Below are 288,358 nucleotides of genomic sequence, written 5' to 3'. Positions count from 1 at the left end.
GAATTCCACAAACATATAAGGAAGAAATTATACCAAGTCTCTACAATCTCTCCCAGAAGTTAGAAGCAGAAATATTTCCTAACTTATTCTAATCAGCCAGCATTATCCTAATATGAAAACCAGACAAAGACATTACACAAAAAGAAAACTAAAGACCAATATCTCTCATGAAATAGATGCAAAATTTTTCAACAAAAGATTATTGAATCAAATACAATATATAAAAAGAGTATGACACCACAACCAAACAAGATTTACCCCAGGTATGCAACGGGTAAATCCTACTTGGTTTGTTTTTGTTTTTTTTCTCCCTCTCTTTGCTTCTTTTTATTTTTTATTTTTTTTTTTTACTTTGAATTCCACGATACATGTGCAGAACGTGCAGGTTTGTTACATAGGTATACATGTGCCATGGTGGTTTGCTGTACCTATCAACCCATCATCTAGGTTCTAAGCCCCACATTTATTAGCTATTTGTCCTGATGCTCTCCCTCCCCTTGCCCTCCCAACCCCTAACAGGCCATGGTGTGTATGTTACTTTCCCTGTGTCCATGTGTTCTCATTGTTCAACTCCCACTTATGAGTGAGAACATGCAGTGTTTGGTTTTCTGTTCCTGTGTTAGTTTTCTGATAATGATGGCTTCCAGCTTCATCCATGTCCCTGCAAGGACATGATCTCCTTCTTTTTTATGGCTGCGTAGTATTCCATGCTGTATATGTGCCACATTTTCTTTATCCAGACTATCATTGATAGGCATTTGGGTTGGTTCCAAGTCTTTGCTATTGTAGATAGTGCTGCAATAAACATGTATGTGCATGTGTTTCTACAGAATGATTTAAAATCCTTTGTGTATATACCAAGCAATGGGATTGCTGGGTCAAATGGTATTTCTGGTTCTAGATCCTTGAGGAATCACCACACTGTCTTCCACAATGGCTAAACTAATTTACACTCCCACGAACAGTGTAAAAGTGTTCCTATTTTGAATAGAAAACCAAACACCACATGTTCTCACTCATAAGTGGGAGTTGAACAATGAGAATACATGGACACAGGGAGGGGAACATCACACACTGGGGCCTGTCTGGGAGTGCTGGGCAGACTACAGGAGGGATAGCATTAGGAGAAATACCTAATGTAGATGACAGATTGATGGGTGCAGCAAACCACCATGACACATGTATACCTATGTAACAAACCTTCACGTTCTGCACATGTATCCCAAAACTTAAAGTATAATTTTATTTAAAAAAAAGCATTTCTATTTCTCCACAACCTCGCCAGCATCTATTGTTTCCTGACTTTTTAATAATCACCACTCTGACTGGCGTGAGATGGTATCTCATTGTGGTTTTGATGTGCATTTCTCTAATGATCAGTGATGATTAGCTTTTTTTCACATTTGTTGGCCGCATAAATGTCTTTTTTTTTTTTTTTTTTTAGATGGAGTCTCACTCTTGTTGCCCAGGCTGGAGTGCAATGGTGCGGTCTCAGCACACTGCAACCTCTGCTTCTCAGGTTCAAGCTATTCTCCTGCCTCAGCCTCTTGAGTAGCTGGGATTACAGGCACCCACCACGATGCACAGCTAATTTTTGAATTTTTAGTAGAAATGGGGTTTCACCATGAATGTCTTCTTTTGACTGTCTGTTCATATCCTTCACCCACTTTTTGATGGGGTTGTTTGTTTTTTTCTTGTAAGTTTGTTTAAGTTTCTTGTAGATTCTACATACTAGACCTTTGTCAGATGGGTAGATTGCAAAAAATGAAAAACTTAGGTATAAATCCTTTTAAAATGCACAAGATCTATATGAATAAAACTACAAAACTCTAATGAAATAAATACAAGAACTAAATAAATGGAGAGATGTTCCATGTTCATGAATAGGAAGAGTCAATATTGTCAAGATGTCAGTTCTTCCCAACTTGATCTGTAAATTGAATACAACTTCAGCAAGTTGTTTTGTGGATATTGACAAACTGATTCTAAAGTTTATGTGCAGAGGGAAAAGAGCCAGAATAATCAATACAATAGTGAAAAAGAAGAAGAAAGTCAGAGGACTGACACTACCTCACTTCAATAGTTTCTATAAAGTAACAATAATCAGGATAGCATGGTATTGGTAAAAGAATAAACAAATAGGTCAATGTAATGGAATGGAGAGCCCAGTAATATACCCCACACAGATACATTCAACTGAACTTTGACAAAGGAGCAATGGAAATACAATAAAGAAAAGATAGTCTTTTCAGCAAATGGTACTGCAACAATGGGGCATCCACATGCAAAAAAAAAAAAAAAGTGAATCTAGATACAAAACTTAAGCCCTTTATAAAAATTAACTCAAATTGGATCATAGATCCAAACAAAAAATACATAGAATTCCTGGAAGATACAGTAGAGCAAAATCTAGATGACTATGAGTGTGGCAAAGACTTTAAATCCAACATCAAAGGCACAGTCCATGAAAGATGTGATTTCATAAGCTGGACTTCATTAAAATTAAAAACTTCTACTCTATGAAAGACACTGCCAAGAGAATCAGAAGACAAGCAACAGACTGGGAAAAAAATAATAGCAAAAGATAATATTTTTCTATCTGATATTAGATTAAAACGTTTATCAATATCTTTCTATTTGATAAAGAACTGTTATCAAAAATATACCAAGAACTCAACAATAAGAAAATGAACAACATGATTAAAAAATGGGCAAAAGACCTGAACAAACACTTCACCAAAGAAGAGACAAAGATGGTAAATAAACATATGAAAAGATGCTCCACCTAATATATAATTAAGCAAATGCAAATTAAAATGAGATACCAATACATACATATTAGAATGGCCAAAATCCATCACACTGACAATGCCAACTGCTGGCACGGATGTGGAGCAACAGGAACTCTCGTTCATTGCTGGTAGGAATGCAAAATGACACAGCCACTTTGGAAGACAGTTTGGCAGTTTCCTGCAAAGCTAAACGTGCTCTTACCATATGATGCAGCAATCACACTTGTTAGTATTTGCCCAAATGAATTGAAAACTTGTGTCCACACAGAAACCTGCACATACATGTTTATAACAGCTTTATTCATAATTGCCAAAACTTGGAAGCAACCAAGATGTCCTTCAGTAAGTGCATGGATAAACAAACTGGTACATCTGCACAATGGACTATTATTCAGTAATAAAAACAAATGAGCTTTGAATGTGGCTTTTGTTGCAGAAAAAGGAAAAAAAATGAGCTATGAAACCATTAAAAGATATACACGAAACTGAAATACCTATTACTAAGTGAAAGAAACCAATTTGAAAAGACCACTTACTATATGACTCCAACTATATGACATTCTGGAAAAGGCAAAACCATAGAGACAGTAAAACGTTCAGTGATTGCTGAGGTTGGGAAGTGGGGAGGCATGAAAAGGCAGAGCATAGAGGATGTTTAGGGCAATGAAACTACTCTGTGTGTTACTATAATTGTAGACACATGCCATTACACACTTGTCAAAACCCATTGAATGTACAACAGCAAGAATGGACCCTAATGTAAATTACAGACTTTGGGTGACAGCAACATGTCAATGTTGGTTTATTCATTGTAACAAACATACCTCTCTCGTGAAGAATGCTGATAGCGGGGAAGGCTGTGCATTTGGGGAGGTGGGGCATGTAGGAACTCTCTGTACTTTCCACTATACTTTGCTATTAACTTAAAACTGCTCTAAAACTAAAGTCTATTTTAAAAAAAAGATTGAGCTAGCTGTTGATATAAACCCAATGTCTACTTTCATGTCCAGGAATTTATCTTTTAAAACCCATATTGATCATCAGTGGTGATCTCTTTTTCACTGGAAAAAGCTAATATACCACTTTCTGGAAGAAAATATTTGTTACCAAATTCTATTCCAGAACAGGTGTCACAGGTGTTCCTGTGACAACTATACATAAAAATAAGAATGTGCAGCAATATCTTGATACTCTAAAAATACAATAGGAAAAAATGTTAAGAAAATTATTTCTAAATTTGATCTAAGCCAAAATGTGGAGAAGCAATGGGGAAGAAAGTTATTTCTATATAATGAGATTATAGGTTGTTTCTCATAACTTCTATAAAGTTTTCAGTAGTTTTCAACTTCTATCATGGAGTATATATATATATATATATCATCAGATATATACATCATGTTTATAAATATATAAAATGAACAATAAACAGGTACCATTTTAAAAAGACACATTTATATATTTCATATATTTATATAATATATACGCATTCATATATACGTCATGTTACCACCATCATAGATACAAGGAAGGATAGTAAAAATAGTAAGAAGATTAAAATAAAATATACCAAAATGGAAACAATAATTTAACTGTGGCTAGCTTTGTGTGATTAGACTAAGATTTGTTTTAGATCTACTTTTCTTAGTTTTCTAGATGTTTTACAATGAATCTATATTTTTATATGGAAAAAATAAACCTGATTTTTATTAAACAAATACAAATTCGGTAACACTATCTTTAGAACATGTTTTAAATAAACTTGAGCGTGAAGAAATTGTTATCACTATTGTGGTGAGCATTTTGAAAGATTAGCAGAAGCAGGGATAATGTGACATTTAGCTGATCTTTCAAGGGAAGCTAGACAAATGACACTTTTTTAAAAAGCAAATAGTAACTAACGTTGAAACATGGTATTTCTCGTATGATTCAGAAGTGAAGTGTCAACTTCTTCCGTGGAAAATTCCAACATTACCAAACGTAAGAAGGCACATACTTCAACAGAAGTGAAAAATATCTTGATTCATTGATTTAACACTGCTTCAGAGTTAATCCCAAAAAAAGTCTATTTTGAAAAAAAAAAATTCTTACTCCTGTATACTATCCTTTGCAGTGAACTGGCATAAGTGTATCCAATGTATGTTGAATACCTAGCACGCTGGAAACATTTTCATTTATGTCATCTCTAATCCTTACAACAGTGCAAGGAAAGGATTAACATCTTCTTTTTACAGATAGGAAAACCGAGGCTCAAATTGGTATAATATCTCTTTTAACATCACATATCTAATACGTGGTGCAGGTGGGAGCTACACTTATATGTGTCAGACCTTAAAGACTGTTCTTTCTATCGCTCTGCCTCAGTCCAACAATTGGGATCTTTGTCATGACAACTCACCAATTCATAACGTGCTTTTCACGAAGTTTTTGACTCAAACATTATCACTCAGCAAGACGCCTCAACTAATTTACAAAATGCGACTTGAAAAGCAGGTTGTAATTTCCAAAAGCAGAAATCCAACCACAAAAGATAAAGACTTGACCAGTAGAGCTTTATGGAAGGAAGTAATGTAGGTAGTAAGGACACTTCCAGAAATGCCTGGAATCAGAGGAATCGATGTATCTCCTGGACTGTTGTGAGGAGTGGGGAGGAGGGAGGGATAGCTTTAGGAGATATACCTAATGCTAAATGGCGAGTTAATGGGTGCAGCACACCAGCATGGCACATGTATACATATGTAACTAACCTGCACATTGTGCACATGTACCCTAAAACTTAAAGTATAATAATAATAAAATAAAATAAAAAATAAAAAAAGAAATTGTACTCGCTTGGTAGCAAAATTTCTGTGTATTCATTTAAAATACTAGTCTCGTTTTAACCCCAACACACGGTAAGAGGGTGACTTCGACATTTACTCTTTACTCTCTTTTGCCTTCTTGCTGCAAGAATGGATTTCCTCCAAATTCTAATTATTATTATAACTTACATAAGTGTACTGGATTTTATTTTTAAGGGTAAAACTACACATAAGTAGATTTGTCTGGATTATCAAAATCAGACCCTGAAGAAATTAGTTCCTACAGGGCAGGGTTGAACGTTGCTTATCGCTATATCCCAGTTGTGTTAAGCAGAGTAACCAGCAAAAATTAACAAATTATGCATAGAAGAATCATAGAACAGAAAGAGTTTAAAAAGAAGTAAGTTTCAGATTCAGTGTAACCCTAAGAAGCTAGTGTACCACAGGATGGCATGCCCTCTGCAGTCACGAAAGCAGCTTTTAATCTTGGTCTGGGCTGTAACAAGTGCTCCTTGAGACTTGAGTTTTTTTCCTAACACTGCCACTAACGGGTTAAGTTAGAAACCTTTCACTTCCCTGAGCTTTTGATTCTGGTTTCCAAATCAGCACAATGGGAAACTGAAGAGAAGAAGAGAGAAAAAAGACAGAGAGGGTCAGAGATCCTTTCTGCCTCTACAATGCCATAGTTTGGACACAGGGTTTGGGCAACCATGGCCCATGCACCAGTTCCAGCCTGTGGTCTCTTATTATACAGCTTATGAGCCAAGAATGATTTTTACATTTTTACATGGTTGAAAGAACTCAAAAGAGTAATAATATTTGGGGACATGTAAAAATTATATAAAATGCAATTTTTCAGTGCTCATAAAGTTACTTTGGAGCTCAGCCCCACTCCTTTATTATGTATTTATATGGCTGCTTTCACAGCTCAACAGCAGAGTTGAGTAGCTGTGACACAGACCATATGGGCCGCCAAGCCTAAAATATTTACTACCTAGACCTTTACAGAAAAAGCATTGCTGATCTTTTACGCAGACAATCAAGCAAGTGATCACCTGAGAAAATTAAAATGTATGTCTAGGACAAGGGGGGCCTATGTAAACTAGGTGACTATCTTCTCCACTATTTACGCAAGAACATTCACCATTGGGAGAGCAGGCTATGTGGCTTGGCAGCACTACTGCCACCTCTCCAACCTCCCCTCACCTGTGCCCTTTAAGTGACCAGCATTTCTAGGCATCCATGGAGTCGCAGGGAGCATTGTGATGGCTGTCCCCACATCGTCCCTTCCTCCTACTTCTTCACATTTTATTTTCTGAGTGGTTGTCAGAGGAACGCTGAATCCTGCTGTCGTTTTTTCAGACCCCAGGAGCCATTTATGACAGTCTTGGCACCATGAAGCATTCCAAGCTCCTATCTCAGCACCACAGCTGCCTGCTCCTCGCTCAGTCAGGACGAGCTTGCCACAGTACATTTGCCCTTTAATCTCTCTCTCTCCCTTCTTCCGTCCCTTCTTCTCTCCCTCCCTCTCTCCCTCGCTCTTTCAGTCACACGGGCGTGTGCACACACACAAGTTCCAATTGGATAGAGAGAGAAAGACTTTTTAGTTTCTTTCCAGGCCTAACAGAAAATTCATTTTTCACAAAAACGGAGCTGCTTTTTGTCCATTGTAAAAGTGTGGGTGTCCTTCCTTTTGGAGAGTAATAATGCTTCTCTGACCCATTGCTTGTTTGTACATATGTGTGTGTGCACATGTGTATGTTCATGTGCGTATGAGCGTATGTGTGTGTGTGTGTGAGAGAGAGAGAGAGTGTGTGGGGGGGGGCAGGGAGGAAGGGAATGAAGGAGTGTGTGATAAGGAGAGAACACCTCAGAATACCCAGATAAAAGACATCATATCAACACTATAAAGTTAAGATAGGGGATTCCCAAGTCAATCACCTCAAACTGGGGAGTCTGGAGTGTGTGGAGAGTGGGAGTTTTTCTCTGACAACTTATTCATTGTCTAAAAGAATTTTAGGGTCAAAAACATCTTTGAATAAAGGTGCCTGGAAAAAAAGTACAGGAAGAGAATACAGCAAAATGTTAACAATGGTTGTCTTTGGGTGGGAGGGAGAAGAGGCAGGTTATGGGTGATCTGTTTCTTTTATTTCAACTATTCTACCTTCCTCACTTTTAAATTTTTAATATTAAGCTGGAGAGAAAGGACATGAATATAGAGATGAACTCACTGAATATAGCAACAAATGCTGAGTTAGCCAAAGATGCATGGCTACCTTCCACATCCAATTATTTGAGGGCGAATCAGAAAACGCCACTTTCAGAAATGTGTTTTTAAAATGTGCTTTACGGTATTTCCCCTTTCAGCCTAAAGACTAAAAATTGAACACAACTGGATCTGCCCCATTGCCTCAAGGATTCTTAGACTAGTTCAGGATCCATTTTCTGGACATCACTGCTTTTTAGACAGGAAACAGGGCTAAATTCCTATTGACTTCCAAGTACACAGAGCCACAGATTTGTTTGTCACAGAGTCCTCTCTCTGGGTCGCTCTGGCTCACGCTCTCTCTCTCTCTCCTCCCCCATATGACCCCCAAATCAGAATGCATATATAAAATTCTGATTAATTGAAACATGGAATGATTAAGATTTTACTCTAAGATAAATTCATAGACTTCCGCTAAGATGTTTGGTTGAATAAATGCGTATACCTTCACTCCATCATTAAACCACATGAACATGAGATTATTAGAAATAAATAAATAAATAAACCAATAAAGATAAGAAGAAAAGAAGGGACAATACCTTCAGCATTTAGGAAACTGGAAAGCAGAATCTGAGTGGCACCTGACAGCAGACCCAGGGATGCTGAACCCCAAGCCAGCAGTAGGAAGGCAACCAGGATCCCCAAAAGTTCAAGAGTTGGCAGCATAATTTACCTCGGGAGGCAGAAGCAAACGTAAGCATGAAAACAGGGTTGAATTCTATTTAAGTAGTAGGTAGATCCCAGATCCTCTCCCTAGACTGGGTGACTGCACCCCCGGTGGCAGCAGGCTGGAGGTTTCCTCTCTACAGGGTAAAATATGGTGTCTCTAGGCAGGAGCTCTCCAGACACCAAGTGCTTAAATGTACACACTGAATACTGAGATCCTCCAGGTTTTCCTACCACTTGGTTCCAATGAGGGTGGCAGACACTTGATCAGAAGGTAAGATTATTCTTCTCTGGAGAGAATCTCTCCAGCCCAAGTGAAAAACTCAGACCCAGCAAGATCACCTTCCAAGGAAGCTTACAATCAGAGAGCTTCCATCAGCTTTTAGCTTTTCAGTGCTCCATTTCTTTTTTTTAACAGAAACTGACAGCTAAGGGTCACCAGGCATCTGAGCAAAGCTTCTAACATGAATGACAGAGACCAGAGCAAGCAGACAAATAAAAGCAGCCTGAATGGAAAGGACTATACTAGGAGATAAGACCTTCAGAAACCCATATGAGTGTTCTCAAAGCGATAAAAAGCAGTTACCATTTTCATGAAACAAGAACCCAATTTAAAGAATAAGAAAGCTCTTAGAAGTTGAAAATATGACAGTGAAACTTGTTAAAAAATTCTCATTAGCATGCTAAGACAAAGTTGAGTAGATGACCCTTATGTCCTCCAGAAACAGAGCTAAAAGAAAAAGTTGAAACACAGAAGAAAATTAAAAGAGGTTCAACACTAAAATGATCAGAATTCTGGAGATAGAAACAGAGACAGAGACAGAAAGAGAGAGAAATAAGAACAGACATATGCACCAAAGGAGAGAGAGAGATAAAGCCTAACACAATAATAGCTGGAGATTTCAACACCCACCTTTCAGCATTGGACAGATCTTCCAGACAGAAAATCAACAAAGAAACATCAAATTTAATCTGCACTATAGACCAAATGGAACTAATATATATTCAAGGAGCATTTCATCCAATGGCTGCAGAATATAAATTCTTCTACTCAGCACATGGATCATTCTCAAGGATAGAAGATATGTTACGTCACAAAGCAAACGCAATCACATTTGAAATCAGGACTAAGAAATTCATTCAAAACCATGCAATTACATGGAAATTGAATAACTTGCTCCTGAATGACTCTGGGTAAATCATGAAATTAAGGCAGAAATCAAGAAGTTCAAGTTCTTTGGAACTAATGAGAACAAAGATACAACTTACCAGAGTTTCTGGGATGCAGCTAATAAAGCAGTGTTAAGAGAGAAATTTATAGTACTAAATGTCCACATCAAAAAGTGAGATCTCAAGTTAACAACCCAACATCACTACTAAAAGAACTAGAAAACCAAGAGCAAAAAACAAACAAACAAACAAACAAACCTCAAAGCTAATGTGGGAGTGGGAGAGAGGGCATCTTTGTCTTATGCCAGTTTCCAAGGGGAATGCTTGCAGCTTTTGTCCATTCAGTATGATGTTGGCTGTGGGTTTGTCACATATGGCTTTTATTATTTTGAGGTATGTTCCTTCAATATCTAGTTTATTGAGAGTTTTTAACATGAATGGATGTTGAATTTTATCAAAAGCCTTTGCTGCATCCATTAAGATAATCATGTGGGTTTTTTTCTTTAGCTCTGTTTATGTGATGAATCACATTTATTGATTTGCATATGTTGAACCAACCTTGCATCCCAAGGAGGGTGGATGTGACCCAGAATTTATCAGTTTCTTCTAGATTTTCTAGTTTATGTGCACAGAGTTGTTCATAATATTCTCTGATGGTTGTTTGTATTTCTGTGGGGTCAGTGGTAATATCGCCCTTATTGTTTCTGATTGTGTTTATTTGAATGTTCTCTCTTTCTCCTTTATTAGTCTAGCTACAAGTCTATCTATTTTTTTTAACCAATGAGATTTTAATAGACCAGTTACTGGGAAGTAAATAAATTTTAAAAAATCCTTCAATGAGCAATCTCCAAAAACAGTCAAGATTTTGTTTGAGTTCTTGAAAATTTTTAAGAAATAGATTATTAGTTTTATTAATTATTTCAGAAAACCAGTTTTTAAAAAATTAATATGGAACCAAAAAAGAGCCCAAACAGCCAAGGCAATCCTAAGCAAAAAGAGCAAAGCTGGAAGCATCGGACTTTAAACTATACTACAGGGCTACAGTAACCAAAACAGCATGGTACTGGTACACAAACAAACACATAGACTAATGTAACAGAAAAGAGGACCTAGAAATAAGACCACACATCTACAACTATCTTAAAGACTTAAATGTAAAACCCAAAGACATGTATGCAACCAACAATCATATGAAAAAAGCTCAGCATCACTGATCATTAGAGAAATGCAAATCAAAACCACAATGAGATACCATCTCACACCAGTCAGAATCTTTGGCAAACTTAACAAAAACAAGCAATGGGGAAAGAAATCTCCCTATTTAGTAAACGGTGCTGGGATAACTGGCTAGCCATATGCAAAAGATTGAAACTAGACCCCTTCCTTACACCATATACAAAAATTAACTCAAGTTAGATTAAAGACTTAAAACTATAAAATGATAAAAACCCTGGAAGACACCTGAGGCAATGCCATTCAGGACATAAGCACAGGCAAAGATTTCATGATGAAGATGCCAAAAGCAGTGGCAACAAAAGCAAAAATTGACAAACGGGGTCAAGTGAAACTGAAAATCTTCTGCACAGCATAAGAAACTATCAACAGAGTAAACAGACAACCTACAACATGGGAGAAAATGTTTGCAAACTGTGTATCCCACAGAGGTCGAATATCCAGCATCTATAAGCAAATTAAATTTATAAGAGGAAAACAAACAACCCCGTAAAAAAGTGGGCAAAGGACATGAACAGACACTTTTCAAAAGAAGACATATATGCGACCAACAATCATATGAAAAAAGCTCAACATCACTGATCATTACAGAAACGCAAATCAAAACCACAATGAGATACCATCTCACACCAGTCAGAATGACTATTATTAAAAAGTCAAAAACAACACATGCTGGTGAGGTTGTGGAGAAAAAAGAACACTTATACACTGTATTTGGGAGTGCAAATTACTTCTGCCATTGTGAAAGATAGTGTGGTGATTCCTCAAAGACCTAAAGAGAGAAACACCATTTGACTCAGCAAACCCAGTAATGGGTTACTGGGTATATACCCAAAGGAATATAAATCATTCTGTTATAAAGACATGTGCATGCATACATTCACTGCAGCACTATCCACAACAGCAAAGATACGGAGTCAACCTAAATGCCTATCAATGGTAGACTGGATAAAGAAAGTGTGGTACCTATACACCAAGGAATATTATGCATCCATAAAAAAGAATGAGATCATGTCCTTTTCAGGGACATGGATGGAGCTGGAGGCTATTATCCTTAGCAAACTAATGCAGGAACAAAAAATCCAAATACCAGATGTTCTCACTTATAAGTGAGAGCTAAATGATGAGAACACAGGGACACATGGCAGGTGGGGGAACAACACTCACTGGGGCCTTTCAGAGAGTGGGGACTGTGAGGAGGAAGAGGATCAGGAAAAACAACTAATGGGTACTAGGCTTAATACCTGAGTAATGAAATAATCTGTACAACGAACTCCCATGACAAGTTTACCCACATAACAAACCTGCACTTGCACCCCTGAACTTAAATAAAAGTTAAAAAAAAAAAAAAGAAAATGTCTCAAGTTGAACCACATAACTTCCTGGGTTGAAACACATGAAAACAAACCCACACCAAGGCACATCATCTTGAAAATTTGGAATATATAACAAAGAAGGAAAAGCTCCCCAAAGTTTTCAGAAAAGTTTTTAAAAAAACAGTACTTACAAAGAATCAAAAATTAGATTGATTTTAGGCTTCTCAACAGCACTACCAGAAGCCAGAACATAATGGAGTAACGTGTTCAAAATTGGAAAGGGAAATTACTTCCAATCTAAAATTTTATGCCCAACCAGTCATGTAAGTGTAATAAAGAATAACGTCATGTTTCAGAACAATTTGCTTCAGTGTATCCTTGCTTGAAGAAGTTGTTGGAGGATACAGTCCACCAAAAGAGAGACAAAACAACAGAGTGGGATTGTATCCATATTCAAGAGGCAGCAGCATTCCAGAGTCAGGGAGTGCTGGGGGAGAAGCCCTCTCCAGTACCCCTGGAGCTCACACCTCTCATTCCCACATTCCTGTGTCCCATTGCTGCCCATGAATTCTGATCACATATTCCTTTGACAGAGGCATTTCTGTCACCGATGATCTATAGTCAAATGGCTCTTCCTGAGGCTACAGGAGATAATCTATTGCTTTTCATTAAATGTCAATCTGATTAGCTTAGCCGCGAGGTCAACACTATGCCGTCAGCTCTAGGTTCTTAGGAAGACGTCTACTTATAAACTGGTTAAAGAACATGGCCCTCCTACCTCTGACTTGTGTGTTTCTGGGCAAGCTACTTAGCCTTTCTCTCATCTGTGAAAGGGAAATACAGTTATCAGAACGCTGTCATGAAGCTGAAATGAAATAACAAACATAAAGTTCTTATCTTGGGCTCTACACACAGGAAGTGTTGAATATGTAACAGTTCCTTTTCCTCCAAGGCCAGACCACATGGAGGACCCTAAGACAGCCACAGCCTTGGTCAGCAGGACAAACACGAGGTTCAAATTGCACCATTAAAGCCGTGGCCAAATGGCTGCTCTGCCTCTGGGTCACTCACTGCTACAAGGCTCTACCAGTTCCCATCCCGGATAGGAAGTGGGCTTTTTGTTTGTTGGTTTTTTAAGAGATGGAGTCACCCAGGCTGGAGTGCAGTGGCATGATCGTGGCTCACTGCAGCCTCAAACTCCTGAGCTCAAATGACCCTCCTGTCTTGGCTTCGTGGGAGCAGCTAGGACAACAGGCCAACAGGTGTGCACCCCCACACCTGGCTAATTGTTATTTTATTTTATTTTATTTTATTTATTTTATTTTATTTATTTTATTTTTTATTTATTTTCTTTTATATTTTATTATTTTATATTATATTTTATATATTTTATTTTATTTTATATTTTTTATTTTATATTTTTTATTTTATATTTTAATTTTATATTTTAATTTTATATTTTAATTTTATAATTTTATATTTTATAATTTTATATTTTATAATTTTATATTTTATATTTTATATTTATTTTATTTTATTTTATTTTATTTTATTTTATTATTTTTAGAGATGGGGTCTTGCTATGTTGCTCAGACTGGTCTCAAGCTCCTGGCCTCAAGCAATCCTCCCATATTAGCCTCCTAAATTGCTAGGATTACAGGCGTGAGCCACTGCGCCCAGCAAGTGTTCTAAATACAGTTTCCACCCTGCTCTTCGGAAGAGGGACAAGGAGCAGAGAGACCGTCCTCGAAATATAGAAAATAAAAGCATTCCACTATTTAGTGGGGGCAGAGTTCATGATCAGCCACAACTAGTTATTCAACTGTAATCCAGAAGTCCCACTGATATAGGAGTTAAAAAGAAAATATTTAGGCAGATAGTGAGGGTAAGAAAGTCCTTGGTGAGGTTTCCCTTTTAATAAAAAGCAGCCCCAAAATCATTTCTTTTCTAACAAAGAACAGCCTGTAAAATCGAGCTGCAGACATGGACAAGCAAGCTGGAAGCTTGCACGGGTGAATGCCCGCAGGTGTGACAATAGGAGAAGGCTACCTAGGGGCTAGATATGTTCAACATGGCGACTCCATCTTCCCTTTTTTTTTTTTTTTTCTGTGAGACAGGAGTCTCGCTCTGTCGCCAGGCTGGAGTGCAGTGGTGCTATCTCGGCTCACTGCAATCTCGGCCTCCCGAGTGCAAGCAATTCACCTGCCTCAGCCTCCTACAGGCGCCCGCCACCACGCCTGGCTAATTTTTTTATATTTAAGTAGAAACGGGGTTTCACCATGTTGGCCAGGATGGTTTATCAACCCCACGTACAGTAAGGAGCAGACAACATGGCACAGGCCAAATAGAAAACCCATTTGCATAATAATAAGATTAGGGTGGGGTGGCCAGCTTCTTCCAGTGCTATGTAAACGTCTCACCCGGTCCAAACAATCTTTGGGCCCTATGTAAATCAGACACCGCCTCCTCAAGCCAGTCTATAAAACCCCGTGCACTTCACCACAAAACCAGAAGACACACTCAGGAGCCCCTCTCTCTCTCTGTGGGAGAGAGAGCTGTTCTCTTTTCTCTTTCTTTTGCAATATTAAACCTCCACTATTACCCTCACTCCACGCGTGTCCATGTCCTTGATTTCCTTGGCATGAGGCAACGCACCTCAGGTATTACGCAGACGAACTATGCCGCTTCATCATGGTTCTGTCTTCTTTAGGCTGTAGGACAAACCGCGCTTTTGCTCTGCAATCTTACCCGGGCCTTGCTCAGGTCTCTTCCCAGCTGAATCACAGAGCCAGATAAAGTCCCCCGGGTTAAGTCTTCTTTTAAAGGGGCAGCCACTCCAAAGAAGACAGCACGATCAGTTTCAGGTGGCCCAGGGGTGCTACCAGGGTTACTCTGCGCTCAGCCACTCTCAGTTCAAAGGCTCGCCACGTGCAGCAATGGAACACAGGCTCATCTAGTTTAAAAAAAAAAAAAATGGGAGGAAAAGTACTGTTTTAATTCTTATTTCCCAGGCAGAGGGGAGGTTATAAAAAGCTAATTTCTAGTTGGGCGCCGTGGCTCACGCCTGTAATCCCAGCACTTTGGGAAGCCAAGGCCGGCAGATCACGAGGTCAGGAGTTTGGGACCAGCCTGGCCAACATGGTGAAACCCCATCTCTACTGAAAATACCAAAATTAGCCAGGCGTGGTGGCGCATGCCTGTAGTCCCAGCTACTGGGGAGGCTGAGGCAGGAGAATCACTTGAACCCAGGAGGCGGAGGCTGCAGTGAGGCAAGATTGTGCCATTGCACTCCAGCTCTGGGGGACAGAGCAAGACTCCGTCTGGGGGGGAAAAAGGCTGATTTCTGAGCAGTGAGCCAGAGTTTAGTTGATCTCTTCTGTTACTTACTCATGTTTCCCTAAGGAAACCACATCACAAATCTGAGTCTCCTCCGGGAAGGGAAGGAGTAGGATTTGCGGTTCTCTCAGCCTCCTTTCCACAGTAGGGCTCTGACTTCCACTTCTAAAACACTTTTCTGCAAGCATCGGTACCTCATAAATGTTTTACTATACTCGAGACAGCAAAGGGAAGCACAGATTAGCTATTGTTACAGGACAATGGAAACTTGTTGTCTTCTCCAAGTTTGGCATTGGAGCCAAAGATCAAGTGCCAAACAGCAGTTGTCAAGAATCCTCTCATTTACAGTCAGGTTCCAGACCTCGTGTGCAAAACTTGCAAAGGATGTGGGCAAAAACCAGTTTTGCCAGAATAGATTATTAGATACCTCCAACTTTTACAGGACAGGACTAAAATTTCTTTATTTTTTTTATTATACTTTAAGTTCTAGGGTACATGTGCACAACGTGCAGGTCTATTACATATGTATACATGTGCCATGTTGGTGTGCTGCACCCATTAACTCGTCATTTAACATTAGGTATATCTCCTGATGCTATCCCTCCCCTCTCCCCCCACCCCACAACAGGCCCCGGTGTGTGATGTTCCCCTTCCTGTGTCCATGTGTTCTCATTGTTCAATTCCCACCTATGAGTGAGAACATGCGGTGTTTGGTTTTTTGTCCTTGGGATAGTTTGCTGAGAATGATGGTTTCCAGCTTCATCCATGTGCCTACAAAGGACACGAACTCATCATTTCTTATGGCTGCATAGTATTCCATGGTGTATATGTGCCACATTTTCTTAATCCAGTCTATCATTGATGGACATTTGGGTTGCTTCCAGGTCTTTGCTATTGTGAATAGTGCCACAATAAACATACGTGTGCATGTGTCTTTATAGCAGCATGATTTATAATCCTTTGGGTATATACCCAGTAATGGGATTGCTGGGCCAAATGGTATTTCTAGTTCTCGATCCCTGAGGAATGGCCACACTGACTAAGACTAAAGTTTCATTGGAAGATTACACTGAGTACTTCTTCGAAGGGTTGTGTGCTGTATGAACCCCTCCTTACCCAATTCTCATGGATGGGAAAATGCTTTTCCTTCATTTTAAAGCAAATGAGCTGCATGAACAGGAACTTCAAATTAACCATTCAGACAGATTGGCCCACGTCCCTGAAGCTTGAAGAACTCGGGAGCTGCAATTACATCTGAATAAAGTCCAAAGGCAAAAGGCTGTGGCCGAGTTGGAATAATGGGGGTGACAGAAGAGATTGGAATTGGGAGTGGAACATACTTCACATGAAACCAAGCGAAGGTGTGTGCATGTTTTCTATGGGCCAAATATGAACTGCATAATAGAGAATGAGCCATCGATTTGAAGGAAGACTCTGACCAAAAAAGCTTCCTGCCAGGGGTGAGGCAACTTCAGCAGGAAGAGGCTGCCCTGGACCACCAGAGGCAGATGGTAGGAGGGCTCTTAGTGGCCACCCAGAAAATGTATTGCCTGAGGTAGTGACCTGCTGTCAGAGATCTCTACCGGGGGAATTTCTGAGGAACCCACAAGAAACGGCCAACAACTGCATGTCTGCACCCAAAATGTGAGGCCATAATACAACTGAACAATTCATTAAGACCTATCTGTTCCTCTATCTCTCCTTTCTGCCTGCCTCCTAGCCAGCCCTAGAAGGGCCAGAAACCACTGCTAAGGAGTAGGGGGTGGACAATCAGAAGCCAAATACACTGCCCTCCTCTCCCCTCCCACTGTGGGTTTTTCAAGCTGGGGCTGTCACAAAGAGGAGGAAGGATGAAGGGGTTTTTTTGCTGATACTTTATTATGACCATTTACGAACATACAGCAAAGTTGAAAAAACTTTATAGTGAACAACTATATCTTCACCAACTTGTATTCTTGTTTTATCTCATGTCTAGCCATAGATCCATCTCTCTATCCATCCACTAATTCATCTTAGTTTTTAGGCATTTCAAAGTAAATTACAGACATCAATAACTCAACATGCATTAACTAGAATTTGGTATTTTTTTTTCCTTTTGGTGTAAAATTTACAAATGATGAAATGAAAACTTTTAAGTATGTATTTGCTGAATTTTGACAAAAATGTACATTTGTGTAACCCAAAACTGTATCAAATAAAGAACATTACCATAATCCCTGATACAGTTTGGCTGTGTCCTCACCCAAATCTCATCTTGAATTGTACCTCGCAGAATTCCCAAGTGTTGTGGGAGGAACCCAGTGGAAGAGACTTGAATCATGTGGGCAGTTTCCCCCATACTGTTCTTGTGGTAGTGAATAAGTCTCACAAGAGCTGATGATTTTATAAAGGGAAACCTCTTTTGCTTGTTTCTCATTTCTCTCTTGTTTGCCACCATGTAAGATGTGCCTTTTGCCTTCTGCCATGATTGTGAGGCCTCCCCAGCCACGTGGAACTGTGAATCCATTAAACCTATTTTTCTTTATAAAGTACCCAGTATCAGGTATGTCTTTATCCGCAATGGAAAAACGGACTAATGCAACCTCAGAAAGTCTCCTCATGACCTATTTCAGTCAATCTCCACCTCTATACCCTTAGATTTTTTCCAGTGTAGACTGTTTGCCAACTTTAGAAATTCCACATAAATGGAATCATATTATGATAACCCTATATATAAGGCTTCTTTCAGTCCGCAAAATGATTTTTATATTTATCCACGTGGTTGCACATATCAATAACTCTTGTGTTTTTATTGCTGAGTAGTATTTCACGGTATGAATTACCATAGTTTGCTATCTGATCTTCTATTTATGGTCACCAGGAGTATTTCCAACTTTTGATTATTATGAATAAAGCTATTGTGTTCTTCTATAAGTATTTTTATTAACATGTATTTTCACTAATTTGGGGTAAATGCCTAACAGGAAAATTTATTATTGATGAGATGTATATGAGTTATGTAAGAAAATTCCAGAAATTTGGCAAAGTGGTTGTACTATTTTATATTCCCATTTAGCAATATAGGAGAGTTACAGTTGTGCCATATTCTTGCCAACATTTGGTGTTTAGTCTTTTCAAACGTAGTTGTTTTGTTGGGTGAGTAGTGGTATCTCACTGTGGTTTTAATTTGCATTTCCTTGATGCTTATTGATATGGAACATTTTGTCCCACCTGTATATTATCTTTGCAAAGTGGCTCCTCAAATCTTTTCCCCTTCTGAATGGTGTTTTTGTTGTTATTGTTGTTTTGTTTTGTTTTGAGACAGAGTTTCGCTCTTGTTGCCCAGGCTGGAGTGCGATGGTGTGATGTCTGCACACCACAACCTCTGCCTCCTGGGTTCAAGCGATTCTCCTGCCTCAGCCTCTCAAGTAGCTAGGAGTACAGGCATGTGCCACCACCACCAGCTAATTTTGTATTTTTAGTAGAGACAGGGATTCTCCGTGTTGGTCAGGCTGGTCTCAAACTCCTGACCTCAGGTGATCCAACCGCCTCGGCCTCCCACAGTGCTGGGATTACAGGCGTGAGCCACCATGCCCAGCCCAATGTCTATAGGATCTGTAGTGATAATTTCACTTCTCTCTTTCACTTTGATATTGATCATTTCTATTTTCTCTCTTTTTTTCATGATCAGAGTAGCTAGAGGTTTATTAAGTGTTGATCTTTCCAAAGAGCCAACTTTTTTGCCTTGTTAATTTTCTCTATTATTTTGTCTGTCTTCAATTTGGTTGATCCCTGCACTTTTATCTTCATTGCTTCCTTCTTACTACTTCTTTGAAGTTTTCTTTGCTTCGTTTTTTTTGTTCGTTTTGTTTTTTTGGTTTTTTTTTTTCAATCTTCTGTAGGTGGACCTTTAGGTCATTGATTTTAGACCTTTCTCTTTTTTTCTACTGCAGTATAAGCATGTACAGCTATATTTCCCTCTGGGCACTACCATGGCTGTAATTCACGAGTGTTGACATGTTGTATTTTGATTATCCCTCGGAGTAAAATATTTTCTATTCAAACTTGTGATTTCTTCTTGGGCTTGTGGATTATATTTAATCTCCAAATACTTGGGGCTTTCCTAGATCTCTTATTATTCATTTCTAGTTTAATCCTATTGTGGTCAGGGAACACATACTGCATGAATCCAATTTGATTTAGTCGATTGAGTCTTTTTTTTATAACCTAGCATACGACCTATCCTGGTGAACACTGCATGTACTTGAAACGTATAAGTATTCTGCAGTTATTGGGTGTAATCTTCCATAGGTTCGTTCAAGATGGTGGATAGTGTTGTTCAGATCATCTGCATCTTTACTAAGATTTTGTCTAGCTTATCTGTCAATTGCTTGAGAGATGGGTATTAAAATCACCAATAAAAATTGTGGATTGTCTATTTATCCCTTTAGTTCTACTTTTGTTTGCAAATTGAAGCTCTGATTTTACGTACTTAATTTTTTTTTAATCTGTCTTCCTCATGAAATGAGTCTACTGTTATCATGAAATGTCTCTCTTTATCTTTGGCAATACTCTTTGACTTATAGCATATTTTATTTGATATTAATATAGCTACTTCAGACTTCCATTACTGATGGTTTGCATAGTGTGTCTTTTTAAGTGTACTTATTTAGGGCTGGGTGCAGTGGCTCACACCTGTAATCCCAGCACTTTGGGAGGCTGAAGCAGGCAGATCACTTGAGCTAGGAGTTCAAGACCAGCCTGGCCAACATGGTGAAACCCATCTCTACTAAAAATACAACAATTAGCTGGGTGTGGTGGTGGGTGCCTGTAATCCTAGCTACTGCAGAGGCTGAGGCAGGAGAATTGCTTGAACCCGGGAGGTGGAGGTTGCAGTGAGCAGAGATTGTGCCATTGTACTCCAGCCTGGGAGACAGAGCAAGACACAGTCTCAAAAAAAAAAAAAAAAAAAGAAATTAAATGTACTTATTTAGACCAACCTATATTTGTCTTTTTTCTATTTAAAGTGTGTATTTTATATACAGCACATAATTGGGTCTTGTGGTTTTTTAAATCAATTCTGGCCATCCCTGCACTTCAAGTGGAGTATGTGGTATGATTCATTAACATTTAATGTTATTAAATATAGATTTATCAGTAGTTGAATGATGTAATTGGATTTAGGCTTACCATTTAATTATTTGTTTTACTATTTTATTTGTTTTCTGTTTACACCCCCCTCCCTCCCCATTTTTTGTCCTGTTCCTTTTCTCCTGATGTTTTTTGGACAATTTAAATGTTTTTGGAATTTCATTTTAAAGTATCCATTGACTTTTTAGGTATACTGGTTGAATATCCCTTACCTGAATTCCTTGGGACAAGAAGTGTTTTGGATTTTGAATTTTTTCAGATTTTGGAACATTTACATATACATAAAGCGATCTCTTAAGGTTAGAACTAAAGTCTCAACACAAAACTCACTTATGTTTATATACACCTCATACACGTAGGTCGAATGAAACGTTACATAATATTTTTAACAATTTTGTGCATGAAACAAAGTTTGTACACATTGAACCATCAGAAAGCACACATGTCACTATCTCAGCCATCCATGTGGATGGATTTCAGATTTTGGAGCATTTGGGATTTCAGGTTTTATAGATTAGGGATGCTCAACCTATACCTCTTTTCATTATCTTTTGTTGTTATTTTATGTATTAAAATATGCAAGGAAGGGTGAAGTTTTAAATTGGATGAGATTTTTGAATTTTGAAATTAAACTAGACAGGATTTTTTTTTTTTTTTTACTTTAAGTTCCAGGATACAGGTGCAGAATGTGTAGGTTTGTTATATAGGTCTATGTGTGCCATGGTGGTTTGCTGCACCTATCAACCCATCATCTAGGTTTTAAGCCCCACATGAATTAGCTATTTGTTCTAATGTTCTCCCTCCCCTCATCCTCCACCCCGTGACTGGCCCCAGTGTGTGTTGTTCCCCTCCCTATGTCCATGTGTTCTCATTGTTAACTCCCGCTTATGAGTGAGAACATGCGGTGTTTGGTTTTCTGTTCCTGTGTTAACTAGACAGGATTTCTTAACAGCTTAAATTACTCAGTGAAATATGAAATGTCAAAGATTCTATCCAATGGGTGGGTAAGAATGAGTCCACTTAGCAACTTTGAAGAAGTAAAGGGAAAAAACAAAACATTTCTAATTGCTCCCTGCCACAGCCAGTGCATTCAATAACCTTTTCTACTGTCCTTGTTATTGTTTTTCTATTGTTATTACAATCATCATTATTTTTCCCAGATGAAAAAATAGGAGTGGTGGGGCTGAGAGTGAGAAAATAAGGATTGAGAGCTGCCCCTTTGCCTGCATTTACCATTTGAGAAATACAGTCAACATGATGCTTTTCACACGGCAGACTGGGAGGGCTTTTGCCTCTGTTATGTTTCCGGTTATGTGCTGGATAGAAAATAAATTTTTCTTTCCACGGGAACCTGTTAGAGATATTTGAGAACAATGCTAGCTCTAGACCAAAACCTGTTATAAGTGGAAATATATTGTTTTATTTCCCTCTTTTTTACACTATTCCTTCTCTAAGAGCTGAGGTAGGAGAAGAAAGAAGTGAAGAACTATTGACATGTGCAACAACATGGTTGAATATCAAAAACATTTTCTTGACTGAAAAACACCTTATACCATGGAGTGATTACAATATGATTCCACTTCTATCAAATTCTAAAATCTGAGCTGGAAAAATATCCAAGGGTATATTGGGGTTGGGGGCAGACTAAGAGGAGGCATAAGGGAACTTTCTAGTCTCTACTGTGATCCAAACCCATGCTATGGACTTTGTACACAGTATCTCATTTAATCCTCAAAATTACCCTATCAGGTAGTTACTGTCACTTCCTCCACTTTATACAGAACACAAAGCTCAGAGAATCTAGGTACTGTGTCCTACACCTACTTAGAAGTCACCAATTCCTAAGGTACTTTAAAATGTTTTAAATAAAAATTAATAAAGTAGGCAAAAAATAGCATGTAAATAGCATTTCTACAAATATTTCCTAAGACAATTTTCACACTGATGTCCAAAGACATTAACAAGAATGTTTTCCACAACATTGCTTAAAATAATGAAAAACTAGAAGCAACCTAAATGCCCGTTATTAGAAGAGTTAGATTAGTTCTCATACTTCCACATTATAGAATACTGTGCTGATGTTGATAGATAAAATTAAGTTAAAAAATCACATTCACCTTCTGCTCATGGGACCAAGGAAACATGTTCAAGAATATTCATTGCATTTGTGCATAAACACAAATACAAAGGAAAAAGTAGAGGCTCTCTACATGTGGTTATTTATTGGAGGAGGAAGAGGAGAAGGATGAAAGAAAACTTGCACTTTGTATATGCTTTGGTAGTGTATGTTTTTGTATATAACTTGAGTGATTTTCTTAAATATATTTTAAAGTCTGCATAATTACTAGGTAAGAAAACAATTGAGTTGTTTTAGTAAAAATCCTTCCCATTACTGCAACAGATTTCTACAGCCAGAATGTTCCTAGTCCCTGAAAAGGGGAACCACTGAAACTAGAAGGCAGAAATACTGACACCAGAGAGGCAGAGTTAGAGAACGTGGATCTAAAGCATCAAATCTGTCTGCAGCCCTGATTAGCAACTTCAGGAAGCCTTGCAATGTTCAGTACTTAATAAATGAGTCACATCGAAAACAAACCCATGACAGCTGTGCATTAGAAAGAAAGGTTACATGTGTCCCCAGTAATAAAGTATGTGCACTGTATAAATTAAAAGATAGCAATTTACACTCATATGATTGGCAAAAAAATGTTAAAGCCTCACGATATCAAGTGAAGCCAAACACGAAACAAGCTTCCCGGTATTGCTTGTGGGAATACAAATTGTTACAACTACTTCAAATAATTGGCAATTCATAGTGAAAATGAAGACAAGCCTACCCTACAGTTTAGCAATCCCACTTCTAAGAACATAGTAAGAGGGATTCTTCCCAAGAAGCCTATACGGGAATGTATACGGCACTATTGCTTGTAATTGTACATCGTGGTATTTCCGTATGATAAAGTATTATTCAGCAGGGAAAGTAAATAGACCAGAGGTAGATGTTTCAATATGAATAAATTTTAGAAAGATAACATTGAGCATAGGAAGCTGCAACTGTATCTATAATGCTTTGTTTTGCCAGAAAAAAAGGAGGGGGAAGGCAAGGGACAACAAAAAGTAAAGAATCTGAAATATATGTAGGAAAATATCAATATTTTAAAATTTTTCATGGTGAATATATGGGTGTTTCTTATATTATTTTCTGTCTTTTCTATATGCTTGAAATATTTAATAATAAAGAAAAATATAAAAGGCATAGGAAAGAATATTCTGAGAAAATACATCAAAATGTTTATGGTTATTATCTCTGGTAAGATTTTAAATGACTTTAATTTTCCTTTTTATATTTCTCTATATGTCCTAATCACACCATATTAAATACGTATTTCATTTATGACAATACAAAATGTATTATTTTAAAACTCATATATATTTATATACAGTTATTTATGACATATGATGATGAAACCATATGAAACATAGCAAAAAGAATGAAAACTAGACCAAGATATTAGGAGTTGTTGACTTTTGTATGGAGCTATGGGTGACTTTTTTCTTCACGTTTATCTCTAAACTCAATTTTTCTATAGTGGGAAAATAAAATATTTGTGAAAGCTGGAATAAATAAAAGCTACAGGTTTTAAGTGAAAAGAAATTCAAATAATTTTTCCAGCATTATAAAATGTTAATATTCCTAAAGATGAAGTAAGTTACAGAAACATCAGTGTTTTTAAAGAAAAATTAGAAGATTTTTAAAGGAATTCTGTTATGATACTGCAGTTTATATTGATGCTGTGTGTTTGCTAGCTCCGCTAATCAGAATATTAAGTTAAATAGTATATGCTATGCCATAAATAAATTCTATGAGCAGAGGTTACTAAGAAAGGGGATCACAATGGTTAAAAGTGGCCTGGTGACCTGAATTGCTTCCAGTGGGAGGGAAACATCAGAGTCATTTGATCAATGAAGTGTCTTTTATAAATCTCCAGGAAATCTCCCAGGAAGCGTTTAAAGAGATGGATTTCTCGTTACTTCTGATACATGTTCCAATTAAATTTTTACCATTGCCCCCATGGGACTGCCCAGCCTAAGAGATGGAAACTGTGATTCCAGCCCACTGACGCCCACCATCTATAAGATTCTGGCACATTGAGGAGGCCATGACCAGCTTGTTGACTGAAATCTATGAAGTAGAATGATGATACTGCTCCAGCAATCTTGAAACGCTGCCCCAGAATCAATGCAAAGCTCTGGCAACCTTAGAATTTCCATATGCCTAGGCAGGTAGTTGTCTTCAAATATAAGAGCAATGTCATTTTCTGGAGAAAAAAAAGAATCTAGGAAAAGCCTACAATGGTCTCCTCTGCCCTTCCTCCCCACTCCATCTAGTTAGTAACAGCCAAATCCAGGCACACAGATGTCCTAACTCCTGCACCTGAGGTTGCCGCAATGTGTGTTAGGTGACACGTCTTATAAGGCACATACACAAACAATTATGGGTTCTGAACAACAGTAACTCAAGCAGAAAAATCAGGAATTAGTGCCCCTAAGTGTACCAGTGGGGAAAAAAAGGAGGCTTAGAGAGTTTAAACAACTTTCCCTCGCAGTTGATAAGCCAAGGTGGCCTTAGACAAGCTGAGAAAATGACAGAGTGGTAGCAAAAAGGTTTCGAAGGCAGAAGAGCAAATGAAGCCATGAATTCTACAATCTACATCTTTTTAGCCCTTTCTCTTTTGCACTTTTCTTGGGTAAACTAACTAGACCCTACAAACACATTCCCACCCACAATTTTGCTGCCATTGCTTTAGGGCCTCACCTCATTCCTAACCAGAGGGAATGCCGCTGATCCATTATCTAGTTATTTAATGACCTCCTATGCTCTGCCCTTTCACTTTGCTTTCTCCATGCCATGATAAGACATACAAAGATTTTTCTGCCCCCAAGATTGTGCAGCTCTCTACTCAGCTAATTACTCCCAACTGAAAAATAACTGTTCTACATACTCGGAGATATATGGTAATCAAGCAACCAAATACGCCTTTTGCCAACGACATGTTTTTTTAATATGTTCAAATGAGAGCCTCATTGGAAATTATTCACTTTCTTCTGAGTTGCAAAGGAAAATGAAAGGCAAATTATGGCTATATATGCACGTGTTTGCACGGATCCCATTCCATTGAATTAATTTGTTGCCATCCGCAGAGCTATTGACAACTAGCTCTTTTCTCGTGCCTTTTCACTTACCAGGTGGAAATGATTACAGACTTAATTTCTTTGAGGGCTTATTTAGAGTGGAAAGGGCACCTTTGTAATGCAGAAGTAATAACGTCCACCAGAGATGATAAAAGAACAATAGATCCCAGTGTTTCCACAGTGGAGAGAGAGAGATAATAGAATGTCAGATTTTAAAGGAATTCAAACCATTACTGATTTTTCAGATGAGGAAATGGAGGCTCAAAGAGGTTAGGGAGTTAACCAAAGTTGGTTAGTTTTTTAGTTTGCAGCAGAGCTGAAATTAGGCGCTAAGTATAGCAACACCTGGCCTCTCTCTTCCTCCCTTCCATCCTGTTGCTAGTAGTGTCAGTGGCAAATACAAGCCAGTTCTAGGAAATGTGGCCTTAGGGAGGAGTACTAAGGACAAAGTACCAATGCATCCTTGCAATTTTCTACACATTCCTTAATTACAGGGCTTCATTTATTCACAGAAGCTGCCTCTCTTGTACATGACCCAACACACACACACACTGTCTGATGGAGATAATTTATCATTATCTGAATGCATTCAGAGTGGTCAGTTTCAGCCAGAGTGAAGAACAGAGAAAGGCAGGGTCAAGGGCATAATAGAAGTAGCCCTTCTTGCTTCACTCTCCAGCCCTCCGCCCACTCCCATCAGCCCAGGTAGATGCTTTTTCATTACACTTCTCTTTGATGCAAAATGTGGAAATCTTGGTCAGGCAGCTCTGCTTATCAGTGGGTTCTTAATAACCCATTTTTATCAAACTTCATCTGATGGATCCAAAATATGTTTGATCTTAGTATAAAGTACCCTTATCAGTCCTACTGCTGAAATGGCACTGCCCAAAAGTGAATGGTGTTAACAGCAAAGTCTCTAGAACCAGAAAGAAGTATGTTTAAATCCAAAATCCATCACTTTCTAGCCATGCTGCCATGTCCAATTCATTCTCATTAAACAATATTTTACTGAGCACACTAGACTGTAGGAATGCAAAAAGATAAGGCCTTACCTTTCCTGGCTTCACTCTTGGGAGGCAGAGCCAGACACTAACATGTATTACTCAAGTTAATGTAAAGGATTGACTGGTACAAGTGTTGTACAGCCGGGTCCCTGGAACGTTGAGACCACCCAAGAGAAGGCTTTGCGCCAGTTACAAAGGTCAGGAACGGCTTCCCCTAGGAAGGGCAGCTGGGGCTGAGATCAGAAGCACAAGTGGGCAGTAAGTGGGTAAAGTAATGAGGATATGGCATCCCAGGCAAAGGTGTGGTGCAGGGGGACCTTGACCTTGGCCAGTACAAGACTCTGAGTCTTTGCAGTGCACAGCATGGAAGAGGGGCACACAGTGAGGTCAGAAAAATGGAAAGGTGACCATGGTGAGGAGGTTTGTCCTCATTCTAAGGAGGATTGGGAGCTGCGGGGCATGGTCTGACCTATGTGGAGGACAGACTGGTGAACAACACGGACACAGGCACACAGGTCAGGAGGTAATCCTTGCAAGGGCTGCAATGAGAATTTCAATGGAAAGAGAAAACAGAAGCTAAATGATATTTAAGAACTAAAACCAGCAGGCCTGAATGGTAAATTGGATGTGAGAAGTGAGAGAAACAGATTAAACCAGAGCTCACTTACAGGACTTTGGCTTGTGTGACTGGATAGGTGAGGGCACCATTCTCTGAAAAACAGAATGTAAGGAGATGCAGACTGGTGACTTAAACCTCTGAGCCTCAGTTTCCTCATCTGTAAAATGGGGAAGAGTCCTACTTATATCACAATGTTGTTGAAAGCACTAGAAAATGTTCCTAGAAAGTGAAACCTCCATACAAAGTGGTGTATGGTTCTCCCCCAAATAAATGGGACCTATTCTTTTATGCTTCTCTTTCTTGATCTGATTGGAAATTCAGGATCTCAGATATTCATTTATTTTCAGCCTCTTCTCTGACGGCTCTACTAAATTGCTGGTTTGCTGATCTAATCACCCTCAATAGTCTCCAGCACTCCATACTAGTAAAATAGTCAAGGTGGCAATTGCTCTTCTAAACTGATTATTGTAAATGTCACTGCTACAGTGCAGCTCGCACAGGCTAACTTGGCTGTTCAAGGGAAAACATTTATTGCAAATGCGACTCCCATTACTTGCCAAATGTTCATGCGCAAATGCATTTATTTTACAAGGAGTGTGATGTTGGGTCATTCAAGGGGAATGGGAAAACGCCACTACAATTGAAAGAGAGAAAAAAATAGCATGTATACAGCACTCCAGAGTCTGTAAAGCCCCTTCATATACACTATCAATGGGACCTCTCACTAGGTGTGGAGAGGTTGAGGGGAGGAGAAAGGGCAGGTATATTCATGATTTTTACAAGTAAGGTTAACTTAGACAAAGTAACATGCTCAAGCTCACAACACGAGGAACTAATACATTTCTGTGACTAAAATACAAGTCTTAGGGGCTCCCGATTCTATCACATGTCTATCAAAATCTCCCACCTGCCAACATTAAGCCATACAAGGTAGATCATAAAAACCATGCAGCCACTGAACAGAGGAGAGGGGCAAGATCAAAACTCATTTGAACTTTCACAATAATATTATATCAATTCATTATTACTTCATTATTATCATTGTGGTTATCATTAATAAACAAGATGCGTTGAGCAACTGCTACATGCCAGACCAAAGGTTAAACACTTCATTTGTGCTGTTTCATTGAACCTTTACTTTCCACATAGGTGCTTTTAAAAATCAGCATTATGAAAGTACAGATGAGAGAATGGAAGCTGAGAAAACTTAAGTTGCTTAAACCTGCTCCTGAATCCTAGCCTTTTTCTAAAACCACCCTACTAGACTGTTATGCTTCTGTGAGATATATTGTATTCATAGAAGAGTCAAATACCAATAAGGCCAAGATAATGAGTAATTTTGAGTTATTCTGGGTTTTTTGGGAAATTCAAACATTGTTTAATTTAGGACATGAAATGCATTGTCCTAAAAGCATTTAATGTAGCTCCACCCGTTCTATAAGCAAATAGGCATGAACCCTTATCTGGGCCAATACCACTCTAGTTTCTCTGTAATGGTACCTTTTGTGTATAGAATATTCATATCTCAAATGCTGATCCTCATTCTGTTGCTTACTGGCCAAATAACCTTGGGCAGGTGACTTAGCAGCTCAGACACGCAATTTAGTAGTCTGTGAAGTAGGGGTGACAAATATAAATGGAACCATGTGCAGAAAGTACTTGACATGGTCCCTGGTACATGGTTGGTATACCACCCATATTAGCTGTGATTATTTTTTATTTTGATGATCCTTGTGATCACAGAATAGAGGTTAGCTACATTCTACAGAAAGGAAACTGGTTCCAAGACATAAAGTGTTTTGTGTAATTTCACACAGCCTATAAATGATAGAACAAAGATAAGAAAGCCAGTGTCCTAAATGTGACAGGGCAAATTTTTGTTACTAAAATTTCCAGCAACTCTCTGAGGAGGGTGGGTGTTGGTAGCTGGAGGATTCTGAAAGTAGAAGTCAGGAGAAGCCAAACTGCTCATCAGAAAGGGTAGAGAGATCAAGTGACCTGAGGATGATTCAGAAGTGAGATGAAGGGCAAAGAAATAAAGTACGCATGGGGAGGGTCAGAGAAAGGGCAGGTGAAGGAGGAAGGGTAAGGGAGAAGGAGAATATGTTCAAAGGGATTTGAGAAATTTGCTCCCGTACACAATGTAAACTCCCTCTTCCTTCGACCTTCAGAATCATCATGAAAATCTAGACTACATATAAATGCATGTGTGTCTACAGACTGTAAAAAAGAGCTAATCCCTATATAAACATGGTAAGGGGGGGCAACAGTACATACAAGGGCAACCCCCATCTAGGCATCTCAGGGGAAAACAATGGGCCCCATGCTGTATGTTGGGTGAGAGAAAGGAAAGGTGTTAGGGAATTAGGTTGTATTTATTAGGGGTGGCTGAAGGCAAAAAGAGAGACTGGGGGAGAAAAATCACCCAATTCTGCGCCGATCTGAGAAAATCTGAGAAACAGTTTTGGTTTCCAGGATACCATTCTTAGTATAACCAGCTTATAATGTGGCTGTGGATCATTCATTCACAAAGCTGGCCAGCCAACCTGCCCCAGTGACTAGAAGAGAATCACACAGGCACACACTCCCTGATAATCTTTGGAGGAACATGGATGGTTTAGAAAGGAGGATGACAGAGGTAGAATCGGAGAATTTTCTTGATTGTTCCTAGTTGGTTTTCACCATCCTAATTATAAGTAAACCAGGGATTTCCTTATGGCTCACTGGAAAATCATGAAATACTCTTAGTTCCGTCCTTTGCTTTTTGCCAAAAATATAACTGATACAAAACAGAATCTGTATTAGCTGCATGTTTGCTGAGGTTCAAATGCTTAGATTATTGTGTTTTAAAATCATATTTGCTAAGATATTGTTTGCTTTCATGTCTCTTGGCCTGGGCATAGCAATAATTGCTTCTACCTGCTGGTAGAAGGTAGCAAGAGAGATGGAGAGAAGAGGCAAGAGCAGGGAGGAGAGTGGAGGCCGTCAGGAAATAAAACTAGATTAAGGAAGCTGATCTCACTTCTTAGGAGACTGAACAAATACATCTGTGCCATTCTCCTCTGGAAAAGGCAGTCTCCTGGGTGCTCCATTTATCTTCCCTTCCTTACCTAGGCCTCCCCATCCCCATTCAAATGTACCATATACAAAGCTAGGTGGGGTGGGAGAAAGATAAATGAAGTCAAACGATCTGGATGTGAGCTCCAACTTCTCCCATCCATTAATTATGGGATGGTAAATGGAACCCTTCCTCTAACCTATGAAATAAGGCTATGAGTTTTTTTTTGTTTTTGTTTTTGTTTTTTTGAGATGAAGTCTCGCTCTGTTGCCCAGGCTGTAGTGCAGTGGTGCCATCTCGGCTCACTGCAACCTCCACCTCCTGGGTTCAAGTGATTCTTCTGCCTCAGCCTCCTGAGTAGCTAGGGTTACAGGAGCACACCACCACACCTGGCTAATTTTTTTTGTATTTTTAGTAGAGATGGGGTTTCATCGTGTTGGCCAGCCTGGTCTTGAACTCCTGACCTCAGGTGATCTGCCCTCCTTAGCCTCCCAAAGTTCTGGGATTACAAGCGTGAGCCACCATGCCCAGCCAAGGCTATGAGTATTTCAATGAGTTTTGTCAATGACATAATGCAAGTACTCCGTATGTTTCTGTGAATATCCATTAGCATGCATAGACAAAAGTCTCGGATGTGTCTTTAGAACATTTGACTTTAAACCATTCACCTAAGTGTGGTGTCAGATTCATCCAAGAAGCACGCACGTTTGTCTTCCTTTGGAGACAAGTTATTTCAACCATTGGCCTGACAGCAGTCACGGCGCAGCCAGCCTTGGATGGCCAGGGCAGAGGCATGTGAAAACAGTCTTGGTCAGGAATTCAGCAAGGTCCTGACTTGCCCACAGAATCTCAAAAGCCGGTAGTGGAAAATGACCTGAGCAGGCACACCAGCCTCCCCTTGCTCCCACTTTAAGTTTTGCTATTTATGAGTATGTTTCAACTCCAGATGTGGCCTGGAGAAGAATGCTGTGTGGCAGGAGTCTGCTCTGTGACGTTTCCATTCACTACGACTGGTGTGTGTTAATTTGCCAAGTTGATGCAGGTAGAAATGGCAATGGGATTTCCAGAAGCTACCAGAGGGGTCAGCAAACTATGGTCTGTGGGTAAAATATGTTCCACGCCTGTTTTGGGAAGGCTCACAAATGGAAAATAATTTGACCATTATCAAATGACTGAAAAATTCAAAAGAAGAATAACATTCCATGATATGTGAAAATTATATGAAATCAAAATGTGGTATCTATAAATAAAGATTTATTGGAACACAGCCCCACTCATTTGTTGATACATTGCTACAACAGCAGAGCTAAGTAATTGCTACAGGGACCATATGGCCCATAAAGCCTAAAATTTTTACTGTCTATCCCTTTACAGAAAACATTTGCTGGCCCCTGAACTACAGCACGTTACTGTGCAAAGGCTACAAGTCCACTTACCTCCCAGTGTGAGGCAACACTAAACTCCCTTTCATTCCAGCCTGACCCACCTCCTTAGTCTCCTACAAACTCATCGCCTCATTCCTGCCTATTTTCTAAATGTATTTATAACTGTCTTCATGCCATCTCCCTGTTCAAAATCCTTCTAAACACAATTGGCCCTCCACATCTGTGGGTTCTGCACTGTGGATTTAACTGCGAATAGAAAATATTCAAAAATATTACGTGTATACAGATCATGTATAGTATTCTTGTCATTATTCCCTAAACAATACAGTATAACAACTATTTCCATAGCATTTATACTATATTAAGTATTATAAGTAATCTAGAGATGATTTAAAGCATAAGGGAGGATGTACGTAGGTTACATGCAGATACTGTGCCATTTATATCAGGGACTTGAGCATCCATGGATTTTGGCATTCGTGAGAGGCTTGGAACCAATCCCCCACAGATACTGAGGGATGACTGCACTTTTATATCAGACAAAAAAGTATTTTTAATACACCAATATTTCTCTGTCATTCATAGAACAAAGTCACAATAGTTGTGATATGCATACCACGGCATTCACACCTAGCCTCCGCGTGCCCATCACTTGGTAAGCAAGCCTCCTGAAGCTCCGCTCCCCACACCGTGCAATGTCCTTCATCTTCATCTACTCAGCAACTCCCCTCCTGCCTCTAGCATACAGCTTAAGACCCCTTCCCCTTTCTTACAACCTTAATCAGAAGATCATGTTTTGGTCACCAGTTTTTTCCCCAGAGCACATACTTTTTAATAAACTTCTACGGTGAGACGTATCACACTACATTGAAATTATTTACCTGCATGTCTAGCCTGATCCACCATCTCCACCAGCAAGTGGGCTACACAAGGTTAGAAACCACATTTTCTGCATCTTTATGACTCCAGTCCTTGGCATGAGGAAAGAACGTAAGATGGATTCATAGAATTTAATAATAATAATACTTTTGATTAGTTTGATTGTCATTTCCATCTCAGTGGTTTAAATCACAGTTTTAACATTAAAAAAAATAGCCATAGACATAAATGTGCCTTTACAGATTCATCCTGAGTGGCTCTGAGTCTTTGATAAGCCACTTAACTTTTCTGAGATGCAAATTCCTCATATGTTAAAAGATAAGGAGGAGACCCACTTGAACGACTTTAGCTGCTTCATGGGTGAGGGTGATAAGCAATCCTAAAAATAACAATCAGCATGAATTTTCTAAGATCAAACATTCACATTTCTAAAAAACACTAGTTGAAAAAGTACTTTCATAAACAAGGTATTTTATACTGGCAAAAAAATGAGGTCTAAATAACATAATATCAGTAAAAGCTCTTTATAAGTTGTAAAGCATACATGTGAAATAATGTGGCTTTTAGTTTTATTATAATAACCACCTGGCATAGCTCAAAAGATCACAGCCTAGCCTGGCAGATAGAAGAGCCTGTTTCCAGGGCTCATAATGCATTGAAGAGTAGAAGGTAATTTTATTCTCATGATAATGATACTGCCTTCTGGCTTCCTCTAGTTCAGCTTTTTTATGAGGAAATAAAACATCTTACAAGTGCGTGGAACTTAGACTTTTAAAACACTTCCATATCCATTATCTCTTTTAATCCTCAAGACCATCCCCACTTTGCAGATCGCAAATCCATTCTTCAGAGCCAGGGGTGACTTGCCTTAGACCTTCCAGCAAGTGAGAGGGAGTTGGACTTCAAATTGAGGTCCTCAGGCTGCAAATTTTCTGTCTTTCCATCATACCAAAAGCCCATAGCTTTAGAGTATTTGAGATCATTCTAATGTCTTTAGAGGTTAAGAAGCTGAGACCAAGAGATTCCAAATGATCTAAGATTACACAATTAAGGAGAATGTTAGGAACCCAGAATGCCCCACTTGCCCCAGTCCCTGGATGATTATATATCATATTTTGTGATATCCAGCCTCAAAGATGGCCCCCAGTGGCCCCAACCTGCCAGTATTCACCATCTTGTGTAATTTCCTCTCACACTGAAGTGGGCTGACTTGTATAACCAACAGGATATTGTGGCAATGACAATGTGTGACTTCTGAGGCTAGTTGTCTTACTCCCTTGAAAGATGTGCTTTGAGGGAAGGCAGACATATGGTTGTGAGGACACTCAAGACACTCCAAAGGGCTCTTCAGTGTCCAGGGAACAGAGACATCTTGCCAAGAGACAGTACCACCTTTCCGGCTACATGAGTCAGCAATGGATCCTCCAGTCCCATTAGAAATCCCATTTAAGCCTTCAGAGATTGCAGTCCCTGCCAACATCTTGACTGTAACTCTGTGACAGACCCCGAGCAAGAACCACCCAGCTAAATCACTCCTGAACCACTAAGCTAAATCACTCCTGAATTCCTGACACACAGAAACTGTGTCATAATCAGCATTTGTTGCTGTTTAAGTCACTTAGTTTTTGAGGTGATTTGTTATGCAACAATAAATAACTAACACATTTTCTGTTATGGCCAGTAGGCTCTCCAAGATGTATGTACATTCTCCTTTCTTCTGCTGATTTCAGGCTTCTTTCCCTAAATATAGTCACAAATCCACTTGTCATCAGTTCCCTAAACTCATTGCCAAGGATAATAATCAAATGAGAGAAGTTACTTCAATAATCTGATTCACTATGGTCTTCACCCAGCCGCCCCGAAGTTTTCCATCTTGTCCCAAAGCAATTTCCTCACCATATACTGATGTCGAAAGCCTGAGATAAGGTTTGACTAGGTGGTGTGAATGTCACAGGCTCTATATCTGCTCTGTCTTCTAAGGAACACCTAGTAAGATCTAAGATACATCGGGTTGAAAAATTGAATCTAGAAATGATGGGATCATGGAACTCAATTATACTCTTGCTCATTTCATCCAGATTCCATGTTCCTCTCTTTAAATCCTTCTACCATTCTCCTGTCCTATATGATTTAACATTCTCATTACTGAGAAACCAAAACCATAGAAACTGGTTAACTATAAATGTGCTCATCCTTTTTAGAAATAATGTATCTATAAATCAGAATCCTTTATTTTTCAAAAAAAAAATTGTGAAACCACAAGTCCCACCCCCCACCCCAACCCTGCCAAAGACTAGTCCATTTATGCAACTCCCTGGACCAAAAGGAATAAGGGGTGAAAATCCTGAACTCATCCCATGCCTGCCCTAGGAAAACCCATGATACCTGTCAAGAGGAAGGGAACAAGATGCCAGCCAGCCTATCAGGGAATTGCTTTCCATCCAGGCTTCATGGCCAGGAGCAAACATCATCAAGTTCTTTGCAGTGGAGATGAAGGAGAAAAGGGGCCAGCAACACCCTCCAGGAGACACTCTAGGATGCCAGGGAAAACAGACATCACTCCCTCCAAGGCACAATCAAGAACCACTGCAGTAGTCAAGGGGGAGCCAGGAATTTAGGCAGGTCCCATCCTATCTAGGGTGGACCAACATATATGCCATGGCAAGGGAACATCTGGAAGTCTGAAAATAACCAGAACAGAGAAAGAGAAGAGAAGGAACAGAGAAGGTTATGAGCGTATATCATCCATCTATGGTGGGCCAGGTACTCTGCTGAGTGATAGATACTTAGCATCTTATTTAAGTCTCCCAACTGCATGGCGGTTAAAAGCATCTGCTTTGGCGGGAGCCTAGCTTCAAACCCTCTTTCTGGTTGTATGATATTGAGCAAGCCATTTGACCTCTCTGAGCCTCAGTTTCCTTCCATGTAAAGCAGGGTAGTGATTAGTATTACCAGGAGACAGAGTTTACAAAATGAGTATCTTTAGTATCATAATGAGGAAGAAATGAGATAATTGCAAGTGCTTCTCAAACTGTCCAGAGCATACAAATTACTCAGAGAATTCGATTAAATGCATATTCTTGTTCATTTAATCAGAACCTCTAAGTAATTTGGAGTGTGGCCTGAGAGTCTACATTTCTTGCAAGCATCCAGGAAATACTGATGCTGCTGGCCCAAGGACCACATTTTGAGTAGTAAGGATATAAAAGACTCATAATCTTCAGTGATTATTATTAGTGTTAATATGTTAACATGATCTCCCTAGCAAGAGCAGCAGAGCTAGTGAGTGGCAGAGCCAGGGTACAAATTCAGGACTAACTCTCCTCCTCTTCCTCCAGCCTTATTTACCTCTCAAAAGGAGCCAAATATGTTTGGAATAGAGATAAGCAATGCTTTCATGAAGCCATTTCTTCAGTTATCTACCTGCCCAGTGACTTCCTGTGATATTTCAACCCTGACATCTCAAAGTCTCCAAAAGTCCAGCAGAGACATGGATTCACTGCATCTTCCATCATATTATCTCATACTGAGGACTTGCTGGGTCACCCAGAAAACTTCTGTCAGCAAAGACAGACTCAATCAAAAATGAAAATTGAGGCTTAACTCAGCCTCAGGATGAAGGCGATTAACTAGGAGATGGGAGATTAACCCCCTGGGCCACATCTCAGGGACAAGAAGGGGCTGACTGTTCCATGTTCATTAGAATTAATTAAGCACTGTCTGCCCTGGGAATCACAGGGAGGAAGTTCTCTTCTAAGATTGAACAGGCCCAGAGACATGGGCATGGGGCTTAACTCTCATTGCCTCTCAGTAGAGGTCGGACCTGAATAAGCAGATATTTGGCTTTAGAGAGGGTGTGATAAGGTTCCCAAGATGAGTCTGACATTATTGTTTTATACTTTCAGTGCTTTTGAGACAAGAGTGCTTTGCATTTTTAAATTAGTTTATCTTAAAAATGCCAGTAGTCATCGGAAAAGAAAGGAGAGACCATTCTGAGAAAGAGAAAGAAGTGAGCAATCATCACATCCAAAACCCTGACGTCAGACACTTTAGAAATTGTGTGCATTGGAGCTGGGTGTTGCTGCAGATACATTGGCAGCTAGTTGTGAAGGTTTGAGGCCAAGTGATGTACTTACAAGCACAGCTAGTTTAAAACTGCACTAATAATAGTTATGACTGAAAACAGGTGCTATTCTGTCCCAGCACTGTGTTAAGCACTATAAACACATTGTCACAGTAATCTCTCCAATAATCTTATGGAAGATGGCTCTGCTCTCCCTTTTTTTAACCAATAATTGGAACGATGTTACTTCCCTAAGTTTTCATAGGCAGAGGCAATGCTACATAAAAATATGCTTGTTTACATGAATTAAATCATTTGGTAGAAACAAGAGATTCAGCCACTAATCAGAGCACAGAATTTGAGAGAGAATATAGGACAAAAGAGAACAGAAGGGTCTTGTTGTTATTGGCCAACATCAAAGCACTATCACCCAGTCTTTTTTAGTTATGCAAACCACTCAACAGAATACTTGTGAGCTTTACTTGTGGGCAGTATGCTGGGAGTTCAAACCACTTCTTGATGTGGCTGACATTCCTTAACAATGTGTCTCTCTTGCGTCCAATTATATGGCCACACCCATTTGGGGAAGACAGTGATGATGTGATGGAGTACTCACGGGGTGTGGCATCACAAAGCCTGAGTTTGCATTCAGGTAATAAATGTGCCCAGGGACAAGGACTTCATGACTAAAACACCAAAAGCAATGGTAACAAAAGCCAAAATAGACAAACGGGATCTAATTAAACTAAAGAGCTTCTGCACAGTGAAAGAAACCACCATCAGAGTGAACAGGCAACCTACAGAATGAGAGAAAATTTTTACAATCTACCCATCTGACAAAGGGCTAATATCCAGAATCTACAAAGAACTTAAACAAATTTACAAGAATAAATCAAACAACCCCATAAAAAGTGGGCGAAGTATATGAACAAACACTTCTCAAAAGAAGACATTTATGCAGCCAACAGACACGCGAAAAAATGTTCATCATCACCGTCTGTCAGAGAAATGCAAATCAAAACCACAATGAGATACCATCTCACACCAGTTAGAATGGCGATTATTAAAAAGTCAGGAAACAACAGGTGATGCAGAGGATGTGGAGAAATAGGAACACTTTTACACTGTTGGTGGGACTGTAAACTAGTCCAACCATTGTGGAAGATTCCTCAAGGATCTAGAACTAGAAATACCATTTGACCCAGCAATCCCATTACTGGGTATATACCCAAAGGATTATAAATCATGCTGCTATAAAGACACATGCACACGTATGTTTATTGCGGCACTATTCACCATAGCAAAGACTTGGAAGCAACCCAAATGTCCATCAGTGATAGACTGGATTAAGAAAATGTGGCACATAAACACCATGGAATACTATGCAGCCATAAAAAAGGATGAGTTCATGTCCTTTGTAGGGACATGGATGAAGCTGGAAACCATCATTCTGAGCAAACTATCACAAGGACAGAAAAACAAACACCACATATTCTCACTCATAGGTGGGAATTGAACAATGAGAACATTTGAACACAGGGTGGGGAACATTACACACCGGGGCCCGTCATGAGGTGGGGGAGGTGGGTGGGAAGCATTAGGAGAAATACCTAATGTAAATGACGAGTTAATGGGTGCAGCACACCAACATGGCACATGTATACATGTGTAACAAACCTGCATGTTGTGCACATGTACCCCAGAACTTAAAGTATAATGAAAAAATAAAAATAAAAAAATAAATGTGCCCAGGGAACTTAGGGAAAGCAATTAACTTTTCTGATGCTGTATCCTCTTCTATAAAATAGGGCGAATGCTACTTACTTTATAGGACTCATAACCTTCAGTGATTATTATTGGTGTTAATATGTTAACATGATCTCCCTAGCAAGAGCAGCAGAGCTGGTAAGTGGCAGAGCCAGGGTACAAATTCAGGACTAACTCTCCCCCTCTTCATCCATCCCTATTTACCTCTCAAAAGAAGCCAGATATGCTTGGAACATAGATAAGCAACGCCTTCATGGAGTCATATCTCCAGTTATCTACCAGCCCAGTGACCTCCTGTGTGACATTTCAACCCTGACATCTCAAAGTCTCCAGAAAGCAATTCCAGCAGAGACGTGATTGATTCACTGCATCCTCCATCACATTATCTCATACTGAGGACTGTCTGGGTCACCCAGAAAACTTCTGTCAGCAAAGACAGATTCAATCAAAAATGAAAACTAAGGCTTAATTCAGCCTGAGGATGAAAATGCACAAACAAAATAATACTTGTGAAAATTACTTTACTGTGCTGTGCAAATATTAGGTGTTGTCCTGAGAGGGAAATAACTATTCTTTCCCCCAGAGAAATTCCCAGCCTCAAGTAGTGTTTAGTTTTTAGTTCTTATTCAAAAAAATTGCAAATAATGCATGAATCATCAGAGCATTTGCTTTCTGCAGGGTCATTTTTTTCTGTTTCTCCTCTTTCCACTGGCAATGAGGCCTTTTGAAGACTGGCAATTTCCTGATCAGTTGGTTCACTCCTTCATGCCCAGTCAGAAGTTCTTTAGAAAGCAGTGAAACGTGTCTTCTTTCAGTACCTTGAGAAAGGAAAGCTGACATGAGATAACTCAAAATCACAGGCAACTCGCTTAACACTTTTATGTCTGGCTTTTGATCATACGCTCACCCTCAAAAATCTCAGAAGCAAACAAAGCACATACTTCTGCACACGTGCACACAAGATATGCACCCTCAGTGTGATGAGAAATTCCTGCCCTACCCCATGCTTCCTGTTAAAGCAAGATTCTGTCACTAACAGCTGGAGAACAAATGTTACAAACAGAAGGCAAGGGGTTGGAGGGGACATTTACCTATGGTCATAGAACCAAAGCCTCACCAACTAAGCAAAAGCAGAGTTAAGAATGGACTGAAATGTTATCAATGTAAGAGAAGGACTTTTCCTTTTTTTTTTAATTTCATTTTATTATTATTATACTTTAAGCTTTAGGGTACATGTGCACAACGTGCAGGACCAACCCAAATGTCCAATGATGATAGACTGGATTAAGAAAATGTGGCACACATATATCATGGAATACTATGCATCCATAAAAAATGATGAGTTCATGTCCTTTGTAGGGACATGGATGAAGCTGGAAACCATCATTCTCAGCAAACTATCGCAAGGAGAAGGACTTTTTAAACACTGTGACTTCCCCCACCCTTCCATTGCTAATGTGGTCTTACCTCTGGAAGTACTGATCTCCGCATTCTCAGGAAAAGGCTGTAAAAGCCATTTGTAGGTAAGTTTTCAGAGAAGATGGGAATGTTCACTTCCAGGGTGAATTCTCTGGAACTTTTCCATTTGTCTTGTTCCCACAGAAGAAAACCAAGTAAGGCAAACATGAAACTTGCTTCTACACATGGTTTCTATTTTCTCCCAAGTTGGTAATTAATTTCTCCCTCTTGTTTTATTTCTACTTCCACTCCTTTTTTCTTTATATTTTATTTTACTTTTATTTTTGTGGGTACATAGCAGGTATACATATTCATGGGGTACATGAGATGTTTTGATATAGGCATGCAATGTGACATACTCTCCTTATTCTTGACTCTTTTCTTTCCATTTTTTTCAATTCTTATTTTTTAGAGGGGAAAAATGGTGAAATAATTTAAGAAAGCAAAAACAAAGAATAATTTAAGAAAAGGAAGTCTACTGTTTTGAAAAAACACCAGAGGCACAGAGTTTTGAATCCTAAATCCTTATCCGAGGAGCTTCTTTGAAGAGTGTATCCAACTTCTCATCTTCCTCTCCTGCTATTAATTTTGATTCGAAAAGAAAATACAAAAATTAGCCAGGCGTGGTGGCAGGCACCTGTAATCCCAGCTATTCAGGAGGCTGAGGCAGAAGAATCGCTTGAACCCAAGAGGTGGAGGTTGCAGTGAGCCGAGATTGTGCCACTGCACTCCAGCCTGGGTGACAGAGTGAGACTCTGTCTGAAAAAAAAAAAAATCCTTTTTCAACAGAATGTTTTATGGACTGTGAACAACCCCATAAAGTAAATGTATTTGCCCCTGTCTTTTCTCATCTGCAGAGACTAGCGTTTGGATCTGTGGTAGCTTAAAACAAAGCACATGATGAGAAGGCTCGTTCATCACAGTGGCAAGGACTAAAGGAAAGTTTCAAAGAATTGGGCACCATTCAGCTTTGTTGGCAAGGGGTGAATATGACGATAAAAACTTGTTGTTGTCCTAGTCTTCACTAGTGATTGTGGAGATCACAGAGTCACGGGGAGTCCTGGGGCTGCTGAGGGAGGCGAAGGGGCTTATGGGGAAATGAGAATCGAGTGATTGGAGCAGACGGGAGAGGTACGTGTGCTGGCAGCTGTTTGGAGCATCAGTCTCCAGACCGGCTTGTCCTGTTTCCTTGGTTTGTCATTGAACTTTGCTCATGACTGAAACAGGCACAGAGATACTGAGAAAAGTCCGAGGTGAAGAAACACCAGGTTTGCCATTTCTTCCCTAGATCTTGTAGCTAATGGAAGGAAAAACATAAGAAAATTTACTTTTTAAATGGTAATTTTATTTTATAAATAAAATGCTATCTAAATTGGAAGAGTCATATTTCACATTATAACCCTTATTTTCCATTTTTCATTAAGAAATATTTCAGACAGGTAAAATGCTTCTGTCCTAACCCCATTATATTCCCTTCCCTTTCTACATTCTCCAAGACAAAAAGTCCATGTTGGTTTTACCCACCAATGTTTCTCCTTACCATTTAGTCACACAGATAGATAGATATCATTAATATAAATGCATATATATATATATGCTAAACAATACCTAGTATTATTTTGCATCCTCTTAACTTTTTAAAAATGTACATATTTCTTTCTGCATTTGATATTTATCCATATGGATGTAACGGTCCTAATTTAATTCAGCTGCCATTCAATAATCCGTGTTATGAATCTCCCACAATTACGGATCAATTCTCCTGTTGGCAGATATTTGTCTCCAATTTTGCACAATTGTAATACTGGTGCAATAAACATCCATGAACATCCTTGGATTTGTGTATACACATGAAAATGTTGTGACGTGCTTTTAATAAAACAGTACATCTTAGAGATTTTTTGTGCTGATACATGTTGTTATAGCTCATTCTTTTAACATTTGAACAGTATTCTAGCTTGAAAAAGAACTAAAATATATTGAACCAAGTTTCTTGCTGGACATTTAGATTGCCCCTCCCTTGGTTTTGTGTTGCTAGCAACAGGCTCACAGATGTCCTTGGACACATGTGAGTTTCTCCAGAGTGTGTACCTAAAATCATGACTGCTCAATGAAAGGGTGGGTCTGCCTCTAACTTTCCACACACTGCCTAACTGCTCTCTAGCTGACAGAGCGATTTGCACACCCACCAGCACTGCATGGGGAACTCCATTGCTCTACTGCCTCACAGTCTCTCAATATGGTCAGTCTTATATATGATTTTGCAAATTGATGGATTTCAAATGATATCTCATATTTATTTTCACTTGCATGATTCCTCATAAAATTGAGCATCGTTTCATATATTTATTGACCATTTGGCTTTTATTTTCCATCAGTTGTGTGTCCGTAGCCTTTGTTTCCTTTTTTTCTGGGTGACCATTAGGAGGATCTGTTTCCAATCATTTCCAGTCTTTTTTTTTATTTTTTTTTTTAGACAGAGTCTTGCTTTGTTGTCCAGGCTGGAATGCAGTGGCACAATCTCAGCTCACTGCAACCTCTGCCTCCCAGGTTCACGCAATTCTCCTGCCTCAACCTCCTGAGTACCTGGGATTACAGGCACGCCCTATCACACCCGGCTAATTTTTGTATTTTTAATAGAGACAGGGTTTCGCCATGTTGGCCAGGGTGGTCTCAAACTCCTAACCTCAGGTGATCCACCCACTTCGGCCTCCCAAATTGCTGCAATTACATGCATGAGCCACTGCACCCAGCCCCATATTCTATTTATTTTAGGAGAGGACAGTCCATTGAACGTTTAACTAATGAAAGTCTAATATGCAATAATAAATTTTCTAGCAAGTAAGATAACTTTTAAAACCCAGTAAATAAATAAAATGAATTTATGCCTGCTTCTCAAAGCTTTGGAGACTCCACCATGATGACTATACTATAGGTGAGAGCTATCCCCAAAGGATGTGGACTCAGCTTGCAGAGGGAATCCAGCACTGCTTCATGACCCCTTAGCTAAGGGAAGAAGGAAGGAACTGACATTAGTAAATATTGACCTTCAACCGGCATTTAACGGATATCACCTCATTTAATCCTTGCAACGAAACTGTAAAATAGGTATTATTTCCCTTTCCCTCTTTGAGGATGAGGAAATGCAGACTCAAAGAGATTAAATGTCTAGCCTGAGGTCAAGGAGCTTGAAATTAACAAAGCCAGAATGTGGAGGCTTGTCTGTCACCAAAACACAGGCACTTTCTACCACACAAGAGAATCTCAATTCTTACGGATAAAGTAGTTTGAAGAGAAGATTCATATTTGGAGAAGTTTATAAACCTTAACAGGAATAGGCCGGGGGTGGTGGCTCACGCCTATAATCCCAGCACTTTGGGAGGCAGAAGCAGGCAGATCACCTGAGGCCAGGAGTTCAAGATCAGCCTGGCCAAAATGGCAAAACCCTATCTCTACTAAAAATGCAAAAAAAGCAGCTGGGTGTGGTAGCACATGCCTGTAATCCCAGCTACTCAGGAGGCTGAGGCAGGAGAATCACTTGAACCTGGGAGGCAGAGGTTGCAGTGAACAGAGATCGCACCATTGACTCCAGCCTCGGCGACAGAGAGGGACTCCATCTAAAAAAAAAAAAAAAAAAAGCTAGCCATTCTTTTGGAAATAATCATTTGTGGAGCTCAGGATTCTGTTCAATCTCTTCTGAAACCTAAGCAGTAGGGATCTTAGAGGCACACTTCCTTTCCTCCACATCTCCAGGAGGAAACTGTGGCCATCAACTGTGCATGCTTCAGATAACTTACATGCATTCTATTCTTCTCTTTCCCTTAGACTACTTGTTCTCCTGCTAAGAAAAGAGTGGTTATTTTTTCAGGAAGCAATATCAGTTGCTTCCTCAGGGGGCTGATGATTGATAAGGCATGGTAAGAGGCAGAGATAAATCAGGATTTGAGAGAATATAAAACACATTTTAGTTTCAAAGTCCTAGAATTTATTCTGAAAATTTTTAAATGAAACACAGTCAATGAATATATTACACATTTATGTTACTGATGCTTTATTTCCCAATTATAATTGTTATGTAATTACAGAAGGAAACCACACTGAGCCCTGACAATAGGCAGTGGTAGGAGCCTGCAGGCATTTCTAAGATGGTTTTCATAGCTCTTAAGATGTCTTGAATCCAGGAAGTCTGTCCATGAGTTTTAGGGGCAAGGCACTTTATTTTTTTAACTTAATGGGGAGATGGCCAAGGCCCTCAGTATTGTACATGGTCAGCTTGAAGTGATTTCAGCCAAAGCTCTGCTGGACAGCTCCCACTGCATCCTCTTTCCTTTCAGACACTTTCCTCCACTTTCTGCCTTAAATGGTTTCTGAAGCCGAGGCAGCCTGCTCAGCCTCTGTGCAGAGCCAGAAACGTAAGACGGTTAATGCCTCTGGAAGTAACTCTCCTCCAATAGAGGAGTCAGTCAAGTAGATAAATGCCCCAGTCTCTGGGGCTTCAAAGGGAAAATGTAAAGGGTGCTCTACTTCCCATTTGCCAAAAGAAGTACCCAGTTCAACAATGCACCTTTTCCTGCCTTTTCTTCCTTTCCTCCCTCTCTCTCCTCACTCTCTTAATTCTGCCTCCTGGGAGCACCTCCCAAATAAATTACTTATACCCAAATCCTTTTCTCAGGTTCTGTTTTTGGAAAAACTTAAAGAAATACCCCCCCAAGTTCTCACAGATACACATGCATTGTTTTAAATATTAGTTTTTCTTCCAGGAAGCCTTCTGTGACCTCTTCTAAGTATAAAAAAGTAAGTAAACTTCTCTTTTATTACACTATATTTTTATTGGCTGTTTATCCATATCCGTCACTAGACTGTGAGCTTCTTAAAAAAGATAGGGTCTGTACGCCATTATGTGCCTGGTTCTAGCACAACATCTGGTCATGGCAAGCACTCAGTAAATATCTCAGGAACAAATAGAAATAATATGTGTAGATATTGGGCTAGGTATTTGTCAGTCACATACCAATATGAACAATAATAGAAACAATATGTGTAGATATTGGGCTAGGTATTTGTCAGTCACATACCAATATGAACAATAATAGAAACAATATGTATAGATATTGGGCTAGGTATTTGTCAGTCACATACCAATATGAACAATACTCCCAACATTCCCCCTGGTCAAGAGAATTCGGGGTACTGAAAAAAGACAGGAAAACAGACAAATTGCAAAGCAACATGTTTTGAGCTCCAATGAAGGCATGCAGTCAGCATTGCCTAAGTTCTGTCTTTACGGCCAGGAAAAGGCTCTCTGAAAAGATATCTGAGCAAAAACCTGAAAAAAACTAGTATATCATAATTTTAAAAAATATGGCCAGGCACCGTGGCTCACACCTGTAATCTCAGCATTTTGGGGGGTCAAGGAGGATGGATCACCTGAGGTCAGGAGGTCAAGACCAGCCTGGCCAAAATGGCAAAACCCTGTCTCTACTACAAATACAAAAAAAAAAAATTAGCCAGGCATGATGGCACATGCCTGTAGTCCCAGCTACTTGGGAGGCTAAGGGAGGAGAAATCGCTTGAACCTGCAAGGTGGAGGTTGCAGTGAGCCAAGGTTGCGCCACTGCACTCCAGCCTGGATGACAGAGCAAGACTCTGTCTCAAAAAAAATAAAATAAAACAAAATTAAATTAAATTAAAAAAATTTTAAAGAATTTATAAAAATTATTAAAATAAAATAGACAACTCACATTTATTAAGCCCTTCTTTAGTGTCTGGTACTTGTACAGAGGAATTTTGGGGCATCATTTTATTTAATCTCCATATGTAGATACCGAGCAGTCTCATTTCCCAGATGCAGAGACTGAGGCTTGTAAGGTTAATAATTTGCCTGGATTTGCACAGCTAGCAAGAGGTAAAACCAGGATTCCAGTTTCTCCAATGACCAGACTCTTAACTCAGCATTTACTATAATAAAGTTTCCTACTCTAATGAAAAAAGAGTCAAATCATGGCTTATTCTCCATGTGTCATGAATTATCACATGAAACCAACAACAGCAAGAACAAAGAAAACCTCAAGAAAAAGGGATATGGTGTCATCCCTTGAGGAGTGGCAAATACTTCCACATCTTCCCACGCCAGCCCCATGCTTGCTCCACCCCAAAGCTCACATTCATTCTCCTGCAGCTGGGGGGTTATAGGGTCTGTCTCTCTCTCTCTAATTAGAATTGTGCTCCAGCCTCTTTCCTCACCCTCTCAATTCTTTTGAACGTTCTTTAAAAAGAAAAATAAATTATGGTTCTCCTTAAAATCACCTCTTGGTTCTTCAAGTGCTTCTCAGTCATTTTAAATCAGTCCTCAGAACCTCTCAGGAGTGTATGTGTGCACAACACACACACACACACACACACACACAGAAGCACCAAAGAAAGAACTCCCAGAATTGCCTGAGTTATACATGTAAAAGGTGATTTGGAAACACTATTCAGTAACTAGGTTATTTTAAGACTCTACTTTCATGTCAAGTTTCCTCTCAACATCTGATAAACTCTGCGGTAGAAACGGATTTTTAAAGTTGTTTTATTCTCGGTAGAATGAGAGTTGCTTTGGCAATTTCCCCAAAATTGGTGAAGTTTCTCAGACAGTGCCTTACCATGATCTATTATTTAAGTCATTTTATAAAGGCAAGAGAAAGAAAGAATTAAGGCAAGAAAGAGGGAGAGAAAGAGGGAAAGAAAAAGAAGGAAAGGAGGAGAGGAAGGAAGGAAAAAAGGTAGGTAAGACAGAAGGAAGGAGCAAAGAAAGAGAAGGAAGAGAGGGGTGGAGGGAAGAGAAGGAAGGAAAAAAGAGATGCTTCTCTTCTAACAGGAATAAATTAGCTGCTGAATAAATAAACATAAGTGGTAATGAAATAAAATTCATTTTCCAGGTTTCTTTTCCATGAAAGAAAAAGAGGAAGCGTCTTGCATTACCTCTGCTCTGCAGGACACCAGATAGAAGGGAAAATATCAGAAGAGAAAAAATATATTCGCTCATATTTGAAATGCAGCATGGATAGATTTTTTAAATTGAGATCTTCTAATGGCCTAGAAACAGCATAATTGATTAAGTAAGGTGATTGGGATGAAATCAGTAACTTTACTATACATTCTTTAAAGGAACTGGCCCAGGCTCTAATAGTGGAGTATCATTGCCATATCAAAGGTCTGTTAATAAGATCTTTGAATGAGAATTGGGCTTTGAGTTGGTTTAGCTGAAGACTGTTAGAAACTCTTCCAGTAAGACTCTAATACCCACAGGATGGAAAAAGAAAAGTGACTGCCCTGCATAAAACATGATCCACGATTTATGGCACACTTTCTGGCAAAATACCAGGCAGCCCCTGAGGGGTCGACAGAGCTCTCATTCCACATTAATTGATACAAAGAGTGCTGTTTTCCAGATGACCTCACACCTAATTGAACAAGGCAGACGCCCATACCACATGTAATAGCGTTTATTGCATGCATTATGGTCATTTAGCATTTATCACCCTTTACCAGCAGCATGGATGGTTAAGAGGACTGACTTTGAAATCTGACAGACCCAACCCCTGTCAACAAATAGCTCTGTGCATTTTATGCTCTTTGAAATGGTGACAAAGAATAGTGCCTACCTAAAAAAGTTGAAGGAAACCAACACATGAAAAAGACAATATCTGGCATATGGTAAACATTCATAAATATTATGATTATTTGCATTTCCTGAAAGCATTATGGGTGGGTTTATTAACTATACTTTGCTCCTTGGGCAAATTCAGCTAATACTTTTCAAGTGCTTATTTTGTGCACAATGCTCAATTTTTTCATGTATTTTTTAAATTTCCACAGCATTTCAGTGAGGTAGGTATTATTATTCCTCTTTAAAAGCTAAGGCAACCAAAGCTAGGGTAAAATAAAATAATTTGCTCTTTATCACTTGGCAAGAACGTTGTAAAGTTGTTGATTTGAGCTCAGGTCTTCTGACTCCACAACATGGGACACTTGTTTTATGTCCTTTAACCTAAATGCATTTTTATAGCCGGTGGATATTCTATTCATTGGTGTTCTGATAAACCACCTCTCCAAAATACAAGTCCTGATTTGCCACATTTACCAGTTTCTGTGGGGTAAACACCCCAACCAGGGCCAATTTCAAACTACTGGTAACCAACTTGTAAAATTGTTCTGTACTTAACAATCAGTTCTCACTAGGTATTATATTTGAAATATGGCCACCTGCATTTCAAAGTGCTCACAAATGAGGAAGTCAAGGCTTGATCCTATGCCTCTTTCTGCCTACTCTTGGCTATGCTCTTCTGCTCTCAGCCTTCTTGACCTTTTCATGCCTTGTTACGGGTACAACCTTGGAGCCTTCCATGAGAGGAAGAAGCAAGTTGGAGGAGCCAGGCCTGCACCTAGGAAGAGCTAGGCTGCAAATGAGAACTAGGCAAACAGCAGAAAACAAGACAGGGTGACAAAAGCAATGACTGAGAAACATGACCAGCAACCACAGGCAAGGGTGTGTCTGATTCCAGACTCAAAGCGCAGGCCTAAGCAACTGAAGAGACACAAGTGGCTAAGTAAGGGATGATCAAATGAAATTGCCAAGGCCCAGGCTGGGAAGCAGTCAGATTGGAGCTCAACCACCTGCCCAGCCGCTTACTCACTATGCACCTGTGGCAAGTGTATTGAAGTTACCTTTGCCTCAGTTTCCTCTCCTATAAATGGGAGCAATGGTATCTCCTGTAAAAGGTTAAAGGATATAAGAGAGTCTATCATACAGGAGTATTCAATAATATTAGGTTTTAAAAATTGATCTTATACTGGTAAGGAAACCAACTCTGCCTCAGCCAGAAGAGATTATTTTTATTTTACTTTATCCTGTTTTTAGAACTCAGGTACACAGATTTGAATTGGTCACCTTGCTCAGTATGTGGTATACTCTTATCATCTGTCCATCCATGGCCCTCTTTCTAAATTATTTTCCACCTTATTTCTCACTCCAATCCCATTCTCTCCCTCTCATAAGCACCTTCACCCTCATGTTTACATGCTTCTCATATACATATATGTTTATTCAATTACCTTTGTATCTATGGAAAATACATATTATGGCTTGTGGGTGAACTTTTTTTTTTTTTTGAGATGGAGTCTCACTCTGCTGCCCAGACTGGAGTGCAGTGGCACAATGTCAGCTCACTGCAACCTCCACCTCCTGGGTTCAAGCAATTCTCCTGCCTCGGCCTCCCGAGTAGCTGGGATTACAAGCACATGCCACCATGCCTGGCTAATTTTCATATTTTTTTAGTAGAGATGGGGTTTCACCATGTTGGTCAGGCTGGTCTCGAACTCCTGACCTTGTGACCCACCTGCCTCGGTCTCCCAAAGTGCTGGGATTACTGGTGTGAGCCACCGCGCCAGGCCTGAACTTTTTAAATTTACATAAATAACATATTAGTTTGCTGGAGCTGCCATAACAAAATACCACAGACTGAATGGCTTAAACAACAGAAATATATTTTGCCACAGTTCTGGAGGCTAGGAGTCCAAGATCAAGGTGTTGTCAGCGTTGATGTCTCCTGAGACCCCTCTCCCTGTTTCAGAAATGGCTGCCTTCTCACTCCATCCTCACATAGTGTTTTTTCTACCCATGCACACCCCTGGGTGTTTCTCTGTATATTCAAATTTCCTTTTCTCATAAGGACACCAGTCGTGCTAGATAAAAATTCAGTGTTTACTCCACCTTAAAGTCCTCATTTTAACTTAATTATTACTTTTTTAAAGACTTCATCTCCAAATATGGTTACATCCTGAGGTACTAAGGGTTAGGGATTTAACATGAGTTTGCAGGGAAGGGACAAAATGCAACTCATAAAAAGTATCATGCTATTGTAGTAGATTGCTGCAACCAACGAACCATGCACCACATTAGATGCTCACACACCCTTTGTCACTGGCTCCAGGCTTGGCGCAGAACTTGCTCTGGACAAAGGGACATTAGCAAACATAGTCCAAGAAAACACTTAATAATATCTTGTACATTGGAGCTTTCTCTCTTTCACTGCTGACAACTTTTCCGCCACTGTGTGAGAAAGCCCAAGCTAGCCTGTTAGTTGCTGCAGGTATGAAGCCCTCCCAGACGTGAATAACCAGAAGCAATAGCTAGTTGGGTGGGTAAGCCATATTAGAATACCCAGGGACCATTGTTTTAAGTGCCAACCAACCTCAGGGGCACAAGCGAGCCCAGGAGAGACCAGCAGAACTGCTTTGCTTTGCCCAGCCCAAACTATTGTGCTAATAAACAATTACTCTAAACCAATATTTTTGGGATGGTTTGTTAGGAGCAACTGATGATGATAAAGCTATAGCTATGGATATTATTCTGTTTCTTACTTTTTGTCATTTAACATGATGTATTTGAGATGTTGCTATTTGTAGATCTGTTTCACTCCTCCTGGCTGCTATAAGGCATTCTGGTATACACACATGTCATATTTTATTTATCCATTCTTCTAGGGATGAACAGTTGGGCTTCCTCCAGGTTTTCGCTCTACAAACATTCTCATATACATGTATTTCTCTGCTGGTGTAAGAGTGTCTCTGGAAACACTATTCAAAAGTAAAATTGCTGGGTTGCAGGGCATATGCACACTTAATTGCACTAAATATTGTCAAATTGATCTTCAGAATAGCTGTAGCAATTTACGCTCCTTTTAGAAGTGAAGGAGGACTGGCCAGGGAGTTATATATGTTTCTTATTAGAGCAGGAATTATTCCCTGATGAGTGCTAGCTTTAGTCTCGCAAGAGAAAATAAGCAGAAGTTCCCAGCTAGAATACAAAGGGCAGTGCAGAAATCAGAACCCGGGTACTGACCTACGCAGACCTTAACACTCTTCCTATCTATTTCTCTTCTTCACTAGTCTTACCTGAAATTGACATACTATTGCAGTTTTTTGTTGTTGTTGTTACTTGCCTATGATAGTTATGGTATTTCGTTTTCTAGTCTTCATTTCTAACTTGAAATTTTGCGATTTTTAATATTCTAATTTGTCTATCATAAAGGAGCTCAAAAGATAATCGGGATTTACTGATAGCAGATAATTGTGTTGAAAACAATTTGTTCAAGTTATTAACGTGATTGAAAGCATGTGAAGATAAAAAATAGCTTTTGATAACACTAGAAAATAATCTAATAATAACAGGAATATATCAGGATACAGAATATATGTAAAGCAGTTAAGTTATAGTGTTAACAGAAAAATATCAGAATACAAATATTATACAATGCATTCTCACAGCTGTGACGACTGCAGCATTTTCCATGAGGCTATTCGCCAATACCAACTGTTTGGACTCTGGGCCCAAGGCTTCACAGAACAAGAGTGCAGAAGGTCGGGCCCAAAACCTGCCCAAAGAGGGGACAATTACAGGAGTCCTTTCTCATTAAACATGACCCCTAAAAATAAGGGCAAACCACACCAAAACTCATCTCCTGTACCCCTACATCACAGGCATGCATAGGCTGGAGTAGGCCAGGAAGCCTCAAGCTTCTGAGGCACTCTGGAGGGAAGCCAAAAGGTACAATCATCCTTGACCTCAGGGAATCTGAACAAATAATTTTCAAGGGCAATGACAAGCAAGTTGTCAAGCGCATAAAGAAGAAAGACAACATGAAAGAAAACAAGCAGAAGAAATAAACAGCTGAATTACCCATTAATTATAAAACAACCGTAATTATTATGTCTATAGAGATAAAAAGCAAGCTTGAAAATATTCAATGGTAGTAGGAAACAATAAAGAGTAATATGGTATATTTGAAAAAAACAGAAAATTTGGATATAAAATATATAATAAAACTGTTTAAGAGCTCAGTGGTTACATTGGACAGCAGATTTAACATAACTGAAGACAGATTAAAAGAGAAGATGACATTTTCCAGATACAATACAAAGACAGATAAGAGAGATATAAAGCCTAAAGTGATTAGACTCCCAGAAGGGGAAGAAAGAAAAAATGGAATAAATAGCATCTGAGATTTTTTTCAGAACTGATACATGAAACCAATACATATAAGCAGGCTCTGAAAATTCAAGTAGGATAAATAATAATAAATCCACATCTATATGCATATCAAATATGTGACCAAAAAATAACCAAAACCAAGAAATTTATAGAAAGAAATAAAGATAGAGTTCCCTTAAAGTACAGCAGTGAATAGATAACTGACTTCAACAACAACAATGAAAGCCAGAAGACAGTAGAAAGCTATTTTCGATTAGTACAAACCTAAGATTCCATACCTGGTAAAATTATTTTTCAAAAATGACAATGTAATAAAAAGTCTTCAAACAAGCTAAAATTGAAATTCATGACTAAAAGACCCTCACTGAAGGAAATTCTAAAAGATACTATTCGAGCAAAAGGAAATGATCCGAGATAGACAGCTGAGACTTAAAAGGGAATGGAGAGCAAGGAAAGCTATACACATATCTGTAAATATAAACTTAATGCCTAGTGAAACACGCACACACACATGCATACACACAAACATGCATACATGAAGGGTTATAACACCATATAACAGTAATATGGGCAAGGGATAACTGATATTGAAATATTCTAAGGTGTATCACGGAGTAAAAAAATGTATTAAATTTTGATTTTTTTATGTTAGGTATGCATGTTGTCATTTCTATGGTTACTACCAACACAGTCAAGAAAAAAAAAACTCTAAAAGAAAAATCTATTGTCTAAGTTAACAATTCTGGTACTGCTATACATGTAAACAGAAATTGAACAATTAAGTAAAGAGATGGCAGATGGTAGGAGCCAGGCTCCTAATTGTTGGAGCGGGAACTTACAAATAGGCAAGGGTGGAGGCTAGAATGATTGATATGGTGATGAATTAAAGTTGGGAACATTAATAAGAATTCATGTGAAGCTTAATACAGATACCTGTGGTTACATAGTATTGATATTTATAGATATGTGTATACCAGTTAACATATACACATATTTCTTTGCTCTGTCAGCTAAACGGGCCTAAAAGAAACAATAAGCAAACCTAGATCCAAAATCTTGATTTCCAATACCATTCTCCAAAAAGAAAAAAGAAGAAACCAGCACTCCTTGAGGTAATGGCTGATTCTAGGATTGAGACAGGAAATATGCAAGATGAGCTTGGAGTATTTTGCAGTGCCAGAAAGTAAGGAAGTGCCTTAAAAAAATCAGACAGAGGAAGTGGAGCAAGATGGCAGAATAGAAGCCTCCAGCAACTGTCCCCGCTGAAAGAACACCAAACTGAACAATTATCCACACACAAACAAATCTTCATAAGAACCAAAGATCAGGTGAGTAATCCCCGTACCTGGTTTTAATATCATATTAAGGAAAATAATACCTAGTTTTAACATAATATCAGCTTGATATTAAAGAAATCATATTAACATCTTATGAAAAGCGTAGGAAAAAAATCACCTACACACCCCTCCCCCATCTCCCAGCAGTGACCACATGGCGTGGACAGAGAATCTGTGTACTTTGGAGAGGGGAAGAACAGTGGCTATGAGACTTTGTATTGGAACTTGGAACTCAGTGCTGTGCAGTTACAGCAGAACTCCAGGCGGAACTCAGCCAGCACCCACAGAGGGAGCATTTAGACCAGCCATCTATCCATCCCAGCAGTTGAAACCTGAGTTCTGGCAACCCCTCCATCACAGGTTAAAGTGCTCTGGGGTCCTAAATAAATTTGAATAGCAGTCTAGGTCACAAGGTCTGTAATTCCTGAGCAAGTCCTGATGCTGTACTGGGCTCAGAGCCAGTGAACTTGGAGGGTACCTGGCCTAGTGAGACACCAGGTGGGGAAGCTAGAGGAATGCTCGTGTCACCCTTCCCCCAATCCTAGGCAGCACAGCTCACAGCTCCAGGAAAGACTCTTGCTTGAGGAGACCACAGGGGAGAATAAAGAGGAATTTGTCTTACAACTTGGATACCAGGTCAGCCACAGTAGGATAGGGTACCAGGCAGAGTTCTAGGGCCCATATTCCAGGCCCTAGCTCCCAGACAACATTTTTAGACAAACCCTGGACCAGAATGGAACCTGCTGCCTTGAAGGGAAGAAACCAGTCTGTGCAGGATTCATCACCTGCTGACTAAAGAGCCCTTGGGCCCTGGATAATCAGCAGTGATACCCAAGTAGTACTTGTTCTGGGCCTTGGGTGAGACTCAGAGCGGTGCTGGCCTCAGATATGACCCAGAACGTTCCCAGTTGTGGTGGTTATGGAGAGAGACCCCTTCTGCTAGAGGAAAGGAGTGAAAAGGGTAAAGGGGACTTTGTCTTACAGCTTGGGCACCAGCTTGACCACAGTGGGATAGAGCACCAAGTGGACTCCTGGGGTCCCCAGTTCCAGGCCTTGGTTCCCGGATGGCATTTCTGGACCTTCCCTTGGCCAGAGGGGAGCCCACTGCCCTGAAGGGAGAGATTCAGCACTGGCAACATTTACCTCAAGCTGACTGAAGTGCCCTTGGCCTTGAGTCAACATTTGTGGTACCCAGGCAGTACTTGCCATGGGCCTGGACAGTGGTGGCCATGGAGAGAGACTCCTCTGCTTGAGGAAAGAGGAGGGAAGAGTGGAAAAGAATCTTGTGGCTTTGGTGCCAAGCTGAGCCACAATAGGAAAAAGCACCAGGTAGATTCCTAAGGTTCTCAACTCCAGGACCTGGCTCTCAGATGGTATCTCTGGACCCAACTGGGACTGAGGGAAACTTGTGGCCGTGAAGGGAAGGACACAAGCCTGGCTGGATTTGCCACGTGATGATTGTAGAACCCTTGGGCCTTGAGTGTGCATAGGCAGTAGCCAGGCAGTGGTCACTGCAGGCCTTGGGTGTAACCCAGTGTTGTGCTGGCTTTGGGTCTGACCCAGCACAGTGGTGGTGGCCATAGGGGTGCATGTGTCACTCCTCCTGCAGCTTCTGGCAGCTCATCACAAAGAAAGAGACTCCATTTGTTTCACAGAAAGTAAGGGGAAAGAACAAGAGATTCTGTCTGGTAATCCAGGGAATTCTCCTGGGTCTTATCCGAGACCACCAAGGCAGTACCTCTATGAGTCTGCAAAAGCCACAGTATTACTGGGTAGCTTAGTGTGCCCCCTAAAATAAATACAGCTGTGGTAACCAAAGACTTAGACCACAACACTTAAGTCCCTTCAAATACCTAGAAAGTCTTCCTGAGAAGGATGAGTACAAACAAGTCCAGACTGCAAAGACTATGATAAATACCCACCTCTTCAATGCCCAGACACCCACAAGCATCCATAAGCACCAAGACAATCCAGGAGAACATGACTTCATCAAACAAAGAGTCCCAAAAATACAGAGATATGTGAACTTACAGACAGATAATTCAAAATAGCTGTTTTGAAAAGCTCAATGAAATCCAAATTAAAAAAAAAAAAAAAACCCGAAATTCTATCAAATATCTTCTCTGACCACAAGAAAATAAAATTAGAAATCAATAACCAGAGAATTTTGGAAACTATACTAACACATGGAAATTAAACAGTGTGCACTTGAATGAACAGTGGATCGATGAATAAATTAGAAATAAAATTAACACCTTCTTGAAACAAATGATAATGGAAACACAACATACCAAAATTTATGGGATATGGTGAAAGCAGTATGAAGAGAAAAGTTTATAGCAATAAGTACCTACATCAAAAAAGTAGAAAAACTTTAAATAAAAAACCTAATAATGCATCTTAAGGGACTAGAAAAGTAAGAGCAAACTTAGTAAAAAGCAAAATATTGAAAATCAGAGCAAAACAAATGAAATTGGAAGAAACAAAAGAAAACAATACAAAAGAACAATGAAATTAAAAGCTGTTTTCTTAAAAAAAAAATGACAAGCCTTTAGCCAAACTAAGAAAAGAAGAGAGACAATCCACATAAATAAAATCAGATTTGAAAAAGGAGACATTCCAATTGATACTACGGAAATTCAAAGGATCATCAGAGACTACTATGAGCAACTATTTGCCAATAAATTGGAAAACTTTGAAGAAATGAATAAATTTCTAGACACATACAACCTACTAGGATTGAACCATGGAGAAATTCAAAACCTGACAGACCAATAAAAAGTTATGAGATCAACACCATAATGAAAAGTCTCCCAGCAAAGAAAAGCTTGGAAACCAATGGCTTCACTGCTGAATTTTACCAAACATTTAAAGAAAAACTAATACCAACCCTACTTAAACTATTTTGAAAAACAGAGGATGAGTGAATACTTCCAAACTAATTTTATGAGGCCACTATTACTCTGATACCAAGACCAGACAAAGACTCATAAAACAAATTACAGGCTAATAACCCTGTTGAATAGTGAGGCAAAAAATCCTCAACAAAATACTAGCAAACTGAATTTGACAACACATTAAACAGATCATTCATCATGACCAAGTGGGATTTACCCCAGGGATGCAAGGATGGTTCAACATATGCAAATCAACCAATGTGCTACATCATATCAACAGAATGAAGGACAAAAACTGTATAATCATTTCTACCGATGCAGAAAAAGTATTTGATAAAATTCAACATCCCTTCATGATTAAAAAAACCTTAAAATCTAGCTATAGAAGAAACATACATCAGCATAATAAAAGCCATAAATGACAGATATACAACTAGTATCATACTGAATGGACAAAAACTGAATGCCTTTCTTCTAAGATCTAGAACAAGACAAGGATGCTCACTTTCACCACTGTTATTCAATATACTACTGGAAGTTCTAGCTGGAGCAATCAGACAAGACAAACAAAGGGCATTCAAACTGGAAAAGAAGAAGTGAAGTTATCCTTGTTTGAGAGCTACAGACAAAAAACACATGATCATCTCAATAGATGCAGAAGAGGCTTTCAATAAAATTCAGCATTCCTTTCTGTTAAAAACTCTGAAGAAACTAGGTGGTGAAGAAACATATGTCAAAATAATAAGAGCCATCTATGACAAACCCAAACATTATACTCAGTGGGGAAAAGCTGGAAGCATTCCCCTTGAAAACCAGCATAAGACAAGGATGCCCTCTCTCACCATTCCTATTCAACATAATATTGGAAGTCCTGGCCAGAGCACTCAGGCAAGAGAAAGAAATAAAGGGCACCCAAATAAAAAGACAGGAAGTCAAACTAAACCAAACAGCACATGTTCTCATTTACAAGTGGGAACTAAATGATGAGAACACACGGACACAAAGAGGGGAACACCAGACACTAAGGCCTACCTGAGGGTGGAGGGTGGCAGGAGGGACAGAAGCAGAAAGAATAACTATTGAGAACTAGGCTTAGTACTTGGGTCATAAAATAATCATTACAACAAACCCCCATAACACAAGTTTACCTATATAACAAGCCTGCACATGTACCTCTGAACAAAAAATAAACGTTTAAAAGGAGAGAGAGATTAACTCCTTGAGAGAGATTTTTCTGAGCTCCAAAGCAGAGTGCAAGTAATCCTAAGAAAAGGTAACACCTTTTTAAAAAAGATTAAAAAAGAGAATTTTTTTAAAAAGCCAAATATCCTTGTTTGCAGATGGTATAATCTTACATTTGGAAAAACCTAAGGACACCATCAAACACCTATTAGAACTGACAAATTCAGTAAAGTTGCAAGATATGAAATCAACACAAAAACATGTTGCATTACTATATGCCAACAGCAAACAATCTGAAAAATAAATCAAGAAAGTAATCTAATTTACAAGAGCCACAAACAAAACAAAATATTTATGCATAAATTTAGCCAAAGAAGTAAGATCTCTACAATGAAAACTGTAAAACATTTATGAAAGAAATCAAAGAGGACACAAAAGAATGGAAAAATTTTCCATGTTCATGGATTAGAAGAACCAGTATTGTTAAAATGTTCATGCTACCCAAAACAATGTACAGATTCAATTCAATCCCTATCAAAATACCAATGACATTCTTCACAGAAACAGAATAACAATCCTATAACTTGTATGGAACCACAAAAGACCCAGAAGAGCCAAAGCTATCCCAATCAAGAAGTACAACACTAGAAAAATCACATTACCTAACTTCAAATTATACTACAGCGCTATAGCAACCAAAACAGCTTGATACTGGCATTAAAAAAAAAACAGACGCATAGACCAATGGAATAGAAGAGAGAATCCAGAAACAAATCCATACATCTACAGTGAACCCATTTTCCACAAAGGTGCCAAGAATATATATTAGGGAAAAAACAGTCTCTTCAAAAATTGTGCTGTGAAAACTGGGTATTCATATGCAGAACAATGAAACTGGACTCTATCTCTTGCGTATACGAAACAAATCAAAACGAATTAAAGACTTAAATCTAAGACCTCAAACTATGAAGCTACTAGAAGAAAACATTGGGGAAACTCTCCAGGACATTAAACTGAACAAAGATTTCTTGAGTAATACCCCACAAGCACAGGCAACCAAAGCAAAAATGGACTGATGGGATCACATCAAGTTAAAAAGCTTTTGCACAGCCAAGAAAAGAATCAAAAAAGTCAAAAACAACCATGCAATGGGAGAATATATTTGCAAACTATCCATCTGACAAAGGATTAATAACCAGGATATATAAGGAGCTCAAACAACTTAACAGGAAAAAAATTGAATAATCCAATTCAAAAATGGGCAAAAGATCTGAATAGACATTTCTGAAAAGAAGACATACAATTGGCAAGCTGGTATGTGAAAAGCTGTGCAGCACCATTGATGATCAGAGAAATGCAAATCAAAACTGGGGTGAAAATATCATTTCACCCCAGTTAAAATGGCTTTTATCCAAAAGACAGGAAATAATAAATGCTGGTGAAGATGAGGAGAAAAGGGAGCCCTGGTACATTGTTGGTGGGAATGTAAACTAGTACAACCACTGTACAAAACAGTTTAGAGGTTCCCAAAAAACTAAAACTAGAACTATCAAATGATCCAGCAATTCTACTGCTAGGTATATACCCCCAAGAAAGGAAATTAGTATATCAAAGGCATATCTGCCTCACATGTTTATTGCAGCAACTATTCACAATAGTCAAGGTTTGGAAGCAACCTAAGTGTCCACTGACAGACGAATGGATGAAGAAAATGTGGTACATCTACACAACAGAGTACTATTCAGCCATAAAAAGAATGAGATCCTGTCATTTGCAACAGCATGGATGGAACTGGAGGTCGTTGTTAAGTGAAATAAGGCAGGCATCGAAAGACAAAGTTTGCATGTTCTCACTGATTTGTGGGAGCTAAAAATTAGAACAATTGAACTCGTGGAGATAGAGAGTAGAAGGATAGTTACCAGAAGCTGGGAAGAGTAGCAGTTGTGTAGGGGAATTAGGGATGGTTAATGGATACAAAATTATAGTCAGATAAAATGAGTAAGACTAGTATTTGCTAGCACAACAGGGTGACTACAGTCAACATTAATTTATTGTACATTTTTAAATAACTAAAATAGTATAATTGGATTGTCTGTAATACCAAGAAAGGATAAATGCTTGAGGTGATGGATACCCCATTTACCTTGATGTGATGATTATATATTGTATGCCTTATTAAAATATCTCATGCACCTTGTAAATATACATGCCTACTATGTACCCACAAAAAAAATGAAAATACAAATAAATTTTTTAAATCCCACATATACATTGAAATGAGTATATCAAAGGGGCACAGGAGGTAACTGAAAGAGCTCCCAGTGGCCAAATGGAAAAATTTGAGCAACAAAATTAAGTAGTATTATATTAAAACCCAAAATAAACACACATAATATTCATGAGTCCATAAATACATAATTGATGTATCTATAAATACATAGTTGAATAAATTAATTAAATGGGAAACAAAAGGCAAATCTCCCGTGCAGAAGGATTCTAAATAATTTACGTAGACAATCTTTCCTCAAGGAGGGGAACATAACTCCTCACGTTTTAAGTGTGGTCTGTTTATAGTGCCTTTCTTCCAAAGAGTACAGCACGGAGAGGAGGAAAACAGAAACTTTACAGCAGAAAAACCTGGCAGACACTACCTCAGCCTAGTGATCAAGGTCAGCATCAACATCATAAATCATGCTGATGGTACGTACCCTTTAGATGATCAGGTGAAAATGGCACTTTCTCTCTGTGATATTCCTCCAAAAAAACTGTAAGGCCAGTTTAATCCTGAGGGAAACCATCAAATAGATTTCAATAAAAAGGCATCCTACGAATCATCTGACCAGTACTCCTCAAAACTGTCGAGGCCACCAAAAACATAGCCAAGAGGAGTCTAGAAAGACAATAATGGCTACATGCAGTGTGGAATCCTGAATGGGATCCTGGTGGAGAAAAAAGGACTTTAGGTAAAAATTGCAATAAATTTGAATAAACTGTAGATTTTTGTTAATAATAATGTACCAATATTAGTTTATTAATTGTAACAAATGTACCATACTAATATGAGATGTTAATAATAGGAGAAACTCGTGTGTGAGTGTGTGTGTGTGTGTGTGTGGTTTAAAGATACATGTAACAGTAGTAACACTATACAAAGAAACTAAAAAAACTAAAACTAAAAAAAAAAAAAAATTACTGAAGGGGAAGGGAGGAAGTTGTGACCACTTAGGTGTTTTCTGCGGTGCCTATAATGTTGTATTTCCTGACCTGAATGAGTAAGAAATTGGTGTGAACACAGGCATTTTGTTTAGTAATATTCATTAAGCATTATTACTATATGTTAGGCCTACATATCTGTTTTATATACTTTTAGCACCATAAAAATGTAAAAAATAAAAAGAGTGGAATGAAATACACTGAAATAATAAAGAAGACTGTCTCTGAGGTGAGATTATGTATTTTTATTCTTTTTCCTACTTTTGAAACATTTTTAAAATTTTTCTACAATAAATATAAATTTTATTTATAATCTCATAAGTTCTGTTTATTAATGAAGGAAAGAAAAGCAGACTCTCAATGACTATTTGCCCAGGAATAACCTTGTTCTTTGCATTTACAGCTTTATGTTGTGCTAAAAGCTGACGAGAAATATTCTAGTTATGGACATTTAATTGCATACCAAATGGAAAAGTAAGGTAGAGCATAATCCCTGAAAAATCTCGAAATGCTATATTGTAGTTTTCCATAAGTCATTCTAATGCTTTAAAAATCAGTTTCATAATTCCCAGTTTGGAAATAAGCTAACAAACAACAAAAATACAATGACTTTGGAGAAGACACAATGACCCACAGAAAAGACGGCAAAAACTTGCTTATCGTTTAATAGCCTCCATTTAGAAGCCATTAAGCATCTGGCCTTGTGCTTTCATTTGTGATGTCAAATACCAGAGGAGACATTACATGTGAAATAGACAAAAGCCTCAGCCTGATTTCGTGCACACATTTCAAAGGAGCCACTCCATGAGATGTTTACCCTTAGACAAGTCTAATATTGGAGAACTTTTTTTTTTGGTCGTGTGTGACTTTTTTGTAAGTCACATAGGCCTCCCTGGGCCTCAGTGTGTTCATCTGTAAAATGAGCCTTTGGAATAAATGACCTCTAAGGACCCTCCTAGCAATAAAATCCTATGTCAGAAGACTATTCCAACATACGGGAGGGTAGATCTTATGATAAAATCAATGGTGAAGATAATAGCATTGAACATTCCATAGCATTTTTTATCTATAAAAATGCTTTTTAATTTATATGCGTTTTATCCTCAACAGCTTCTATTTTCAGTAGAGACAGAAATATATTTATACCTATCATGGAAATGAGAAAACTGAGATGACTTGGGTATTGACATGAAGCAATACAAAATGCAAAATTTTAATATATTCTGAAAACACAGGGCCTGGCATTACGTAGCTGCAGCATTCTGCCTCGTGAGCATTCTGGTTCTCGAGGCTTTATCTTTACTTTTTCCATCTATAAAATGAACAGGAAATATTCATCCCCTTATAGTCACTTCCAAGCAGGCCACCATAAAAAGTTATCTGGTACAATGTAAACTATTTTCTTTGGGATTGTAGCACAATAGTGATCAACTGTGTTAAGAATACTAATTTCATTAAAAAAATAAAGTAACCATGAAGGAATGAGACTAGTTCATGTGGCTCCTAGACATCTCCAAATTCTAGGACAGATTAAAATACAGTCATCATACCACATTCTGCACTGCATTATTCTATTAGCTGTTAATTTGAATACACCTCCAATCCCCAGTTTCTTTATATAGATCCAAATCTAAGGTCCACCACTAATTACCTCTTGTCCGTGGGAAAATTTTCAAATTCCCTATGCCTCATTTTTCTGTTTTGAGGACCAAAATGAGTATACACACACATATATACACACATACACACATATACACACAACATAGAACCGTGCCTACTACACACAGTAATCCCTTTACATGTTTGCTCTTATTATAACTTGCTTAAGGGAAAGAACAATGTAAATAGATGTTTCTAAATCAATGCTTCATCAATAAAGGAATTGATTTCTTTAAGTAACTAAATCCAATTAATAATAGAGGCTAATAACTCATAGACTAAAAATCTACAACTCATCACTTCCTGGGAAAATGAATTGACTTAATTAGCAAAACTAATGAATTTGCTTAGTGAATGGTTTATAAATATAGGGACAAGTTTCTTCTTTCTTTGCCTAATTTTCATCTTCTGAACACCCCTATCTGAGACCCACCTCCATCTGTATTGACGCCACGTGAGCCCTATGAGTTGGGCACCTGTCCCAAGGTAGGCCGACCAGAGTGCTGGCAGAGTAATCTTGGAACTAGAACCAAGAAAAAAAGTCACACCTGAGTAGTTTACTGTAGGATGGGAAACTCAGACTGTATTTTTGTCTTCTGTGACGTTGACTAGAGAGATGGAGGAAACCTTTACACTCAGAGAAAGGGAAGAAAGATGTTGCTATGCAGACAGAATCAGAGATAAAAGAAATAGAAAGTCAATTCTGAGAACTGAGTTCCTGTTCCCAAGAGTCCTGAGAACTGATAATATTTGTGTTCTCGGGTTCTGTGAGACATGCTAGTATCTGTAAAATAAATCTCCCTTATGCTTAACTAGTGTTATTTTCTTCCACTTGAACCTAAATGATTCTAAATAATAGTATATATACCCAAGGCAACTACTCCAAAGGGCATCAATCGTTAAGGTATAATTGAGGCTGCACTCCTAACTCTCTAATGGACTTAGGTTTTAAAATAACAAGTAGAAAATACAGACATAAAAGTATTCATCTGAGATATAATAACCAAGAGTGTTAAGTTCTCAAAAAAAAAGAAAAACAAAAAAAACAAACATTTGTGAAACTGCAGGAGATCAAAGTCTGAATCTTACATAAGATTCATAGTAGTAGGAAGAGAAATTAATGAAAAAGGTTTAGCCCAGGTATATAACAGGGATCGTTCCCCAGTTCAGCGCTGAGATTCTGGCTTCAGGAGTTAAAAATAAAAAATAAAAATCTCAGTTTTCAATGAGTTCTTCAAATTCGAGTCCTGCCCTGTCGCCGGAGGGCATGCAGACTGTAATAAACAACCTTGATCTAAGAGAGAGTGGGGGCAAGGGGCCTAAGACAAGGAGGAAAAAAGATGAATAAAAAAGACAAAGCTTCTTTTCAGACCTTCTTAAGGATTCTTAACCCACATTTCCACTATCTTGATAAAGCAATCAGAAGGCAAGCCTCCAGGGTTAGAGAGTGATAGATGAGGAAGATCCACTGGGCCATCTTGGTGCTGCTCTCAGGAATGGCAGTGTGTCATTCATTTACATGCCCAAGGTTGGGCTATTTTCTTCTTGTCTAGAGCAGTGTTAGATGTCCTAATAGGTGCTTCCTAGAACTGGCAAACCATAATCGGAGTTTAATGGTTTCCTCCTTATCTCCAAGGAAAATTTACCAAAAATAATCAGGAAGTCTAGCCAGGCAGGTCATGGTTATAATTAATATTAAGCCTGGCACTAATATAGCTTCAGATTCCAACTTTCAAAGGGAAAACAGGGCAGGCCATCTGCTCTGGCTGATATGTGCTATCTCTCTGCCCTGACTGATTGAAGACCTGAACCTGAAGCCAGCCTGCAGAAGGAAACTCTTGAGAAAAATGCGGGAGCGCTGAAGCTGCAGCCTCATCAAGGCCTCCCAAATCAGGAGCTGGCTGTCAGTCCCCCGGCCTGTAAATGAGTGTTTAGGCAATATTCGCCTTCCAGCTTCCATTATGATAAACATCCTTTGCTCATTTATTCCCCTTTGTTGGATCACTGCCTTCACCAGTCTTTAACTGATTTATTTTAATTAGCCTCTTGGGTGTGAAAGTGCAAAATTTCCCACAGAGTCATTAGAGGGAGTGAGACTCTCCAAAGAAAGTATCCACATGGAGATGAGAGGGATGGGAGAGGGTGAGATGTTTGTAGTGGGAGCATTCCTTTTATTTAAAGATCCCCCAGAAAACACACTTGCTTATCTCAGTAAGTTAGAAAAAGTCTTATCACCATCTGACCTTCTTGACATAACTAGGGAAGTGGGTAGAATAGAGGGTGGTTTGAAAACTAAGACACATATAAATAGGAGGTTATAGATGCTTTTTGCATTCATTCTATAAGAGTTCTCTTGTTAAGCTAATCAATCCCTGCTTAAAAAGTGTGTTCCTTCAGGGAAGAGACTGGGAAATGAGTTTATGAGCATTTAAGTTTTATGACTACAATCCTGGGTTGGCATCCTTGGGTCCCTGGTTCCTAAAATCAAGTCTGAAGGCCCAGCTGTACCACTGACCACTTGTATGACCTTGGACAGGTCACCGAATCTAAGCTTTACTATTCTCATTTAAACACCAAAACAAGAGAGGACTAATGCCTACCTGACCTAGCTGAAAGATGCTACTTTGTGCTCACCCATTCAATCTTCCAACATGCGATCGTAACTCAATCTGCAACAAATGAGTTTGAATAAAATTCTGCAGTGTAAAGAAGGAACAATCAATTCTGTCTAAGGGAGCTAGGATGAGCTGCTCAGGGAAGGCAAACTGGAACTTGGAAGATCATCAAGTTAACTATGAGAAGGGGTGAATGTGAGAAAAGGCAAGAAATCATAAGAGCCAAGTGAGTTCAGAGGAGCAGACCAGGCTCCTTGGAAAGAGCCTCCCACTAAGGGAACTGTGGAAGCAGAGACTGGAGGGAGGTGGGGCCCAGAGTGCACACTCTTGGAATCAAATGAGAAACTGCATTGAGAAGCACTTTCTATATTGCGACGTGAATGTGAACGTCTGCTATTCTTATCATTGCTTTTCCCCTTCATTCCCTAATCTTCTTAAGTGCTGCTGAGAATGCCAAATTCCCCCATCATGGTTTCACAAAGAGATGCTTTGAAGCCTCCAGACCTGAGCTTGAACCTGGGCTCCAAATACTTGCCATGTGACATATTACAGAACCTCAATTCCTCACCTTGAAGATAGGAATAATAATACCTACTCTGCTAAAATGTTATGGATGTTAGAGATAAATTATATAAAATGCCTGGCACATTCCAGGTGCTCAAAAAATGGTAGCTATTAACATATTTTTATTAGAGATAATGCATTTGAAGCACCAAGATCAATGTCTGGCACAGGGGAGATATTAATAAATTCCCATTACTTCCCCTGGAGGTGAGAAGGACAGTTTCTTGATTACCATTACTTGAGAAGGGTTCAGAACTCCACTTCCTCCAACGATTCTCCTCATTTGAAATTCCCACTCCCATTCAACAGGTCACGGAAAAACTTTTCCAAATTGGGTTTCGAGGGAAAATATTTCAAAGATCTGAATATGTATTAGAAACACACACATGCACATACATACACACACACACACACACACACACGCTCATATGCAAACAACCAAGCAACATTTTCCAAACTTATGTGACCATAGAACACTTTCCTCTATAGAGCCAAACTCAGTTGGGGAAAAGGCAGATTCAGGTTTTCTTTGCAATAAGTCCCTGTTAACATTCAGACATCTTATCCAAGAAGAGATAAAACTTGAATATCTTATTATTAACTTTTTTTTTTTGAGATGGAGTTTCACTCTTGTTGCCCAGGCTGGAGTGCAATGGCATGATCTCAGCTCACCACAACCTCTGCCTCCTAGGTTCAAGCGATTCTCCTGTCTCAGCCTCCCGAGTAGCTGGGATTACAGGCATGCGCCAACACGCTTGGCCAATTTTGTATTTTTTTAGTAGAGACAGGGTTTCTCCATGTTGGTCAGGCTGGTCTCAAACTCCCGACCTCAGGCAATCCCAGAGTGCTAGGATTACAGGCATGAGCCACCGTGCCTGGCCTATTACCATTATTAGTAGTGATAATATTTATAATTCAGTGTCCTCTCTATGACAGAATGTCAGATGCATCATCTCATTTAATTGATGTTCATTAAGATCTCAAGATAGTAGTAGTCATCTTACATAACACCACTTGCCAGGAACTCCTCCAACCACTTTACATAATCCATTAATTATTGAAACAATACTATGAGGTAGGTGCCATTATTATCCCCATATTAAAGGTGAGGAAATGAATACACCAAGAGGTTAAGCGACTTGCCAAGGTGACAACATCTGAGTGGCTAAAGTGTCAAGCCCAGGCAGCCTGGCTCTTCAGCCCATGCTCTTCACTACTGCACCATCCATCCATCCCTGCGGGGACCCCTTGCTGAGTGTGCAGAGTGAGGCACAGAGATGGAAGAGAGAGACGTTTCAAAGGAGAATAGAAAGAGGTTCATGAAAAACGTGATGAATCCTGAGGCCATTCTCTGAGACTCTTCTGAACAAAACATTTCTGGGCAAACCCAAAACATGATATAACCACTTCCGGAGGGTTGGTTATTATGTGGCAGAGCATAGAGTGCACAGTGAGCCAGTCTCGCAGGCAGAGGGCCCTGGGCAACCCATGAGCAAATGTTTTATTAGACAATCCTAAGCAAAAGAAGTTTTGTGTTTTTTTCCTGGCTGAACTGAACTCCTAGTTTGACATGATGGATCCTTTTGAGTCTAGCCATGGAACTAGTCTCGGCAACAGTGGGTTGCCATCTGGGCCCCAAAGAGATCAACAGCTTGCTGACAAAGCTTCCCTTAACTGGACTAACCCTGCCCAGAGAGCAGAGCCCACCTGCTGCTCATTGCCCTCGTGAGCCACATCTTCATTAAACCAATTCTAGGTCCGTTTCACCTGCTTTTTAAAAATTTAACAAATGAGCTTTGGTAGCACCTTCAACCAATATACAAAGCCACAGATGCAGTCCTATGTGTGGCCAAATATTTTAGACCACCAAATCAGCTCAGTGGGGTAGAAGCCTGCTGTCATGTGTTATTGACACTGACAGCACCTGCAGATGGCTTTGTTTGTCCTCCCACGGGCAGCAGTCACACTAATATAACATGGAGGACTTTATTGCTTTTCCAGTACGCTAGCTTGTCTTCTCAGGGAAGGGAGGATTTATAGGAGCTTGAGAGCCCTGCACCCTAAGATCCTTGCCACAATCACTCAGCAGGTGCCAATGCTCTAAAACCAACAGGACACCAGCTCAGGTAACGAATGCCCAGCCCGGAGGCCTTGAGACCTCTCCCTGAAATAGTTTGACTCATTATGGTCCAACAAATGACAAACTATCATACAACCACAAGAAGGGATTCATGGGAAAGCAGTGTAGCAGCTTCAGATAATGTTTTGATATAAGAAAATTTAAAATAGCAGTATTCAGAATGGCCATATACTCTGGATTCAACTATGCAAAAATATTTTTGCAAGTGGAACCTAGTAGGAACATAATAGGAAAAAATCCATTATTTTACTCATATGTTAGAAAAAGAATTTTTTAATTATTTCACACTTTGAAATGTTATCAGTTTGGCCAACATCATATAAGATTTTGAAGATAAAAGAATTATAATATCCATTATAGCTTTTGTAAAGGAAGAAAATTGATAGCCATTGATTATGTATGACATGTCAAGGGAGGTACATGAAATATTGCAATTAACCCTCACAACAAAATTACAAAGTTAGATAGTATCATCTCCTTCCTTCAGATAACACTAAATAACTTGCTAGTAGTTGACTACAGTAGACTGTGATATGGTTCCAAATCTTTCCTTCCTCCCCAGTAATAGGATCATCTGTCTATACTCTTTGCCATGTAAATTTGCAGTGCCCCTTTGACTATGGGTTTAGCTATGTGTCTTGTTTTGGCTGATGGGATGTTAGCAGATGGGATGCAAACAGAGGCTTAGAATGTGCTTTTGCAGTTGGACTTGCTCTCTTGCCCCTCTGCCATCACCAGTCTAGCCTTCTGGTCCCAAAAAGACACACAAAACGGAGCCACCCCCACTGAGCCATGCCTAGATCAATCTATCCCACACCCAACAAACCCCCAGGCTGCCCCACCGACACGTGAGATAAACTAGTCCTTACTGTTGTATGCCACTGAAATTTTGTGATTGGTTACCACCTAGCACTAGGTTCTGGCCAAGGTTAACTGAAAAGTGACTAAGTTAGAAGTCGAACCCAGACCTCAAAATTCATAGTCTATTTTTCTGGGTAATACAATCAAAGTCTAAAACTTTTTTCAAAATCACACTTGATATATGGGCAATCAGGCTGAACCAAATGACATATTGAACAAGTTAGTCTTTTTCATGCTTCTTGCTTTCCCACTATAACCTCCCACACCTAAATATTCAAATTAGGCTGGTCCATGCCCTACAAATGACAGTAAAGTCTATTAAACCTGTTCCAATACAAGTCTTGCTGTGGTCTTCAAAAATCAGGCTGAATGTGGTTGAGAATAAATTTAACATAATAATGGCTTCTGTTAGATAAACAGAATCATAGTTGTTGAAAATCTGGCAGGAAAATGGTAAAATAGGGAAATAGCTAAATAAATTGCAATGCATCCAAACAACAGAATATCATTTATCTATTTTATATATAAAAACTAAATATGTATATGTATATTTGCTTAGTTTTGCATGAGCATAGAGGAAAGTATGAAAGAATACACACCAACTGTGACATCGGTTGCCTCATAGTGGGTGAAGACCACAGTCCTGGGTGAGAGTTTATGAGCATTTACTTTATAAATCTTTATGTTGTTTCACTGTTACAACAATTTTATATAAAACTTTTCAACCATTGTTTCTTTTTCTTTCTTTTTCTTTTTTTTTTTTTTTTTTGAGACAGAGTCTCACTCTGTCGCCCAGGCTGGAGTGCAGTGGCGCCATCTCGGCTCACGGCAAGCTCCACCTCCTGGGTTCACGCCATTCTCCTGCCTCAGCCTCCCAAGTAGCTAGGACTGCAGGTGCCCACCACCATGCCCAGCTAATTTTTTGTATTTTCAGTAGAGACAGGTTTCACCGTGTTAGCCAGGATGGTCTCGACCTCCTGACCTCGTGATCCGCCCGCCTCGGCCTCCCGAAGTGCTGGGGTTACAGGTGTGAGCCACTGCACCCGGCCAACCATTGTTTCTCTAAATATTTGTTCTCCTCCTTTCTCTCTCTCCTTTCTTTCTGATACTCCCATTATGTCTATGTTGATGTATTTGATGGTCTCCCACATTTTTTTTCTGAGGTTCTGTTCATTTTTCTTCATTCTTTTTTCCCTCTGTTCTTCATCTTGCATAGCCTCTATCAATCTATTTTCAAGTTTGTTAATTTTTTTTCTCACTACTTCAAATCCACTGTTGAGCCACTCTGGTAAATGTTTTATTTCAGTTATGTAATTTTCAACCCCAGAATTTCCATTTGGCTCTGTTTTGTAATTTCTGTTTGTTAACATTCTCTATTTGATGCCACATTGTCATCCTACCTTCCTTCTTTAATCACAGTTTCCTTTAGTTCTGTGAACATATTTGTATAATGGCTATCTTAAAGTATTTTGTTACTGAATATGATATCCGGTTATGCTCACGAGCAGTTTCTATTGCCTTCTTTGCTCCAGTGTATGCTGTTTCTTTATATGGCTTACAATATTTTTTTGAGACTGAACATTTTAGATAATATATTGTAGCAGTGCTGGGTACTGGCATTCCCATCTAAGACGTGTGTTTGTTATTTGCTTGTTTATTTTTCAGTGATTAGATTTTAGTGAAGTCTATTTCTCCCACCCCCTACTCCCTACCCCTACTCCATAGTGTTAAGCCTCTGATGTTGCTCCTTAGGGAGGTACAGATTTGGGTATGGCCACAGTCACCCTGAGTGGGATGAACCGTATTGGTTCAGTTCTCTTTCTTTCCCCATTGACTCCTAGCTGTTTAACTCTGCTAATTGCCTGCTGAACATTCTGTTGTTTTCAACAATTCCCTGGGGCATAAATTTCTTTATAAATTAATCCAATCAAATTGTGACTCCTTTAGAGACACAGTTCCTGAGGTTCATGTTTAAGATTTGTTCTGACCCCAACAGGATTTCTCCCAGCTGTTTTATTCTCCAGTTCTCTCCTGCAGACAAGTTGGCCTACCATGTAGACAGTATTGTCCTAAGACCTAGACCCATGAATCAATTGCCTTTCACCAGAGAGGGCCCTTAGGTTTGAACTTCTCCACTCTCTATTGCAAATGAAGTCAGTTCCTTTGGGAAGAGATTAGGAGCTACCTGTTGTATGGCCTGCTTCTCCCCCAGGCAAAATCTCTGAGACAGCTCTGGAGCTGGAGGTGAGGATGATGACCAACTTCTTTCTGCTCTAGCTGAGTGATCAGTAGAGTTGGGGGGTCAAGGGTGTGACATCAGACTGGGGTCTTCTTGGCTTACTGCTTCTGATATGGAACCATCACCCCACAAGCTGTGGTGGGACAAGAGTGATCAGGGCCCTAGTATTTTCAACCTCCTCTGTTGCATAGCACAGGCTGAGCAGAATAAGGGAGCCCTCACCTCTCACTGGCATTGGCCTGGAACTAAGCCTCGGCAACAGGTGGCTGAGGGCAAGATGAGAAATGTTGATATCCTGCTCCTCCCAGGAAGAAAGCAGTGGGAGCTGGGGGAAGAGAGAACCCTGTGTTCTTGGGCACAGCCATCTGGAGTGGAATCTCTACACTCAGCTGAGCAGGAGGGATGAGGAAAAGAGCCTCACTGAGCTGGGAGGGGAGAGGAAGGAAGCGGTCTTGGGGCAGATACCACAGACTCTCTCCTTTCCTGCTGAATATTCATAGGCTTGCTTGAAGATATTTTTCTTTTCATTTGCCATTAGGACCATTTACAGAGACTTCTGTTTGCTTGTTTTTTGTTTTTTTAATGACTTTCATCTGCTTCACTGGTGAGCAGGTCACTGGAGTTCCTTACGCTGTCATGCCAGAAGTGGAACTCCAATTACTAGTTTTATATAACTTTTGTAATCAATAAAAATGTAAAACGAGAAGCAAACAATCTAAATTTGTTTATACCAAATCTGCTAATTTATAGATGTAGAAACTGAGGTCTAAAGCCAGTGGCTCAAGCTGATTAGTAGCAGGGCTTAGATCTACATCTATTTCTATGAATACTTATGTTCTTTTTCTTACATCACCCTTGACTTTCTTCTACCTCAGCTAACTTCTTCTGGTACCTTTACCCTCTCCCCTGGCCCCAGGCCCCTTTCTAGTACTAGCCATACCTCTCTTGCTCTAGGATAGCATAGCCCAGGGGTTCCTGTTACTCTTCAGCTACTTCTTTTTTTTTTTTTTTTTTTTTTTTGAGATGGAGTCTTGCTCTGTCACCCAGGCTGGAGTGCAGTGGCAGAATCTCGGCTCACTGCAAGATCTGCCTCTCAGGTTCAAGCCATTCTCCTGCCTCAGCCTCCCGAGTAGCTGGGACTACAGGCGCCCACCACCACACCTGGCTAATTTTTTGTATTTTTAGGAGAGACGGGGTTTCGCCGTGTTACCCAGGATGGTCTCGATCTCCTGACCTCATGATCTGCCCGCCTCGGCCTCCCAAAGTGTTGGGATTACAGGCGTGAACCACCACGCCCAGCCTCTTCAGCTACTTCTTTCTACAGGGAGCTGCCACAATTTAATAAGCCAACAATATTACCAGTCCACTATAAAACAATACTGGTCTTACCTGTACCCAGTAGATAGAAAGGTATTAAAATTAATAAATATCTTGGAGGAATGAAGAGGAAAAAAAGAATATAAGTGTATTTATTACCATGGAACTATATACTTAGAATGATAATTATGGTAAATTATATTTATATTTTTCCTAAATAAAAAATAAAATTAATAAATGTTTGTCCCAATGCTACACAAGAAAATTTATGCCTGTCTTGGATAAAGGGGGATGTGATCATCATAGTGTCTGCAGACCAAGGAGGATTTTCAGGACAGTGAAAATACTCTGCATGCTATTATAATAATGGATACATGTCATTACACATCTGTCCAAACCCATAGGATGTACAACACCAAGAGAAAACGCTGATGTAAGCCGTGGACTTTGGGTGATACTGATGTGTCAATGTGCCACTCTGTTGGGGGATGTTGATAATGGGGGGAGGCTGTGCAGATGTAGGAGCAGGGGTTATATGAGAAATCTCTATACTTCCTCTCAATTTTGCTGTGGGCCCAAAGCTGCTCTTAAAAAACATATAGTCTTTAAAGAAGGGGCATCTGCCCAATGGCTCAAGAGAGGTGCCTAAAAAGTATATAGGCTGCAACGCAAGTGCAAATTAAAACCACATTAAAGGCGGGGCACAGTGGCTCAAGCCTGTAATCCCAACACATTGCAAGGTGGGTGGATGGCTTGAGGTCAAGAGTTCGAGACCAGCCTGGCCAACATAGCTAAACCTTGTCTCTACTAAAAATACAAAAAGTAGGTGGGCGTGGTGGTGCACACCTGTAATCCCAACTACTAGGGAGGCTGAATCAAGAGAATCACTCAAATCCAGGAGGAGGCAGTTGCAGGGAGCCATGATCGCGCCACTGCATTCAAGCCTCGGTGACAAGAGAGAGGTTCAATCTCAAAAAAAAAAAAAAAAAACCGCATTGATTGAAATATCATGGCACCCCTATTATACTAGCTAACATATAAAAGAGAACTAAATGTTAGTGAGGATGTGAAACACTAGAACTCCTGACAAGAAGGTAAATTGATACAACCACTTTACTTTGTTTGGCACTATCTATCAAAGCCGAGTGAGTGCTAATTCTAAAACCTAGCAGCTCCACTCTGAGATACATACCCCACTGAAATGCACACACATCTTCACCGGAACACCTGCACCAGAATGTTCATAGCAGCACCACTTTGTGAAAGCAAAAAATTACAAATGATCCAAAGCCCCACTGCTACCCAGAAAGCAGCGCTCACGTGCAGGACATTAATTAAAGAACTCTCAGAATCGTCACCCGTGGAGGGAGGGAAGAGAGTAGAATTGGGCAGAGAGAAGTTGGGTGGGCTGCAACGCAGGTCATCATGGCCTCAGCTGACCCCACAGGAGAGCTCTGAATCTGGGATAGCGCTTCCTATGTTGTCCCAAGTTAGGGTGATGGGGCTAGACCTTCATGCCCCACATGTCAATCAGCATTGGATGTGGGCTGCCCAGCAAAGGAGTGTGACCCTGGGCAAGCAGCTCTCCTCCGCTGAGACAGCAAGGGAATTTGTCCTGCAGTCCTAAAGAGGGAAACTAGGCACCACAAAACAATAGAATGGATAAGTAAAGTGAAGTATATTCACCCAGCAAACGAATTGGAGTAAATTTGCCCAAGGAAATACAATACAGTAATGAGAATAAGCAAAACAAAATCCTACATACATATTGATGAAGATATGAAGAGAATAAGCAAACCACAACCATACAAACATACTGATGAAGACATGAAGCCAGATTCAAAGGAGAACATAAGGTTGGAGCCCATGTGTTGAAAGCTCAAAAACACACACACAATCCATGATTAGGATAGTGGCTTCTCTGGTAGTCGGGTTAGAAGTGAGAGGGGCCACAGGAGGAGCTGTTAAGATTCCATCTTGATCTGAGCTCAGGGGACCCCGGGTGTGACCACCTGTGGAAAGTCATTGAGCTGCACACATATGACCTGTGCATTTTTCTGCATGTATTTTATACTACAATTAAAAGTTTTGGTAGTTGGCAGGGGCGGAGGAGGGGGGAAGTGAGGAGTGATGGCTCAGTTGTACCAGGTTTCCTTTTGAGGTGGTAAAAATGTTTTGGAATGAAATAGAGATGATTATTGTGCAACACAGAGATTGTACCAAACGCAAGTGAAGTCTATGCAGGGTGAGCATCCCTAATTCAAAAATTCAAAATCTGAAATGCTCCAAAATCTGAAGCTTTTTGAGTGCTACCTTGACACCAGAGGTGGAAAACTCTGCACGTAAAGTACTTAACACAAACTTTATTTTCTGCATAAAATTGTTTAAAATATTATATAAAATTACATTTAGGCTATGCGTATAGGGTGTATATTAAATATAAATTAATCCCATGTTTAGACTTGGGTTGCATCCCCAAGGTAGCTCATTGTATACATACAAATGTTCTAAAATCCAAAAACATCCAAAATCTGAAACACTTCTTGTCCCAAGTGTTTCAAACAAGGGAATACTCAACCTGTCCTTTCACATGGTTCATTTTATGTTATGTGGATTTTACCTCCACAAAACTTTTTAAAATTAAGTTTTTAAAAACAGAGAAAAACAGAAGTCTCTGTTGAGTTGAAAAAAGGATGGAGCAATAGACAAAGAGGGGTAAGCAGTGAATTAACCACAAACTGTCTGTCACATAAGCAAGAGATTATCTGGCTGTTGTGGCCTGAAGGTAGGAGGAAGTTTCACTTGCTTTCATCCTCTCCTCCATCTGATTACCCAAGAGCTAGGCCTGTGTGGAAGGAGAGAGGAGAGTGCAAATCAGAAAGAATTAGAGTCGTCAACGTCACCTTCCATCCTCACCTCCTTCCTTTTATCTCCCCACAGAGTCTGGTGGGCTTCAGGGCCAAGGCAGACCTAGAAGAGATGTGGCAGGTGCAGCGTTGGAGGCAGATTAAAGGAGAATGATAAAGAGAATCTTCCCACGGACCCACCCATCCATCCTAGTTCAACAAGGTAGCTCCCATTACAGGGGTTATTTTATTTATGTAGCACCGAGACCCAACAATGCCAGCTAAATCAGGCATCACTGTATGGCCGATCCCAAGGTTTCTTTAGAATTGTTACACTCAGCCATTGCTCCCTTAATTTTATATTACTAAAGATAACTCTGCTTTGTTTGACAAAAATGCATCTGGAGTACAGAATCTTAAAAGAGAATGTGCCCAGATGGTAGAGGTATTTAAGGAAATACAGTCTTCCAGTTTGGGATTTTGTAAACCCCTCTGATTTCATTTGTATGCTTTTCCAACTCCCCCTGCTTGTTGCCCTTACACCCTGTTCAAGTTGCCAGGGGAGTTGTGTGGTGTAGCCATAGTAACCATGAAGCCTCTCTGTGCTACCCCCTACCACACACACACACACACACACACACAAACTTCACATGCTTCACCCACCAACCATTACTTCACTCAAACTCCAATCGTTTATATCCTGAAAAAGAACTTAAAATAACAAATACCAAAGTTGTATGAACCTCCACATGTTGTGTTTTTGTCACTACATCTAATTGCTATTCACACCAAAGGTAAAAAAATATAAATGGGATTCAGTGGCAGATTGCTTACAGTTGAAGACTTTCTTTTTAATAGACAGGAGAATAAGGATTTGCACCTTTCCGCCCTCCGCTAGAAGGTGAGTTGAAATTTAAAGTGGCCTTAAAGATGTGTTCCTTCCTGATTGTTTTCCTTTTCCTTGCAGTAATAATTATTCTTGGCTAATAATGTTGGTTTTTAAGGCAGGTAATTAGTGCTTCCAACACAGTCATTGAATTTCCTGAAAGCAAAGACATTCCACAATCCGGGTCCCCATTAACTGACCGAGAACTGAGTCTCAAACTACCAGAGGCAAGAATTCCCCTGTATTTGCATCAGTCAGGCCACACCTGGCTTGGGGCAGCCAGCTCACAGGAGACTGATTTCAGGGGGATATTAAAGAATAGATCCACATTCAGGGGCAGGAGACCAAGTCAGTGGGCAAATGTGCACACTGGGTCTTAAAATGAAGCCATGGAGAAATAGGGAGTCATTGGTCTAGAAAAGTGAGTAGGACTTTAAATCCCAAAGTCTGACTTTTATGTGAAATGATCTCTGAAGAGCAGAAAAAGTGTCCCCTATAAAAGGAGTATCATTAGCCAGAGAAGTACCTGCCCCAGGTACTCACCACCCTCCAAAGCAAAGGATGGGGAAATTCTCACCATGTGTTCTGAGAAGCCCCTGTTTCCTGCAGCGACTTGCTGAATTCAAGAAGCCCTCCAAGAAAGACATCTCCATCTCCTTCTCACTCTCTTGGTCTGTTTTTCTAGCCTGGGTTACCCAGAGTAGAGCCTGAGATAGAGGCTTATGTGAGAGTAAGTTTCTTTGAAAGGGTGATTCCAGGCAGCAGGGCTGAGGACAGACAGAGCAGGAAGGAAAGAAAGCCAATACCAGGATGCGTTTGCATTCTCCAATGGGCCCTCACTCTGGGGCCACTTACATCTCATGGAATCACCTGAGAAGTCACAGCCAAGTCTCCGGAGTAAGAAAGGGAAGGAAGGCATTTATTGATCAGCTCCTGCCCCTCATTGGTCCAGGGGGTCCCCCAAGAGACATAAGCTCCCCTCCACTTCACAGCTGAGCATTTGTGAGTATTGAGCATGTCTTTGGGCGTGCCATGCTGTGTGTCAAAAATCCGTGAGGCCCACACTGCAGGAAGCTTGTCAAAGCCTGTGTAGATTGACTGCCACAGCTGCAGCCATTTAAATAAGAGGCAAAGCCAAGAGCACATGGGGTGGTGCACAGGAAGTATCTAATACCCTGCAGGAGAGTAAATAATGGGTAGGGCAGAGCATAGGAAGACGCCGTCCTGGAATTCACAGTCATTTCTTGAGGGTATAGTAGTAAAGACCTGACTGCCCATTTCTGACCCAGGGATGCAATTTCCTATTTCCTTCTCTAGAATCTTCTCCAACTACTATCAACTGGGCTTGATTTATACCACCTGAAACTCTGCCTGGATCCTCAGGCACACACCCTGTCTCCCTCTGACCTGATGGAATGCATGAGGCTGACCCAAGCCCATTATTTAAGATTCTGGACTTTTTCTGCTTCCCCCATTGGAGAAATCAGAATCTCTAAACACACTCTCCTTCTGCAGTCCTAGAATTTCTGATGATGACCTTCCTCTTGCTTCTGTGTGTACCACCAGCTGTCCCCTTCTGACCTGGCCTTGATCCATGACCTGGCCTCCTCCCCTTCTGTGTTCTTCTGTCCTCCTCATCTAAGTCATTCTCTTCCTCTTCTCTCTACCTTCTTTCCTTTGGGCTAAGCTTCACTGGGGGATACTCTATATGCAGTGTAAATTAGATCTGAGAAGTCGATGCAAATGCAATATTGATTTTTTATGCAAGATTAGTGGATAGTCTATGTTTTTGCTTGCTGAAGTTCCTTTAACAAAATGATGAAGTTCTTTAATATGAGGCAACACCAAAAAGTAAATACATAAAGATGAAATCATGAAGACATGTAATTCTAAACCAGCCTATTGGTGTCTCACATATTAACTCAGACTCAATGAGACCTGAAAAACAAAATTTTGAAAGAGCCATGATTTCTGCTAAACTTCACTCAGTCTCCCTACATCTCTGTTCCATGGAAGAAATTCCAATTTCCTTCATTCTTTACGTAGCGTGTGGTCTCCTATAAACTAGGTCTCACTTACAGGAATCACCTGTGCTTCCTAGTGTTTTTCCCTGGCTATTCATAAAGGATTTCTAATTCCATTAGGAGTTTCACCTGGTTATTTCTGAAAGTTCACAAGGAGTGACAAACATTTGCATGTGTTTTTTCCATGTTCTTCTACCTGCCCTGGTTCACCACATTGATATAACTACCCCCAACAAGGTCACGTGAAGGTGATCCTTCCACATCAACACCATTGCTCTTTGATGTCTGTTCCACTCCAGTGAAAAAGAATTCTGTCATGCAAACAAATGCCAGGAAGGTCCATTTCAGGAAACACACCAGGACTCACGTGAAGATAATTTCCAGGTCCCTCATCCATCTGTCTTTTCTGGTCTGCTTTCTCTGTGTGCTCATGTTTAGCTGTGGAACACTCTGGAAATGGTCCAGTCCCTTCAAGCCAGACTTAGAGTACCCTCGTTCTTTTGCTACGCTTTCTGGTGCCTTTTCTACTTATTCAGCTCCAGGGGAAAAAGTTTTATTGAATGCATGAAACATGAAACACTTTTTTTTCCTTAGAACTATAGATTCAAGGAAAAAGGAGGACAGGAGAGGCAACTCACGTTTATGAACAACAGGTGAGAAAACAAGAGGCTCAGGGAGCTCCCTCACCTGCCCACGCTTACCCATCTGGAGCCAGGATTTAAACCCAGGACCTTCCAACCATGAGTCAATCTCCCTATCCTTCTCCCCCTCCCCCCTCCCAGTGTCCCCGTCTCCCCCATCCCCCTCTCTCTCTCTCCCCCATCCCCCTCTCTCTCTCTCCCTCTCTCCTTCTCTCCTTCTCTCCTCTCCCCCTCCCCCCTCCCCCCTCCCAGTGTCCCCGTCTCCCCCATCCCCCTCTCTCTCTCTCCTTCTCTCCTTCTCTCCTCTCCGCCTCTCCCCGTCCTTCCTCCTCCCTCTTTTTCTCTCTCCTTCCCTCTTTCTCCCTTTCTCTTTTCTCTCTCTCCCTCTCTTTTTCTCTCCCTCTCCCTTCTTCTCCCTCCCTCTCTCCTTCTTTCTCTCACTTTTTCTCTCTCTCTCTCCATCTCTTTCTCCCTTCCTCTTTCTCTCCCTCTCTCTCTCTCCTTTCTCTTTTTCTCTCTCCCTCTTTTTTTCTCTCTGTCCTTCCTTCCCTCTCTCTCTTCATCTCTGTCTCTCTCCCCTTTCTCTCTCTCCCTCCCTCCCCCTTCTCTCTCCTCCTGCAGTAGGTTGCTTCCTAGTATCTCTGATTATCTTCTTTTAGCCTCCACTGATGTAGCTACATGCAGTTTTCTATCATTACTTTGTTGTCATCTCAGGTAAGATTTGAATATAAAACTAACCCCATTTTCCCTGTGGATACCTCCTTTTCCTTTTCCCTTTAAGCTAGGCTTGAGCCTAGATTGCCTTTCATATTACACTGGCAGATCACCTGCCTCTCGCTCCCTCTGGAAACCACTGGCGAGGAGTAATCAAAGCACGGTGCACCCTGTCAAGTGTCTCCAAACAAAACAGAGCTCACAGGGCATGCACTCCCTTTCTTGTGACCAACCAAGACTCACATACAGGAAATTCTATTTCTGTGTCTTGCTTTATATGCATTCCCAAGTGATATTGTTCTTACTGTAGAAATCAAAACTTGGAGAGACCCTACAGCCATTGTGTCTGCCGCTTCTGTTTTAAAGATAAGGAAAATGAGGTTAAGCAACCAGCACAGGCTCTCACAGCCTTTCCCTAGATCTCAGAAGTCAAGGATGGAGCCAAGAACTTCAGGGCTTCCAAACTGAACTCCTAGTACATTGTACTGCCTTTGCATGGATCCGGTGCTGAAAACATCTGCTCCCCTGAGCTCAGCTAGGACAGTGACTATTTAATATAGTTAATGCCAGGAACTTTCACCCCACATATGGAAGAGTTCAATCTTTGAGTAGACACCTTGTGAATACACAAACCAACACTCTCTTCTGAATTCTCGTTCATGGCACATTGTCCTTACAGATTCCCAGGGGACACCAAGAGGTTTTTGCCTATATAAAATTAACTAGCAACAGTAAATGGTGAAGTCCTAATTAAATAAGCATGGGTTAAAAGCCAGTCATCTGCTAAGATGGTGAAGGGTGTCCCCATCCCCATGTTTAATAAATGATTGCTGAATCCACAATTCCTCTAAAGTTGATGGGAAAGTTTCCATCTTTCAGATAAGAGCATATTATCAACGGTTAAAGGATATCCCAGGCCCTCCAGCAAATGCCTTCTGGAATCATCTCCACATTCAGACCCATCGTAAACAACAGAGGGGCAATACTCATGCTTCGCAAAAGCCGTTCATTCCCCTTGGCAAAGGCGGGGAGAGAGGGCTCACCAACCTTGGAGAAGCCTGGTTTACATCTTCTAGGTAGCTACTGCCCTCTAGTGTTGATATGGGAATAAAGCAAAAAAGTATACCTGGTTGAAACAAAACCGAACTCCACAAAGTTTTTCAATGAGTGATGTGTCTCAGCAGCCTTGGTAGGAGCTTGGAAAACATCATCAGGTGAGGATATTGCACTGGAGCTGACCTCTTGTGGCTTCTAAGGTTTCTTTCTTTTTTTTTTTTTTTTTTTGAGACAGAGTCTCACTGTGTCACCCAGGCTGGAGTGCATTTTCTTGTGTCCAACCAAGACACATACCATCTCAGCTCACTGCAACCTCCACCTCCCAGGTTCAAGAGATTCTCCTGCCTTAGCCTCCCAAGTAGCTGGGATCACAGGCATGTGCCACCACGCTCAGCTAATTTTTGTATTTTTAGAAGAGATGGGGTTTCACGATGTTGGCCAGACTGGTCTCGAACTCCTGACCTCAAGTGATCCACCTGCCTTGGCTTCCCAAAGTGCTGGGATTACAGGTGTGAACCACTGCACCAGGCCTCCAAGGTTTCTATTTGGCAAATTGACATAGCTACTTCCATACTTGTTAAAATACTGAAATGCTTCCATACCAGTTAGCAAAAGGCCACCACCCTCAGCCCTCTGACAACCAGCATCACCACTCCAGAACCAGGCCCCTCCTCTGCACCCCGCAGATCTCTCCATCATCAGGTTACTAAAGTTTTAAAGCTCAGCAAAGCAGGAGCCACCAAGACCCGGACCCAGAGTTACAGCTGCAGTGTTAAGTCCGCATTTGAATCAATCTGAGAATTAACTCTTTTACATATGACACTTCACTTGCTCCTCACTACTCAACTCATGTGCTCATTCATCTGTCTATTCACCATCTATTGAGACCTACTACGTATCAAATACTGTGTTAGTCACAATGCATAGGGAAAATGAGGGTTTTATTAGGTCACAGTCTTGTGGGATCCTCTACATTAAGATGGTGTCTATAATAATTTGGTTAATATTGGCCTAGTGGCCCAGAAACATCTGCAGCAGATGACCCTGGCTTCTTTTGGAAGAAGTTTGGTGGGGTGATTATACCATACTATATGCCAGGTGATGAGCATTCAGAACTTGGCTCTGACTCTGAAAACAGGTTGAGCATTCCAAATCCAAATCCAAAAGTCAAAAATCCGAAATGCTCCCAAATTGGAAACTTTTTGAGCGCCAATGTGTACTCCAAGGAAAAGCTCATTGGAGCATTTTAGATATCAAATGTGCAGACTTGGGATGCTCAGCTGGTAGGTATAATGCCAATATCCCAAAATCTTTTAAAACCAGAAATCCAGAACACTTGTGGTCCCAAGCATTTGGGATAAGGAATACTCAGTCTGTAGCTATTTGGCCTTTGACAAGTGACTTTCCTGTGTTCCAGTTTCCCCACTTCTAAAGGGAAGAAAATAACACTTACTCATTAGGTTATTATGAAGTTTAAAGGGGATAGGCTTTAAAAGTCTTTATCACAGTTCTTGTCATTCAGTAAATTTCATGTGTGTTTGTTAACTATCTGGATCACAAGGTATTAAAGATTAAACTGTATTCACCAATCACCAGATCAACTGTTACTACTATTTTAATGTACCAAAGAACAAAAAAGGCATAGGTAACCAGAGCAATTCCACTATCCAGTGACAGTCAGATGGAAAAACATCTGAAGGGAGAGAGAAATGAAACCACGAAAAATATGAAGACAGACCAAAAGTGGGTTTTGTCAGTTCACATTTATAGCATCAGTTTAATAATTCAGAAGCTGCATTCACTATGCATAAAATTATTTACAGACTAATATGAGCAACTCTACATGGACATACGGTAAGCTCTATCTGGTCAGTTGCCAGTCATTGTAAACTGGCTAATGGGTCCCTTTGCCTATCACCTGCACCCTCCTTTTCATGACTCACAGCTTGTGGCCGTGTCCTCCGCTTAGCCATAGGACCACAGGACTGGTCAATATGGCATGGGACTGGGAAACGTAATGACTCTGAATCATCTCAGGTTGAAGGTGCGTTACAGAAAGATGGCAGGCTTCCAAAGAAACATCTTCCTCCACTGGCTACATGTCAGCACATTTGAACCAACAGTATTACAAATGCCTTCTATACCTATGAAATATTTTTTACAGTTCTTAGAGTGCTTCACAGGACCGCACACCTGGAGATAGCTGGATACCTGGAGAAATTGTATTAACTGACTTTGCTCTTAGGAACCACCATTCCGGGAGGGTGTTGTTGTAGCGGACATTACTACTCAACAGCTCACCTCTGAAAAGGTAGAAGTATCCCATCTAGTCAAAGGATTAAGATAGTCACTTTTGTAGCAGTTGCTGTGGGAATGATTCGAGACCACTGGCCTGACATTCAGGGAAGAACAGGAAATAGTCACCCACATCTGGGTACTCTCGCCTCTCCCCAAAACCGGCACCTGTCTAGGCCACCTCCCACTGGAGAGAATGAAACCTGTTAATCCTTCAGAATTGCTCTTTGGAGCCCAAAGATTAATTTGAACTTTCCAAGTTTTGGCTACTTTGAAGTAGAAGAGGAAAAAGATTCACAAGTATGAATGACTATGGAAAGCTGAAACATTAAACTTTTAAGAGCCCTTCCCTGCACCTTAATCTCCTTCATCTACTTAACTCATTACATCAAGAACAGAGAAGTAACAACAAAAAATAGAGACACCCTTTTGGTCTGGTAGAGTTGGGGACTTCCAGGATTCAGATGGACCAAAAAGCGGAGACCAAATCTCACACACACAAAAAAAATAGTCAGATATTCCTCCTTCCTTGAAACCTGAAATTCATGGATAAGTTATTTTAATGTTTGGCCCATTTGAAATGTGGCAAAACTGCCAAATCTCTAACTACTTAGCACATATTTCAAACTTTAAAATGTCTTTTTATATTTTATCCCTTATGTAACCTGAATCAAAACTGACTAGTGCACGGCAAGTATATTAAACCAAAACTTGTGTGTATATATGCACACACTATGGATGGTTTTTTTTCTATTTTTACATGTCAAAAATATCTCCATGAACTTCCCCAAAATTTAATTTTAAAAAGTTGGGACCAGGCATAGTGGCTCACATTTATAATCCCAGCACTTTGGGAGGCTGAGGCGGGCAGATCACTTGAGGCCAGGAGTTCGAGACGAGCCTGGCCAACATGGCGAAACCCTGTCTCTACTAAAAATACAAAAATTAGCCAGGCATGGTGGCACATGCCTGTAATCCCAGCTACTCGGGAGGCTGAGGTGGGAGAATCGCTTGAACCTGGGAGCTGGAGATTGCAGCAAGCCAAGATTGCACCACTGCACTCCAGCCTAGATGACAGAGTGAGACTCTGTCTCAAAAAAATAAAAATAAAAATAATGAAATAAAAAGTTGGGCTACCTTTCAGAAATCTTCTATTAAACCTACTGGTAAGCGTCTATATATTTAAGGATACCTACCAAATATCCTCGTCCTGAGACACTTGTTATAACTCAGCAATGCACTCTACCAATGTTCTGATTGCAAATCTTTAGCTCATGATAAGGTTGATATTTCCACTGTAAAATGTGTAGCATTTAGGTTTTGGAAAATTATCCTTCTTAAAACCATTAGAATATCAATAAATAGATCATAAAATACATTTTAAAGAAGTATTGTTTTGTCACTTTCAGTATTTTGGGTGTCTATGGAATTTGCTTTGCCGTTCTTTTGGAGGAATGTTTTAATAAAAAACAGTCATTTGTAATTTGCTCATCAATTGCTTATAGTTATGTTTGTAAGTATTTTTATGCAATTCCTTTGTGATAGAGTCCAATATCTAATTTTTCTGGAAAGCCACTTTATTTATCATTTTAATTGACAAGTAAAATTTCTATATATTTAAGGTGTATAACATAATGTGTGTGTGTATATATATATGTTTGTATATATACACACCCACATTTTAGAGTGACTAAATCAAGCTATTTAGCTCATGCGTTACCTCACATACTTGTCATTTTTGCATTTTTGGTGGCGAACTGGAAAGCTATTTTTATAGGCCTTTTGTTCATACCCTACTGAAATGATCACTAATGCTGATTTAGAGAAATCTGAATTACTGAGATTATATATGGTAGGTAAGAAGTGGAGGACAGGGCCACCGTTTTTAAATGACTCATCCTCCTGAGTGACAGTAGCTGTGACTAAATAAACCTCCCTACCTAGCAAAATCATCAAAAGTGGTGACCACATTAACTTTGGTAAAGGACAGCTTCTGAAAGACCTTTGCTTTCTAAAGGAATACATATTAATGGTCTCTGAAATTTTAAAGTATTTTAAGCCTGTAGGATTAAAGGTAAATGGACAGCTAAATGTGTGTTTTCAGGTGAAATGACAGTAAATCCTTGTGCTCCAGCTCATAAACTGAACCTTCCGGGGGCATAGTATGGTCCTGCTAAATAAATCTCTTGCTCATTCTGTAATTAGCAATGACTATAACAACTTTTATTTCTCCATTTAACATTTGTGAGATAGCTTCTGTCTGTTTCATTTCATCATTCATCTTTTTGGAAATCTCGCTGCTGCCACAACAGCCATGCGTATAAATTCCTCACCATGCCTCTGCAAATCAAACAAAATGTACTTTAAGCCTGCCTCACAATCAAAGGCTCTATGTGATTTATTTCCAAACGGTTCTTAGAGCTGGGCCTAAATGTGACACAGCTAAATGTTTTGGACAGGGTCAGAGTCCACTTAGAGAGAGAGAGACCTAGCATAGCACAAGACACACAGTAGCCATTCTGCATTCTGTAAATTTGTTTTCAAATGAGATCTATGTAGAGAAATTTACCCCACTCTGTCTTCCTTGTCTAAAGGAGGAGGCTTTTCATCCTTTTCGAGAGACATTTCCAGGCAAGTTCAGGTGGACTGTCAGCAGGTCAGGTTCATATCTAGTCATGTCTTGATCACCCCCGTGCATCCCTAGCTAGGGGGAAGCTTATAGAATCAGAGGTCCATCATAAGGCACAATGAATTACAGGATGCCACAAAAATATTTGTCTATGAAAATCTTCACCAGGTGGAAATGGCCAAAACAAAGATCACCAACCCCCCAGGGGAAAGGGTTCAACCTCTGCTGAGCTTCCGAAATACGTCAAGCCCTGCAACCAGACACAGGCCCATAAGGACAGGACCTGAGTGAAACCAAGCAGTTTCTGGGGAAGGAAATATTTTCATTGACATTTTTTGGGATACTGTTGCACTACCACTAGTTGTCTCAGAGCTCTAGGAAAATGGTGATCATTTTTCACGGGCTGCTAGTTTTTGTGAGCTTCTGGTTGGGTTGGTTTTAAGTTATCAGAGCAATAGAACTTCCCTGACAAATCAAAGTACCACCTATTGGAAGAGTGTCAGTGCTACTCAAAATATGGCTTGAGAATTGACGCCATCTATGTCACCTGGGAGTTTGTTAAAAAATGCAGATTCTTCAGACCCCACCTCAGATTCCGAATCCCCAGAATCCGAATCTCTGGGGATGGGGCCTTGAAGAGTGAGTTTTAACATCTTTCTGGGTGATTCTGATGCACGCAAAAGTTTAAGAAGCACTGTTCCACCTATCCTTTCTGGCTTTTGTCCTTCGAGCCAAGACCCTCAACTTGGAGGAGGGGCGGCAATGTTCCCAGTAAATACCGCATTTTCCCTGCCTCCTCTGCAGCAAAGGGAGGCTGGCTCGGCTGCAAGGCACAGCCCCTTTGCCCATTGCCCTTCCTTCTGCTTCCTGCCTGAATTGTGGATGCGAGGATCAGTGCTTCAACAGCCATCTCAGCCCATGAGGCAGCCTCAGTGATGGAAACTGCACTAAAAATCAAGGAGTCTGAAGGCAGAAGGAGCGTGCTCCCAACGATCAGGCAGAAGGAGCGTGCTCCCAACGATCGGGCAGAAGGAGCGTGCTCCCAACGATCGGGCAGAAGGAGCGTGCTCCCAACGATCGGGCAGAAGGAGCGTGCGCCCATGATCAGGCAGAAGGAGCGTGCTCCCAATGATCAGGCAGAAGGAGTGTGCTCCCAACGATCAGGCAGAAGGAGTGTGCTCCCAACGATCAGGCAGAAAGAGTGTGCGCCCAACGATCAGGCAGAAGGAGTGTGCTCCCAACGATCGGGCAGAAGGAGCGTGCGCCCATGATCAGGCAGAAGGAGCGTGCTCCCAACGATCAGGCAGAAGGAGTGTGCTCCCAACGATCAGGCAGAAGGAGTGTGCTCCCAACGATCAGGCAGAAAGAGTGTGCGCCCAACGATCAGGCAGAAGGAGTGTGCTCCCAACGATCAGGCAGAAAGAGTGTGCGCCCAACGATCAGGCAGAAGGAGTGTGCGCCCAACGATCAGGCAGAAGGAGTGTGCTCCCAACGATCAGGCAGAAAGAGTGTGCGCCCAACGATCAGGCAGAAGGAGCGTGCTCCCAACGATCGGGCAGAAGGAGCGTGCGCCCATGATCAGGCAGAAGGAGCGTGCTCCCAACGATCAGGCAGAAGGAGTGTGCTCCCAACGATCAGGCAGAAGGAGTGTGCTCCCAACGATCAGGCAGAAAGAGTGTGCGCCCAACGATCAGGCAGAAGGAGTGTGCTCCCAACGATCAGGCAGAAAGAGTGTGCGCCCAACGATCAGGCAGAAGGAGTGTGCGCCCAACGATCAGGCAGAAGGAGTGTGCTCCCAACGATCAGGCAGAAGGAGTGTGCTCCCAACAATCAGGCAGAAGGAGTGTGCGCCCAACGATCAGGCAGAAGCAGTGTGCTCCCAATGATCAGGCAGAAGGAGTGTGCTCCCATGATCAAAGGCAGCCACTCCAGCCCTGGCTTTCCTTCCTCCAGATTCCCTTCACATGAGAGTGAAACAAACCTTTAACTTACTATAAACTTATTATAAATTGGTTTCTTTGAATTTTCAGTCATATGCCATCCAACATAATCCCAGGTCAGTTAGCACAGATGCCCCCTAGAAAAGCCAGATGTGGAAGTGGAGACACCTTTCCCAGGGCTACGGGGATTCTTACCCCACTCACCAATGTCCCTCTTGCATTCCTGGCCCCTATCTCTTCTTCCATGTAACCCTTTCTGTAAAACTGATTAGGTAAAAATCGATTAGGTCTGTAGAAAATGGGCAAGTGCATCATTTCCCTTACCTGGTTTATAAAGATAAAAAATTGGTACACTCCTCAAAGAAAAAAAAAATAAGAGGGAGCCACCACATTTGGAAATCCACAGCTGACAAGTAAAGTAGTAGCAATCCTTTTACACATGAAAGGTGCATTTTGCGGATTGTAAGGTCATCGTACTCGGTGTTTATGGCCAATTTAATATCCACTCACTGCAAGTGGAATGAGGCAGGAGGCAGAAACTGTGGCCAGTTTTTTCATCACTGTGTCCCCAGGGCTTGGCACAGAGACTGGCCCATGGTCAGGGCTGAATAAGGATTTGCTGAATGAATAAATGGATGGATAAATACTAATCTTTTTATGTTTAAACTGATGCTTCCTCTCATTGTAGTAAAGCCATCAAGGGAATAGTCAATGAATGATCTCAGGGAATGGCGAGTATTTGTCACATTGTCCCATTCCCCAAACTGCAGGCTTCCCCAGAACTGTCATGAGAGCATCACCTCAGGCCTTCTCACCCACTCCTCACATTACATGTAACCTGGGCCACATCGTTTAACCTCTCAAGGTCCCCATGTTGCAAAATAAAAGTTGAAGGAAGCGATTCTCGATGTTTCTCCCAGCTGATTCAATCAATTTAGGAATACAGAAGAGAACTTAGTGCCTGAAAATAATCTCTAACCCCAGTTCTTAAGGTTTTCTTACAGTTATTTTTATTATTTAGTTTTAATGAACTAACACAAGGTAAGAGGGAACACTGGGTTGGGGTTTACTTGTTACATGACCTCAGCATAACGTACTACAAACTTCACAGATAGGCACACCTCTTTCACTAATTATTTTTAATAAAACAAAAGATCAAAAATCAGCATCAGGAGATGACACAATACAGTTGAGACTATGGAAAGCAACTATTTCCAAGCTGGGCATCATAAAATACATCATCAAGAACTGTGAACAGATTTGCTAAACAAAGGAAAGCCTCATCCCTTTAACCCTCCACAGCCGACATCAGGAGTTTCTTGGGGTAGAACATGAAGTGAAAAAGAAGTGGATGGCCAGAATGCTGTACATTGTCCCCCAGTGACCTGCCACAGAGACTATTTTTAAAGACGCATTTATCTCAGCAGGAGTGACAGCATTTAAGAAGTAGCCAGGTACTCAGGCTAGACAATCCTTCATGAGAAAAGTCTGCAGAGCTTGGCTGCACCCTTTACAAAGACCTGAGTGATGGATGAGATGGGAATTGCCCTTGATTGGCTAGATGGCTGGTTTAAAGAGCGATAAAGATAATGCAGAAGTGAGATCTTGGAAACCAAATGGAGTTAGCCCCCAAATTATTGCAGCCACCCCAGCACTCAAAAGTTAATCCAATTTTAAATTTACAAGATCCATCTTAACTAGAAATGCAGGCTCTAATTGTCCTGCAAATTTTTTAAGTGGTAGCTGCTCAATGAATTGTATTATCCCATTAAAGAATAATGTTTTAGATGTGGTAATCCCAGACTCACACAATTCTCTTTTAAGAACCTAGCCACTGTATTCATATGGAAAGTAAATTACAGCTATATTACATAGAGCCTTTCATTATTGACAGAGCAATATGTTAGTACTCCTATAAAACACTGAGAGAAAGATTAATACACAGTGGTATATATATTTGGAGGAATCAGTGTGTCCAGTCAGAGTCGATATGTCTTCTCTCCCTGTACAGAAAAAAAGGGAGGGGTGTAAATAAAAAGGTGAGGGTTGACAGAAGGAGAGTAAACATTTTAACCATTAAAACTGATCTCAAATCGACGGTGGAAAGGTGTCATAAGATTTACCCCTACCAACCCATTAATTGAGGAAAATTACAGAAAGATGTCCCGAAGCTATCATAGGACCTAAGCATTTCTCCAATACTGAGAAAACACTCGATACAGCCATTATTATTCTGTTTGAAATTTTTGGAGATCTCTGCCAGGGAAAATGTGGCACTTGCCCATTGAGAGCACTGCAAATCAACTCAAACAACTAGTTCTTGCAGGCTGATGTTCATCCGGCCTGGGCAGGTGCAAGTTCACCTCCACTGGCAGTTGTGCGTAGCTCACTGTCCCCTCCATTGTCAGACAGTTCTGATGTTTTTCCTCTTCCATGCAGTCAAGACTTCAGTCTATTGCTGACCTTCATCAGAGAGGTTTGTCCTAAGCTCCTCCCCCAACCCACACCCCTGTTTATGTTCAAAGCTGGACTTCAGGAAACAGTTCTCTTAAGCACTGAAGAAAAACATATTTGGCATCCACTACACTCCCTAACTCCCACTGCAATGGTCTCTGTTTCAAAAGCTCTGGACACATAGCATAGATTTCTCATGAGACCTGACCATCCTAACAAATATGGATTGCATTTGCATTTTACCACTAGAACAAACAAAAAGTATTTACATTTGGAAGAACTGTGGCTACACTTCCCCATCCCTCCCTCAGTCCCCATGTTGTTTGATTCTTGCCTGCAAAGAGTACCAGAGGCCACTGAACACATCTCACGTTGTTTTTGGGTAGTGGCAAAGTAAAATGCCAGCACTGAAGATGGTGAGCTTGAGTTTCACAAGTCATCTGTGTAAGGGAGAGAAGTAACTACTCACTACACCTGCACAAAGAAAAGTGCCTGGATTAAGCGGACTGCACAATGTGAGTTTGTTAATTCATCCTCCCAACAGAAAGTTAAATGGCTGTAAGAAATTGTGCTTGCATTTCATTTGATCAGACCTCATTTCCTGGGACCTCAAACACCAAGTTCTCCCAAAATATGGCTAAAATGCTGGCAATATTTGCAGATACCAGTTGTGGAAATTAAACCCAAATAAAGTTATATACAAACTTAGTTTACAGAATAACTATCCCATTCCGTTTCTTTGAATAGAGCAAAACAGAAATAAATATCCTTCTTAAATGTATTACCTAATTATCATGGAAAGCCTAGGAGACATAGGAGAAAAGTAGATCTCTATGGATGTTGCTCAAATACTTGGCTTTCTAGATCAGAGTATCCTCAATGCTACTATGTCAATTTTCGAGTGGAAAATATGATAGGTGATACTTTTAAATGCAAAAATATATACTTCAAGCCCAATCTTCATATAATGACTCTAACTTCCAGCCAAGTTGATTTGTTAAGTTGTTGGGCTCCAGGGAGCTTTCTGGAGGAGCTTGGGTGTTTCTGACCCTCTAATTCCTTTTGAAATGCAAGTTAAGTCCTTGCACTTGACTTAGAGAAATGCTTGCTCCTCGCATAGTGTGTGCACTCACTGGAGAATCCTCTCCCTGCCTTGGACTGGGAAGACCTGAAGTTAAACACGCAGCTCTGTGATTCTAAGGGTGGCTCAGGGCACCCCCAAATCAGTCACCTGAGTTACAAACATATTGACAGCTGAAGTGGGTCCTAAACTAGGGGTCACAAAGTCAACTTCTCCTCCCGTGCTATCCAAGGTGTCCTCCGGACCGTGATAGGCAGGAAGTGTGGATGCATTTCAGTGTCCTGGACAAGATTCTCTCGACCTTTCCTTTTCCCATAGGTTGTTCACATCAGGACCTGTTCTCGAGTCTCTGGCAGTCGAAGGGCAATCAGGCCACCCCCAACCAGAGAAGCAGCAGCCAGAAGGATGGGGACCACTTTGGTTATCCCAACAAAAGAAGCAAAGATGGTGTTTCCCAGGATGGCGCCAAATTTGCATAATCCATTGAGAATGCCGAAGGCTGTTGCTCTGTAAAAGAGGAATGGAAATAATTCTGACATTCTGAACCACATTAGATGAACAGGACTGGGCTCTTTCTTTTCCTTATTGCAGGGGGAAGAGGGTGCAAGGGAATTTTTTTTCCTAAATATAAAAATAACACGTTCTCATTGTAGTCAAATTTGGAAATACAGAATAATATAAAGATGCATGGGTATCTAACCTCTTCACCGAAAGACAATCACCTCTATTAACACTTTGAAGTATTTTCTTCAAGTGTTTTTCTTTTTTGTTTTTTTTTCAAAGATATCTATTTAAAAATTTTTTATAGGTACTACATGCTTACTATGGAAATCTTGAAAGGATGAAGAAGTATACAAAGCAGAAAGTGTAAGTGTTCCCCCTTTTAACACTCTCAACCCTCCTGAAGCAGAGACTGCCAGTTGCCCACAAACAGCATTTCCCCAAATGTAGGACTACATTTCCCAGACTGATTTGCTGCTGAGCATGGCCATGTGACTTAGTTTTGGCCAATGGGATGTAAGTGCAAGTGGCAGCAGTTCCCAAGAAGCTTCCGTAAGAGACGTTGCTGGTGGGCCTTTTGCTCTGTTCCCCTTCATTCTTTTCCTTCTATCGTGCTTCATGATGGAACACAGATGGTTTCATTTTGGACCATGATGAGTCCATGCAAGGAAAAACAATGAGATAGAAAGAGCCTGCCCAACCCACTCTAGACTTTTTCAGGAAAGAAAAATGCAATGCTTAACCTTCTTAAGACCACAGTTATCTGAGGTTGCTGTCAGCAACAGCAAAACCTAATCCTAATTATGATCTTTCAATCACACTTTCCAGTGAGAACTGTTACTAATCATTTATTCTTTCATGACCCCATCTGTATGCAGAGGCAATATTCCCAATGCTACCTCTCCCCAACTGAAATAAAGCGTTTCTTTCTCATACCACAAGTTTATTAAGAATGTGGGTATATTTTTGTTCTTAAAACTCTTCTTTCATTTTTGTCTATAACTGTACCACACTGTAGCTTTATATTCACCAACCCAGTCTTTTTTGTTTGTCTTAGTATCTTTGTTTTTGTATTTTCTTGGATCTTTTAACATATGTCCTTTTTTAAATAAACTTTTTTCAAGTTCCCAGAGGAGGAAAAAAACTTGTTGAATTTTGAATGAATTATTTTATGTTAGAAAAAAAACTAAATAAAATTTGACGTTTTTGTAAGATTGAATCTTCTTATCCAAAATTAGGTATATCTTGTCTTTTAAATATATATATTTATATATAATAATGTATACTAATTATATGTTATTAATTATATGTATTATCATAATTATATATAAATATATAATCCATAAATATATACATTTTCTGAGACAGGGCCTGTCTCTGTCACCCAGGTTGGTGTGCAGTGTTGTGATCCTAGCTCACTGTAACCTTGAAACCCTGGGGCTCTAGCAGCTCTCCCCCTCAGCCTCCTGAGCAGCTAGGACTACAGGCACATGCCACTATGCCTGGCTTATTGTCTAATATATTCTGTAGAGATAGGGGTCTCACTGTATTGCCCAGGCTGATCTTGAACTCCAGCCTTCAAGTAATCCTTTTGCCTCGGCCTCCCAAATCACTGAGTTGGCATATATTTATCTTCTCTTATGTGTCTTTTTTTATATCTCTTAGTAAAGCTTTATGGTTTTCTTCATTTGAGTGTTTCACTTGTCAAGTTGATCCCTAATTATTTTATGACGTCTGCCATTATTAAATGGATTTCAATTGCATCTTTAACTTTTTCGATATATTTTAAAACCTATACATAATTTCGTTTTATTACTGACCACCTGACCACATTGTCTTTTTGTCTATAGGGGTCTCATAAGTTAATTCTCTTAGGTTTCCTAGATGTAAAATCACATCATATTCAAATAATAATCATTTGTCCTCCTGTTATTTTGTGTAAAACTTAGCAGTTCTTTGATTCAAATGAGAGGGGCTCCAAATATGACACGTTGTGCTCTTCCTTAGTTATCTATATCCCAATACCTCTGTCGCCAATTTTGGAAATATCATTAAGGTTTTTGCAGAATTTCATTTACCCACCTTCCTTACCACTTCACATTCCTTTTTGACCACAGGGCCTCTTATCTTCTCCTTTAAACTTTACAATTCCCCTCCACGAAGAAAAACAATTACTAAGTAATGGCCTTGATCCTATGCCTTTAAACAAGGCCTCTTCCCATATACGACCTGTGCAAAATAAAAGTAACCCCTGGGCCTCCCTGCCACATTCTCTGCAGATTCCCTGGACTTCATGCTGCCTCCTGACCTTTATTTCTCTCCTTGCCCCCACCCTGTGCTATTCCAGCTCTTCACTTTTTTGCCTTATCTCCCCTTGAAGGTCTGTTCTCTCTTGTGGATTACATGACACATATGGTTTTACCAACTTTTCACTCTTATTTCCTTCTCCTGGACATAGTTTGCTCCCATCCTTTGCTTCTTGCCATCTTTCCCACCCTATCCAAGCCCTAGCCTGCCAACTTTCAGGTCTATGCCATCCACCATGCAGGAGAAGCTCAACATAAGAGATGTTTGTTTCACGGAACAGCAGAAAGACCACGATGGCCATGCACAGCATGAGATTTAGGGAGCAGGTAGACTTCTGGCCAAAGAAGCCCAAACAAGTCCCTGAGGAAAGCCTGGGGAAGAACTGACCTCTGGTTGGTGGGATACAGCTCCACTGTGATCACATCCAGAGCATTCCAGGCTGCAATGCTTGTCCCACAGAACAGGCACTGCCAGCCGATCATTGCAGACTCGCTGTTGCCAAAAAACAGGAAGAAGCAGCAGACTGCAGAGATTAGCATGGAGCCACCTGCAGAGGGAGTTCAAGGGCAAAAAGAAACATGAGGCCTGTGTCTTGCACATGGCTGTCACTCACAGTTCTTGCCCCATCTCCCACCCTCACTGGTACACCTGAAGCCAAGGCTGCCTGAAGTATTAGGTTCATACTCCACACAGAGAGAGCACAGCTGGAATCCTCACAAGGCACCCCAGACATGGCATTAGAGCCCTCTGCGTGGGTCAGATCACCAGACTTAGGAAGGATTCTGAAGTCACCACTCAAAGGTGGTGCCCAGCTCAGAGTGACGGGACGGGGCAGATAGGGGCATTTGTTGAGAATCTATTATGTACCAGACATTGTTCTAGGTGCTTGAGCTACATCAGTATTGGCCAAAAAACAAAAACAAAAACCTCAGTCTTGATTTGAAACCAGGATGTCAAAGAGATCTGTGCTTCTTGTTCAATGTAGCAATATTCACAATAGTCAAAATATGGAGTCAACCTAAGTGGCCATCAACAGATGAGTGGATAAAGAAAACGTGGTTTACATACACAATGGGATACTACTCAGACATTAAAAAGAAAGGAATTCTGGCCTGTAATCCCAGCACTTTGGGAGGCCAAGGTGGGTGGATCACTTGAGGTCAGGAGTTCGAGACCAGCCTGACCAACATGATGAAACACTGTCTCTACGAAAAAGACAAAAAGTAGCCAGACCCGGTGGTGCACACCTGTAATCCCAGCTACTTGGGAGGCTGAGGCACGAGAATTATTTGAAGCTGGGAGGCAGAGGTTGCAGTGAGCCGAGATGGCGCCATTGTACTCCAGCCTGGGTGACAGAGCAAGACACTGTCAAAAAAAGAAGAAAGAGAAACAGAAGGAAGGAAGGAAGGAGAGAGAGAGAGAGAAAGAAAGAAGAGAGAAAGAGAGAGAGAGGAAGGAAAAGAGAAGAAAGGAATTCTGCCATTTATGACAACATGGATGAACCTGGAAGGCAGGATGCTAGATACAGTCCATGGGGTAAACCAGGCACAGAAACATCTGCATCATCTCACTTTTCGAGATCTACTACACAGCACGGTGACTACAGTTACTAACAATGTATTGTATATTTCAAAATTGCTAAGAGAGTAAATTTCAAATATTCTCACCACAAAACATATATATGTGTGGTGATGCATATGTTAATTAGCTTGACTTAATCATTCCACATCGTATATATGCATGAAAATATCACATTGTACCCCATCAAAATATACAATTATAATTTATCCATTAAAAATAAAAAAATAATTTTTTAAAAAAATCCATTCTCATGGAGCTTATAACCTGGTGAGAACACACCTGTACATGGGCTATTGAAGGGAAACCTGAAGAAAGGCGGTGCTATTCCCCATTTACCCGAATCCCCACCCCAGAGATCTGACTTGCCCTTCTCAGCCCTGCACTATCCTCTGTACTCTGTACATGTGCTCTGTACATACCCTCTACACGCTAACCCCGTGGACTTTCTTATCAGTTGGGAGGGGAAGGTGGCTGGAGTACTTCTCCCCAACTCCTCCCCTGGGGTAGAAGGCCTTTTCTGGCAATGTCTGCATCCCTCCAAGACCCCAGTTCCTCCCAGGTAGCTCTTGCCCCATGGCTCCAGCCCCCATGGAGCTCTGTGAGTGCAATTATCCCCCCTTGTCCTCACAGCCATAGAGGTGGTGACTGCTTCTCACTTTTGCTAGTGTCTGGGTGCCTCACCTGCCTTATTTGTTTCCATAACCCTGTCCACACCTCTAAAAGCTCTACGAGTAACGTTTCCTCACTAGAACTATCTGGGGTGAATCCCTTTTCCCCTCCAGGAATCTAAGTATGCAGTCCATGAGGTTAGCCTCACAGGGCTCCCAGCAGGGCAGAGAAGTGCAGCTCAGAACTCTGGGGTGGGGATGGGAGTGAACAGAAAATGAGCAGCACAGCCCTTATAGAGCTGATAGGAGATCCCATCCAAAGAAGACTGTCAAATGCTGCCCAATTCCAGTAAGTTCAGCCCGGAGGACCTTGAGATGCAAGCTCCAAGTCCAAGGTGGATGCAGAACATGGCAAAACAGGTTGCAGACTAGAAAAGTGACTGGCGATGAGGTGGAAATAGGGTGAGCAGAAAGGTGGGAAGGAAGCAGGTCTCAAACAACCAACCGGGACACAGGGCACGAGTGCCCCACCAGGCACCAGGACCCTGCAGGAGGAAGGTTTTCCAGTTGTCAAGAAGCCAGAGGCTGACCTGGCCTCAATAAGAAACACCTCCCCAGGGATGGTCCTCAGCCCGGAGTGTCACCCTCAGACCTGGGGCTGCAAGACTAGTGCCAATCCTTGCTGATGAACTAGGAAATGATAACTGCCCAACTGGATTCTGCCCACTTTGGGAAGTGGTAGGGCTGTGAGCAGGTGCCTGGTAACCTTTTTCCAAAAGCTAGGAGAGAACTAGAACAGGGGAAACTGGCATCTACAGGACCCCAAGTGCTCTGTGGACAATACCCTCTACATGCATGCATCCCTCAGAGGGGCCAGCCACGGGGCTTGGCTTACAGTAAATGCTGGCAAACACTTGATAACCACAAAACATGATGATCTGACAAATCAGCTAATAGTCAGGGAGGCCTTCCCTGATCCTTCAACTCTGTTAGGTGTTCCTGCTATAAGTCCCCAGGGCCCAGTGTACTTCCACTTCCATAATTCTTATTCCTCTGGTAATTGGGAGGCCTGGGTGCAAATGCCGGCTTATTTACTACCTGTGTGACCGTGACTGAGTTGCTTCACCTTTCTGTGAGCTGTCTCACTGTCCCCATCTCTAAAATGTTGATTAAAATGGTGCCTACCTCATAGGGTTATTGTGAGGGTTCAATGTGTTAATATTGAACATATGTTCAACATTCATAATATTCAATAATAATAATATTCAATAACAATAAGCATGTCATAGTGTTTAGGTAAATGAAATTTCTAGTCGAAGTCTGCCTCTCCCAATAGATCATTTGCGCCTTAAGCACAGGGATACTGTCTGTCTCAATTACTGTTGCATTCCCATTGCCTCCCACACAGCCTTGAGAGAATAACTACTGCATAAATAAATGTTATTGGATGAATAAATGAGTGGGTAGCAGCCTAATCAGGAAAACTTCTACTCCGCTGATAACAAGAAATGACTTGCACACTACAAAGAGCCCAGCAGATTAAGCAGAACAAAAATGTGCTTGCAGATTTTCTAGTGGGGTTGGTCTGAGAGGTGGGGATAGGGCTATTTCAAAGTGGTTCCGCCACATCCCATATCCTAGTGAAATAGGTATTAACTGAGCACCTTGTCTTTACCATGCACTTGCCAATGTCACAGCCGACCCACTGCATGTAGGCCTTCTACTAAAGATTGAAGGGTAGACAGACAAAGAAGGTCCTGTCTCAGCTCTTAACAAGCTTGCCTCTAGCTCAGAAACAAAACAGAGACATTCACAAGAGAGTAGGCTATAAAGAATGATTAAATATTAGTTCTAGGTCTCTCATTCGAGAGCATGCCTTTATTTAGCATTACAGGAATTGTTTTGATCTGGGATGTATTCACGATGATACGAAGGGCTTCAGTGGTGAGGGAAAGGATGTCTGTTGTCTCACCGTCCCGCCTGCCCCTGTGCCCGGCCACACCCCCACCCCACTTCTGTGAGGGGGCATGTGGCAGGTCCTTAGGTGGTGGGCTGTTCTCGTCGACATGGGCACCCACCCCAGCCTTATAACCCTGCCTCCCCCAGAACTTCCTCAGCTGCTTCATGAACAGACCAGAGACTCCACTGGTAAACTCTGGGACTCATAAGGCTGGTGACAAGTGGCGGAAGTGTCACATGTCTGCTCTCACACCCCTTATCTCACTGAGGCAAACAGAGGTATTATTTTAACAATGAAAATGGAAGCTCAAAGAAGTAAAGGAACGTGGGTCCACACATAAAGCTAATCTTGGCAGAGATGGAGCCACCTGACTCCCAGCCAGAGTTTTTTAAGATGCCAACCTGTAGTGTCTTCTGCTGAAAGCTTGGTGTTTGGGGCTAACCTAGGAAAGAGGCCATCTTCATCCGTTCTGATCAGTTCAGCAGCATTGCTGAGTGTCAGCTCTACTGCAGGCACTGCGCTGGACACAGGGGTTATGGACGAGTAAGCCATTGTCACTTCCCCCATAGGGCCTCAGGACTACCCAGGCACTGCCTCTAATAGAGGAGAGCATGAAGTCTGCCATATCTAAGAGATGACTCCACCCTCACCACAAGATTAAAAAGCTGAAGTCACAGGCAGTTCTCACGCTTACCACGCTGAATATGCATGCTACTATTTATAATAGTGATATTCAGTATGAGCCAAATGCCAGGAAAAGAATTCCTTCCCATGAAGACCTGATCAATTTTCTCTTCTCCAACAAAATGACTTTATGATTTATTGTGTTTCCTTTTGCACATTGCTGCTAGGAAGCTTCATATTAACTTTCCTAATCAACGACATCCCTAAGGCAGGTCCCTAATGGCATGTTTATTAATAATGTATTGTCCACTTCCCCACCCCTGGCCTTGACTCATATTCTAATGTACATTTCCCCGGTCCTCAATCTGTACATTTTGCTTCTTGTTTACCATTCATGGCATGTGTTTCTGTAATAAATTGCTGCAAGTCCCGATGGAATGAGGCAAGGCATACATGAATATAGCTACCATTTTTGAGAACCGACGATGTGCCAAGTGTTACAGGTACCTTATGTTCAATTCTCACAAAACCTTACCAGCTAGATGTGGAAAATCATTCTCTTATAAATAAGGAAACTGAGGCCCAGAGAAGTAAAGGAACACATTCAAGGTCAAACAGCCTTTCGGTGATAGGATTTCAACATGACTCTGTCCAACTCCAAAGCCTGAAGTGGTATTGCTATTAAATAATAAAAGTAACACAATTTATCTTCAAACATCAAACCATCACCCAAGAGCATTTTACATATTTTTCTGACAATAATCTGATGAAGAGGCAGGGTGGATATTATTACTACCCTTATTGAAGTGCTAATAGATTAAATGACTGTCACAGAATTTCTCTGTCAGGAAATGAACAAAAGTCCCTTGTCTAGACCAAAGATTCTTGACTATTTCCCAGGAGCCCTGGAGTCTTCTGTAGGCACACATCCTTGGCTCTATAGCCCTGGGTGCAATCTTACTTGTTGAGTTTGTTGTGCAAGAATTATTTAATGAAAGGGAAAATTTCCCTGTTTTAATACAGTTGAAAGTCACTACCCCAGCGCGTTGGAACCCAGGAATGACCCTGCTGGCAACTCACCAATCATCTTGAGCCTTCCAATTCTATCCATGAGCAGGGCAGAAATGATGTTCCCGGGTAAGACAGACAGGCTGCCCAGGAAGCTGACGAGGTAAATCAGGAAGTCATTATCTTGCTCCAAGTCCATGTGGCAGCCCTCCTTCTGCTCCAGGAAGGTGGAGTTGATAAACCGACAGTTGATGAACTTATGCTCGTAGAGGTCTGGGGAGAGAAGAAAACCTTGGGTTCATGTAAGTGGAAGGGAGCTGGAGAGAGAAAGGCAGAGGCAGGGATGAAGTCTGCCCCCTCCTGTAGGCAGGCTGTGCCAGCCTTTGCCAGTCAGACAGCCTCAAAGTCAAGGTAATATGTGGCCAGGTCATCAAGGTATGGATGAGTAGAGAAACTTCCAAAAATGTAATGACCTGTTCAAGTTCCTAAAAGCAAGGGGAAATTAAACTAACATTGAGAGACTTCAAAATGCATCCTCTCAGCCAGGTGTAGTGGCTCACATCTGTAATCCCAGCACTTGAGGAGGCTGAGGTAGGAGGATCACTTGGGCTCAGGAGTTCAGGACCAGCCTGGGCAACACAGTGAGACCTTATCTCTACAAATAAATAAATAAATAAATTATTCTTTTAAATTAGCTAGGTGGGGTGGTGTGTGCCTGTAGTCCCAGCTACTCTGGCACCTGAGGCAGGAGGATCACTTGAGCCCAGGAGGTCAAGGCTACATTGAGCCATGGTCATGCCACTGCATTCCAGCCTGGGCAAAAGAGGGAGACCTTGCCTAAAAAAAAAATCATCTCTCCAGCTGGATAACAGTCCTGTTTGTACCAATCAGATGACACTGAGACACTGAGGGCCACGGCAGCTAGGCCTCTCCTTGGAGGCTACCTGGCATAGGGGAGCAGAACACAAGAGAGTTGGTTCCAGATGGAGCCGATCACTCCAGAGCCCATGCTGTAGTCTGTGCCAAAACCTGAACATTCTTAAAAAATAAAAGCCATTTGCATTGGAACCAGTTTGCAAGTCTTCTGACACCTTCTAAGATCAGCTGTTCTGACAGAAAAAGTACTAAACAGGCTCCCTAGAAACCTGCGTTTGGGGAGCTGGCCCTGCTGTTGACCCTCTTTATCCTCCCTGAGGCTCTACCTACAAAATCTACAAAATTGGAAGAGTGCACCTGATCATCTCCACTGCTTCTCCCAGCTATGACATTTCCTGACTATACGTGTTTGCAAGAATCTCCATGGTAAGAGTATTCAAATGAGGAGGCATCATTCAAACTTGAAATCATAAAACAATATGCCAGTTTCTAATGACACTTATTAAACTTCTGGAACTCATTATTGTTTCAAGATCAGTCTAAAAGGAAATTCAGGAAGGTTAGTGCCAGAATGAATTATTAAGAGACTCCAGAATATTTAGAGACCAGATCTTGAAGCTCTCGAGGCTGATATCATAGAGGAAAAAGATGTTCTTATATAAACTATCCCTTGCTGCTGATGCCAAGAATAAAGCATAGATCTGGACATAATGCAAGTAGTTCTGTGGAAAGATTGCAGGCTTCAGAGCCAAACAACTGAGGAATGAATCCAAACTCCTTCCACTTGCTAACCATGGCCTTGAGCAACTTGCTTAAGTCTTGATTTCCTTAACTCAGTTTCCTTAGCTATAAGAGAAGGATTAAAAAAAATAGTATATTTCTCCCTTGAGACAATGTAGATAAAGCCCCCTAATGAAGCTCAGTTGGTTTCTTTATACCCCAACTTCACTTGGTATGTTATTAATTTATGATGAGGGTAGTAAAAGTAACAAGAAGTGGTGTAGTGGTAGAATTTTGGGACTTTTTAAATCACAGAAATCTGAAATAGTATGATTTTAAAATAGTCTTTGTATTTCACTTTATGCAAAAAATGTGAACAGATGTAATTTTCCCTTTCCATTTATTACTGTGAGAACATGAGTCTTCCATTTTGCAAGTTTCAAATTGTGCAAGGTCTTCAAGAATGCATTCCGTGCATAAAATGCAGCCCTCCTGGAATGCCAGTTGTTATTTGTGTCATCCTTTGTTCATACCAAAGACCCTTCGTGTATAGCATCAGCCTCACTGAGATGAGGACATTTGGCTACAACTTTTGTTTCCATTTCATTTGTGATAAAACTGAGACACAGATACATTAAATGCCTTAGCAAAGGCTATGCACCTAATCTATGCCATGCCTGGGGCTAAAATCCATTTCCCCACCAAGGCTTGGCATTTGTATCAATGAATACTTTCCTACTCCTGAAGTTTATGCCTGACCATTTTGATTCTTGGACAACACTAGTTGTCTCTTGTTACATTCTATTCAATCTGTCAATGTTCTTACCTACCTGTGTTGTAAAAGATGGTTGATTCAATGGTACAATTTTTGAAGTAGGTATCTGTTGATGTTACATCTTCAAAATAGCACTCGTCAAAGAATGTGTCCTCAAAGAGTACATGTTTAAAGTACATTCTTGTGAACCTGTGGGAAGAGGTTGCCCCTTGAGTGATTCATCTGAGAAAAAAAGAGACTTAAGACCAAAATGGAAAACACAGCAAGGCAGAAAAAGGAGATCTGCAAGCAAAAGGTGCCACAGCATTATTTTCAACCCGGACCACTTCCCCACTTCTTAGCTGTTTGTTCATTAGTGGGGAAGGGCTTCAGGACCTGGAAGCCAGTGTCTAGCGTAGGTGCATACGGAGTGCTATGCACCAACCTGGTGGTTTTCAAAGGCAGGTCCACGGACCTTCTAAGTCAGAATCACAGAAATGTGAAATAGTGTGAAATTTAAATATTAATAACATCTCACTTTCTGAGACATTTTTAAAACATGCAGGTCCCTGGAGTGGTCCTAGAAGTTTTGGAAGCCATAGAATTGTGAAGGTCTGAGAATCTTCATTTTTAAAAAAATTGTCCCAACAAAGATGTGGGGAAATAGGCATTTCATTCATACTATTGGTAGAATATAATCCATGCAGCCTCTTTGGGGAGCAATTTTGCAAAATTTGAAATGCACGTTCTCTTTGACCTAGGAATACCACCTCTAGGAATTTATCCTACACATACTTGCCCATGTATTCAAAGAGATACATTCACTGATCTTCATTGTAACACTGCTTGTAACAACAATGGATTACTACATACATACATATGTAATAGATGTCATATAATGGAATACCATGTAGCCATCATAGTAAATGAGGTAGATCTATATGTGTTAATATGGAATAATCTTTAAGATATATTGTTAAGTTAAAAAATCAAGATGCAACATAGAGTTTATAAGACAGGCTCATTAAGGTAAGAAAGGGTATGGATACATATGCTTCCAAATATATCTGGAGAGCTACACAAGAAACTGATAGAAATGGTTGTTTCCAGGGAGGCACAATGGAAATGAGGAATAATACACTTAATTTTCACTTTATGCCAAGTGTATGTATTATTTGTTCACTTTTTTTAAAACTCAGTTAAAAAAGAGTAAGGCACCTAGACGATTCTGAGGTGCAGCCACATGTGGGAGTCACTGCACCTCTCCAACTCCTGCATATTTAATAGGAAAGAACAATGCAACATTTAAAAATGTATCTCACATACATTACCATCTTCCTCTGTTGGCTATATTTAACAAGCTTGGTCAAACTTTTAGGCTGGAAGCCTTTAAATATGTCTTCATTTTCAAATAATTACAACACATCCTTTCATTCATCTATTCACTCACTTACATATTTAGTCTTCTGCAAACACTGAGCATGGTACTAGGTGCTATGAGTATAGAGAGGAAAGTCATGGTCCCTGCTCTCCAGTCTAATTGGAAAAAAGTGCAAGCAAATAGGCAACTACAATACAGTGGAAATCGGCATGACAGAGATAGCACAGGGTGCTGATGGCCATTGTTCCTTTTCAAAAGGGCCACCAAATAATTCACTCCATGACCACCTACAATGGCCAGTGACCTTTATCCTTCATGCTGTATCGTGTCCTGCTCAGAACCTTAACCTAGAGCTGCCAATCATTAGCTTCTGCTAAAAGACCCCACACAAGAAGTCCCGGGCAAGTGTTCACCAAAAGCAGGACCCCAGACCAGTTGCATCAGAATAAACTTGAGGTTATTATTAAAGATATCATTTCCTAAATTCCAGCCTACACCTCTTGAACCAGAATCACCAATGGCAGAGACCAGATTATTATACTTAAAGAAATTTGAGAATCATTGGTCTAGAAAACCAAACTATTTTGAGAAATTTTTCTCAGGGCCAAATTTGCTAAAGACTTTTAAACAGGGGCCTCCAAAAGCTATCACTAAATTCTTCAGGTTTCCATGGGAAAACTAATTGGTGAGTCTTTTGTTACAAGAAGATGCCTCTGATGTCAAAATGTATAAGCTAGACATGTTTACTTAAGAGAGCTATTCCTGGAGACTGTTACAGGCCTTTGCTTTTCTTAATATATCCTTCTCTTTAATATAGTAATAGGCTGCTGATGTAGCCTTGGGTGATATTTTAATATTCTTCCCAGGGTGGCTGATAAGGCAGAGCCATAAATCATAAATGGGTCTGACGCAGGCAGCCCTTAAAATGTCTCTCCAAGTCAGTTAGAAAAAGCCAGAGTTATAAGGGAAGAGATAAAAGGAGAAAGGGCCAACACATATTTTATGACGCTTTACATAAATCATCTCCTCCGATCTCCAGCCTATATACTGAATTGGCCTACCCAAGATTCTTGATTCAGGAGAGTTCAAAAGATGAAAGAAATGTTAGCAACAGTACTTTGTAAGCTTTTCCTTTAAGGCAACAGAAGCCATTGGCAATCCAAGGTCCATGACAAAATTGTCATTACATACACTTTGTTTCAGTTGCCTTCAGACCCAATGGTTAGTCCAGCAAGCGATTTAAGCTACACCAAAGTCACATTCAACATGTGTTAGGCTTGAGGGCATCACCCTAAAGAAATTCAGTCTAATTAAAGAAATAAACAAGAAAACCAGCCATTAAAATTTAGTGTGATGATTATCAAGATAGAGGTATGCTATAAAACCACTTCTAAGGGGACACTTGTGATCCAGTTGGGTAAAGTATGAGGTGACTCACCCTGAAGGAAGAGTGAAAGCTCTCTAAGCAAAGATAAGGACATGTATTCCAGACAGAGGGAAAAGCATGTGCAGACACAGATGCATGTCATATATACTCTTCAATTGCCTTTTTTGAAAGCAGAGAATTCTCTTTCACATAAATTACATCGTCATTTAAGGAGAAAATAAATGAAGGCTATGGCTCCCCAAAGTTCACACACATAAATATTTTAATAAGCTCTCTAGCCACCATGAAATGAAGTAGAGTTCTTAAGAACAGGCACCCCGGCCTCTCACATATTACCTTAGATCAGGTCCTAATCTGAGGTAAATCAAAAGACAAATAAGAGGATCACTTCAGAAAATATGTACTTGGGCCTAATTTGCTTAAAGAAAAGAGGAAACAAATTCTTGCCTGAATATCTGTGTAACTTCTTACATTCTCCAGGTGTAGGGGTCAGGCCTTCACCCAACCTGTGATGCCACCTTCCAAAAAATGAAGAGTCTAACTTTCAGAACTTAACCACCAGGAGCCCTCAAACAGTTTTCTTCTCCTCTCGAAGCCTGCATTTAAAAAAATCTATAAAATAGGGGTGTTGAGAAGATGGCTGTTTTTGCAGCTTTAGCATGGTTCCATAAACAAGGCGTACTTTTACTGTGTGTAGCCCCAAGAAAGAAATAAAAGAGTGGACTTAGAAGATGGCCATCTTACTTCCTCAAATATTGAAATATTACTTCATGAAAAATCAGAAAATGTTCATGATGGGAAATCCTGGTGCCAACGTAAATCAAATAGCGTAAGGACATACATTCTTGTGCCTCAGTGAGTCTGGCAATAAAATCCAACTTCCCCTCTCTTTCTTTTCTTACACTCAAAGATACCTGAGTGGTGAAATCACGATACCTCATTCTGTCTCCTTTACAAAGATCCTAGCACATTTACTGCCTTTAGGAACGATAATTGAAGCATAGAACATAGAACAAAAAGGGAAATAATAAAGATATAAACATTAAATTAGCAAGAGAAAAAGAGTAGAACAAATTCATATATAAATATAGTTAGAAACATCCTAAGTCAAACACTAATTTAGCCATGCCAAAATCTGGAAACAATTCAAAGATCCCTTCAACAGGTAAATGGATAAACAAAATACAGTAATACATTCAAATCATGGAATACTACTCCACAATAAAAATAAAGTACTAAAAATGCAATAACATGGATAAATTCCAAGTGCATTATGCTAAGTAAAAGAAGCAAATTCAAAAGGTTTCCTACTGTATAATTCCATGTAAGTAACATAAAGAAGATCATTGGCTGCCAAGGACTGGGGATGGAGAAAGGGCTGACCACAAAATGGCATGGGGAAATCCAGGAGGTAATGGAATTGTCCTGTATCTTGCTTGTGTTGATGGTTACATGACTGCATGCCTTTGTCAAAACTCACAGTGCTGTATACGAAAAGGGGTAAATTTACTGTACATAAATTATTCCTCAATAAAAAAGGAAGTTTCAAAAAGTTTCTAAGGTAACCATAGCTAAAACAAAATCCAAACCAAGCTCAACTACTGCCTAGATTTTCTTAACCTCCCCACATACTGTTAAAACCTAGCAAAAGAGGTGTACACATTTTTTAGTCCCTACTGTCATACAAAACATCTGACTTGCAACCCAACATTACAAGACATACAAAGAAGCAAGAATAAAACAACATCATATCAAGACATAATCACTTAAAAAATAATACTCAGTTGGGAGGCCAAGGTGGGCAGATCACCTGATGTCGGGAGTTTGAGACTAGCCTGACCAACATGGAAAACCCCGTCTCTACTAAAAATACAAAAAATTAGCCAGGTGTGGTGGTGCATGCCTGTAATCCCACTTATTCAGGAGGCTGAGGCAGCAGAATCACTTGAACCTGGGAGGCAGAGGTTGCGGTGAGCTGAGATCATGCCATTGCGCTCCAGTCTGGGCAACAAGAGTAAAACTCTGTCTCAAATAATAATAATAATAATATAAATACTGGAACTATCAGGCAGGGAATTTAATATAATTATTATTAACATATTAAAGCCTTAAAGGAAAAAATGGTTAACACGCATGAGCAGTTGAGAAATTCCAGCAAAAAGATGCAAGCTATAAGATTCAGAAAGAAACGCTAGAATTGTTTTAAATAATGTAACAGATACTAAGAATGTCTTTGATAGACTCATTATTAGGCTCATCATGGCAAAAACAAAGGATTACTGGAATTATAGATAACTCAAAAAATGTTACCAAAATTGAAACATAAAGAGAAAAATAAGGGAAGAAACAGAGAAAAACATCTAAGAGCTATGGGAAAATATCAAACAATCTAACACAGGTGCAATTGGAATTCAAGAAAGATAAGAGAAAGAAGTATTTGGAAAGACAAAGGCAAAGGATTTTCCTAAAGTAATGAAACCAATCAAACCATAAGTTCATAAAACTTATAGAACCTCAATAGAGTAAATCCCAAGAAGAAGGAGGAGAAGGAAGATGAGGAGGTGGTGGTACACCTAAGCACATGATATTCAAATAGCTGAATATCAAATATAAAGGGAAAATCTTGAAGGCAGCAAAAGAAAAAAAATCATGTTACATACAAAAAAATTAATAAATAAAGATAAGAATACAGCAGACTTCTCATCAGAAAGTATGCAAGCCAAAAGACAACAGGGTGAAAGCTTTAAATTTCTAACTGGGAAAAAAAAAAACTGTCCACCCAGATTTTATACCCAGCAAAAATATTTTCAAAATTGAAGAAGAAACAGATCTTTCAGACAAATACTGAGAAAATGTATTGCCATCATAATTTCACTACAAGAAATAATAAAGGGAAGTTCCTAAGGCATAAGAAATATAATACCTATCTACATTTGAAACTTGGATGTTCACAAAGAAATGAAGATCTCTAGAAATGGTTAAATACATTTTCCTCTTTTTTTTGGAGACAGAGTCTCACTCTGTCACCCAGGCTGGAGTGCAGTGGTGGTATCTCAGCTCACTGCAACCTTCACCTTCCAGGTTCAAGTAATTCTCGTGCCGCAGCCTCCCAAGTAGCTGGGACCACAGGCATGCAACACCATGCCTGACTAATTTTTTGTATTTTTAGTAGAGACAAGGTTTTACCATGTTGCCCAAGCTGGTCTCGAACTCCTGAGCTCAGACATTCCACCCATCTTGGCCTCCCAAAGTGCTAGGATTACAGTTGTGAGCCACTATGTCCAGCCTATTTTTCTTTTATTTTTAATCATTCTAAAAGATAGTTCACTGGGTAAAGCAAAAATAGTAGCAATATATCACGTGTTTATAGCATATGTAAAACAAGTATGTATGACAACAATCACATAAAACAGGAGAGAAGAAATGAGTGTTCTGTTATAAGGCTCTTACACTAAAAGTGAAGTAATAGAATAATACTTGAAGGCATATTATGATTAATTAAAGATGTATATTGTAAGCTCTAAGACACCACTAAATTTTTTACAAAGAGGAATAAGTAATAAACCAATAGTGAAGGTAAAATGGAATTACGAAAATAATCTAAAAGAGGGTGGGAGAAAAGAAAAAACAAAAAACATGCAAAACAAATAGAAAATAGCCAGCAAGATGATAGGCTGTAATTCAACCATATAAATAATTACAATAAGTATAAATGTTCTATACACACGGATTTAAAAATAAAGAGAGTCAGTTTAGGTGGAGAAAGGAAGACCTAAGTATATATTAATTACAAGAAATTCACTTAATTATAAAAATATACATAGATTGAAAGCAAAAAAATGGAAAAAGTTATACAAACACTGATCAGAAAGATGCTGGAGATATAGATAATATCAGATAGTAAACTTAGAACAAAGACTACTATCAGGGATTAAGGGTACATTACATAATGACAAAGGTTTCAATTCACCCGTAACATATAATGGTTATAAATATGTATACACCTAACAACAACAAAAACAAAGTCCTAACACATTTTGATTTCTAAGAATAAAAATCATACAGACTGCATCATCTGGTCATAGCACAAGTATATATAAATGATCAATATTTAACGGTATTTTGACACTTAAAATGCACTTCTAAATAGCTGGTGAGATGAAGAGTGAATATTAATGGAAATTGTACTAGTACAAAAAAGGAGGACTTATAATTACAGATCCAACGGATTTTAAATATCCTAAGAAAAGACGATGAATACTTTTATGCTGATAAATTGTAAAACTTTTAAAATATAATTTTTCAAAACAAGAACTACCACACCTGAATATACAAATACCATTACAAAATGAATTGGTCATCCAAATGTATTGTCTCCATAGATGGCAGGCTCACTTGGTTATAGAGGCTGGTTTTACCAAACCTTCAAAAAATTAACAATCCCTATCTTATATAATTTCCTTTAAGGAAAAGAAAGAGAGGACATTACAATGATACCAAAGTTGAACGAGAACAGTATAAGCTAAATATACACCGTATACTACTGGTGAGAGTGCAAGTTAATGCAATCCCTTTGGAGAACAATGTTTCTAGCCTTTCACCCAGCAATTCCTCTTCTAGGTACATAGCCTAGAAAAATTCCTTCCTGACAACACTTTTTGCAGCTTTATTTGTAATAGCAAGAAAAGTTTATTAACTACTTAAATGTCCTTCAAAAGGAGAACAGATGGATACATTATGAAATATGCATATAAAAATTTGAATTAAATGAAACTGAGTTATATAGCTTTCTCCCCCAACAGAGTATTCTCAAAATCATAATTCTACACAAAAAACAAGTTGCATATTTTATAATAATTATATATCTATACATGTAATATAATATGGTTTTATCTAAATTTTGAAACATTCAAAAGACTGCTGTACAATGTTTATGATACACATGTATATGCAAAAAGTGTAAAAACTGCATGAATGTAAAGCACCAAACTTATGACAATGGTGATCATGACCTCCGGCGAGGGAGAAGAATATTATCAAAAAGAGTAATACTGTGAGTAATGCTTCATCAATGTTGACATCTGGAGTAAACATAGTTTATGATTTTATAAAGCTAGGTGCTCTGAATAGGGCTGCTTATATTATTCTCTCTTCTCTGCATATTTGAAATGTTTTATAATGGAAAAAAAGAGAGGAAAGGAGCCAAAGAACTAGTTATTTGCAGATGATAGGATTATGTAACAAGAGAAAAACAGAACTACCAGAGAGCTCAGAGACAAAATAAATATCCAAAACTCAATAGAGGTCTTATTTATTTGCTACAACATGTGCACATGTTTGACAGGGGAAAAGGAATCCAATTTTCAGCAGCCAAAGTACAAACTACCCAAGAAGATGCTCCACAAGAACCATGCAGGACCTAGAGTAAGCTACAAAACTTGGCTGAGAAATGTTATCAACTCTGAAATACGATATACATTCTACATCAATATTATCACATTCTGATGTGGAATCCTAGGCTTAGACAGGTCACAGATTTGCCTAGGATGGCTCAGCTTGTTATTAAACAATCAGAGCTAGAACCCAGCCTTGGCAACTTTCTGGGATCAAGAAACCAGAAGCTGCATTGACCTGGCCCACCACTGGCATCTTCGAGGAGCTTTACTCTACTGAAATTTAGTCCCACTGCAGTTGAAGAATATTCTTATTTAGAGCCAGGCGTGGTGGCTCATGACTGTAATCCCAACATTTTGGGAGGCCGAGGGGGGCGGATCACTTGAGGTCAGGAGTTCGAGACCAGCCTGGCAAACATGGCAAAACCCCATCTCTACTAAAAGTACAAATATTAGCCGGGCATGGTGGCACGTGCCTGTAATCCCAGCTACTCAGGAGGCTGACACGGGAGAATCGCTTGAACCTGGGAGGCGGAGATTGTAGTGAGCTGAGATCATGCCAATGCACTCCAGACTGGGAGACAGAGTGAGACTCCATCAAAAAAAAAAAAAAAAAAAAAAAAAGACGAATATGCTCATTTATTCCCCCTCCCCAAAGGAGCCTTGGCATGTAACATTTCAGTGTGATGCGTGACAGCAACCTCTGTTCTATTGTGTGTGTGTGCTTTCTTCCTCTCTCTGCTCTTCCTGCCCCCTGCTATCCTACCGGCCTCATTTTAGAGCTAAATCTTGTGAACTTCACTTTCATACTGAGCTATTCACCTCTGACCTTTACTAAGAACTCAAGAGAGCTTTTCTCCCATCCTTCATTGGCAAATCATCTGAGTGAGCAGTTACACGTTCCTACCTGAGTAAGAACACAGCATCAGCTTTGAGGAACCACCAGGAGTAAGACATTACTTCCTGGGTCACAACCTATCACAGACAGAAATCAGGCATCTCTCCCTGATGTGCAGAAAGGTTTAAATAAGATAATGCTCTCCTGCTTCTAACCCTCACAGAAGAAAGCCCTACCAAGCAGAAATGTCTTCCCAGGAAGAGAAGGTAAGTTAGTTAATTAATTACTTAGTTAATACATATTCTGGGTAGAAATTCTATCCTGTTTTTAGCTAACAATAAAGGAAGCCTGGCCTGACATTTTGGCTCAGGGTTTAAAACATGAACTTATTCTTTTGCCTTTCTTGCACTTTCCAAAAACTCACAGGTTTTGAAGCAAAAGCTTCATGGGTACTCAGAGCCCCCAGATCCCCAAAAAGGCACTAGAAGGATGCAGATGATGCTTTGGGAGCAGACCAAAACTAACCTTGGCACTTTTGTTTCTTCTTGGGGGCAAAGAGATTGGTTTTACTGCAGGATGAAACTGAGGTTTCAATAGAATTTCCTTTGTCAACAACTTCCGTGGGTGAAGCCCTGTTTACAAAAAATAATTTTCCACCATGCGTGATACTCAATAAAATAATTTCCATCGAAACCTTAAATCAGCCAAGTATGAATAAAGTCAAAGGAGGAATACTGGTAAGGATAGAAGAAATGCCCCCAAGGAAGCCAAAGAACACGCGTGTATTCATGGAGGCGCTCAGAAGAGGGTTGGGGTTTTCAAAGATGAGCTGTTTTCCAGCTCACGACCAGCAGATGGCAGCATAACTCAAGAAAAGAAGCCAGGCTCCTTTCATTCCTTAGATCACTTTCAAAGGTTCCTAATCAGTGAAGGAGAAAAATACCCTTTTTATTCAAGCAAGTTGCTGGGGAGGGAGTGGGGGAATTATGGGCTTCAAATAATAGTGGGTATAGGTTTAGTGTCTGTTGGTTAAAAAACATATACCATATGATGAAAGTTACAATGAACTCATTACAACTTTTGAAGAAATTTATATTTTCATAATCATACAAAAGCATCTATGTACATTTGAAGCATAGAAACATGGTAGAAAATGTGTGAAGACAATCCACTCCAAGACAATCCTTGGCACACCTATACATTCCCAGACCTTGGCAATAACATTGGCTGCTATAGTTACCATTATTAGCATTTTCATTGTCACTAACTATCAATATTATTACTCTTATCACAGTGATATATCCGCTAAACATTGGGAACTTCAGAAATGAGGTCTCCTTAAAAGAATTCATCTCTGCAGGGAATGGTGTCACCCCGTGGGGCGGGGAGAGGCATCTAGTCATCCATAATGTTCCTCAGGGGGTCCTGAATCCACAAAATTCATTACCCATCATCCACAGGATTCACCGTCCACCCATCATCCACAAGATTCACCATCCACAACATCATCCACAGGATTCACCATCCACAACATCATCCACAGGACTTACCGTCTGCCCATCATCCACAGGACTCACCGTCCTCCCATCATCCACAGGACTCACCGTCCTCCCATCATCCACAAGATTCACCGTCCACCCATCATCCACAGGACTCACCGTCTGCCCATCATCCACAGGACTCACCGTCCTCCCATCATCCACAGGACTCACCTTCCTCCCATCATCCACAAGATTCACCATCCACCCATCATCCACAGGATTCACCATCCCCCCATCATCCACAGGATTCACCATCCCCCCATCATCCACAGGATTCAACACTGCTTTCTTCAGCCCCTGTTTCCTCCTCACTCCCACCCAGCAGTTTGCTGAAAGCCCGGAGAAGCTGAGCAAAGTTAAAATGACAGAGTGGATCAAAAGTCTCCACTTTCTGCCTAGCTAAGTGTCAGAACTGCAAAACCTGCTTGTTACAAATCACAAGGACTCTGCGTTGTATTGACTTTCATGCAGAAAGTATCATGTAAAACAGCGCCTCTGTAGGAATGAAGAGTTTCCCAATGAGAAAATATTTGTAGTTGTCAAGAGTACAAGATCTGGAGTCCAAATGCATGGGTTGGGAGATAGATATTTCTATGTATATTAGCTGTGTGATCTTGAGCAAGATACTTAACCTCTCTAAGCTTCTGTTTCCCCACTTGCAAAAGAGAAAGCATATTTCTTGTTCCCTGGAGTTTTGTGAGATATCTACATAAGGCACTTAAGGTAGCACCTGGCACACAGCAATGCTCATTAACATTGCCTGCTACAGTGACTATCATTGGCATTATTATCATTGTCACTGCTACCATTAGTATTACTTGTATCAAAATAATGTATCACTAAACATTGGGAACTTCAGAAATGAGGTCTCCTTTAGGGAATTCATCTCTGCAAGGAATGGTGTCACCCCATGGGTGACATCTAGTCATCCATAATGTCCCTTAGTTTTCAATATTTCCAAAGTATCCTAATAAAGCAAGGGTGATATTTCTTCCTTGGCAATGTCAACACAAGACCTCCTGACATACTAAAGAGCTCAGACAATGAAACATCTTGGGGGAACTGCTTCCACCACCACGAGCATTGGAGCCGCTATCCCTGCAGTGGTCACTCTGGGCAGAGGATAATGACTCTGAACTGTCTCTGCAGGGGATGTATGGATGCATGGGTATATGAGTATGGAAATGTCTGCGACTGGGCTTCAGCATTTTAAAAATTCTGAAAATCTGAACCCATGTCAATGATACTTAGTCCAAAACCTTCCTTCCCAAAGGTCTGATATTGGTAGAAATAATATTCTCGTTTTTATTGCACACTTTCTCACCTTAAATAACAGGAAGCCTTAGCTGAAGTCTAGCCTGTAAGAACAATATAGAATAAACTGAAAGAGGTATCCTTCCTGGGCTTCACCCAGCCATTCCTTTCCTAAAGTGGCCAGGAAGGAGTCACTACAGGTAGGGACTTTACTGAGACACCAGACGCATATGTGGGTGCAGACAGGGGGAGATAGAACATTCACCGGAGGGGAGAATCCGTGGTGTTAATTTTGTATTGAAGTGGTAAATATGGGGCAGTTAATGTGACTGACATTGAACTATCTGGGCCATGGTATTTCAGGTGCCGCTGTATAGCCCATGGCCACCCATTTACTTACCATTCACAACCTGATGAGCTTGCTAAGTACAGTTCAAGAAGGGACACAGCAGAGGGGTAAATGCTCAGTTTAGTGAATAATGTGGGCTTGGGTAAGCGTGATTAAGGTCCTGCCCTGATCCATCTTGAGGGTTTCAGAGGACAGTTTCAAAGAGGCATTCCTAAAGCACAACAGGGCGGATGGCCCATCTCATTTGTCCCAGGACCAGGAGAAGGAGGAGTAAAATGGATTGAGGAAGCAGCCCCACAAAGATGTGAACAGGACTTTTCTAATCCTCCACTGATTTTTTTTTTCCTCTAAAAAACACTCCTAGCTGACTGTGGACCATACTGATCAACCCTCCAAAGTAATATTAGGTGAAAGAATAACAACAGGGCTTTATTTGTCCTGGCATGGAAAAGCTTCTAGGGTCAAAGTAAAAGCTCAACACCCAGGCTTTGGACTAGTTCGGGAATCTTAGCAGTAAGAGCCCTAGGCCCTTTCTCTGGGCAGCCACTCTTAATAGGACATCACTTGGAAAAATGATCCAACTGACCGTCCTCAGTCAAATGTCTCCATCCTTGCATGAAATAGCTCTCGCCAGGAGATTAGGGCGTCGGGGAGCCAGCACAACACAGACACAGCCACTAGGGGAGCTATGGCGTCTCTGGCAGCCATGACAGGTTGTGATGATGACACCAGCCTTGGCGCTCATTCCCAGCCATATTTGATTCTTATCCTCCCTCCGGCTCCCTCCCAAGAACAGTCCCCACGACTGTCACCCTGATGTGAGGGAAGCCCGTGATCACTCACTTACTTATCATTCACAAGTTTCCCATGTTGGTGGATCTGATTTTCCATTGTGAAGTTGATTGTGGCACCGTACACATGCTCACCAAAAAATACCTTCATTTTAGACTTGTATTCTTCATCTTGAAAATAGCGGATCATATCAGGAAACCAAACTGTCAGTCCATAGTAACTGGAGTGGAGAAGGCAGAAGGTTGCAACAACAACAGGATTAATTATTTCATGATCAGGGTCTACATTCTTGACTTGATGCAGATCAAACTCATTGAAAATACATTAATTTGGTTCATTATTAGAAAATCTGACAATATAAATCCTCATATTAATAAATACAAGGGGAAAAATATGACCACCTCCATAAATGCTGAAAAGGCATTTGATTTAAAAGAAATTTTTTCCTGATACAAACACCAATAGATTAGGGGTTGAGGGACACCTCCTTAACACATAAAATATACATGTCTCAGCCAGAATCTTAGTGAATAGGGAAACACTAAAGACATCCCCACTGGCTGGATGTGGTGGCTCACACCTGTAATCCCAGCACTTTGGGAAGCCAAGGAAGGCAGATCACTTGTCAGGAATTCAAGACCATCCTGGCCAACATGGCAAAACCCCATCTCTAGTAAAAATACAAAAATTATCCAGGTGTGGTGGCACACATCTGTAGTCCCAGCAACTGGGGAGGCTGAGGCAGGAGAATAGCTTGAACCCAGGAGGCACAGGCTGCAGTGAGCCAAGCCCGCGCCACTGCACTCCAGCCTGGGTGCAGAGCAAGACTCTGTCTCAAAAAAAAAAAAAGTTTCTTCTTTGTAGAAGCCACTAGAGTTGGTTTTCTGTTACTTGCAACCAAAGCATCCTACCTGATACAAATTCTAAGTCAGAACTCACTGTAATCCTCAATGTGTAAAGGAGGCCACTGAGGCACAGGGAATTACGAAATTTAAGTAAGACAGAACTTACCTTAATGCCATGGCAAACCAAACCACGGCCAGAATCAGTGTATTCATTCTGTAGGGCCCCATCACACAGTACAGGGCATTATCCCAGACCTACAACCCATACCAGAGAAGGATTGTTAAAGAAAGCAATGTGTGACTTTGTTTCTCCCACAAAGAGCTCATTACTCAGATATTCTAATAAGTTGCCTAGGAACCCATGGAGAGAACGGGTACCCCACTGTCTCCTAGAGGCAGCAAAACTGTCCAAATAACAAGGAAAGCCTCTTCTTCTCTTCCTACTGGCTGGCCTCATACTCTAACAGTCCAATAGGATGTTCCCCGGGAGCACAACATTCCATGAACGTGATTGAAAGCACACTGAGTTAGGACTTCAAGGCACTGAGTAACCTTGACTACTGAGTTCTATGCCCTGCCTGTGGGCAAGGGGGATATTGCAAACATTTACTGACCATACACCATGAAGGCCAACCAGTCCCAATAGACGCTGGCTGTCTGGCTGCCTCAGTGCTCAATAGCTGACTGGCTCCCTACTTGGAGGAGCCAGTGCTCCAGAGAAATGGCATTGCCCTTTTAGAAAAATGTTTCTTGGAAATCAAGAACAAGCCTCAAGGGGTCATTTATTTTACTCACTTCTTCCTCCCTGTGATTATTTTAAAATTTGCTAGAGAGAATAATGTTTACTCAGACTAGACATTTTACCTACATTCAAAATCCCTGCCTTGGGAAGGAAGAACAAAGAAAAGAAACTAAGATTTAGAGAGTTTTCAGCTCCAGGGCACACAGCAAGCTAGAGGCAGACGTGGGCTGGAGCCCAAACGCCCCCCTCCAGAGTTGCTTCCTCTCCATCACGCTGGCCCAGGTTGGTGGGGATGTTCAGGAGCTGCATTTTTCACCCACTAAGGTTAGAGACTCCCATAGAGACACATTCTCATCCAAAGTAAGCTCCCAATCATACCTGCTTGAAAATGGTCTTGAATCTGACCAGCCAGCGCTGGTACCAGGTTCCTGTTGAACTTTGGATCTCAATGAATTCATCCATTTGCTTGGGAGTTTTGATGTTGGAAACCTGAAAAGTAAAAATAGGATATAGAGAATTTGAACCCCACTTTGTGTCAGAGTTTTCAATGTGTAGTTTAATGTAACTATTTAAACTGATTTAGGACTAGAGGAGTCTGCGATTTCTCAAAGAGCATACTCAAAAAAAATTCAAAAACTGTTTCCATCACCTCCTCCAATAAACTTTTCATCCAGGGATAAAGACGAGCCATAGAGTGTCTCCATCTCTTTCTTCAGCCAAAGGACTGAGGATATGAGGAGACAGCAGAAGGGAAATACAGATGCGACTGGGCAATCCACGGGGAGAAAGCAGTCCCTGGAAAGTGGACAACGGACTCATCATTTCCCGAGGGCTAGGTCGAAGACAGCTTGGCTATTGTTTTTTAAACCCTAAAAACAGTGGGGTTTTCTGTTTTTTTTATTTGTTTGTTTTTGTTTGGTTTTGTTTTTTGAGACAGAGTCTCGCTCTGTTGCCAGGCTGGAGTGCAGTGGCACGATCTCGGCTCACTGCAACCTCCGCCTCCCAGGTTCAAACGGTTCTCCTGCCTCAGCCTCCCGAGTAGCTGGGACTACAGGCCTGCACCACCACACCCAGCTAATTTTTTTGTATTTTTTAATACAGACAGGGTTTCACCATGTTGGCCAGGATGGTCTCCATCTCCTGGCCTCGTGATCCACCCCCACCTTGGCCTCCCATGGTGCTGGAATTACAGGCGTGAGCCACTGCGCCCAGCCAAAACAGTGTTTCTTAAGCTTTTGGGAGAATCTGAGAATCTGCTACAGGCATAGGCTCTCTTCCCAGAAATGTCAAGGACATGACCACACTGTGAGCCTCCTGGACTCATCTTGCCACTCCCAGCTATGCAGCCTTTGCAAATGATCTTCCGCCTGAGGTCAGACAGAGAAGCTTCAGAACTAACAAAGCAGGCTCTGCAGCTGAACTCTTGGCTGGAGCTGGGCTTCAAGCTATTCAATACCTTCATGGATGTTATGACCCCCAGCTACAGACAAAGGAGGCTACAGGGGAAGTTAACATCAACTCAGGAAGCACCTTAAAAACCACACCCCAAAGCCTTAAGATATCCTCTCAAATGTCAATTTTTCCTTTCTTTGCTCCTTGGAGAAAATAACAGTCTTCCTTTGGGATTAGGGAGTGAGTGTGTTGACAACTTCAAGCATAATTACTCACTCTAATTTACGATTCATTAGAACAATTGTCTATGATTCAGTCTAAATTAGAATATGGCCTGTGTTACCCCAGCCCTGCAGATCGTGGGTTCTCAGCCGAATGCTTCAACTCCTTCTCCTTCCAAAGGTTTCACTGTGAGTTTGTGAGGCAGCCAACAGGGCTGGTAAAACCTAGAGCTCACAGCATGGGCATCAGCTAAGAGTCTGACTGCCCTAAGCTCTCCCTCCAGGCCACTGAATACACATCTATGAGCACGTCTGCTGATGGGACACGCACAGGAGTTAAACAGGTAACACCTTCAAGTTGGGCTGAGTACCTGCCCCTGACCACCAACCACAGGCTGGCTCTCTAAGGTCAGTTACCACTTTCTGGTTGTCTCTCTTTTTTCATTTCTTTTTCTGGCCCATCCAGCCATTTACTTCTACATCATTAATATAATCATCAAGTCAGTATAGAATACTGAGCCCATAACCTTTTTAAGTCCTTCTTCCTGTTGGGTTAAAACTCAAAGCAGAAGTTATGCCTCAGAGCTTAGTAACTGGCACGCATGCTGGGATAAGACCAACTCCAACATTTTATAACTCTCCGCACATTGATTTCTGCCTGCACATCCTTCCTCTGGGTGCACTCCCACCCCGAAAATGAGGAACTCTGATCCTGTTGTAAAAGGCTTTTGTGTCTGAAAATGGGCATTTTTATTTATTTCCTGGCTAAGATCTCATTCTTCAGCATTAGGCAGTTATATCTGTTAAAATAACTAAATGGGAGGCCACTCAACGGAGGTGGCTCTAATGCCCTGGGTTCCCACATCATCAAGCAGAAACCTAACTCAGAACTTTAAAGAAAATGAAACAAGCTCAGCCAATCCCTGGCTGAGTGGACACTGGCTGTATTATCTTGAACTTCCCACTGGAATAATCCAAATGAGGCAATGGCCCAAACTCTAACCCAGCGAATGCTTTCTCTGCTCTGCTTACATGTTCGACCTATAAAAGCCTCTCCCTCGTGCTCCTTAGGGAAAGCCCTGACCCACTTCCAGTGTGAGCTACCTGACTGATGAATCACTGTCTCCATAAATCAACTCTCTAAAATTTTAATGTGCCAGAGTTTCTGTCTTCACACAGTAGAAGGCATCGTCAGGAGAGAATGTGGGATCACTTCTCCAAAAATGGGGCTCCCAGTGGGGCCTGTTTGGTTGGTGTAGAAGGAGTCCTTCCAGAAGCAACAGTTAGGAAACGCCTGGCTAAGCACCACTGTGTGGAACCTTCTGTACGAGACGCCCTAGAGTAAGATGCAAGTGGGGAGGAGCTGACAGCGTGCCTGGGACAGGCAAGAGCAGACAGGCAGAACAGGGTGGGAAGGAATTATCCAGCAGGACTGCTCCTGGGACAGTCTGTGTGCATTTGAAATAAATCTGTTAATAACTGCTCGAGGCATGGGGAAATCCCAGAAATACACTCTCAGATTTAAAACACTAGTAACCTACTATGCATAAGCAAGGAGAAACTGTTTTATTCCAAAGGGAGAAGAATAGAGAGAAGGCAGAGGAAAGGAGGTGGAGAGACTGAATGGGAGGAGGGGCAGGGAGAAAGGAAGGAGAAGGCTGCACTCTGCGATGTAATTCCTCTGTTCACAAATGTTCGGGAAGTCCATTCAACCCAAACGCTTGGTATGAGTGATGTCTGTGTCTGTGTGTCTGTCTTAATGTGTGTCTGTGTGTGTGTCTCTGTGTGTCTGTGTGTGCCTGTGTCTGTGTGTTTGTCTTAATGTGCATCTGTGTGTTTCTGTGTTTGTGTTCCTGTGTCTGTGTGTCTCTGTGTCTGTGTGTCTGCCTTAATATGTGTCTGTGTCTGTGTGTGTCTCTGTGTCTGTGTGTCTGTCTTAATGTGTGTCTGTGTGTCTCTGCGTCTACATGTCTGTTTTAATGTGTATCTGTGTGTGTGTGTCCCTGTGTGTCCGTATGTTCCTGTGTCTGTGTGTCTGTCTTAATGTGTGTCTGTGTGTTTCTGTGTTTGTGTTCCTGTGTCTGTGTGTCTCTGCATCTGTGTCTGTCTTAATGTGTCTGTGTGTCTGTCTTCATGTGTGTCTGTATGTGTGCCTCTGTGTGTCCATGTGTTCCTGTGTCTGTGTGTCTCTGTGTCTGTGTGTCTGTGTTCATGTGTGTCCATGTGTCTCTGTATCTGTGTGTCTCTGTGTCTGTGTGTCTGTGTTCATGTGTGTCCGTGTGTCTCTGTGTCTGTCTCTGTGTCTGTGTGTCTGCGTTCATGTGTGTCCGTGTGTCTCTGTGTCTGTGTGTCTCTGTGTCTGTGTGTCTGCGTTCATGTGTGTCCGTGTGTCTCTGTGTCTGTGTGTCTCTGTGTCTGTGTGTCTGTGTTCATGTGTGTCCGTGTGTCTCTGTGTCTGTGTGTCTCTGTGTCTGTGTGTCTGTGTTCATGTGTGTCCGTGTGTCCCTGTGTCTGTGTGTCTCTGTATGTGTGCCTATGTCTATGTGTGTCTCCGTGTCTTTGTGGATGTGCTTGTGTGTGCCCGTGTTTCAGGCCAGGTTGATGTAGTGCAAAAACCAATCCAGCCAATGTGGAGTCAGAGACTGGAGGCAGAGACAGAAGACCATGGAAACATCTTCCAGGAATAAGCAGGAGCTCGGAGAGAAACTTAGACTTCCTCTGGCCATGGAACGAGGCAGCAGGGGCAGGGTGGCAGGACTGAGCCAAGAACACCCAGAAGCCTCACCAATGTGTGGCTTCCACACCCGCAGCACAGCGGGAGCACTACAGGCCATCACAGAGTCGGCGGGGATGGAAGATCGGGAGAATCACTGTGACCCTTAACATCTTTCATTTGGAGCATTTCTATTCATTATGTTTCTTAATAAATGTTTGCAGTACATGTTCTCCCTTATAAGTGGGAGCTAAATGATGAGAACTTGTGAACACAAAGAAGGGAACAACCAACACTGGGGTCTACTTGGGGGCGGAGGCTGGGAGGAGGAAGGGGGCAGAAAAGATAACTATTGGGTGCTGGGCTTAATACCTGGGTGACAAAATATCTGTACAACAAACCCCTGTGACACACGTTCACCTCTATAACAACCTGCACATGTACCCCGAACCTAAAATAGAAGTTTTAAAAAAAATTGCAGGAAAAGCATTGGTCCCATATTTCAGATATTTTAGAAGCATTAGAATTGAGAAAATATCCCATTGAAGAATTTTCCATAAAATTTATAACTTGAGTTAATTTATGAAAAAATGTCATAATAATTTAAATAATGGTTAACGTCTGTGTAGCACTTACTCCAAGCCAGGCACCGGTTTTTGTATTTGTTTTTGGTTTTTTTTTTGGTGTTTTACTTAATCCTTACAATAGCCACATATATAGGTATGATTATCCCTCTTTTCTCCATGAGAAAAATGAGGCACAGAGAGTACCTTGCCCAAGGCCACACAGCTAGAAAGTGTCAAAACTGGGATTTGATACTTTGGATGCAGGTCCTTAGCCACCGTGTGATCCTGCCTGAAAAGCAGACATTTGAAGCAACAGGTTAACAAGGGTAAATGGTTTACTTGAGACTGAAATTATGGAAGCTAAAAAATAAAAGCAGTGAATCAAAGTTAGGTAGGAGTTACTCCAGGATGGTTTCCTTGAGAAAATGGATTTGAAGTAGGGGAAGTTATAAAAACAGGTGCACAAAGATGCCTATAGCCTCCTGGTTCGTCAGAGCATGGCAGGCAGGAAGACAGCATCTCTGTAACTGTCAGGCCATCTTCATAGAAACTACCATTTACCATTTTGTTTTGGTTTTTGTTTGTTTGTTTTTGTTTGCTTTTAAAACTGGCAAGAAACAAAATTCAGACTAATAGCCAATGATGGTAAGGGTGTAAAGAAATGGATCCTCTATTGCCTGTGGCATTGTAGATCGGTACAACCCAGTTGAAATGTATTATGATTTGGCAATGTATCTCAAGAGCTATAAAAATATCCAAGCTCTCTGAGCCAGCACTTTTATTTCTAGGAGTCTACTCCTAGAAATAAAACAATCCTAGAACATGAAGGGGAAGGAACTATGTGCACAAGAAGGTTCATTGCACTAATATTTACAGGAACAAGGTAGTAAAACTGGATAAACAAGCTTCTAACATTAGAGACATGTTAGGAAAACCGTGTTAATGTTTGTAACATTACTGTTTATTAAAATGATGATTATGAATACTAGGAGACAGCATATAAAACAATAATGAGTGCTATACTATTAAATAATATGTACACATAAATATACATACATATGCTTATCCCCAGAGAAATCTGTTTATTTCTGTTATCTTTTTTTTTTTCAGACACAGTCCTGCTCTGTTGCCCAGGCTGGAGTGCAGTGGCACCATCTCAGCTCACTGCAACCTCTGCATCCTGGGTTCAAGCAATTCTCCTGCCTCAGCCTCCTGAGTACCTGGGATTTTAGGCACCCACCACCATGCCCAGCTGAGTTTTTTGTATTTTTAGTAGAGATGGGGTTTTGCCATGTTGGCCAGGCTGGTCTTGAACCCCTGACTTCAAGTGATCTGCCAGCCTCGGCCTCTGATGTGGTGTGGCTCTGCGTTCCCACACAAATCTCATCTTGAACTGTACTCCCATAATTCCCACATGTTGTGGGAGGGACATGATGGGAGATAATTGTAATCATGGGGGTGGTTTCACCCATACTGTTCTCATGGTAGTGAATAAGTCTCATGAGATCTGATGGGTTTATCAGGGGTTTCTGCTTTTGCAAATTCCTCATTTTCTCTTGCCACTACCATGTAAGAAGTGCCTTTCGCCTCCCGCCATGATTCTGAGGCCTCCCCAGCCATGCGGAACTGTAAGTCCAATTAAACTTCTTTTTCTTCCCAGTCTCGGGTATGTCTTTATCAGCAGCATGAAAATGGACTAATACAGCCTTCCAAAGTGCTGGGATTACAGGCATGAGCCACCGCACCTGGCACCATTTTTAAAAACAACTAGCAACCTAAGGAAAAACCTCAAAGGATATCCATCAAAATGTGAAGAATAATTATTATAAAGTAACAGCAATATCAGAGTCTTTGTTCTCCTTTTGACAAATTTTCTGTTATGTGCTTAAATTACTTTTTAGCAAACCAAAGCAGTGAAGAGGAGAACCCCCTTCTTATTGGCAGGCAACCCCACACTCACCGTGAACACTTTCTCTGGGGTCCCCTTAGCTCTCATGTTGGTGTCATGGACTTGCTTGAGAATCATCCAGGCTTCATCATGTTTGCCCATCTGGTGAAACCAAGGAAAGACACAGGAAAAATTCATTGCTGACTATGCCTTCTGTTCATTAAGGGTGGAAAATCCTACAAACTCAATGGGAATGTTGATACGAGCATTCCTAGCAGGTCTGAGGCAATTGCACATGGACTCATTACCATCTAGGACCTGTGAAAGACCAGGACAAGCTTCCATCCCCAGCCATTCTTACAAGGATAATAAGGTTGTTCTTTCAAGGTGTAAATGCTAGGTAGTAACATCATTATACACTCTGAGTAACTAATCACAGTTATAAGGTTGAATGGACTGTGGTGTGGGAAGCACGTTCGTCACTGATGAGATAAGGCAAAGAAGCAACATGTTACAAGTTGAATTGGGTCCCCCCAAAAAAAGATATGGTGAAGTGCTAATCCCCAGTACCACAGACAGTGACTTTATTCGGAAATAGGGTCGTGGCAGGTGCAATTAGCTAAATTAAGATTACAACATTCTGGAGTAGGTGGAGCCTTGTTTCGATATAACTGCTGCCCTTATAGGAAGACATCCATATGGAGACACAGAGGCATCAGGGAGGACACCATGTGACGATGAAGGCCACAACTGGAGTGTTGCAGCTGCAAGCCAAGGAATGGTCAAAATTGCCGCAAACCACCAGAATCTGGAAGAGGCAAGGAAGGAGTCTCCCGTACAGTTTTCTGAGGGAGCATGACCTTGCTGCTGCTTTGATTTGGGACTTCAAGCCTCTGAAACTGTGAGACAAATTTGTCCTTTTAAGTCACTCGGTTTGTGGCATTTTGCTACAGCAGCCCTAGGACACTCATATCCAACCAAGGGTGCAAAACTCCCTGTTGCATCTGCCTCCTGATTAAAGGGGTGAACACGGACATTGGACATGGAGGATCACTCTGCACATGGCTTAGGAAGGAGGCAGATAGGTGGACTCTGCAGATTGGGGCTGGAAGAGCCTCAAGGTCCTGTTGCCCCTCTGCCTGCTCCTGCACTGTCTGACTTCTGCAAGCAGGAGGTTCCCCTGCTGTTGGAAGGCTCATGGGACTCATTTCTCAGGACACAGATGCAGCTGTCTGGTGGCTGGGGACCCTGTGTAGCTAAGAGACCTGAAGTGCTTAGGAGCAGCAACGAGCTGTACCATAGCTCTCAGTGCCAAACACGGAAAACCAGCAGCTCTAAAGAGCTTCCTTTATTTATTTATTTTTATTTTTATTTTTTTGAGACAGGGTGTCTCTTTGTTACCCAGACTGGAGTGCAGTGACACAACCATGGCTGTCTCCAGCCTTGATCTCTGGGGCCCAAGCAGTCCTCCCACCTCAGCCTCCCAAGTAGATGGGACCACAGGCATGCACGCACCAAATCGCTCAACTAATTTTTTTTTTATTTTTGTAGAGATGAGGTCTCCCTGTGTAGCCCAGGCTAAAAAACTTCCTAATCAGGACCTCGGGGGACAGTGGGTGCCGTGAGGCAGCTCAGGAGCTGCCCTTCCACCACTGCACAGCCTTGGGAAAGAGCTCCTGCTCTGGGCTCCACAAGCTCTTGAACCATCCAGCATTGGCAGTCCGTGAATCCATGACCTGCCACCATCACAGCCGGCAGGTGCCAGATTTAATGATGAGTGAGGTCAGCCGACCCGGGGAGAGTTTGCAACACATAAGCAGCAGAGGATGTGGGACTAGGAGCTGAGAGAAGGAAGCGAGGCTGGGTTCCTGTGGCTGTTTTGTCGCTCTCCCCCTGGTGGAAAAGCACTGACTCACCTCTAGCAGAAACCTTGGGCTCTCTGGCATGAACTTCAGGGCCACCATGGACACGGTGCAGGGCAGAGCACAGACGATGACAAACACTCTCCAGCTATGGAAGTGGTAATTGGTCCCCATGCTGAAGCCCCAGCCTGCAAAGGAGCAGTCAGTCAAAGGATTTCTGGGACATGATCTTTTCCTCTACGGAAGAGTGACTCTGAAGCCCTGGCTCACAAACTTCAGGGCACAAGAGAGTCACCCGGGGAGGTGGTTAAAATGCAGACTCCTCAGCTGTGCCTCCGAAGCTTCTGAGTCATAAGCCTGGGATAGGAGCTGCATCTTGACAAATCTGCAAAATGATAATTCTCACATTGCAAATTCTGCATTCTGACAAATCCCCAGGTCCAGGCCTGGCCTGACATTTACAGAGCCTTGGATAAGAGTACAAGCAGAAGCAATAGCCCGTATCTCTACAGAATCATTATATTTTAAGATGGCAGATTGTTAAATGAAACATATTCTATTTGCCTGCCTTGACAAGCAACAAGCTAGAAGTCTAGGCCCAGAATTTACACCCACATATGCCACATCCCCTTTTCAGTCCCCCACCTCCTCCTTCCAAATAAGGGACCTCATGCAGACATGCGTGGACACACCACTGTGATGAGAATGGGCACTCCTGTCTTGATTTCTTGAGTCTATGGGAATTCCTGGGTCCTGAACACCCAGAGCATAATCTGGATGAAGATGGGGATGGGGGTCAAGGCCTCAGAGATGCCTTGCCTTATGGGAAGGGGTGCAGCCAGAGGAAGGCCAGAGCAGGGCCTCATACGACCCAGGGCTTCTATTGGTGATCCCTCTTTCCAACGTCAAAGGGCAATGCCAGCTCCAGGTGATTCCAGTGCAAACGGTTCAGGACCACATTTTGAAAAACACTGTAAGCTGTTATACGGCTACACAATTTTTTTAAATGAGGGACTGAACTTCTACATTCCAATGCATCCCATCATCATTGAAATGGGAAGATAACTAGCTCCTATTCAATCATCATTATTCAAAGCATTGCTAAAACCCATATTCAGAAATTACATTCAAGCATTGTTTTGAATATCCTCATGGGTAGCAAACTTCCCTCTTTTAAGTAATAAAGTGGAAAGAGCCTAGACTTTTGCAGTCACAGAGATCAGAGTTCAAATTCTGGTCTGATCCCATCGAACTGCACTGGTGGGTTTTCGCAGCTGTAGAATACAGGTAATGATACCTCCATAGATTTGTCATGTGTGAACGCTCCCAGCAACCCATCATACTTCACCTGCTTTGAGAGTACATTGATTTTTTTTAAGAAATAGCTCCATGACATTTAGTGCCAAGGATGTTGAATAAAATAGATAAATATCAGCAAAGATCAGCAAAAGAATTTTTAAAAAATAGAGCCGAGGTTATAAAATAGACTGGTTTTCTCATGCCATAAAGTATTTCTGAAGACAATTCAAATGGTATTTGTGAAAGACAAGACTATGTAAATAAATATATCAATTTATAAAGTTTAGAGGGCAATAGTCATTTGGATATAAAACTTCTATTTCATTTACTTAGAAATATAACATATGGCCAACTCCAGTGGCAAACAGCTTGCCTTGAATTCTTATTACTCCCCGTTGTGGTTCAACTTGTTCTACTCGCAGCAGACTCCTAACCAATTATCTGCTGTTCCTGCAGACATTTTCTACTCTATTTGTACAATTAAAAGACTAGGTAGAGGGAATCCCGGTGTGGAAATGTGGTCCCTTGGACACCTTTGGCCACAGCAACTAAACACAAACATCATCCAATACACTCAATCAGAATCAAATCTCTTTTTGTACAGCTTGGTCTCTTATCATCTCACTGAGGTTTGTTCGTTCATTTTAATTTTAATTAAAAAGCCTTTCCTTTCTCCTGGGAGTAACACTAGAAAGAGGAAGATAAAACCATAGCAATATTTACACGTTCTCAGCTCACGTGCAAAAACTACTCTGGCATCGTTAGAAGTAAAGGTGATCGAAACCACACAGCAGTCAAACTCAGATGGATAACCAGGGAAGAGGGGCAGAAGCAGTCATGTTTATAAAGTATTCTGCTTCAAAAAGATCTTTTTCTTTATGATAATATGCACAAATTATACAAAATCCATTATTCCGTCACGCCTCTATGGCTTTTATGGTGATTTCAGTAATCTGCATTTATCGCATTCATTAGGCACATCTTCAGGGCCCTAAATTAAATAAAATTAAATGGCAAACTGCTTCCAAATATTTGGAACAATATTAATTTGGAGGAAGGGATTGTTCTGTTTGCTGATCTTCTAGCTTGCCCTACTTTTCTCTGTCAGGATTTCACAAACAGCTGGTAATGCTGACTACAATGGGAATTAATCTTCCATAATATATCCATTTTTTTTTTTCTGAGCTTTACCCGTGAGTTCACAGGAAAACATTCTGAGCTTTGTAATTTTCTTTCTCAATGAGCCAATCACTCAGATTCCTGGTGCCAAGACTTCCCTTTACTTCATTCTTGCAAAATCAATTAAACAGGTTACACAAGCTGTACACACAAATATCAGTCTCTTCTCTAAAGCTACACTTGCATTTGTTAGAAGATTAATGCATTAGGCACATTGGAAAATACCATCAAATGTCTGGTTCACTGCGGACAAAACATTTGAGGCTTAAGATAAATAATGGCTCTTGTTACACTGTGATTCTAGCCTACCATATTTCTAGGATGGATTTCCCCCAAGTGAACGCCTGTTTCAATTAAGCCTGACCATCCAAGGGTCTTCTATTTTAAAATGGAATATAGAAGTCACAGATATCATACAGGCATACACATAGGGAAATGTCCTGTCCCTTTGGGGTAAAATAATTTTTTTAATTTTTTTATTTCCATAGGTTATTGGGGAACAGGTGGTGTTTGGTTACATGAGTAAGTTCTCTAATGGTGATTTGTGAGATTTTGGTGCACCCATCACCCAAGCAGTATGCACTGCACACAATTTGTAGTCTTTTATCCCTCACCCCCTTCCCACCCTTTCCCCGAGTCCTCAAAGTCCCTTGTGTCATTCTTATGCCTTTGCATCCTCATAGCGTAGCTCCTACTTATGAGTGAGAACATACGATGTTTAGTTTTCCATTCCCGAGTTACTTAATTTAGAATAATAATCTCATCTGGGGTAAAATACTTAACCACAAGCCCTGCTGTCAGCCCGCAGTGGTCAGACAATTACCATGGGGCTCCTCTGCCATGGACATCCCATCTATGTTGGTCAACATGTCCCCAACCTGAATTCTTTTATTGCTTTCCTAGAAGTCAGACACTTAGACAATAGTGTGTGTGTCTGTTTAAGTGTGTGTGTTTGTGAAGTGAAAAAAAGAGGTGGGTTGCCAGCTTCCCTCACAACATCCTCCTGCCTTTTCTTCACCACTGTGTTGCACACCTGTGGTTTGGGTGGGACTGACCCTACCCCTAGCTCCAGGGATGGGGAAGGAAGTGGATCTAAACCCTTCCAGACCTGCATCTCTTGGTGTATAGTGGTTGGCTGAGGTGGACACATGACCAAGACTGATCCAATCAGAGGGAAATCAAAGACCCTTTCTCATTGGTCAAGTGTGAGGGCGGGCTTTCCCCATGAAACAAGCAGTCTGCAAACAGAAAGCCTCGTATTGCTAATGCTTCCAGGAGGGAAGCTGGCCTGAGTACTAGAATTATCTTGGAGTTTTTCTCAACATTCATTCCTCTGTGCACCTCAAGAATTGCCAAAGGTTCGGGCTGGCAGGTATATCTAGAGCTGATTCTTTTTGTGTCACTTCTCCCCTCCATTTTATAGGTAAAAGAACCAAGGCTGAAAAGGTGGATTGACTTGTCCCATATCACACAGCACCACTATTTGGATTCAGCTTTTATTTAGATTTCAGTTGCTTCCCTCCATAAAACGTTTTTCAATCACTTCATTTAAATGTGAAAATAAGCCGGGCACTGTGGCTCACGTCTGTAATCCCAGCACTTTGGGAAGCTGAGGCGGGTGGATCACTTGAGGTCAGGCGTTGGAGACCAGCCTGGCCAACATGGTGAAACCCCGACTCTACTAAAAATACAAAAATTAGCTGGGTGTGGTGGCACACACCTGTAATCCCAGCTACTTGGGTGTCTGAGACACGAGTATTGCTTGAACCTGGGAGGCAGAGGTTGCAGTAAACCGAGATCATGCTACTGCACTCCAGCCTGGGTGATAGAACAAGACTCTGTCTCAGAAAAAAAAAAAAAAGAAGTGAAAATAATCCCTTAGTATTCAAACATTTGGACCAGCTAACAGAGAAAATGATATTATATCAAGAATTGTGAGGAAAAAAAGAAAAAGGAAAGCAATGCCCCAAAACCATATAATCAACAGCATAGTACATAGTACAAGGGCAATTAAAGTGTGCATTTGAGTGAGGGATATCTTGCAGAACCTGATAGTAGCAGTAATACAATTTTGTATCTAAAATTATGGAGAACTAGAATGACAGAATTGGCTGGAAAACTCTTCAACTCTTTATTTCACTATTCCTTTTCATATTTTTTCTGTTTCTGATATAAAATCCAGTGGATTTTCAAGTACTAGATATGGCAAAGACAACATGGTGTTCCCAAACCCACTTCCTCTACTTTGTGGGCACACAGCTAGACTGTTACCCAGTGTCCCTTGCAGAAGTGTGTGGGCATGTTACAGATTGGGGGCCACTGGAATGTGAGCGGAAATGGTGAGTGTGTTCTACTTCCTGGCCTTCAGCCAACCTACAACTGCCCATTCTCTTTCCCCAAACCGGAGACCTTGTAAGCTGTATGTTGAAGATGACAGAATGACACAATGGAAGGAGTCTAAACTCCAGAATCACTGATGGAGCGGAGCCACCTGCAGATTAGAAATGCCAGCCGGACCTCACATAAGGGAGAAGCTTTCACTGTGTTAAAACACTGAGATTTCAGGGTTGATCAGCTTGTCAAGGTAATGTACCCAGTGTCCAACACCTTAACTAATACAGTAGGTACTGTCTAAACCAAAGCTTGTTCTTAAAAAGATATACATGCAGCCTCCATTAGCTGAGAAAGCACAGCAGAGAGGGTCATATTTAAAACAAGACAATAAATAGGTGGTAAACTACCGGTCAGCTTCAGGGGCAGCTGTCTGCTACCCCCTCGGGGTCTGAGGATTCTAAATCACTGCTAAACCTATACTCATAATCAGTGATTTACCAAAAATGATTTTGAATGATGATGATAGTATTACTAAGTATACTCCAAAAGCAGAATCAAAGTCAAAATTGCTGCCTTCTCCCTACTTTGCTCTTGATGAAACCAGTAGTAAAAGTTGATGTTGCCAGGTCTCTGTCCAGAGAATAGTGTTTACAATTATCCAGGAAAATAAAATTGTCCTGCCTGAAACCATGACCTTGTCTATAAGGGCTGCTGCACTGTCACAGCCAAACAAGAGTGACAGCAGGCACTAGGGCAGAAAGAGTACAAGCCTACTGCTCCTGAGGGGACATCAGGACTCCAGCCCCCACTCCACCACATGCCAGGGACATGGCCTTGAGCAAGTCACCAACTTCTCTTGGCTTTTGTCACATACCTGTCATCTATTAAATCAGGTTACCAAAGCCTAAGTTACTCAGGGGGAGGAGGGCTGGAGGAGATGAAGGTTGAAATTATTTCAAATAAAAGTAAGGAAACAAGAAAGGGAGAGAGGGAAGGAGAAAGGGAAGAATAAAGGAAGGGAAGGAAGGAGGAAAAGAGGGAGGACAGGATATATTTTTCAAAAAAGACATTGAATTGAAATTAACAATGTGTCTGCAATGTTAGAAGTTGTTAAGAAAGATCAAGGTCACATACAGGAACTGTGCGTGAGTACATGGAATAAGGCTGAGGATAGGAACTATTGTTTGGGTGCGGGAGCCATAGAAACAGGGGCCCCTAGGCTGTTTGGAGCCATGACTCACCATAGTGTGGGATGATGCTCCAGGCCATGGCAGATGCGTACAGGCCCCCAGTCATCCAGAAGATGCCCAGCCAACTGAGGTGTTCTCCTCGCTTCTCCCGAGACAAGAATTCAGAAAAATAGGCAAAAACAATCGGTAGAGCACCCCCAATACTGCAAAGGAAAAATGCCAGAGAGAAAGAATCAAGTCATACACTAAAAATGGTCATAGCAGAAACCAAGTTGCCTATACCCCACCTTAGGTTCTGTGGTGAAAGGACCCAGTGAATTTGAGAGACCGGCCAGGTAGTTCCTCTCTACATGTGGGAGGCAGTCTTGGATTATTTTGACATTGCATGCTGACTTCAGAGGCTAATCCTAACCCTAACTCTTTCTAAGGTTCAACTTTAATATAGTATCCTGAAAGTCAAACAAAAACTCAGTCAGTCCAAGGGTTTCTAGAGTTACCTCTTGGAGCTAGAATACCAGAATGGATGGGCCATTGGTCTGGGATGGTCCAGCTCCAGCTCCCTAAGAACATACCCGATGCCTGAGATGAGTCGGCAGAAGAGGAAGGCTCCATATCCCTGCACGAAGGAAGAGAGGGAGGCGAAGGAGGCATTGACGGCCAGAGACATGCTGAGGACTCGCTTCCTTCCCAGCTTATCAGCCAGGCCTCCCAGGATGAAGGCACCCGCCATCATTCCCAAGTAGACTATCATCCCTGCAATGAGGGGGAGGAGGGGAGAGAACAGAGAGAAAAGACAAAAGATTAAGACTATATAATGTTTACAAAATACAATGTTCATTTTTATTTATCCTAGAATTTCTGTGTCATAGACACAAAATGGTGGAATGTGATATTTGTGGCAAATTGGAAGTGCTATACAAATATGACTTTTTACACATTTTATCTTAAAAATGGCCTCACATATACACAGACTAACACAGATCAACCAAAACTGAGATAGCTGTAAGACCAGTCATTTAGGTACATAATCTGCAGACAAGGGAAATGCTGTAGTTTTTTAAGCAAGGAAAGTCTTTGTGTTGCAAAAGCCCTCAACTGGTGGATTATGTTTAAGGAGAGAATTTCCAGGGTAAAGTGTGGCAAAGTGGATATCAGGAAGGAAGAACATGGTAGAAGTGAAAAACAGCAATTGCCAGCAGGGCCAGCTATGTTATTACCATCCAAGAAGGACCTTTCTTCAAGCTACAACCAATGTCTAGACTTAAGGAAATGTAGTATATTTGTATATGGTGTGAGATAAGGGTCCAGTTTCACTCTTCTGCATGTAATATCCAGTTTTCTCAATGCAATTTATTGAAGAGACTGTTTTTCCCCTATTGTGTGTTCTTGGCACTTTTGTTGGAAATCAATTGGCCATAAATGTGTGAGTTTATTTCTAAGCTCTCTATTCTGTTCCATTGGTCTATATGTCTGTGTTTATGCCAGTACCATTGTTTTAAATTACTACAGTTTTGTAGTATATTTGAAAGCAAGTAGTGTGGTGCTATCAGCTTTGTTCTTTTGGCTCGACTGCTTTGCCTATCCAAATCTTTTGTGGTTCTATATGAACTTTAGGATGTTTTTCCTATTTCTATGAAAAATGCCATTGGAAGTTTGATAGAGACGGCATTGAATCTGTAGGTTACTTTGGGCAGTATAGATACTTTAACAATATTAATTCTTTCTATTCATAAACATGGGATATCTTTCCATCTATTTGTGTCTTCTTCCATTTCTTCATCAATGTCTTATAGTTTTCAGTATAAAGACCTTTCATTTCTTTGATTAAATTCATTCCTAAGTATGTTTTAATGTTATTGTAAATGAGATTGTTTCCTAGATTTTGTTTTCAGATACTTCATTGTTAGCATATAGAAACATTACTATTTTTTATGTTGGTTTCTTATTTTACACCTTTACTGAATTTGTTTATTTGTTCTAACAATTTTTTGGTGGAGTCTTTAGGGTTTTCTATGTATAAGATGCCATCTGCAGAAACCATTTTACTTCTTCATTTCTGATTTGGATGACTTTTATTTCTTTTTCTTGTCTAATTGCTCTATGTTGAATAGAAGTGGCAAGAGTGGGCATTCTTGTCTTGTTGCTGATATTAGGGGTAAACCTTTCAGCTTTTCATTATTGATTATGATTGTCAGTTGTGGGCTTGCCATATGTGGCCTTCTATACCTAATTTGTTGAGAATTTTTATCATGAAAGGATGCTGAATTTTGTCAAATGCTTTTTCTGCATCTATTAAGATGATCATATGATTTTTATCCATTATTATGTTAATGTGGTGTATCACATTTATTGATTTGCATATGTTTAAACATCCATTCATGCCAAGGACAAATCTCACTTGATCATGGTGTATGATCCTTTTAATGTGCTATCGAATTTAATTTGCTAGTATTTTGTAGAAGATTATTGTATCTGTGTCCATCAGGAATATTGACCTGTAATTTTCTTTCCTTGTAGTGTTCTTCTCTGGCTTTGGTATCAGAGTAATGCTGGATTTGTAAAATGAGTTTGTAAATATTCCTTCACCTTCAATTTTCTGGAAGAGTTTGAGAAAGGTTGGCATTACTTATTCTTTAAATGTGTGGTAGAATTCAACAGTGAAGCCAGCAGGTCCTAGGCTTTTCTTCGTCGAGAGGTTTTTGGTTACTAATTCAATCTCTTTAGTCATTAATGGTTTGTTAAGATTTTCTATTTCTTCATAATTGAGTGTTGGTGGATTGCATGTTTCTAGGAATGTATGCATTTCTTCCAGATTACACAACTGGTTGTGTGCAATTTTTCATAATAATCTCCTGTGATCCTTCATATTTCTGTGGTATCAGTTGTAATGTCTTCTCTTTCATTTCATTTCTAATTTTATTTGAGCCTTCTTTTTTCCTTAGTCTAGCTAAAAGTCTGTCAGTTTTGTTTATCTTTTCAAAAAACCAACTCGATCCTTTAACTATTACACTTTGCTGCTCTTTACAGATAAGCATTTGTTAGATTCCTTTGCTTTACATTAGTTCATTCTTTCTTCATCTGCTCACCCCCAGTATTGCTTGCCAAGTGAGGAATGGTTCCAACCTTTCAAGGAGATAAACAATAAAATGTATGATTATCTATGAGTGAGAAAAAAGGTGCTCAATAAAGGTATCTGTCAGGTATTATTAAAACCCAGAAGAAGAGCAAACCTTGGATATAATTCACTCAATGTGGGAAGGCTTCCAAGAGAAAGACATTGAGCTGTTCTTCAAAGACAAACAGAATTTAGTCTGATTTCCATTTGGTGACTGAGGCAAAAAGAAAGTCTGATATGTTTGGGCAACTTCTTGTAAGTAGCCTAGCGTGAGTAGAGCATAGTTCATGTAGGGGAATCTGGTGAGGGTTCAGGCTAGAAGGTAGGACAGAAGCCAGATCATAAACGTGTGTGTGTGTGTGTGTGTGTGTGTGTGTGTGTGTGTAAATGTAGATGTATGGATGCATGCATGTGTGATTGTGTGTGTGCACATGGGTGTTTGCATGTGTGTATATGGGCCCATAAACTGAAAGCAGGGAGAGCGAAAAGAGACTTAGAGGAGTGGTCCAGAGATTTGCTGAGAACTAGTCTCCACACCCCACACCCTGAGTCCACCCTAGAGAAAAACACTAGCATCCAATAAAAGTCTGTTTTTTTCTTTTACTTCAATAAAGCTATCTTCAGCACTTCTCAAACTTTACTGTGCGCATAAATCACCTGGGGATCTTGTTAAAATCATATACTGATTCAGCAGGCCTGAGATGGGCCCTGAGATTCTGCATCTCTAACAAGCTGCCAGCTGAGGCCAGTGCTGCTGGTCTGGGGACCACACTTTGAGTAGCAAGAGGCTAGAGCACATCTGTCCTCCTGTAAACAGTAAATAATGATGAGAATCCAGGCCTTGGAACCCAAAGATCTCATTCACTAGTTGTATGATTTGGGAGCAAAACCTCTCACTTTCTGAGGGTATTAATCACCTCATTTATAAACCGATTACTGAACTAGAGATGATCTCCAAGTTGCCTTCCCATTCATTAATTTTAAATTAATTTTTTTAAAATGTAAATAATGAAAGATGAAGTACTGTGGATTTCCAAGGAAGAAGATATGCAGATTAAAAACATAAACTCAGACACAAATGTTTGATTAAACTACTTAAGGCCATACAAGGCATTTTTTTGTTTGTTTGTTTTTTGTTTTTTAGATGCTCTGTCACCCAGGCTGGAGTGTAGTGGCGCGATCTCGGCTCACTGCAAGCTCCGCCTCCCGGGTTCACGCCATCCTCCTGCCTCAGCCTCCCTAGTAGCTGGGACTACAGGCGCCCACCACCACGCCCGGCTAATTTTTTGTATTTTTAGTAGAGACGGGGTTTCACCGTGTTAGCCAGGATGGTCTTGATCTCCTGACCTCGTGATCCGCCCACCTCGGCCTCCCAAAGTGCTGGGATTACAGGTGTGACAAGGATCTTTATGACATTGTACACATGGATCAAAATATCACAGGTGCTCCAAAATATGTACAACTATGATAAATGACTTTAAAAAGAATCGAATAATAATAAGAAAGATATCCTTAACAAAAAAGTGGCTTCTAACCTACCAGTCTGCAATCTTAGCAATGAACACTGTGCAGTTATGAAGTTATTGTCCCTCAGCTCCAAAGCCACCCTTCTAGACCTTACTTGCTCCACAAATCCGGGTCAGTTTTGCCAGCCACTCTCTGCTAGGTTCTGCCAATAGAGGGCGCTAGAGGGAGGCTTCAGGGCTGGGGAAAGAAGAAAGGACCTGTCCTTTCTGTTCCTGTAGGTTTCAGCCTGACTGCAGCAATTCCTTTCCAGATAGCAGCTGCATCCAATTAGCAGAGGCCACACTGCACTTCATTCTCCTCTCCAACGCCAGCAACTGCCAGCCAGGGCCTCTCTTCAGAGAGCTGAGTTGCAGCTTTATGGAACCCCTTTTCAAGATTCTAAGTTATAATCATTCCAATCTCTTTCCTTTATTTTCCAAGCCCTAGGGGAGGTAGCTTCTCCCTGCATTTGCTACCTCAGTGAAACTTTTCAAACTTTTCAAAAGCATTTCATTAACAGGATTTCATTTATTTCATTTATTAACAGGATTGTTAATAATTTTTACATTAAAATCTCTCTTTTCAAGTAACTGGTATGATTTGTCTCCTGACTATCCCATGACTGATCTAGACACCTAGACAAATTGGAAAACTTTACAAGTTAGATGTTGAATCCAACCCCTTAGTTTTACCAGACGAGGAGGCTGAGCCCCAGAAAGGGTCAATAACTTGCCCAGAACCTCAATGCTGGCCGAGGACCTGCTGGCACTGCATTTCTGGTCTCCTGGCTCCAGGCCTGGTGCTTTCACTACTAAACCTCACTGTCCAAGGTCATGGAGGTACCAGAGAGAATAAGAAGAGCTTCTCAAATGCTGTCTTTGAAGTCTAGGAAAAGGAAGAATGAAGGAAAAATGAGCCTACCACCAGGGAAGGGAAATACAAAATTAACAATGTCTCTGGAATGGCTATGTTATTAGACTCATTTAAAATCTGTCTTTAGCAAAAGAAATTTAAAAAATACATTTGGAAAATTAGAGTGCAGTGGAGTTATCAAAAATTACCTTAGTGTGAAGCAGATAAGGAACTAGTTAGAAGGCTAGAAATTCAATCTTCCCTCAATTTCACTCAACAAGCTCGGTGGCATATTAGGGAAATGATCCCTTAATATACTGAGATTTTTGAGGAAATTGAAAACCAGGATTGCTACTTGCAGAGCGGAGGAGGAAGAGGAGGAGGAGGAGGAGGAGGAGGAGGAGGAGGAGGAGGAGGAGGAGGAGGAGGAGGAGGAGGAGGAGGTTGAAAGGAGGAGCGATGTGGTGGAGTGGAAAAGACTTTTAACTGGTGGTAACACAACAAAGGAAATAGAATACCCCTCCTTGGAAGAGGGAGGAGCCTGCAGTGACAGGCGCCATGCAAGAAAGAGCCCAGTTCTGAGACTGAGACATCTGGGCCATGGTCCTGGCTCCATGATTACCACAGCATGCCTGTGGGCAGCCCATTCAGCCTCTCTGACCACTATTACATCTTTGTAAAATTCAGTGCCCATCTTTGCAGAGTTGTTAGGATTATATAGGGGAGGGGATTTAAAGTATCTAGCAAAATGCCTGGCACCAAAGTAAATGCACATTTAATAAAAGCTGCTATTGATGTTATTAGCAGTACAGCTTAAAATTGTCTAGGACCTTGGAAAGCCACAGGACTAGAAAAATAAAAATAAGATGGTGATATTTTAAAAACAAGCCAATCATATACTAAAGGAATATGAGGAAAAAGGATAGAGCATAGCAGAGGAAACTTATTTTTAGTAGTATGCCCTTTAAATAGACCTCCCTCTCTCCTTACCTGGAGAAGAAGCCAGCTTCCAATAAAAAGCTTTTTTTGAAAAATATTTTCGAAGTTTCCTCTAACAAGACTTTGAAGGGGGGAATTTTTTTTTTTTTTTTTGCTAACTCATATTTCTTCAGTTCCCACATTAAATGTCATCTCCTTAGAAAGGCATCCCTGATGTTCCAAACTAAGGCTCCACCAGCTTTTTCTATAAAGGGACAGAGCATAGATATTTTACTTGTAAAATGTACTTTGCCAATCTTCTATGATCTCTGTCACATCATATTATTATTCCTAAATTTACAGCCCTTTAAAAATGTTAAAAAAAAAAATTGGTCATAGGTTTGTAGACCACAGTTTGTTGGTTCCTGTTCCAAACTTCAGTCGTCCCTGATAGTCTTTTGGCAGCATACCATTGCTTCTCCTTTGTATCACATGTCTCTATTTGATATTGTATATTTATTTGTTTGATATTTGCCAAACTCCTGTGACTGTAAACTCCTGGATGAAGGGACCATGTTGATTTTGCTTGAGTAGAGTTCGACACTGTGTCTCTAGCACAGAGATGTACACATAGTAGGTACTCCATTAATATTTGTTCAATAAATAAAATAATCTAAAAGTAATTCCTATTCACTGTAAGAAAATCTGAGGAATACCCCCCAAAATGTATAAAAGGTAAAGCAATAATCTATTCATCATACCACCACTCAGAGACAGCTGTTGTCAGCAGGCTTTATTTTTGTATTTGTATTTGTACGTGTATAACTACATACTGTATTTACATGATAGAAATCTTTCTGTCTCGAAAGCTTCATAGTCTAGCTTTTCACTTAATAAACAACTCAGCAAAGAATATTTTATGCATATGTCTTTGTTGGTGTTTCTAGTTATTTGCTCAGAATAGATTCCAAGAAATTGAATCATGAGATCGAAGGAGATCAACAAGTCTGTGGCTCTTGAGACACAATGCCAAATATCCTTCTAGAGAGCTGGCAGATATCAGAAACCTCTTTTCAGCTTTAGAGATGCTTTTCACACAGACAGAAGATTTCCTCTCCACACCAGAGGCAGCAGGATAAGATGTACCATCAGACCGCACTGGCTTACCGTGGTGACAAGAAAGAAGAGGCCCTGCGTGGGTGAGCTTCTTTATTTAGCAATTAACCAAAGACAAATAAACCACTTCTAACCTTTTTCTTGCTTGAATATGTAGAAATTAAATGCATTCATTATCCTGAGAGGATTATGAGCTTCTTTTTCCTGCAGTGACTCAAATATTTATTTGACTGTATGCATATGCTTTGCAGGAATAAAAATCAGCATCTTCCAACTAAACCATTTCCATTGCATCTATCATAACATCTCTAAAAAGTAATTCCTATCATTTCCATTCCATTTATTTATTACTCAACCAAATATACCCCCCTTGAAGGGTAGTATTCTCTTGGACTAGGGCATGGGATTCACAGTCCCTCAAAGTGGTAAATGTGATCAATGTTTTAACATATATGGGAATCCCACAAAGAACTCTCACTTTGGTATTAAATCATGGAGGAACATCAGGGTATCCATCTGCACACCCTATGAAATAAGATGCATTGGGTAAGTCAGCCAGGTGCTTTGTTTATGTGGCATCTGGACGCTTGGAAACTTCTGGATGAGTAAACACTTTCTTTTGGGTCAAAAAGGTTTGGCTTTAACATGTCGTCTAGTGGAAACCAATCTAGAATCACCATGTTCGACTTTTCTAGTCTTTTATGGGTCCAGTAAACTCAAGTGAATGAATCTTCAGAAGTGGGTTAACTTGTCCATTCTCTTGGTAGTTGGAATTCTTTCCTAAATGTCACATAAGATATTTGGATACAAATGTGTAGAGGAGAAATGAAGGGACAAAAGAATGAGCATTTGTTGATCTCCTGCCATATGTAAGACACTGTGATAGATCACATGTATAATAATTTCAATTTGTCATTCCAATCTGGTGAGGGAGGTAGTAATGGCTTCATTTAACAGATGAGGAAACTGAGGTTAAGAGATTTCCTCTCTGACCACAATTATTAAAGTATAAGTAAACTTTCCCAATATCTGATGAAAGAACCTAGGATTATAGTTGAGTGAGTCACCAATGTCCCAAATTATGACATAGCCCATGAAGAAAGATACACTAATACTCTTCAAGGACAGCAGGGTTGGGGTGAGGCATTTGTCACTCTGCCTGAGGATGCAACATTCTCACTTGCCCTGGCCCCTCAGCTCAGGGCGAGCCACAGCACAGCAGAAGAGCAGAACCGCCCCTCCTGGAAGTTCTAGGTTCTGAATGTGTCCAATAGGCCCAGAGGTGAGGGTCTACAGGCAGATCGGGGAGTCTGAGAGACAGAAGCCCCTTGCTTCAGCAGCATTGGATTTAAGGACAGAGCCTTAAATCAGGAAGAGGTTCTCTCTCCAACCATATATAGGGGAAACTAAAGACTTTGCCTGGCAGCCTAGAGACTTTATCATCGCAGGAGATGGATAACCAAGATGAAACCATGAGACAACATTCTGGGCCAAGCAGTGAGCAATGAGGAGACCCAGACCCCAGGTTCCTGGCTGTGTCTTTGGTGAGTAGAGACATATCCACAGCCACAGTGGAAGCAGCTGCAATAGAAAGGATTTAAGACAACAGTGAGGTTTCTGACTGGGGCTCACCTTAGCCTTGGGGCAAAGGGGTATCTGTCACTTTCCTTAATCTTCTCTCAGGCTAAAAAGAAGAGGCATTAAGAAAGATTCCCTGAGGATACTTCAAGAACGCTGAAATTGCCTTGCTCACATACCACCACACTAGAGATGTTTCAGAAAAGCAGCTTCCCTTTTGGTACCTCCAATCCAGAATGACTCCAGGTGAGACGGGTAAGAGGAGGTGTCACCTGGGCCAGTGGAGGTATGACACCTCTGATAGCTCTCCTGGGCACTGTGGGCATCTCAGATAGGATCATAACCCAATGAGGCTCAGTGATGCCTCTGCCATTTCACTTAAGACCAAGTTGTGGTCATTTCTAGAGGGTGGAATATTGCGTCTGATGAGATATAGGAATAGTCCAGGGGTCTCATAAGAGGGCAAAAGCAGACGCCAACAGGGCCCAGGCAGGTTATACAAATGGGTGATACTTCCAGACATCCCTAATAGGGAGTGTGGGGACTGAGAAATACGTGCCCGTCTAAAGGCAGCAGCCACCACCTAACTTCAGCCAACTGCTGTGTTACAGAAGATAGACCCTATTCCTACAGTTTCAAAAAGAACCAGAAATCTAGATTGCTAAATAAAATCTCTGAGTTTTAAAACACTACTAGCCAAACAGTAGTTTCACCTACTATTTGAGAACCCTGTGTGACAGAGATTTGTGCAGCCTTTAATAGCATGTTCAGAAAGTGAGTATTCGTATTTAAAAAAATAATAGGTAACTCCTGGGTCAAATCTCTTCATCCTATGACAGTTACTCTCATTCTGCTATTCACCCTTTTATCAAGTATTGAGCAACCCCTGGATACTGATGTCCTATGCTCTCTCCCACCTCAGAGTCTTCACACTGCTCTTTCCTCTATCTAGAATGTTCTTTGTTCAGATCTTCGCATGGCTGGCTCCTTCTCATATTTCAGGCGAAATCTCAAAGAGGCCTTCCCTAACCATCCATCCTCAATAGCCTCTCCCTCCAACAGGTGGAATCGTAAAGATCAGTTAGCAGGCCACCACATGTATTTCAAGTGAATGACGCTGATGACTTGGGCCAGGTTGGTAGGTAGAGGAAAGTGGTAAGAAGTGGCTGGATTCTGAATGCATTTTAAAGGTAGCATCCAGAGGAAAGGTGGTAATGAAAGCAGACAATGAACACTATCCCCAAAGAAGTGAGTGGCAATACACAAGAGATTCAAGGACTGAGCACTGAGACATTCCAACATTTAAAGGCCAGGAATATGAAGAGAGACCAGTGATGGAGAACAAGAAGGAGCAGCCAATGGGCAGCTGGAAAATGAGGAGACAGAGGTAGCTTAGATGTCCAATAAAGAAAGCGCATCAAGGAGGAGAGAGTGGCTAACCGTTAGAGTTGCTGTGAACAGGTGAATAAGCTGAGGATGAGAGCTGACTGCTGAACTGAGCAAGTGGAGGCCAAGAGTGATCTAGACAAGAACAGGTTTCTGAAGAGGCGAGGATTAACTCCTGCTTAAAGATGAAACGTCCTCACTCATTCATTCTACTGAAAGTGGGTTCAAGTGAGAACAGAAAGTGAGGAACTGGGTTCAGTGAATTTTACTGGAAAGGGAATAGAAAAGATGTGTGTGGGATCAAGACTGAAGAAATGTGTGGTGTGCTGGCGGGAATGATTCCATAGAGAGAGAAATGTTGATGAGGAGGAGTTACAAAACGATGAGAAAAAGGATTACAAAAGTGATGTTCTGGGGAGGTGAGAGGGGATGGGATACAGGGAGACCAGTGAGCCTTACACCTCCTCCACTGTCACAAGAATACGGGGTCAGCACAGAGGCAGCGAGGAAGGTAGGTGTGATAACAGGGGCTATGGAAGTTCTTCTCCAGTTACTTCTGTTGTTCTCAGTTCAGGAGGAACTGAGTTTATTAATCTGAGAGTGAAGATGAGGAAGAGATGCTGGAAATTGGAAAATAGTGGATAAGACACAAAATAACCATCGAGGAGAGAGTGAAGGGATGAGGGAAATGAAGGACGATGGCTGGCAGCACAAAAGATCCTCTGGAGGCTCTGCATCATGAATTTAGTGAGGCCAGTGGGCAACATTGTATGTTCTGTGTTCCTGACCACCCAGGTGCAGCAACGGGGTTTAGGGACAGATGGAGGAAAAGTCGGATGCAACCAGGGGTGGGGAACACAGCAGAGTAAGAGAGGTGCAAGGAAGCTGGTGATGTGCACAGAAAGTGACTGTGATTATGGACATGGACATTAAGCTCAGTGAGGAATGTGGTGAGAACAAGGGGGTAATAAGAGATTAAAAGTCTAAAGATTGGAGAGGACTTTAAAGAAACGACAGACAAGGATAATGGAAATCACTTATTAAAATCTCCAAGGACAATAATAGAAAGATGGTTGGAATGTGACAGTGATGAACCTGGAACTAAAATTCTCCAGGAATGAGAGCACATGGCCCAGTCAGTGGATGACTGCAACAAGAATGTGTAGTAAGTGATACTCTCTGATGACAAGAGATTCGAATATGAGATCTTTTAGTCAGGAGAGAGGGAGAATGGCCTGGAAATGTCCAGGGGGAGCAAGAAAGAGCAATGGTACAAGAGTGGAGGCTGTGACGGGGCCAAGAGCACTCATCTGAGGCTGCAGGGCTAATTAACATCCTCAGAGGAGAAGGGGGAAACATAGGGGAATGGAGGCATGTACAGTGCCATACGGGAATGCAAATGTGGGTGGTAAGGGGTGTTCTGGCAGACATGAACCTCTCACGGTGATTGACATACAGGGATAAAGAGCATAATGAAATTAGTCCTGATCTTGGTGGCAAGGCTGGTAGTACTGGGGAGAAAAAATGCTGGGAAGCCTACCAAGAATACATTGAATTCTAGAATCTTCTTTACTCTTGCCAGTGGAAAAATGGAGGTCAGAGAGAGCCATCTTGGTTTTTGGGGGTTTTTTAGTCTTTTTCTTTATTAAAATGTTGGCTCCATGACAGAACAGGAGGGACTAACACCTCTTGTTCATCAGTAAACAAGCCCGTGAGTAAGTTGACTCTTTAAGGAGCTACCGAATAAAGTGAAAAGTTAAAAATATACAAATACAAGCTCATATTTACTGGATCCTTACTGTGTGCCAGGGACTGTGATGAGCCCTTTATGGGCTTTATCTTATTTAATCCTCACAATGCTTCTGTAGGCAGGTACTAATAGTATTTTAATATCACACATTAAGAAACCAAGGTTAGGGAGGTTAAGTTACTTGTGTAAGATGATAGGGTTAGTGATGCAGCCAAGATATGAAGTCAAACAGCCTACCTTTAAAAACCTTATGCCTGCAATAGACTCTGTTGGTCATGTTCCCAACAGCCCTTTTCCCTCTTCTTCCTTGCTAAGGGAACCCTGGCTTTTGTTCAGGTATTAAACGTGTTCAGAGAGATTGCCTGCTCAGACACACTCAACCCTAAGGGATCAATCATAGTTCATTTAACACGGTCATCTTCATCCAATTCTTCTCACCAGTGATTAATCCAGGCAAGCCATAAGACTCGGTGGACACCTGCCCGATGATTGGAAAGCCATTATCGGGGGACTTAGATTAGAGCTATGGTGGCTATCTTGTGACCACCATGGAAAGTAAAGAGAATCGCAGACATGCCAACCTCATGCCCTGACATCAGTGAGTCATCGAACCAACTCTGGTACCACCTACTTTGAAAATTCTTGATCAATAAATAATGAGTATCTTTACGATTCAAAGCTATTGTTACCAGAAGCCAAATGCACCCTATACATATGCTGCCTCCTAAAAAAGAAACCATACTAATGAAAGACTATCTGATTGGTTTAAATAATCATCCCTTACAAGCAAACGGCAAGACAACTTGGCACAGGGGAAAGAATTCTGTGCCAATAGTCAGGAGTCCCAGATTCTGGTCTGAGAGTATATGACCTTGACCAAGTCACTTTCTCCTTGGGGCTCAGTTTCTTCAAGTCAGAAACGAAGGGCATGCTAGGAGGTCTCCTTCCTCTCTTTCATTTCTAATATTAGATGGTATTATAATTTTGTAATTCATGCCTTACACCTTATAATCTGTTATCATGTCTCCTTTCAAGCACAAGACTTCCTTTTCTAGGACCCACAGAGAGGTGAGGCAGAGAGGACACGGCAAGGACAAAACTTCTTTGGACTATTTTCTGCACATCCCCAGCAGAGATTGATGAATGCCTCTGAGTCAGCAAAATCTCCAGTGGTGAAACAGAAAGCGTACACTCCACACATTCAAGCAGCCAGGCCAGCCCACATGGAGAAGAGGATGTTCACATCCAGCCTGTTCAGTGGACCCCATGGGGCATTTCAAAGGCTATTACATTTCCAGGACCTTCTATCACACCCCCTTTCTTCCATCCCTGCTAATATTTGTGACTTTCCAGCTTTCTTCTCTGAAATTAAAATCAATCCTTTGCAAAGTGAAAATCAGTTCATCTGAGCTAGTGCTGGTTAAGATTTACAAAATAAAGAGGAATTTTACACCCACTGGCCTCAAAGAGTCATTTTAGCTGGCAGTCATGAGCTCCACCAAGGACCCGAGTGTTCTCTGTCTGACGGGGTTGCTGGCAAAAGGGATGCAGGAAATTCTTTGTGCTCTGTTGCTCTGCTCCATACTTAGTGACGGATCATCTCTTGGGCCCCTGACACAAAGGATGGCAATGTCACCGCTCAGCTCTCTGGCAGCCTATTCTAGGCTGACAGTCTAGCCTCAGGGATCACTGCATACCCCTGCAGTTTCCCCTTCCAGTGAAATCAGCTGGGTGCTGATTTTACACCCACTGGCTGAGACACAAACAACATCCCTCTCTCGCCTACAGAGATGGGCTGGCACTGACTCCAGCACCCTGAGAGGCCAATGCCTACCTCACACTTGCATCTTATTGGAGTCACACATTTTGCATAAAAGTTGTTTAAGGTTATATGTGTAATGCGCACCTGGAAAAGTCTTCCAAGGGTGGTACAGCAAGATAAAGGAGAAGCAACAGACTCTGAAATCAGATATAACTGGATTTTTGAAATCCTAGATCTGTCACTGACTAGTTTTTCCAAGTTACTTTACCCTCTTAGAGCCTATGTTTTCTCATCTGTTAAACAGTGAAAATCATGTTTGTCTTTCAGGTCATTATAAAGGTTAGAAATGGTATAATATAAGATACCTAGTACAAAATGGATGCAAAGAAAGAGCTTATCAAATTATAACTCTTGGTAGTGGTGATAGTAGTATAATTATTATAATTTGATTTTAAATTAGAAAAAAAGGAACAGGTTATATAAGACAGTGGGAAACAACTGATTTATTTGTATCAGTTTCTTTTGCTTTCTATGAAGAAGTCTGTATGGGAGAAAATAAACCTTTCAAATTCATTCATATAAAGGAACCCATAGTAACAATGAGTGGCAACACAGGACAGGAAAATCACATTAGGAACTGGAGTCCAGCACTCATGCCTTAAGGTCTCTGAGCAACACTCCCCTCATTGCATAAATACAGACTATCACTCTACTCATCTCACAGCACAATAGTGTCACTATGGAGCTATTAAAAAATGTATATGCCCATGACTCACCCATAGACATTCTGGCTTAGTTATTCCAGAGCACAGCCTGTGCTTTTTATCAGCAGCTCCTCAGGTGATTCTATTGGGCAGTTAGGATTAAGGACATTCATCTAGTTCAGTGGTTGTCAACTGGAAGTGATTTTGCCCCTCAGGGGACATTTAGCAATACCTGGAGACGTTTCTGGTTGTCACAACTGGGAGCAGGGTGCTACAGGCATCTAGTGGGTAGAGGCCAGGGATGCTGCTAAGCATCCTACAATGGAAAGGACAGCCCCTCAGAACATGGAATTGTCCAGCCCAACATGTCAATAGTGCATGACTTTGAGAGGGGCCACACAGAGGACTCATTCTAAAGAAAGTCAGGAACTGACCATACTGCACAAACATAGCTCAGCAATATTTCTGGTTTCACATGCTCTCCAGAACCTTGTCATTTCCTCCATTAGAAGATGGAGTCTATTTCTTCTTTTTGAAATTGAACTGGTCTTTATTACTATCTCAACAAACAGAATTCAAGGAAATAACATGCTTGACTTCTGAGGCAAAGTCACAAAAGGCTTCTGCTTGTCTTTCTCTCTCAAGATCTCTTTCCAAGCCAACAGGTTAAAAAAAAAAATCTAGCTACCCTGGAGCCGCCATGTTGGAAAGATCACATTTAAAGATCATATGGAGATAGAGAGAGATGCTCAAAAGAAACCCCAGCCATCTGCGCCTTCCAGTCTCGGTACCAGATATTTGTGTGGGTGAGCCCTCCGATGATTCTAGCCCCCACCTTCCAGCTGCCCCAGGTAATGTCAAGTGGAATAGGGGCCAGGTGTCTGCCCAGACTGCAGATTTATAAGCAAAGTAAATGGCATGGAGGTTTTGGTTCTACGGGGAGTATATGTTTGCTTGCTTGTTTGATATGCAATAATAGATAACCAGAATAAAGTCCTTTATGATTCTATAAAAGATCCATCTCTAAACCCTCTTCATTGGGCCACCAAGGTCAAAAGCTTACATATACTTGTACAGGGAATGATCTTTATATATTTCCAGCCCACTCTCAACTCTGCAACTTCCACCTCCATTCTCAGTAAATATGCCAATTTACTTAAGAATTCCTCTCATTCATTTCTGTTGTGCTTTCTGTGGTCTGGAAGATCATATTTTCCAACATGTGGGTCAAGGGTCTTATGAGTCTTTTTTATTCTTGGTGAAGTTTTCCATTGTGGAAGCAAATATAAGCATAAATATAGGTGAATCAATACAAATAAATAACATACGTTTATTCTGATAATTAGCAAATTGGTAGTTACTAAACATCTTTCACTTGCCAGGTCTTCCAGAAGGGTGTACTTAACTGTGGAGGAAAAACAACTCATTAAAGTCTTTGAAGGTAACATTGCCAAGGGAGATATTCTGCAGGCAAAGTGGACAGAATGTTCTGAGACATCCTTGCTTTAATCAATGTTGAAACAACTGAGAAGCTAAAACATCAGGTTTTGCAGTAGGATCAGGGGAGCAGGATGAGTACTGACTAAGCACCTACTGTGTGCAGATCCTGAGCAAAGTAGTTAGGGCAGTTAGCAGGGGTAATTTCATTTAATTTTCCCAACATCCTTGGGAGCTAAGAACCATCCTCTACTGCCCTGTCTTTTCTCTCTCTCCCCCTCTCTATCTCTGCATCTCCCTCTCTTTCCAGACATTGCTGTTTATTCCCAGTAAAACTAAAATCTACACAAGCTCCACATATCTTTGATTAAATCTTGATCAAAATCCAATAACTCAGAAACTGTAAGTTTCAACAAGGAGTTAATAATTTAAAGTTGTTGACACAAGTGCTTTTGAGACTGGTAGTAGGCTCTCTCCTTTGATGTTGGAATAAGATGAAAGGCACAAAAAATAGCAGTAGACAAGTGGGGAAAGTGTCACATTCAAAGCTAAATCCATACTGAATCTGTATCTCACATGATAAAATGAGTGTTTTGTGTGCAAGACCTTCTCCTTGAGAGATTTTTTTTTTTAACCCCCGGTGGTTTAATTGTGAAATTGCTCTTAATCTTGAGAGTACGGAGCTTGCTTTTTGGTTGGCTGGCTAGGTGGTTGGTTGGTTGACTGTAGAAAAACTTATTTCTATTCATTGTGTGTTAGTTACAGAAAAGTGAATTTACTCATAAGCTTTGTAATAGTCAACCCTCTGACTATGAATTCACTGACTGTATTATAATAAACGCAACCCACTGTGTAAAAATGTAAATCTCTTGATGTTAAGAAGGGTTTTCTTCCTTGCATAAATTGTACAAGAAAATAATGGTGCTTATAGCAGAAATGTTTTTAAGGCCTACATAAAAACCTCAATTTTTCAAAACACTCAAATGGCTTCTACTATTACCTCTAAAGACTAGTTTAGGAATTGCATATTTATTACCCCGATAACATTCTATGGGTTTTCCCACCTCCAGTCTCTCTCCTCAGTGATCCTTTCTTCACCAATGTGGTGATTCTGCTAGTTGCTCAGGATGTCTGTTCTAATTATGCATTCCTGAACTGGGGGAAAAACCACAGAACAAGTGTGAGGACCCGCTGTGAGATGGACCTGAGCTAAAACTCCATTGATCACCTAACCACCATAAGCTCCTACTCTGACTGATGGGCCACAGTGACGTTTTCAGTCTCTTGGAATTAGTGTCAGTTCAGAGCAAGTATCTTCAAAAGGTTTGACTATTTTCCTTTCCCCAATGCACAGTCACCTAGTAAAAGCCCACAGGTCTCTTTGGGGAACACTGAGAGAAAGATTAATGGTATAAATTTTTGGCAGTGTACTGGGGTCCCTCCTCAAGGAGATTCAGCCTCCCTTTCATTCAAGGGTTTCTGGGTCTGTAAACTGGCTCAAGTCTGGGAACTGACTGATTAGCCATGATGCTCTGTTTCTGTATTTCATGAGACTTCTGTTCACTTGACCTAGAAGTTTACTCTTATACAGATCAAGTAAGAGTTTAGTAGACTTCCTATTTATTTCATTTCTAAAAATGCCACAGTGAATTAGCCAGTACCACAGGTCTACATAGGTCAGACTGTTCTGATTTCTACTTTGCCTCTGCTGTCCACTACAATAACCACACTCCCCTTGCCTCTGGTGACTGAATGCCACCACTTGGCCCTTGCACCCTGGGATCCAATTATTCCCACTGCATTTAGGTGTTGCAACTCCATGACTACAGTCCACACTGTAAGGTCTGTTCCAGAGAGCACAGTAATCACATATCTCTTTAAGGACACCAAGGATCCCCTCAAAAAACTCACATAGTCATGGTAAAAGATGTGTTCTCTGAACCCTCCCAGTGAGGGTGAGTAGGTCTGAAATGAAAAATCCACTCTAACATGCAAATATTCCTAGGCCTTTCAATCTCTTCCTCTACCATAAACCAACATAGGTCTGGCATTTCGACTTCATTTACTATGGGCCACATTTTGGTCTACATTTCAGCCAACCAATAAAACAAATAGTAGAGTTTTTTCCAGCCCTACAAGCTGCAAATTAAATGCAGAATTTCTGCTTAGTGGGCCCAAATCAATAAATTTAGCCTGACCCAACTTTATGTTTCTTCCACCAGTATCCCACACCCTTAATATCCATTCCTACACATACTTTCCAGAAAAATCAAGTCATTCTTTTGGAGTGTAACCACCTCTTCATGGTCCACACGTTGTGCCTCACCTTTAGAGGCCTGATGGGACTTGACTCTAGTTACAGGTCTAGAAGCAAAGAGGGGTGGAGGGGGTGGGTCCTGACGAGAATCAGCGAGTCTTGCAAGGCAACTGCCTCAGGAGAGGCAATTACAGACTCCTCAGTCAATGCAAAGTTCATCTCCTCTGAACGGGGGCAGAGAGGATGCTTATAACGGCAAAGAAGATTCATCAGAATTTAGGGGCTCAGTGTTCCCAGTTTCATCAGTCTTCCCACACATCCCCATGCTGACTTTCAGGATCTCATTCCTTCCCAGTCAATGTTCTCACTTTAACAGAAGACACCCTGCAAGGCTGGGAATTCAATTTTCACTGTAATTCAGCCACTCACAGAATGAGATTCTGGGTTTGGTTTTCAGCAATCTCAGGAGATAAGGATCTCTTTCAAGGGAAACACAGACGCTTTCAAATCCTTTATGCAGCATTTGAACTGGGAATTTGAATCCTTGGGCTCATTCATTTCTTTCCCCCACTTTGTCCAGTAACATTAGTGTTAACAGCCAAAGTCTTTATACTCATTAGTTTGACAAAAATGTTTGAAGGTATCATGTACTTGGTCACCCAGATTCTTGCCTATTATAAGTATTTGATTAGATGTATCTAGTGATATTTTATGTATCTTCATTGCCACGTCACAACACGGACTATCAGTGCTCTCTTTACTCCTAGAAATAGAGTCAAAAGGGTCTTTAACATGGAATCAACATAAGTGCCCATCAACAGGGGATTGGATAAAGAAAAGGCGGTGCATATACACCATGGAATACTACACAGCCATAAAAAAGAACAAAATCATATGTTCTTTACAACAACATGGATGCAACTGGAGGCCATAATCCTAGCAAATTAATGCAGGAGTAGAAAACTAAACACTGCATACTCTCACTTATAAGTGAGCGCTAAATATTGGGTATTCGTGGACATACAGATGGGAATAATAGACACTGGGGACTACTGGAGAGGAGAAAGGACTGAAAAACAGTTAGGTTCTTTGCTCACTACCTGGGTGATGGGATCATTTGTATCCCAAACCTCAGCATCATACAATATATCTATGTAACAAACCTGCACGTGTACCCACTGAATCTAAAATAAAAGTTGAAATTATATTTTAAACGTGAAAAATTCAAAAGGAACTACTGCTATAACAATATGTCACACTCAAAAAATCAACTCTTTAAATCTAATCAGATTAGAAAGCCAATTCCAGAAACCCCAGAACCAATTCAGAAAACTCATCCTCAAAATTCTGCTCCTCTAGAAGCACTCTCAGTACCAAAATCACTGGGGCAGAGTGATCACCCTAAACCACATGCCCCATCTTATCACCTCCTTCCTCAAAGGCATATTTCATAGCTCCCCATTAAACAGCTCTCCATTGCCAGTGGAATAAACTCCACACTCCTAAACACAGCAATCCATGTACGTCTGCTAAGGGAGCCCTTCATTTTAAGTCTATTCTATTTCTTCTGATGCTTTTTTTTTTCTTAAGAGCTCAAGTAATCAGTCTATCCTGAAGAATTACATGATCTAAACAGTATAAATAAGAACAACTGATATAAAACAAACACAGAAAGAAATACATGGACATTCCCAGTGGTGGATCTCACCATCATGAGTAACTAGGTAAACACTTGGTCACTGAAGACATATTTTGTGCCAGAGAAGTGACCCCCCTCCATGCCACCCCCTTCTGAGACACAGAGTGGCTCCTCCTTTCAGGAACTGACAATGAATTTAGGCCTAAAGAAAACATGGCTCATAAATCAAATATTATGCCCTGATGCTCGGCTAGAATTTGCATATAAAACAATCACAGGATAATCTTTCACGACAGCAGAGTAATATATCTATCTCTGAGCTGCTATGAAAATTCAGCTCACAATTTATTCTAATGAATCTGCCCCATCTGACATTGCTCTGTGTCCTCCGTATGGCTGGCACAGACACCATGCCCCAGGGGTCAAGTGTTAGATTCTAAATCACTTTCTGAAAGGTATAACTCCCAGAGTCTTTTCACTGCAGACGGCAAGAAACTAACAGCCAATAAAATACACAACAAGTCACTGGATCCTTCCAAGAAATGAAAACTCTGCAGGCAAAACACGGAACTCATGCCTGAAAGTGAAGCTCACTTTTATAGGCATGAAGGTAGGGAATAGCCCACAGTTCCAGGTTGAGGTGCTTATTTGCAGTTGTGAAAAATTGGTGTCAATTTATCAAATGCAGGCAGAAAAGGATGGGGTTGGTTTGCCTTACGTGTCGCCAATATTGTCATCCTATAGGTTGGTGCAAAAGTAATTGCAGTTTTTGCCATTTAATAGTAATAGCTCCAGGGAGACAAGGCTCCCACACTCAAAAAATAAAGTATCTTTAAATCTAATCAGATTAGAAAGCCAATTCCAGAAACCCCAGAACCAATTCAGAAAACTCATCCTCAAAATTCTGCTCCTCTAGAAGCACTCTCAGTACCAAAATCACTGGGGCAGAGTGATCACCCTAAACCACAGGCCCCATCTTATCACCTCCTTCCTCAACGGCATATTTCATAGCTCCCCATTAAACAGCTCTCCACTACCAGTGGAATCAAGTCCGCACTCCTAACATGGCAATCCATTTTCAGTGATGACATTTGTAAGAACCAAATGGCTTACCTTGCCACATAGCCCTGAGCTTCCTAAGTTTAGTCATTTCTTCGGGTGATTTTTTTTTTACATACCCAGAAAATGCATAATTACCACATGAAAGGTTAAAATACATGTGGATTCACTCATCAACCACCAAAAACTGTGGAATCTCAGAAGAAAGACTTCAGATTGGCCCAAGGTCACACAATCATTAATAGAGCAATTGCAAAAACAAATCACCTAACTCTAGAACGCCCCCCCCACCATCAACCTCAAGCTCTATCCCTTTACACTGTCTTTGTTTCCTTCCTATCTGAATAAAAGTGAGAAGGCTGAATGTTGCATTGCGTGATTATGTTGTGGTGTTTGTGTTTAACATCTCTGTGTGACCTCTATTTCCACCATTAGAATAAAACTCATTGAGTGCCAGGACTTTGTCTCCTTGTATTGCTATAAACCAGAGGAGTACCAGGCGTGTGGTAATGTTCAATCATTCTTTAAAAGAATGGGTGAAGAGTTTAATTAACAAATGAATGCCTTCTCCTTCACTGAGAGTTGAAGGAGACCAACTGCTGGACACTAAGCAGGGTTGAGCCTTCAATGTTAACAATATACTCACAGATCTTTTTCTTCCCCAAGTGAGACAGTTCTAGATGAAGATCCAATAAAACAACGCTCAAGAGAAGCAAACATTCATCTTTCTAAAAGCTCAGAACAATAGGACAGCAGCACCCAGATATTTTTGTCACCTGGCCAAGGGATATTTCTTTATTTTCCAAATGGATTCGTTGATTTCCAGGAAAAAAATAACAAAATATCCTATGATTTGACACTTGAATTTGGGAGTGGAGATTTCTCTTACTGAATTCCTTTCCTGGGCCATCAAGTAGGAGTCAAGAGTAAAGACATCACTTTCAGCGAGTTTCTTTTTCTTTTCTTTTTTTTTTTTTTTTTTTTAAATGAGACAAGGTGTCACTCTTTCACCCAGGCTGGAGTACAGTGGCACAATGATAGCTCACTGCAACCTCCGTCTCCTGGGCCCAAGCAATCCTCCCACCTCAGCCTCTCAAGTAGCTGGAACTACAGGCATGCACCACCACATCTGGCTAATTTCTTTTGTATTTTGTAGACACGGGTTTCACCATGTTGCCCAGGCTGATCTCAAACTCCTGGGCTCAAGTGATCTTCCCACCTCAGCCTCCCAAAGCACTGGGATTACAGGCATGGGCCACCACACCCAGCCAGAGAATTTCTTTTTAAAACAGAGAGAGGATGGGGAAAGACAGAACTGAGTTAGCAGCACTCAAACATAAACAGCCTTTTCGCCAGCAGAGGCAGGATAGCTTGACCTTAGAAGTCTACCATAAAAAACATTCGCTGAAAGAAATGTGCAGTCTCACCTGAGAAAATCTGTTCCTGAGTCATTATCAAGCAATCAGTTTAATCAGTTTAGTAATAAGAACAACCACAATCGACAATAATAATAACTAAGATATCTTGAGCACTGATTAGGGGCAGGTACTGTTTTAGTCATGTTACATGGATTAACCTTATTTAGTCTTCAAAATAATCCTATGAAGTAGATACTATTATTATCTCCATTTTGCAAACAAAGAAACCAAGGCACAGAGAAGCCAGGCAACTTTCCCAAAACCACACTACTAAGAACTGGCACAGCAAGGATTCAAATCCAAGCAACTGGCTCCAGGGCCACGTTGCTTCGTCATCTCACTGCAGCTATAGTTCACTGCAAATGCTAGACAGGAGAATGGCAGAATATAAAGTAACAAGAACTAATCGTTGTTGAGAGGGCAACAAGTGCTGGTTGCTTTACACCTGCATTATCTCATTTAGTCCTCACAGCACTGCATTACTGCTCTTATTCTACAGATGGAAACACCGAGAATTGGAGGAGTCATAACTTGCCCAAGGTCACTAGCAGATCGATGACATGTAGGACATACCCAGGTGCCAAACCCTAGAGGTTAGACTCCAGTGCCCACATCATTATCAGCATACCATGTTCCCTTTCTGTTGGAAGCAGTCTGGTGTTCCAAGTAATCTATGAGGTGCTTGATGACACAGAGAGCAGCCTGTGCATGGCATGACCTCCTTCCCACAAACGAGGCGTGAGAGAAAGGCAGTATGGTGTGGCAGAATGGGCATAGACTTTGAAGTCAAATAGACCTTCGGCCAAACCCCTGCTCAACACTTACAAGCTATGTGACCTTAGATAAAACTCTCTGAATCTGTTTCTGCATGTTCACACTGAAGGACAAAGATCATCTAACCGACATGGTGACTCTGAAGATTCCATGTGACAGCGTGTGGAAATTCTGGCCTCATGAAATCCTCAAATCATCCAGCCCCCAGATCCATTTAGACAGTCATTTTCTTGACCACAAAGAGGTTCCCATGAGTGCACAGGAAGTCCGTCTATGTTCAGAGGGTCTGCCTTCTCCACTTGGGTGGAGTCACCGCATCTTCTGGGCAGACACTAAAAGCAAAATTACAAAAACCTGGACTCTCAGATTAAGACCACATTCCTGCAACTCCCAGCATTTGCCCTAGGAGCCAGCAAGAGCTGCAACCATACTGCAGCCGTGTTAATGAGGCTGCCAGGCACCACGGTGCCAGAGAGACCAGCAGGCCATGAAATCATTACTGACATTGCCAATTTGGACTCACAGGGACCCAGGGTTTCAGTTGGGAATACTGCAAAACAAATTAATGTCTCAGAAATGTTTACATCAGTTGGAGATGGTTTTGTTTTGTTTGGGGTTTTTGGTTTTTGTTGGTTGTTTGTTGGTTGCTTGGTTTTGTCCTTTGGAAAAAAAAATCTACTATTTATACTTAAAAGCAGGTAGCAGAATTTTTAATATGAAAAATAACTACACTAAAATTACATTGGTGTTTAAAAACTCCAGGTGATATCTTTGCTTCTCAAGCCCTTTCTTCTGTTTGCATATACTCTGTCTCTTTTGGTGCCCTCATGGTTATATCTGACACAGTTCTAATCATTTTAAATGGCCCTTTAGTTAAACACAAACGTGTAAAACCATTTTTAAGAGCCCCCAGGGACAATTTTTTATGCAGAGGTTCTTTATTTTATATCTCAATTTTATTTACAGTGGCCCTAAATCAGGGGATTGCAAACTGCAGCCCGCAGGCTAAATCTGGCCCACTGACCATTTTTTGTAAATAAAGTCTAATTGGAACACAGCCCATTTGTTTACATGTTGTTCAAAGCTGCTATTGTGCTACAGTGACAGAGTTGAGTGATTGTGACAGAGACCATCTGGGTCTGCAAAGTCTACAATATTTACTATCTGGGTCTTTACAGAACTGTTTGCTAGCTCTTGCTCTATAGCAAGTATCGGGGACCTGAATTGCACCAGGTATTTCATAGAGACTGTCCCTACAGTAACCAAATAATTATCTGTGTCTGTTAATGTCTGTTTGTTCAACTACATGCAAATTATTTGAGAGACAAAAGCTATTTTCTTCCCAGATCCTGAGCACAGAGTCTAGCATAAGGTAAACCAATAAAAAATATTTGTTGAATGAAGGAGCTGAATTGCTAGATAGATTTTGAGCTCTTGAGGGTCATAAGCATGTTCTGGTCTTGAATGAGAATTTGACTTATAGTTAGTTCTCATAACTACATGTTTGCTGCACAATTAATTTCATTGACTCTAAATTTAGAGGGTAGATACATTTTTCAGGACATTTGGTGACTAAAGACAAATGCTTGTCCATATGATGATGAATCTTTTCTACATCACACCATTTGTGCACATCTTCTCTCTAATTTCACAAATCCTCTCTGCCTCAGCCTGACGCTGATGCTTGGCTCTGATGGTGCTGATCTCTTAATTGATCTGCAAAGCTGGTCCTCTATCCTGCAGAATCCATCTGTGCTTCACAGCATGGTTCCCAACAGCCTGCAGGGACTCCACGGGTGTGCTTAAGCCCATCATTCATCCCCAGGGTATGTGGGCATTCAGCCTACTAACATTTATGTACATGAGAAACCAGGAACAGACACCATCAGATTCTGGAAAGACACAGAGAGAAGGACCAAGTGGAAGAGACCAGCCAGAGATCTCTTCCCAAATGTATTTGTCATTTGGACATGGAAGAAGGTTTAATTTGCCACTCCCACATTTGCCACTCCCAAAATGTATTTGTCATTTGGACATCGAAGAAGGTTTAACATGAAGAAGAAAGAAATCTGACTCTCAAGGAGGCAACAAGATCTGGAAAGCAAACTAAGAGCTCAGAAGTCAGATAGACCTCAATAGAAACCTAAGCTCCAATACTTATTAGCTGTGCAAACTTAAGCCAATCAATTGATTTCTCTAAGATAAAAATTCCTTAACAGCAAAATGGGTACATTGTGATATATTTAAAGTGCCTAATAGTGACAGATACTAGATAAATTTTACTTCTCCTTCCCTTTCATTGGAGGGATCATTGGAAATTTCTACTTACCTAGCATTCCTTTTTTGGAACTGGACAGACACATGTCCTTCTCCGCACTGGGCAGGGCAAAACTCACCACGAACACTTCCACCCCATCGGCCATCAGGGCCAAACCCAAGACGAAAAAGAGGATCCACTGGAAGCGGCCATGGCCACACTCATCCATGATGGTCTCGTACTGGTGGGCCAACTGCTCCTCATCTTCCAGCCTCTCAGCCATCAGGTCTGTCTGGCCCCGAAGGCTGTCCATTCTGGAGGTCGCCATCTTGGCCTGCTTGGCCTTGACATCATCTGGGTGAGGGATACCCTGGTACTCGCCCTCATAGATCTCGTCTTCCTCATCATGGCCTTCGGTGACATCACTCTGTGCATCTTCTTCTGGGTTGGACTCATTGCCACGGTAATAGCCATCACTGGGAGCATAGCCCCCATAATTGTCCTGATACTTGTAGTCATCCATTCCTTGGTTCTGCGACTGCCTGGTTGCCTCTTGAGCTATATCCCTCGCTCTGTGGTAGAGGTTTGGGCTATTTCAATAACCATCATTCATTATGTAGTTCAAATGTGAAATATGTTCATGTGACTTCTTAGGTGAAAGTCACACTCGTTTTCTCCCCCCTTTATCTCTCAAATCAACCAGATTTGTGCAAAGACAACCTAAATATCCTTTTGCACTCGATGTCTGTTGGAAGTCTGGAAAGTTTCAAGCTCTGGTCTCCTTCAGAGACTCAGAAGTGTTGTGTTGGGAAGTGTTGATTAGAAATGGATCCAGCTGTTTTTCTTGACAGGGAGCGAGCAGGACTTGGCAGACTGCGTGCTGGCCTGATTTGTCCTGCCACCGAAGGTTATGCTCTGAGAACAGAGAGAAGGGATAGAGAAGAATTTACAAAGGTTGAAATTCTAACAAAATACTCTCAGAATTAAGCCAATATATTTGGAAATGCCAATGCCTCGTGTGTAAGGTGGGAGAAATCTTATCAGACATTCAAATTTCTATCAACTGAATGAGGATTGAATCGGTGAGAGTGGAGGCTAAGGGAGAAGGAACCGTGGTCAGAGAGGCCCTTTGAAGCTCTAATTGACCCATGAAATGGGTGCAGCAAACCAGCATGGCACATGTATACATATGTAACGAACCTGCACATTGTGCACATGTACCCTAGAAATTAAAGTATAATAATAAAAAATAAAATAAAATAAAATAAAAATCTTATGCAAGAATGAAATATAAAGTGGTCAAGGGATTTATACTCTAAGACAATTTTGTATTATGGATTTTCTGTTAGAACTTATCAAGCCTTTGGCAATAGTGGAGGTTATTATAGCTGTTTCTGCTACGAAAATGCCGCTTTTCTAACTTTGTCATGAAGTGGCTGTACGATTTAACATCTAGAAATGTATGGCAAAAAAAATAGCCGGAAACATTTTTCTTGAATCCCAGCTTACTTTTGAGACTCAGCATTGTGGTTCAAAGGCCACTCTGTCCTCATATGAGGCTTAAACAGGCAGGAACAGGGGGCTGAGGATACAGCCAGATGACCTGGGTCTGAAACTCAATTCTGCTGCACAATGGTCCATGTGACCATACACGCATCTTTCCAAGCCTCAATTTTCTCCTGTACAAAATGGGATAACAATAGTACTTAATTCATAAGGTTGTGCATAAAGTACTTAGAATAGTGCCTGGTCTGCACGGGTAAATACTATTTAAGCCTTGACATGAGTGTTGCTTCTTTTTTTCCCCCTAGTTCCAATTCTGGACACCAGGAGGCAATGTTGTCTAGAGCCAAGATCTCATCCTATATCCCAATTCCAGTCAGAGTCCCTCTGTTGACTCCTTTGCCCAATGGATTCTCATTGTGCCTAGAATCTCAGGTTTCACAAGGCTTGGGGCCACCATTTATTGTGGCCTACTGTGTGCCAGAAAATGTGCTGAGTGTATCACATCTCTTATCTGTAATTCCCACAACAGCAAAAAAAGAAAGAAAAAAAATCTGTATCTTCATTTGAGAGATAATCAAACTGTCTCCGAGTGGGTTAGTAATGCGATCAAGGTCACAGCATTAGGACCAGGTCACTGGTCCCAAAGCCAGCTCGTTCCAATGTCCTCATACTTCCCAAATGCTATCCCGAGGGATTGTCACATTAAATCACCTGGGGAGTTTTAAAAATACAGATTCCCAGAGCGTAATGAAGAAGGGCTGGTTCAAGCTCAGAAATCCAGATTTGCCCACAGCTCTCTCCAAGTGGCTCTGAGGCCCCACCTCACTGAGTAGCCCCTCAGGGCTAGGCGTCAGCCCCTCCTACACCCCCTACCCCACCCCAGTGCTCCCAGCTGCTGGACCCTCTGATAGGGATAATGCTCGGACCTCACACATTGAGGCTACCAGAGACTCACGCCCCAGGTCAAACCACCTGCCCACAGTACAGACCCCATCAACCTTTACAGGCCTCCCTGTCACACCTGAAATCCACTGTCCTTTCAGCATGCTCAGCAGATGTCACCTCACAAAGGATTGGATACATTTGTCCTCACCATGGCTACTTGACTCCTCCCTCTGCCCACAGCCCATCCCTGGGCCCTCTGCCCCACACCTGCTTCCTGGCCCTCCTGGTCTTCAGCCCTGGACAGACTCCAGCACTGAAACCCATCTGACTCAGACAACACAATGCATTTCCTTCTGAGAGGATGGAAACCAGTGGTTCTCAAACATTACAGGGTGAAGCACCACTCAGAACATGGGCGGCTCAACAGAAATCCCAATTCCAGGACCCCTCCCTGAAAGACACTGAATCTGCAGGATGGGGCAGGGCCCTGCAATCTGCATTTTCCACAAATAACACAGGGAATCCAGGACTGCACTTTGAGAAACAGTGCCAAAGAAGCCAGCAAGAAATACTTACTAAGAAATGATTCGCACTCTACTCTTTCTGATTTTTCACCATCTCCAGTAAATAAATTTCTATTAGACCATATTGGCCTGAACCATGTCAGATTAATATTCTAAATCTGTTTTTATTACATCTGTTTAGGGACCACCGGCGGAATATAAGTCACATGTAAACAGCAGGAGAGTTTGCAGAGCGCTATAAAAACATGGAAAGAACGCCACCTGACTGAGATCTGGTGTGTTATTTCCATCCTGGGGGCCCTATAACAACGTCGTGAACCAGAAATCATAGACTTGCAATTCCAAAAGCACTTGTGGGACTCACCACCCAGGGCAAAGGTTCTGGGAGCTGCTTTGCAGAAAGAAGAGGATCTTCGTCAAAACTAACTCCACTCACCTGATTCAGTTAAAAGAACTGCTGTGAATGTCAAGTGCAGTGGAGTAAAGGGGAATCACTGTCCAGTGAGTTTTCATTTCTATTTCATTTAAGAAATACAACTATTAATCATTTTCAATGGTACTGGCTGAATTGTGTCCCTATAGCATGAAGGTATGTTGAAGTTCTGAAGGCTGGCACCTCAAAATGTGATCTTATTTGGAAATAGAGTCTTTCCAGAGGTAATCAAGTTAAGATGAGATCATTCGGATGGCTCCTAATCCAATATGACTGGTGTCTTCACAAAAGGACACAGAGACAGACACGCTCAAAAGGAAGACAACGTGAAGACCCAAGACAAATGCCATCTACAAGCCCAAGGCTTCCCAACCTGCAACAGATTCTCTCTCACAGCTCTCAGAAGGAATCAACTGTGTTGACACCCTGATTCTGAACATCCAAGCTCCAGAACTATGAAACAAATAAATTTCGGTGGTTCAAACCATCCAACTGGTAGTATTTTTTATGACAGACCCAGGAAACGAATACATTTAACAGGCCTAGTGTTTATCAAATAACAATATCAAACAGCTATGATAAAACAACCACAAGTGCAACTGAATTGAGTACTAAGGTGAGCATTTTATAAGCAATACCTCATTTATTCTTACGGCCAATGGTAAAACAAGATTGTTCTCTCCGTTTCACAGATTAAGAAACTGAGGACTAAGAAGATTGAAAAATGTGCCCAAATTAACACAGAGAATCAATATCAGGGCTTGGCTTTGAAATCCACGTTCAAACAGGATGTTAGGGATGATACAGAGTCAAAGAAACTAAGACGCCAAGAAGATAAGTCAAGGTCATACGCGGAGTCGCTGGCAGAGCTCACATTGACACTGAGTTTCCAACTCTTTGGTTAGGGTTTGCTCACTCATCTTCAACAAACATGTCCTGGGATCTTGATGCTGAAGGCATTACAGGACTATGACATGACTTGATCCCCATTCTCAGAAGATCTACCCCTCATGAGAGAGTTAGATTAAAACAACACAAAGCATCGTGTGGTAATAAAAGTTACAATCTTGATTATTAATAATAGTATCTTTCATTTATTGAATACTTGCCTTGAGGCTTCGTGCCAGCGTCTGTGCTAAGTTTACCATGTGCTTTACATATTTTAACCTGCACAACCACTGTATGAGGTCGGACTATTATTGCGCCCATTTTACAGAAAATAAGACTGAGGCTGAAGAACTTAGATAGATGACACAGGGCCACAGTTATTTGTTCTCCAAGGGGTTCCAAAGGAAGGAGGGATCCTAGAGGCTGGGATCTGCTGAAATAGTATCCTAGAGGTAGTGGGGACGTCCAAGGGCAGGAAAGGGCTCAGAGAAACAAACAATGGAGAGGAAGGCACGGCAGGCTGGAGGACAAGGCTATGCAGAGGCATGGAGGCAGGATGGCTTTGCTTGTCTTGGCAGCAATGAAGAGACCAGGCGGCCTACAGCAGTTGATCCAAGAGTGGGAGGTTATGGGAGATATGATGCGGAAGGAAACAGAAGTCAGTCTGAATACCCTGCTCAGGGTTTGAAATTTTCTTTGAGAAAAGAGAGCCAGTGATGGTTGTTAAACTGGACACAGCAGTGCAGTGCAGCAGGGCAGGGTTCTGGAAAGGTCCTCCTGGTGGGGATGTGCTCCTGGTTTTTAATAAAACATCTAACGGCAATGAAACCAGGTAGAAGCTTTCATGTATGCACGTGTGTGTGTGTGTGTGTGTGTGTGTGTGTGTGTGTGTGTATGTGTGTGTGTGTGCATGCTTGGTAATAGTCCAGAGGTGAGGTGAAGCCTGGACAAAGGTGGTGGCCATGGGGCTGGAAGGACAGACATAAGGGGACTCCCACAGGAGAACAAGTGGTGCATTTCCTATCAGGTGAGAAGGAAAGGCTGAGAGTGACTAGAACAATGATGACCCTAAGGAGCCAAATTCTGGACTGGAAACCTTTCCAGCATCCTATAATTCCTGTGTAATTAAGATTTAAAAAAAATTTTTCAGGCTGATCCACCTTTTTGGTATGATTATGGGATGTACAACAGTGACTCTGGTCTTAGAGGGTCCAGGTTCCAATCCTGACTCTGCCACATCTACTACCTGCGTGCAAGCTACTAACTGCTCTGTGCCCCAGTTTCCTCATCTGTAAAATGGTTATAGTAGGGTCATTGTGAGAATTCAGTTGAGATCATCCATGAAAAGTGCTCAGCACAGTGTCTGGTACAGATGTGATCAATTTAAATCCGATCTAATAGCTATTATTGTTGTTGTCATCATAATTATTGTCTGGGCATGAGGGCTCACATCTGTAATCCCAGTATTTTAGGAGGCTGAGGTGGGAGGATTGCTTGATTCCAGGAGTTTGAGACCAGCCTGAGCAACATGGTGAAACCCTGTCTCTACAAAAAAATACAAAAAGTCAGCCAGGCGTGGTTGCACACACCTGTAATCCCAGCTCCTCAGGAGTCAGAGAAAGGAAGATCACTTGATCCCAGGAGGCGGAGGTTGCAGTGAGCCAAGATCACGTCACTGCACTCCAGCCTGGGTGAAAGAGAGAGACCCCTGTCTCAAAAAAATAAAATAAAATAAAATAATAAACATGAAAAATAAAAATTATGATTATTATCTAAGTATTGACAATTAAAATGTAGCCAAGTTCTAAGCTTGAGCCCAGCCTCATGCCTCATGAGATTTGGGGCCCATCAGGGCTGGGCTAGGAAACCACATACAGAGAAAAACAAACTAATATTGAGTTCCTCGTAAAAACAACTACCTCCCATGCTGCTAACCTCTTAAGCATCCTCCTTTAACTTTTACATTCTATTAGCCTCCGCATCTATGCTTTATGACTCAAAATCATTGTGCAGCAAACTCTTGCTTATTACTAAATATCACAGAGAACAAAGTTAAAAATATTATAATCAAATGACGTAATGCTTCCCAAAATCTGTTCTGTAGAGCATTAGGCCTTTAATATTCTCCTTTCAGTGAAAAATAGAATTCCAAGAGCAAGTAAGTTTGGGAAACACTGTATCTTCTATTCACTATTCTCTTTCAGAAATGCACAATGCACATTGCTATATTAAAGGCTATGAGAAGACCTGAACAAAAACCTGCTTGACCCCACAGTAAGATATCTCCACACATCCGTTAGAATAGCTCTAATCAACAGACAGACAATAGCAAGTGTTGGCCAGAATGTGATGAACTGGAACCCTCAGAAACTGACAGTGGGCATGTAAAATAGCCTTTGGAAGCTAGTTTGTCAGTTTCTTAAAATGTCAAACATACACTCACCAAATAACCCAAAAGTTCCATTCTGAGAATCTACCCAAGATAAATAAAAATATATGCCCACACAAAGACTTGGACACAAATGTTAATAGCAACATTATAATTGCCCCAAACTGGGAACAGTACAAATGTCCACCAGCTGATGAATGGATAAACCAAGTGCAGTGCAATGAAACACTGATTAGCAATCAAAAAGAAACAAAGTACTGATACAAACTACAACCTGGGTGAACATTATGTCAAATGAAAGAAGCTAAACACAAAAGACCACGTGTTGTATGATTCCATTTAGATGAAATATCCAAAATATGCAAATCCATAGACAGAAAGTAGATTAGTGGTTGCCCAGAGCTGTGGGTGACAGTGGGGAATGATTGTAAGTAAACTTGAGGAAATTCAGGGGCGTGGGGAGGGTGTTGATGGGAATGTCCTAAAACTGGATTATAGTGATGATTGTACAATTCTATGAATTTACTAAAAATCATCAAATTGAACACTTACAACGAGTGGATTTTATGGTATATAAAATATACCTCAATAAAGCTGCTGCCCCACCCCACAAAAAATATTTAACCTATTAAAATCAGTGTTTCCCACTATCATGGGCTTCTTTTTCCTTGGAATCCTCATTAAGATCCATGGAATATAGGCTGCTCTAAATAAAGATTTTTTTTTTTTCACTAGAATCTAAGCTCCATTCATCCCAGGATTTTGTCATGTCTTAAAAACCCATTTGGCAAGCATCCTGGAGTCTATTTGCATGAGGGACCAAGAGCTTCCTATTGGAAGAGAGAATTACAGAGCACATCTTGGTCATAAGCCTAGTGGATTACTGCTGAAAGGAAGGATAATTCTGAACCTCTTCACCAGGCTCTGTCCAATCTTGATGGTGTATCAAGAGCCCAGAATGTGCCCAGGTGCAGTGGCTCATGTCTGTACTCTCAGCACTTTGGGAGGCCAAGTTGGGTGGATCACCTGAGACCAGGAGTTTGAGACAAGCCTGGGCAACATGGAGAAAGCCCCTCTCTGAAAATCGTACAAAAATTAGCTGGGTGTGATGGTGCACACCTGTAGGGCCAGCTACTAGGGAGGCTGAGGCAGGGAGGATGGCTTGAGTGGCTTGAACCCAGGAGGCGGAGGTTACAGTGAGCTGTGAGCATGCCACTGCACTCCAGCCTGGGTGACAGAGAAAGACCATGTATGAAAAAAAAAAAAAAAAGAAAAAGAAAAAGAAAGAAAGCCCAAAATATAGCAACTCTGGTGTGAACAATAACAAAAGATGGTCCCCTTAGCCAAGATACCAGTATCCTCAGGGCCCACCCATAGAGAGCTGAGCACATCTGGTGGTCCCTTTAGCAGGAGTCAGTAGCATCTGTGACTTCACTTGCAGTCAGCTTTGGCAAGAGATTCACCCCAGTGAGTCAGGGCAGAAGAAAATGGCAGACAGCCCATGCTTAGAAGGACTGGATACCCTTGGGTAGTCCTGGAACTATTTGGCAGGAATTTCGTGGACACTGAGGCATTATAGGGACAAAGCCTGAGAAAATGTTATTTGAGAACCTTATTGTAATTCTATTTTATATAAAGAAAGAGAAGAGTCAACACACTCAGATGGGTACTAATGAGATATTCATATGTGTCAGCTTTGTGGAAAGGGGTGAGGTTCCAGACACACTCCCCCAAAATTTGGCATCTTGGCATTTGAGAAAACAGCAGAAGCAGGAGGGGCTTTCTGTCCTTCCCCTTCCCCTTCTCCCCTGAAGCAGATTGTAAAAATGTGTTCTGACTCTCCTCTAAAGTAGGTCATAAAATCTTCATTCCAGAGGTGCCCACCCTATACCTAAAGGAAAAGAATATCCTTATCTCTGAAGACACAGGGACACAGAGATGAAACTGAGCAGACAGGCCTTGGTAAATTCCCCCAGCTCATTCTCATGAGACCATGCCCTTTTGTCCTCCAATCATATTGCGGCACAACTGTCCAGAACAATAAACAGTTCTCCTGTTTTTTGGGGGAGTCTTCATTTCTGAAGGCTCCCATGTCACATAAAACTTACATTAAATAAATTTGTGTGCTTTCCTCTTGTTAATCTGTCTTTTGTTATAGGGGTCTCAACCACTATCCTGGCAACAATAAGAACGAATACCTTTTACTTTAGTTCCCACCCTAATTGAGATGGTCATAGCAATAGTGAGTACTGAGTGAGGGCATGGGACTCCGTACAAAATAGAGTCTTTTGTGTTAGAGAAAGTCCACTGGACTACTGGAGACAGGACCTGAATCATAGTCCCATCCCTGCCATAAAGGCATTGAGGGAGCATGAATGAAGTCACTCACCTTCTGGGGTTCTCAGCTCCTCGCCTCTCAAGCGAGGGACTGTTCTGGACGATTTCTAAGACCGTGTCTAGCCACCTGACTCAGTATTTTCTCATGTATCTGTGAAAATGCTTTGAAGCATCTAAGTAATATATAATAACAGAATTATTATTATGTTAGAATATGACAGGATAATGTCTCTTTCGAGTTAAGAACAACATTTACAAACTGATTAGCCATTTGTTTTGGCAATTTGGTGGCTGTTTATTCTTTTTTATTACTATTATACTTTAAGTTCTAGGGTACATGTGCACAACATGCAGGTTTGTTACATATGTATACATGTGCCATGTTGGTGTGCTGCACCCATTAACTCGTCACTTACATTAGGTATATCTCCTAATGCTATCCCTCCCCCCTCCCCCTAAACATTTAGAATTACTCCAAGAGGTCCCATAGCATTGCACATGTATTTCTATTATCATATTATACTGGAATTATTGGTGTCTCTTTGTTTATGTGTTTCTCTCTGCCAGGAGATTGTGGGCAGGTCCAAGATAGATAAAGCACTGAATTTTACTTATCTTTGAATCACCAAAACCAAACAGAGTCTTGAACATAGAAGATTCTCAAAAAATGTTTGCTTAATGAACACAGTTAATAGTTATTCAGGACCAGGCGTGGTGGCTCACACCTGGAATCCCAGCACTTTGGGATGCTGAGGCGGGTGGATCATTTGAGGTCAGGAGTTCAAGGCCAGCCTGGCCAACATGGCAAAACCCCATCCCCACTAATTAGCCGAGCGTGGTGGCACACACCTGTAATCCCAGCTATTCAGGATGCTGAGGCAGGAGAATCACTTGAACCTGGGAGGCAGAGGTTGCAGTGAGCTGAGATCGTGCCACTGTATTCCAGCCTGGGCAAAAGAGCGAGGCTCGGTCTCAAAAAAAAAAAAAAAAAAAGGTAGTTATTCAGTGCCTTGCTGATGTTGAAAATGGCCCATGAGACAGAATGCCCCTGCCTTGAATAAATAGATGAACTGCTTTAATGCTATGCTTTACTTTTGTTTAAAAAAAAAAAAAAAATACAAGTTAAATTGCCAGGTACAGTGGCTAGCACTTTGGGAGGCTGAGGCGGGCAGATCACCTGAGGTTGGAAGTTCGAGACCAGCCTGACCAACATAGAGAAACCCCATCTCTACTAAAAATAAAAATTTTTAGTGGCACATGCCTATAGTCTCAGCTACTCAGGAGGCTGAGGCAGGAGAATCACTTGAACCCGGGAGGTGGAGGTTGCCATGAGCCGAGATCACACCATTGCACTCCAGCCTGGGCAACACAGCAAGACTCCATCTCAAAAAGCAAAAAAAAAAAAAAAGAAAAGAAAGAAAATGTACAAGTTAAATTAAAAGTTCAGTTCTTTGGACACATACAGAGCCATTTACTTTCTCACTTGCCTGTAGTCCTTCTATTTACATCCACAAGTTCCCAGCTAAGATTGCTGGGGGTGCAGTGGTTCTACCGACTGACTGCTTGAGTTACTTGTTATCAACTTTCTGACCAAAAATATGTTTTAACCACCTGTGATGCTTCCTGAAATACCCTGCTTGATGTTTCTGGGGTAGATTACATCAACCCGTGGGCTGAAAATACCAGGGCTTATTTGGCTGGCATGGGAGACAGTGTTCTTTGAGGCTTCCAACAATTGCTGCACTCGCCCCACTTACAACAGTGTTGGTTCATGAGTATTATATTAAAAATACTTCTTTCTTCTAAGCTGAATCATCCATCTATTTTCTATTTTGTTAAAACAGAAAGCTAGTTTTCAAGGTGGGAGAAACAATTGGTTATGAAATAAGAACCAAACCCTGCGAATTATTTTGCTGGAGAAAAAAACAAATACTTTAAAGTAATACCAAATACTTCAAAGTAACATCAGACTTAGTCTGAATTTTCATAATGGTTTTTAGTTTTAAATACAAATGCAGAACAATAATTTATGGAGAAGTATGTTCGTCAAAACATTATTTATTACATCAACCCTTGAAAACAAGCCATACGTCACATAACAAGGGTTAGGTAAATAAATATTAAGATATTTATACAGCTAAATCTTATGGGAATATAAGAAACATGTTTTTGAATGACTTTTTAAGAAAAAAAGAGAAAATGATGACACTATAATACCAGGTAAAAATGCTAGGTAGATCATGTATTTATTGTTATACTAATAGTATCCATAATATTATATGAATATGTATTTATACTATGCAAATATTTCTGGCAGGATGATCAGTTAAGATGTTAATGTTTGCCAATTCCCCCCTGAAAAGTGTATTTTCTCTCTCTCTCTGCTCCTCTGTGTTCCAAAACCTAGCCCGTATTTGTTTTCTAGTGTGATCCTTAAACCACCTGCAGGAGAGAATCACCTGGTGTTAGCTAAATGCAGACGCCTGGCTCCCATTCCAAAACTGCTAAAACAGAAGGAGGAGGGAAATCTGCTTTATCTCCAAGCTCCCAAGGTAATTTTTGTGCTCACTCAAAGTCAAGAACCTCTGGCCTAAGTTCTTACCCCAGGAAACAGTTTCATTGTGATTCAAGTGCAAGGCCAAAGAAGACCTCACCCAAGCCTTCAGAGAGTTAATTAGCTCTTTGCAGCAGCTAAGCTGGTAGGGAAGGGGATGAGGGGCTGGTGCTTGGACTTGTGGAGACGCCCAACCACAAGGACAAAGACTCCTGGAAGAAGGAATGTGAGCTCTCCGAGAGGAGACAGAACCTGTCCCTCCTGCGGGCAGCGCTCCGGATGTGGGATAGCTATGGGATGCCTGCGAAGGCCGTTTACCCTGCAGCCCTGGGGTCAGCAACAATGGTCCCAGCCTGCAGTACGACTGGTAAACAGAATCAAGAATCACTGAGCAGTGTCTCTTGTAGTTTATCCAAAACAGAACTGCCTGGCAGATGACAGAAGGCTTGCTCCTGAAGGCAGCATTGAGGAGCAGAAAGAACGAGGAGAACCACTGTGGCTATAGCCATGGACTAAGGAGTCAAGCACACCCCCCACAACTGTTTGGGGACCACTTAAATAAGTGAGCCAGTGGAATGGGGAAGGAAGCCCTAACAAAGACCAATTATGGGCAGCTTGCCAATCCTACTTCAATTTGATTTCATCGGGAAAACAATTGTTAATGATATTTCTTGCCATACAGTGGCTGTTGTAAAGCGAATTCTTGCCCACTGCATTTCTTTACAGATACCAGCTCTGCCATTCGCAAGTTCTGTGAATCAGAGCAGGTTTCTGAACCTTAAGCTTCAGTTTCTTCATGTGTGAAATGAGGATAATAAGGATTCCTATTCATTGCGTTGTTATGAGAATTAAATGAGTTAACATTTTCGAAATGTTTGGCACAGTGTCCATCACCAAGAAAGAGCTCAATAAAAATAGCTATTGTTATATAAACACACACACAGATGTGCCTTTCTACGTATTCCCTAATTCCTGCAGAGATGCATACCACACTCTAAAGGACAACAAGACCCTTAACCTCACTCCACAAGCAGCAAATCTGAGGCCTTCTTGGGTGAGACCCTCTGGTTTTTTAGCACTTCCACTCTGCTGGAACCCTGCCCTGAATCCCCACGCCCAGGTTGGGGTCACCACTACTCCACCAGTCCATGCCAGCTCCCTCCTCTAGAGATCCAGAACCGGTCCACTTCCCAGTAGTCATGAGCTGATATTTTGTTCCCATGTGACTGATTTCCAAGTTAAGTGTTTCCCAAAGTGGAAGATGCTACCTTTGATGGTATCTGACATGACTTCAAAAGGTGTTTGAACATACCATTCAATAACATTGAATCACATAGAGAAATGGTGATTCCATTTTCAGGGTTCTTTCAATCCCTTTTGATTGTCAAGGAAAAAGCCTCCTTTTGGGGGCCAGCACAGCTCTACTACTTCCTTGCTAACTTGTTAATTATCCTTTTGAATGAAATGAAAACAAGACTCAGGTTCAGAGCCTTTAAAGGGAATAGTATCTGGCTACCATCAATAACATAACACTATATTATTTTTACTGTCTTTTTTTATAGTAACCCTATATTTACAGGAGTGGTATAGTATCTTTACTAAATGAATGCAGTCAGTTAGTAAAAATGACCTGAATTTTTAAAATTAAGTAAGAGGAGTACAGGAGGTGGTATATGATCTTTGCCAGGGACATGGTAAAAATTTTTACAGATGAATTATGGACATTTGGCAAAGACCACCCAGACAGGAAGTGCTGCCTTTGAGGTGGAGAGAAAGTAGCACTTTCTGAGTGGAGCACTTTAAATTTATCATCTCATTTCAACTTCACAACACAAGGAGATACATACCTTTACCTTTGCATTCCATAGATAACTAAGGCTCAGAGAGGTTAAGTCACTTGCCAAGGTCACACAGCTAATAAGTTCAAGAGTCAGGATTCAAACTCACCTCCTATACCAAACTGCCTCTGCTACACCCTAACTGCATCTCCCACTGCCAGACAGATATCTCACTGGAAAGTAACACCAGCTTGAGGAAAAGTTAAATGTGCCCATGAGTCTATTGGTCCTATTGGGAAGCCAACTTAGAACCCCAGCCTTGGCATCCTGACTTCCTCTATTCTCTCTCTTTCCTATTTTTTATTTTTGTTTATTTATTTTTCTGAGACAGGGTCTCACTCCACCACCCAGGCTGGAGTGCAGTGGCATGATCTCAGTTCACTGCAACCTCCACCTCCCAGGTTCAAGCGATTCTCTTGCCTCAGCCTCCCAAGTAGCTGGGATTACAGGTGTGAGCCACCACGCCCAGCTAATTTTCATATTTTTTTTTTTTTTTTTAGTAGAGACAGGGTTTCACCATGTTGGCCAGGCTGGTCTCAAACTCCTGGCCTCAAGTGATCCCCTTGCCTCGGCCTACCTTAGTGCTGGGATTACAGACATGAGCCACCATGCTCAGCCTCTCTTTTTAAAGTCACTTTCTTTTTTAAAATATTTTTTTCTTTTTCTTATTTTTTTAAAATTTTTTTATAGAGACAGGGTCTCACTGTGTTTCCCAGGCTGGTCTCAAACTCCTGGGCTCAAGCGATTCTCCTACCTCGGCCTCCCAAAGTGCTGGGACTACAGGCATGAGCCACCGTGCCCAGCCAGCTTCCTTTATTCTCTACCAGAACATCCCTCTACAATCCCACTTTACCTTGCCATTAAATACACCCAACAAACAGCACTTACTGTAAGCAACAACTGAACATATCCCTGTATGATGACGCAGGAACACGTGTGCCCTAAGTAAATGCTAAGACTGGCAGAATTAAACAGTGAATCTTAGCAAACTTGAGTCCTGTCAAGTTACCTAATGATGGGACTCACATGGGGGCCAGTGAATCTAGCAGGAGCACACACGGACTTTAGTAGGAAGGCAGCAGACATAGGTAGGAAGGAAGGTAGGGCCAGGTTGGAAAGGAGCTTCAGTAACAACAGAGGGCTGGCTAATTGACACCTAAAACTTGAAAAGTGAAACCCACAGAGATAGATTTGGGGTAAGCCCAAGGAAGAAAGAGAGCAAGTTTTCTGGAGAGTTTTCATTCTTGCTTTTGTTTTTCCTGAGAAGCAATATTTCTTTGGAAAGAAAAGTCAGAGCTATTGAAATGGAAGCCTCTGCTGCTGCACAAATCTACCTGGAGGCTCATGGCACACCACATAGGTTTATCTAAGAGAGCAGCTAGAAACAGGTCATATTTCTGATGCACTTCAATCTCCCAGAGCAAAGAAGAGATGTTATAACCCGGTGGGCATTTCAACATGCATTTTTTTTTCTCACAATAGAGTTGATTCAAAAATAATTCTTCTGGCTGAAAGTCTAGTTTAAAAATACTGAACATCTGGGTGCAGTGGCACACGCCTATAATCCCTGCACTTTGGGAGGCTGATGCGGGAGGATCTCTAGAGGCCAGGAGTTTGAGACCAACTTGGGCAACACAGTGAGACCTCCGACTCAAAAAAAAAAAAAAAGCCCAGGCGTGGTGGCTCATGCCTGTAATCCCAGCACTTTGGGAGGCTGAGGCGGGTGGATTACGAGGTCAGGAGTTTGAGACCAGCCTGGCCAATATGGTGAAACCCTGTCTCTACTAAAAATACAAAAATTAGCTGGGTGTGGTGGTGGGCACCTGTAATTCCAGCTACTCAGGAGGCTGAGGCAGAAGAATTGCTTGAACCCGGGAGGCAGAGGTTGCAGTGAGCCGAGACTGCGCCACTGTACTCCAGCCTGGGCGACAGAGAGAGACTCCAACAAAAAAAAAAAAAAAAAAGGAGGAGGAAGAAGAAGCAGCAGCAGCAGCAGCAGTGGAGGAAGAGGAAGAGGAGGAAGAAGATGGAAGAAGAAGGAGAAGAAGAAGAGTTTAAGCCACTAAGCCAATGGCAGAATTGAGTGTGATCCTGAAGACTGCCATAGCTATCATCAAATGAATCATCAAAGAGAAGGCCACACATCCATGATCCCCTTCTCATGAGGCTGACAAACTCTGCCTGCTGACACTTCTAGCTTTTAAATTCTGAGACTAGCAAGGAAGGAAGTTCTGGGAATGAGCCCTTCACTCCATTCCACTGGCACTGCCTTAGCACAGCTCTCACCTCAGTTCCCTGACACCATCAGCCCCCTCCTCATGGCCTAAACTCTCTTAGCGGCTTCAAAACTACTGCCATTGATTTGGCCATACAGGACCCTTGCTGAATGACACCCTGCCCACCTCTCCAACTTCATTTTCTCCTTTTCTGGTCGTCCCTCCCTAGGGGTGTGGCCTTACTTCACTGTCTTCATCAATGTCAGGCATTGATTCCTCCAACACTTCAGGGGCACCTACTGCCTGGAGGACCTATGCCAGGCGCTGGGAGCACCCAGGAGAATAAAACAAGCTCCTGCCTTCATGTCCCCTACAGTCCAGTGAACAGATATTTTAATAAGCCTAAGAACAGTAGCCTTTCTATAAAGAAAGGGCTCTCTCTTCACACATAAGATATTCTCTAGCTTCTGGTTCGTTTGAAGCTTTGGAGGTATATCAAAACCAGTAAAAACTCAAAGCTGGCATGAAACTGAGGAGATGCATTGCTCCAATAGGGGACACTGGCTGGAAATTTGATCTCTTCCTAAAAGACTCAAGAAACTTTGTGGATACAGATGTAGGAGTTACCGAGGTTAAGGAAGGCTGGGAGATGGGCAGGCTAGAAGAGATGATATCAAGGAGGATCCAGGATCATTCCCCACCACACCCCAGATGCAAGTCTGAGAGCAGCTGGCAGGCTAGAAAAACCACCTCTTTATGTCTCAATTTGCCTCTGCTCTGACTTTAGCCTTTCTTGAAACTACCCTGCCCTTTGCTGCAGTCTAGCCTTGCAATAACCCAGCCGTGGAAATTCCCTGTCTTCAAGGATTGCCTGCCATCTGTACTCTCCACAGCTTAGACCGAACTACTTACCACCTCCTGCTTGGTTCGGGACCCCGGTCCCTGCTGCCCAGTTACGGCTCCACCTCATAGACTATCAGTCTACAGCTCTCCCAGCCTCTGGAAACCTCCCCATCATTTCTCATTGGGGAAATTATCAGTAGTGGCCTCATAGATTATCTTGCAGTCCCATCTAGTTACCCGAAATAATAATTTTTGTTTAAATTCACCTCACTGTGTTCCAATTCCTATCTCCATCTCCTAATTATCCTGCCATAGACTCAGCCCCCGGGTGTCATTGGCCCTGTGGTTCTCTCCTGCCTGGACACTCACAAGCCTCACTCCAACAGATCCCTGCTCTATAATGAGTCCCCCTCCGTCTCCCCATCCTCTTCCCCAATTCAGCTTAGGCAAATTATAAACTTTGTAATTAGAAAAGGGTAATGTGTTGCCAGGAATGCAAACATATTTAGTGCTAAAGCCTAGTGTTTTGTGCAGTTCTGAGCTCTGCTCCAAATCCTGGAGTAACGAAGAAAGATAAGGGGAAAGGAAGAAAACCTTTAATGAACTTGTAGTTTATGTCAGGAGCATCTCACTCATGATCTCATTTAATTCTCTCAAAGACCGGAGAATTTGGGTTTAGGTAACAGGAGCTGAGAAAGGCCAAGAGATTTGCCCAACGTCATACCCCTGGAGAGAGGCAGAGCTAGATTCAAACCCAGGTCTCTACCTGGCTGTCTCTGCAGTCATATCTGGGCTTCCCCATATATTACAGAATATCACATATTATCTCAGTCTGGCACCTGACAAGCTCAGCTAATAGTGTGATGAAATTCCTCAACATGCCTTTTCAACTGTTTGGCTTTCCTATTCAAATTACTCCTACATATTTGGCAAGGAAAGATTTCAAATAATGTCAACACTCGAAAACTCTGCTTAAGCCATCAAAACTAGTACTGCCAGCCAGGCGCAGTGGCTCACACCTGTAATCCCAGCACTTTGGGAGGCCGAGGTGGGGGCATCACCTGAGGTCAGGAGTTCAAGACCAGCCTGGCCAGCATGGTGAAACCCTGTCTCTACTAAAAATACAAAAATTAGCTGGGCATGGTGGCACATGCCTCTAATCCCAGCTAGTTGGGAGGCTGAGGCAGGAGGATCACTTGAACCTGGGAGGCAGAGGTTGCAGTGAACTGAGATCACGCCACTGCACTCCAGCCTGGGCAACAGAGCAAGACTCTGTCTCAAAAAAAAAAAAAAAAAGAAAAAAAAACAGTACTGCCACAGTCACTCATTGTAACTGATGGCTAACTGGTAAGCAACTTGAGGACAGAGTCTATCTCTGACTCTTCTGTCGCCTATGTAGCAGGAAGCAGGACCTGGCACTGACAGGTACATAACAAATAAATTATTACCAAAGAAAAAGAAGAAGATTGCATTCCTGCACAACTGAAGCCAAGAATAGTGGAAACCCATGTAGTCCACTGTGGCATCATTTAAACTGTCCGTGGATACTGAAATGAACTCCAACACTGTTATGTTTTGGAGTCCTGAATGGAGCAGAAGAAGGAGTTGAGTGTGAGTGAGCCACCCAGCTGGGTGACAGGGAGAAGATCATTTTTTTAAAAGATGCATCTTCATTGCCCTATTGCTAAATTGCTTTCTTACATAGAGGGTTGTCATATACCAGGAGGGGGACAGATGAATTTTTGAGAAGACCTGGCAGGAATATTGTTGTAGGCTCTTCAACAGCTACTAGACTCATCCTAGAAACAGATGGCACATCACTGCAACATGCTTCATGGAGGACAATTCCTGCATCAGGCATCATCCAGGGTCCACCCCCAGAGCTGCCTGCTGCTGTCATCCGGAGTCTTGAAACCAAATACATGATGTTTTCTGTGTTCCATGAACATGAAACTGTCATTAGCAAAATGATCTTTAGCAACTTTCACCTCTGAAATCAACTAACATCATGTTGTTTTATTTTCAAGGGTGGGGGGAAAACACTTTTCTCTTCATCATAAAACACAAAGCAACGATTCCCCCTAGAGATATAAGAAAAAAGAGGTTATTTGCAAGCTGTTGTGCATATAAATAGAGGTATAGACACACAAGCTTTTGCAAAATGCAGAGGGCTTAGTGGTATCTGCTGGGGAATTTGAAACCAGCTGCTCAGACACCACTAGGTTTCTACTACGTCGTGAAAGCTCCAGCTGTTTCCACTGAGATCACAGACGCGGGTGAGACTGTCGATACTGATGGGGTGCAGAAATGTTACGCAAAAATATGGCACCTTGGAAACTGAGAAAACAGCAAAAGTAGGAAGGTCTCTCTGCCTTCTCTGATCCCCTTCTCCCCTGAAGTGGGCCACAGACACTAGAATTCCACTTGCCCCTTCTTCCCTGATGTAGGCGATAAAACCTGGGAAAGTCACTCTCTGACCTTCTTCCTCACTTCTCCCCTGAAGGCCCTCTTGTGACAGGTGTCCTGCCCTATACCTGAGAGGGAGAATTGTCACACAGGATGTCAAGAAGAAACTGAACAGGCCTTGTTAAGTTCCTCCGCAGTTTACGACCAATAGAGCATGCTCCTTTACCCTCCAATCATACTTCTGCATGACTGTCCATAAAAATACACAGATTCCCTTGTTTCTCTGGGTCATGATTTCTGAAGGTTCCTGTGTCACATAAAACTTACATTAAATAAGTTGGTATGCTTTTATTTTGTTATTCTGTCTTTGGTTGTGGGGGGTCAGCCATGAACCTTGTGATAGGTGAGGAAAAGAAATTATTTTTCTTCCCTACAACATCAAGCTGACCAAACAGACTTGGTGGATATTCCCCCCGATAAATTGACCCTTGGTATGCAGGCGAACAAATTGTTTCCTTGGTGGGCACCACACAGAACACACACACAGGCCTTTTTCAGGTACAGGAATTAGAAAGAGTCCTTCCTGAGCCAGTTTTTTGCTCTTAACAAAGGATGCCTGCCACAAAGGTATTCTTCAGTCCCACCTTTTTAGATATCTGACAGAAAAAAAACATTGTTTTAAGACCAGGCACAGCGACTCACACCTGTAATCCCAGCACTTTGGGAGGCCAAGGTAAGAGGATCGCTTGAACTCAGAAGTTCAAGATCAACCTGAACAACATGGCGAGACCCCGTCTCTCAAAAAAAAAAAAAAAAAAAAGCCAGGCATGATGGCGTGTGCCTGTAGTCCCAGCTATTTGGGAGGCTGAGGAGGGAGGATCACTGGAGCCCGGGAAGACTGCAGCGAGAGCTAGGATCTCATGCTTCTGCACTCCAGCCTGGGTGACTCAAAAAAAAAAAAAAAAAAAAAAAAAAATTAAAGGAAATTGCTCACAATCCCATTTCACATCTTTCATGGAGGTATCATCTTGCCCTCAGTCTCAACCAAAACTCTCCCTTCTCACTCTCTCAAGCCTCTCTGGAAAATGCATATACTTAGGGTTGCATCAATCTGCTTTTCTATTTGGGATGATGTGTCCAAATAAAAGATCCTAACATCGAACATCAGCCTTCAAACTTCTCTGTTGATCAGGGGACACATTTCCCCTCCTAAACACCTGAAATTTAAATGTGCTCTTTTATGTCATATAATATAATCGAGTCAAGAGAAAACATAACAGGTACTAGGTCGAACATTTATATCCTATGAGTATACCAGCTCACAAACCAGAAGATAACTCCATTATCCTTTTAATGGACACCCACCCCAAACCCCACTCATTCAAAACATTTTTATGACTATTAGCTTCCAAGCAGGCATTGCCCACAACGTCCCCAGATGGATGGGCTTCCTCAAGTCCCAAGCAAACTGCAAGTTTTTCATCTGATTCTAATCCAAAGAAATTCCTGAAGAGGTTTCTGACTTTTACTGAACTGAAATTCAAAATAGAAACCACAGTCAGGCCTTTGAAGAGCAGCCCCATGTGGATGAGCACATCACCCATGTATGACAATGCCATACATATGGCTGTATACATGGAGAACCTGCTGGAAGGGGGAGCTTCCTTAACTAAATACAGTAGTCATCGGCTGGGCACGGTGGCTCACGCCTGTAATCCCAGCACTTTGGGAGGCCAAGGCAGGTGGATCACTTGAGCCCAGGAGTTCAAGAACAGCCTGGGCTACACAAAGAGAACCTGTATCTGAAAAAAAAAAAAAAAATAGCCAGGCATGGTGGCATGTGCCTGTAGTCCCAGCTACTCAGAAGGGTGAGGCAGGAGGATTGCTTGAGCCCAGGATTTCAAGGCAGCAGTGAGCTAGGATTGCACCACTGTACTCCAGCCAGGGCAATAGAGGAAGACCCTGTCTCAAAAACAAACAACCACCCACAACCACCACCACCACCACAACAAAAACAGTAGTTGTTTCTGGTGTAAAAAGATACTAAAATTTCAGGACCTCCCATATGTATCATGCCAAGGGGAAAAGTTAAGCCCTGGAAACTGACTCACATAACACAGCTGTTTTTCTCCTCCAGTGCGTGACTGCTGCTTTCTGACCTTTGGGTTGAGATTTTATACATTAACTGAACTCTCTATTCTTTATTCAAACCTAGACTAAATGATATTGGAGATAGACACCCTTCTGATTTTTGACTCTTTGCAATAAAATGTTAAGCAATCCCTTTAGAGTATAACCAATAGTAGCCAATCAAATCTTACATCTACATTAGACTTTGTATGAAAATGTTGTTATCCTGGGCAGGGCGTGGTGGCTCACACCTGTAATCCAAGCACTTTGGGAGGCCGAGGTGGGTGGATCACTTGATATCAAGAGTTCGAGACCAGTCTGGCCAACATGATGAAACCCCACCTCTACTAAAAATACAAATATTAGCCGGGCACGGTGGTGCACACCTGTAATCCCAGCTACTCAGGTGGCTGAGGCAGGAAAATCACTTGAACTCAGGAGGCAGAGGCTGCAGTGTACCGAGATCACCACTGTACTCCAGCCTGGGCAACAGAGTGAGACCCTGTCTTAAAAAAAAAAAAAAAAAAAGAGATGTTATCCTATTCAGCACCTCCATTTTTGCCTAGATAAATGGTCCTCATTTTTCCCCACACTGGGAGCATTGATCACCATTCTTTGCTGTAGCTCTGCTTCCCTGATGTCGGCCCTCACACATCAAGCTTGAATAAACTCTTTTAACTGGATCCTGAGCTTTTTAGTTATTTTAGGTTGACACTAGAGAAAGGAATCACGTGCATTTTACCAAGTCAACAAACCTTTCTAGAAGAAAATGAGACAAAAGAGGAAAAAGAGCAGCAGAAATAAGGATGGATAAACTTCTTTCTAAACAACAGTGAGTCTGTAATCTTTTAGCACATGCTTATTTCAGAAAACAAAACCAGCAGCTCAGGCTTCAGCATCAGACCAACCTGGATTTGAATGCAAGCAAAGACCTCATGCAAGTTAGGTCTTTCAACCTGTTTTCCACGCTCTCTCAGTCTCAGTTTTCCCGTCTGTAAAAATCAGCTCACAAGGTGGTGGTAAGAAATAGAAGAAAGTACGTGGGCCAGGTGCATTGGCTCACACCTGTAATCCCAGCACTTTGGGAGGCGAGGTGAGCGGATTACTTGGCCCAGGAGGTTGAGACCAGTCTGGGCAACACAGCAAGACTTCATCTCTACAAAAAATTTAAAAATTAGCCGGGCATGGTGACTCATGTCTGTAGTCTCAGCTACTCAGGAGGCTGAGGTGGGAGGATCACTTGAGCCCAGGAGGTTCAAGGCTACAGTGAGCTGTGACCGAGCCACTATGCTCTAGTATAGACAACAGAATGAGATTCTGTCTCAAAAAAAAAAAAAAGAAGAAGAAAAGAAATAAGTGGCCAGATAAGCACTGGTGGATGTGTGTAAATCTCAAAAAAAACTACCTACTATTATCAACACTCAACTCATTACAAATGTGGGTTAAATTTTATTCTAAACAAAGAAATAAAGGCATCATCTTCATGTACTGTCTAGTAGAAGTTTCTACACTGCCTATTACAGTAGCACTAGCCACAGTTGGCTATTGACAACTTGAAATGTGACTAGTGCAACCAAGGAACTGAGTTAAATTTTAATTAATTTGGATTTGTAAAATAAAACTGTAAATTAAGACCCCAAGCTCTCCAGACCAGATGGACTCCCTGTGGCTAATAGAGATGCTCTAAATTTAAAAGCGAGCCAGGTGGACATAGCAGGGTCAGAGGGAGCAGTCCTGCGCGCCCTACCAGAGCCAGGGTAAACTGCAGTTGGAAGCCTCCCATCCCCAGCCCACTAGCAGTTTGAAAGAAATATCTGACAGGGACTTCTCTTTCAGAGCCTGGAAACCACCCAACCAGGGCTCAATTATTTCGACTGATCAGAACTGAACAAGTTTGAATCCTTCATTTGCATAAATGGACCTGATTCAGAACCTAGGCAAGAAGGTTTCCTATTTAAGCCAGATTTTCTCCCTTTGGTCTTCTGAAAGCACTTTAACTTGTACTAAAGGCTGTGCAGAGAGAGAGAGGGAGAGAGGGGGAGAGGGGAGAAGAGAGAGAGAGAGAGGCTGTGCAGAGAGAGAGAGGGAGAGAGGGGGAGAGGGGAGAAGAGAGAGAGAGAGAGACAGTAGCTCTCCCTTCCTCCACAGATCTCATGGTCTTTTGTTTACAGATTTAACACGCAGGAACTTGACAAAAGTCCCCCGTTTGTTAGGACAGACCTCACACTAGACTCCAGGTCTCCATATTCCAGAGCTTTTTCTACTGTACCCTCCATTCTTCTCAAAGAAAATGCCCAGATGAAGGAATCCAGATTATTTTTATTTTCACTCAAAGCGGATGAAACCCAAGCTAAACCGTAACAAGATTGCCACATTTAGAAAACTTTAAAATAGAAACTTAATAGTGTTTGAATAAAGATATAAAGGCATTTCATCACAAAGGCTTAAGCTGTTAACTTTTACAGTTATTTGCATTTAAATAGAACATTCTTGATGCTTTTTAAAATGCTTCAATACATAACAGGATTCTAATGGTAGGATTCCAGGTGGAGAGGGAATCCCTACCTTTTCATTTCAATGGTACCAGGCTCATGCCTGCTGACCTCGACTGTTCCAAAGGCTTGCCCCATTTGGTTCTGAATCACCTTGACCACAGGGGATGGCATAGAACCTGTGGACACCTCAGGGGTGACTACGCAGTTGGACAGCCAGGCCAGGCCCCTACCTGGGGAAGTCTGCAAAGAGAAAGGCTTGTAGCTCAAGTCCAATCCTAAATCTTTACAGGAAAGCAAAGACTCTCAAAGGATGGCATTTGTTCTGTACTCAATGGGCACTAGACTCACTAGAGGTTCTTAGGCAGGCAACTAACTGCTGGATTAAATAATGCAGTAATAAGACTGTCATCCTAAGCATTTACAAAAAGTTTACTCTGGTGGCCACTGTGATATCTACCCAGCCCCACAAACACACCCTTAGGGCTGGATCCGTCACTCTCCAGCTGCTGGGAGTGTGAGTGGTAGTCAGTCCTTCCTAGGGGTTGCCTGAGAGTAAAGAGAGGGTTTGCCTTACCCAAGATCACACCTCTTCCCAGAGCAGCCTGAAGCCAATGACTGATTACTATGGGGATAAAAAGGCCAGGCCCATTGACCCAACTCAGGCCAACTCTACAACCTTTCCGGCTTCAGCACTCCCTAGAGTGTTGAGACTGTAGCCCCACTTCTCTCTCTGGCCAGTCCTGTTTCTTTCATCACCACCCCACCCCCACACAGAGGTGTTGATCCCCAGAGCATTAATCCAGTGCGCTAATCTCCCTCTGCTTCCCAGGGAACCCAGGTAGCACAGGTACCATGTGCCAGCCACTGTTCTCAGCTTTTTATAGGTATTAACTCTTAGAGGTAAGTATTATTATCTTCATTTTACAGATAAAGAAACTGAGGCTAAACAGAGATCAATCATTTTTCCCAAGATACCCAGGTGGCTTTAGGAGATCTTGTGAAAATAAGAAGACACGATGTTGGTAAATAAACATAATAGTGACTAATACAGAGTGAGTATTCAACTCATTCATTAATGTTTTTCATTCATTCTTCAAATATTTACTGAGCATCTACTATGTGCTAAGCACTATTCTTAGCACTGCAGAAACAGTAGTGGACAAAGAACACAAAGTCCCTGACCTCATAGAGCTAACCTTCTAGGGGAGAGAGGGCAGGAAATATACAAATAAACAAGTACATGCATATCTCATATGAGTGCTAGGCAGAAATTTAAGCAGGTTAGGGAAGACCAGAGGTGACGGGGGCAGGGATGGGGCTATTTTATGTGGGGAAGTGAGGAGAGATCTCATGATAGGTGACATTTGAGTAAAGAAGAGAAAGAGGCAGGGAGTGAGCCATGCAGATATTTGAAGAACGACTACGTTGAGTAAAGGGGGCAAGCACAAAGTCAGAAACAGTGAAAGATACTGAACAGAGGTGGCATGCTCTGGCAAATCTTAAAAGGATCACCTGGCTGCTATGTTGAGAATAGATTTGATGGGTTTGGGGAGTGGGAGGCTAGGCACAAGGAAAGAGGCAGGGAGGCCAAATAGGAGTCTCTTGTTATAACCCAGGCCATACATGGCAGTGGCTTAGACCAAGATGGTTAGTGATGGGAGTGGTGGAAACTGTCAGATCTATGCTGCAGGTAGAGCTATCTGGATTTGCAGATGGATCCGATAAAAGATGTGACAGCAACAAAGGAAAAGTCAAGGGTGACTCCCAGATTTGGGGCCTGAGCAGTTGAAAGGATGGATTTGCCATGAACCGAGATGAAAAGGCCTGTGGGAAGAGCAGCTTTGGCTGAAGACGGGGTGGGATCAGGAGATAGGGAGTCATGGAAGTTAGCTGTTATAGGCGACAGAGTTCAGGGAGAAATGGCACTGCACACGGCTTATGAAAAGAGATTCCACAGCCAGGCTACCCAGAGGTGAGTCTCAGCTCTGATGCTATTAACTGTGTGACCTTGGGAAAGACACTGTACTTCTCTGGGCTTCATCATTCTCATCTGTGATGTAGGGAGAACATCTGTACTGACCTTATCAGGTCGTTATGAGGCTTAAATGAGTAAATACACATAAAAGTATCTAGAACAGTGGCTCCCATGCAATCAGCACCGTATTAGTATTTTAAAATTCCAACGAGGTTCCCAATGGATGTAACACTTGAGGATTTGTACATAGTACAAAGAGGCACCCAAAAAGGGTGTGATTCACTGGACTGGACAATTGCTTCCCAGAGAAGACAAAACCCAAGTTTGCGTTTGAAAGGAGGGAGTCAGGTGGCCAAGGAAGTTGAGAGGGTGGGGGAACATTCAAGATAAAGGGAATAGCATGTCCATTTTGCTGAAAGTATAGCCAATAATGCAGCAAAAGCCAAACATAAAATGGTTATCTTATGACACATGTATTAATCCTTTCAGATACTGTGAAATCCAGGATGTGTACAAAGAGATGGAGAATAGCTTTCAGTTTTGTTTTGTTTTCTTTTCTTTTTCTTTTTTCGGAGACAGGTTCTCCATCACCGAGGCTGGGGTGCAGAGGCACGATCATGGCTCACTGCAGTCTTGAACTCTTGGGCTCAAGCCTTCCTCCCACCTCAGGCTCCTGAGTAGCTGGAACTACAGGCATGCACCACTATGCCTGACTAATTTTTTTTAATTTTTGATAGAGATGAGGTCTCACTATGCTACCCCATCTGGTCTCAAACTCCTGGACTCAAGCGGACCTCTTGCCTTGGCCTCCCAAAGTTATTACAGCTGTGAGCCACCGTGTCAAGCCGGCTTTCAGTTTATTTATTCAAAATGAATAAACCCCAGTAGCACCATCTGACCTTCTCATGCACCTGTCTTCACTGAGTTGGGCCAGGTCTGCTACCACTGACCACAACCATGTAAGACCCATATTGACATACTGGGACTCTTTACAGCCACCACTCAGTGGCCCCAGTGGACACCCCTCTAGTTTCCTTTCTGATCCCCCAGGTAAAAGCATTCAAAAAGTAATCAACAGGGATATGGCATTTGTCTCCCTTCTAATTATATTTGAACATGTTTCAAGGCCGTATGGCCCAATCAATATCCCTAAACTCTCTGTACCTTACTGTTCCTAGCAATTTTGCTGGAGAAATAACATTTCAAAGGTCAAAAACCTTATTCTGGCAGAACAAACCTGCTTGATCTCAGTGAAATGGTCCACAAAGACCAAACTCAAAATTAAAGCATCAGATTCCCTCAGTGGAAACCTTACCTTTTGGTAAATTATCAAATATCAGAACAATAGGAATAGAAAAGGCTTGAATGCAATAGGAGAGGCTCAAATGTATGTGGGATCAAAGCATTTCCTGGACCATTTAATGCACCTTAGCTATATAAATATGGAAAGTATTAAGCAGTGGTAACAGATAGTTCAGAAGAAAGCCAGGCCCTGAGCTGTAGGAGCTTGCCTTTCTGCGGGGCAGTCCATATGAAGACCCTCAGCCTGCAGGCCCAGCCTCACACAGCCCCCAGGCTGTGGGAAGTGCACTTAACTAGCCAGGTGGCCACGCTGCCCCAACAGCGGTATGTTTGCTGCCTCGTCATCATCACACGGGCCTGAGATTAATAGCCTTCAGCCCAGAATAACCCTCCAAGTCCTCATCCCTGCTGTGTGCGTCCAAACATTTCCATTAAGCCTCTGTTCCATTTCCTGGCTTCCCCACCCCACTTGGGCACTGAAACCTCAGTCTCCTGATGGTCCCTCTCAGCTCCTACTACCTGTGATTCTGCTTCAACGGCGACAGGCTTGGGAACAAACGCAAAGGGGCACCACTGCCCACAACTGGGATTCTCAAAGCATTTGCCCTGCCCCAAGATGCCCAAGGGCCTAACATCTGCCCAGAGGCACTGTATTTTAGCAAAGCGGCATTTAACAAACAGAAACCCACGACCCATTCTCTCCCACTCCAGGCAGGTGGCTCTCAGGGAGAAAGAAGACCTCGTGTTGTTTGCCACCTGTCCCCCCCATTATCACCACCAAGATTCTAGTCCCCAGCGCACACTGGCCTGGAGGATTGTTACTCTACCTGTTAAACCTGGGTCTGCCCCCTTACACAAACCTCACTGCCAGTCACTCCCGAATTTTCATCCTTCCCCCAGAGAGTGATGGGTACAGTTAAAAGTCAAACAGTATTTTCCAAAAATTCTCCCCCTAAGACTTATTGAGGTTTACTCTCTATAGTTTACATGATTTTTTTAAGTGTTTATAGAGCTGGGCATAGTAGCACACACCTATAATCCCATCTACTCAGGAGACTGTGGCAGGAGGATTGCTTGAGTCCAGGAGTTCAAGCCTAGGAGTTCCAGTACAGCCTGGGCAACATAAGGATACCCCATCTCTAAAAAATAAATGAGTAGACTTTTGAATTTTTAAGTACTTATATTCAAAATAAATTTTATAATATTCGATAATAATGAATATGCTGTTTCGAACTTCAAATGCGCATGCAAAACCACACACAGGAGATTCTGCCAGTCCTAAAGAGGCATCTCCTAGAAGCCCAGAGTTGCTGTTGTTTATGGCCCTGCCCCCAGATCAGCTGCATGCATACAGCAACAGGACTCTGGGTCGAGGCCAAGTTCTCCACATAGCTTTAACAATTATCATTAAGGTCTCCAGCCATTCTCCCTGGGCAAGAGCACCACGGCCAGATTATTGCTTTCTCCGTATCGTCTAGGGTTACCCCTCCCATTCCCCTTCTCATTTTTGTGGCCTGGGCCCAGTCATCCAAAGCAGAAACCCTTTTACTCATTAAGGTAACATATTCTGCATCTCATTTAAATAAAATATGCTTTTAGGTTTCTGGTACAAACATAATACTCCATTTTAACAAATGTGCTCATTTGCCTCCAGGAGACCTCCAAACACACACCTACACACACACACACACACACACACACACACACACACACACACACACATACACGTGCTTCTTGGCTGAAAACCAAAAGCTGTCACTGAGAAGAAAAAGCAATGAGAAAAATCCATTCAGTGCCGAAGGTAATGGCTTTGTTTTAATAGGCCTTGGTGCCTTGATGAAAGCATTTTCTTTTAAAATGTTAGTATATTGAGAAATATTTCAAATACAGAAATTTGAAGAGAAAGTGATTGACATAATGAACCACCGTGAGCTCACTGCCCAGCTTTATCTAATCTTAACATTGGCTTCCTCGGCCTTTTGCTCTCAAAACAAAGGAAACACTACAGATAAAAATTGAAGCACCGGGGCAGACTTTTTCATCTGGCTCCTTTCTTTTCCTCGCCAGAGATTCACCAGTTATATTTTCCTACATAGTAATGTGTTCATCAAATAGGTTTTGTGTATTTTTGTTTGTTTGTTTTGAGATGGACTCTCGCTCTGTTGCCCGGGCTGTAGTGTAATGGCACGACCTCGGTTCACTGTAACCTCCAGCCTCCCAGGTTCAAGAGATTCTCCTGCTTTAGCCTCCCAAGTAGCTGGGATTACACGGGTCCCCCAGCATGCCTGGCTAATTTTTGTATTTTTTGTAGAGATGGGTTTTCACCATGTTGGCCAAGCTGATCTTGAACTCCTGACCTCAGGTGATCCACCCACCTCTGCCTCCCAAAGTGCTGGGATTACAGGCGTGGGCCACCGGGCCTGGCTGCATATTTTTTAAACTTTGTATAGCAAGTATCCTTGCTTTTTAGCACAACATTACATTTTAGAGATTTTGCTGTAACATGTATGGAGTTGTAATTAATTTAGCTCAACTGCTATATAGTATTGCTGGGGATAACTCTCCTTACTTATCCATTCTTGTCTTTACAGTGATTTTGTTTTGTTTTGGTTTGGTTTGGTTGGGTTTGGTTTTTTTTTCTTCTATTAAAAACAATGATGGCTGGGCGCGGTGGCTCACGCCTGTAATCCCAGCACTTTGTAAGGCCGAGCCAGGTGGATGACCTGAGGTCGAGAGTTTGAGACCAGCCTGACCAACATGGAGAAACCCCATCTCTACAAAAAATATAAAAATAGGTGTGGTGGCAGACCCCTGTAATCCCAGCTACTCGGGAGGCTGAGGCAGGAGGATTGCTTGAACCCAGGAAGCAGAGGTTGCGGTGAGCTGAGATCATGCCATTGCACTCCAGCCTGGGCAACAAGAATGAAACTCTGTCTCAAAACAAAACAAAACGAAACAAACAAAAAACAAAAAACACACAAAAACAAAACAATGATCACAGCATTTCTTTTTGTTAATGGGTATTGATTCTCTGAGAAGTACGGTAATTTGATAAAGCCAGCCTCACATCTGAAACAGGGCAGACAGGTCTTTCTGACATCAAAGATCAGCATCTATGGGCTAAAGGCTGCCACAGCCGGCAGGCGGAGCAACAGAGGAGCAAAATCCCCATGGCCCTGGAAGTGGGTATAAACTTCCCCCTGCAGCAGTGCTGTTTGTGAAGTGTCTGTGACAGGTCCCAGCATCTTGCTGGCACCATGTGAATAGCAGCCATCATGATTATCACCTGCCTGATCTCCCTGCTTGGCTAGAACCCCAGCCCTCCCCTTTAGGCTCATCTCACAGTGACACTTTTACTCATTAGCAGGCCCAAAGGGCTATCACTCATTTTACTGCAATTTCACCCCAACAAACCTATGTAGGCACATCCTGTTCAGCAAGCAAAAAAATTTGCTTCACATATAAATAGAGGATAATTCATAACTGTTGATTTTTCTTCCTCTCTGTCTTTGGGTGTTTATCCAGGGCATTATGTGCTGAATCCACCTGCCTTTAATCTTGCCTGAAGAATCAAGTTCGGATTTCCTAACATGGCATCAAGGGCCCTTCCAACCAGCTCAGCCACTCTTTCCATCTTATATCCAGCCATATCCCACAACCGGCCTCCCAGTCTCTGCCTTCCCTTCATAGTGCTGGGCCCTGCATATCCAAGGGGTGTCCAATTAGCCTATAAAATCTAATTCAGATGTCACTTCCTCTCCACGGCCTTGGCCAGGACCCACGTAGACATAATACATCACTCCTACATTTATGTTCCTGTCACCTTTTCCATGTAACTCTGCAATGCAGTAGCACTTAACAGCATCTTATTTTAATTGTGTAGACATGAGCCCCTCTCGCCCTCTAGACACAGAGCGCCTTGTTGTTTTCATAAATTATTATATCCCCGTGCCTTGCCCTGAGCATAGTGGAGTGAATAAATGTTCCACAAACACATCAAATGTGATTTTCTTCCATGACTAATTTCTAGCAAGAAGAGGATTTCAGCATCTTGGCCTGTGTGAGCTATTGATTTATTTTTGAAAGAAGACTCTTTCAGCAGCCAATCTTTAATAAATTATTATAAACAAAGCCTAAAGCACTTAAACACTTTACCTTGTATGGACATTTTTCCTGCCTGCAGAATTTTTTTAAAGAAATAGACATATTTTGTTCTAGTTGCAGTAGAATAGAATTGCAGAACCCCAGCCTTTCCCTAGGTTCTCTCATCCTGATGCTGATGAAAAATGTACATAGATAGCAATAACAACACAATGATGGCAATTATGTCAGGCAAGCTTCATGTAGGACTTGCTATGTGTCAGGCTCTGTGCTATGTTAGCTGTACTTTTGCATATCTAACTGGCTCACCAACCTATAAGGTGGATACTACCACTATGTACATTTTGGCATTGAGGGAACTTAGAGGGTTTAAGTAATGTACCCAAAATCACAGCTGAGTAAATGGCTCAGCTGCTTAACCCTAGAGCCTGAACCTTCAGCCACTCATGAATTAGGTTACACCACGCTGCCATAATAGAAACCAAGCTTCATTTTCAAAGCAATTTTACAATGTGTTGCTTATTCCTCGCAACAACCCTAGGAAGTTGCATCAACCCAGGTAAAATGCCCATCTCCCCATTTTATAAGTTACATAGCTATGGGTCAAATAATTTATGTAGCTAGGCACAGTGGCTCACAACTGTAATCCCAGCACTTTGGGAGGCTGAGGTGGGGTGATCACTTGAGGCCAGAAGTTCAAGACCAGTGTGGGCAACACAGTGATACCTTGTCTCTACAGACAGTTACAAAAAATTAGCTGGGCATGATGGTGTGTGCCTGTGGTCCCATATAATCAGGAGGCTGAGGTGGGAGAATCGCTTGAGCCTGGGAGGTCAAGGCTGCAGTAAGCCAAGATTCTCCCACTGCACCCCAGCCTGGGTAACAGAGGGGGACCCCATCTCAAAAAAAAAAATAGTTTACATGACATGCTCAGAGATCCATGGCTAGTAGTTACTGAATCAGACAGGGCAGGCTAGGTTATGCTGTGGTAACAAGGAGCCCCTATGTCAGTGACTTAAAACAAGTAAGAGTTTGTTTCTCCTTTGGGCTGTATATCCACTGTGGGCCTCCCAGGCCCTGCTCCATGCCTTCATCTTCATTCTGATCCTGAATATTGCCAGTCATCATGGCCGAGGAAATGAGGACGTGACAAACTATGTGTTGATTCTTAGACACAACCACATAGACACAGGCCGTTTCACATTCACTTCATTGGTCAACCCTAGCCACACTGCCACACTTGAATTCAGCTGGGGAAGAAGAATCCTCCATGATCCTTCCACAGAGGGGGACATCAAGTAGTACAGCCCACCACAAGGAGTAACAGCATCAGGACCTAAACCCAAAGATGCAACCTCCCTTGAAGTCAGTGAGTTGTCCCAGAGTAACGAATTTCTCTCCTTCATGCCTGCATCCCTGATGGGTTTCCTGAATGAATGAATCCTTGTCTAACGCATTCTCCAGAGCCCCAAGGCACTTCATCTGAATTTATCAGAAATTCATTTCTACAATTTTCCAGAAAGTTTCAGAGAGAGGACGAGGTAATCTAAACATACGTATATCTAAGACTCTGCAATTCCACTCCTGGGTATTTACCCAAGAGAAAAGAGTGCATATGGCCACCAAAAGACATATACAAGAATGTTCACAGTAGCTTGATTCATCATTGCTCCAAACTGGAAGCAACCCAATTATGCCCAAAGGCATAATTCTAACATTATCTGAAAGGAAATAAAGCTCCTGAGGTCCAGAGGCATGAGCAGGCTGGCCCAAAGTCACACCTTTGCAGGGCAGAGCCGAGGGAGAAGCTACATGTTATGCTATGCCCAATGCTCTACCCATCACCCCTCAAGTCACTGAGCCAGAGCTCCCTGCTTCTCTGCCTGTCCTACTCTTTCTGCTCAGCTGAAATACTGTCTTCTTCTCTCTAGGTCCCCTAGGACACTAATCACAGCTGCCCTTGACTGATCCCAGCTGATGCTGCATAAATTCAATTCCCTCCTCCCTGACCATCGAATCCATCATCCCAGTGCCCTGGCCAGGTTCCTATTAAAAAAAAACAAACAACACCAACAAAAAAAAACTCTATACCCTGGTGATTACCTAGCAAACAGAAACAGGTTTGCAATTTCCACATTTGCCCTACAAAAAGAGGATAAAAAACATTGAGTCTTTATGGTTACAACTTAGATTTGGCATACCAAAACATGATGGAATATGTAGGAAAAAATAATATAAACTTTTTCTGGACTGCTGTCCCTGAGACAATAAACATATTTATATCATTTAAGTCCATTCCAGTGATCTCTTTTGTGCTTATTTTATAAGCATTTCACTTGAAAATTAGTCCTCATGTTAATATAAATGGACAGATATGAAAGCTGAGTGCTTTCTAGAATGAGAATATGAGACAACTTTGAGAAGATGAAAGCTGCTTTCAGAATGGCAGAATGTCCTTGTGCTTCTCTCACATACTTGGATGTCTTCAAAGGCCTTCAAATTTTTTAAAATGCTTGGTGTGGGCCCACTCTGAGATCTGCCTCTCAATTAGGTCTGGCAAGTGAAGTCACCATCTGCTCTGCTCCAAGAAAGAGAAGGAAGCACAGACGGTCTGGATCATCCAAAGGGGGTTCCCTGGCTCTGATTTTGTTTTTGTTTTTGTTTTTTTTTTTAATATCCAACTTGGGCAATGTCAGGGCAAAGCAAAGTTAACACTGCTTCATTGGAAATAAGAGGCTAACCACACAGACCAACATCGGCCAACAGGTACATTTTTCAACAACTGTTGACGTACTACTATGTGCTGGAGCAACAGGCAGGTGTGGTAAACATCCCCTAAGCAGGTCGTCTCCTTCTCCTCCTGCGATACTTGCAGAGGCTCCCTTACATCTTGCTGCCATCTCAGGCTCATCTCTCCTGAATCCCTGACTCATTGACTTCCAAGAGCTGAACCAGGAACAATATTGAGCAAACAAAGATAGATGCCCAAGAGACAAATGCTGAACTGAGTCAAAGGGACCACTGTGGATTAACAGACAGAAAACAAATGAGTAGATAGATTTGTGTCTCTTTTTTTCATTTCAGAGAGGAAACACTGGAAAAATAATCCATAGTATGAGAGCAGCCACAGCCTGCAAATGACTGGTTTGAACTGCCCAAGCCAATGTAGTGCATCCATCCAGGCCAGCCTCAGGAGCTTGCACAGCAGGTGCCTGGAAAAATAGCACAGCTTGGTTTCAAGCTATGAGTCACGTGTCAGTCCCTAAGGTCTGCATCGTAAAAAGAAGTTACTGAAAGTCATTCATCTGTCCACTGCGAGCAAAACTCTGTGATCTTGTAAAATGGGAAAAATTGGAGTGAATTCCCTTTACCTTGTGAAATAAAAGAAAATGTCACCTGCCTTCTCCTTTTCTTCTCCATCCTTTTTTAAAGGGAAGAATTATGTTAGCCATTTTAAAGCCATATTAGGAGCAACTCAGAGACTGTTGTTCATAAACACATCAAGAATATCACATTGTTTCACACACTACTTCATTAATTTCTCATCACATCCCTTGTGAAACCCATATTGATATTATCTCCTTTTACAGATGAGGAACCTGAAGTTTAAAGAGGCCAAAGTCACTTCAAAGACTGACCTCAGACCTCATGACAGAAACACTAGACTCAAGAAGTCCTATTGACAAAGAGTTAGAGAAAGGAACAGAAATCCTAGAAAGGAACTGAATTCAAGAAAGCATAGAATTGCATGTCAGCCAAATTTATAATCAAACGCGAGAGTGAAATGAAGATTCTTTTAGTCATTCAAGGCCTGGGCTTATTACACAAAGACACACTTTGAAAATAATTTTTAGGACAAATAGTGCCACAAAAAGAGAAAATAAATTCCTTCCTGCTAGGCATGAAAGGAAAAGTGAGTAAATATGTTAACAAGGTTTATTTTTTAAATAAGCAATGACTTTTAAAAATGAATAAAATCCTAGAACTAAAGATCAATACTAATATGATAGTGGGCAGGAGACAGAGAGACCAGCATGAGGTAAGAACACGCTAATATATTCACTTCGGTGGAAGATCTGGAATCTAAGGGTAACCGCCAGAAAAATAAAACTCAAACTTTAAAACTTATAAAATAAAATTTAACGTATCCAGTGGAAAATAGGAAGACAGAGAAAAATCTTTATAAAAGATGTGCAAAATGTTTTTCAAAAAGAAGATGAGATAGAGTAATAAATACTAATGTAATAACTAGTTAATATAAAAAGTCAAACTAACTGATTAAAAGATGAGATTCTCAAGTTGTATTTTGAAAAATATCCAGCAAAATGTTGCCTATAAGAGATATATTTAAAACAAAAGTAGTACATGGAGAGGTTATGCAGGAGAAAAATTTTGCACCAGACATTTGTTTCAAATGGCAAGATAAATTGTATTTGAGCTACCACAGTAGGGGAGAGAGACTTCAATACAGAGCTGAGTTCAACTCCAAAAGCAGCGAGACAACTTGGGATTTACAGCCAAGGAGCAGACAAGGGGGTCAGTGGGTAGAAAATTACTGAGAGGAACTTAGTTAGGTATCAAGAGTAGAGAGATTTTTGCTAAACTGGCTTAACAAGATTCTTGCTAAAGGTTAGGCAAGTACTTCGATATGAAGGTTGGGGGATTAATAACTTGATGATGTATCGGGGTGGAAGGGTTCTCTCTAAACTATCTCAGTAGGATTCTTTGCTAGAACTGGGCTCAGCAGGCCAAAGGCAAGACCTAATTGAGAAGAAGATTACTAGGAGCCTGTACAAAGTTTGATCAAAGAGGGAGTTTTTGTCAATTGAAACTAAAAATACAAAAATTAGCTGGGTGTGGTGGCCAGTGCCTGTAATCCCAGCTACTCAGGAGGCCGAGACAGAAGAATCGCTTGAACCTGGGAGGCGGAGGTTGCAGTGAGCCCAAATTGCACCATTGCACTCCAGCCTGGGCAACAAGAGCAAGACTCTGCCAAAAAAAAAAAAAAAAAAAAAAAAAAAAACCACCAAAAAAACCACCAGGGTAACCATCTTAATATCAGACTAAATAGAATTTAAGGTAAAAATTATCATAAGGACAGAGGTATGATAAATAAAGGTAGACAAAACACTAGATCAAGAAATCATAATGATCATGCACAAAATCCTCTAAATAATATAATATCCAAATACACAAAGCAGCATTGATAAAACTACAGAGAGAAGTAGATAAATCAACCATTGTAGCTGGAGATTGTAATATTTCCTTCTCTAAAAAACATAAAGAAGACTAAAAGAAAAGTCATGTTACAGAAGAACTAAAAAAAAGTTTGCGTGCATAGGTGTACTGACAACATATGGAACATTTGCAAAATCCTACAATGTACCAGAAGCTTGATAGAGATTATGTCTCTGACCATAAAACGGGAACATCAGAAACCTACAACATATGTCTGAAAACTAAGAAATATTCTGCCTTTGGCAGAAAGAAGAAACTAAAATGAAAACTTAAAGATACTTAGAACAGAATGAAATAGAAGGCACTCCAAATAAGTATTTATGACTACAGATAAATACTAATTACCAAAATCCTACTGCAAACATCATGCTGAATGGGGGAATTTTCCATGCATTCACTTTACGATCATGAACAAAAAATAATGCGCACTTTTGCCACAACTATAAAACATAGTACTAGAGGTCCTCAAGAAGACAATTATGCAAGAAAAAGAAATAAAGGAAAAAAAAGAAAACACTGAAAATGAAAAGGTATAATGATCACTATTGATGAATGATATGACCACCTACATAGTTCATTCATATAGATGTAATAATCCAAGGTAGATAGATAAAAGATGAACATAAATCGCAGCACACCAACATGGCACATGTATACATATGTAACAAACCTGCACGTTGTGCACATGTACCCTAAAACTTAAAGTATAATAATAATAAAATTTAAAAAAAAAAAGCATTTCTCTTTATTAGCAATAACTAACAAGAAATATAATATGAAATAAGATAAAACAAAATAGCAATAAAATCTTTAAAATATCAAGGAATTTTTCTTTCTTTCTTTTTTTTTTTTTTTTTTTTGAGATGGAGTCTCGCTCTGTCACCCAGGCTGGAGTGCAGTGGCTCAATCTCAGCTCACTGCCAGCTCCATCTCCCGGGTTCATGCCATTCTCCTGCCTCAGCCTCCTGAGTAGCTAGGACTACAGGCGCCTGCCACCACACCCAACTAATTTATTGTATTTTTACTAGAGATAGGGTTTCGCCGTGTTAGCCAGGATGGTCTCGATCTCCTGACCCCGTGATCCATCCGCCTCGGCCTCCCAAAGTGCTGGGATTACAGGTGTGACCCACTGTGCCCGGCTGGAATTTTTCTAAAAGTAGTGAACAAGCCCTTTCCAGAGAAAATCTAAAACACTTTCAAAGAATGCTTTTAAAAGGCTTGAACATATGGAAAGACTTACCAAATTTATGTGTGAGATGACAACATGATAAAGAAGGGATTTTCTTATAATTAGATTGCAGTGGTAAGGTAGTTTGGAGAAAATTGACATTTTTATAATGTCAGAAGTATCGAACTACATATATACATATATAAATAAACATGGGTAGATCTTTTAAAATAGCACTGTGTGAAAAAGGAAGAAACAAAACAAAACCACAGTGCAATGCCATCTATGTATATAAAATACATAAAAATAAAACAATACATATACTTTATGAATATACATAAGCGGACTTACTAAACATGTTGGAATGGATGCCTATGAAAGGAGGTAAATGGGGACGGAGGTGAGAGGAAAAAATGACTAGAATAACACAAAATACAGGACATTTTTCCAAGGACCAATTATGACAGTGTGCCATGAACAAAATGTAGTCTATAAAAAAGTAAGAGGTGGAAAAAAAATGACATTTGGAGAAAAAAAACTGAGGTAGAAAATAGGATGTACAGCCGTGCTCATTCCTGTAATCCCAGCACTTTGAGAGGCCAAGGTGGGTGGATCACCTGAGGTCAGGATTTTGAGACCCGCCTGACCAACATGGCAAAACCCGTCTCTACTAAAAATACAAAAATTAGCCAGGCATGGTGGTGTGCACCTGTAATCCCAGCTATGTGGGAGGCCGAGGCTAGAGAATCACCTGAACCTGGGAGGCGGAGGTTGCAGTGAGCTGAGATTGCACCACTGCACTCCTGCCTGGATGACAAGAGCAAAACTCCATCTCAAAAATAAATAAATTAATAAAAACAAGAGAGAAAATAGGATGTACATATATCCTCAAGAACTTAGTATTAGAAGCTACTAGGTCATGAAAATAATAATAAAGAAAACCTGTAATAGTTGATGGGGCATAAAAATAAGACCGTTCAGATTAATCTTTTTCAAAAAAAGCAGGCTCTAAGTAACCTACACTATTCCAATGACATATTCATGTTCAAAATAAGGAACATTCAGGCCGGGAGTGGTGGCTCACGCCTGTAATCCCAGCACTTTGGGAGGCCGAGGTGGGTGGATCACGAGGTCAGGAGATCGAGACCATCCTGGCTAACACGATGAAACCCCGTCTCTACTAAAAATACAAAAAAAATTAGCCAGGCGTGGTGGCGGGCGCCTGTAGTCCCAGCTACTTGGGAAGCTGAGGCAGGAGAATGGCGTGAACCCGGGAAGTGGAGCTTGCAGTGAGCCGAGATCTCGCCACTGCACTCCAGCCTGGGCAACAGAGCAAGACTCTGTCTCAAAATAAATAAATAAATAAATAAAAATAAGGAACATTCTTTTGTCTTCCAAGTTCTCTGGACTGGAGAGGGTAAGCACATATTCTACAGACAGACCCCTTCTTGGGTTCTTTTTAGGCCTTGGTAGAAGGCAGGTTGTATTGTGGATCTCCAGTTATACCTCTTGGTATATTTTCCTATAATTATTCATTTTAAAACAAGGTGACTATAGAAAAACTTATGGATAAAATAAAAGAAAAATAATTAAATGAAAAATAATGTATAGTCAATACAATATGTTTGGCTTTTAGTACCAAATTTCTTAGTAATACATATTTGGATATTTTGAGTACAAGATAGTTTCATTATAATTCTTATTTTGTTTATTATGGCATTGTACTTGAAATTAAACCCAAATAAAGTGAATCAAAGCTAGCCTATTTCAATTATGTGGTTCAGTTCTTTCTTCAAAAGGACCAAAACACCATGCTTAAAAGAAATACAGTCAGCATCTGAAAAACCGCAAATCCCAAGTGCTGCTTCCTAGTAAATGAATATAGAAAAATATTCAGTTAATTATGATTTAACTCAATAAAAATTATACAAATCTACTTACCATTGCAGCAAGGAAAACAATGGTATATGTTGCCACAATTTAAAAAAAAAACATAAAATTGAATGAATTGAAGATTGTCACTATTTTTCTAAGGCATCAAGTAGCACTTGACAGATGTTATCCTACAAGCCACAAGAAGCTTTACTGTGCTGAAGTACTTTAAAATGTTGCATTATATATTAGAATGGGGTGACTTCCAGAAAACTAACCCAGAGCCATGATTTCATAAGCAGGAGCAGCTTTCAGCACATTGGACAGTGACCTTTACCTGCCACTTTCACATGCTGGTGAGCAAGCTGGTTGGAATGTTCTCTTATTCTGCTGCCACGTAAAAAATTATCGATTAAATGCGAGACTCTGAAATTCATCTCTTACTGAGAAACATTTAAGAGCATTATAGAATTCATTTTACTCATGCAATAAATCTACTTGGTAATGGGAAAGAAGAATCCACTTGCAAATATGGAGAAATATTTCCTCAGGCAGTCACACCAAATAAATTATTCACCTCCAACAATATCTCACAAAATGTAACGCCAATAAACTTTTTTTAAATGCAGTGTTCACACATCCAGGAATGAACACCCGTGAAATGTTACTGCCTGCCAGTTTTTCTTAAAAGTATGCCTTGTGCATGACTCAGGACTTCTCCTGCATTGATGATAAGAATGGAGCATGTTCAATCGTCTCCTTATAGTGAAAACAAAAAGTGTACTTTTAAAAGATAAATAGGCTCTGAAAATAAATTTCTTTTGTGTATTTGCTTGATACATGCTTCTAAATAAAATTCTTAAGAAAAATGTAAGCATTCTCTTACTTGTTTAATTTATTAATTTATTTTATTTGTATACATTTAGGGGTACAAGCGCAGTTTTGATACATGGATATATTGCACAGTGGTGAAGTCTGAGCTTTTAGTGTAGCCATTACCCAAATAGTGTACATTGTACTCGTTACATAATTTCTCACCCCTCAACCTCCTCACCCCCCCCCCCCCACAGCCTTCTGAGTCTCCAGCGTCTCTTATTCTATGCTGTGTCCATGAGTACACATTATTTAGCTTCCATTTATAAGTGTATTTTTTAAAGTTCATTAAGCATCTAGGATCTTTTCACATTTCCAAAACTTGCTTAATAACCCTTGTTCATGTAACCCTCCAACTTGTTGATAACTACCTTGTTGGTAGGTATAATGACCTCCTCTTAAAAATTAGAAAACCAAATCTCAGAGAGGTCAAGTGACTTGCTAAAGGACACACAGCTAGTAAATTGTGGACTAGGCTTCAAAACTAGCTTTGTCCCACTCCATGTATAATGCTTTTTCTATTTATCATGATGCCAATTCACTATAATATGTTTTATATATAATTTTTGCTCAGTGGTTTATCTCACGTACAGCAAAATATAAATTTAAACTGTATAGTTCGTTTCATTAATATAAAATAAAATGTTTATGACATTGAGCTGCCAAATAGTTCTCCAGAGGCCCTGAAGTCACCAGCTTTGGGTGTAAAATAAATCCATCTCAGCCTTCTTTCATTCTGTATCTCACCGATAAATATCCAGATAGGCCAGGCCTTTTTTTGTTAGGAGAAAGTAAGTAGGTAATTCCTTGCCAAAATTCACACCCCTATTCAGAGAAGAATAATATCATTGTGTAACAGTCCATAAAGAATCCTCCTGTATGTTGTGATGAAGACAGAAGAGAGAAGAAGCAGGGGCCTGGGGGACAGCCTGGGACAAACGAGAGCCCATCTTAGAAGAGGATCTGGTCACACCTCACTGCAATGTCAGGACACATGGATGATAAAACCAGTGTTAGCCTCATGGAGTGGTGTAGTGATGTGGAGCTTGGGACCAGGAGTTAGTCCACAACAACGTGACCTTGAGCAAGTTACTGAACTCCCCTGTGCTTTAAGTTCCTTGATTTGGACAAAGAAGATCACACAATCTGCCTTGCAAGGTACTGCAAGAGTTCAAAGAGTTTATAAGGTGGTGGTTGAACAAATGCCAGCCATTATCATCATCCTAATCCCCATCATATCACTTTTTCAGTTCCAGTAATGTGACCATTAAAAATGTCCAGTACTATTTTCTCCAGGAAACCCCCAAAGGACACTGACATATGGGTGTGAGAGGCCAGAAACATCTCCCTTCCATTCCTCCCCATGTGCTTTAATGAAGACAACATACAATCTTCTAATATAGCTATGAGTTCTGGACAACAAGACCAGGACCCTTCTCATCAATGTGATGGAGACAGCGGGATACCTTACAAATTAAGTAGATAACAGTGCACACTTATTATTTAAATGGAAGGAAGGAAAATGTCATCCATATCTTGTCGAAATAACTACATGCAAAAATGCAAATAGATACAAAAAGAAGCACAAAAATATGCTGCACATCTTTGTGAATTAAATATCAAAATAAATTTGATTTTGAAGAGGTTCATTTTTTTCCTTAAATATCCTTTAATTGGATTAGCTGGGTGTGGTGGCATGTGCCTGTAGTCCCAGCTACTTGGGACGCTGAGGTGGGCTCCACTGAGCCCAGGGAGGTCAAGGCTGCAGTGAGCCATGATTGCCCCACTGCACTCCAGCCTGAGCAACAAAACAAGACTTTGTCTAAAAAAAGAAAAAGTCCTTTAACTGATACTCAATTGGATGGACAGAACATCTGTTTCAGAAGAAAGTTCCAGTGACAGAATTGAGTAGTTTTCAATAGTGTGCCTCTTTAAAAATGAAAGAAACTTTTATGAATAATTATCTCATTTGGAGTAGATTCATAATAATTTCATTATACTATCATTAGTACACTAGGTATACATGTATATCTGCCTGTGTACATTTATGCAAAATATCCTGAGAAATCTTAAGACAACCATGGTGACATTTTGACTTAGAGTTTTTAAACCAGCATTTGAAAAGATGAAGGTCAATTGCATCTGATGGCTTGAATTCTGAATAAAGTGGTGAAGGTCAGATAAATAAGTAAAATGCCAATGATAAAATGAAACATATGGCTTTGAAGTAACAGAGAAGTCATGAGTAAGCATTTTTCAAGATCACAAAGGAAGAAGCAGCTGGCAAGCAATGGAAAAAAACAAGCTAAAGAAGAAAGAAATTGGGGAATAGAAAGGTACCACAGTGATGAATCGAAAGGCAGCAGAGGCTCCAATGGCAGGGCCTTGGGGAAGATTCTTTAAAGAGGGGATATTTTAGAGCGCATTAACCAAAGCCCAATTTTTCCCCAAGAAATAACTGACAATTATTCATCAAATCTCACAAAATCTGACATCCAATTTATGATGCCCAGGTAAGGTATTGATAGATAACATTGATTGAGAAGTTACTATATGCCTAAAGAGATCAGAATTCAAAATCTGGTAAATAGAGGTCAGAATTCAAAATCTCATCTGTCTGACTCCAGAGCCCATGAACTTCCACTCAGTGAATTACCTTTCTTACTGAGAATGGGCACTTTGGCAAGGTTGCTTGCCAAAAGGTTGCTTTTATGCTGCAAGGGTTTTAGGGGACTCTATTTAATGGGACTTTGTGCCAGGTTCTATGCTAGGTACTGGGGCAACACAGATGAATAAGAAATGTATTCTTCAAGTCTCTCTCATGCACTGAATTCACAATATTGTGACAGTTAACTGTTCTAAGCACTTCATAGAAGATGAAGGTGGATACAGTGTTTTCTTAACAATACTAGCAATTAAATAACTCCTGATGATATTGCAGTTTTTTTGTCCCCAGGCGATTATTTGGGGTGTCAAGCAAGTTGTGAAAATAAGACATGTAGAAACGATGAGCAGATGATAATGACAACATTTTCAAAAGCCAGGAGGAAAATTCAATTTACGTTCCATCCTGTCCTTGGCAAATAGTCAGTTTCCTCCCCCTCTGTTTTCCTGCTAATCACAAGTGAATGTGGATCTGGCTTGTTTACTTCTTTGATCTGTTTGCTCATTGACATTCATACAGCTTTGAGACTGGGGTTTTTATTTCCTTTGTCATCTTGATGAATGCCTGGGCAAATACATAGCAAAATGACTGTGAAGCTCAATAAAACCAATTCAACAGGGGAACTTAGGCTATGGGGAAGGCAAGATGACATCTTATAAACAAGAAAATAACCTATGATGGCACCTACTGTGTCATGTGGAGTTTTGGAGAAATAGGTCTCAAAGTTTGGACTCATAAAAAGTTGTGCAGCTTAGGCTGGATATCAAAACTAGATGTAAATGCAACTGAAGCAGAGAACCAGTTATCTAGACAGTTCATATCTGAACTATTTCTTTAGGAAGTGTCTATGTAATTAAGGAAAAATATTTTCTGGTCAATTGGTCAATCATTTTGATTCTCTACTTCATATTTCAACACTATACAATAGAAAGTCAAAGGGAAGTATCTGGGTAATCCAAGAGAAGACCAACTTTCCCCACATTTATGTGGATAATTTAATCCTAATTTGTATGTAATCTAGATTCCATGGTAATCATAGCTATTTTTCATTTTTCATCCTTCAGCTCTCAACTCAAAAGCCAACTCCTCAAGTAAATCTTTCTAGACCCCAGACAATGTTAAGTCCCCATGTTAATCACTCCAAATGATGCCTTCTCCTTTGATTGTATAGGACTACATATTTTTAATGTCTGTCACTTCCTTAGAATATGCACTCCATGAGCACAGGATCTGAACTGAGTCTCTCCAGCCCTGTCTTGGCTCCTGGCACATAACAGGTACTCAAAAGAGGCTGTGAAGATGAAGAGGGAGTGCAAATCTTAAAGCCTATGGGTATACAGATGAATAACAGCTCTCTAGAACTTTCCAAACTTGGCAGTTGTGTGTACATCTACATGCATTTGAGTTTGGTTTACGATTAATTAATATCCAGCAGCATTATGAACTTCTTTCCTATAATGAATGGCATTTTTTTAAATGGTAGAGAAAAGAAAATTTCGATGAGGTTCCTATAATGAAGGACTCAAAGAGGTGCTGCTGACTTCTGCCATAAGAACAGACTCTTGGAATAGTTTCTTCCAGCTATGACTTCATGCTGACCCATCGTAGATGCCCTTGTGGTCAGTGGCACGTGTTTGAGAGATGGCTGTGTGGGCTCCTGGTAAAGCGTGGGGCTCAGAACAACCACAGCTGACTGGCCTTCAAGAGACTCAAGCTCAGGAACTTGCCCTAAGTAGTATCATCAGAACTATCATTGTCATTGGAACCCTATTCAGGTCCATAATCTTATTTCAGAGACTGAAAATGGGAACATCTAGATTTTGAGCTTTTTGAGCTACCTTTTCTTTAGTTATTCATGCATGCGTGCATTCAACAAATGCTAATTGAGAACTTGCTATGTGCCAGCCACAACGTGAGGCTCTAAATTTAGTGCAGGGCCTGAAGCAAAGCAGGTGTTCAACCATAATGACGGTTAGATGGACGGTCACACGTCCAGCCTTGAGAGGTTTCTGAAAAGGAGAGCACTTCTTGCTTGAACTGATCCTTGATTTAAATTAATCATAGGAAAAGCATTTCTCTTCTGTTTCATATAAGCCTTGTCTCTCCTACTTGCATTTATTTTGAAGTGCTAGTATGTTTTTTTACTTTGAATGCACTTTTTATCAGAAGGCCAGTGATAATGTGGTTCTATACAATCTTACACCTAGAAATGTGTATTTTAAAACAAAAGAAGTGCAAAATGTCTCCTTGTCCTTTAGACGTAGGCTCTTAAAAATGCCTAACATGTAAATACATACATACATATATGTGTCTACCTATCTATATCTAATCTAATCTAGATATATACTGCACATAGACATACAATTCAGTTTGAACTAAAATCTTTCTGGTTTGAAGAGACCAGATGCCGTGAATTTTCTTACATTACTTTGCAAATACCCCCAATACAGATTCAACCATGACTCCTACATGAAAGAAGTGACATGTGACGACCTCCTTACTCAGAAAATTGACAGCCTCATGATGGTTGTCAAGCTGATTATTCCATTTGGCCACTGTTTATCTAATTGGTTAATTGAGTGAGTCATTATTTACAGATAATAAGCTGAAAACAAAAACGTTTGTCAAAAAATTTTAGGATAGTAAGAAATAGTGTTCTTATATGACTCTGAGTAAGGAGGTGATCACATGTCACTTCTTTCATGTAGGAGTCATGGTTGAATCTGTATTGGGGGTGTTTGCAAAGTAATGTAAGAAAATTCACGGCGAAACAAAAAGACAGCAGTAACCTCTGCAGACTTAAATGACCCTGTCTGACAGCTTTGAAGAGAGCAGTGGTTCTCCCAGCATGCAGCTGGAGATCTGAGAATGGGCAGACTGCCTCCTCAAGTGGGTCCCTGACACCTGACCCCCGAGCAGCCTAACTGGGAGGCACCCCCCAGTAGGGGCAGACTGACACCTCACATGGGTGGGTACTCCTCTGAGACAAAACTTCCAGAGGAACAATCAGACAGCAGCATTTGCAGTTCACAAAAATCCGCTGTTCTGCAGACACTGCTGCTGATACCCAGGAAAACAGGGTCTGGAGTGGACCTCTAGCAAACTCCAACAGACCTGCAGCTGAGGGTCCTGTCTGTTAGAAGGAAAACTAACAAACAGAAAGGACATCCATACCAAAAACCCATCTGTACATCACCATCATCAAAGACCAAAAGTAGATAAAACCACAAAGATGGGGAAAAAACGGAGCAGAGAAAATGGAAACTCTAAAAAGCAGAGCGCCTCTCCTCCTCCAAAGGAACACAGTTCCTCACCAGCAACGGAACAAAGCTGGACGGAGAATGACTTTGACGAGTTGAGAGAAGAAGGCTTCAGACGATCAAACTACTCCGAGCTACAGGAGGAAATTCAAACCAAAGGCAAAGAAGTTGAAAACTTTGAAAAAAATTTAGATGAATGTATAACTAGAATAACCAATACAGAGAAGTACTTAAAGGAGCAGATGGAGCTGAAAGCCAAGGCTCAAGAACTACATGAAGAATGCAGAAGCCTCAGGAGCTGATGTGATCAACTGGAAGAAATGGTATCAGCGATGGAAGATGAAATGAATGAAATGAAGCGAGAAGGGAAGTTTAGAGAAAAAAGAATAAAAAGAAACAAACAAAGCCTCCAAGAAATATGGGACTATGTGAAAAGACCAAATCTACATCTGATTGGTTACCTGAAAGTGACGGGGAGAATGGAACCAAGTTGGAAAACACTCTGTAGGATATTATCCAGGAGAACTTCCCCAATCTAGCAAGGCAGACCAACATTCAGATTCAGGAAATACAGAGAACGCCACAAAGATGCTCCTCGAGAAGAGCAACTCCAAGACACATAATTGTCAGATTCACCAAAGTTGAAATGAAGGAAAAAATGTTAAAGGCAGCCAGAGAGAAAGGTCAGGTTACCCACAAAGGGAAGCCCATCAGACTAACAGCTGATCTCTCGGCAGAAACTCTACAAGCCAGAAGAGAGTGGGGGCCAATATTCAACATTCTTAAAGAAAAGAATTTTCAACCCAAAATTTCATATCCAGCCAAACTAAGCTTCATAAGTGAATGAGAAACAAAAATACTTTACAGACAAGCAAATGCTGAGAGATTTTGTCACCACCAGACCTGCCCTAAAAGAGCTCCTGAAGGAAGCACTAAACATGGAAAGGAACAACCGGTACCAGCCGCTGCAAAATCATGCCAAAATGTAAAGACCATCGAGGCTAGGAAGAAACTGCATCAACTAATGAGCAAAATAACCAGCTAACATCATAATGACAGGATCAAATTCACACATAACAATATTAACTTTAAATGTAAATGGACTAAATGCTCCAATTAAAAGACACAGACTGGCAAATTGGATACAGAGTCAAGACCCATCAGTGTGCTGTATTCAGGAAACCCAGCTCACGTACAGAGACACACATAGGCTCAAAATAAAAGGATGGAGGAAGATCTACCAAGCAAATGGAAAACAAAAAAGACAGGGGTTGCAATCCTAGTCTCTGATAAAACAGACTTTAAACCAACAAAGATCAAAAGAGACAAAGAAGGCCATTATATAATGGTAAAGGGATCAATTCAACAAGAAGAGCTAACTATCCTAAATATATATGCACCCAATACAGGAGCACCCAGATTCATAAAGCAAGTCCTTAGTGACCTACAAAGAGACTTAGACTCCCACACATTAATAATGGGAGACTTTAACACCCCACTGTCAACATTAGACAGATCAACGAGACAGAAAGTCAACAAGGATACCCAGGAATTGAACTCAGCTATGCACCAAGCGGACCTAATAGACATCTACAGAACTCTCCACCCCAAATCAACAAAATATATATTTTTTTCAGCACCACACCACACCTATTCCAAAATTGACCACATAGGTGGAAGTAAAGCTCTCCTCAGCAAATGTAAAAGAACAGAAATTATAACAAACTGTCTCTCAGACCACAGTGCAATCAAACTAGAACTCAGGACTAAGAAACTCACTCAAAACCACTCAACTACATGGAAACTGAACAACCTGCTCCTGAATGACTACTGGGTACATAACGAAATGAAGGCAGAAATAAAGATGTTCTTTGAAACCAACGAGAACAAATACACAACATACCAGAATCTCTGGGACACATTCAAAGCAGTGTGTAGAGGGAAATTTATAGCACTAAATGCCCACAAGAGAAAGCAGGAAAGATCTAAAATTGACACCCTAACATCACAATTAAAAGAACTAGAAAAGCAAGAGCAAACACATTCAAAAGCTAGCAGAAGGCAAGAAATAACTAAAATCAGAGCAGAACTGAAGGAAATAGAGATACAAAAAACCCTTCAAAAAATTAATGAATCCAGGAGCTGGTTTTTTGAAAGGATCAACAAAATTGATAGACCGCTAGCAAGACCAATAAAGAAAAAAAGAGAGAAGAATCTAATAGACGCAATAAAAAATGATAAAGGGGATATCACCACCAATCCCACAGAAATACAAACTACCACCAGAGAATACTATAAACACCTCTATGCAAATAAACTAGAAAATCTACAAGAAATGGATAAATTCCTCGACACATACACTCTCCCAAGACTAAACCAGGAAGAAGTTGAATCTCTGAATCAACCAATAACAGGTTCTGAAATTGTGGCAATAATCAATAGCTTACCAACCAAAAAGAGTCCAGGACCAGATGGATTCACAGCCGAATTCTACCAGAGGTGGAAGGAGGAACTGGTACTATTCCTTCTGAAACTATTCCAATCAATAGAAAAAGAGGGAATCCTCCCTAACTCATTTTATGAGGCCAGCATCATCCTGATACCAAAGGCTGGCAGAGACACAACCAAAAAAGAGAATTTTAGACCAATATTCTTGATGAACATTGATGCAAAAATCCTCAATAAAATACTGGCAAACCGAATCCAGCAGCACATCAAAAAGCTTATCCACCATGATCAAGTGGGCTTCATCCCTGGGATGCAAGGCTGGTTCAACATACGCAAATCAATAAATGTAATCCAGCATATAAACAGAACCAAAGACAAAAACCACATGATTATCTCAATAGATGCAGAAAAGGCCTTTGACAAAATTCAACAACCTTCATCCTAAAAACTCTCAATAAATTAGGTATTGATGGGATGTATCTCAAAATAATAAGAGCTATCTATGACAAACCCACAGCCAATATCATACTGAATGGGCAAAAACTGGAAGCATTCCCTTTGAAAACTGGCACAAGACAGGGATGCCCTCTCTCACCACTCCTATTCAACATAGTGTTGGAAGTTCTGGCCAGGTCAATCAGGCAGGAGAAGGAAATCAAGGGTATTCAATTAGGAAAAGAGGAAGTCAAATTGTCCCTGTTTGCAGATGACATGATTGTATATCTAGAAAACCCCATTGTCTCAGCCCAAAATCTCTTTAAGCTGATAAGCAACTTCAGCAAAGTCTCAGGATACAAAATCAATGTACAAAAATCACAAGCATTCTTATACACCAATAACAGACAAACAGAGAGCCAAATCATGAGTGAACTCCCATTCACAATTGCTTCAAAGAGAATAAAATACTTAGGAATCCAACTTACAAGGGACGTGAAGGACCTCTTCAAAGAGAACTACAAACCACTGCTCAATGAAATAAAAGAGGATACAAAGAAATGGAAGAACATTCCATGCTCATGGGTAGGAAGAACCAATATCGTGAAAATGGCCATACTGCCCAAGGTAATTTATAGATTCAATGCCATCCCCATCAAGCTACCAATGACTTTCTTCACAGAATTGGAAAAAACTACTTTAAAGTTCATATGGAACCAAAAAAGAGCCCACATCGCCAAGTCAATCCTAAGCCAAAAGAACAAAGCTGGAGGCATCACGCTACCTGACTTCAAACTATACTACAAGGCTACAGTAACCAAAACAGCATGGTACTGGTACCAAAACAGAGATATAGATCAATGGAACAGAACAGAGCCCTCAGAAATAATGCCGCATATTTACAACTATCTGATCTTTGACAAACCTGACAAAAACAAGCAATGGGGAAAGGATTCCCTATTTAATAAATGGTGCTGGGAAAACTGGCTAGCCATATGGAGAAAGCTGAAACTGGATCCCTTGCTTACACCTTATACAAAAATTAATTCAAGATGGATTAAAGACTTAAATGTTAGACCTAAAACCACAAAAACCCTAGAAGAAAACCTAGGCATTACCATTCAGGACATAGGCATGGGCAAGGACTTCATGTCTAAAACGCCAAAAGCAATGGCAACAAAAGCCAAAATTGACTAATGGGATCTAATTAAACTAAAGAGCTTCTGCACAGCCAAAGAAACTACCATCAGAGTGAACAGGCAACCTACAGAATGGGAGAAAATTTTTGCAACCTACTCATCTGACAAAGGGCTAATATCCAGAATCTACAATGAACTCAAACAAATTTACAAGAAAAAAACAAACAACCCCATCAAAAAGTGGGCAAAGGATATGAACAGACACTTCTCAAGAGAAGACATTTATGCAGCCAAAAGATACATGAAAAAATGCTCACCATCACTGGCCATCAGAGAAATGCAAATCAAAACCACAATGAGATACCATCTCACACCAGTTAGAATGGCGATCATTAAAAAGCCAGGAAACAACAGGTACTGGAGAGGATGTGGAGAAATAGGAACACTTTTACACTGTTGGTGGGACTATAAACTAGTTCAACCCTTGTGGAAGTCAGTGTGGTGATTCCTCAGGGATCTAGAACTAGAAATACCATTTGACCCAGCCATCCAATTACTGGGTATATACCCAAAGGATTATAAATCATGCTGCTATAAAGACACATGCACACGTATGTTTATTGCGGCACTATTCACAATAGCAAAGACTTGGAACCAACCCAAATGTCCAACAATGATAGACTGGATTAAGAAAATGTGGCACATATACACCATGGAATACTATGCAGCCATAAAAAATGATGAGTTCATGTCCTTTGTAGGGACATGGATGAAATCAGAAATCATCATTCTCAGTAAACTATCACAAGGACAAAAAACCAAACACCACATGTTCTCACTCATAGATGGGAATTCAACAATGAGAACACATGGACACAGGAAGGGGAACATCACACTCTGGGGACTGTTGTGGGGTGGGGGGAGGGGGGAGGGATAGCATTAGGAGATATACCTAATGCTAAATGACAAGTTAATGGGTACAGCACACCAGCATGGCACATGTATACATATGTAACTAACTTGCATATTGTGCACATGTACCCTAAAACTTAAAGTATAATAATAATAATAAAAGAAAATAATAATAATAAATAATAAAATCATATATGGGGAAAAAAAATTCACAGCATCTGGTCTCTTCAAACCTGAAAGATTTTAGTTCAAACTGAATTGTATGTCTCTGTGCAGTATATATCAAGATTAGATTAGATCTATAATAGTCACATACATGTATATATATATATGTATTTACATGATAGGCATTTTTAAGAGCATGAGTCTAAAGGACAAGGAGAAATTTTGCACTGTCTTCTTTTAAAATACTTAACACGTTTCTAGGTATAAGATTTTATGGAACCAAATTATTTCACTGGGAAATAAGAAAGTCTTCTCGGGCTGGGTGCCCTGGCTCACACCTGTAATCCCAGCACTTTGGGAGGCTGAGGCTGGTGGATCACGAGGTCAGGAGATCGAGACCATCCTCACTGACACAGTGAAACCCCATCTCTACTAAAAATACAAAAAATTATCTGGGCATGATGGCATATGCCTGTAGTCCCAGCTACTCGGGAGGCTGAGGCAGGAGAATCACTGGAACCCAGGAGGCGGAGGTTGCAGTAAGCCGAGATCGTGCCCTTGCACTCCAGCCTGGGCTACACAGCGAGACTCCATCTCAAAAAAAAAAAAAGAAAAAAGAAAGTCTTCTCTTTACTTTCCCTTAAAACACCCAATAGATCAGCTTGTGACACATCAATGAGATAAAATTTTCATTTTTTTATTAGTGGGGAAAAGGTGACAAAGGCAGGCAGATTACATTTGCTCTGACAAACACTTTGTTGGAAAGTTACTCTTTTCCAGACTGCTTCATTTATACCAGAACAGGACACTATATATTTGTGTGTCTGAGATGTGCTCCCATATAGCGACATAGCTGCAGGGCTGATAGAAAGGCTTCCACCCATCCATGCTCTCGGAGAACTTCATGGCGATCCATCTCCCCTTGGCATCTCTTCTATGACCCTCAGAATAGAAGTCTCCCTGACCCCAGATCAAGACAACTGGGTCTGAGCTCACCTTCTCTCTGCTCAGTGTCTGTCCCTCCAGCTGAATCCCACTGGGGATGCCCAGGCTCAGAAGGCTCAATGCTGAGAAACTGGCCCATCCAGGAGTGGCCTGAACCATCTTTTAATGAGCTACATAGAAATGTCACAAATTTGGAGGGCTATTGTAGAAAAGCTTTTCTTTGACTATCACTACACTAGATTCCATTTGTTCTTGAATTAAAATTCCCTCCATGGGCGCTTCTCCAAAGTGTAAACTGCCTGAGCTAGCCAGGAGCTTCCTGCATGCTGGATCCCACCTAATGACGAATATTATTTAATCACAAAGATAATGGAAGGTAGGATGGGACAGTGCAGGAACTTAGAGAAGTAATGCCTGTTTTAAATTAAGCCTTTTTTTTCTCCCTAAACAAAGGATAACACAGCATTCAACATTCAATTTCCAACCAGGAATGGAACTAAAATGAATAGAATACCTACTAAGCACTCTCAGTTTACATAACTATCACACGCAGGACTATCACCATGGTAATGGCAAAGTCTAATTACCAACCCCAATGAAGCACAAAGAACTTAAGTAATTTTGTCTAAATCCACAAAGAGAGTGAAGCTGAGAATCAAAGCCAGGTTTCTCTGTTTGTCAAGTCAAACTTTCTTAACCAGAGAACCTTCTATTTTTCATGTTCTATTGCACGTCATCAGTCATTTGCTCATTTCAGAATTGGAGTTGCTAAAGGCTGTGTCTCTGCAATGTTCCACTGGCTCTTCAGAAACCTGTTTGGTATTAGACTTTTCAGACAAGTGGTCAGAAGGCCCATGCAATCAGTTGCAAAATAAATGCAGAAAATGATGAATGAGTATATTTTCTCACATAGACACTGGCTGGCTTGATTTGAGGACTGTTGCAGTGGTCCTCAACATGCATTGAAGCCCAAAATCCCAAGGATGCAATGGAAACCCTCAGACAGATAAGAAAAAGGCATCAAAGTCCTTAAAAGATAATCAGAGGAAGAGACTTGCACGTCAGAGGATGGCAAGATCTGAGAGCACCAAAAGGAACGGTCCTTTTGCCCAACATTTTCTCCAGCTGGTTTAGAAGATGACTTTGATTCTGATGTTGAAATATTCACCTATTCTTTCCTGCATTTCTTCTGTGGGGCTTCCTGTTGAAGAACTTCCAGTCATTTGGAACAGACTGGGAAAATTTCTCCCAGGTTGGAACTGGGCAACCACTTAGGAAAGTCATGAGGTATGGACCCAGGATGGGTAAGTTTGGATGGGTTGAAGGCAAAGAGGCAGGCTGGGAGGACTGAGGACAGGGCAGGACAGTGGCCCTGGGTGGGCCACTCTACTGAGGGAAGTAGTATCATGATACAATCTATGACAGAGCCTTTGCAGAGAACAACCCAGAAGGCAGTGATCCTGGTTTGGCTTTAACTAGAACTGAGAGCATTAAACAACCTGGTAAGATCAGACCCTGCCTAAGCCTCTCCAGTGGCTTCCAACGCAGCAAGAATCAAATCCCAGCTCCTTGACACAGCTCCTACCACGCACTGGTGGCCAAGCCCCCTGCAATCCCACAACTCCTTCTCCTGCACTCTCCTTGCCCTCCTCTACTCCAGCTTTATTTGCTTCTCTCTGTTCAGACACACCGCGCTCGTACCTCCTTAGGGCATGTCCCCATGCTTTCTCTCCCTGGAATCCTCTTCCAATGGCCTCTATATGCCTGCCTCCTTCTCAGCTCTTGGCCTTTTGTCTAAATTTCTCCTCCTCACAGAGGCCCACTCCTCATCACACCAACCAAAAAGTGCCTCCTTTCCTCCAAAATAATTTCTCCCTAGCACAGTCTCCTCTTTGTATCTTTCAAAGCACTTATCACAGTGTGGTATCCTCTTGCTATTGATTTATCCACCTGTGTATTGTCTGGACTTTTCCACTAGAAAAAAAAAATGCCCCTGAAAGCCAGGCTCTTACTCATCTTGGTGTACTTGGCAGGCAAGAACAATAATAGCAATATTTATATAACCTTTATCATGAGCCAGATACTGTTTTTAGTACTTTACGTATATTAATTCACTGAATCCTTTGGGGTGGAATTATTGTTCTCACCATCTTCCAGATATGAAGCCAAAGTGCAGAGAGGTTCGGCAGCTTTCCCAAAGTCACACAGCTCTCAGGACAAGAGCTGGGAACCTAAAGAAGCTGTCTCCAGAGTGGAAACTTGACCTGCTCTGTTCTCTGCTTCTATGTGTTGGGGGAGGACAGGAGACTTCCTGGAAGGAGACACAGAGAGGCTGTGGGGGTCTCACATCAGCCTGCCTGCACCCAGTCCTCCTCATTCGTGCCTCCCTCTGTGCCCTCTGTTCTGAGGATCCCATATGCCAGAAGAAGAAGAAGACATAGTGGGACCAAAATGCTGTATCCAGGGAGGGGATGGGTTTGCTTAGTGATCCTCAGAGGCTGAGCTGTGTCTTCTGTATCTTAGTAGGCCCCGCGCCTAGCACAGAGCCTGACACATAGGAGACCTTGAAGGGAAGAGAGAGGGAAGTGTCCACACTGGGAAGGGTGAGGAGCACTTTCCTGGCAGAGAGAAAAGCACATGCAAATGTTTCAGCTTATAAGCAGAGATAGCACAGGCAGGGAAAGCTGTGGGCTACGGTGCAAGGGACAGGGATGCAGAGGGGGAGGAGAAGAGGCTGGAAAGATAGGCTTTGGCCAGGCTGAGAAGAGCTCTGAATGCCCAGGGAGGGAGTTCAGGCTTTTCTCCTCTACTGATTGTTTTTATTTTACTGAGGCGTAACTTACATATACCAATTTTTAGCGTACAGTTGATGTGTTTTGACAAAATGTACACATACACTTAACCCCCACCACAATGATGATAATCAACATTTCTATCACCCCCAAAAATCTGCTTATCACTAAAGGATTTTATCCAACAGAGTGATACGGATTGCTGTTTCAGAAGGATGATTCTGCAGATGGTGTGAAGAGGGGGTGGATAAAGGAGGGGTGGGAGATGATGTCTTCAGTCATGGAGCAAGATAGATCCACCAACAGCCAACCACTTTCAAACACTCCATGGAACATTGTTAATTCACTGACTTTGTCAAAATGCCAAAAGAAAACAGCACAAAACAGCAAAACTGGTCTGTGTGGGCTAGGCATAGGGGTTTTTGTGAGAGCAAGCGATTGTTGCCGATCAATAAAGCCACAGCAATCCATACTAATCACGAGGAGAGATGATGACCATTTTCGCTGGGTCTGTATGTTTTATGACTGTAGGCACGGTCTCTGAGACCCATTCCAACCAACCGCTCTGAGAAAATTAGCTGCCAACATGACACACGACCCAAACCAATAGACCAGGGGAGCATAAAGTGACGTCCACTGCAGTCTATTGCACTGAGTGTGGCTGTCACCAGAGCCACCGCAGTAGCAGAGAGGCAGCCTGGCCCAGCCAGTCAAGACACATGTGCCACCAACTCACAATATCAAACAGCCAAATGCTTTGTGCTCAGAAATAGTTAACTAGTCTTATGAAGTAGTTACTGTACGTTTTACATAAATTAACTGATTTAATAATCTTAACTCCATTAGGTAAATAGTATTCATAGCTTCATTTTAGAGGTGATAAAGCTGAGGTACAGAGAGGTCTAGCCACTTGCCTAAGATCACACAGCAGAGCTATGTTTCAGAGCCCAGTTCCAAGGACCCCGACACCATGACCCCCACGCTTCCCTGCCTTTTCCATAGCATAATAGTTAAGAGCACAGGTTTCAGAGACAGACTGATCGAGATCCATATTCTGGTTTTGCCACTAACCAGCTGTGTGACGTCAAGACTTCATCTCTCTGAGCCGTAGTTTCCTCATCTGCAAAATGGACAGAGCTGCTGCGAAGACTTAAATGTGCAATGGCACCTGGCACAGAGTGAGTCCACAATGAAGAGGGGATATAATAATATTTATTTGGGAGCTCACAAACCCTGTTTATTCCAAGATACACGTTATTCAAACTTCACAGTCAGCCACCTAAAAAAAAACCTAAATACAAATCAACTCTTATTGATTTTAATTAAAGCTTTATTATTCCATTAGATCAGGAAAAATTTCCGTAGAAGCATTTATTCATTTGAACAATATTAAGTACTTGCCTGATGCCAAGCACTGTTCTAGTTTCTGAAATTACAATGGTGAATCTAAGAGGAAAATCACTGACCTCAGGGCAGGGACAGTCAGATATTTTTAATGTATTTTTAAACCAAGTTTGTATAATGTTCTTTTTAATTTTAAAAATCTAACAAATCAGGCTGGGCACAGTGGCTCATGCCTGTAATCCCAGTACTTTGAGAGGCTGAGGCGGCAGATCACCTGAGGTCAGGAGTTCAAGACCAGCCTAGCCAACATGGTAAAACTCTGTCTCTATTAAAAATACAAAAATTAGCTGGGTATGGTGGCACATGCCTATAGTTCCAGCTACTCGGGAGGCTGAGGCAGGAGAATCACTTGAACCTGGGAGGTGGAGGTTGCAGTGAGCTGAGATTGTGCCACTGCACTCCAGCCTGGGTGACAGAGTGAGACTCCATCTCAAAAAAACAAAAAAATCCAACAAATCAGCATATATCTCTCTAATAAGACTGCGGAGGTAATCTAAAAAAATTCGGGTGTCTGTCTTTTGACTGGAATTATACCAACCCATGCACTGACACTGCAGTCTCATAAGAAATCTACTTAATTAAAAAATTTTGGTGGTCAAGGTCTTCAAAAAATATGGACCTACAAAGACAAATTAAATAACAGTAATTTTTAAAAATTGTTTTAAACCTTTGATGATTTAAAACAAGCAAAAAATAAAAACCCTGGGCTAAAATAAATCACTGGATGGTGTCTAAGGCCCCTTCAACCATCGGAAAGTAATTGATTCTCTTCAGTCAATTTTAAACATTGCTTTTGCAGTCTTATTTGCGCCGCTGATTTTCCCAGTGAAAACAACAGGGATGTTAAGCAAGAAAAAATTTCCAGGCTGCTAAATGAATGTCTGACTGGTTCTTTCTCATATCTCAGCTCAACTGGGGTCTCTTTCAAGAATCCCCCATAACCATAACCTTCCTAGCTAAAGTAGCCCCACACCCTTCCGCCGCTACCCATTACCCTATTTCATTTCTCCGTGTCACTTATCACCACCTGAAATTATTTCGTTCATTGATCAGTTACTTGTTTCTTGTCTGACTCACACATTAGAATGTAAGCTCCATGGGCTAGGGTCTCGCCTGCTTTTCCCCACAGCATCCCTAGCAGCCAGAATGCTGCCTGGTGCACATACTTGTCGAGGGAGTAGATGAATAAAAAACTGATGTTTTCCTGTGAAAGGGTCTCCTAGCTCAGCTGCAGTTAGGAAGGAGAAGCAGGTACATATTACTAAGTTCTCCTTAAATAGCCTACAAAACAGGGTGGGGGTGGGGGATGGGGGGCTGTCTTTCATTCATTCGTTCACTGGACAGATGTTTACTGAGCATCTACCGCAGACCAAGTACTGAAACATGCTGGCTACATGCAGGAGAGTGAAATAGACCTAGCCCAGGTTCTTAAAGAAGACATTATTGCACAAGCCTAAGCCTGGAACTTTTGCAAAGCATACACTGATGAGGCTACTTCAGAGATATAATGTATCTAAAACCCTCAGCATGGTCCCTGGAGCATAGTAACCACGCAGTAACCGATCACGAGGAGGAGGAGGAGGAGGAGAAACAGAATGAGATGACAGTGATTATTACTACTTCATATGCAGAAAAACAAAGTAACCTCCTCATCATCAAATGTAACCTGATACATCAAATGAGTAATAAAGATCTACAGGGGTCATTAAAAAAATTTAAATCATCTGCCCCTGGACTAACTAGGGGAATTCACTATAGGTTCTCTCTGCAGATAAGAAGAATCACCATGGACAAGACTGATGATGTGTTTCACTGTAATATCAAAAGCTGCATCCTTGCCATCATTTATATTATCAATAATGTACCTGGGACTTCTGGTTCTGGAAAAGATAGAACGAGTACACTCTATTCTTTCTCTCCCACTGATTAGAACTAAAATCTCTGGACAATTTAGATAAAGCAACTGTATGAGAGGATTCTAAAAAATAAGTAATAGCAGGCATGCTGGGGTGGAAAATTACAAGTCAAAGAACAACCAATACAGCAGTGAGTTTCCTGGTTTAATTTTTTTTCAATTCTCCCAGCTTAGACTCTAGGGTGGCTCACATCCCAGAACTACACAGCAGGCACAGATGGAAAAATCTCCAAGAGAAACTTTCTTTTTCTAGCCAGAAGACTGGAAAGGGGGACCCCTGTGGAAAATAGGATGTGGGAGGTATCCCCTTTTTCCCCCTTTTTCCTCTGCTGGCCCTGTCTCAAGGCAAGTCCCAGGCATGAACCAGCACTCCCCCAGCAGCTGCAGGAATACCAGCCACAAGGGCACCCACAACTCAGAGAAAATCCTACTCATTGGCCAGAGAAATTGGCCTCTTTGGTCTGAAGAGTGTGTGAGAAATTTCTTTTTTTTTCTCTCTCTCTCTCTCTCTCGTATCTCACCATTTTGCCCAAAGGTAGACCCATTCACAAAAAGTGTGGAACTGTGCAGGGAGGCTAAACTTCAGATTTCTACCAGAAAACCAAGAGAAAGGGACTCTGGGAGCCAGAGACTGTGAGGGCAATCACAAATTGAAAGGCGGGGCAAAAACTACCTTCCAAATCTAGGTATGAAATCCTAGTTCATGCCCAAGCTGTGTATATACAGAATCAACTCGAAGCAGTATAGCAAAACCTCTGGGAACTGAACTATACTAGACACCATCCCCCAGATTCTAGACTGACCCCAAGTGGCACATCTGGGGATGAAACCAAATAGCACCACAAAGGCCGTGAAAATTAAATTCACATTGGATCCAGAGCCTACAGGAGGTAGGTCAGCCCTTGTCATCTGAACCTTACTGAGTTGATTACCCACTTTCAAAAAAAAAAAAAATGAACATTCTTCATAGGATTTTAACAGAACTTAGATTCTTGTAACATAATATTCAAAATCTATAGAATGTAATTTGTGGTAGGATAAATAATAACCCCTGCAAAGATGTCTAATTCTTAATCCCCAGAACCCATGAATATGTTACCTTGCATGGTAAAAGGGATTTTGCAAATGTGATGAAGTTAAGAGTGTTGAGATGGGCAGATTTCCTGGATCGTATAAGTGAGCCAAGTGTAATCACAGGGCCCTTCTATAAGAGCTGCAGGAGGATCAGAATCAGACAAAAAAGAGGTGTGAAGACAAAACCAAAGGTTGAAGTGATGTGTTTTGCAGATGGAGAAAGGGGCCACACAAAAGGAATGCAGGCACCTCTAAATATGGAAAAGACAAGAAATGTATTCTCTCTTAAAGTCTCCAGAAGAAATGCAGGCCTGCCAACATCTTAATTTTATAATTCTGATCACCAAAACTATAAGAATAAATTTGCCTTAAACCAAGAGTTTGTGGTAATTTGTTACATCAGTAATAAGAAACTAATACACAATTTAAAATTACCCAAACCAAAAAACTGGGAAAATATAATTAACTCTCAAGGGAAAAGATAGCAGATACCAATCCCAAAATGACCAGATGTTGAGATTATCAGACAAAGACCTTTAAAAAACTACTGTAACCATATTCCATGAAATAACGGTAAACACTCCTTAAATTAATTAAAAGAAATTCTCAGCACAGAAATAAAAACTATACGGCCGGGCGCGGTGGCTCAGGCCTGTAATCCCCACACTTTGGGAGGCCAAGGAGGGCGGATCACGAGGTCAGGAGATCAAGACCATCCTGGATAACACGGTGAAACCCCGTCTCTACTAAAAATACAAAAAAATAGCCAGGCATGGTGGCAGGCGCCTGTAGTCCCAGCTACTTGGGAGGCTGAGGCAGGAGAATGGCATGAACCCAGGAGGCAGAGTTTGCAGTGAGCTGAGATCGCACCACTGCACTCCAGCCTGGGCAACAGAGCAAGACTCCGTCTCAAAAAAAAAAAAGAAAAAAAGAAAAGAAAAGAAAAACTATACACAAAAACTAAAAATTACAATAACTGAAATTATAAACTCCCTGTATGGATTCAACAGAGGAATAAACATGACTCAGGAAAGAGCTGATGAACTTGAAAATAGGTCAATTAAAAGTATCTAATCTGAATAATAGAGGATATAAAAATTGAGAAAAAAAGTCATACAGATTTGGGACCTATGGAACTATATCAAAAGTTCTAAAATTCATGCTATCAGGGTCTCTAAAGAGGAGGAGAAAAAGATAGGTGCTGAAAAAAATTTTTAACACTTTTAACAAATGAGTAAATACTCTTCAAATTTATTATAGGTCATAAATTTATATATTCAAGAAGTTTAGTGAAACTCAAATAGGATAAACTCAAAGAAAACTATGACCAGACACATTATAATCAAACTGTGGAAAAACTAAGAGATATATAATTATATTTAAAATATTTTTAAATTAACCATTATATGCAGTGTAATTACATATTGCATGGCAGTGTTTCTCAACCAGGTTGGTTTTGCCTCCCCAGAGACATCTGAAAAGATCAGATGTTTCCAACTTTTTAATTTTTCTCACATTGGGAGTGGACTGCTATTGGTACCTAATATGTTAAGGATACTACTATACATCCTACAGGACACGAGCCTCACAACAAAGAATATCTAACCCAAAATGTCAATAATGCTGAAGTTAAGAACTGCTGATATTAAGGGAACAACAATTCAAATGACTGCAGATTTCTCACAAGAAATCATGGAAGCCAGAAAACAATGGAACCTTTTTAAGTGCTGAAAGAAAAGGATTGTCTACCCAGAATTCTATATTCAGTGAAAACACCCTTCAAGACTGAAGGCAAAATAAAGATATTTACAGATAAAGAAAAACAAAGAGAATTTGTTTTCAGCAGTTCTGATCTAAAAGAGACAACAAATGAAGTTATTCAAGTAGAAAGGAAATAACACTAGAAAAAACTTGGAAATGGTAATATCTGGATAAACATAATTGATTATTTTTCTCCTCCAATTCTTTAAAATATGTATGACTGTTGAAATTTGGAAGAAGTGGTGCTGTGACTTGGGCTATAAGCAGAAGAAAATGGAAGACAATGTAAGTCTATGAAGATAGATCACTTTCCTCCCTCAGGTCTGTCTCCTACGGTGATGTCAGAGACCTTAAGGGCTCAAATATAGTCATTCCTCAGAATTCATAGAGGATTAGTTCTAGGACCCCCTCTGTGGATACCAAAATCCACAGATGCTCAAGTTCTTTATATTAAATGGTGTAATATTTGTATATAACCTATGCACAGCCTGCCATATACTTTAAATCATCTGCATTACTTATAATAACTAATACAATATAAGTGCTATGTAAATTGTTGTTATACTGTATTATTTAGGGAGTAATGACAAGAAAAAAGCCTGTACATGTTCAATACTGATACAACCATCCTTTAAAAAAATAATTTTTTTTTGAGACAGAGTCTCGCTCTTGTCACCCAGGCTAGAGTGCAATGATGCGATCTCGGCTCACTGCAACCTCTACCGCCTGGGTTCAAGTGATTCTCTAGCCTTCCAAGTAGCTGGGATTACAGGGGCCCGCCACCACACCTGGCTAATTTTTGTATTTTTAGTAGAGACGGGGTTTCAACATATTGGCCAGGCTGGTCTCAAACTCCTGACCTCAGGTGATCCACCCACCTCTCCCTCCCAAAGTGTTGGGATAACAGGCAAGAGCCACCATGTCCAGCCTAAAAAAAAATTTTTGATCCACGGTTGCTTGAATCCACAGATGCAGACACTAAAGATATGAAGGGCTGCTGCACTAAAAAACACAAACAGATAAACACCCATAATTTTGTAATGTTTAGAAAAGTAAAAGCATAAGGAAAAGTACAAGTCCCCTCTGTCCTATCCAATCCCAATCACAGAAATAACCACTTTTAACAGCATGCCCTTGAATGGTCTTGCATGGCTCTCCACTGTCCAGCCCCATACATATTAATGTCAGTATATCTATATGTGTGTAAACATACTCATCCATATAGAAATATAAAATGTTTTAATGGATTAATGCTCCATCTTTTGATCTATGAATAGCTTTTACATTTGTGGTATATCATTATGGTAGGCAGAATTCTTAAATAGTCTTCAATATCCCTAGACCCTAGTGTACATATACTTTCTCCCACTTATTCAATCAAACATGAATCCAGATGTTAATGTAAAGAAATTCTGCAGATATAGTTAAGGTCCCAAATAAGTTCCACTAAAAATAGGGAGACAATTACATAAACTCTTTAAATTTGGGTGTAGAGGTCAGAGACAGAGGAATTCACAGATTCAAAGCATAAGAAGGACTTGACACACTATTCTGGCTTAAAGGTAGAGGTAGACATGTGACAAGGAATACCAGTGGCCTTAAGGAGCTGAAAGCAGTCCCGTAGCCTTGTAGTATAGTTTGAAGTCAGGTAGCATGATGCCTCCTGCTTTGTTCTTTTTGCTTAGTGTTGTCTTGGCAATGCGGGCTCTTTTTTGGTTCCACATGAACTTTAAAGTAGTTTTTTTCCAATTCTGTAAAGAAAGTCATTGGTAGCTTGATGGGGATGGCATTGAATCTATAAATTACCTTGGGCAGTATGGCCATTTTCACGATATTGATTCTACTAGTACCAAAACAGAGATATAGACCAATGAAACAGAACAGAGCCCTCAGAAATAATACCACACATCTACAACCATCTGATCTTTGACAAACCTGATAAAAACAAGCAATGGGGAAAGGATTCCCTATTTAATAAATGGTGCTGGGAAAACTGGCTAGCCATGCGTAGAAAGCTGAAACTGGATCCCTTCCTTACACCTCATACAAAAATTAATTCAAGATGGATTAAAGACTTAAATGTTAGACCTAAAACCATAAAAACCCTAGAAGAAAACCTAGGCAATACCATTCAAGACATAGGTATGGGCGAGGACTTCATGACTAAAACACCAAAAGCAATGGCAACAAAAGCCAAAATTGACTAATGGGATCTAATTAAACTAAAGAGCTTCTGCACAGCAAAAGAAACTACCATCAGAGTGAACAGACAACCTACAGAATGGGAGAAAATTTTTACAATCTACCCATCCAACAAGGGATAATGTCCAGAATCTACAAATAGCTTAAACAAATTTACGAGAATAAATGAAACAACCCCATCAAAAAGTGGGCAAAGGATATGAACAGACACTTCTCAAAACATTTACGCAGCCAACAGACACATGAAAAAATGCTCATCATCACTGGCCATCAGAGAAATTCAAATCAAAACCACAATGAGATACCATCTCACACCAGTTAGAATGGCAATCATTAAAAAGTCAGGAAACAACAGGTGCTGGAGAGGATGTGGAGAAATAGGAACACTTTTACACTGTTGGTGGGACTGTAAATTAGTTCAACCATTGTGGAAATCAGTGTGGTGATTCCTCAGGGATCTAGAACTAGAAATACCATTTGACCCAGCCATCCCACTACTGGGTACGTACCCAAAGGGTTACAAATCATGCTGCTATAAAGACACATGCACATGTATGTTTATTGAGCACTATTCACAATAGCAAAGACTTGGAAACAACCCAAAATGTCCATCAATGATGGACTGGATTAAGAAAATGTGGCACATGTACACCATGGAATACTATGCAGCCATAAAAAAGGATGAGTTCATGTACTTTTTAGGGACACAGATGAAGCTGGAAACCATCATTCTGAGCAAATTATTGCAAGGACAGAAAACCAAACACTGCATGTTCTCACTCATAGGTGGGAATTGAACAATGAGAACACTTGAACACAGGGTGGGGAACATCACACACAGGAGCCTGTCGTGGGGTGGGGGGACGGGGGAGGGATAGCATTAGGAGATATACCTAATGTAAATGACGAGTTAATGGGTGCAGCACACAAACATGGCACATGTATACATATGTAACAAACCTGCACATTGTGCACATATACCGTAGAACTTAAAGTATAATAAAAACAAAACAAAACAAAAAAAGCAGTCCCTAGTTGACAACCAGCAATGAAACGGGAACTTCGGCCTCCAACCACAAGGAGCTGAATTCTGCCAACAAGAAGAATGAGATTGGAACCTGATTTTTCCCTCAGAGCTTCCAGATAAGAACTCAGTCCAACTGATGCTTTGACTTTAGCTTGGTGATGCCCTGAGCAGAGAATCCAGTCCACTTCCATGCCAGATGTCTGAGCTACAGAGACATAGGCTAATGATCAGGTGTTATTTTATGTTTCTAAATTTGTGGTAATTTGTTACACAAGAATAAAAAGCTAATACAATAATATACAGCTTTCCAAGCCAATGAAAATAAGTGTTCCTACTTCTTTTGCATAATATTACATTTTTTGCTATTATTTTGATGTAGCAAAATATATTCAAACATATTCCTCTTTATAGAAATTCATCTGGCTCCTACTTCTTGTTATTGTCAAACAACCCATCAACAAACATCTTTATGCAATTGCCTTACTATATCTGTGGTATTTTCTGGAAGAAAGATTACTAGAAGAGGGATTATTTTACTAAAGACATACACATTTTTCTTTTTAATAGCTATTATTATCCAGTCAATCTCCAAAAAAAACTGAATTGATTTATACTCCTCTAAACAGACTGCTCATTTCCTCACACCTTCACAGCATGGATTATCAGATGTTAGAAACTGTGCCCAAAAAAAGGTAATTCATTGTTTAAATCTTCATTTCTGCAGCTATCTAAGAAAATGTTTGCATTTTACTGTTCACTTGTATTGTCATCTGTGGATACCCTGACTAATTTGAGATTAGATTCTTTGCCTCCTGTCATTTTTATGAGGTTCTGCATAATAAAAAGATTCACTCTCTGTCTTTTATAAATGATGCAAATACTTTTGTGAGAGACACACAGAGTACTTTGAAGTATACACAGGGGACAAAGTATACAGGGCTCAGGTGGTGGAAGACACTGAATACCAGATTAACACACTTGTTCTTTGTCCTATAGGCAGAGTGGAGAAAAAAGCACGGATCTTGATCTAGATTCTAGGTTCAAATCCTGGCTCTGCCACTTAGCGCTATGACCTGGTACAAGTTAATTAACCTCCCTATGCCTCAGTTCTCCCCTCCCTCCCTAAAACGGGGATGATAATGGCAACTGCATCACAGTTTTGTTGTGAGAAATAAATGACTTAGAATGTGCAAAGAGCTTAGAACAGTGCCTAATACATTGTAAGCAGCAAAAAGCATTCATTTTATTTACTTGCATTACTATCACTTGCATTGTTACATTTTAAAATCTTTTACCATCAATTTTTAAAATTCTTATGTTGTCAAATATATATTTTTCTTAACGACCTGTTTTTCACAACTTGCTTAAGAAAACGTTTCAATATGCCACTCTAATATTTTATTGTATACTTTTCCTTTTTATTCAACATTTTTAATAGTTGATTAAGGTACAATTTACATACAAAAAAATTCACCCATTTCAGTTTCATGGTTTGATACATTTCAGTAAATTTATACAGTTACACAATCATCACTATAAACCAGTTTTAGAACACTTGCATCACCCCCAAAATTTCCATCATGCCTGTTTGCAGTGACTTTCTGCTGTCTTTCCAGCCCCCAAGAAACCACCCATCTCCATATGTTTGGTGTTTTCTAGAAACTTTGTATAAATGGAATCATACAATATGTCATTTTTTGTGTTTAGCTTCTTTCATTTAGCGTATGTTTTGAGGTTAATCCATGGGGCTGCATGCATCCGTGCTTCTGTGCTTTTTGTTGCTGAGCAGTGTTTCACTGTATGGATAAGCCACATTTTGTCTATTCACTCACCAGCTGACAGTCATTTAGATTATTTCCAGTTTGGGCTACTCTTTGATGATTAATGCATCTGAAATTTATTTTATTTATGAGGTTTGAGGTAGGGATCTATTTTTTTTCTAAATGTGTAACAATCCTTTCATCACTATTTAATGAATAACAGTAACTCCACTGATTTTAATTAGTACTTTTATCACACATTAACTTTCTATTTATCCTTGGATCTATTTTGGGACTCCCTCTTGAAGTCCACTGATTATTTGTCTGTTTTCATCATAGTGGTTTTATGCTACATTTTATTTTTATTTATTTATTTACTTATGAGACAGAGTCTCATTCTGTCACCCAGGCTGGAGTGCAGTGGCATGATCTCAGCTCACTGTAACCTCAGTCTCCTGAGTTCAAGTGATTCTCATGCCTCAGCCTCCCCAGTAGCTGGGACTATAGGCATGCACCACCACGCTCAGCTAGTTTTTGCATTTTTAGTAGAGATGGGGTTTCACTATGTTGGCTAGGCTGGTCTCAAACTCCTGGCCTCAAGTGATCTGCCTGCCTTGGTCTCCCAAGTGCTGGGATTACAGGCATGAGCCACTGCCCAACCTATGCTATATTTTAATATCTGGTACAGTAATTATCATTTAGTTATTCTTCTTTATCAAAATTTTCTCAGCCATTTCCACACATTTATTATCTGATATGAAATTTAAAATAAAATTGTCAGCTCTCCACCTTTCCAAAAAAGATAACATTATGATTCTTATCAGAATTATATTAAATATTTTGGTTGGTTTTGGAAGGATTTTTATATTTATGACGTTAATCTTCCATCCAAGAACACGGCACGTCCTTTCATATATTACTTTGGGAACATTTAATCCTTCTGTAAAAGTTTAAAGTTTCCTTCATGTAGATATTACATTTCTTATAATTTATCCCTTGGTAATTTGTAGTTTTGTCAATTTTTATTTCATTTTATTTCCTAAATCATTTTTGAGAATGGAAAAGGGAAAATTATTTTTGTGTATTCATCTTTTTTCGAGACAAATTTTCTTATTAGTTATAATAATTTTTCACTTAGACACTTAGATTATCCAGATATAAGATGACGTAAGAAGCATACAGTGATAATTTTATTCTTTTCATATTTAAATCAGCTTTAAATTATTTATTTGACAAATAATAAGTGGATATATTTATAGTCAAATCATTTATTTTCATGGTTGTATTTAGTTGGAAACTTCAAAATTTTGTCAAATGATGCCATGATAACAAGTATTCATACCTTATTCAGAACTTGAATGGGAATGTCTTCTATCTTTCGATGTAATGCTTGCTATTGATTTCCAATAAGTTTCTTAATCCTCTCTATGAAGTATTCTTCTATTCTTATTTCACTTCATGTTTTTATCAAAAATCATTGCTGAATATTAGCAAATTCTTTTCTGTTATCTAGTGGCTTAGCTATATAATTTTTTCTCTAAATTGTTAATGCAATTATTTGGCTAGACAGATTTCCCAATGCTAAGCTACTGTGTGAAGCTTAAAATAACCCCTTTTGGGTAGAGCAGAGCTTCACTGTGTAGGTAATCTGACTATCCAGAGATTTCACTTCCAACCCTATCTCCAAATACCTAGTAAATCATTTGTAAAAGACCGAACATTATATCCAAGAGCTAAGCATGGCTCTTCTGCTAAGCCCAGAAAGGAAGCCAAGCTGCAGGACAGAGAAGCTGAGGTGGTGGGGAGCTTGGCAAATCAGCATCAAGTCAAAATGATAAAGTAGCTGAGCTCTCTAAAGCAAAGTAAGGCAGCAGCTCCTCAACATGCTCTTGGAGACTGATTTCTAGTGCTCTTGATGAAAAGGGCTACTTTTCATCTACTCAGTCTCATCACGCCCGGCCACCCTGTCTCCCAAGCCCAAACTGCCTTTAAGCAGCCTCATTTCATTCTTTCCTACATTAGCACAACCAGGACTACCTACAACCTTATTAGAGTACCTTGAACTAAATTTGCAAAAGGGCAAACTGGTTAGAAAAGTTACCCCTCTAAGGAGACTCAGCTCCAACGATACACAGCTTAGAGATTGGGGGTAACGTTGTGCAAAATTTTTTAGAAAGAAGGAAGAGAGGAAAGAACAAAGGGAGGGAGGAGACAGGGAGCAAGAGAGAGAGACAGGGAGAGGCAGAGAGAGAAAAAAGAGGAGAAGAGAGAAGAGAAGAGAAGAGAAGAGAAGAGAAGAGAAGAGAAGAGAAGAGAAGAGAAGGGAAGAGAAGAGGGAAAATAAAAGAAAAGGCCACCCTTTCTCTAGGCCTTAATCAGCACCCCCTCCCCTACCCCACTAGCCCAACAAGACAGGCACTCTTGTCACTAACTACAAAGCCACATCATGTACACTGTCTACAACAGCATCCTAACTGGTCACTCCACTTCCTGGATTGTTCCCCTCTAATCCCTCATTTGTGCTACGCCAAAGTGAGCTCTCTGCAAAACAAATAAATAAAACCACATATTGCCTCATTAATATCATTCAAGGGTCCCCCATCACCTTGCAATCCCACTAGCCCAGATTAGAGAATAAAATTTGGATGAAAAGAGTTAAGTAACTTGCCCAAAGTCACACATCTAGGAAGGGGAAGAACAAGTGCTGAAACCCATGTCTTGCCAGAGAGAGAACTTATTATTGAGACAACAGCACCAAGACACCCAACAAGGGCAGAGCCCTCTTGACCCAAACACCTCTCATTAGGCCCCATCTCCCAACATCATCACATTGGGAGTCAAATTTCAACATGAGCTTTGGTGAGGACCAACGAACCATATCCAAACCACAGCAACAGGTAAACAAACTGAGGACCAGAGAGGGAAGACCAGAGGCCCATGGACATACAGAGGTCAGAACAAAATGGGGACTCAACCAAATCCCCTGAATCCAAAACCAGTGCTCCCCACCTGCATTCCTGGAACCAGACAGACCTAGAAGGTCAGAGGGAACTCTCTAGGTGGAGGCACACAGAGTATTTTGAAGTATACACAAAGGACAAAGTAGACAGGGCTCAGGTGGTAGAAGACACTGAATGCCAGACTAATACACTTGTTCTTTGTCCTATAGGCAGAGTGGAGAAAAAAGCACGGATCTTGATCTAGATTCTAGGTTCAAATCCTGGCTCTGCCACTTAGCGCTATGACCTGGTACAAGTTAATTAACCTCCCTATGCCTCAGTTCTCCCCTCCCTCTCTAAAACGGGGATGATAATGGCATCTGCATCACAGTGTTGTTGTGAGAAATAAATGACTTAGAATGTGCAAAGAGCTTAAAACAGTGCCTAACATATTGTAAACAGCAAAAGCATTTGTTTCATTATTTTTTATCGAGAGAGCATCACAAAGAAGGCTATGTTTTAAGATTGTTACTCTGGCCAAAATTATCCTACAGCCAGGAAGAAATGAGGGAAATGTTAACATTTCCTCTTGTGGGGGATGGGCAGATAGAGAAGAGAAGGAAAAAGAGGAACAAAGCAGCTGGGTCTCCCACGGGGTTTTGAACCCATCCTTCTGTTGATCTAGGACACCTCCCTTGATTTCACACCTTTTTCTTGGCGTCTCACAGAGATTATCTAAGACAGAAACCATTCCTTCCCTGTGCATCCCAAGTGATTTGACTCCCAATCACTCCAGGACATGCTTCCCAGAAGGTTCTGCAGACTTTGACAGGTAGAAATGGGAAAAAGGTAAAAATCCTTCCCAAATCCTACTTTGCATTTCCAAGCTCAGCTTCCCCCTCTTTAACCTGCTCCCATGATTTCAGTGTTTGATATGCACAGGGCCTTAACCATTCCCTGACTGACTTAGTCTACAGCTGGGAGTCAAATGCAGCTATAGAGAGCCCTGGGCAGCAAGCAATGAGCTTGTGCCTACACATCTGTTTATCTGAGGCTTTACTTTCTGAATAAAGCGTCTGTCCCAACGCTTTACGTAAAAACAAAAATTCAATTAGCAGCCCACATAAAGGAGGTAGATTGTTCTCCATGCGGTTTATAAGCCAGAGAAGTTTATGCCTGAGAACAATGGGTTGCAAAGATATTGCACCCTGGAGGTTTTCCAGGAAGTGCTCGAGGCAGGTGATATTGAGTTCCTCTGGGGATTTTGGTTTTCACTCTGAATTGATAGAAAATGATTTGTCTGAGTTTGTTTTCAACTAGAGATTTCCAGAAAGGGATGAATGCTTGACCCTGTATGTTTAAGCCAGGCCAATGGCCATTAAGGCTGGCAGCCTAGAGCTATTAGCATGGGTCTCTCCTGTGCAGCTTCCCATCACTAACCTGCTCCCAGGCTGCTGGACTTTCTCCCATTACCATACCCTTGGCTTCAGCGCCTGATTCCTACCTGCCATTTTGTTTAAGGCTAGAGCTTGATTTTTCTGAGCTTTCACTAATCTGATGCTTAAAATGTTTTCAGTTGGCTGCGTCACACCCCTCTGACACTGGAATTCCCCCAATCTCTTATTAGCCTTTTTGAGGTGCACGTGTTCATCAAGTGGCCCTGCACAAGAGAACCCATCTCTAAGAAGTCTGTAGAGTCACACTGGGCCTCTTGTCCCACTCTAGGGAAGGAAGGAAAGAAGCCTATCTATACCCTTTCCTTATAATTTGGCACAGAGAATGCAAGCTTACTGAGGCATTTCTTTTCCTAAATGTCTACTCCTAAATCCCTGGGTCTTGAAGTCAAGTCCCTACGAGACATTTATCCCCACGCCCCAGCCTGGAGTGATCTGGAAGCTCCTCTGACATGAACATAACACACCTTTCCATTCCTTGTTTTCTGCTTGACCTTCTTGCTTCTCTCTAACCAAACCCCTCTGCCTGAAATTTATTTCTATATCAGCTCATCAGAATATCAACGTCTGGGCCCATGATTTCTTGGAAAGAGAGAATATGGTGTTGAGAGTTACGGCAAATGTAAGTCTGCGGAGTGGCCACATGGGTTTCAGTGACTCTTAAAATGCATGAGGTTCCACTGAGTCCAGACGACTATCTATCTTAACGGTCTGGAACAATGACCACCCACATAAGATCAAAAACCTGAGATCTGATCCTTCTAGTTTTGTCAAATGGCTCAGATTATTTTAAGCTTCCTCTTTAGATAAAATGCAATTTGACGCACCAGTTTTTTTTTCTTTTCATAAAGGCTATTGTGAGGGAGTAGGGCATCCTCCTGCAACAAGCAGCGGAGAGAGAAATCAGTCCCCAGCCCCGACCCTCGGGTCTCTGGTAAAACACTCAGTCATGAGACATGAGACCTCTGGCCACATGCCCTGATCCATGGACTGAGACAGAAAGTCCTCTCCTGCACCTTGGGGTCCAGAAGAGGCCAGGAAGCAAAATCTATACAAGGAATGCTGGTTTCTTGCCCCAGGATCTAGGTAAACATTGAATAAAATTATTTAATCTGCCATTTAAGCAAGAAGTGTTTCTAAAGCCACATGCTGGTGACCAGGCAGAGAAGATGGCTAAGCTGGGAAAGAACTGGTGTGTCAGTACCACATCCATCTACAGTTAATACTCACTGGCATAGGATCCTGAAACACAAGTGGTCTGCTCTTGACTCTGCAGAAAAGGATTCCATTCCTTACACCTTCTTCCTCCCCTGCAGGTTACTCCTCCTACCTTAACCACGCCCTTCCCTTTCCCCATTTTGCTCCAGGGCTCCTGCCTTCTATTTTCTATGGCTTCTGTTGGATAGTGAAAGGTGGAGCTGGAGGGAGAGTTGTCCATGAGTGGGAAGAATCAGAGTCCCAGGGATGGGGCCAGAAGCGGGACTTTGGGATATTCAGGAGTTTGAGGAAAGGGACTCATCAACAACAAAAAATCAGTAATAGGCACAGAAAGGCAGAGACCTCAGTCCACTCGTTTACTGAGTGATCAGTAAACAAGTTTACTTGTTTACTCAGTCATCCTGCTCACAGGCATCTCCCCAAGGAACCATGCTCTTGGGTACTGCAAACCTGGGTGGCTTAAAACAACAGAAATTTCTTCTCTCACATTTCTGGACCCTAGAAGTCAAAATCAAGATGTCAGCAGGGCCATCTCCCTCCAAAGGAACAATCTTGCCTTGCCTCTTCCTGTGGACAGCCCATACCTTGCAGCTTCATTGCTCCAATCTCTACTTCTGTCATCACGTGGCCGTCTTCCCTCTGTGTGTGTCTCTGTATTCAAATTTTCCTTTTCTTATAAGGACACCAGTCATTGGAATAGGGCCCACTCTAATCCACTATGACCTCAAATTAACTTGGTTACGTCTGCAAAAACCCCATATCTAAATAAGGTGACATTCATCCCACAGCAGGAGGATATGGACAGACGCTGAGATCAATACCTGACGCTGCACAGCCAAGTGGGGTCCGGGCTTCTGCCCATCCTGTGTCCCTCCCTGCTCCTTCCACAATCTGCCTGTCTAATATTCCATTTCTGTCACTTAATCTTAGTATCTCCTGGACCCCTGACCCTAAGCCTTCCTGGCCAACCATGTTTTTGTGCTACCATGTCTAGTGCCTGGCACTGCATCCGGCACATAGTAGGCCTACAAAAAGATGAATGCATGACATCCAAATAGTCTCTTTCCAGAGATGAGACCAGCGGCCCTAAACTGGTCTATAAAAGAGTATCTTTATATTATTTTATAATATAATTTTATAATATAATTTATATTTATAATTTATAATATAATTTTATAATATAATTTATATTGATAACTTATAATATAATTTTATAATATAAATTAATATCAAATATTAATATAATATTAATACAAAATAATTTATATTATAAATTAATATTTATACTATAAAATAATATAAAGAGACCCTTACAAAAGAGTCTCTTTACATTATTCGATAGTCTTTTTCCAGAGATGAGAACAGTGGCCCTATAACTGTCTCTTGGGAGCTAGGATTAGAGAAGCTGCATCTCCCTTAGTTAGGATGCCCTCCTCAAACCAAAGGAGACTAGAGAAACCTCAGACACACCTCAGCATGGCCTGCCTACATTTGCAGAGAGGCTGTGTCTTGACTCTTGGCAGATGTTCTGTTATTGTCCCCTGCCCCTGCCCCTGCCCTGACATAATTCTTTGACCCTTGTCTCCAGCCTGACTATTACCACTTGACACAATAGGAATTGACCCTCAGCAGTCAGCTTAACTTCCCCCTCCTGGTCCATTTGGATGGACATCCTTTGTGACCCAAATGTGACCTCTAAAATCCACCCAGGCACCGGCCCTTGGCAGGTGCATGACACAAGCTTATCTCAGCATCCTAGCTCAGAGCTGTGGAAAACTGTCTATGACAGACATGGTGCTAACAGTTTTCCACGAATCAGCTCATTAAATCCTCAAAGCAATCATACAAGGTAATAACAATTACTATCCCCATGAGGGATGGGGAAATTGAGCCTTGGGGAAGCTAAATGCCTGCCCCAAGGTCACAGACCTAAAACGTGGTGGCACCTGATTCCATCCTGAGCCTGTGACCGAGCAGCCAGAGCTTCCGAGATGCAATGCTAGTTTCCCAAGGGGGGGACACACAGTCACGCTGGCACCAGAGATGATGTGACGTGCTCCAATAGTGAATCCTGCTGCTATGGTTCGAATGTATTTGTCCCCCCAAAAGTCATACGTTGGAACTTAACCCCTAAGGTGATAGTATTAAGAGGTGGAGGTGAAGTAAGTAAGTCAGGAGGGCTCCACCTTGTGAATGGGATTAATGCTCTTCTAAAAGAGGCTTCAGAGAGCTGCCTGATCCCTCCATCTCTCCTGCCATATAAGGACACAGCATTCATCCCTTTAGCCCTTCTGCATGTCAGGGCAGAGTTCACCATTTCCATCACATGGAACCCAGCACCATCTTGGAAGGCACCAACTAGGAGGCAGAGATTCCCCCTCCAGACACGAATCTGCTGACACCATGATCATGGACTCCTCAGCCTCCAGAACTGGGAGAAATAGATTTCTATTGTTTGTAAATTGCCCGGTCTCAGGTATTTTGTTCTGGCAGTACAAAATGGACTAAGGTACATGGTATGAGTCTCCTCTTTTAACTCTTTTATCTTTCTAATCATGGAGAAAGTCTTAGTTGGTGCTGTGGGATGAAAGGAAGCTCAGAAAGAAAACCCCTTTCCTTTCTGTTTCCTTTCTGACCTTTGCTAATATCTTCCTCACCCCACATTCCCTTTTTTAAAGGTAACACAAGCCAACCTCACACAATTTGACAAGCAACAGATGATAAAAAGAAGTGATACCAGGTATCATTTAATTTCTTTCCTATGGTTACTTTGAATATATGAAAGCAATACTGTTTTTCCTGTTATGGTAGTGATTAAAAGCTTAGTTTGTAATGCATCTATTTAAGCACAAGATGTAAATTCACTTCTTAAAAATTAAGTAAATAATAATACATGTTCCCTCATATGGAAAAAGATCAGGAAAGTGAAGCCCAAGAGACTCAAAGGTGGGAACAGTGCCCTGTGTTATGCCACCTCTCAAGGCTGGGAAATCCCAGCTGCGATATCAGCAAAGCTGGCAGCTCCCACCCAGCTCCTCCAAACACCATCAACCATGTGTGTTCATAGAGAATAGCTGTGAGTTCTCACAAGTTTTACAAAAATCTATTCACAAGTTCTGGAAAAAACAAAGAACACTGACTCATTCTCTCGCAAAGAGCCTCAAAGATTTTTTTAAAGAGTAAAAACTGGGCAACCCGCTTGGGTCCCCTTCCACACTGTAGAAGCTTTGTTCTTTTGCTCTTTGCAATAAATCTTGCTGCTGCTCACTCTATGGCAAAAAAAAAAAAAAAAAAAGAGTAAAAATTAACTCAGATTGACAAAATAAACATTTGTCCTGACATTCATCAGGCTGGGATAACAGACACAGATAAAGCTACTTGCAAAGTATACCAGGAAATGATATTTCTCCCAAGGACACAACACACATAATAACCTTCTTTGAGTAACTACTGTTTTCTTGCATCCTGAAAAGCCTTGATATCTAAAATCAGTGACTATCAGAAACTTCACTGTTGGAAATTGTATGAGTAAGAATGAACCATCTCACTCTTGCCTGGAAGACCTAAGTCACTTTGACATAGAGAAGCAGCTTTGATTTCCAGCCCAGATACAAAGCTTCATATAAGGGGTTTCTGACGAAAACACTCACATTTACCTTAACCTTGTCATTTCCAAGGAAATGGGAGCCTGGGTTCAATTCACAGCCCAGACCCCTCTGTACCCAGCACTGCTTTGCTTTTAAGCTTTATTTTCATTTTACCTAAATTATAGCCTTCTTGAAAACTGTAGAATAATTCTATCTTTCCCTGTGTTTGGTGAGATGTCCAGTAGCCCTTCAGGCATGCAGCCTCCATCATGAAAATGGATCAATAAATCTGACTTTCTTGGGCTGTAGATTGGTCCTTAGTGGTCTCAGGCTGATTAGGCTAAAGTGGTTTATATTTAACTTTTGTTATTCAGGCTTTTGGAGGTACTGTTTATCTTTTAAAATAAACAAGCAAATAAATCACAACAGGCTCCCTAGGGATATTATGACCAAATTATAAAGCTGCAGTTTAACTTCTCTATGGAAACCACCTGGTAATTTGACCCAATTTTTCTGTGTAACCATTAATGACATGGTTTTTCTCTTCAGATGGTTGTGCTTTTGTTTTGTTTCAATGGGGAGTTTTGGCCCTGATCAGTTTTGTGAATAGACACACAGGCTTGAATGTGCACACAAGTGCTTAACTGTTAGTCTTCCATCTCAGCACAGGGCAGAGCTCCACGCTCATGGTGAGGCAGCTCCATGGTCAAAGCCCACAGGCTCTCACCTAAATCATCTTGACTGAGGATCATCTGGATGAAAAGGAACCCATGCCCCCTCCCAGGCTACATGTGTAAGGGGGGTTTCTTTCATCATAATCATATGAGTCTCCTAGGCAAGGGGAGGAAAGTCTAGCCCAGGAGCAGAGGGGTGGGGGTGCAGAATTCAAAACTCCTTCCCCATGGAGCCATCTGTTCTCTTGTCTCTGCTTCCTCACAAGCATCTGCCTGCTCTCTGCTCACTACAAGCTCCTCTGCACCCATATCTAAGGCTCAGACATGATTTTGTGGCATGATTTGCCACAGTATGACTATTTCAGTCTCTCTGAGCCTCAGAACTAAATTCCCAGGACAGAAAATATGATGGAATTCGTTTCCTTACAATTTGTGCCCACCCATCTGCTTATGGAAGCAGACACTGGGGCAGAAACATGGACAGCTGGTCCTCCTCCCAGCAGGAGCTAGGGATCAGGAGCAAGTCCAAAGAAGAAAAGGGGCATTCACAAACAAATCCAAGTGTGTATTAATTTTAATAACAGAAGGACAAAAGAGAGCCAAGTTCTATTTGCAACTTATGTTTTTCCAACACAGATATTAGCAGCTACCTGAAAGTTAATAATTCAGGAGGAAATACCAATACCTCAAGAATATGGTTCAGCTCAGCATGAGCTGACTTGATTGACTCAGGAACATGACACCAAACCCTACCAACAGCTGTATACACCTGACCAAAGAGTGACAGAGAGACAGACAGAAGCCGGGCGTGGTGGCTCACGTCTGTAATCCCAGCAGTTTGGGAGGCTGAGGCGGGTGGATCACCTGAGGTCAGGAGTTTGAGATCAGCCTGGCCAACATGGCAAAACACCATCTCTTCTAAAAAAAATACAAAAAATTGGCTGGACGTGGTGGTGGGCACCTGGATCCCAGCTGCTTGGGAGGCTGAGGCAGGAGAATCACTTGAACCTGGAAGGTGGAGGTTGCAGTAGCCAAGATCGCGGCATTGCACTCCAGCCTGGGTGACAGAGTGAGACTCTGTCAAAAAATAAATAAATAAAGAGAGACAGACAGAAAGACAGAGACACAAAGAGAGGATATCAGAGGGTCAGCGCTACATACGCCCATCAGAAGAACTTTCTGCCACTGGCCTGGATGTGAGTCAGCACAAGAAGGGGCATATAATTATACCATTATTAATTTCTATGACACATTTGAAAGGTCATCTTCTTGGGAGGGAACCAGCAAGTATCATGGAACAGGTACCAGTTTTATTGTCAGGCTTCCCTGGGTTCTATGCTGATGTTTGCAGCTGGATGACTTGGGCAAATCCTTCCCTGAGCCTCATTTTTCTCACATGAGGACAACAGATAGCACCACCTTGGCCAAGGTTGAATTTGAAAGCTACATAAGACAATGGGATCTGCCCTCCCTTTAAGTGCCAAACCATGTCCAAGATGGAGTGACTAAGAGTGTGGCTCCCAGTGATTCAGGTTGTAAAGTCTACAGTTCAATTACTTCAGATTCTCCTCACAAGATCCTCATTCTTTCTTTGGTAGGTTGTCCCCACAGAAAATGTCCTAAGAGCTCAAGTTTCTCTTCTGAGATAAAGTCCTACAGGTCAAAACATCTGAGACTTAGAATCAATCACCAGCTTTTAACTTTTTAAAAGATCAAGAAGCATTTACTGATCACCCAACTGTTTTACTATACCCTGTGTGGTGGATCCTGTCAGCTGGGGCCACCGATACCATCAGTGCCCACTCCTATCCCCTCATCTTACCACTAAAGAGCAACCTTCAGACTTCCGATGGCCAGCACCTGCATTGCTTTGCCTGCAGGCATCCTCAGGCCAAAGCCCATCTGCCAGGTCGTGAGCAGGACAGAGTAACAGGGATTTCAATCCCCAGCAGCCCTCAACCAATGATTGGTAAAAGTGAGATAGGACCAGTCTATATTTTACAATAGATCTTGAAGTCAATCCACCAGGATTAAGAGCTGGCTGCCCACGGTGGTAGCCAAATTGACAAATGCCCTCTGTCCTGGTCAATGCGATTAGTCCATGGGGTGCCCAGACATTTGGTTAAATATTATTCTGGATGTGTCTGTGATGGTGTTTCTGGATGAGATTAACATTTGAATTAGTGGACTGAGTAAAGCAGAGGGCTCCCTCCCAATGTGGGTAGGATTTATCCAGTTCATTGAAGGCCTGAATACAACAAAGGCTAGGTAAGAAAGAATTCTCTCTGCCTGACTGTCTTTGAGCTGGGACATCAGTCTTCTGCCTTCAGATGTGGACTCAGACTGGACCTTACACCATCAGCTCTCCTGGGTCTCCAGCTTGCCAACTGCGGATCTTGGATTTCTCAGCCTGCAAAATCATGTGAATCAATTCTTCATATATATAATATATGTGTATATTTTATATAAATATTCCCTATTGACTGTGTTTCTTCAGGGAACCCAGGCTATATACATGGCTTCTCCTTTTCATCTCACTTTCCCATGACTTTACCAGGCTTTACTTCACACTCAAACAAACCACTTGCTTTTGAAGCCCTGTTTCAGGATCTGCTTCTGGGGGAACCCAGACTAAGATGGGCTAACCCAACAGCACGCCTCATCGCTTCTCACTTGCTGTCTCCCCACATTGAGGCCAGAAACCCAGTGTTGGCTTTTCCTGCTTCCTGTGCTATGTGACCCAATCTTGGTCAATGATACATTTTTAAAAGTCTCAGAGAGGCAGAGGGGCTCTAAAATGCTATTTCATTTCTTGTTAAAAGGGAACAGGCCAGGCACAGTGGCTTATGTCTGTAATCTCAGCACTTTGGGAGGCCAAGGCAGGCAGATCATGAGGTCAGGAGTTTGAGACCAGCCTGACCAACATGGTGAAACCCTGTCTCTACTAAAAATACAAAAATTAGCCAGGCGTGGTGGCGCACACCTGTAATCCCAGCTACGTGGAAGGCTGAGGCAGGAGAATCGCTTGAACCCGGGAGGCGGAAGTTGCAGTGAGCCGAGATTGCACCACTGCACTCCAGCCTGGGCGACAGAGCAAGACTCCATCTCAAAAAAAAAAAAAAAAAAAAAAAAAAAAAAAAAAAGTTGGGGGGGGTGCGGGGTGGGGAACAAACAGAAAACTGTTGTTTCTTCCATCCTTTTTCCTGTCTTAAATGCTGCAGTGATACCTGGAGTTTCACCATCTTACAATCATAAGGAATTAATATCCCCTAAAGTCCTGTAACATCTGCCATCCCTGGTAAGACCAGTCCCCAATATCTAATTGTTTCCTCCTAGGCACTAGACCTATAATATTTTAAGATATTAACTCTCCCTTCCCGGATTCAGGCAAGTAATGAGTCTTGCATGTTTGATATCCAGCAGAGGTTTAGGCAGAGCAGAAAATAAATTACCTGAAACTGTTTCTGGCTTGTGTGTTCCAAAAGCCTATGGCCTTCGGGAAAGAGAGATTCTAGGGATGGACTGAGTGCCTTAAAGAGCAGAAAAGGGAAGTTGATCTCACTCAGACTAAAAAGAGATTCCCCTGGGCTGGGGAAGGAGCACAGAAGCAAAGAATGGATAGAGGTCTCTGAAAGCAGGAAAAAATCCTGCTGTCCCTCATGGCCTGCTTGTCTGTGGCACTGGCACTGACATGACACGACCCAAGAGGGGAGTGGCTGCATGGCACGTCTGGGCAAGCTGGAACATCAGCATCTCTGCAGAGATTTCCATCCACCCCACATCTCAGGGAGCTCCAGAGGACTCCCAGGTCAGAAGGACCATGCAGGAAGGGATAGTGTAATTCTAGGTGGCAGGCTTTGAGGACTGGCAAGCCAACACTCTGCCAACAGGGTTGAGAAATTCTGGCTGATACGTTCACATTCCTTTAGGGACACAGACATGTGAAGAGTTTAAGGCTAAAAATCAAATAAGACAAATTCATTTTTTTGGTCTTTCAATAAATATGAGTTCCTATTGTTACTAGGCACTGGAGACATAAATAAGACATCATCTCTGCTCTCAAGGATCTTAGTCTAATGGGATAAATGCTTACAGCCAACGTGTAGGCTCATGAATTGAGTTATATGGCTCAGAAGCTTTGCAAAAATTGCATGAGTCACTCTTGATCAAAGGAGGCATTCTGCGCACCATTTATGAATGAGCAAACAAGACACAGAGAGCTTAAGTGACTTACCAAAAATCACACAGTCACTATAGTGTGGTGTTCAGATTCAGACTGTGGTCTGACTAATGTCATTGGACAGGTTCCTTCCACTTTGTTCCCTGTTTTCCAGTGCCCATAGAGAGCCCAGAAGGAGTCTGTGGATGACTTTTTATACTGTAGTCCCTGGTAGAGTTTACCCAGTAGAATTAGTGGTGTCAAAAAAATAAAATATACCTAACTAGAGAGGTGAAAGATCTCTACAAGGAAAACTACAAATACTACTCAGAGAAATCAGAGATGACACAAACCTAAATGAAAAAAACATTTTATCCTCATGGATAGGAAAAATCAATATCATTAAAATGGCCATACTGCCCAAAGCAATTTATAGATTCAATGCTATTCCTATTAAACTACCATTGACATTCTTCACAAAACTCAAAAAATTTTTAAAATTTATATAGAATAAAAAAAGAGCCCAAATAGCCAAGTCAATCCTAAGCAAAAAGAACAAAGCCACAGGCATCATGCTACCTAACTTCAAACCATACTACAAGGCTACAGTAACCAAAACAGTACGGTACTCGTTCAAAAAGAGAGCCAGAAATAAGACCGCACACCTATAACTATCTGATCTTCGACAAACCTGACAAAAACAAGCAATGCGGAATGGATTCAATAAATGGTGCTGGGATAACTGGCTAGCCATATGCAGAAGATTGAAACTGGATCCCTTCCTTACACCATATATAAAAATTAACTCAAGGTGTATTAAAGATGTAAATGTAAACCTCAAAATTATAGAAAACTCTGGAAGACAACCTAGGCAATACCATTCTGGACAAAGGGATGGGCAAAGATTCTATGATGAAGACACCAAAAGCAATGGCAACAAAAGCAAAAGTTGACAAATGGCACCTATTAAACTAAAGAGCTTCTGCACAGCAAAGGAAACTATCAACAGAATGAACAGACAACCTACAGAATGGGAGAAAATGTTTGCAAACTATCCATCTGACTAAGGTCTAATATCCAGCATCTATAAGGAACTTAAATGTATAAGAAAAAAACAACGTCATTAAAAAGTGGGCAAAGGACATCAACAGAGACTTTTCGAAAGGAGACATAAATGCAGCCAACAATCATGTGTAAAAAAGCTCAGCATCATTGATCATTAGAGAAATACAAATCAAAACCACAATGAGATATCATCTCATACCAGTTAGAATGGCTGTTACTAAAAAGACAAAAAAATAACAGATACTGCTGAGGTTGTAGAGAAAAAGGAATGCTTATACACTGTTGATGGGAATGTAAATTATTTAAACCATTGTGAAAGACAGTGTGACAATTCCTCAAAGACCTAGAAACAAGAATACCATTCAACCCAGCAATCTCATTACTGGGTATATACCCAAAGGAATATAAAGCATTCTATTATAAAAATATATGCACATGTATGTTCGTTGCAGCATTATTCACAATAGCAAAGACATGGAATCAACCTAAATGTCTATCAACGGTAGACTGAATAAAGAAAATGTGGTACATGTATACCATGGAATACTATGCAGCCATAAAAAAGAATGAGGTCATATCATTTTCAGGAACATGGATAGAGCTGGAAACCATTATCCTTAGCAAACTAATGCAGGAATAGAAAACCAAATATTGCATATTCTCACTTATAAGTGAGAGCTAATTGATGAGAACACATGGACACATGGGTTGGGGGGAAGCACACACTGGAGTCTATTGGAGGATGGAGGGTGGGAGGAGGCAGAGGATCAGGAACAATAACTAATGGGTACTAGGCTCAATAACCTGGGTGATGAAATAATCTGTACAACAACCTCCATGATACAAGTTTACCTGTATAACAGACCTGCACATGTACCCCTGAACTTAAAATAAAAATTAAATTTAAAAAAACAATTTGTCGTGTCTTGCTATTCAAAGTGAATTGCTACATCTGCTAAAGCTCTAAGTGACTTCCATATAAAAAAAAAAAACAGTTCTCTTCATCACACCTTAAGGAAAACAGCAACCTTCTGTATGCACACATTAATTAACACCGCAGAAATAGATTGGAGTTAATTATAGAGCCCTCCTACTTAAAAATGAGGAATAGGCTGGCTGCCAAGGAAGGCTGAGTGCCATGGAATAAGGTAAGAGAAGTGGAGAAAGCATGGCGTCTCTATCCTGTGTCCTCTTCTGAGAGCTGTCCCGCTGTTGAAATGCAAATAGTTTGGTGGTCAATGCCTCTGAGCTGGCCACAAACTCAGCAAGTCTCTCAGCTTTGAACATGTGCTCTCTTTAAGTAAAGGTCTTTCACCACTAGAAAAGATGCACACATCAATTATTAAGAAAGTATTATAGCAGGAGAAATGAAAAGTTGCATGTCATTTTCCTGGCATTCAATATTTTTTCATTATTTATTACTAGTATCCATCTATTTGGGGAAGAATAAGCAAATGCTTTTTTTAAAAAAAATCATGAATGTTTCAACCCAAGAGCTGGAGAGATATTGGGCAGCATGTTACCCAAGGTCCAGAAAATATACATTTGTTACTAAATCCCCTGAGTTTTCTTTTTCTGCTTCAAGCACACCAAGGAGAAGTATATTTGAGAATGCTACATTCCTCAAACCACTCCAGTCCTGTGTTTAACCTTCTGTTTTTTGTAAGTACATATATCAGCTAGGAGTCTCATCTTGATTCCTCTAGCTAGTTCCTGCAGGTGTATAAACATTATCTGGCTTCTTCAAAGTAAAATATGTGTGGCATCACCAACAAGTACTACTAGAGTAAATAACATTTTCCATTACAAAGAGAATGTATAACCCAAATATTTTAAAGGAGCTCAGTATTCTACCTTCTCCAAGAATGAAACAGAATCATGTTTGACCAGTTATCACCGCCTACATGAATAGAGCATTGTGTCTTAAAGGCTATAAGACTCTCCCTCCCATAATAGAAGACAGACTCTAAAGAATCCAGTGATGAAGGGCACTTTACCCATTTAGAAAAAAATAGTGCAGCTCACTGCCAGTGCTCATTTAATTTTGCATTAACATGCTCTTCGAGGCTGAAGCAAATCTGACCAATTTTCAATGTGAAAATAAAATATAAAAACTGTTCTTGGAGTTATTTCTAAACAGAACAAACATCAGAATCGTCTGAATCATCAGAATCATCTATTCCAGAAAAATCGGATTCATCAAATGGGTCTGCACCCAACAACAGTTCGAGAATGATGTTAACATCACACATAAGAATGCTGCGTTTTCTGGGATTTGACACTTTCGGCGATCGAGAATTACTATATTTTGTAAATGGAAATAGCACTACTAAAAACAGAATGCTATTGATAGAATGATGTCTTTTGTTTCCAAAGTCAATACACTAGAGCAATGTGAAAATAACAATAAAAGTGAGATATTTTGTGACAAACTTATCTCAGGGTAAATGCTGCCGCCGCAAGCGCCACCAGCAGGTATTCTCGGGGCAAATGGGAAAAGGGTTAATGGCAACCTGTTTCAATGGTCCCCAGACCTGGGTGTGCATGACAATCAACTGGGGAACATATTTGAAAGGCTTCTGAGCCGTTCTAGACATACTGACTCGTCTCTAATAGGACCCAGGCATCTGTATTTCGAAAATGCCTTCCCCCAAGCGGTTCTTATGGACAGCCCTATGTGGGTACCTCCCATCCAAATCCAAATTCCCACAGCAACACCCCAACCAAGCCGTCCTCCAGTCTTTGCTTAATTAATACCTCCCATGAGAGTGGACCCACCCGGTCTATCCCTGCACAGCACCAACAGTTGGGAAACAGCCTCCCTGGAACTCCCAACCACTGGCTGTGCTGTCACAAGTGAGTAAGAGGAGCCTCATTTACACTGAAGCAGCAGCAGATTCTGCTACTTGCACCTAAAAAACCGTTGAAAGAAAGATGCATGCAAAGATTCAAATTGCAAGCTGTAAAAATATAAGAGTATATGCTAAACTTTATTTTTATAAAAAATGATTTTCTTGTTGAATTAAATTCAAATAAGTGTTGAACTAAACACAGTTTAGAATGGACCCTACTGTCCTCTATGGTAGAAGTATAAGTGATTAAGAATACAACGCAAAGAATATAGGTTTTTAAATCACACCTTGGTTGGATCCTGGACCTTCTATTTACTGTCTGAGTGGCCTTGGGCATATTATTTGACCCCTCTGATTTCCATTTCTTGGAAAGCTGGGATAAAACTAATAGAATAGGGCTGTTGTTATTATACAGGCATTCAATAAATGTTAGTTCCCTTCCTTCCCCTTGTTTTTGTTTTTCTTCTATGATCAATTTGTCATAGGATCTTATCATTTCTTAAATATCTCCTGATCTAGTCTTTCTCTCCGTTGCTAACACACCACCTACATGAGCATTCCTGTATTTCCTCAGCATCTCATTACTTAAATATTTAGGCTTGGAGGGAGATAGGAAATAAATGATTACTTAAGAGCAAGCATTGCAACTTTTTTCAGGAAGTTGTTCTCTTTGTTCAGGAAAATATCTTGAAATGCCACTTGGGGCAGCAGACACCCAGACAGCATGAGTTAGCAAGTGAAAAGGTAGCAAAAGAGGTAATTAAATTGTTCCTCATTTGAAGTGAACTGGACAGAGTAAGCACAGAAGAGAGGAGACAGGGGAGGGAAGAGAGAACAGCAAGGCTGTGGGCACGCAACAGGAACAGGGGTTGAGAATCAGCAGAAGTCAGAGTCAAGGGGGACTTTTGAAGATGCCTGTGAAATGCAAGAAATCTTGGACCTTTCCAGAGTGTAGAGTGGAGTGTGATCCCATCATATCCAGCTCTTAGGGTTCAGGGCCTCCAGCTAACATCTAGGCTGAAATGAGTTCCTGCAAAGCTGTGTATCTTACCTCTCTGCCTCCCTGCTCTCTTTGTGCCATTCCTCTGCTCAGGAGCTCTGAGGATCCTTGCTCTGAGGATCCACTGTGGGACCCTGTGTTCTTTACTGCCAGTTCCCGTCAGACAGTGTCAGTCTTTTAAACATACGCCCTTTCAGGTACAGCATCTAACTCTCTGAATGTAACTTTCTGTAATATCCATTAGCAGAAAAAGATGTTGCGAAAATGTGACCTCTGTCCAAAAAAAAACAAAACAAAACCCAAACTATTTGGCAACTCTATTGGCTTGAACCCTTAGGAAAAAAATAATAATATGAATGATTTATTAAGCATTCGCTGTGTGCCAGGCAATAGGCTAAGCATTTTACTTATATTCTGTCATTTAATCTTCACAAGAGCCCTCTCAAGTAGATATTACCCTTACCACTCTTTAGACATTCAAAGCAAAGCTCGCAGGAATTTGGTAACTTGCTCAAAGTCTCACAGATGGTAAGTGGCAGAGCTGGCCCTCAAAGGGGAACCTCTCTGCACCCTTGACCAGGATACCTCAATGAACTCACTTATCACCTGGATTAGGAGCAGGTTAGAAAGCTAAACTACTAAGATGCTCCTGAAAACTCCAAGTCTTCCTGAAGAAGAGCAAGGCCCTGCTCTGCAAGACACCCTAGATGATGCCAGCAAAAATCTGGAAACACTCCATGCCCTTGCTAGAACAGCTCTAACTCAGCATCGGCAGTTCCCAACTCAAGCTGTACATCAGAAATCCCCTAAGAACCCTTCCAAAATTGGAGTTTCTCAGGCCTCAATGCAGACCTACTGAAGAAAATCCTGTGGGAATGGGGTGGAAGAAAGGGCTACTTTTTAAAAAATGGTCTCCAAAGAATGTAGCCAGTTCCAGAAGTGGGGTTTAAGAAACAGTGTGATCCTATGCCCCTCTTAGCTATAAGTCCTGCCACCTGAGTGCTTGTAGCACTTCTGGCTTCCATCATGAAAACAGTTCTATTTTAAAAGAAGTTGGAGGAAGTGTGGAGAATCTTAGTGTTAACATATGTTCATCTGAGGCTGTGTGGTTTCTCTCTGGTGCCTGTGGCCATAAGAAAACAGAGAGTCTTCTATCTCGGTGTGTGTTTATCAACCCCCAGCGAGGCTCTAATCAACCAGGGGCTCATCCTATTATCCTTAATACAGAGGTGATAAACAGCCACTGAGCCATGCCAGAAACTTCTTCAAGACAAACAGAAGCACGCCTTTGGTAGAAGGTGGTGTTTTAAGCCACAGAAGTATCTAGTACATGCCCCACACCCAGTCCTGGTTAGTCCAGGAAGCCCAGTGTGGAAAGAAAAACTGACCGTCAGACACGTTCTCCACTCTGTTGGAGGAGATCAAAGAGGAGAGCAATGGGCTACTCCTCAGGCCTCGGGTTAAATGCAAGCAGACCTAATGAAAGAGCTGGTGCTAACTAGGGGCCAGTTGCAGCCAGAAGTGCATGGGAACTTCATTTGGAGGAACTCCACCAATTGACACACAGGAGAGATATACACCTAATTAAAGCTTCCTTTGAGAAGGTGATATTTTTGTTCTCCTCCTCTGGGAGAAGCACTAGACTTTTGAGACAGAAAATGCTGAAAGGCATTTTTATTATTTTCAAATCCTTCTGAATGGATAATTGATGAATGACTTTTATTAGACTTTATTTATAGAATTACCTGGTACTGTTAAAATGTTAAGGCTTGAGAAAATGTAACTTTGTTCCTAGCTGCTATTACTTTGAAGAAAAATAATGAGCATTGTGATACTCACGGAATGTTTGGTAATAGCTGGATGGACAACAGCTCAGAAATGTTTGCCTACACCAGTGGTTCTCAAACTTGGTGCATCAGAATCACCTACTGGGCCCATCCCCTGAGTTTCTGATTTATTATATCTGGGTCAGGACCCAAGAGCCTGCATTTCTAGCAAGCTCCCAGGTGATGCTGATGCTACTGGTCCAAGGACCACACTTTGAGAATCATTGACCCAGAGCATGAGCCCAACTTCCAAATGATCTAGGCTGAGATGCAGGCTCTCACTCTCACCAAACTCTAGGAACACAGTGGCCGGATCTTCCTCCCTTCCTTGGCTACCAGAGGGACCACATAGCTTGGTTTCTCCAGGACAATCTTAGTTTACGTCTTTTACAACCAACTGATGCCTGTTAATTATCTTAGTACCTCCTTGCATCCTCAAAAGTGTCTCAGTTTAGATGATAATTGTTACAGTCACCCTAATGTTTGCTCCTGTTTGCTTAACCCTAATCCGTAGGAATCCCACATACCTAAATGGAGGGTGCTCTCTTTCAGACAGAATTTGCTTTTGCCTTCTCTGAGAGCCAGGGACACTGTAGACCTGGGATCACCTTAGCTGGGGTTGCAGCTTAACTTAGTGCCCTTAGCCCAAGGCTTACTCTCCTTACTACAGCATTGATAGCGGTGTTTGCCCTCACCCCGCTTTTCTGTTCTGGGTGCTACTTGTACACCTCTCCCTGCCTCCATTTCCCAGCTCGGGTTTTAGCTCAAGGGTGGTATTTTTGCTGCTGTTGATATTATGGCTGCTGTTATTTAGGGTTAGAGAGAGGTTCCTTGGAAGTTTCCCTTACTTCTTTTTTTTTAACATTTTATTGTGGAAATTTGCAAGCACATTCAAAAGTAGAGAGAATAATTTAATGAACTACCATGTACCCACCAGCTAACTCGAACAATTATCAACTCATTCCAATCTCATATCATCTATACCCCTACCCAGTTCTCCAACCTCCTGCCCTTCACACAACCATTGGATGATTTTGAAGCACAGCCCAACATCATATGATTTTAGCCATACGCACATCAGTAATAATTTTTAAAGAATAGGACTCTATTTTGAAATAATCAGTATGCCATTATCACACCTAAAAAGTGATAATTTTGTAACATCATTAAATATACAATCAGTGTTCACATTTCCCTAATAGTCTCATAATTTCACTGGTTTAATTGTTCAGACAGAATCCATAGACGTTCTATACCTTGTATTAATAATTGGTTGATATCACTTTCTTTAATAATTTATGTTTCCCAAGCTATCTCTTTTTTATTCATTGTGCCTTATTTGTGGATGAAACCAGATAGTTTGTCCTATACAGTCATCTCTCAGTAACCATGAGGGATTGGTTCTAGGACTCCCTGCAGATAACAAAACCCATGGATGCTTAAGACCCTTATATAAAATGACATAGTATTTGCATATCATGTATGCAGGTCTTCCTGTATACTTTAAATAATCTTTAGATTACTTATAATACCCAATACAATGTAAATGCTATATAAATATTTGCTATACTATATTGTTTTGGGAATAATTACAAGAAAAAAAAGTCTGTACCCATTTAGTACAGATGCAACCATCCATTTTTTAAAAAAATTTCAATCTGTTATTGGTTGAATCCATGAATGCAGAGTGCCAACTATAGTTCTCATAGAATGTGTTTTGTTGTTTGCATTCCTACAGTGTCATTCAACATGTTATTCTGTCCCCTGTGTCTCCCATAAATTGATAGGTCAATCTAGAACTGTGCTGTCCAATACAGTAACCAATAGCCACATGTGGCTATTTAAATTTAAATTAGTTATAATTCAACAAAATTTAACACTTAGTTCCTCAGTCACACTAGTCTTATTTCAAGTGCTCAACACATGCATGTGACTACTGGCTACTACGTTAGACTGTGCAGATACAGAACATTCCTATCATTGCAGAAAGCTCCATTGGACATGCTCCGCCTCAGATTCAGGTTAGGGTTTTTTTGGTTGGTTTTTGTTATTGTTGGGTTTTGTTTTTGTCTTGTTTTGGGGGTCAAGGCTACTTCATAGGTAGTGTTGTGATACTTCTATCAAGATACATATAAAATCTTGTTGTCTTTCTTCATGTGATGTTAACACTCATTGGCAATTATTGCCTATACCCTGTAATTCAGATTACAGAATTCCAGTTCTGTCACTGCTTTTTCATTTGTCAGCTGGAATACTTCTATAAAGAGCAAATTCCCCTCATCTATCATTTGGTTGTCCTGAGATATAGTTTGTATTGGAAAGGCAAAGTAAACACCTGATTCTTCTTATTTACCAGTTTTCAAAATAATAAGTTGGTTTCCTAGTATCTTCCAAAAGTGACCAGTGAGGTGTTCTATTCTGAGCACCATTATAAACCTACAGGTTAAACATATTTGATGTGTTCCGATGAATTAATGCTGTTGGCTACAATTAATAACCTGTGCAAATGTGTGTGTGTATATATATATGAAATATATATGTATGAAATATACATATGAAATATATATGTATGAAATATACATATGAAATATATATGTATGAAATATACATATGAAATATGTATGTATGAAATATACATATGAAATATGTATGTATGAAATATACATATGAAATATGTATGTATGAAATATGTATGTATGAAATATATATATGTATGAAATATGTATGTATGAAATATATATATGTATGAAATATGTATGTATGAAATATATATATGTATGAAATATGTATGTATGAAATATATATGTATGAAATATATATGTATGAAATATATATAGTGAAATACATATATGTATGAAATATATATGTGTGAAATACATATATGTATGAAATATATGTGTGAAATATATATATGTATGAAATATATATGTGTGAAATATATATATGTATGAAATATATGTGTGAAATATATATATGTATGAAATATATGTGTGAAATATATATATGTATGAAATATATATGTGTGAAATATATATATGTATGAAATATATATGTGTGAAATATATATGTGAAATATATGTGTGAAATATATATATGTGAAATATATGTGTGAAATATATATATGTGAAATATATATATGTGAAATATATATGTGAAATATATATGTGAAATATATATATGTGAAATATATATATATGAAATATATATATATTTCACATTTTCCTAGTTTTGTCCTGTAGTTTTGGAATAAAATCTAATAAGTGAGATTTCTGAGTCTGAAAGTAAATATACATGTAATTTGTCTTCCACCTCATGCCTGACACACAGTTACTCACTAGTGATTTGCTAACTGCTTCATCCATTGTAAATCTAATTGTAAGTTAAAAATAAATAATAGCTTTTTGGTAAATGCTTTGAAGCCACCCTCATCTTCCATCTCACATTTAGAATCACACAATTTTTAAAACAGTGGAGGTGGGTAGACTCTAATATGAGGGTGGCTTAAACAACTCACTAACTGGGGTGATTAGTAGTTGGAGACTGGAGAAGTGTTCCACTGACATATTTAAGTTTTTAATAAAACCATTTAAAAAATTTATACAACCATGAAAAAATACACGGGATTTGGAGGTTATGTGACCTGGCCCTCTCACCTCCCAGCTGAGGAAACTGAGGCTCAGTGACTGCCTGCTTCTTACGAGTCACCCCAATAACTGGTTTACAAGTTGCATCATTCATACTCTTCCCTAAAAATCACATACCAGTGCTTTTGCTTTGCCTGCAGGTTGTCTTCTGCGTGGATCAAATTTTCATTCAGGAGCAGTCAGTTTTTCCTTCATCTGCCAAAATCCCAGTCAAGGTAAGTTGCCATTGACCAGGAGAGCAGGAATAAGCTGGCTACCCAGAGCCCTCTTGCCTCTCCTGCCAAAGCTGCTTGCCCTCTTGTTTCATCACTGCCACCCACCTCTGGATCCCATGTGCCAGCCTTCAGATGCCTCTCGGCACAGCAGGAGAGCTGGTCAACCCGGCTGTCACCACCCCCTCCTCCCTGAGGGAAGGAAGCCACCCCATTCCTGTTCCCAAGAGACAGATCTGCTGACAACTAAAAAGGCAGTCTGCCTTACAGGAACCTAGAGCTTCCTTGCTCCAGGGTGTGAATGGAATGGTTGGCCCCACCTGGCTGTCAGGTCAGGGCTCAGCAAATTAGGCCAGTAATGAAATGAAGATGTAAAGGGCTTGCAGACAGCTGAGTCAAGAGCCTTACTCCACCGCACAGTTCTCTCCCTGGGACAAAGCACCCGAGACGCATGGGCCTTCCCACTGGTTCTCCACTAGCTGGACGGGCACATGTAAATAAAGGTTCTCTCTCCAAGAATATACCTAAGGCCCCTAGAGAGTGAGTCACCCACAAACTGACCCCTTACATTCTGGCTGTCAGATGCATCAACCCTACATCAAACCTTCCAGCAACGTGCTGAGGTCGGCCGCTCTCTCCCGACTAATCTGAGGTTTATAGCTATGCTACACTGCATCTGAGTATGCCCACCTGAATGGCACCCTTCTAAGTTCTCTCCAGCAGGTCCTTCTTTGGCATATCAGAGACCAGTGGCATTTAATCTGGGATTCCCAGATCCCTAGGAGTCTGTGAAGGCAGTACTTTGTGAAGGTGGTAAAGTACACAAAGTTTTCAGAATGTTATGGTTTATATTATCTTCATATCTAACTTTATATTATTTTCATATCTACGCATGCCAAAAAAAAAATCAAGTGTGTGTGTTGGGGAAGAGGCAGTGGGAGAAAGCTGCAATCGTGTGGTTCTCTTGCCCTCCTGTAAGGTGAAGTTTAACAGCACTTCCTCCTAGGAGCTGTGTTTTGTAATGAACAGAGAGGAGTTTTAGGAGAGGCAGACCTGGGTTACAATTCAGCCTTCATGAACTGCTAGCCATGTGAAATTTGAAAAAATAATCACTGCAAACCCATCTTTTGTCTCTAAAACTAGGCACATACCCCGAACTTCACAAAGCAGAGATATGAAATAAGTAAGTAGGCAAAGCACCAGAGTTTCAGAAACACAGTAACGGCTCAGTAAATGCTGGTTCCTTCTACTATTACCTTTCCCTGGCCTTTATGAATGAGCAGGCAGGATGGCATCATGGTTTCGATTTTCATATCAGACAGACGCTGTTTTACATTCAACCCCACAGTTATGGGTGACTTATCCCTCCAAGCCTGAGTTTTCTCATCCATGAAAGAAAATTTTCTTGCAAGATTGCTGTGATGATCAGAGATAATGTACCATGAAGCACTTGCTCAACAAAAAGTACCTCTTACTGTTTTTCATGGTTTTTCCCCTCACCACCATGTAGGTAGCTGTCAACTGAGAAGTATGACACCCCCAACACGGGAGAATCTGAGGTGAAGTGGGAAGAGTGAAAGATTCATGCTGAATGCCAAGCGTTCTCAAAGGGGTGGATATTGCCTCCAACGGGATGAAAATTGGTTTTTGAAAAGGGTGATAATCTGCTCTTTGAGGGGAAGGAAAAACAATCTTAGATATCACAATGGTTTGTGGCCTCTCAAGGGCCACAGTACATAAAAAGATACACAGTATATCTGTAGTATTAGAATATCATGATGGCGGAGAGGGGTCCCAGCTACTTGGGAGGCTGAGGTGGGAGGATCACGTGAGCTGGGGAGGTCTAGGCTGCAGTGAGCAATGATCACAGTACTGTGCTCCAGCCTGGGTAACAGAGCAAGACCCTGTCTCAAAAAAAAAAAAAAGTTGAGAAATACTGTTATACAGAGACCAGAAACATCTGAGCAGAAAAGGAAATGGTTGACTGGGAAAGCAATATTCCACCTCTGCATTAGAACGAATGGTTGGGGAAAGAGGTAGGCTGTGAAAATAGGTGGGACTCAATCCCACCTGCTGGAAGCCTAGAAATGATTTTTTGGTACGGGGCAGTTTTTGTTATCGCTGTTGTTTTTATTGGGGTTGTTTGCTTTTTAAAGAAAAGGAGCTAATAAATATTGAACACTCATGTGTTAGGAATTGTGCCTGGCACTTCATATATGTTACTCCAACAGGACCATGAAAAGTAGATGTCAGTTTAACTGATGAAAACGCTGAGGTTCTTAAATGTTAAGCAAAACATTTCATTCCAGAGCCTGTGTTCTTTCCAGAGTGGCCACCCTCCCAAGTTGCTCCAGACAGTGCCTGATCACGCCGGGTGTCCTGGAGTCATTTGTAAAAAGCACCCCCTTTTCACTCTCTTGCAGGTTTGGATCCTAAATTAAATAATCATCCTAGTTGCAGCTACTTTGTGGCTCTGTCCATCCCTCAAGGTATTTCCACAGGGAAGGCCTAGAATCCCAGCGGTCTTGAATGGATTCTGAATTGTAGCAACATCCTTATCAGAAGATGCAAAGAGGTCCCTGGGAAAGAAGAGGTTGAGTGATGACAAGGAAGTGGTGGAGAAGGCCAGGCCTGTGGCTCACGCCTGTAATCCCAGCACTTTGGGAGGCGGAGGTGGGTGAATCGCCTGAGGTCAGGAGTTCGAGACTAGCCTGGCCAACATGGTGAAACCCATCTCTACTACAAAGACAAAAATTAGCCAGGCGTGGTGGTGCACACCTGTAATCCCAGCTACTTGGGAGGCTGAGGCAGGAGAATTGCTTGAACCCAGGAGGCAGAGGTTGCAGTGAGCCGAGATCACGCCACTCCACTCCAGCCTGGGAGACAGAACAAGACTCCATCTCAAAAAAAAAAAAAAAAAAAAAAAAAGAAGAAAGAAAGTGGTGAAGAGGCATGGGAGCACCTTATTTTTAAGATATCTCAACATGCCTCACTTTTTAAGCATCCTGCAAAAAGCCCTCATGTGCATGTGGACGTTTCCGAGCTCAGAGTATGCAAAACCCCAAATGTGATCACCATAAGTGCACTGCAGAAGTTCCAGCTTCTCATGGATCGCATACCTGGAAGGCTCACTGACACCCAGGCAAGGGAGAACAAGAGAAATCAGAAGAAGCCCCAGTCAAGGACTTTGTTGCCATGGCGCCAAGCTGTGTCCAGTGATCCTGCTGCCTGGGGACAGGAAGTGTAGAGAGTTTGGAGTTGCAGACTCCAGACAGCAGCCAGCGAGCACCTGCCTCCTGGGCAGTGGATGGAAGCCCTGCCGCCTGTCCCCACTCTGGCCCGCGCATTTTCTGCAGACCCTCACAGGGCTCAATAAATTGACATCTGCAGGTTCAAGCAGGAAGTCGAAGCTAGAGATGTGCTATTTGTGTCTACCTCTGAATAATTTAACACTCCCGCCAAAATAGACTATCATTAGAATTTGTCAATTCCAGTGCATTTGAGCAGAGAACCTCAACCAAAAAAAACAAAAACAAAAAGGAAAAGGAAGAAAAAGTTCCCACACATGTTGCCTCAGAGTAGTGAAACAGGAGGATGGCAGTTCAATTTTGTTCTTTTTTTGTTTGTTTGCATCAAAACCCTTTGCTTCCTAGTGCATCAGCCCCAACAGGAAATGCTGTTTTTTCATGTCTAATTAGCCCTGAGACCCAGTCTGTGCTGTGGGCAGGAGATGCAAGAGAAAATGCTTAATTCCTACAAATGCACTGGTGTCAGTTTCCACCTGCACTGCTTATTCTTTGCTGTGATCATATTGAAGTCGCTTAATCTCTATGATCCTCAGTTTCTCCGCCTGCAAAATGTGAATAATGATGTGGCCTCCCTCATGGGGGTGTTACAGAATTAAATAAAATAACAGAGGTAACATACTTCTCTCAAGGCCTGGCACGCAACAGATGCCCAATAGTCTTTAGTCTTTTAGCCCTTATTATGCACTGGCCTTAAGTGAAATGGCGCCAATTCCCATGAGGAACCAAAGACATGCACAATTTTCAGCCCTACATTAACTCACTTGTTTTTTTTTCTTTTTGAGAGACAGGATCTCATTCTGTTGCCCAGGCTGGAGTGCAGTGGTGCGACTATAGCTCACTGCAGCTTCAAACTCCTGGGCTCAACAGATCCTCCCACCTCAGCCTCTCCAGTAGCTGGGACTACAGGCATGTGCCACTGAGGCAGGAGAAATAGGGTCTGGAGGCAAAAAACCTAAACTGTTTCACACCGACTTCCTAGAACTAAATCAAAAGGAAAACCCTAACTTTCCACTCCTAAGTAACAAAAGGACCAGAGGCTACTGGTCCCTTTGACCTTTTCTGCAGAGCAGATGGAAAATTGGCTGTCTGCAATAAATCAGACTGAATGAGGGTCCAGTCTTCGTTTGCAACTTTGTAACTTCACTCCAGCCTCTGAATGGTTGCTGTCCACAACCAATCAGACTGATTGCAGGCCAAGTCTTCATTTGCATAGAAGTATAACTTTACTTCACCCTAACCCCTGATTGGTTGTTTTTGCAACCAATGTTTGCACAGGTGTGTGACCTTTGTAACTTCACTTCAGCCTCTGGTTGGCTGCTTTCTGCAACCAATCAGACTGTTTGTGGGCTACTCCTTCATTTACATGAGGTGAGCATGAAGCAGCCAATGGGAAACTTCTAGAGGGTATTTGGACCCGAGACGATTCTGTAGCTGGGCTCTTGAGCCGCTGCTGGGGTCTGCGCCCACACTGTGGAGTGTACTTTCATTTTCAATAAATCCCTGCTTTCGTTCTTTTGATGCTTCATTCTTTCTTTGCTTTGCTGGGCGTTTTTGTCCAATTCTTTGTTCAAAACACCAAGAACTTCAATAACTTGCAGTCACGACCCTCTACCGGTGACACCACCACACTTGGCTAAGTTTTGTTTGTTTATTTGTTTGTTTTTTGAGACAGAGTCTCACTCTATGGCCCAGGCTGGAGTACAGTGGCACAATCTTGGCTCACTGCAACCTCTGCCTCCCAGGTTCAAGCAATTCTTGTGTCTCAGCCTCCTGAGTAGCTGGGATTACAGGCACCTGCCACCGCACCCAGCAAGTTTTTGTATTTTTAGTAGAGACGGGGTTTCACTGTAGTGGCCAGGCTGGTCTCAAACTCTTGACCTCAAGTGATCCGCCTGCCTCGGCCTCCCAAAGTGCTGGCATTACAGGCATGAGCCACCATACTCAGCCACTTTTTTGTTTTTTTTCAAATTTTTTGTAGCAATAGAGTCTCACTATGTTGCCCAGGCTGACGCCAAATTCCTGGCCTCAAGCAATCCTTCTGCCTTTACCTCCCAAAGTGCTGAGATTACAGGTATAAGCCACTGCACCCAATCTGCAAACCCACTTTCTTTTGCCCATTACTTAGGCTGTCAAACACTCACAGTAAAATATATACATATACACATACACACACACATATATGTGTATATGTATACATATATGTGTGCTTATCTGCCCAATCCCCCCCAATACAGATGTTCAAATCGACTGACCCCCAGTCCTGCTTGTCAATGCCCCTAGTTGTGCTTAGTTTTATTCCCCGTGAGGGCTGTTCCAAACCTTTTCCCTGGACTGGGTGCAGTGGCTCACACTTCCCAACATTTTGGGAGGCCAGGGCAGGAGAATTGCATGAGCCCAGGAGTTCAAGACTAGCCTGGGCAACAAAGTGAGACCTTGTCTCTATTTAAAAAAAAAAAAAAAAAACAACAAGAAAACATCTTTTCCCTGAATCTCACCCCATCTCCAAAACCCTTCCTGACCTCACTCGCTAGTTCATTGAAAGCCTTCTCTCAGAAAGTCTCCCAACTTCACCCACTCCCGTCTCCTCCTCTCCCTCCACAGCGTAGCTACCCTTTTCTAAGGCTAACCCCCCACTGCTCTCAGCCCCACACCCTCCCATGTGTTCCTGAACTTGGATCCATCAACCATCTCCTCCTTTTGCATCTTCAAGTTCCTTCTCCTCACACTCTCATTTTTTACCCTGTAAAAATACTAAAATATCACACATCCTAAAGACATTTCCTTCAATCCTCTTTCCTATAAGCTTGGCCAACATTCTCCCCTTGCTTTCATCTCCGAACATCTTGAAGGACTCACTGAACCGTGCACTGCCACACACTCCCCTCTTCGCCCCCAGGACTGCAGCTCTTCTTCTCACCTCCATGCAGGCAGTATGTCTGCAAGACTCACAAGCCACATCCTGACTGACACGCAGGAGCTTCCTCTTGGTCCCTGTCCTCCATGAACACCTACTTGGTCAGACCCTTCCTGCTTTGGAATCTCTGACACCAGCTTTCTCCTGACTCTTCTCCTTCCTCCCCAAATGCAGCTGCTTCTCTCTCTCTGTCTCATTCCCTGTTCCTTACCCTCCACTTCCATTTTCAATGCAAATCTTCTCTATGGTTCTAGCATGAGACTTTTCTGCTTCTATTCTGTCTCCCTGGATTATTTCAGCCACTTCTGCCACATGATGTTTCAGCCCTAGCCAAGCACGTAACTCCAACCCTGACCTTGTCCCTGAGTTGCAATTGGTTCCTGAGCCTGTTCACTCAAGAGAGCCCAATATGGAACTCAGTATTCCTCCAACACTCCTCCCATCCTCTCTCCCAATTGCCCTAACCTAGGAACCTCAGCTGTGTCACTCCTCTCACTCTCCTCAGCCCCACTTCCTAGACTTGCCAAGTCCTAGCCGTTTCATCTCAGCATTAAGAATCATCTCATCCATCTCTCCTTTCCTTTCTCCTACCACTGTTCAGGTTCAGGCCTTGGCACGCCTGACCTGCATGCCGGCCACAGCTGCCCACGTGGCCCCAGGCCTGTCGTCCCTCTCTTCCCAATTCATTCACCCCCAGCGTTGACGGCCATCTCTTTGGAATGGTTGTTAATATCATCTCCCTTTGCTGAGCCTTTGCCAAGGACCAGGCACTGAGCTAAGCGTGTTACATGCATTATCTCACTTAACCCTCCCAAGATCCCCGCATGAGTACTCTTCTTGTCTCTCTTTTACAGATGAGGAAACAGAGGCTGAGGAAAACCATACTTACGGTCACACAGTTAGTAAGTGGCAGGGCTGGGATTTTAATCCAGGCTCTCCAACTCCAGGGCACAGGCCAGAAGCCACGAAGTTATACTGCCTCCATCCACAGACCATATCACATCAAACAGATCGCCTCCAAAGAAGCCTCCGCTGGCTCCCTCATGCCTACCACTGTCCTCTGCATGGGCCCTAACACCATCTGGAGGCAGCCAGATGCAGTCCTAGTCTGTACCCAGTGTGCTGTGCTGGGCACATGTGACCTTCTGTTTTGGTTCTGTCCACCCTTGCAGCTTCATCCATGCACTAGGGCCATACTCCGGTTCTGGGCTTTTCCAAGACATACTACATCTTTGCTGATCCCCACCATTGCACTTGACTCAGCCTCAATGCTCCCTCCTCCCCCAGTTCCATCTCCGGACAATTGATTTCTCCCCCCTCATCACAACCCTGCATTTTACGTATACCTTTGCCACAACCTTCCTTTCACTTTACCTTATGAAATGGTAAATTTCATTTATGAAATGCAAATACATGCAAATGCACATGTATTCAACCCACTTGACTCTAACTTTCTTAAGGTTGGATATCTTTGACCTACTCATTTCTGTAATGTGTCATGTACCTACCCCAGGGCATGTTAAATATTTGTTGAAGTGACTTGATCCCAAGGATCTCACACATACGCTGTCACTGGGATTATTTCACTCCTGTTTGAAAGGCAGCAGGACATAAGACTTACATGTGGCCATGTAGGGGCCAAGGGCTCCCTGGCCCTCTGAAGTTTCACCAAAAAATCAACTCACAAAAGCAGATTAATTGGAAGGCAGGCATACAACTTTATTTAACGTGTATCCATGGGAGCCTTCAGAATGAAGAACCAAAGACACAAGGGAAATTGGCCATTGTTATGCATGGGTTCAACAAAGTATAGACAGCCATGGAGAAATATGATTGGACAAAAAGGATAGGATCTAGTGCTCATGACTAAGTGAGGAAGCCCAGAAGACCTACCTGTCTAGATTCCTCTGGTCATCTCTGGGCAGCATTCCTTCCTTCTGGGTGTGGGGCAGGGCCCTCTCTGGACTGAGAGTCTTAGGACCTATAGTCAAAGAAGGTTGGTCAGATAATTTCTTTATGGCCAGGTTTTACACAGAAAGGCAGAGGAAAGTGAGAGTAGTATTTTTAGGTTTTATGGCTGGCTTTGGGGAAAAAGTATTCTGGTTTCTATGATCTGCCCTGGGAAAGAAGGATTCTAGTTTCTATGGCTAGCCTTGAGAGAGACTGGGACTGAGAGACAGACGGGGAAGAGAAAAACACTTTCGCTTCTGAGGCCTTCATTTTTGGATATTGTTTTCTGAGCGCCAATAGCAATGTAGGGATCTCATATTCAGCCAGGTGAGGGCTTGCGGGGTGGAATCAGACCCTGGGTGAGTACCTGGTCCATTCCCTTTTTCTGACTCTGCAGAAAAATCTTACTAACAAGCTGTAAAGATAATTGTCAACGAAAGAACAGAACAGCTTTTACATTCTGACACCTCCTCCTGCTCTCCCATCCCACCTTCTTGGAGAACAGCCTCTGCGGATGACTCACTGGTGGAAGAGGGTGAAAACAGCTCCCAGGAGGGACTGAAAATCTCTGCTACACAAAGAGCTGAGTTGGTGATGGGATTTGTCCCCAGAGGGTGGAAACACAGTTTCTGCACAATCCCAGATTTAATTTGAGTCCTTGGGATGAACCTGACAATGATAATAAGAGCCTTCACAGGTATATTTTTCTCTTTTTCTCCAGTGCAATAGGTTCAAATACCTGAGGGATGTTTTTCTCTGCAGAGCACCAAATGCCATTCTTCATGACCTTATCCCAAGTTTCCTCACAGTTCATAAAATGCATGTCACTTTAATGCTTACAATGAGAAAAAGAAAAGAAAAGCTCAAAGAACTACTCCTGAATCTGCATAGCTTTGCAAAATTAGCATAGAAATTCTGGCGAACCCCTGGGACTATTACTATGCCCCAATATGCACAAGTTAAAACCTTAATTCCACTATGGAGGCAGCATGCTAAAGCTCAGCAGAACACTGAGACCACATGTCTCACTCCTCCTGCCCTCCACCCACCACACTTCCCCCTGCATCTCAGCTCCCTGCACACACAAACACCTTCTGGGCTGTCCCTGGGCCCCTTCTGTGACTGTCATGCCTCTGGAGTATTTCTTTTCTTTCTCATCCAAAAGGTTATTTGTTCAATAGAAAGAGCTTTTCTTTCCCGAAATCAGGACAGTGTGGACAATCTGCTTTCTAAACCCCTACTGAGCCTTCCTGCTGAGGGACAGAAGAGCGGCTGGACAGTGCCGTCAGTGCGGGGGCTTGGAGAACAGGATGCCTTCCCGGCAGTCCCAAGCAGAAGGCATGGCAAAAATGAGCTTGTTCTGGAACAGCCGCACAAAGGGCACAGTTAATCTGTTTCCAGCCTGGCCTCTGCTCATTAATTAGAGTATCTCAAAAATGCTTAAATGTGCCTCCCACTCTCCCCACCTTGTCTTGTCCACACCCTTCTCTTTTCTCTAAGATGAAGCTAAGCATCCCAGAGGGAAGAAAGCAAAAAGAACATTTTGTGAATATCCACCTTGTGCCCAGCTCAGAGCTGGAAGCTTGACATTCATTCAGTCCTCAAAAAAAGACCTGCAATGTAGGTATAATTATCATCCCATTGTATACAGGGAGAAACTAAGGCAAGCTTAGAGAGGTTAAGCAATTTGCCCAAAATTACACAGCTAGTGATTGATGGAGCTATCATTTGAGTCCAAGTTCTTTCATTCCAAAGCCCATGCTATGTGTCCTATAATGTTGAAGTGGTGAGAGTGAACACCCTTGTCTTTTTCCTAAACTTGAAGGGAAAGCATTCAGTCTTTCACCATTAACTATGATGTTGTTCACTGTGGGGTTTTTAGAAGTGTCCTTTATCAGGTTGAGGAAGTTCCCTTCTATTTCTAGTTTAAGTATTTTTATTATGAAAAGGTGTTGGGTTTTGTCAAATGTTTTTCTGTCTATTAAAATGACTGTGTAAGTTTTTTCTTTCATTCCATTAATGTGGTATATTACATTGATTGACTTTTGAACATTAAACCAGACTTGCATTCTTGGGATAAATGCCATTTGGTCATGGTGTATAATCATTTTCTTATGTTGCTAGATTTTGTTTGCTAGTATTTTTCTTGAGGATTTTTATGTCTATATATCGGAGGTATTTGTCTATAGTTTTCTTTTCTGTACAGCAGCAATAGGAAACAAATATAATATCCCAGTCCAGGGTCTGACTCTTACCCTAAATCAAGCCAAAGACCTGGCTCGTCAACCCTACAGCCACAGGTCTCTCTCCCACTATTATCTCCAGATGAATATATCAACCAGAATGTCACTTTACTTATCTGCAAGGAGAGCTCTACCTGTAAGACAGAATCCTCATCTTGGCATGATCACCACCTCCTATCAGACCAACACAGGAAGTCAACCCATATTTGGATGGAGGCCCAGGAACACAGAGTTGGAACAGGCAGAAGCAGATGAGTCACTGCTCTGGGTCTCCATCTTAGAGCCTGCTGCCCTCAGGTGCACAGTAGGCACAGCCTTGCCAAAGGAACCCTCATACCTGAATTTGTTAGCTAGATGCTGTCTTTCTTAGGTGGTATTTGGAACTCAGGGCCAACATCACCTTCTGAGAAGCTCCTTTTTCTTTGCATACTTAGCTGACCAATCCCTCTTAAGAGTGCTAGATGTGTTCTTTCTTTAGATTTGTGACTATTAAGTAATCCATTTAAAGCACTTAGAACACACATCCAGCCAAAAGTAGCACTCAACAAACATCAGCTATCATCATCATCATCATCATCACCACCATTATTGTTACCAATATATTCAGTTCAGTTAGGTTCAAGTACAGTAGGGTTGGGGACCCTTTTCTCCCTTTAAGGTGACTTTATTTTCTCACTCTGCTCTTTATGCCCTAATTTTAAATGACTGAATCTTTTTTTTTTTTTTTGCCCCTTGAGACAGGGTCTCACTTTGTCACCCAGGCCAGAGGGCAGTGGCAAGAACACAGCTCACTGCAGCCTCAAACTTCCAGGCTCAAGCATTCCTCCCACCTCAGCCTCCCAAGTAGCTGGGACTACAGGTGTGCACCACCATGCCTGGCTAATTTTTTTGGTATTTTGTGTAGTGACAGGGTTTTGCCATGTTGCCAAAGCTGGTCTTGAACTCCTGGGCTCAAGTTATCCTCCTGCCTCAGCCTCCCAAAGTGCTTGGATTACAGGCGTGAGCCACTGCGCCTGGCCAAATGTCTAAGTTCTTAAGGGAAGCCTCACTCCTTGCACTGACTGCAGAATGATGATCATACAAAGGCCAGCTGGGATCACCGTTGGATGATTTATAAAGTCTTTTCAGTAAATGAGAAAACATGTGACGTCATGAGTGCAGTACCTGGCACGGAATAGAAACTCAACAAGTGTTTATACCCTCATGCACTGCTAGGCACTGAATTCTGTCCCCTCAAAATTCATGTGCTGAAGTCCTAACCCCCAGAACTTCAGAATGTGACCGTATTTGGATAAAGCCTTTCAAAAGAGTTAATTATGTTACAATGAGACCTTTAGGGTAGATCCTAATCCAATCTGACTAGTGTCCCTACAAGAAGAGAAAATCTGAACACACACAGAGACCCCAGGGTGCTTGCACCAAGGGAAGGCTATGTGAACAGGTAGCAAGAAGGCAGCCATCTGCAAGTCAAGGAAAGGGGCCTGAGTAGAAACCAACCCTGACCACACCCTGACCTTGGACTTCCAGCCTTCAAAACCACCAGAAATAAATTTCTGGGCTGGGCGCAGTGGCTCACGCCTGTAATATCAGCACTTTGGGAGGCCGAGGCGGGTGGATCACTTGAAGTCAGGAGTTCGAGACCAGCCTGGCCAACATGGTGAAATTCCATCTCTGCTAAAAATACAAAAATTAGCCAGGTGTGGTGGCTCATGCCTGTAGTCCCAGTTACTTGGGATGCTGAGGCTCAAGAATCGCTTGAACCCAGGAGGTGGAGGTTGCAGTGAGCCAAGATAGTGCCACTGCACTCCAGCCTGGGTGACAGAGTGAGACTCTGTCTCAAAAAAAAAAAAAAATTCTTTGAAAGAAAGAAATTTCTGTTGTTTAGATCACCCGCTCCATGGTGTTTTGTTATAGCAGCCCCAGCAAATGAATAGTCTTCTTTTGAGAAGAAGTATTTCTGGCATTTGGGGATGGTGGAAAGTTTTAGGATGACTTAAAGGAAGTCCCCCATCCCTCTGCAGGCCTGAAATTCTGTCTTGTGAAGTAAGGAATGCACATTTCCCCCTCCAGGCTCTCTTCCTCACTGGCTCTTGGCTGCTGCACCTCACACTCGGTTGCAGGTGTCTCACTTCCTGAGGAAGGAGGTGCCATTAGCTTCACAATCCTCCCAAGAGTCCTGCCTGGGAAGTCGTGCCTCACAGAAGGAAACACCACTGGCACCGCAGACACAAAAACTAAAATCGCAAATGACAGATTCGTGACTTCCCCGAGGGAATAAATAGCGTGAACAGATGGGCCCTGAGGCTGGAACATTCATTTAAATCCTTATAGAATTTTGATAATTTAATGAATGTGGTGAGAAAAGAATGGCAAACCAGTACCAGCAAGCCAAAACACAGTTTGCCCACCTTGGTGTTTACCCAGGATGATTTTCCCATAATGAGGAGTGCAACAAGGTGACATGGACGAAGTATTTTCTGAGGGATTTCAAGCCTGTCTGTGAACTAGCAGCTTGCAAGCTGAATATTTTCTCTAGGTACCTCTTCAAGGCACCTCTCTGGGCAACAGTGCCAGGTGATTTCTAGGTAAGGGAGTAATTTATAGATATGCCTGGGACACAGACCAAGTGTGCTTAGAGCCCAGGGTCATCTCCCCTGGAGTTTACTTGTCTGGTTTTTCCAAACTGTCAAATCCTGCCTGTTCCCAATTAGTCTCTCCTTGCTCCTCTCTGGAGACCTTCAGTGAAGACACGCCCAGAATAGAGAAAGGAGTACTGCATGAGGAGTCCGAAGACCTGCATCACAACTCTACCACTCCTCACGTCTACTCTTCAGAAAGTGCTAGACAAATAACTGGCCTTCAGCAAATGCAAATCCTCAGGCACACCTCCCCATTTGTGTGCCATAAGTCACACAGTATGCACAGGGACCACTTTTGGAGTTTTTACTGCATGAATGGAACCAGATCCCGTCTCCCTAAGTTCTCCCGGGGTACCCAAGTGCAGGCTCTGTGGTTTTATGGCCCACCTACACTGTATCTTCCTCAAGCTCTTATTTCTTTTTTTTAATTGACAAATAAAAATTATGTATATTTGTTATATATAAAATGTTGTTTTCAAATATGAATACATCGTGGAATGGCTAAACCAAGCTCAACCTCACAGACTTATCTTTTTGTGTGTGTATGTGTGTATGATAAGAACACAAAATCTACTCCCTTTGCAATTTTTTGTTTTTGAGACAAGGTCTTGCTCTGTTACCAGGCTGCAATGCAGTGGTATGAACATGGCTCACTGCAGCTTTAATGAACTCCCAGGCTCAAGTGTTCCTCCCACCTCAGCCTCCCAAGTAGCTGAGACTACAGGTGCACACCACCATGCTTAGCTAATTTTTGTACTTTGTTTTGTAGAAACAGGGTTTTGCCATGTTGGCCAGGCTGGTCTCAAACTCCTGAGCTCAAGTGATCCTCCCACCTCAGCCTCCCAAAGTGTTGGGATTACAGGGGTGAGTCACCACACCTGACCAGCGATTTTCAAGAATACAATACATTGTTATTAACTATAGCTACCAGGTTGTAGAATAGACCTCTTGGATTTATTAATCCTGTCAAACTGAAATTTAGTATCCTTTGACCAACGAGGATCTCCCCAACACACTCACTCCAGCCCCTGGTAACTACCATTCCACTCTCTACTTCGATGAGCTCAACTTTTTTAGATTCCATTTATCGGTGAGATCAGGCAGTGTTTGTCTCTCTGTGCCCGGCGTATTTCATTTAATGTAATGTCCTCCAGGATCAAGCTCTTATTTCAATAGATGTCTTGGAAAGTACAGGACTAAGAACAAATGGTTGGGGAAGATGAGCCCCAGGTGCAAAGTATCTTAATGGGATGTCCAGTTTTGTTAAATCACTCAGACAAAGCAGTCACTAGAAGCAGCAAAAAGGATGGAGAGGAAACCAGGATGGGGGAGTCTGCTCTGCAGCATGCATGTTGGCAGAGAAGGAGAAGCAGGGTGTGGTGTCCAAATGGCTTACAAGGCATAGGGATCAGAGAGTCAACCCAGCAGGAGAAAGCTGAGCCATTAAAAATTATTCAGACAGGGAAATCAACCCCAGCCATTCCTGCTTTCTAGACTGTTTCCCCAGGGAGGATGTCTGGAGACTCCATTTGTGTACAGCATGACTTAATTCTTGATGGAGGAGGGAGAGGATATCGTTGATCAACTCCTTCTCTGAATCTGACTGTACTCATTGTACCTGCATCCACGACACCTCTGGCTTTAATGGAACATATATCGATGAGATAATACATTTCTAGTAGCTGAGATAGTGGGAGTCCAAAGGGGAGATGGTTTAGCACATATTGGGAGTTCAGTCTTTGAGGTCAGACTCCTGGAGTCAACAGGCAAGCATTACTTTTAAAACACCATTGGGCCAGGCGCAGTGGTTCACGCCTGTAATCCCAGCACTTTGGGAGGCCAAGGCAGGCGAATCATGAAGTCAGGAGATCGAGACCATCCTGGCTAACATGGTGAAACCCCGTCTCTACTAAAAATACAAAAAATTAGCTGGCGGTGGTGGCAGGCACCTGTAGTCCCAGCTACTCGGGAGGCTGAGGCAGGAGAATGGCGTGAACCCAGAAGGCAGAGCTTGCAGTGAGCCGAGATCGCGCCACTGCACTCCAGCCTGGGCGACAGAGCGAGACTCCATCTCAAAAAAAAAAAAAAAAACACTATTAATATATAAATAGATGGTTTCTTGAGGTGAGTGCGAAGGGGAAAGGAGTGGTGTAAAGGAATTAATTCCCTGGGCAAGATAAGCACCCATGTGGTTCAAAAGAGCTGGTGTTCAGATCTTATTTGCTTTCATCTCTAAGCCAACTCTGCTTTCTTCCCTTCCAGCTAATGGGTGCCCTGCTCGGTTTGCCCAAATGTCAAGTCTACCTTCAGACGGAAAAGAAAAAAATATAAAAAGGTAAAAAATAATGACATAATAGACATGAAAGAAAAAGAAGCAAGATTCTACCCAAGAATTATGGGAAAATAAAACAATAGAAACAGTAATAATAATTGAGGGTTTGCTCTGTCACTGGGTCTTGGCTGCCCATTAGGATCATTGGGCAGCTTATTTTTTAAAAATTCAATTTATACTCCCATCCCTAGAGATTCTGGCTTAAGTATTCTCAGGAGGGTTAGGGGGAAAAAATTAATAAATTTCTCACTTGATTCCAAAGTACAGCCAGGATTGAGAACCATAGCACTAGATAAAAACTTGCCTGAGGTGAAGAAAACTTTGACTCGAAATCAGCGGTGCTCACTAAACTTCAAGCAAAGTTAGCCTTACCTTAACACTTTTTTATTTCAAAGAGAAAAAAAAATGAAACGAGTTACTAACATAAGACGAAAAATTCCCGTGTTAAAAGACTAGTTCTCTGCCACCTTAAACCATGGGAAACAATTTGCAAAAATCTTAAGCGAGGGGATGACTGTATAGACTGCAGAGGTTAACAGTTCAGGCTTCAGAATTAGAAAGTCTTGAGTGGGTGCTGCAGCTCTGCCATCTACTACCTGAATCATGTTGAGAAAACTGGAAGGATTAAATGAGATATTGAATTTAAAGAACTCAAAGCCTAGATTGTATTAAGTTCTCTATAAGTGAAATGTTTCTTTTACTTTTTCTTTCTTTTTTCCTTTTTTTTTTTTTTTTTTTTGAGACAGGTTCTCACTCTGTCACACAGGCTGGAGTGCAGTGGCACGATCATAGCTCACTGCAACCTCAGTCTCCCAGCCTCAAGCGATCCTCCCACCTCAGCCTCCCAAGTAGCTATGACTACAGGCGCATGCCACCACACCTGGCTAATTTTTGTATTTTTTGTAGAGATGGGGTTTCACCCTGTTGCCCAGGCTGTTTTCCAACTTTCGGGCTCAAGGGATCTGCCTGCCTCAGCCTCCCAAACTGCTGAGATTACAGGCATGTGAGCCACCGTGCCTGGCCTCTATTATTATTTTAAAATACAAAGCATTTTTAAGAGACAAAGTAATATGGGTTGGCTCAATGTCCCCACCCAAATCTCATGTTGAATCATAATTCCCAAATATTGGGGGAGAGACCTGGTGGGAGGTGATTAGATTACGGAGGCAGATTTCCCCATGCTGTTTTCATGATAGTGAGTGTATTCTCACAAGATCTGATGGTTTAAAAGTGTGTGGCACTTCCTCCCTCACTCTCTCTCTCCTGCCACCATGGGAAGAAGGTGCTTGCTTCCCCTTCACCTTCCGCCATGATTTTAAGTTTCCTGAGGCCTCCCGGTCATGCTTCCTGTTAAGCTTGTGGAACTGTGAGTCAATTAAACCTCTTTTCTTCATAAATTTCCCAGTCTCAGGTAGTCTTTTACAGCAGTGTGAAAACAGACTAATACACAAAGCCTTGCTCTGGTGCCCAGGCTGGAGACCATACAAATACAAAATCAAAGGCAAATCGATTTGGAAAATGTTTGCAACACTTATGAGAATATTTCTTATAAGTATTTCTTATGAGAGTAACAAGGAGAATAATATCTTCAATATATGCCGAGCTTTTACAAATATGGAAAACACTAATGCTTAATCTAAAATGGACATACAGCATGGAAAAACAATGTTTAGAAGGGGACATACAATCAGTCAATAAATAAAAGTGCTCAATCTCATAAGCAATCAAATAAATGAAAAATAAAATATTTTCTCACCTGACAAATTGACAATGTTTTATTTTCCTTCTAAGGATAATACTCATTGCAAACAAAGATGCATTGAGGGGGACAAGCATAGCGCTAGCTGTCAGGTTAACTAGAACAAGCTTTCTACAATGCAACTTGGCAGCATGAATGAAGAGCTTTATCATTTATAAGTTTTCTTATTTTCCAGATTGTATTCAATGGCAAATACCACCTTTCTAATCAGAAAGAAAAAGTTAATAGGCATAAGGAAACCAGCCACCTGGATGGAAACTTGAATATTCACTAATTTCAGCAATAGATTTGGGTAATTTCCAAATCTGTGGCAAACGCAAAGCTTGAAATGAGTCGCAGTCTGGGTATTGTATCAGTTTACACAATCAGAGCCAGGAGTGGGGTTTGTCACTTGTTAAATTCAGGCAGGTCACCAAATGGCCCAGATCTAAGCATGAGAACAAATGAATTGCTGGCCATAGCTCTGTACTCACGTCTCAAATGACAAAGTACCTTAGGAAATCTTAACTTCTTTCTTCATCCATTGGAGCTATTTAATATCTCCCTGAGAGCTAAAAGATTGTCAAATTAGAAAAGGATTTATCCTTAAAAAGATAGCTCCTACCGTTGGGGAAAGCTTATTCCCTTAGAAATGCCAACCCTTTGCTCCTTGCAAAGATATGCTCCCTGCCAGCATTTTATTTATGTATTTTGGACCCTGCCTTGTTTTAAAAAGTGGAGCAACTGGCCGAGCATCCTGCAGAGGATTCCATCTGCTACAGGCCAGACAGAAGCTGAGGATTAGGAGTAAAAGCCGGGAGCCCCAAGCGGATCAGCCAGCACGCCCACCCCCACAGGTCCTGCCTCCAAGCCGAGACAGCTCATTCACCAGTATATAAAGTATTGCGAGTCTCCACACAGAGCCGATGAGAGGAGGCAAGAAGCTATGAAGAGGAACCAGAAATGGAGGAAGGAGGCAGATTAATTGTGTTCATTCAAACAAGAATGAGTGAAGCATAATCACAGCAAGAACTATTATGATGATGATGACAGAGAGATGTCCCTCCCTGGCATGGCTCTGGTTTGGACTGGGCTGTCTGATGTGGTGGCTTCTGTGTATACAGTTTTCTTGAGACAGTGTTCAGCCTCACCTCGGCCCTCTTGGGCAGTAGGGAGCCTCTCAGAAAGGGGCAGCTGGGTCCCGCTTCAGACCCTCCAGCTGTCCACACACCCAGCCTCTTCTCCAGGCAGATTTCCCCCTTTTGTGATTGAGCCTGGACAGCCCTGGGGCTCCTGCTCCTCCCCTACACATCAGGCTTCTTCCTGTGGAGCTTTCTGTACCTTCCCAAGCCCTCAATGAATGCAAAGGAAAAAATGTTCTTTTCTTCCCTTAGCACTGTACTACCACCCATCTTTCTTGCTGGCATGGGCTACTCCATTAAATCAGCTGCCTGCCAAAATTTCCAGACTAGAAGAGGCACCAGGCTCTATGTCTTCTATGCCCCAAACTCCAGGGCACACATCAAAACCTCTAAAGCACTCTCCTGAATAGTAGACTCCATTCCACCAGAACCATGGATCAGCAAACACCCAGCTAGGGTGAAAGGTACCCTGTCTCCCTTTTTGCAAGCATCTCCATTCCCCATAAGGGAGTCTCTTGGAGGCCCTTTTCTTGGTTTTATGGGGAGCAAAAAGTGTTTCACCTCAAGCTAGTATTTGTTACAGGCCAAGATTTCAAAAATTCTACCCACTTTTTTTAATCCCTCTACTTATATAGACCCAGGAGCTTAGAGTTGTGGGTCCCAAAGCCAGTTTTGATACCTCTTGAAAGTCATGAGGAATTCCAGTTATTTAACAAATAGATGTCTAAGACTTTATTTTTAGCTTTGCAATCTGAATGCCCATTCGGGGCAATAAAAAAGTCCCACTCAACATCTTGTTACATAGGGAACTTGCTTTGGTAGATCAAATTTTTACTCCCAATTCTTTTCCCCCATGTAATATGATTATAATCCACATTCTTGCCATGTCACTTTGCCATGTCTTCTACTGTGAGAAGAGTACACTTTCGCACTTTACTGACATGGGTTTGGGTTTGGCCATGTCATTTGCCTTGGCCAATGAAATGTTAGCAAACATGATGAGTGCAGAGGCTTTAAATGTACTAGGACAGTTTAACATTCCTCATGTCCTCCTGCCATTTGGCATGAGAAGAATGAGAAGAATATGTCCCTGGTAGCCGCTGGTAGCATCTGGTGGAGAGATGAGAGACGCCTGGAGCAGACCTGAACTTGACCTACAGCATGAAGGAGAGCCAATCCCAGTTGACTGGCCACCTCATAAGTAAGATAAATATAGTGTGTTGTATGAGCCACTGCAATAATTAGGGCTATTTGTTAGGCAGCATTATTGCTATACAGTAGCAGCTAATTAATACCCTCGCTATACGTCCAACATTGTGCTGAGCACTGTATTGTCTCCTTTAATTCATTCCTTTTAACAAGTGTGTAAGATAGAATTCTCGTTAATATTATCCTTGTTTTACAGGTTAGGAAACTGAGGTGCAGAGAATTTTAGCACAATTAGTACGTGAAAGAGACAAGCTTCAATCCCAGCAATCTAGCTCCAGACTCATACTCTTGCCACCATGGAACAAAAAGCAGGAGACAAAGATGTGGCTCTATGCTCTTCTAAGTCTGCATACTGGTACAGACCTCAGGCTCAAAACCATTGTGACTATTGATATCGTTTGCCTGTGTCCCCACCCAAATCTCATCTTGAATTGTAGCTTTCATAATCCCCACATGTCATGGGAAGGACCTGGTGGGAGGTAACTGAATCATGGGGTCAGGTTTTTCCCATGCTCTTCTCATCATAGTGAATAAGTCTCACAAGATGATGGTTTTATAAAGAGCGGTTCCCCTGCACATGGTCTCTTGCCTGCCGCCATGTAAGACATGCCTTTGCTCTTCCTTTGCCTTCCTCCATGATTGTGAGGCTCCCCCAGCCACATGGAACTGTGAATCCATTAAACCTCTTTTTCTTTATAAGTTACCCAGTCTTGGGTATTTCTTCATAGCAGTATGAGAACAGACTAATACAGCCGTTTATGAGTTCCCTATCAGTACAAGCCTGACCAGACTGCAAGGGCTGAGGCAATTTTTCTAGTTCTGTCAGTGCATGCAAAGACGATAAGACAGGCTTCCCTTCCAGAATGCATGACCCTTCTCTGAACTTTGAGTAGGGAAAATCCCACGGGGAATTCTAACCAAGAAACAATCCTGTCATTGTGAAGTGCAGTCATACAACGTTCTGCACGGGATGCAGAGCACACCTCATTCTCTGCCTATTTTTATTCTCTCTAAGCAAATATCTGGGGCTCTCAAAAATTATTACACAATTGCCAGCTGCTGGGATTATACAAATAACGTGACAATAGCAAAGCAATATGCTGACCGGTGTTCAAACACCAACTCACAACAGCAAAGCAGCCAGGGGTGCCAGTCCTCATTCACAGCCTGCAAACAGAAGCAGCACAAATGAAGGCCACCCACTCCCTCCTGGTTTTAGGAAAACAGAGTAGCAGGCAGCTTGACACCGAGATGGATTTTTTACTCTTCAACTTCCAAGATGTTCTATGAACAGGGAGAATGCAAGGTCATGTTCTTTAGCAAAATGTTCTTCATAATTGTGATTCAACAATGTACCCCTTTCTTTAACCAAGTTAGGACTTCTGATGAGCAGCAGTTGGGCTTAAAGGTCTTCAAATTACAAGCAAGCTAGAAATTCTGAAGCATATAATAATGTATTATATATGTATATTTATGTGTGTGTGTATGTGTGTGCATGTACTCTGTTAAGGTGTATGTGAAACAAAGCTTCTTTACAAACTTCTACACTATACACCCTGAGGGCAGAGATCACGTTTTCCTTACCTATCATTAACTCTGATGCCTAACACAATGAGAAGTCAATAAACATTTGCTGAATAAATAAATAAATGTAAAAGGCATTTTAGGGAGAATTATATCTTTGAATTTTGCATAGTTTAATTCTTAAAATGCAAGACTAGGGCAAGCAAGGAGATGGTTATAAAAATGTGAACCCCTTAGAAACCCCTTAGAAAAAAATAAGGAAGGCCAGGCGCAGTGGCTCACACCTGTAATCCCAGCACTTTGAGAGGTCTAGGCGGGTGGATCACTTGAGTTCAGGAGTTCAAGACCAGCCTGGGCAACATGGCGAGACCCTGTCTCTACTAAAAATACAAAAAAAAAAAAAAAATAGCCAGGCATGATGGTGGGTGCCTGTGGTCCCAGCTACTCAGGAGACTGAGGTGGGAGGATTACTTGAGCCTGAGAGGCAGAGGTTGCAGTGAGCCAAGATCACACTACTGTACTCCAACCTGAGTAACAGAGCAAGATTCTGTTTCAAAAAAAAAAAGGAAGGGGAGATGGAGAAATAGCCCACTTTCAAAGTCGTCAACACTCACCAACAAAGGTAGCACTTTGTAATCTTTATTTCAGCAAGAGAAGCCAGCTCAGTATGTGTGGTGGACGTCTGTGGGTTTTGCCTGCTCAGGACCCATGTCCTCTTCTTTCAGCAACAACTCTCCAATTTTCCTTTAAAGGTAGCACTTTGTAATCTTTCTTTCAGCAAGAGAAGCCAGCTCAGCGTGTGTAGTGGACATCTGTTGGCTTTGCCTGCTTAGGACCCATGTCCTCTTCTCTCAGTAACAACTCTCCAGTGTTCCTTTAAGAAACTCCCCTTTCCTCACTACCTGCCATCTTGGGAGTCATAGTGATGGTGCCCTCAGGAATGGGCATGTGACCCCAGCTGGGCTAGGCTCTCTCATCCTAGATTGTGCATCATGAACTGAGCACACAAAGCTAGAAAATGGCTGGAGGACTCAGACCCTGGTACGTGTTTCCAAATAGCCCATTGATTAGCAAGGGAGCAGGCTGGGCTTTTGACAGACAGAGTGGGAACTTCCCCAGAACACAATATGGAATTTCTATCAATACACGAGCACTCCCAGAGACCCGTTCTTCTGCTCTTTCAGCTAGGGCCCTTTTCCTGAAGCTTTCCCTGGAGCCTAGCACAGAGCACAGAAGAGAACTCTAGGCTGGAAACAGAGGTTCTCATCATAAAGCTGCTGCAAGAAAACAGTTACCTCCCTTCTTAGGCCTCAGTCTCTTCCTCCATAGGATTAAGAGACTGGGATTAAATAGCCACAGACGAACCTTGTGTGTTGAGTCAATAAAAGCGGACCCCTTGGGTCCCTGGGCGCCAGCAACACCAAGCTCACATTGTCAGGGCCAGCGAGGCCTGGAGTTTAAAGCAGTTAATCCCTTGGCTGGATGACTCCGACAAAGAGGATTAACCTCAGATGAGAGAGTTATCATCCAAATATAGAGCAATCCCAAGCACACACATTAGAGATAGGACGTTTCCCCATCTTCTTGTGTAAACTCTTGTTCTCTCACCCTCGTGATGAACTCATAGATTAACCCTCCCAGCACCTCAAGGTTAAGGTGTTAGACTGTCCAGACCCTCTCCATGTTCCTCTAACACCTTTCTCAGTTCTCCAATCCAGGGTATATTGTTTCTCCCTTTTTTTGTTTGTTTGTTTTTTTTGTTTTTTTTTTGAGATGGAGTCTTGCTCTGTCGCCCAGGCTGGAGTGCAGTGGCGTGATCTCGGCTCACTGCAAGCTCCGCCTCCTGGGTTCGCACCATTCTCCTGCCTCAGCCTCCCGAGTAGCTGGGGTCTCTTTAAGGCACTTTAAGTTTGGAAAATAACTAACCATTGAGCACCTACTATGTGCCAGGGACCGTGTTAGACACTGGAGCTACAGTGGTAGACAAGGTGGCACAGTCCTTCTCTCAGGGAATCTATAGTCCAGTGGGAAGGCACCTATTGTGCACAACGTACCCTACTACGCACTGACAAACATGATCTCCTTCAATGACTCAACAATCCCAGAAAATAGACCTTACTGCGACTATTTTAAAGATCAGGAAATTGAGGCTCTGCGAAGTTAAACTTGTCTGAGGCTATGCAACCTGTATCAGAAAGAACCTCTGGGTTTAAAAATGATATGGGATTCTATAATATATTCCTATTATTTTGTAGAAGTCAGAAACAATGAGAGAAGAAAAGGGAAAATATTGAACTTCAGCCTTTTCAGATGTATATGCTCCTGGTATATTCATCGCAGGAAAAAAGCTGGATGTTTACCCCAGTCGTTTTCTCTATGAAAGAGCACCCAGGCTACAGGCAACCCAACAGCCCAGCTATAACCTTTTAATCTTTATGTTATCAAGAAACATGCCTCTGGATCCTCCTCAACTTGTTCCCATAAGCTTATGAGAAATAGCTCATTGAAATTTCAGCTTCTGTGTGGGTGAAAGTCAGCTAAACTACTGCAACAAACTCTAAGATGTGTGTAGTTGAGCATAGGCAGAGTTTATTCCTCGCACTTGAGATAGCCTCATGCAGGGGCAGCCAATAGATGAAAAGGAGCCTGGAAGAGCACACCTTTCTCACCGCATCAACAAAACGGTTACGTGGCCATGCCCACTTGCAAGGGAAGCCTGGAGATGTAGTCTATGTGCCCAGGAGGACGAGGAAATGAAGCCAACTGGTCTTTGCCAAAGGCTCCTAAACTGCATACTTAATATGATTACATCTGGGTCAGGCATAGTGGCTCATGCTGTAATCCCACTGCTTTAGGAGAGGCCAAGGTGAGAGGACCGCTTCAGGCCAGGAATTCAGGACTAGTCTGGGCAAAATAGGGAGACCCCATCTCTCAAAAAAGAAAAAAATTAATTTAATAAAAATTAGCCAGGAATGATGGTGTTTGCCTTTTCATCCCAGCTACTCAGGAGGCTGGGGTGGGAGGATCTCTTGAGCCCAGGAGTTTGAGGCTGCAGTGAGCCATGACGGCACCACTGTAATCCAGCCTGGGTGGCAGAGCAAGACCCTGTCTCTAAAAGAGAGAGTAGAATTCAAAATGCTACATAAATGGTAGGGATTATAAGTAGGTTTTCCTTTTCTTTGCCCTATTTTCTAGATGGTCTGTAATATGTCTTTAATGTATCCGAAATGATGAGGAAAAAGAGAAAGCGGGAAAATCCCCTAATCAGTGAGTCTTTGAGGAGTTATGGGTAGAACTATATCATCCAGGTAACTACCCAAGAAATACAGGCAAATCCTGCTTCCCTGATTCCCTTGCTTCTCTCTCATCTTTTTCAAACAGAACTTTCCACTCCATTTGTTTTGGGTTAACAACAACCTAAAAGCTTTTTCTTTCTTAAATGCTTTCCATGCTCTCTGGGATCTTTCTGTGCCTCAGAGCATTTCCAAGACTTCAATCACAGTTTCCAAGGCTGCTTCTCTATTTGGATGGAGATCTGTGACCAAGACCAAACCAAACTTGTGGTCTGCTTAATTCACGCCCGGCCACACATCGTGGCTGAAGCACAGGACAGCAGCGATCTCACCACTTGCAGGAGCATTTCAGGAGCCAAGACAACCAGCTCCTCTGTATCACCATGGTTCTCGAGCTTCTTCCTCCTTGGCACATCTGGTGACAACATTTAAACCCACAAGAGATTCTAGTGGGCGTCCTGCTACTTCTCACCAAACTTCTCCCCATCCCCCTTCTCCCTATCCCCACCCGACCCAACCCTCACCCCACCCCCAGCCAATACCACCTCAGACCCCGTGTTTTGGCCACAGCAGATGACATAGTTTGGATGTGTGTCCCTGCCCAAATCTCATGTTGAAATGTAATCCTCAGTGTTGGAGGTGGGGCCTGGTGGAAGGTAATAGGATCATGGGGGTACATTTCTCATGAATGGTTTGGCACCATCCCCTTGGTGCTGTCCTGGCAATAGTGAGTGAGTTCTCATGAGATCTAATCACTTAAAAGCGTGTGGCAACTCCCCTCTCTCTCTCTTGCTCCTGCTTCTGCCATGTGACATGCCTGCTGTCTCTTTGCCTTTTTCCATAATTGGAAGCTTCCTGAGGCCTCTCCAGATGCCACCATGCTTCCTGTATAGCCTGCAGAACCATGAGCCAATTAAAACTCTTTTCTTATAAATTACCCAATCTCAGGTATTTCTTTATAGCAATGAAAGAACAGACTAATACACCAAACCCCCTATTGTTCCAAAATCAACCATGCATTTTCAGGTCTACATGCTTCTCCTGAAACCATTCCCCATCCTCCCCACTACAGCCCAACCTTCAAGGCTCATCAGACAATATCCCCTCCCCTGTCCAATAGCTTTGCCTGGCCCCCCATCTTCTTTCCTCATGCAGCAATAGCAACGGCTTCCAGCCCCACTCTCCCCAATTCTCTCAGCATGTACCTCCCCACCTTGTATTCTAAGTATTAATTAATGAGCTCCCCTACTGCAGAGCCCTAAGCAGACAGGCTCTGGGGCTCTTTGCCCTGCACCATCTCAAAGAACCACAAGAAAGTAAGAGTTTGCTCAAGAATCCAGGAACTGACTGGAAGGCCGAGCCAGCCAGCAGGGGCCTTGCTTGTCTAAGGAAATGGGCTGAAAGTAACAAGACATAAACCTGGGAGTGACACAGGTAAAACTGAGAAACCTGATAGGACTAGCCCGGCCTCTGACAGCCCTCTGTAGTGCCCCAAGATGCTGCATGCTGAGCCACCGAAGAAGCAGGCGGCCACCACTCCTGTGATATGAGGGTGGGAGCCCAGCACAGCTTTTCTGCCACAGACGTGGGCGGCGCCACCAAAAAAAAAAAAAAAAAAAAAAAAAAAAAAGGCCTTATCCATCACGGGAAATAGGAGAAGGTGGCTCAGCACCCCACCCTGTTTTCATACACCCTTTCTCATCTACTTCTCCATTGTCCCATTTGAGTTTCTCTTCTTTGCTTTAAGTTTCAAGCTACTGCCTTTACATTGCTACCCTATAGCTTTCCTTTCCTTAAAGGTTCATGTTTATGCTTTGCTTTAAAAAACAAAAATTAAAGTGGCTGCATTTAATTCACAGACCCTTACACCGGCATGTGTGGGATGTGTTCGTCACTTGTCATAGTGCTAGGGGTGAAACTAAATTCCTTGAGCCCTCCAGGGTCAAGGGCAGAGGCTCCCGACATTCCCATGACCTTTCCAGCCCCATCTCCCAGGCCCAGCACTTTGCCTAGGGCAGGCCACCCCACGGTGCCTCTTCCTCTCCCGCAGAGCCTCCCACGTGCCAGCTGGGCTCCATTCCTCGGCGCCATCTGCTGCACCCCAGATCAGGCGAGAGGCCACGTTCAGATTCTGCGTGCGATAGAGCAGGGATGGCAGGCAACACAGGAGCCACCCTCACTGGGCCTGGGCTCTGGGAGCCAGGCAGGGAAAATCCCAGAGGATTGAGCAATCAGAGGAGGCTATTGAGGGGCCTAACCAGGCTCTCACCTGTTTGGGAGAACTAGTTATGCCATTTCAGAGGGTTTCTAAGCATGACAGTGTAGGGGACCCACACCCCGTTTTCCTGTTCTCTTAGCCTCTCATACAAACTTAACATTGCTACAGCCCCGACCTGAGCTTTGACCCTCTCTCCATCATTAACTTACTGTATGAATCCAGGAGCCAACTAAACCTCTTTTCTTATAAATTACAATTCTGTTTTCATGGTCATTTCATGAGAGAAACATGCAAATGAACACTGCTAAGAAGAAGGAACAGAACACGTTAATGGATAAATGAGCTGTCCATCATTACTCCTGAGTGAGCGTGATTTGTAATGTGAGTAATGACGGACAGCTCTTTTATCCACCCAAATAAGCTATTTCCGAGGTGGATGCAGTGGTTCATGCCTGTAATCCCAGCACTCTGGGAGGCCAAGCCTGGAGGATTGCTTGGGAAATCCAGCCTGGGCAATATAATGAGACCTCGTCTCTACAAAAAATTAAAAAATTAGCCAGGTATGGTGGGACACGCCTATAATTCCAGCTACTTGGGAGGCTGAGGTGAGAGGATTGCTTGGACCCAAGAGGCAGAGGTTGCAGTGAGCCAAGATTGTGCCACTACACTCCAGCCTGGGCAACAGGGCAAGAACATGTACCAAAAAAATTTTTTTAATTATTTCCTTCCTTGAATAATAAGAAGTTTGGATTCCCCGCTTTCTAGGGTCCCTTCAAGCTCTGAAACTGTAAGATCCTACAGTTCAATTAAGGTCTTCATTGACTTGAGCGTATTCTGGACCTGAAAAGGAACGTGCCCGTGAAATATTCATTAAAACAAATGACGCTCACTCAGGAGTAATGATAGACAGCTCATTTATCCATTAACGTGTTCTGTTCCATCTCCTTAGCAGTGTTCATTTGCAGGTTTCTCTCACGAAATGATCATGAAAACAGAATTGTAAATCACACCTATCACACCTAGGTGAGTTTTGGGAGCCTAGAGCTCCTGCCCACACACATATCACCTGGGGTTGACATAAGAAGTACTTAATAGCACCAAGCTCCCAGTTTGAACAGTCAGCTTCCAAATCCAGACACCTGTGATTCAACAATCAGCTTCTGGATGCAGACATCCGTGATTCAAGAAGGCCCCAGCGGTCTGGAAAAATTACCTTCTCTTGCATCTATGCAGAGCTGGCAGGAAACACATGAGATTGTGCATCCACTTTTCCAAGGGTACTTTTGTCCGTCATTTCTTTTCTCTGAGCCTCAGATATCTCATCTGTAAAATGGGCACAGGAGGAAGGATGCGGCCTATCTGCCTCCTGAAGAAGTTCAGTTCTGAGGGGCTAGACAGTCATCCGTTAGGAGAGAATTTTTAATTGCCTTTTGTGAAAAGAAAATTAATGCTACTCTCTCCCCTGCCAACCCATACAGAATCAAGCTCTAACAACTGAAGGGAACAGGAGGTGGGTGGAGCAGAAGTGTGTACAGAAAACAGGAAGACTTAATGGGACCACAGGCTTCTGTGTGGGAGCTGAAGCAGGGAACCCATGGTGTGGGTCTTTGTTGCTAAGTCAGGAGACACTGTTGGGTTACCTGTAATCAAAGGTCAGGACAGCAAGGGAGCTTTGGCTTTGCTGACGTTGTAACTGGGGGCTTAAAGGGAAAGCTGAGTATGTGATTCTTGATCTAGGGGATGTCAGAATGGTAGCCAAGGCATGAGGGTGGTGGAGAGAGGGTAACGTTAGCTGCTGAGTACCTGCCAAGGACTTAGCTCATCACTGTCACCTACCTGCTGATCTCTTGCCCAGGCCAGGAGGAGCAACCAGGAGAGCCACAGCCAACAGAGAAACCACAGCAGCATTTATTCACCATGTGTCTAATAAATACGTATTGTATGCCTACTATGTGCCTGGAACAGGAAGAACCACAGACTTTTCCAGAAGAACACCATGCAGTGGATTTTGTGGGAGCCACGAAGGCATCAGACAGGAAAGCTTCTGCATCTATATACTACACATGACTCCAAAATTTTCATTATGGAATTCCAACAAACTATGCGACATTGCAGAACTGAACTAAGGAGATTGGCTTATTGCAGAGAAGGGAGGTTAGTTTTCCTCTGAGGCACCTTGAAATGTCTAGCCCATAAGGCTAGACATTTTATTATTGTCCCTTTGTCTAATTTTGAACATTATGGGCCCCATGCAAATAATCTTCTAAATGGCACCGTGAACATCAAATTCTCATTTCTCCCTTCACATAAAATCTTTAAGTCCCTCAGCTGGTATGGTAATCCTTTAATCAATATTTACACCAACATAGTTCCAAGTCCAGGAGCATGAAGGAGACTGCAGAACACTGGGGTATGATTACTATCATCATCATCATCACCACACCACACCACCATCATCACCTTACAACTGAGGAAACCAAGGCTCAGGGAAATTAAATAATGTGCTCAAGTTTACACAGCTAGAAAGTAAGGAAGCTTGGGCTGGGCATAGTGACTCACACCTATAATCCTACCACTTTGGGGACTAAGGTGGAAGAATCACTTGAGCCCACGAGTTCAAGACCAGCCTGGGCAGCATAGCAAGATCCCATCTCTACAAAAAAAATTTAAAAATTAGCCGGGCATGGTGGTGCATGCCTGTATTCCCAGCTACTTTGGAGGCTGAGATGGGAAGATCACTTGAGCCCGGGAGGTCAAGGCTGCAGTGAGCTGAGTTCATGCCACTGCACTCCAGCCTGGTTGACAGAGTGAGACCCTGTCTCAAAAAAAAATAGAAAGTTAGCGGGCACGGTGGCTCACGCCTGTAATCCCAGCACTTTGGGAGGCCAAGGCGGGCAGATAACAAGGTAAAGAGATCAAGACCATCCTGGCCAACATAGTAAAACCCCGTCTCTACTAAAAATACAAAAATTAGCTGGGCGTGGTGGCACGTGCCTGTAGTCCCAGCTACTCAGGAGGCTGAGGCAGGAGAATCGCTTGAACCCGGGAGGCAGAGGTTGCAGTGAGCTGAGATTGTGCCACTACACTCCAGCCTGGTGATAGAAGGATACTCCATCTCAAAAATAAATAAATAAATAAATAAACAAACAAATAAAGTAATGAAGTCTGAGTGCAAACCCAGTTCTGTCTGATGCTAAAACCCACTGCTCCATCCTAGCTCCATGTGGTCAGGCCTAGTAACCACACACAAAAATGAAGGGCAGCTTGCATCTCTTTCTCACACTTCCTTCTGGGATTTGGTTCTTTTTCTCCACCACTGGCACATTCTCCATCTCTCTCTCTCTCTCACACACACACACACACACACACACACACAACCACTTTCAATAGCAGTACCTGCTTTTTCTTGTTTCACTCCCTTCACCAACATCATTGCAAACAAAACTTATATAGAATCAGCCACACCACGAGAAGAAAATGGACAGCACCCACAGCCTGAGGCTGAAGTCATTCCAGCCCTCCCCTTTTCCTATGAAGGCTATTCCCTATTTCTTCCTTTTATAAACATGAACACATTATGCAAGCTACTGTAGATGTGGGGTTTCTCAAGCAAGCTGGTGACACTCGGCATAAATTGATTTAAATAAAATTCTCCCCTTTCAAGATTCTTCCTTGCTTCTGCCTCATCTTAAATTAAGAGCAGTACAATAATAACCCAAGAACATCACACCCCTGAATTTCAGCCACCTCCCTCTAAAGGATCTTTTCTCATTTTTTGAAAATATGAGCTATTTTTTGGTTTCCACTTGTTCCTCTTTCTTTCTTGTCACCACACGTTGCCTTTCGTATGATATAAGTGATTGGAGCCTTCACATTTAAAGCCTCTTTTTAGTGCATAAGATCCACAATAAGGCTCCCATGAGACCTTGTAAAGAAAGGAAATAACTTCAAGGAGTTACACTTCAAAATCCACCAAAGCAAAGATTTGCAGTCAACTCTAGTAAGTAAGTGGTTCCATTCACTCATTCACTACATATCCATTGAGGATATACAATGTGCCAGACAATATTCTGGGCACTAGTGATACAGCAGTGACTTGGCTCGTGGAAAAATAAATAACACGCTAATGATACTGAAACCTATGTCTCCTTCCTGAAACTCTTCCCTGAACTCTAGACTCTCATATGCAATGAACTACTTAACATCTCCCATTGGATATCCAATTAAACCCCATCACTGTTTCCTCTCCACCTCACTAAAGTGCTACTCCATCCAGCTGCTTAGGTCAAAATTCATTACGTCATCTTTTTCTCATACTCTAAGTATCTAACTCATCCACACATCCTGCCTGCTTTATGAATTTAGCCACTTCTCACCATCTTTTTTTATTTTTATTTATTTTTGACATGATCTCAATCCACTGTCCAGGCTGGAGTACAATGGCATTATCGTGACTCACTGCAGCCTCGACCTCCCCAGGCCCAGGTGATCCTCCCACCTCAGACTCCCGAGTAGCTAGGGCTACAGGCATGTGCCACCACACCTGGCTAATTTTTTTATTTTTTGTAGAGTTGGGATTTTGCCATGTTGTCCAGGCTGGTCTCAAACTCCTGAGCTCAAGTGATCCAACCACCTTGGCCTCCCAAAATGCTGGGATTACAACTTCTCACCATTTTAAGTACTATCCAGCCTGGTCCAAACCACCACCCTCTCTCACCTGGGTCACTGCAGTACCATCCTGACTAATCTCCCTGTTTCCACCCTTATCCTCCAAGAGTCTACACTAAGCTCTAAAGCTCAAGGAATCCTTGGAAAACATAAATCAGCTAATAGCACCCTGTGCTCAAAATTCTCCAGTGGTGTCCCATTTTCCTCAAAGTAAAGGCTAAAGTCTACACAAGGCCCTACAGGACCTTGTATTAGCTGGCTCCCTGCTACTTCTCTGATCTCTTCTCCCACGCTCACCGTGTCTCATTCAGTTCCTTCTACATAAGCCACCTTGCTGTTCCCGGAACATGCCAGTTATCTGTTGCCTCGGGGCCTTTGCACCTGTTCTCCCTACCTGGAAATGTCTTTCCCCAGATAACTGTCTGGCTCACTCCTTCACTTCCTTCATGTCACCCTGACCACCTTGCATAAAATACCCACTCTTCGCTTTACCCTACCCTCCCACTCCAACACAACAAGGCACCCCCCATCTTCCTTTCCCTGCTCAACATTCCTTAATCACCTGATATAAAACATATATTATTTACTTACATATTATTTGTCTCCCTCAACTAGAATGAATGCATCATGAGATGGGTCTACTTCCTATAACATGCCTGGCACATAGAGACCACTCAATAAATATTTATTTAGTGAATGAATGATTATCTAAAGATACATACATCTCTAGATGGTCAACCACAGAAACACAGAAAAAGAGACAGTCACAAGAGCAAGTACAGGCTCTGCCCATTCAAGCAGAGTCCAGAAGAAAAGGAAACCTAGCCAACAGCACTTTAAATGTTCAGGTCCCAGTCAGGCGCGGTGGCTCACGCCTGTAATCCCAGCACTTTGGGAGGCCGAGGCGGGCAGATCATCTGAGGTCAGGAGTTTGAGACCAGCCTGACCAACATGGAGAAACCCCATCTCTACTAAAAATACAAAATTAGCCGGGCATGGTGGTGCACACCTGTAGTCCCAGCTACTCAGGGGGCTGAGGCAGAAGAATCGCTTGAACCTGGGTGGCTGAGGTTGCAGTGAGCTGAGATCGCACCACTGCACTCAGCCTGGGCAACAAGAGTGAAACTCCATCTCAAAAATAAATAAATAAATATTCAGGTCCCTATGGTAGATTGATTGATTGAGTGATTGCAAAATGTCTCAATTCTTCCCCTCCCTGTATCTATACATTTTGCAACGTGACTATGTAGCTCCTCCTATCAAGAAGTGGAGTCTGTTTTCCTAACTTTCCACTCTGGGCTATCTTGTGTCTTAATTTTGTCATTAGACAAAGATAAAGTGACGGAGTGCCAGTTATAAGCTTAGGCCTCAAGAGGCCATACAAGCTTTTACTTTCTCTTGGCCTCCTGCCACTACCATGTGAACATGCCAGGCTAGCCTGCTGGAGGATGAGTGACCACATGGAGCAGAGCCAAGTCATCCAGCTGAGGCCATCCTAAAGCAGCCAGCCCTCAGACACTCCATCAGCAGACCAAAATCACATGAGCAAGCACAGCTGAAATCAAGCAAGCACAACTCAGATCTGCAGAACTACCCAGCCAACCAAGAGACATATGAGAAAATAAGAAATGGCTGTTGTTTTAAGCCATTAAGTTTAGGGGTGGTTTGGTCTGTAGTCCCGTTGGCAAGATTGGCCCTAAAGCATGTAATCAGTCCCTAGGGTACGCATCTAAGCTGCTTTGCTCTGAATAATGTGCTTCAGGAGACCTTCTCCTTGTGATTTGGCTGTTATGACCGGGGTCTGCAGGAAGAAGACCCACTAGCCAAGCCACACAGTGTCTCAACCACTGCAAATCAATAAGCTGGCATGCAGGTGAACAAGGTCACTGTGACATGGCCCAGAAAGACAGATCAGGTTTCTGAGGCAGCAATACTAAAAGCCAGATATTGGATGGGGGAAATTCACAGAAGTAAATGTTGCCTTCTGAGGTGGACTCGGGGACACCCAGCCAGACTCTCTGACCTTGACCCAGCCTCACCTCATTCTATTTCACAGAAACTTTGACTAGGTTCTCAGGCATCCAGCCCCATTTCTGGCCATGGAACACACTGCAGTAGCCCTTCTGCACCAAGGACAGCTGAGTGATGAGGCTCTCAAATACCCAAACCATGTTTTCTCTAGAGGAATAAAGTTTCCAAAGGGCAGAGCAGCAAACTGATCTTCATATTAAGCCTATAAGATAGAGGCTTTAAATAAATTTGCCACATGATATTATGTAAATGCATTCCATGGTACACTGAAGGTCAGCATATTTCCAGATGATCCCAACACTTTTTCATGATCATAGAAACTTCTCATTCTCAAAGAAAAAAGAATATCTAGCAAGGACTGCTGGCCTGTTTGCTAAAGATGACCTTTTCTTTTAGTGTGGGGGAAAAGAAACAAAAAATCATAATACTAAGATTCAAAAGAAGCACAGACACAGTCCTCCATCCGGGTGGGAGAAATCTGAATGTTGCGTTCCACAGTGTCCTTAATTCCTGTGCTTCCTGTTGCCTTGCAAAGACCTATGCTTTGTGCTTCCTGCATTCGTTTATGCTCTGAATGACCACAGGTACTTATATCTACCAACCAACCTTCTTCTAAACACAGAGTTTAGGATTTCATCCAGTTCCTTAAACAATAACGCAGCACATACATCATAGTGACAAATAGGAATCCTAAGAGGCAATATCTCAAATACCTGCCGTGTTGCCCCTATGACCTCAGGTCCTACTGCTGTCCCGGGTGTCTGACTCAACAGCAGCTTCCGTGGCCTCCTTTCTGGGTCTCTTGGGAACACACCTCTCTCCTATCTCAGGGTTTTGCAGGTGCTGCCTGCAACCCCTGGCTTCCTCCCTCACTTCCCCAGACGTCTGGTAAAATGTCATTTACCAGAATCCCTGGCTTCCTCCCTCACTTTCCCAGATGTCTGGTCAAATGTCATTTACCAAAAAGCCTTCCCTGGCCAAGCTGTATAAAAATAAATAACAAGCCCCACCCTGCCCTCTGGCAGCACTCCCCAGTCCTCTCAGCCAGCTTTATTTTTCTCCATTACAGTGTCTCATTAGCTGATACACTCTATACTTATTTGTCCATCATCTTACACACACACACATACACACACTCTCTCATTAATTTAAGCTCCTTGAGAGAGGGCTTTTTTGGTTGTTTTTGTCTGTATTCTCCACACATAGAGCAATGGCTGACACATAGTAGGAACTTAATGAATGAACTGCCATTTCTTGAGCACCTACTTTGTGCCAGGCAAGTTATATATGATGATCGGGTAACAATCAGTAAATATTTTAAAGTATCTTTTCTTTAATTATTATAAGAATCCTATTACTGTCTCCATTTTACAGATCAGGAAACTAATGCTCAGAGAGGGGCTGAGTAACTTGCCCAAGACACTCACCTAGGTCTGTTTGAGCATCCACGCTCATGCTTCTTGTAGTGCACGCTGCTTTTCAAATACCTTAATGATGATGTAGGCGCATTAACACACATCTCTGGCAAATACATAACACAAGAGCTTTTCATTCTATCATTTTTCTTCACCCATCACAGCTTTGGTCCAGGAAGAAACATCCTTGAGATTGGATTTTCATCTCCCAGAAAAGACTGGTAGTAACAGCTTTAGTTTTCCCTTATTCCACCCATTTAGGGAAAATCAAGGGAGAGTTTTCCTTTCGAACTGGGCTGGGACAAGAACAGATAGGTCGGGGACCCAGGGAGAAGCAGACAGAAGTTCATCTGCTCTGAAACTCCCTCAGAATTTTCCAGAGTCCCTGCCTTTGTGAAGTGTTGCTTCAAAACCTTCATAGTCCTGGAATTCAGGAAAACCATTCATTAAAAAAGGAAAAAATTAAAAGTCTGACTTGTATTGCATGTGCTCCTCTCTGGCTGTCAGCCTGTGTCTACTGGGGTCTAGTCATGTACTGCAAATACCAGCCCAGCCGAGACTTGTAAAGCTCTGCCCACCCAGTGGCAGTGATGGCAATGGTGTGGGAGAGTCATGTGGGTCACTCCCGGACCGAAGAACCAAGAGAGCGACCCAGTCCCTGCTGAAATCCACGCCATGCCTAATCCATGAGGGCTTCATTTTTATACTAATCACTGCCACTATCAATTTCCTCCTCCTCTCTGTTCTCACTGCTCTTTTCCAACACCATCATGAACTTATCCACCTCCTGATTACGAGTGCTTCTCCCCCTACCAGGTGTGAACCTCAGGGAGCCAGGACATTGTTATCATCATCTCTGCATCCCCAAGGGCTAATCCCATCTCTGACAAATACTAAGTGCTCAGTAAGTATTTGCTGACTCAAGAAAGAAGCAGAACGAGCCTGTACCTACTGCACCAACTGGAACAAGCAGAACAAGTCACCTCTTCTGGAAAGGGCAGGAAGCAGAAACACAGAGGAGACCAGCATAGACCAGAACCACCGCTGAGCCGACTACAGTGCCCAGTCCTCCCTCATGCACCCTCCTTACCCCTCACCTGCCACTCTCTGAGCCCCAAAGCCACCCACATTCACCTCCCCAAGGGCTAGAAAGCCAGCAAGCATCCCCCAGCGTCCCACCCCACCCCACTGGGGCTGCTCTTATCAGAGCCGAAGACACCAACGTTAAGTTACCCTTAAACGGAGTAATTTGCATCTGTAATTTCCGGAAAAAGGATTGTATTTCATCAGCCCTGCTGAACCCTGGACAGCAGAGATTTCTACCACCCGTCTGCCGAAGACACAGCGGTGCCTTGCTCCTCCCTGGCTAAACGCATTTGCTAGTCCATCCCTGCAAAACAAGTCATTTTCTTTCCCTTGCGCTAAAACCCGTCCATAAACAAATCCTTCTGTGTCCCTAAGAAACGGCTCCCACGCCCACGGAGGGCGCCCTGCACATACAGAAATACACACTCACAAACCCCAAGAGCCACCAGGTGTAAGCACGTTTGAATTCTGTTCTTTAAGAACAAGCCAACAACAATAACAAAATCCATCTACTAGAATGTAACTGAAACTAAAAGCAGCGTCTAGGAAGCTTATGGAAACGGAGCTATAAATGCCAGCAGCCTGACATTTATAAGTTGCAAAACTACTTATGGCGCTAATAGTTCAAACAGGGTTTAAAACAGCCCTTGGGGAGGCCGCTTTCAAAGAAGCGCACAGCTCCAGGCAGAGGGCAAGTCCTTGCTTTTCTGCGCCGGCTTTTCAAGACTCTCGGGTCTTTTGTGCCATTTACTATGAACAGCACTCAGCTGTGCGAGCGTGTATATTTCAGCCCAGGCAGGCGAGTCTGGGAGCCCTGGCGCACGCGGGGTCCGCGCCCCGGCTGGGTCGGTTGCACCGCAGCGAGCAACGCAGTCCCCTACCTGGGTGGGAAATCCGCTGGCGGCCGCCTCCGGATGCAGGCAGAGCAGCGTCCGCCCCGGCAGCCCCGCGTGCAGCTCCGGCTAACGCGGAGCTGGGCGATCCGGGCGGAGGCAGGCGCCGGCGGGTGTCACACCTGCATCACCGCGCCCACGCCGCCGCCGCCAGCCCGCCCAGGCGCAGAGCGCAGCGCGCCCCCGCACTACAGAGCACTCGGGGCGGGAGGCTCCTGGGTCCTCTGCTCAGCGGGATCAGATCCTAACCCGCTTTCTTCCCGGCCCGGGCATGAAAAGTATTCGCTGCGGGCAGCTCTGCTTCTAAATCTCCTTCTGATCGAAGGCTGGGTGTAGAGATAGCTCAGAGGGAAGGAGGACCAGTGAGGCCGCAAGGTCTCCGGATTTGCAGACCAATAAATATTAAACTTCTTATTCCTCGAGTTTTGTAACCAGCTGATCATGGGCGTCGTCTCGCTGTCTCCACCCCGCCTAGGGCGAGGGGGCGCTGTGGACTCCACATGCCCTTCCACCCACTCCGAACTAGGATGCGTCAGAGGACTAGACGCAAGTTCCCGGGAAGGGGAATCCTCTGATCACGCCGCCCCCAAAGTATCGTCGATCATGGGTGCTGTTCGACTGCTTTGTTCTCGTTTGCCTCATCAGGAACTGAAAAGAACCTACCCGGCCAGCGCGGGGAGGAGGAAAGCCTGCAAGGCTTGGTGCATTCAAACAAGCCCTCCACCTCTGTCTCCCTCCTTCCAAACCACCACCCACTAACTCCACTGACGAGAGTTCAGCAAACTAAACTGCCAAGGCTCAGCACCGAAAGACTCTTTAGGAGCATAGGGCTCCTTCTAGGATCAAGTAAGGAGCAAGGAAAGGACACTGGAAATTCGGATGCGGACTCAAACAGCACAACACTGCAGGTGCCTGGCCCCTCTAGGATCCGAAGCTACGTTCCTTTCCTAACAGGGCTAAAATGAAGGCCAGTTCTGGAAGAGCCTTCCCCCTCTTCTCCATGGGGCACATCCTCCATCGTGAGGTCTTCAGCTGGACTCCCCACTCTCGCTGCCGTCAATGACCTGCGCTCCAGCTCCCTGCCTCTTCCCTGGCTGGGGCCTCCGCCGACTCGCACCCGGACCACCCGCAAGGACTTCAACTTCTCAGGCTCCTGGAGTCATTTCTCAACACGTAAATCTGATCTTGACTCTTTCCTACCTAAAACCATGTGATGGCTTCCCAGTGTCCTTGAAAAATCCGAAACCTTTTTTTTTTTTTTTTTTTGAGACAAGGTCTGGCTCTGTTGCCCAAGCTGTGGTGCAGTGGCTGGATCACAGCCTCAACCTCCCCAGCTCAAGCAATCCTCCTGCCTCAGCCTCTCAAGTAGCTGGGACTACAGGCATGCGCCACCACTCCCGGCCAATTGTTAAACGTTTTGTAGAGTAGAAGTCTCACTCTGTTCTCCAGGCTGGTCTGGAACTCCTGAGCTCAAGTGATCCGCCTGCCTCAGCCTCCCAAGCTGGGATGCAGGCTCGCGCTACAGCGCCAGCCTAACACATCACATTTAGTGCTGGAAAGCAAACCCTTGCTAACCCCCACAGCCTCACCCCTCCACCCTCATCTTTTCCCCTGTACTCTGGCCATATGGAACTTCTAATTCCTTGGACGTGCCTCACTCTTTCACCTCTAGGTCTTTGCACATACTGTTCCCTCTGCTTGGAATGTTCTCCTCCTCCCATTCCTCTTACCTCTGCCTAAAGCCTTATTCTCAGCTGAGCCATCTCTTCCTCAAAGAAGTCTTCCCTCATCCCTGAAATACCTGAGTTCTCCCTGCTCCATGTGCCCAGAGCTACCATTAGTTCCTCTACTACAGCACCCAACGCCTTACTAAAGTTGTTGTCCGGCTTCCATAAGAGAGTGTAAGCTGTAGGAACGCACGCCTCTGTTGTCTGCCTCATATGGACAGGGACCCAGAATATCGTATCTGCTTAATATCTATTGCTATAGCCACCATCCAGATTAAGGTGGCAAACAGTCCTGGCATCAAGGGGTCTCTTTATGCTTTTTCCCGGGCAATACCAGTCACCCTCCACCTAGGTGTAACCACCACTCTGACCCTTTTCAGCACCAATTAGTATCACCTGCTCTTGAACTACTCATGAATGGAGTCATACAGTATATATATAGTATGTACTCTTTTGGGTGTGGCTTCTTTTACTCAAAATAATGTCTGTGAGATTCTTCCATATCATTACATATATCAGTAGGTCATTTTTTTCTTATTGCTGTATGGTATTCTATTGCCTGAATATAACACAATTTATCCTTTCTTCTATGAGTGGACATTTGAGTTGCTTCCAGATTTTAGCTGTGATGAATAAAGCTGCTATGAACTTGTTTTTTGTTCTTTTTTGTTTTTGTTTTGTTTTGTTTTGTTTTGAGAAGAAGTCTCGCTCTGTCGCCCAGGCTGGAGTGCAGTGGCATGATCTCAGCTCACTGCAACCTCCACCTCCCAGATTCAAACAATTCTCCTGCCTCAGCCTCCCAAGTAGCTGGGATTACAGGCACATGCCACCAAGTCCGGATAATTTTTGTATTTTTAGTAGAGACGGGGTTTTGAAATGTTGGCCAGGCTGGTGTCAAACTCCTGACCTCAGATATCCACCCACATCAGCCTTCCAAAGTGCTAGGATTACAGGTGTGAGCCATGGCACACAGCCTGTTATGAACATTTGATAGACATAATGTGCTCTTTTCTTTTGAACATGTAACTAGGAATAGAGTTGCTGGGTCACAAGGTAAATGCCTGTTTTTGCCTTAGTAAATAGATACAGTACTTTGCCTTAGTAGATACAGTACTACCAAACAGTTTTCCAAAGTGGTTGTGCCAATTTACAGTCCTAGTCCCATCTGCAATATTTGAGAATTCCAGATGTTCTATTTCTTTGCCATAACTTGGCATTATCAGTGCTTTTAATTTTAGCCATTCTTGTGTGTAGTGTAAATTACATTGAAGTTAAAACTTTGATATAGTTTTAATGTGTATTCTTGATGATTACTAATGTTGAGCAATTTCTTATGCTTATTGGCCATTTGGATATTCTTTTGTAAAGTTTCAAGTCTTTTGACCAATTTATTGGGTTTTTTGTCTTTTTCTTATTGATCTGTAGGCACTCTCTCTGTTTTACGTATAAATCCTTGGTTGGATATAGTAATTTTAATATCTTCTCCGTGTTTGGGGCTTATATTTTTATTGTCTTAATTTTAATGACACACAACATTAATTTTTTCTTTTGTGATTAAAAGACAAATGCTTTTGTGTGTTTTGTTTAACAAATCTTTCTTTGTCTCAGGGTTGGGCATCTATTGTCTGGTGTTTCTTTCCTTCTACAAGCCTTTGTTTTACCCTTTACATTTTAGTTTATTTTCTATTTGTGCATGGGATAAGGTAGGCTGAAATTTTACTTTTATTTCAAGATAGCAGTTGCTCCAAAACCACTGTGGAAAAGACCATTCTTTATGAATTAGCTTGCAATAGCATCTTTGTTATAAGTCAAGTGACCATCTATATGTACATCTATTTCTAGACTCTTCATTCTGTTCCACTGGTCTGTGTACCTATCCTTACACCAACACTACACTGTCTTAGTTACCTTTATTATAAGTCTAGAAATCTGATCATGTTTGCCCACCTTTTTTCTTCTTCCAAGTTGTCTTGGTTCTTTCAGGTCCTTAACTTTTCCACAAGAATTTTAGAATCAACTTGTCAAATTATGCACACAATCCCTGGTGGGACTTTGATTGGCATTGCCTTATATCTATAGATCAATTTGGTGAGAATGAACACCTTAGCAATACTGTCCCCCAATAATTTTACATTTTATATCTCTCTACTTATTTTGTCTTCTTTAATGTCACTCAGAAATACTTTATAGATTTCAGTGAATAGATCTTGCCTATGTTTTATTGTATCATGCTTAAATCTTTGATGTTTTCATTCTATTGTAAATAGTACTATAACTTCATTTTTAATCTTATTGCTAGTATACAAAAATATAATTAATTTTAGATTGACCTTATATCAGTATCAAAATAAAACTTATTTCAATATATTGTTCTTATATTTTATATCCTTTTAATTGCTAAATTCACTTATTAATTTTTACAGCTTGTATAGGCCAGGCGCGGTGGCTCACACCTGTAATCCCAGCACTTTGGGGAGGCCGAGGTGGGCAGATCACGAGGTCAAGAGATTGAGACCATCCTGGCCAACATGGTGAAACCCCGTCTCTACTAAAAATACAAAAATTAGCTGAGTGTGGCGGCACATGCCTGTAGTTCCAGCTACTCAGGAGGCTGAGGCAGGAGAATCACTTGAACCCGGGAGGTGGAGGTTGCAGTGAGCTGAGATCGCACCATGACACTCCAGCCTGGCAACAGAGGAAGACTCCATCTCAAAAAACAAAAACAAAACAAAACAAAAAAAGCTTATATATTCTTTGATATTTTTAAGGTACAGAATATATGTGATTAAAGACAATTTTACTTTTTCTTTTCCAATGGTTACATCTTCTACGTAAACTTTTTCATGCCTTATTTCTCTAGCTAGGCCCTTTCATAAAAGTGATGACACTGGGCATCATTGTCTAACTCTCAAATTTGGGGGATGGGGCATCTTCATACGGTTATGTATGATGTTAATTGTAAACGTGGTAATAATGAACAGCATGTCTTAGTCATAACTTCAGAGGGAAAGCACTCTTATTAATAAGTATGATGCTAACCATAGGTGTATAGGGGAGGAAAAATAAGTTCCCTTCTACCCTTCTAAAATGTTTGGCTGGGGCTTCTGAAACAAAATACAGATTAACAAGAG

The 288,358-nt window shown here is 41.6% G+C and overlaps 1 protein-coding gene across 4 annotated transcripts; it reads right to left on the bottom strand.

The window, feature by feature from the left end:
* Positions 1-88,214: 88,214 nt before the first annotated feature.
* Positions 88,215-284,561, bottom strand: SV2B (synaptic vesicle glycoprotein 2B). Of its 4 annotated transcripts, none has more exons than XM_019011197.4 (13): positions 283,489-284,561; positions 156,463-157,305; positions 131,435-131,615; positions 130,914-131,065; positions 124,915-125,048; positions 123,071-123,160; positions 116,597-116,707; positions 115,643-115,731; positions 114,687-114,851; positions 101,773-101,906; positions 99,419-99,619; positions 93,953-94,112; positions 88,215-91,264 (listed from the first exon to the last, which is right to left on the bottom strand). In XM_019011197.4, exons 2-13 carry the CDS (start codon positions 156,911-156,913, stop codon positions 91,081-91,083), a joined length of 2,052 nt encoding a protein of 683 aa, XP_018866742.1. In that variant the 5' UTR covers positions 156,914-157,305; positions 283,489-284,561; the 3' UTR covers positions 88,215-91,080. The 4 variants fall into 4 exon arrangements, with proteins under 4 accessions (XP_018866742.1, XP_018866744.1, XP_018866745.1 ...); XM_019011199.4 differs by lacking the exon at positions 283,489-284,561 and adding an exon at positions 282,755-283,338; XM_019011200.4 differs by lacking the exon at positions 283,489-284,561 and adding an exon at positions 282,470-282,703.
* Between the last annotated feature and the right edge of the window lie 3,797 nt (positions 284,562-288,358).

Source organism: Gorilla gorilla, chromosome 16 (genome assembly GCF_029281585.2).
Source record: "Gorilla gorilla gorilla isolate KB3781 chromosome 16, NHGRI_mGorGor1-v2.1_pri, whole genome shotgun sequence".
NCBI lineage: Eukaryota > Metazoa > Chordata > Mammalia > Primates > Hominidae > Gorilla > Gorilla gorilla.
Note: the sequence above shows the minus strand (reverse complement) of the source record. Positions and strands in the feature narration are given on the sequence as shown.

Coding starts and splice junctions, on each gene's coding strand:
- SV2B (XM_019011197.4), bottom strand. CDS start 156,913: ATGGATGACTACAAGTATCAGGACAATTATGGGGGCTATGCTCCCAGT. Junction 125,049..130,913: donor GAGCATCATCCCACACTATG/GTGAGTCATGGC, acceptor GCTCCTTTGCAG/GCTGGGGCTTCAGCATGGGG. Junction 94,113..99,418: donor TGGAAGGCTCAAGATGATTG/GTGAGTTGCCAG, acceptor CTCCCTCTGCAG/GTGGCTCCATGCTAATCTCT.